Source organism: Meriones unguiculatus, chromosome 7 (genome assembly GCF_030254825.1).
Source record: "Meriones unguiculatus strain TT.TT164.6M chromosome 7, Bangor_MerUng_6.1, whole genome shotgun sequence".
Classification (NCBI taxonomy): domain Eukaryota; kingdom Metazoa; phylum Chordata; class Mammalia; order Rodentia; family Muridae; genus Meriones; species Meriones unguiculatus.
In genome coordinates this window covers 56,772,144-57,043,786 of record NC_083355.1, presented here as the reverse complement: position 1 = coordinate 57,043,786, position 271,643 = coordinate 56,772,144, and the positions used below count along the sequence as shown (strand labels likewise).

Below are 271,643 nucleotides of genomic sequence, written 5' to 3'. Positions count from 1 at the left end.
ATTTGCACTCTCTCCTTTGATTTGCTCTGAATCCAGGGCTGCTCCAAGGCCCTCTTTTATAATGAGGCATGAAAGACCAACTTGTAGCCATACTGGCTAGAGACAGGAGCGAGGGTCTGCTGTACCTAGGAAAATGGCCCTTGTCCTGAGCCCAAATTCTGTAGGACAGCGTATGGTATTCCTGTTACAAACACAATATTCACACACCAGACTAAATCACAAAGAGTGAAATACCGGTGACCGACCTACTCTCTGCCTCCCAAACAGAACAACTGTCAGTGTTCCCAAGTTAGCCCTTGTTTGCTGCTGGCGGTGCGCTGGCCCGTGTCCTTAGTCTGAAAAAGCCTGGGAGGTTTTGTTTCCCCTAGCTGCCTGGAAGAAACATCTTCAACTGTCTTTTGTAGTCAGCAATTGATCAGTGCAGGGGTGGGATTTAGCAACTGAGTGGAAAGGATCTATTAGGGAGTCCCACTGACTGATTCCTATGCTCCCCGTTTTCAGGGAGAAGAGCGCTTGAGGCCTTGGCTTTACTCAACACATACAAACACACAAACACATATATACAAGTAAATGAATTTTTTTTTTTGTTTTGTTTTTTGTTTTTTTTTGAGATAGTTTTTCTGTGTAGTCCTGCTGTCGTGGAACTGTCTCTATAGAGCAAGCTAACCTCAGACTCAGAGATGTGCCTGCCTCTGCCTCCGGAGAGCTAGAATTAAAGGTGTGCCCCCAAACACCCGACTTTGCTTTGAGTCTTCTCTTTTTCTTTCATCCTTGTTCTTTTTTGGGGTCGGGGTGGGGCCGGAGAATATGCTCCGTAGTTCAGAGGAGCAGCCCCCGGAAGACTACGCGAGGGGAAAAGCTGGCTCGGTTGTGACGAGCTCCGACCGCTCTGCCGATGCCTCTGCTCTGGAAGCCTCCATTCTCTCTCCCTAGCTGTAGAGCCGGGTAGCCGGTGACAGCAGTATCGTCTGGCACATGGAACTGTCCGTACATCTCAGGTCTCGTTCGCAGAGAAAACAGCTTCTTTCTTTTAATTACTGTGTGGTGGAGCCGGGTGTGGTGGCGCACGCCTGTAATCCCAGCACTCAGGGAGGCGGAGGCAGGCGGATCTCTGTGAGTTTGAGGCCAGCCTGGTCTACAAAGAGTCCAGGAGGACTTGAGCAGGAGGACAAGATTACTGCAAGTTTCAGGCTAGCCTGGGGTATACAGTGAGTTACAGGCTAGCCTGGGTTACATAGCTAGACCTTATCTCAAAAACAAGGAGCTGGAGAAATTTCTGGGCACTTAAGATGGTGAATTTAGCTGGGAGGTGGTGGCGCACACCTGTAATCCCAGCACTCGGGAAGAGTTCCAGGCCAGCCTGGTCTATACATTGAGCCCAGGACAGCCAGGCATACACAGCGAATCCCCATCTTGAAAAGAAAGAAAGATGGTGAATCTAGTTTGGTTTTCAGCAGGCAGGTCCTGCAGCAGCTCATAACTGCTTGTAACTCCATCTCCAGGGTACCTGACACCCCTAACCCCTAAGGGCACCCATATTCAAATGTGCATACACACATACACAGAATTAAAACTAATGCTTTAAAAAATATTTAACGAAGCGAGGCTCTGAAGTGCATTTTAATCCCAGCACTGAGGAAGCAGAGGCAGATCTCAAAGCCGGTCTAGTGTACAAAGTGAGTCCAGGACAGCCAACGCTACACAGAGAAACCCTGTTTCAAAAAACCAAACAAACTAAAACTTTGAAAGAAACGAAAATAAATGGGAAAATGAGCAGTGCTACATAGCTACAGAGGGAGGTATCTTGAGGGGGGAGGTAGCCCCGAAGGCAGAGCACCTGCCCAGCATGCATCTCCGTCCATCCCAGCATCTCACAGACCAGGTACTGCAATCTCGCACTCTGGGGTGGAGGTAAGCTGGTCAGACAGTCTGTCTGGGAATACATGAGACCCTGTCTCAAAACAAACACAAACAACGGAGAAACCAGGGGTCCCACAGGAAGCACCTCCCAAGGGCATCACTCCAAGCTGACCTAAGGACCTTTCTCCAGGCACACCTCCTACATTACCTCCATGAAACCAAACCAAAATGTGCATCTACCAAGATAATCCGTAGCACCACGATTTTCTTGATGCGTTCTGGATAATGTGGGAAACGTTAAGAGAAAGCAATCTGAAGATGGTCACATTGTTTTCCAGAAGCACGCGTGCATTTTGAGATGGGTGGTGGCGGTGCACGCCCCAGCCCAGGATAACATGGGCTGTTGGTTTTGTTTTGTTTGAGACAAAAATCTCACGCAGCACAGCCTGACCTTGAATTTGCCACGTAGATGAGGATGACCTTGAACTCATTCTCCTCCGGACTGTGCCTCCTGAGTGCCAGTGTGTACCACCATCCCTAGACTTTGTGCCTACCAGACAACCAACTCTCTCAACTGAGAGAGACATCTCTAAGCTAGAAACACAGTGGGGTTCGTTTTGCTTGAGACAAGTTCTCACTATGTAGTGCTGGCTGCTTTGGAACTCAGGGCTTAGACCAGGCTGGCCTCCAATTCACAGAGATTTCCTTGTCTCCTGAGGCTGAGAGGAATGCTCTCTGAATCCAGATGAGTTTCAAAAACACACGTTTTAAGTAGCGCAATCAGGACTTACAGGCAGGTGGGGGCCCACACACACAAGTTAAAAATAGGGGTAAACAGTCATAGGACTTTTTGTTGTTGTTTGTTTTGTTTGTCGAGACAGGTTTTCTCTGTGTAGTCTTGGCTGTCCTGCACTCACTCTGTAGACCAGGCTGGCCTCAAACTCAGACATCCACTTGCCTCTGCCACCCAGAGTGCTAGTATTAGAGGCATGCACCACCATTCCCAGCGTTATATGAACTTTTAATGAGATGTTAACTACTTCCTCTTGACCTGGACATCTTTACAGTTGAGTTCAATGAATTCTACTTCGCTTTGGGAAGGTCGAAAGGAGAGCACTTAATTGCTCTGCTGTAAGTGCTGATTACCAGGCTCCTTCCAGAGACTATGAGAATAGGGTCATTATTCTCCAAAGCATAGATTGACAAGGGCTTTTTCCTTGACCAAACTCTACTCTGAGCCTTCTTTTCAGCTAAGCCTTGACATTTGCACTTCTGCAGCTTTGCTTTATGACATTCAGTTTAAGCATAAATCCAGCACTTGGCCAGCCCTCCCCCATATGGTCCCTGCCTACCTGAACTGCCTTCAGCAAGAAAGCAGTTGAATGAGTTCAACTTGCCTCATTGATTTTCTATCAGCCGCTGCCGCCCTGGTCCTCTGTTGGGAAGTTCCCACCTGCCTTCATTGCTCTTGGGCTTGAGCTCAGTACTGTGGCGAGATCCCTGACCGGCTGAGCAGTAGTTCCTGAGGGAAACCACTTTGACGCCTTACCTGCTCTTGAAGAAACTGAGGGTGGCAGGGTGATTCCATTTTGTTTTTCAGACTCTGTCTTAAGTTGACTGACCTTGAGTGACTTGACCCCCACCATTGGGTTCTGAGAAGGGCCACATAGCCCTCCACCCTGCAGGTTGTCATAAATGCCACAAAATGTGTTAATGATGGGTCCTTGGTGTCAGGTGTCATAAATACCACAGAATGTGTTAATGGGTCCTACATTCCACCCAGGTTGGCCAGGTGGCTTGGAACAATTTGCCTAAAGGAACCCCTTCATCCAAAACTTTCCCTTCTCTGTGACTGCAAGGCTTGGAATTCCCTGCTCACTGTTCTTCCCTTTAAAAACTGTGCCTCCCTGAGACTCAGGGCCTCACTTTCTAACCCGCTGCGTCAGGGAAGATTGGCGGCCCGAGCTTAAGCTTGAATAAAGATACTCGTGTGATTTGCAATGGACTCGACTCCTGTGGTCTTTTGGGGTCTCTCAAGGAGACACGAGAAGCAATGGTTTCACTTCTTAGCTGTATCCCCCGCAGTGGACACAATGGCCAACAAAGGCAGCAAAGCCCAGTGGCTGGTCTTCTGTCGTCATTTGGAAAGTGGAGGTTGCCCCAAAGAGGCTCAGAGACTGTCATGAGTGCTTTCAACAGTAAACGGCAGTCCCTGGAGTCCTCCGTGCTGTGTGGGGACAGATGAGGGACTGTCCTCTGTCACTGTCAGCGCAGGCTAAGCCCACTCTCTTCCGAATTTCAGGTTTTTATTTTAAAACAAGAACATTTAGAGTAAGTTTCAGGGGTGTTTCCAATATTCAGTAGGCTGAGGCAGGAGAACCAGGATCTGAAGCCAGCCGCAGCAGGTTTGAGGAAATTTAATGAGGTGGGGAGAGGAGCAGGAATCTTTGAGACAGGGTTTCTCTGTGTAGCCCTGGCTGTCTTGGAGCTAACTCTGAAGACCAGGCTGGCCTTGAACTTGGCTTCTTTGGCTTAATTTAACAGGTTATTAGAACATTGTTGTAAGACACAATGTAAGAAGCTGTTATCTTTGTGGTCTAAAATGTTTAGTTATCAAGCTGGAATCCTTACCCAGACAAACTGTTTGTCATTAAAGTGATCTGAGCTATACCTTGATATTTAAAATAAACTGTCAACGGCCCAAGTTTCATCTAAATCAGTGGTTCTCAACCTTCTCAACACTGTGACCCTTTAATACAGTACCTCTGAGAGAACAGGCTGATACCCCGAAAGGTCACCAGGAACTAGGCCTAGACAAGGTCGCCCAAAAGTCACCATGACTAGTGACCCCATCCAAGGGCATCAGGAACTAGGCATAGGTCACCAATTCCAGAAACAAAGTCATAAGGTTCCCTACCCAAGGAACAGCCTGAGGATACCACAAGAATGGGAAGGTATCTTCTCTCAGGGTTGGGCATCTGTGCTGGGCAGCCCACCAACCTTGTAGTAGCATATTTCATGGCACAGAAAATACCTGACATTCCTGAGGTCTATAGATAGCTGGCTCAATGTTAGTTATGTTAGTCAGCCAATTACTCTGTAACAAGCTTGCCCTTGCTGAATGTCACCCAATGGTGTGACTGTTAAGCCGAAAATCCCTGAGCCTTCCTCAGACCCCAATAAAAACCCTATGGTGTAGCTGCTCCGGGCTCTCCTCTCTGATCCACTGCAGGAGAGAGTCTGAGCTCAAGCCCCAATACAGCCCTTTGCTCTTGCATATGTGGTCCTCCTCCTGGTGGTCTTCAGGAACCTTAAGATCTGGGCACAGCACGTCATGTTATGGTGACCCCAACCATAGAGTTGTTGCTCCTTCGTAACTGTAATTTTGTTACTGTTGTGAATCCTAATGTAAATGTCTAATAGTCAGCCCTAAAGGAGCCCAGACCCACAGGTTGAGAACCACTGTTTTAAATTGTAGTCAGTTATGCATATGCTTATCTTCTAGAAATAAATGCCTTAAGTTTGAGGGGGAATTCCCAACAAGGCCCCTCCCCCCCAAGTTGGGCATTGAGCAACAGACCTTGGTTTTGGTTTTATCAAGATAAGGTCTCACTGTTTGGCCCAGACTGGCCTTGGGACTTGCTTTGTAGACCAAGTTCAAGACCAAGTTCTGGCCTTGAACTTGAAATTTGTATCCCAATTTCGTATTAGGATACAAGGCGGCAGCACTGTGTCTAGCACTTCTGTAGGTCCCAAAAAGCCAGCTGAAAAATGAGCCCTTGAACGAGCCTTGTGGATGGAAAGGTGCCATGCTCTTCCAGAAGCTAAATACAGAGACAGTAAGAAGAAAATTACAGTAAGGCGTAGTGGCGCACGCCTGTGTTCCCGACAGAAGGCAGAGGCAGGCAGATCTCTGAGGGTTCGAGGCCAGCCCAGTCTACAAAGCAAGTCCAGGACAACCAAGGCTACACAGAGAAATCCTGTCTCAAAAAACCAAAAACCAAACCGACTAAACAAACAAACAAACAAAAAAAAAAAGAAACAAAAATCATAATTCTTTAAGTTCGCCTTCAATGGAGAGAAAATTTTTGAAATTTAGTCTCAACATGGTGGCCGACATGTGATGCCAGCACTTGGGTGGTGGAGGCAGGAGGAAGAGATGTTCAAGGCTATCTCCAACTATATAGAGTTTGAGGGCCAGCCTGGGCTAAGTGAGACCCTTTCTCAAAGAAGGAGGAGGGAAGGGAAGGGGAAAACCCTAGTGTTAAGGTGTCTTCAGTTAGTTTCAGGAGACTCTTGAGAAAGTGTGTGTGCTCATGTATCCCATGCCCCTCCCACTGGACTGCATGTATGTTCCCATGCATGAGTGGATGGCATGGAATAAAATTTCGGTCAGGTGAAAGACTGCCATTACTTTACCTTCTGCCTCCTTTCCCCAGGAACCCTTAATCTGCTAGCACAGCCTTTAATTTCAGTATCAGGGTTTGGCTTCTGAGAAGCAAGGTTTCCTAGGAAGCCAAACAAAAAAGCCTTACAAGGAAATGATTTGAATGGTATGTTCTATGAAAGTTAACTCAAGCTATTCCGTGATGAGTGTCTTTCTTTTGTGATTTTAAAGTGATAGTGTGATTATTGCAGGGAATTAGGAAAAATAAAAGCAAATAACTCATAATGTCACCACCTAAAGAAAACTGTTAACATCTTAAGTTAATGTTCTTTCATTCTTGTTCCTTTTAATTATTACATGTACTTATTGACTTTGTGTGTGCATCACACATATCATATATGTCATATATATGTATATGTAGTAGTTTTAGCCATTCTCTTGATTTTGGTTGTTGAGTTTTCAGTATTGCATAAAAAGTTGTTATGTGACTTTTTTTAATGTTCAAGTTTTTTAGACTAAAATTTGTATTTAGAAAGAAACTTACGAGTTTTCTTTTTTAACATTTCCTCTTAATGTAAATGCCAGTAGAAATAGGACTGAACAAGGTTTACCTTCACATGAGAACTTTGATACCAATTACTCAATGAAAAGAGCATTCTCTTGGGAGGCAGAGGCAGGTGTATGTCTGTGAATTGGAGGCCAGCCTGGTCTACAAAGTGAGTTCTAGGACAGCCAAGGCTACACAGAGAAACCCTGTTTCAAAAAAGGAAAAGAAAAAGGAAAGGAAAGGAGAAAGAACAATAATTCTCACAAATGATGTCTGAAAGTTTCCGCTTCTGGGCTGGATGTGGTGGTGACACCGTTAGCCGCAGAGGCAGAGGCAGAGGCAGAGGCAGAGGCAGAGGCAGAGGCAGAGGCAGAGGCAGAGGCAGAGGCAGAGGCAGAGGCAGAGGCAGAGGCAGAGGCAGAGGCAGAGGCAGAGGCAGAGGCAGAGGCAGAGGCAGAGGCAGAGGCAGAGGCAGAGGCAGAGGCAGGTGGAACGCTGTGAATCCAGGGCAGCAGAGTTCAATGGTAGGACTATTTTTTAAACTTCAGCATATACTTTGTTTGTTTGCTTATTTTATGGTGCTGGAGGTTGAACCCAGGCCTGTGCACACTAGGCAAGCACTCTACCACTGAGCTATCCGTCCACTCACTGTGGACCTTGAACAATCTGATTAGAACAATAGTATCTCGTCGTTTTGTTTTTTTTTGTATTTAAGGTTGATTTACTTTTATTTTATGTGCGTGGATGCTTTGCCTGCCTACATGTATGTCTGTGTGTGCCTGCTGCCCTCTGAGGTCAGAGAGGGTATTGTACCCTTCTGAAACTGGAGTTACAGATGGTTGTGAGCTGCCATGTGGGTGCTGAGAATTGAACCTCAGCCCTCTGCAAGAGCAGCCAGTGCCCGGAACGGCTGAGCCATCTCTCCAGCAACAATAGCTCATTGTTTCTGTTTTCATTTCCTTTACAACTAGTGGACTAAACATTTGCTATGTTTGTAAGTCATTCTCATGTACTATTTTGGAATTTTTTTCTTTTTTTTTGTTGGAGATAAGGTTTCTCTGTATAGCTTTGGCTGTTCTAGACTCTCTTTGTGAACCAGGCTGGCTCTGAACTCACAGCAATCCAACTGCCTCTGCCTCCAAGAGTGCTAGGATTACAGGTGTGCACCACTGTGCTCTGCTTGGTCTTAATTCTTTAACCTCTAAATTATTACTTCTCATGTCTCCTTCTCCCTCTACCTTTCTGTGTGTGTGTGTGTATCTGTGTACATGTGTGCAGATATATGTGTGTATATTTGTTATGAGTGTATGTGCATGTGGATATGTGTTATGTGGCTATATGCTCATATGTGTATGTGCATGTGTGTATGTATGTTTACATGCATGTGTGTGAATGTGGCTATGTAAGTGTGGTGTACTGTGTGTACATGTCTGTGTATGAGTGCGCATGACAGTTATTCTTGGTAATCAAGCTGACTACATCTGGAATGAACTAAAACCAAAGAATGGATGGCACCTGGGAGGGATTCTTGCTTAATTAAATCATTTCAAGAAGGAAGATCTACTTCTAATCTGGATTTTTTTCCTGTCTTTTTGAGACTGGTTTCTCTGTGTAGCCCTGGCTGCCCTGGAACTCACTGTGTAGACCAGTCTGGCCTTGAACTCACAGAGATCTGCCTCCTCCACAGGGATTAAAGGCGTGGGCACACATGCAGTTGGGTGTGTATTTGTGTATATGTGTATAGCTGTGTGGATGGATGGATGTGTATGTGATGGGGGGTGGATATGTGTGGGTGTATGTGTGTGTGCTGGTATATGTACCTGTGTGTGTGTGTGTGTGTGTGTTATATGTGTGAGTGTGCATGGATGTGTTTGCACGTGTGGAAACCAAAGGCCAAGTGTGAGGGTTAAAGTTAGGTTTTACGTTTAAATTGCTGTGCTTAAGAGAGTTGTAAAATAAAAATGCTTCTAACCTGTAACCCACTAGCCCAAGGACAGATAAACCTGTAAGCCTCACTTGCCCAGGGACAGATAGCTTCCTGGAATGCTGGGACTGTTGGTCACTGATGATAACAAGCCGTGGGTTCTCACTTTAGTGAACAAGGTTGGTTATCCAAACTGCTCAGGATGTGGGCGCGGAAGGTGTGTGGGCAGAAAGTACACCAGGGCGCATGCTTGCCCTCAGCAGATCAAGGGCAGTAAGTGTGACCTGTGGGGTTTGTCTGTACAGTGGCAAACAGAGTTTGCGACCATTCTCTAGGAACCCCGGTTCAGCACTGGGCCAGAGGTCGCTGTCCTGGCCGGTATTTAATAAAGCTTGCTTCAAATTCCATCCAAAAATTGTGGTAGTGGTCTCATTCTGGCCAGTGGGATTAACGCAATCTCCGGTGTTATCCCCCCTCCCCAGACAGGGTTTCTCTGCGTAGCCTTGCCTGTCCTGGACTCTCTCTGTAGACCAAGCTGGCCTTGAACCCACAGAGATCTGCCCACCTCTGCCTCCCTGAACACTGGAATCAAAGTTGTGTGCCACCGTGCTGTTAACGAAAAACCGGTGTTATTCTTTAAGAGCTGTTCATATTTTCCCATTTATTTTTCTCCTCCATCACCCCCCCTCCTCCCCTGCCCCTCTTCAATTTCTTTCTTTTAGGAAAGTGTCTCTCACTGGACTTGTATCTCACTGATTAAGCTAGATTGGCTGGCAGTAAGTCCCAGGGAATCTCCTGACTCTACCTCCTACCCCACCCCACCACTGTGCTGGGATTAGATTTGCACCACCATGCCCATGGGATCAAACTCAGGCCCTGGTGCTTGCAAGACACGCACTTTTCCAACCAAGCCATCTCCCACTCCTTTTTAATTACTGCTTATTAATTCTTTTGTATGTATTACTTGTACAAAGTAAAGGGTTGTTTGCCATACTGTTGAAGTTTTTTCCATAAATAGTTTTTAGATTAATCTGACATTTTCCATATTCTAGAAACAGAACTTAACCCAAACACTGATCACCAACAATTCATTAAAAAGAATTTGAATAAGCCAGGCCTGGTGACACACGCTTGTAGTCCCAAGAAAGAGGCAGGTGGATCTCTGTGAGCTTGAAGGCCAGCCTGTTCTTCAGAGTGAATTCCATGACAGCCAAGGCTACACAGAGAAACCTTGTCTCAAAAAAACAAAAAACAAAACAAAAAAAACTTGAAAATGCAGTGTTTATTGGAAACATTATTTTAATAGCAATATTAAATATTTTAATAGCAATATCATTTATTATTTTAATCTTTTCCTTTATTCATGGCCACTACAATAAAATGGTCTTAATATATTTGCAAAGCATTTGACATTCTGCCAATTAATTCATCTTCTCAAATTTTCTCTCGATTAAATATTATTCAAAAAACAAACATTTTTGAGGCAGGGTCTCCCCATATAGCCCTGCGGGCCTGGAACTATGTAGAACAGGCTGGCTTTGAACTTACAAAGACCCTCTTGCCTCTGTCTCTCAAATGCTGGGATTGAAAACGTGAACCACATGTGCCTGGCAATATTACCCAGTGTTTACCAGATGGTATATATATATATATATATATATATATATATATATATATATATTAGCTATTGAGTTGTATAATATTCTTACTCATCGCTGCTACATTTTTTAAACAGAAATAGAAATTCATGGTAAATTTCTGACAGCCTGAGTTGAAAGATGAGATGAAAGGAGCTTTAAAAAAAAGTCAGCTATCATATAGCTTCAGCAATAACTATTTGAGAGCAAGTGAGTGTCAGCTAAAGAATATTTCTTCCCCAAGGTAGGCAGCAGGTGAGTGTTTTCTGCAACCCCGGGTTCATTTTCAGACTGTTTCCTTATTGTTTTCTTATCTGTCTTCCAAGCTACCCTAACCAAGTGTAGTTTGAATAAGGGCCGTGTCTTCCAGACTGCTAATGATATTTTTCTGGCTTGACTTTCTATTTTTATTTTTATTTTGTTTATATAACCCTTATCCTCTAGTCTAGCTTTTCAACCACTTGTTTTTCCCACTTCCCTTTTTTATAAGTGTCTGTAGGCTTCCTGACTCCTCATGCAAAGATAATTACTATGTAGTCAGTATCATGTAGGCCAATGGTTACATGCAAAAGAATTTCAAATATCAAAACAGACAAGAGCTCTAGTCAATACTTAGATAGAGAGCCTGCCCGGGTCATGCAAGGCCCAGAGACCCCAACACCCAAACAAACAGGACAGAAACACTGGCTGGGATTCTGTTCTGACAGCACTGAGACTCAGCCTTAGCCTGTGCCTCCCGGCACAGCCACCTTGCATCTGGCCTTTGCTCTTGGCCAATAGTCAATGAGAACCTACCACTAATTTGAAACAATAATTAAGGTGGTTCTCCGAAATTCTTGAAGTGTAGGTTTTTCAAAGTCATAATAGAGTAAAGAACTTTTTTGTTTGTTTATGTTTGTTTATTTGTTTTGGTTTTTTTGAGACAGGGTTTTTCTGTGTAGCCTTGACGGTCATGGACTCGCTTTGTACACCAGACTGGCTTCAAACTCCCAGAGATCCGCCTCCCTCTGCCTCCCTGAGTGCTGGGATTAAAGCTTGTGCCACCATGCCGGCTGAGAACTGGGGTTTTCCATTTTCTTCCAGCAAAACATAGCCCAGTGTGATGGCTACAGAAGAGCCTAAGTGGATGCTGCCGAGCCCCAGGGCCGAGCAGGCGTCCTGCCGCGGGTGAGTGCGAACTGCTGACACAGTCAGAGCCGAGTCAAGGATCCCAGTGCCTCAGCCTCACCTTCCCCGCTGAGGCTCAGACACACGGCAAAGCCTTCCTCTTGACCACGTATAAGTGTGTGTGAAAGAGCAACCAGTGTGCTCAAAAACCGTCAGTCACAGCTTACTCCTCCTGGAACCTGCAATCTGTGACTGCTCCTACAGAGACCTCCTACGGAGGTTAGCCAAGGCTGCCTCCTCCTCAATTCAGATGTGTAAAATAAATTTGATAAATTTCTGGGTTGCAGTTGTGCCCTCCACAGAGTGGGCACCGCCTACCTGATCCCAGCTTGTCCGTGGGTCTGTCTTTTCTTCATTTCCTTGTTGCCCTATGTCGGTCCTTGAAGCGGCACAGAGGTTGGCAGCCACGGATGCAGGAACCTTACCAGTTCTCGTGGGCTGCCAACCCTACAGTGCCTCCGCAGTGTGGGGTGCTGGGAGGTTTTCTGCGTGCCAACAAAACTGCAGATTCCTGGGTTCCAAACCCAGAGAATCTGACCTAGTGGCTGCCAAGTGAGGTCCAGGAGTCTCTTAATTACTCTCTCAAGGGATGCTGCGTCAGCTGGTTGAAACCACTAGTCAGTGGGTTCTGCTGTGACCTGGAAGCCAGCCGTTCTTACTGGCTCCGTCGCTGCCCGGTCACTGTTTTCACTGTTGTGTGTTTTGGGTATTGGATAGTGAACAGAGAGCTTTGTGTGCCCTAAGAATACGCTCCAACACTGACTCGCACCTCAGCCCGATTATTGTTGTTGTTATTTGGTTTTCCCGAGACAGGGTTTCTCTGTGTAGCCTAATTGGCTAGATGTTGAAAAGGCTACAATTGTAGCCTCGGCTGTCCTAGACTCGCCTTGTAGACTAAGCTGGCCTTGAACTCACAGAAATCTGCCTGCCTCTGCCTCCCTGAGTGCTGAGATCAAAGGCATGTGCCACCACACCTGGCAATTATTATTATTGTTGTTTCTGTCTGTTTCTTTATTGTTGTTTGAGGTAAAATCTGTTTATACAATCCAGACTAACTTCAGCCTTTTATTTTTATTTATTTACATTTATATTTTATATATCATATTATATATTTTATATATTATATTTTATATATAAATTGAAGCAGGGTCTCCTTATGTACCCTTAGCTAACCTGGAACTGAGATCTGACTGCCTCTACCTTTCAAATGCTGTGATTAAAAGCATTCATCACCATACCAAGCAAAATACTCTTTTAACATTTTTTATTTCATTAACTGTTATTTTTATTATTATTAATGTGTGTGATGGGGGTACACACATGCTCAGCATGTGCTTGAGGTCAGAGGACAACTCTTGGAAGTCACTCCTTCCTTTCACTCTGAGTTCCAGGGACTGAATGAGGACGTCAAGGTTGCCGTGGAAGCATTTTTAGCCGCTAAGCCACCTTGCCAGCTGTCGGCTTCAAACTCCTCAAGTGTTGGGAGAGGATCAATAGCTGGCCTGACTAATTTTAATCTTGTTTAGCTTCTGTATTTTTAAAAGCCAAGATCAATCTAACCAACCTGACTGCTGGAGTGACATAAAGATGAGGAGAGTTATGCTGGCGTTTGCCCCAGATGTCCGAGGTCAGTGTGCTCAGCTCAGGGAAATCTCCATGTCTCTGTTTGGATTTGAGTTAGGGCTTCTTTATTTTGTTTTGTGTTTATAAAGGGCCTCGTAGCCCAGGCTGGCCTGAAACTCCGTTGCAGCGGAGGATGGCTTTGAACTACTGATGCTCCTGCCCCATCGCCCAAGTGCTGGATCACAGGCTCGACGGTTCTGTGTGGCGCTGGGAAACGTCTTGAATGTCAGGCAGGCATGCTGCCAACTGAGTTACACTTCCAGACCTAAAAGTAGTGAAACTACAAAGTACAAATCATAAACTAAAACCAAATACTGGAGCTGGTGGAGGAGAGGGAGGAGGAGGGAGCACAGGAAAACTAGAACTCCTCAGCACTGACTGCCAGTACCTTTGTGCTTGGCCTGCCGCTGCAGACTCTCCTCCAGACAGTGGCTCCCTGGGCTGTTGGTCCCGTCGATGTGGCTGTGTCAAGCCTGGTAGTACTTAGAGTAGAAACAGAAGCCAGTGCTGCCCCCAAACATCAGGAAACTAGCTTGGCAAACATGCACGTCACTCACCGTCACCATCAAATTGTTTCCTTTTCAACATTTGTTTTATTTTTAGTTATGAATAGGTGTATGTGTCTGAGTGTGGGCTTGCACAGGTGCTTTCAAAGTCTTGAAGAGGAAGCTGGGGTCCCTGGAACTAAGTGACAGGCAGCGAGCTGCTGTGTGTGGTGCGGGGCACAGAACTCAGGTCCTCTGCAGAGCACGACATTTCCTTCACCCACATCCTTCTCTCCGTCCCTGGGTCACTATCAACGCCAACCTAAAGGAAATCCAGAAAACGTGGCAGTGGAGAAACTGCTCAGGCTGTTGGCTGTTGGTGTGAGGGGGGCCAGCTGTGGGCCTCTAAGTCACAGGCAAGGTCTCATTTTGTGAGCCTGGTGTGGTCACACGAATGTGCATTTGTTGTTCCCTGAGCCACTCATATATGCCTTTTTGTTTGTGTGTTTTTGAGACAGAGCTCATGTATCTCTGGCTGGTCTCAAAATTGCTATGCAGACAAGACTAACCTGGAACTCCTTCCTGATCCTCCTGCCTCCACCTCCTCCCCTGAAGTATGGGATTATAGACATTCACCATCAATCTGGCTCTATATATTCGTTATATAAGTTTTTTTTTTTTCTTTTTGGTTTTCTGAGACAGGGTTTCTCTGTGTGGCTTTGGCTGTCCTGGAACTCACTCTGTAGACCGAGCTGGCCTTGAACGCAGAGATCTGCCTGCCTCTGCCTCCCAAGTGCTGGGATCAAAGGTGTGTGCCACCACCACCACCTGGCTTTATATAAGTTGTATATGCACTATAAACACTGAACTTATAACTTTTCTTATAGGAAACTACATTTCAATTATGTTCATTTTGGTGTTACATATAGAATGGAAGCAGTCAATTTGCAGGAATAATTAAAATGAAATATAATGAATAGAATATTATTTAATTGTTTAAAAAATGGTTAGGAAAAAAAGGCTTATAAAAATTCACGTGTCCAAAATCTTATAAACACATGATGACCTCAACTGTAATATAGCTGGTTCTTAGCAAAATGGATTATAAATGTTTCTCACTGTTCTTTATTTTCCTAATTTTCTGTTGTTGTTGTTGTTTTGTTTAGGCGTTTGTTTAGAGACAGCTTTACTGTGCGGCCCAGGCTGGCTTCAAACTCGCCAGCCTCCTGCCTCAGCCTCACAGTGTGCACAGCACGCCTGGCTTGACGATGTTATTTTTAATAATTAAACATTTTATCACCAAAAAGAAAATTGGCCTGTTGTTTCTTTCGCCGCCCGACGCCACCGAGATCGCACGCGTGAGGCCTGTCCGCCCCTACGGACTTGAGTTACTGCTGGCTGCCCTGGGGGCAGCTTCTCTCCTAGCGCCAAAGACCTCAAGCAGATCCTCGACAGCGTGGGCATCCAGGCAGACGGTGACCGGCTCCGCAAGGCCATCAGTGAGCTGAATGGAGAAAACATCGAGGATGTCGCTGCTCAGCGTGCTGGCAGGCTTGCCAGTGTGCCTGCTGGTGGGGCCGTGGCTGTTTCTGCTGCCCTGGCTCTGCAGCTCCTGCTGCTGGTTCGGTCCCCGCAGCAGCAGAAAGACGAGGAGTCCGAAGAGTCAGATGATGACAGGGGATTTGGCTTGTTTGATTAAAGTCCTGCTCCCTGCAAATAAAAACTTTGTACAGATCTTGAAAAAGAGAAAGGAAGAAAGGAAGAAAATGGACTGTTAATTGGGCATGGCTGAACTTGCTCGTAATGAAGAGTTCACGGTCTTTTTTCAGCTCTCAGGTACACAAGGAGGCCACCCCAGGCTGCATGAGAGCTCGGCTCAGAAAAAAAGAAAAGAAAAATGGCTTTTCTGGAAAGCATGCTTTGGTTCCCAGTAAGCCAACATGGCCCGAAACTGCACCGACTTCTAGCGCTTAGTGCAGGAGAAAGTTTTCGCGGAAAACAACCAAGGTCACAAAGCGACTTTCCTTCAGTTCTGCCCTGAGCCGCAGTGTTTGCCAAGAACGGTTTCCCCGCCCTCTGGTCTCCCTCATTGGCCCGCTCGCCTGTCCATCACCGCTGACGGCCACTGTCTTCAGCCCACATAGCTCGGGGGAGAACTGAGTGATCCTGAACCCGAGGTGCTGCCCGAGCAACCTTTCGCACAGTGCCCACTGCTCCCGGTTGCACAACTTGTTTGACTGCGAGGTCTGCTTTGACGCCAGTCACCTCCCGGCCGGCAGCCTGAGCCCGGGGACAGCACCCACTGCTTTAGAAAGGCTTTCCGTCCGCCTCCCGATCGCTGTGTAAGGTGGGGCGGGCAGGAGGGAAAGGAACTGCCGGGCTGATGGAATTCAAGAACTAGAACAAATTCACCAGTCCCTAAGATGTTTCTGTTTACCCATCACAAATAAATCTCTGGTTGGAGCATGCACTTTTTCTGTTTTTCCTCCCCAAGACAGGGCAAATGAGGAAACGCAGCTGTCCTAGTAGTAAAATCTTGTCATTTAATTGGTGTTGTAGGTTAGGTTGAATTGAAGACAGCACTATCAAAAGAAGATTCTGGGCTTTGTTTCCCCGACACGGAAAGCTGCTTCTTAAAAAGACAAGAAAGAAAGACCCCCCACAGTTTCGCACAGGTTGTGGGAGGAGAACTCTAATTGCAGAGGAGGGATTTCAGTGGTTTCTTTCAGGAATGAGTATGTAACCAGATCTTGAAGTCCACGGGAATGTTGAGCGCATAGTTTGGTCTGCTGGTTGAAGCCAGCTTTGCTGTGTCTCTCTGAGTACAAGCAGAACAATCGCACCAAGAAAAAGCCTTAAGCAATTTTGTTTCCTAAAAAGATGCCAGACCACTGAAGAAAGGACAGTTTGGTTTAGCTTAAGAATGCAAGGACCCTAGAAGCAGCCTGAGAGAGCAAACTATGCTTTCCTTTCCCCCCTTCACTTAAAAGACATCTTTTTGAGTAGCTAGCCAAGAGGAAGAGAAGGCCAAACATCACTGATAAAACAGGATCATGTGGACATTTGCTCGCCCGCCCCCACACGTGGAAGATTCTGCGGTGGCTGAGTCCTGTCAGTCCTGCCACATTTCCCCAAGACTGAATAGGACAATGAGTGCTTCAGAATGACAGTCACTTCATAGTTAAAAATGCTCGTGTCCCAACCAGGTCATCTATCAAACGTGCTCTTTCATTAATATTTAAGGAACACAGTGGCCTCTGCAGTCAACAACAAAAACCAAAACAATAGAAAAAAAAAATGCTGCAGTGGAGAAATGCTTCCAACGTGGACAGGAGTAAAAGGCCAAAGTTCTTCCTCTGAATAATGAACCACCAACTTCAGAGTGTAACCGGTATCTCCTCTCTATCCCTCTCCCCTACTCCCTTCTTTGCTTCTGCTTTCCTTCCTCTTCTCCTATGCTTTTTGGTTTAGTTTAGTTTTTGTTTGTTTGTTTGTTTGTTTGTTGAGACAGGATTTCTTTGTGTAGCCTTAGCTGTCCTTTACTCACTTTGTAGACCAGACTGGGCTTGAACTCACAGAGATCCACCTGCCGCTGTCTCCCTGAGAACTGGGACTACAGGCGTGAGCCTCCACACCGGCTTCTGCTTCTTAGTTTTTGTTTTGTTGTTCATTGTGCTGGGAGCTCACTGCAGCTCAGGCTGGCCTCGAACTTGCTTTGTAGTCGGTCCTTCTGTTGGAGCTGGCTGCTCTGCTGCGTGCTGGGATGCCAAGGCAGGCACGGCAACCCAGCACAGGATAGGTGTTCTTTTCAGCTCTGGGGATCCGAGCCAGGACTTGGAGCACCAGGTTAAGTGTAAGTGTTCCACCAGTAAGTGACACAGCTAGTTCTGGACTAGGTAGATCTAGGTCACTGGGCTGCAGACTCCAGATGACATTGGTTCTGTTCCTTAAAAGTCAATATCTGATCCATTAAAAAAAAAAAATCACTCAAGAAGCTAATGCAGAAGCTGGGCATGGTGGTGCAATCCTGTAGTCCTAGTACCCAGGGAGGCTGAGGCAGGTGGATCACTGCGAGTTCGAGGAGGCCAGCCTGGTCTATAAACTGAGTCGCTGGCCAAAGCTACATGGAGAAACCCTGTCTCAAAGAACAAAAAAAAAAAAAACAAAGAAAGAAAAGAAAAAGAAGCTGATGCAGGAGCATTGAGAGTTCAGGGTTTTCCTGGGCGACATCACCAGAGCTTGGCTCTCGAACACTAAACCTGATAGGAAGAGTCAACACTAGCCCCTAAACCCTAAACAGGTTTAGGATTACAGAGTACATCTATTTTGGAGAATCACCTATGTGTTATCCCTGTGCGAAAACTATGACTGTATTTAAAATTCACCTAGGTTTCGGTATTTATTATATTGTTGAGCAGTCAGTAGAGATTTATTTGAGTTGCCTTTTTTCATAGAAATGTGCCCAGAAAACAATTTGGGAGATGAAGGTTTTATTATTATAGCACATTGCAAACAGCAGTGGGTTATCCTGAAGTAGATATCGTATTTTTTATTTAATCATAATCATTTTTTATCATTGTTGTTAGGTTATGAGTTGACAACATTATAAAGCTTTTGACCTTCTTTCAGGACACAATCTTACTGAGGAGAATTACAGAAGCTCCCCCAGCCTGTGGGGAACCTGGGGAAGCGACACAGCTGCAGTCTGCACTCACTCACTGCCAGATGCTTTCTCTCCACAAGTGAGGAGTGAGCAAGGACACTGAAGCCTGCATAGCGACTCTGTGGCTTAATCCAGATTACAAAGTCAGTCTTTGGGCTAGAAGCTATCAGTGGACATTAAAGCTTCTGATAAAAGCTCTTCAGTCCTTCCACTAAGCCATTTTGCTTTAGATAATTACTGTATAAAAACTGCTGAAAATGGAAAAGCATCTGAAGCAAAGCAGATATAAGTTCAATATTTAAACTTTATTTTAAATAAATATTTGATGTACAGAATATGGATAAATGTAAATCCTTAAATGTAAAGGTGACTATTTTTTCTCTACTTTTTTTTTTTTTGAGACAGCCTTGGCTATCCTGTACTCAGTTTATAGACAAGGCTGGCCTCGAACTCAGAGATCTGTCTGTCTCTGCCTCCCAGAGTGCTGGGATCATAGGCAGGCACCACTGTGCTCGGCTGTAACAAACAAACAAAATCTCTGTAAGAGACAACTTCATAAAAACAAACATTATGCTAGAATTAAATTGGTTTTAATTTGGTAGGTTTTTTGTTTATTTGTTTGTTTTGTTTTTTGTTCTTTTGCATCATGGGACTTGCACCCAGGCCTCAGAGATGGTAGGCAAATGCCTCACTACTGAGCTGTACCTGTACTGAGCTGTACACGGACAGCTTGTTCTTGTTTACAGGAGTTCTTGTTTCTCTGAGGCAGTCTCACTTCTTATACCTGGCTGGCCTGGAACTCACTGTGTAGACCAGGCTATCCTCCAATTCGCAGATGTGCCTGCCTCTGCCTCCCAAGTGCCGGCTTGAAGGGAAGGCCACCACACCCAGCCCTCTGAGGTGTTCTTAAGTTAAGGTGTTAATTGTATACCTCATGAAAGAGACTTTTCTGTGCAACAGATGGAGACAATTACAGAAAAACCACAAACAAACGAAATGCAGAGTTGTGGACCGCAGCCCCAGCAGATCCATCTCGGAAGCATCCCCTGAACCTAAGGCCCAGGGAGCAAGGCAGAAAGACTGCAGGAGCCAGAGCATCAATCAGGGTTTTGCTGGGAGACTGTGTCTCCTAGTAATGTCGGAAGCTGCACCCGTAAAGTGTCACCAACATGACTGCCTGCTTCTGTTGCTGAGACAAAGCGCCATGACCAAAAAGCAAGTTGGGGAAGAAACGCTTTATTTGGTTCATGCTTCCACATTAATAGTTCATCACTGAAGGAAATCAGAGCAGGAACTCAGGCGGGGCTGGGACCTGGAGGCAGGAGCTGATGCAGAGGCCATGAATGAGTATTGCTTGCTGGCTTGCTTCCCAAAGCTTGCTCAGCCTGCTTTCTTAGAGCACCCAGGACCACAGCCCAAGGAATGTGCTGCCCACAATGGGCTGGGCCCTTCCCCATCAGTGATTCAGAAAATTCCTTCCATCCGGATCTTATGGAGACAGTTTCTCAACTGTGGCTATCTCCTTTCAGATAACTCTTAGGTCAGGTTGAAAGACTAGTCAGTGTACTGCCTAAACATGAGCTGAACAAAGATGACACCAATTGACATGCCAAAGCGGATGTGACTGGGGAGGTGTTAGAGGCTGGCAATGCTGGTGAAGAAAGACCTAAGAACAGGCCACTCAGGAGAAATAGTCCTTCTCAGGGAAAAGCATGTCAGTAGGTTACCCAATACCAGATAGTCAGCACTAAACACAAACATGCAAAGGACATTATTCAGACTGAACAGGTTTTATTTAGGAGACTATATCTATATACATATGCATGTGATAATCAGTGAAAACAGTCATTAATTTGAAAGAGAGCAAAAAGGGGGTGTATGGGAATGATTGAAAAGGGGAAAGTACAATGCCCAGCACCCCACCAGACACCAAACTACACACTGAGAGGCAGACTTCAGCTTCTAAACACAAACAGGTCGAAAGGAAGAAGTGTCATGTAAGCCTTACCCAGAACAGAGCTGAACTGGTTATGGAAATCTCAGGCAGACTAAATCTGAAGATAAGTGTTATGAGATACAAATGAGGACATAGTGTAACAATAAAAGGCTCAGCATGCCAGGCAAACCCAACAGTGGTGTGCGGATGTGCGCGCGCACACGCACAGGAGCATGAGAGAGAGTGTGTGTGTTGTGCATGCATGTGTGCCCATGTTTATACATGAACTAAAGGCCAGAAGAGGGTGGGGATGCAGCTTAGGGGAGAACGCTTGCCCAACACGCCGCACCTTGGGTTGGATTCTCCGTACTATGAGAAAAGTACTGAAGGGGCTGGGGAGACGCTTCAGCCGGTGAGGGGCTGCCATGGCTGACCGGAGCTCATCTCCAGAACCCACGGGGTGGAAGCAGAGAGTAGGCCACAGATTGTCTTCTGACCTCCACACACCAGACCACCGCCACACACAAAAATGCAATAAAGATAAATAGAATATACTAAGAATACTCTAAATCAACGGTGCCAGTGGAAAACTGCAATGTCTCGCTTCAGTCACTGCCACAGGTCTAGGCAGATGATCAAGGAAACAGAGGAATGGAGCGCTCATTTTTAATACTTTATTTGGGGTGTATAGGCCTCAACCTCCTAACCCTTTGTAGAGAGAGAAGGTTAGTGGGGAGAGGGCTCAGACCTTTACTTCTCCCGGCTGTGTAGTCAATGGGTTCTTTTAGGGCTCTATCCCAGTGTCCGCCAACCGCAGACACAGCCAGCAGTCTCCTCCAAGGCTCTGGGCCCCGAAGGGTTTCTCTCCGTCTGCTCCCAACTGCCACACTGTCAGTCTCTGGGCTCTCCAAACTGCCACACGCCATCACCACACACAGCATCTTTTCTCTGTAGGCTCTCACAGTGGGAGCCCTAGACCACACCACTCTCCTTGAGGACCGTGGCAGGCTGTTAGCAGCTGGCAGAAGCCACACCCACACATGAGACAGTTATCATCTGTGGACAAACTATAGCCCAACTAAAATTCCACACTCGGATTAAAACAAAAACATATTTACACAATATGACTGAGTTTTTGAAGAAACCAGAAGCTTCCATTGCAAGGATGTGAATCACACCTTCAGGCACACTCTCAGTAAGAACAGAATGCACACCCTTCCCAAATGCACAAGGAAGAGTCTACAGAATTGACTTATAAAGGAGGAGTAAGATTTATACACTGAAACCAAGGTCACCTAGATATTGAAGAAGAACTAAGCAGTACGGAGGTTGATGGCTGCTGTGTGGCATGGTGGCAGCCACCTTTCATCAGAGCTGACACATTTGCCCTAGCATGGTATTTGGTCCACCCCCTCACACACACACACCTCCCCCCCCTCAATTTCCCAGCAAAGCATTAAAAGACAAAACTGTCAGACTGGTGTGTGCTGCTTTACAAATGGACCCTACGTCTGGGAACATGTCTGATCGGCGATATTATTTTAAGATCAATGCAGGACAATCCAGCGGTGTAAAACCACTTGTGCATACACGCGAGCAGGCCTCTGTCGGCGTCAGATGCAGAGAGGTGCTGGCGCTGTGGTGCCCTGACAAACCTCTGCCAGTCCCGGATGAGTTCTTTACTCCAGCCTTAGCTCTGCCTTCCTGTTCTTCAGCCTGATGGCACCGCAGGGCTGGTTCTCAAACACTAACACTGTTGTCCTGGAGGATATTCTGGAACAAAAGGCAGTCTATGTCTGTGAATTAGAAGGCCATGCCATAAATCCGAATACTTCCCAACTGAAACCATAAATGCAATCCCTATGAAATCAGAGCTGTGAAGTCAGAAAAAGTGGATCAGCAGTTAAGAGCTGCTTGCTGCTCCTGCAGAGGACCCTGGCTGGGTTCCCAACACACACTCGGTGACTCACAACCATCCTTAAGTCCTGGTGTAGGTGACCTAAGCCTTCTTCTGACCTCTGAGTGTACCAGGCGCACACACTGTATACAGACAAACATGCAGATAAAACACTCATACACAAACAACATTTTTTAAGTTTTTAAAAACCATATCTATGTTTTTTGTTTTGTTTATGTTTGTTTCAATTGGTAAGTTGATCTTAAGATATATGGAAATCCCGGGAACCCAGGATAGCCAAAATAGTCTTGAAAGGGAAACCAATTTGAATTATCCATGCTTGATTTCAAAACCCATAACAGGACTATTGTAATCAGTTAGGGGAGCTGGCATAAGAGTGGCAGAGCATGGTGGCACATGCCGTTAGTCTTAGCACTCAGGAGGCAGAGGCAGCCAGACCTCGGAGTCTGAGGTCAGCCAGCCAGGTCTACACAGAGAAACCCTGTCTTAAAAAACAAAAAAGAATTCAAACTCATCCTCAACTACCAACTAGTTAAAGGGCAGCTTGGGTTACATAAAACTCCCAAGACAACCAAAACCACAAACAAGCACAGCTACGTTCCCAGCACCTGGAGGCTTAGGCGAGGAGACTGAAGTGTGTTTGAGGCCAGCCCCAGCCACATAATTCAAGGCCAGCCTAGGCTATTGGGGATCCTGTCTCAAAAGCAAGCAATAAAATGATAAACTCCCTGGTTTATTACATTTTAATAACATAGTTATATCTATATCTATATGCCATATAGATAATAGAAAACTACAAAATTTTCTTGAAGATGCATTTATTTATTGTGTATACAGTGGCTGTCTGCATGTATGCCTGCACACCAGCAGAGGGCACCAGATCCCATTATAGATGGTTGTGAGCCACCATGTGGTGGCTGGGAATTGAGCTCAGGACCTCTGGAAGAGCAGACAATTCTCTTAACCTCTGAGCCATCTCTCCAGCCCGCTAAATACAAATTTAATGAAATTGAATAATACATGGAAATCATATAGCCAGTAATGAATTTCAAAGAAAACTAGTGTAGACAGCAATTGGTTGCAGACTTTAAGGAATTATTTACTTGATGAATAATCATCCCGTTCTTCTCTAGAATAATTCAGGATATGTACATTTCCATATTAATCACACATCCACAGTCTGCAGCTGATACCAGCCATTGGCATTTGCCTAGTAAATCAAACATTGCTCCTTGGGCTGACTTTCTATTAAATATTAAATTCTGATTTTCCAACCTAGGTCTTTGTTTGTAGGAAGGAGGGAGTATGTCTATTATTATTATTATTATAATGATGTGTGCAGGTCACAGGACAATTTGCAGGAGCTGGTTCTCCATCATGTGAAGGCAAGGATCAAACTTAGGTCATCAATCTTGGTGGCAAGTGCCCCTACCTGCTGAGACATCTCTCTGGCTCTTGAACTTTAGTTTTTGAGACAGTCTCTCACTGTCCCTGGAACTCACCATTAAGGGTTATACTGGATGGTCAGGGATCCTGGGGATGCTTGTGTCTCCGCAGCACTAGCCCTGGGGTTACAGATAATGTACAGGTATCAGGATTTTTATGTGGAGCTTGACCTGATACTACCAGTGCAGGTTTTATACACAGGGATTCAGATGATCTGTGGCAAAACACCTCCAGAAAAATGATAATTTGAGTTCTGAAGGACCCAGACAGATTCTTTCCCCTAAGTGGCTTTCCTAGGAAAGGATGACCACTTCCTCCACTATTGCAGGCCACTGGTCTGAGGAGGAGTGTGATTATCATGATGATGTGCACACCTACCTTTCAGGCTGGTTAACAGAGGCAGGAAAATACTCTTCTGAGGAAGAGAGCTGGGATGATAAGCGATAAATGGATTTGAACAACATAGAAATATAAAGGAGAAAAACTGATAAAAAGTTTTAAAAGTTTAAGGAAGAGTTAAGGCTTCATATTGGTTAACAATAAGATTATGATATATACTCATATATACATATATGTGTATGTATGATTTTATGTGTTTATTTTTTGAGACAGGGTCTTACCTATCTCATGCTGGCCTCAAACTCAGGTTGTAAGTAAGCCTGTCTTTGAACTTCTGTTTTTCCTGCTCCTTCCTGTCTGCTGGGATTATAAGTCTTTTCTATGATGCCTTGTTTTACTCAGTGCTGGGGATCAAACTGAAGGCTTGTGTATGCTGGGCCAGCATTCTACCAACAGAACCACATCCCCACACTTCATTTGTAAATACTTTAGTATGCATCTCTAAGCAATTAGAATTTTTTTTAATTAGTTACACTTTATTCACTTTGTATCCCCCCATAAGCCCCTCCCTCCTCCCCTCCTAATCCCACCCTCCCACTCCCTTCTTCACTAATGCCCCTCCCCAAGTCCACTGATAGGGGAGGTCCTCCTCTCCTTCCTTCTGATCTTACTCTATCAGATCTCATCAGGAGTGGCTGCATTGTCATCTTCTGTGGCTTGGTGAGGTGATCAAAGAGCAGGCCAATCAGTTTATGTCAGAGGCAGTCCCTCTTCCCATTACTAGGTAACCCACTTGGACACTAAACTGCCATGGGCTACATCTGTGCAGGGGTTCTAGAATTTTTTTCTTTTTCAAGACAGGGTTTCTCTGTGTAACAAGCCCTGTCCTGGACTTGCTTTGTAGAACAGGCTGGCTTTAGACTTAGAGATCAACTTGCCTCTGTCTCCCAAGAGCTGGGATTAAAGACATGTGCCACCATGCGGGGCAATTAGAATTTTTTAGAAACCATTCCAACCATTATATTGTTATCAGAGACAAACACAATTAATAGTAATCACTTACTGTATCTAGAAAGAAAGTTTTCAAAATTCTGCACAAATTATGTAACTTCCCCATACACATTTTTGCAATTGATAATAATATTCTTCATAAAAGTTGAGTTACTGAAAGTTTTCTACATGAGCAGCTTTTGCAAATTATGCCCTACTTTTCATTTAACTAAGCTTATTGCATGATTTTCATGTATCTAAGCATGCTGAAGCAGGACAACAGACCTTTTATTTACTGGCAAGAAAAATTTTCCTCAAGAAAAAGGAACAGGATGTTAGCAAATTATGGAAGAGTTTATTACCTTGGAACAGGAACAACTGACTAGGAACACAGAGTACCCAGCACTTACTACTACGATTTGATTTTTGTCTCTACTGCCAAGGGATATGGCAGCCATAGTGAACCATGTAACAAACTGTCAACATTCTAGGACTAGTTTTAAGTGTATCAGGTAAAAAAATGTTTAGAAAAGCAAGTGATTCCTAGAAGATAGCTCTTACTAAGCATTAGCCATTATAAGCTAAACTTACTATCATCAAAAAACTTTTTATTCTGAAATAAGGCTTATGAGAATTGCCAAAAATGCTTTGTACATACTAAGCACAAGAGTTCCATGCTGAGCTATACTCTGGCCTTTCCACAAATTTTAACAATTATTAATAAAGTAGCTATAAATATCTGTGTGTACCTGGTGGCACACACTTATAATCCTTGTATTTAGGAGGTGGTGACAAGAAGGAAGACAAGGTCATTCCCAGCTACATAGTAAATCGGAGACCACTGTGGGCCAAGTGAGACCCTCTCTCAAAATATAAAACACTCCCCTCAAAATAAACAATGCTTTTCGTAGACTTAAGTTTTCAACTCCTTTGGCTAAATAATGAGGGTTGTTGTGTTATGCCCAGTACGTGAGACCCCTAAAGACCACCAGGAATCGACTCCGCTGCAAATACATGAGGGTTTATTTAATACAAGCTTGTGCCTGGGTTGTGGCAACCTCCTTGGTGAAGAGGAGAAGTGTGGCAGAGGCGGTCGAGGGGAACAAGGTTTTCAAATGGAAAACTGTAAGCAGGGAGTTACATGCCTTGGCGTTATATGACTGGGTAAGGGAAATTGACTTTTGAAATGATTGGTTTACTTTAGGCGCCAAGACCATAAACGGTTCTGGCCTGGCTATCTGGACTGGTTTCCTAGCAACTGTATCTCTAGTGGGCAGGAAAAGAATTTGGTAAACTGGTTTCTCTCAGCAGGTGGCTGGACATGCCTCCACCTGGCTGGCCTTTGTTCAGGCTTGTGCTTTAAACTTTAAGCCAATACCCACTAATTTTTAATTCTCTGGTCTCTCAGTTGCTGATAATTTGGTAAAAGTGTTTTGAAAAATGTTTGTTTTGTTTTGTTTTGTTTTTTTGACACAAAGTCTTACTTTGTAGCCCTGACTAGCCTGGAACTCACTACATAGACCACTCTGGTCTTGAACTCACAGAGATCCACTGCCTCTGCCTTCTGAATGCTAAGATTAAAGGTGTGCCCTGCCATGCCCAGCTATTTGTCATTATTAATGTACGCATGATGTGTAAGTATGCATGTGAGCATGCCTGGTACAGATGTGGAGGTTAAGAACAAACTTTTCTGGCAGCCTGTGTAGTGGATTATTAGAGAAGCTGACTTGCTTGCCCGGCTCTGGTAGGCAGCTGTGGATGTCCTGGAGGGGTGATGGATGAAATTTGCCTGCGGGCATCATTTTACTGTTTAAATTAAAAAAATGTTAATGTGCATTAATGTTTTACTTATGTATATGCCTGTCTGAGAGTGTAGGATACCCCAGAACTGGAGTTTTAGACAGATGTAAGCTGTCATGTGGGTGCTGGGAATTGAACTCAGGTCTTCTGGAAGAGCAGCCAGCCCTCTTAACTGCTGAGCCATCTCTCCAGCCCCTGAACATCACCATATTATTTCTGCTTTGTGGAATGCCCAATCCCATGTTACAATTTCCAGATCAAGAAACTCCCCTCTCTCTCCACCCCAGCAATGATGTAAAGGCAGAAGAATCTTCGTGCTTTTAAAAATGTATTATCTGTATGTTTTTTTAAGCTTGTTTTTGGAAAATAGAATTTATGAATATAATGTTGCCTGTTGTTTGTACACAGAACACATTGGTTTTGCTCATATTTATTTATTTTGGAGACAGGCTTACTGTATAGTTGACTGTCCTGGCATTCACTATGCAGACCAGGCTGTTCTTGAACTCAGAGATCTTCCTGCGTCTGCCTCCCCAGTTCTAGGATTAAAGATGAGTGCCACCACACCTGGCTCATAAGTAAAACATCTAAAGTTAAACTTTTAGGAGTTTGGTTCTCTTTCCCCCGCTTCTTTCTGCCCTGCATTATGGCGCAGGAGAGCTGGCCTGCAAGATTTCAGGTGACTGTTATCTGCCTCCTGCCTGTCCTTTAGAGGTGGAGGGATTGCAGACAGCAGTCTCTGGCATCAGCTTTGTGCATCACTGCTTTTACCCCAGGACCCACTTAAAAGAAACAGCCAACATGTCTTGCACAGTGACACTTACTTTGCTTTGGAGTCAACAGAGAGCTCCTATTGAATCATATCCTTCCAGCATTTGGTTTTGGTTTTTTACCCTTCCAGTAGATGTTCAGAAGTATTGTGTTTTCCCTTTCTCCTCCCTTCCCTTTTTGAGACAGTTTCATTTTATGTATTCTGGGCTAGAACGTATTTCCTTACGTAGCTGAACTTTTGATTCTTGTCCTGTGATGGGAATTATAGATGTGTGCTATCACACCCAGGTTTAGGGCCTGAGGATAGAACCCTGGCTTTGTGTTCATTAGGTAAGTGCTCTACCACTTGAGCTGCAGCCATAGCACTAGAGTATTACTTCTTTTTTCAAATTTTATTTATTTATTATGTATACAGTATCTGCATGTACGCCTTCACATCAGAAGAGGGCACCAGATCTCATTATAGATGGTTGTGAGCCACTGTGTGGTTGCTGGGAATTGAACTCAGGACCTCTAGAAGAGCAGACAGTGCTCTTAACCTCTGAGCCATCTCTCCAACCCTAGAGTATTACTTTTAATTCAGTTTCTTTTCTTCAAAGACTTATTTTTATTATTTTTTTGAAACAGGGTTTCTCTGTGTAACCTTGGCTGTCCTGGACTCGTTTTGGAGACCAGGCTAGCCTCGAACCTCAGAGATCCACCTGCCTCTGCCTCACTGAGAGCTGGGATTACAGGCCTACACCACCGTGCCAAGCTATTTTTATTACTTTTAAGTTACATGTACATGTGTGTCTGTGTGTGGGTAAGTGCATGTGAATGCAGGTGCTTGCAGAGGCCAGAGGCACCAGATTCTCCTGGGCCTGGAGTTACAGACAGCTGTGATCTGCCTGAAGGGAATGGGAAGCAAACTGAGGTCTTCTGCAAGAACAGATCACCAGTGAACATCAGGCTTCAGCTTCTCAAGCCTGATCATGTTTAGTATCTTTCCATATGTCCATTCACTGCTTGCATGTTTTCTGTGGTGAAACGTCTCTTCAGGTATTTTACCATTTTTAGTTAGGGTATTTTCTTATTTTTGGGTTTGAAAAGTTTCTGGTCTGTTTTGATAACAGTCTTCTCAGGGTCCTCCTGGGGAACTCTGGAGGTTTGTGAAGGGTGGGACATTTGCAGTCTGTGGTGGCGGAATCCAGGCGTCTGCATATGACTAAATACCTTGTGTTAACATCGGAACAACCTGCTATTACTCAGCACTAAGAAGAAAAGAGCCCCAAGCCGGGTGGAATGCTGAGTTCTTGTTGTAGTACTCAGGAAGCTGAGGCAGGAGCGTTCCGACTTTGAGGTCAGCTAGGGTTACACAAGCATATTCATTTTAAAACGAACAAACAAGCAAAACTAAACAAAGAAACAAACAAAGGCAAAAACAAAACTGAATTAAAAAATTGAGTACAAAAAACCCCAAACTAATAAATGAGCTACTAAGCTATGAAAAGAAACAGGATCCTTACACGAGTGTTAGTGAATTAGAGCCCTCCTGAAAGGGCTGAATGTGCAGTATGATTCCAACTATACGATATTTTGGAAGGAGCAAAACCATAAACAGAGACCAGCTGGGAACTCTCTGTGCTTAGCCGGCCAGAGACTCATTCTATAGACCAAGGTAGCCCTGTGCTTTCTGTTCAACTTGCTGTGGATCTAAAACTCTTAAAAAACAACAAAAAACTTCTCCGGGTAATTTTACTGTACAGCTATGGTTGAAAACTGCTAGCCTAGGTCTTTGCATGCACAGCCTCTCTTTAAAGTTAGGTATCTACTGCTATTTTTTTGCTCAAAAGAGGCATAAATGGATGAGAGTTCAGTAGGGACGCTTCTTCTTTCTCTGCCCACCCCCGTGCAGTTCCCCCTCCACCACCACCGAAGCCCGGGGTAGCCCAGAAAAGCATGACCTTGAACTCCAGATCCTCCACTTCCCTAGTGTCACAGTTACGGGCGGACGCGAGCGTTTTCATTTTCAACGTCTGTGAAATAAAACCGCCGGGGATAGCTATGGAAGCACTCGTGGGCGCAAGCCGCAGGAGAAGGAGCTGAAGGGCCTCGGGGCTCGCTGCTTCCCGGCCTCCGAGGGCCGCCCGGCGGCGGGAGTTCCCGCGGCCCCCGCTCGGCAGGCAGTCTGCAGCGAGGCGCTAACGCCGGGCCGCGGAGCGCGCAGCCCCAGGCTCGCCCCGCGCAGGGCGCTCCCCCTCGGGCGCACGGAGCGGGTGGGCCTCCGTGGCGCGGGGCTCGGCGGGGGCCCGCGCCGGGCGGGGCGCGCGCGGATTGACAGCGCGGCCGCGGAGGCCGAGGGGAGCCGCGGCCCGGCCGCCCGCCGAGGCAGCCCGGGCCCCCGCCGTCGCCCCGCTCGCCGGCCGGCCTCCGCAGCGCCCCAGGTGGCCGCGGGCAGGGCGGCCCGGAGCGTTCGCTCCGCCTCCGCCGCCTCCGCCTGCCTCCCCGCCGCCCGGCGCTCGGTCGACCCTTCTCCTGCCCCCGCCCGGCCGGCGATGGACGCGGCCTCTCCCCGCTGCCGCCGGCGGCTGCGCGCGGGCCTCGCTTTGAACCGCAGGGCCTGAGGAGCCGCGCGCCGGGGTCGGGACCCGCGCGGGCCGCCGCGCTCGGGGGGGACCCCTCGCTTCCTTGTCACCGGGTCCCCGCGGAGGAAGGGGAGGGACGGAGACGCGCGCGGCTTTTCCTGTGCCGCCTGCCTGGCTCGACCTGCGCGGCCTGCGGCTTCCTGGGAACTCGAGGGCCGCGGCCGGGCCTGCCTCTGCCCGCGGCCTGCTGGGCGCTGGAAACGGAGCTTCTCGGGACGACGAGGCGGGGTAAGGGCCCGCGGTGAGGGCGGGCGGGGGCGAAGGCGCCGTCGGCAGGCCGGGCCTGCGCGAGGATCCGGGTCGCGGAGCCCAGCGGCGGGCGCGGAGCTGGACCCCGGCGCGGTGAGGCAGGCCGCCCGCCGCCGCCTCGGAGCCTCGGCCCCTTTGTTCCCCTCCCGGGGCCCTCCCGGGCCGGGCTTGCGGGCGCCGGGGCTCCGGCTCGCTCCCTCGTCCTTGATGAGGCCGGGCTGCCCGGCGGGGACCGGGGACGTCCCGCCGGGCCTCCGAGTTCCGGGCCGACCGGCGGCTTCCTCTGGCAGGCTGGCTGCCTCTCCCGAACTTGGCCCTCCTCCCCGAGGCAGGTAGCTCGGCGAGCCCGGCCGGGGGTCGGCGTCGCGGCCCGGGCCTTGCTCGGGCCGAGGCTGGCGGGGCAGCCCCGCCGGGCGCCGCCGATGGCTGCCCGCCGCGACCCGCCTCTTGGTTCCCACAGCGGCAGGTGGATTGCGTGGGACCCAGAGCTGTGCCTTGCTCAGGCGCTGGTGTCTGGCACTCGCCTGCCTCGACTTCTCGATTTTATTTTTTAGAAGAAAAACTAACTGCCCCATCCTGGGGGAACCGAGAGGGGCCTGTTACTCTTATTTTTGGTTTGGTAATCTGTTAGTTGCATTTACTTTAGTACTAAAAAAAAGTTTTAAGGAAATTTGCCAGGATTGCCAGTTCTAGCCGGTATTTCCCCCCATAGATAGATTTCATATCTAATTACTGTTTGTATTTGGACACGTTTCGGAGTAAGTTTGAGAATTCAAATTTGTAAAGTTGTTGGGAAAGGAGAAATTCAATTTGATGGGGAATTCGATCGGAAAAGTGGTTTCCGTAAAAGACTGGATCTGACCCCTATCTGAAGCCGCATTTTTTTTCTTTTTCTTTCTTTTTTTTTTTTTTTTTTTGTGGGGGAGGAATTGCAGGGAGGAGTTCCCTGGTAAAAGAACTTTTTTGTAGGTGGTGTTTGCTTTTTGGCACAGACATTGGTGATAACAGTAGTGGGATCCAAAGCTTGTTTCACTGTGTTTGACAAAGACAGCTCTGGTTTCTAGTTAACTAGCAACCTAATCAGCATATATTCTCGTATTAAACTGTTTTGTATATAGTGTATCTGAACATTAGGCCCAGGGAGTAGAGGGAGGTCGGAAACTGCTGCATATTCAGCATACTTTTTGAAGTAATACTTTGAAGTTTGGAAAGTTTAGAAATCAGGTGTTTTTATTTATTGGTGTGTGTGTCTGTGTGTGTCGCAGTGCAGTGTGGAAATCAGAGCACAACTGTTGCCTGTACACACAAACACCAGTTTGAAGAACTCACAGAAACGTGGTTCCAGCAGATAAACAAAGGGTAAACAGAGGCTGACAGTTCTGAGCAAATATTTGAAAACCCCGTTGTTTTCCTTTTTCAATTTAGGCTGAGCAGCCCTGTGAAGACCATGGCAGATGTGGACCCTGACACGCTGCTGGAATGGCTGCAGATGGGGCAGGGAGATGAGAGGGACATGCAGCTGATAGCCCTGGAGCAGCTCTGCATGCTGCTTCTGATGTCCGACAACGTGGACCGGTGTTTCGAAACGTAAGACGCTCCCTCATCTTCCTCCAGGGTCCATGTGACGCCTGTTTCCACCATTTGCTGGCTTAAGTTTGGGTGAAAACTGCTAGTGAGTTTTAAAACATCCTTTCAGACACTTCTGTAGTTATCTGTTTACTTTGTTGAGAAATAAAAAGTGGGGGGTAATGGAGCCCTGGTAATGATGACCATGATTCTGTAAACACATACTTGCTGCATGAATATGAATTAGGAGTACCAATATTAACCCATAGCTTGCTTGAGTCAGTTAGGAAGCTTCCCATAAACTGAAAAGAATGTAAATGTTTATCGTCTTTAAAGCTGACTGTACCATATGACTGGCTGACCTGGAGAATATGATCAGACCTGCTCTTTTCTGTTGGTTTTCCTATGTCATTATGCTTTTGTTAAAATAACTTTCTAGGTTTTAAGTTTCATTATGAGAAATTACATTGGATGTTACATATATAGCATACTTTTTGAAGTAATACAGAAGCTTTGAAGTTACATTTTTATCTTCGTGTGTATGAGTGCCTGCGTGCCGTGGTGTGCATGTGGCTATCAGAGGGTCACCTTTGGGAGTTGACTTCTCATTTCAGCATGTGGGTTCTAGGATTGAACTCAAGTTTTTAGGCTGTGTGGTAAGTACCTTACCAGCGGAGCCATCTTACCATTCCAAATTTGGAGAGTTTTAAACAGTTTTATTCTGAGATGATAATAGAGAGCTTGCATAAAAATACTAAAAGAAAATTCCCTGCTAGATAGGCCACTATGGCCATATTTTTCCTCATGTGTGATTCTGGTTCAGTAAAAGAATAAACATTATGAATTCATTTACATTTACAGTTCTGAATTCCAATGTCATTAAAACCTTTTTATACGTGCTCTAATGCTATTTAAAGGTAATTAGAAGATATTTGATATGTTGGCTTAAAGTTGGTATAGTTAATGTCTTTGAGGTGGGAATATTACTTGCTAAATCCACCTTGTCTTTTCAGATTTTCTCTTTTGCTTTTTCAGTAATATTTGGGTTTTTGTTAAAACAGTATTATTTTAGCTGGATTTGGTGGCTCATGCCTTTAATTCCAGCACTTGGGAGGTAGAAGTTAAAGGAGCAGGAGTAAAGGGTCGGCCTTGGCTGCATAGTATGCTCCAGGCAGCCCGAACAATAGGGAGGTTTTGTTTTGTTTTGTTTTTTTTTTGGGGGGGGGGTTCTTTTTGAGACAGGGTTTCTCTGTGTAGCCTTGTCTATCCTGGACAGGATTTGTAAACCAGGCTGGTCTTTTTAAAAAAAAAATATTTTTTAAGATTTATTTATTACATATACAGTTTTCTGCCTGCATGTACACCAGATCTCATCTTAGGCGGTTGTAAGCCGCCATGTGTTGTTGGGAATTGAACTCAGGACCTGTGGAAGAGCATCTAGTGCTTTTAACCTCTGAGCCATCTCTCCAGCCTTAGGCTGGCCTTGAACTCAAAGCGATCCACATGCCTCTGCCTCCCTGAGTGCTGGGATTACAGGTGTGCACCACCACTCTCAGTTTATATGAGATCTTATTTCAAGAGAAAGAAAGATAGATGAAAGCAAGGGTGCCCAGGGAGATGGCTCAGTGGTAAGGGCTCTTATTGCTAAGGCAGAGGACATGGGTTCAATGCCCAGAACCTGTGTGTAGAAAGAACAAGGTCTGCTAAGTTGTCCTCTGACATCATTGCACACACAGAGTTGATAGAAGGTCTTATAAACAAACCTCCACACCACAGTGGTTTGTTTAACTCCCTGTATCAGGAGATTTTTTTTTTAAAAAGATCTATCTATCTATCTATGTATCTGTGTGTGTATCTATCTATCTATCTATCTACATTTATTTATTTATTTATTTATTTATTTTTCTGCCTGTATGCATGCCTAAATGCCAAAAGAGGACACCAGATCTCATCATAGATGGTTATGAGCCACAATGTGGTTGCTGGGAATTGAACTCAGGACCTTTGGAAAAACAGCCATTTGCACTTAACCTCTGAGCCATCTCTCCAGCCTCTATCAGTAGATTTTTAAGAGCATAGTTTCTCCATTGATAGCCTATTTCAGCAGGATTTATGGAAACACGAAGTGGAGTTTTAAATGTTCATGTTTCATTACAAAGTCCATTAGCTTGAGTTAATTTTTGTTCTAAAGTTTCATTTATATGTTTGTATATATGTGTCTGCATTCATGCAGTGTGCCTGAAGAGGCTAGAGGGTGTTCCCCCTGGAACTAGATTTACAGGTGCTTTTAGGCCACCTGCTATGGTGAGAACTGAGTCCTGGTTCTCTTCAAGAGCTTTAGTGATCTTCACTGCTGAGCCATCGTTCAGGTGCACTTAATGCATTTTAGAAAGTCATTCTTGGTCCTTGGGTGTAGCTTGATGGTAGTTTACTTAGTATGGGGTTAGGTCCCTAGCTGGGGGAAAAGTCATGCTTGCCAGTTAGCTGTTGTTTTATATTTTGTTAAGTGCTTTTTCTCTCACCACCATACACTTTTTTGTTTCTTAAAAAAAAAAAAAGATACTGAGGTTTTCTGTTCTTTAAAACATGGTTGCTCTGTGTAGCCTTGGCTGCCCTGGACTTGATTTGTAGACTAGGCTAGCCTGGAACATACATTGGTCACCTGCTTCTGCTCCCCCCAGAGCTCTGGGATTAAAGGTGCGAATCACTACTGCCAGGCTGCTATCTGACAAAATAGACTTCAAACCAAAACTAATCAGAAATAGGGAAGGACACTACATATTCAGCAAAGGAAAAATCACCAAGATGACCTTTCAATTCATAACATCTATGTTCCAAACATAAAGGAGCCCAAATAGAGGAATTTATAACAGCATTTAAAGAAACTGTTACTACATTAAAACAATTCAGAGGACAATTCTAAAAAAAAAAACCAGCTTATTTATTTATTGGTGTGTGTGTATGTGTGGTGAACATGCATGCTATGACGTGTGTGTGTGTGTGTGTGTGTGTGTGTGTGTGTGTGTAGGGTATGTACATGCCATGAAATGGGTGTGATGGGAAAATGTGTTTGTTTTATGTGCATGGATGTTTTCCTGAGTGTATGTCTGTGCCCCTTGTGCATGCTTGCATGCCCACAGGCCAGAAGAGGATGTTGGGTCCTCAGAACTGGAGTTACAGATGGCTTATGGGCCACTATGTGAGTGTGGCGAATTGAACTCAGTAAGTGTTCTTAGCTGCTGAGCCACCTCTCCTCTCCTGAAAGAGAATTTTGAAAAGGGAAATTTTAACAAAGCGAAGTTGATTCTTATGAAAAATTCTGCATCTAAATAAAACAAAACAGCTATGTTAAATTTTCTACTTTCCCTTCCATCTCTTTTTCATATTTTGTGTAATGAAATTTTAGGAAGAATGAGATTAACATTAATTCAGCTCTGATGTACTGTGTAAAGGAATAAGGATTTTTTTTATTTTAAAGATGTGTTTATTTTTATCTTACTTGTATGAGAGTTTTGTCTGCATGTGCAGCATGTGTGCAGGCACCCTTTGGAGGCCGGAAGGGGTGTCAGCTTCCCTGGAGCTGGAGCTAAGATGACTGAGAGCTCTCATGTGGTGTGGGAAACGGAGTCCCGGTCCTCTGCAAGAGTAGTGTGTGCTCTTAACCTTTGAGTTCTCTCTCCAGCCCCAGGGTATGTTCAGTGAGACCGGTTAGTCCTGTTTCAGGTAGCACAGCAGTTATGTACTCAAAATAGACATCTGTTTACATTTTGTGACTTTTCTTTTTCTTCTTCAGCCACCCCTCTTACTAACCGTTGCTTCCTCCCTCATTTTTACTTTATTAAAAAAAATGTGAAAATTTACTTATGATGATGTGTTCTGATGTGTGTGTGTGTGTGTGTGTGTACTTGCCTTTACCCTGTGGCGCATGTGGAGGTCAAAGGATAACTTGTAGGAGCTAGTTTTGTCCTCTCATTCTGTTCTGGGGGTTGAATTTAGGTAGTTAGATGACCGCTTGCTGGCCCTGTTTCCCCTTGACATCTTGGTTTGCTTTCATCACTCTATGACCATACACTTTTTCCACAAGAAGTTACCTTGATATGCTGGGTGCTGGTGCTCGCCTTTAATCCCAGTACTAGGGAGGCAAAGGCGGTCTGTAAGGCCAGCCTGGTCTACAGAGTGAGTTCCAGGATGGCCAGGGCCACACAGAGAAACCCTGTCTCAAAAAAACAAAATAAAAGTTACTTTGTTACTTTTGGTTATGGCATTATGGCCCTTGGTTCAAGTTCTTTTCATTAAAGATTTATTTTTATTGTATGTGTATGAGTGTTTTGCCTGTATGTATGCACTTGTGTCTTCAAGTGGGTGTTAGATCCCCTGCAACTGGAGTTACATGTGGCTATAAGGCACCTTGTGAGTGCTGGGAACCAAACCTGGGTCCTCTGCAAGAGCAGCAAGTGCTTTAACCGCTGAGCCATCTCTTTGGTCCCTAGGTTCAACTTCTTGTCTCCTTAGCTTCTGAGAACCTTATTTTGTTCTTCTGTAAAATGACTGTTATCTCATTTCAGTGGATTTCTTGTGGGGATTAGTGGAGAGCATATATGTGAGAAAAATGTTTCAAGTGAAGAAGAGCTATAATACCTAACTTTGAATTATATTTTGGTTATTTCCTGAAGTGATTAACTTGTGAGTCTGTCTTGTTTTTAGACACATTATTGTGTAGCCTGGATTGGCCTAAAATTTACCTAGCCAAGGAAGCCTTAGATTCTCCTGCCTCCACCTCTCAAGTGCTGGGATTACAAGTATGTGCCACCCAGCCTGGCTTTGTTTTCTTTTGTTTGTTTTTTGAAACAGGGTTGTCTCTAGTCCCGTCTGGTGTAGAACTCACCGCGTAACATGGGCTGGCTTCCAGCCGAGAGGGAGCGCTTGCATTTCATTTGTGCCCCACATCTGACTCTCCTTCTGCCTTAGCCTCCTCAGTGCTGGGATTTCATGCAGAAAGCCCCACATCCAGCTTTTACAACCTTTAAAGTCGAGCCAGGTGCTGCGTTGCATGTCTGTAATCCCAGCACACAGGGAGGCTCTGAGTTCGAGGAGGCCAGCCTGGTTGACAAAGGAAGTCCAGTACTGCCAAGGCTACATAAAGAAACCCTGTCTAAAAACAAACAAACAAACAAAAAAAAAAGGGAAAATCTTTTAAAGTCAACAACTAGGGCAGATGAAAAACAAGATGTGCATATTTTTAATATGCCAGAGAAAATCTTCTAGTTTGATTTCATAAGGTTAATCTAAATTATGTCTGATAAATCAGAACATGCCCATATATTTGATACATTTTGCCTGATTTGCTTGTAATGAAGCGTGCCTGCTTTGCTAGTGAAGGCAGGTGGTGTGTGGGAAGCCATGGCTTTTGAAATGGGTTAGAGCGAGTTGAGTCCACCGTCATTGCAGGGCTAGGAGTAGTCCTGTGGGAGGCTTTCAAGCCTGACTCCTAATCCTTGTTGGGTTTTATGAAAATCAAGTGAGAGTTATATGTTAGTGTAGTGTTTTTTTGCATCATAGTTAAATGCTTTTCCCGCTGAAAATGTTCCTGAGTCTCTCTGGTTTGGTTTTGAATAGCTTTCTTTTTGGAAAGATACTTTTTGTGGTGCTGCACAGGTTCTTAATGCCTGCACTTCCCAAGGCCGTGTTTCCAGGGGTAAAGTAAACTGAAGGTTCATTTGTAATTATCATTAGCCTCTCAAATATAATAGGAGTCATTACATAATGGGTAGTCTTTGAGAAAATGGTTTTATTGCATTTGCTGTTCATGTCTATAATTCCAGTGCTTGGGAGGCTGAGGCAGGAGGATTATCAAGAGTTTGAGGCCAGCCTGGGGTGTCGAGTGAAACCCTGTTTCAAAAGACAAACAAAAAAGGAAGTTACTTGATTGAGGGATAATTCACATTATACGATGACTGAGGGATTTTGGCAAGAAGCAGTGCTATCAGGCAGGGGAGTGTGCCCTAATGGAGCACTGGCTAGATTGGAGAGGCTTCCGTGTGTGATGAGCGGTTTTATTACAGGAGCATGGGGAGTGTACTGGAATGCTGTGCGTGCTATGATGGTCTTTTTTATTTTTAATTTTGTGCGTCTGTTCACCTACCCAGTCCTTGAATTTGTCTTTTAAAACTGTTGCTTAGATCAGGTATGGCAGAATATACCTATAACCCAGAGGCCAAGGTAAGACTTTGTCTCAGAACAAGTCACAGGCTGGGGTTTCAGCTTCATACTAAGACACCTGCACATGCCAAACTTAGTGTGCTCGGTCTCCAGCACTCTGAAAGGGCTCCTCTGGAAAGGGCTGATGGCTTTGTTTGATCACTAGAGCTCACTGGAAGAGGAGGCTGGACTCCTGCAGTTTGTCCTCTGACTTCCACATATATATGATAGCACACATAATCAGTGTGGATGTTGTGTATGCTATCACAAGTAAATAAATGCAATTACATACAAAACAGAGTGAAGCAACCCTAGCAGATGGCATGCAGAAGCAAGTAGAGTAGGTTCTCCTGCACAGGGGCAGACCTGTGAAAACCTAACTACTGCCTTACTGCCACTCCTCCCAAGTGCTTTTTTTTGGTAATTTTCATTTTAACTTTGTTTTTACAAGCTGTAGTTAACATAGAAGAGGCTTATGTTATTATTTTCAATTTTATTTATTTAATGAAGTAGAGTTGGGGATACTTTTTCTAATTTTTAAAACATGATTTATTTTATGTACACTTGTTTTGCCTGTATGTACATCTGTGTGTAGGGTGTCAGGTCTCCTGGAACTGAAGCTACAGACAGTTGTGAGCTGTCATGTGGATGCTGGGAATTGAACCCAGGTCCTCTGGAACAATATACAGTGCTCTTAACTGATAAGCCATCTCTCCAGCCCCATGTTTTTGTAATTTTTTTATTACATCTTATTTAGTGTGTGTGTGGGGGGGGGGGGCATGCATGCTGTTGGAGGCCAGAGGGCAGTGTGCAGGGTTTGTTCTCTCCTACCATGTAGGCCCACGAGTGCCTTCAAAGCCTTTTTTAAAAACAAGGTCTCACTATATAGTCCTGCCTGGCCTGGAACTTACTGTATAGACCAGGCTGGCCTCAAACTCAAGAAGTCTGCCTGCCTCTGCCTCCTGTGTACAGGGATTAAAGGCGTGTGCCACTGTGCCAGGCTAAAAGACTTTAAAGACTAATTTTAAGCATGAAGGTTAGCAGAAAGAAGGCATTTCTGAAGATCCACCCAGAGCTTGGGTATAGACTTCTCAAAGAGAGTTAGAGTTTGCTGGAAGACATTGTGGTGGGTGGCCCTCAGGAATCATCTCCCTTTTTTTTTTCTTTTTTTACAGGAAGGTTTCATCTGTTTTTAATTTTTATTTTTTAATAGTTTATTTAATTTTATTCTTTGTGCATTGGTATGAAGGTATCAGAATCCACATAATTGGAGACAGTTGTGAGCTGCCCTGTGGGTGCTAGGAATTGAGCTCAGGTCCTTTGGAAGAACAGACAGTGCTCTTAACCACTGAGCCATCTCTCCATCCCTCAGCTACCCTTTTGATTTAAACGTTATTACTTATTTATCATTATTATTGGGTGTAGATGCATATGGTAGGGGCAGTACATGAGCTTACCTAACTAGCATGAATATACCAGCCGGATGACAAGGTTGTGGTAGAGTTGGTGTTCTCCTAGTTTTATATGGGCTCTGGGAGTTAAACTCAGGTCATCAGGTTTGTGAGGCAGGCACCTTTGCAAATGAGCCATCTCGCCAGCCACACCCATTCTTTTTTGAGACATGTCCCAATGGAACATGAGGCCTGCCAGTTAGAGTACTCTGGCTGACCTCAAGCTGTCCACGTCTCCACCTCTCCAGTCCTGGGAATATAAACTCATGACAGCAGGCCCAGCTGTTTGTTCTGTTTTAGTTAAAAAAATCATATTTATGTGTGTGTTTGTCTGTGTGTCTTTGTATCTTTGTGTGTGTTAGTGTGTGTCTATGTCACAAATGCACCACATGTCAGAACAGCTTTCTAGAGTTGCACATGGACTCAGGAATCAAATTCAAATCCTCAGGCCATTTTAAAACTTATTTATGAGTAGGTATGTGTGTGTCTGAGTGTGGGTATGTGTGTATGAATGCAGGTGCTCTCAGAGGCCAGAAGTGTCAGATCTCCTAGAGCTGGAGTTATAGACATCGTTGTAAGCTGTTTGATATGACAGAGGAACCAAACTCTGCTCCTCTGCAAGAGGAGCACATTCTCTTAGCCATTGGGTCATCTTTCCAGCCCTTTAAAGACATTTCAACAGATTTTAAGTGTGGATGTTTTGGGAGAATAAGATGTACACCTGAGTGGAAGTGGCATACACCTTTAATCCCAGTGCTATGGAAGCAGAGATCTCTGAGTTTAAGGTCAGCCTGGTCTACAGAGTGAGCTCCAGGACAGCCAGGGCTACACAGTGAAATCCTATCTCGATAAAACATTTGAAAAAAAAAAAAGGTAGGACATATACAAGTGTGGGAAGCTCATGCTGGAGAGTTGCCAGAGGCTATTTTAAAATAAACTCTCTAAGTACATTTTTAAATTCCCCACATTCATTTTGAGTATAGTAAATAGTAGAGGATCTGAACAACACATAGACTAATTCTTCAGGTCTCATCATAATTTTTAAATGCTGACGTTGCTGTGAGCATCGTCTCATGTAGCTCACACTGGTCTCCAGTTGGCTGTGTAGCCAAGAATGACCTTAAACCTTCAGCTCTTCTGCTTTCCCCACCCAAGTACTGGGATTCCAAGTGTGCTACAGTGTCCATCTTACGCTGTGCTGGGTGTCCAGCTCAGGGCTCTGTGTATGCTAGACAAGCCCTCTACCACCTGAGCTACATCCCCAGCCCTCAACAAACTCTGCTCTTTTCATTTTTTTTTTCCTGTAACTTAGGGCCCACTTATAATTTCTAAACTTACTAACCTGACACTTTTCTTCAACATCGCCACTAGGAAAGATGTCTCAAATGTTGTCATGAGCAAATCCAACTCCAGATGCAGTCTTTCAAAACAGTCATCTTTGGCTGGGAGTGGTGGTGTACGCCTGTAATCTCAGCATTTGGGAGGCCAGAACAGGAGAACTGTCAAAAATTTGAGGCCAGCTTGGGCTGTGTAGTAAGTAAGACCCTGTCACAGAACAAAACAAACAAGCCTTTTTTCATTGTCTTTCTGTGACTGGTAGGTACCATTATCCACCTTCTTCCTTTCACACACTCTCTCAAACCCCAACATTGAGCAAATCCAGACTCTCTCAAAACTATCCTTTTGCTTTTTTTTTTTTTTTTTGGGGGGGGGGTGTCTGTGGAATTGGGGAGGATAAATAAGACAGGTTCTTATTGTGTAGCCCTGGCTGGCCCGGAACTTGCTGTGTAGCTAAGGATGATGAACTTCTGCTCTGCAGAGTGCTGGCATTGCAGGTGTGTACTGAGGCGCCTGGCCTATGGCGTGCTGGAGATTGGGCTCCGGGCTTTGTGCATTGTAGGTGAGCATCCTGCCAGCTGAGCTATGGCTCCAGCTTCCCAGCCCTTTTAAACACTCTGTATTTTGAGGCAGAGTCTTACACTTACTAGTTACGCTGGCCTTGAACTTGGTCCTTTTGCTTTAAACTCCCAAATAGCTGGGATTATAGCTTGAACCTCAGACCTGCTTGATGTGTTTTATACTTTGAGTGGGTGACTCATCTATATTAATTTTATAGAATCTTCTATTGGTCATGTGGAAAATACTTTCCACTGAGTTGAACAGATATTTTAAATGTTGGTATAGTTCATTCTACCAGTATAAAAAACTCACATTGTTACTGTGACTGTTACTGTATTAAAAACGTCTTTATTGGGATGTTGTCAGCTCTTTATGGCAAATATATTCTCCAAAATTGTAATTTTTGCTTGAAGGTTTGAATTTCTTTTAAAATTATAATTTAGTCTGTATACAATGTTCTGTCTGCATGTACGCCTGCAGAAGAGGGCACTAGATCTCATTATAGGTGGTTTTGAGCCACCAAGTGGTTGCTGGGAATTGAACTCAGGACCTCTGGGAGAGCAGCCAGTGCCTTTAACCTCTGAGCCATCTCTTCAGCCCATTGAATTATTATTATTTTTTTAATTTGTTTTTCGAGACAGGATTTCTCTATGTAGTCCTGGCTATCCTGGACTTAGTTTGTAGACCAGGCCGGCCTTGAACTCAGAGATCCGCCTGCCTCTGACTCTCTGGGAGCACAGGCGTGTGCCACTGGGCCCAGCTTGAAAGTTTTTATAATGGGTAACAAGCCCCATTAATTGTTTTACTTGGAGTAGAGGTATGCTTCATTAATTTTAGAGGAAATGTTTACCAGATATCATTTTTTAAAGATTTATTTACTTATTGTATATGAGTGCACTATTTGCGCATATACCTGCATGCCAGGAGAGGGCATCAGATCCCAGTATAAATGGTTGTGGGCCACCATGTGGTTGCTGGGAATTGAACTCAGGACCTCTGGAAGAGCAGACAGTGCTCTTAATCTCTAAGCCATCTCTCCAGCCCACCAGATATTTTTATTACATTTATTTACTTATTTATTTACTTGTTTGTTTATTTGGTGTGTGTGTGTTAGCTACAGTGAGTCTTGTACAACTCAACGTTTAGAGTCATTCTCTTATTATATGAGTTCCTTGGGAATTGAACTCAGGTTATCAGGCTTGTTGGCATGTTCCTTTACTTGCCGAACCATCTCACCAGCTGTTTGCCAGATACTGAGCCTGTATAATTAGTTTGTTGATGTTCTTTGAATAAAAATGTTACCGAAAGAAAATAGCCACTGGTTCAATTCGCAGACCATCGAACAGGCATTTTTCACTGACAAGCTATTATTTGGTTATGTAGAAGTGCTTTGTGCTTAGTTCTCATTTTCTTTGTAGATATTAAAAAGATTTGTATCTGAAAGGTTCAGGTTTAGCAAAATTAATCATTTTGTTGCTTCATCAACATTATTCTTTGGTGAAATTGGCTTTTATTTTCCTGTTAGTTCCTGGCAATGAAGAAATAGTTAGCATCAGCTGTAGTATTTAGCTAGTGTCCTCATCATGATAAAGCACTGACAGTATTTTTGATAGTTTTGGAGACAGGTTCTCACTGTGTAGCCCTGGCTATCCTGGAACTCACTCTGTAAATCAAGCTGAACTCACAGTATTGCACCTGCCTCTGCCTCCCCAGTGCTGGGGTTAAAGGTGGAGCCACCAGCTTCAGCAGCGTTATCCTTGCTGCTACATCATTAGTGCACTTGTCCACATAGGAAACAGTGGTTCCAGAGAGAGCTGTGTGATTGAATACCATTGAGGTCCAGTGGAAGGAAGACTGAAAGGTGTCCCTTGTATGTTAGCATCATTCTCAAGTAGACTGGCAGTGAGTACAGAGGTGAGCGGACTGAGGAGAGAGCGGAACATGAAGACGTGGAGACAGAATTTACAGAGAAATTTTTGAGTTAGTTGTAAAGGAAAAGGATCTGGGTCAGAGGATAAATAACCCATAGTGTGAACTGGCTTTTATGTGGGGCAGTACTGTCTTTTTCAGTTCTGCGGGTCAGACCTGAGGCTTTGTTGTCTTAGTTAAGAGCTGTACACTGAGCTCCAGCCCCAGCCTTGAGCCTTAAGCTTCTAATGTGCACCCTGAGAATCCCCTGCGGCTCTTGTTAAAACAGACATTCTGATTAAGTTGTCAACATTCCTTTAAATTAAAAAAAAAAAAAATTATGTGTGAGTGTTTTGCCTGCATGTATGTCTGTGTACAGTGTGTGTGCCTAGTGTTTTAGAGGCCAGAAGATAGCATTGGATGCCCTGGAACTGAATTTACAGAGTTTAGTTATGAGCCACTGTGTGGATGCTGGGAATCAAACCTGGGTCCTACATAAGTGACAAAGTGCTTTCAGCCACTGAAACATATGTCTAGGCGTGGTCTGTATTCCTAATATGCTTCTTGGTAATGCAAAAACAATTTGCCAGAAAATTCCGCATTCCTGTAATCCTAGCATTTGAGAGGCTGAGGCTCCCCAAGAGTTTGAGGCCAGCCAGGGCTATGCAGCAAGTCTGGCTCAAACACAACAAACAAACAAACAAACAAACTTCATTGGTTGGCAAACCTCAGATATACTGGTTGATCTAGAGAAAGGTAAACGGAAGCTGTGTGCAGTGTTTTGTTGTTTTTTTTTTTTGAGGCAGGGTTCCTCTGTGTAACCCTGGCTGTTCTGGAACTCACTCTGTAGACCAGGCTGGCTTTAAACTCACAGAAATCTGCTGGCCTCTGCCTCCCCAGTGTGAAATTAAAGGCGTACACCACTACCACTTGCCTGAAATTCTGAAGGTAATGACAGTGGTATTGTAATATGACTTTATGATCTACCATTGTACTGGGCCACGTTCATAACTACCCTAGCTGCATCAGGCATATTTGTAATTATAGGGAAAACACTTAAAGGTATAGGCATGGGCAAGGACTTTCTGAAAAAGGCCCAGATAGCTTAGGAAATCATTTCAAGAAATGGAATTGTGTAACATTAAAATTTTCTGTACAGCAAAGGAAATGGTCACCAGCCTAGAGAATGGGAGAAATTGTTTGCCAGTTATAAATCCCAGAGGTGATTAGTGTCTGGAACATAGGGAGGACTCACAGCCAGGCGTGGTGGCAGTCTGGAAGCTGAAAGAAAGGGACCGGAGCTCCTGATACCCTCTGCTATTGCCTACCGGCCATGACCAGTCTTTTTCTCCTGGGCCTCACCTCCCAAAGACTACTCTTCCCCAGCACTGCAGTCTGCCTGCCATGCTTTGAAGACGGGATCTCTGGTGGACATTCCAGATGTAGGCTAAGCAAGAGGCCAGAGTGTGAGAGAAAAGAGAAAGGGTAGGAAGGGATGGCGCAGTGGTTAGGAATGGGCACTGCTCTGCAAGGAACAGAGTTTGGTTCTAGCTCAGTTCCCAGCACCCATACTGGGTTACTCAATACAGTGTGTGTGACTCTAGGTCTATGCAATACACACACTAAATTATTTTTAAAGAAAGAGAAGAAAGATTATTTATGTTCTGACCTCCGTTTCAGTCTATCCGCAGTTTCAAGTCCTTGGTAGGACTTGGTAGACTTGTAGTCCACCCAAAGTCTGGTTATAATCATGGGGTGTGATAGACACTGATAAGCTTATGCTGTGTTGATTGCCACCAAAGTATAAATTTATTTTTTGTGACTAATTATAGGTACTTTTTTACTTTAAGATGGGGTTGTAGCCCAGTAAGTCCCTTGTTAATTGAAAATAACATCAGCTAAAAATGCATTTAATACACCTAAATTACTGAACATCATAGTTCATCAAAGAGATTGTTGGGAATATGAATTTTTGGTGTTATGCTAAGAAACACATAGGGTGAAAGTCATTCAGCAAGGAAATCTATTTGTCAAAAGGATGTGCTGAACCCAAGCCAGCTAGGAAGCATGCATGTCCAAAATGGCCTCTCTTTTTAATTCCTGACGTAGGTGATGATTCTCTCATCCCATTGGTGGCAGCTAACTTACAATCCTGCTGTAGTTAGCAAATTGGCACAAAGGAGAGGGGGGAATCCCTTGTTGGACTGCCTACCTTTGATAGCAAGGCTACATACACTGTGGTGCGGGTTGTTTACCCTCATGATACTGCCCTGACTGGGAGCTGCTGTGGCAGGCTGCCACTGCAGATCATGAGAGGCTATTTCTAGCCCAGGAAAAGGTCAGCATTCAAAAACTGCATTGGGCTTTCTTCTGAATGTGTGTTGCTTTCCTACCATTGTGGTCAAAATGTTTTGGTAATTTCCTATCTAGCCCAGGCTAGCTTTGAATTCACAGTGTAGGCTAAGATAGTCTCAAACTCCTGATCCTCCTGCCTCTGCTTCCTGAGTGCTGGGATTCCAGGTGTGTGCCTCCATGCCAGGTGTAAGTCTAAGCTGTGGGTATTTAGTTTCTGTTCAGTTCTGTATTAAAAACCTTCACACATGTGGCGGCCCCATGTCGATGTTGGCAGTCTTCCTCAGTGGCTCTTCTTCCTCATTCTTTAAGGCAGGGTCTCCCAGTCAAAGTCAGGGTTCACTTACAAGGCTAGTTTTAGAGCTAGTTTACTTCATGGAGCATAGGAATCAACTGATTGATTGGATGTGTAATTGTGGGGAATGGGAGAAAAAAAAAGGACGAATCTAAGGTTTAGGCTTTCTGGTTAGTTTACATTCGCTGTGATGGGAATTTGGGCGTATAGAGACGTAAAGCAGTGGTTATTTTAGACGTACTCACTTAAGAGACAGTGTTGATTCTAGCTGGAGACAGTGATAGGGAGTTGGTTTGAAGTCAAGTTGGGGAATTTGTTAGCGTTTTCAGAGAGACCCTTCGTAGGTAGATAATTCAGCCTGAGCTTTATGGTTGCTGAATAAGCTCTTAATTACTCTCTGTGAGCATGCCCTTCCTTGGTCAGCTTTGTGGTATGTGGATAGATCTATACCCTCATTAAATAAACTAAGGGAGTGAACAAAATCAATAGTAAGAAGAGGGAAGAGAAGGGATTCTAAGAGACTAGAATGAATAAGCTAGAAGGAAAAAAAGATGTGTATCATACTTACTGTAGGCAGTGGGGAAAATTTAGGTGCAGTGGACACTTAACGTTGATGCTGTAAACTTACAGTCAGGTCGGTTTTCCCGATTAAACAAGTGTGTGTGTGTGTGTGTGTGTGTGTGTGTGTGTGTGTGTGTATGTGTATGTGTATGTGTATGTGTGTGTTTGTTCTTTTGAGACTGGGTTTCTCTGTAGCCCTGGCTGTCCTGGACTCGCTGAGCTCTGGGGATCCCCCTGGCTCTGTCTCTTCAGTCCTGGGATTGTAGACACCTGCAGACACTGGGCCAGACTTTTCCTTGGGTGGTGGAGACCTGCAGTCATATCCTCATGTGGTCATGTCTCCATGCAGACGGTAAAGCACTCTACCTGCTGAGCCATCTCATCAGTCTCCAGAGTAAGAATTTTAAATGCGTATGAGTATACCGCTAACGCCTTAGTATGAAAATGACAGTATCTGCTGTGTGCCTTAGTTTAGGTCAGCCTGCCTACACAGAGAAACCCTGTCTCAGAGAGAGAAAAGGGAAGGAGGCCGAGAGACAGAGACGGAGACAGAAAGAAAAACATTTCCTTGTACAAAAGTCAAATATACATTAGGTGTCTTGTACTTTGACCGAGAACCTCATGAGGCAAAAGCCTGAATGAAGAATACCCTGGAACCTTGAGTTATGCCCATGGTTATTTCCAGGCCAGCCTGGGCTACATAGTTAAACCTTGTCTCAGAAAACCAAAAGGGAAAAGAAGGTATAGATTAGGAAAGATATAGGGAAAGAAAGATTTTCAATATAGTTGGCATATATTATGTAGAGCATCTTAGGTTTGTTTTTTTTTTTTTTTCCTCTCCCTTTGAAAAATAAAGTTAATTATACTTAAAAATTAGAGACTCCCTAAGGTTAAAACTTCATGGGCATTTTTCTTTACTCTTTTCCTTCAGTTACAGATATCAGCCAGGGTCATGTGCATGCTAGATAGGTAGTGCTCTACTGTTAGGTATATTCTTGGCCCTGTCTCTTTTAAACTGATTTGTCCCACAGAGGTTGATCAGGAGGGTCTTCATATTTTGGAGAACACACACACCATTTCCTCAGTTAGCAAAACCTCTTGTTTCCCTATTAAATACATGTCTTAGTTTCTGTTCTGTTACTGTGAAAAGATGCCATGACCAAGGTAACTTATAAATGAAAGCATTTAATTGGCTTGCTTACAGTTTTAGAGGGTTTATGCAGGGTCATTATGGTAGGAAACATGGCAGCAGGCAGGCAGGCAGGCCACTGGAGGAGTAGCTGGGAGCTTGTATTTTATCCACAAGGCAGCAGGCCAAGACGGGTGGGGGGAAGGAGAGAGAGAGAGAGAGAGAGAGAGAGAGAGAGAGAGAGAGACAGGAACAAAGACAGAGAGACTGACTCACTGACTCACTGACTCTGGGCCTGGCTTTTGAAACCCAAAAGACTACCCCCTCCCTGCTTCCCCCATCTTTCGACAAACCTCCAGTAAGGCCACAGCTCCTAGTCCTTCCTAAACAGTCCAGCCGGGAACCACACAGCCCAATATTTGAGCCTAGGGGCTGTTCTCATTCAAAACATCACAATAACTTTCTGCTAAAGGTTTCTGTTTCCTACTTTCTTTTGAAAGAAGTAGCCTTGTTGGCCTAGAACTTAGGTAGTCAAGATGACTTGAATTCCTCCAGTCCTGCCTCCACTCTCTGAGTGCAGGATTATAGTGTATGCCACGACACTGTTTATATGCAGTGTTGGGGACTGAACCCAGGGCTTTCATGTATGCTAGGCACGCGTTCTGCCAACCATGCTACATCCATACTTCTGAAACATTTTTCTTTCCCTAGAAGGTCTCACTATGTAGCACATGCTACTCTTAAGCACTCCATCCTCCTTCCTAAATCTCAAGTTCTGGGACACAGGCATGTGCCACTACATCTGGATATTTAATTAATTTATTGAGATAGGGTCACATATAGGTAAGGCTGTATGTAGCCAAGGATGATGACCTTGAACTTCTTGCCTTGATCAAGTGCTGGATTTTCCTGCCATGCCTACATAGAAAAACAGATTTCTTAAGACTGTTTTTGGGGTAGCATTAAGACTATCACAGCTTTGTCTGTATATTATATACTGCATATGCAGACAACAGCAGTGCTTTAGATTCTGATATTCTTGGCAGAAGTATGATCTTATCTGAGAACTAGGCCATGAGTTCCTGTAATCCACCCCAGAGTTTTAAATGCCTATATTGTCATAGGTTGTCAGTGTTACTACCTAGTAAAAATCACCTGTGTTTAAAGTTTATTGCTTAGTCATTGAATGAAAGAAGTCATCTAAAATCTTTTATAATGTCCCTGCTTTTGTACTGTTAAGTTAAATCATCCAGCATTGGAGAGACAAAGGTAGACAGATCTCTGTGAGTTTAAGGCCAGCCTGGTCTGATCTATATAAAGAGCTTGAGGGCATTCACAGGTATGTCGTGAGATTCTGTCACTTAAAAAGGAGGGGGGGGTGCAGGCAGAGAGAGCACCTACCAGATTGTTCAGCAAGTAAAGGTACTAAAGGATAGCAGTGTGAGTGTGAGCCTCAGGGCCCAGAGTGGAGGAAGAGAATCACCTCCCATCATTCTTTGACCATAGGTGGGTAGGTAAGTACATAGGTAGATCGATAGATAGATTGATAGATAATGATAAAAAATGAAGTTAAGAACAGTTACTATACAAGTAATTTTTAAAGTTGGTGAAGGTATGGAAGGCAGTTACTTATCTACATTAAAAATGGAAGGAAAGGGGTTAGAGATGTAGCTCAGTGGGTAGAGTGCTCACCTGGAATCTACCAAGTCCTAGGTTCAATCTCTGACTACCTAGCACTGAATGGAATATCTAGCACTCAGAAGGAGCTAAAGGATCAGAAATTCAGGGTCATTTTCAGCTACATAGTGACTTCAAGATCTCCCTGGGCTTGATGAGATGCCATTTCAAAAAAACAAAGATTTGACAGTATTATTTACCTTTGTCTTAATAATATATTAAATGTTGTGTAACTGAGGTATTTACTGAATGTAAGTTGCAGTCTCTCCTATTTTGTGTTTGGTAAGAATATGGAGCCCCTGTTCCTTTTTATATTTGATTTGTGTATGTGTATGAGTGTTACCTACCTGCACGTGTGCTTCACATGCATGCTTGACACTTGCGGGGTCAGAAGAGGCCATCAAGTCCTTGAGTCGCAGTTACCCAGTAGTTGTGAGCCACCATGTGGCCACTGAGATGGTTTAGTGGGAAAGGTGCTTGCTGTCAAGCCTGATGATTTGAGTTCAATTCCCTGGACCCACATGGTGGAAGCCGAGAACTGATTCCCACAAGTTGTCTTCTGTCGTGCATGCACCTGCACACGCACACACTCACACACACTGGCATGTGTGTACCTACTTGCATGCACACACATAAATACACCATGGCACGTGTCCACCTACACACACACACACACACACACACACACACACACACACACGAACTCGTATCAGTAAAAAAGTGTAATTGAACTACATGTCTGGTCTTGACATAATGAGACACATTAAATGTGTGCACTGATTTTATTAGATTTAAGGAACAGAGAATACTTAATTTTATTTGGAGGCGATCAGGGTTTCAAATTGGCGCTCTTGCTTTAAGCAGTTCCACTTTGGTATTTGCACAATAATGAAATGTGTGTGTAAGTATTATTTATTTTGGTTTTCAAGACAGGGTTTCACTGTGTAGCCTTGGCTGTCCTGAACTCGTTTTGAAGGCTCAAACTCCCAATGATCCACCTGTCTCTGCCTCCCTGAGTGCTGGGATTATAGGCATGTGCCACTACGCCCGGCTGTGTGTGAGTATTACAGTGGCAGCAAAAACAGTGTGAAAATAGTACCTAATATTTATATATAATATTAAAAATGTTAATCTTTTGTTTAGTAATCCTAATCATAATATGTTTTTCTCTGCAGATGTCCTCCTCGTACTTTCTTACCAGCTCTCTGCAAAATTTTTCTTGATGAGAGTGCTCCAGACAACGTCTTAGAGGTGACGGCCCGCGCCATAACATACTATCTGGACGTGTCTGCGGAGTGCACCCGAAGGATTGTGGGGGTTGATGGAGCCATAAAAGCACTTTGTAATCGCTTGGTCGTGGTCGAACTTAACAACAGGACCAGCAGAGACTTAGCTGAGCAGTGTGTAAAGGTAAGTAGTGTTTACACTATTGGAGAATAAAAAGTATGTTTTACCCGGAAAGTGAAATTTTATCATCATTCTTCTTTGAGAGAGGTTGAGAACAGTGGTTGACAACTGTTGTGGTCTCAAAGGTCCCTTAAAGGTTGGGAAATGAAATCTCTGGATGACAGCTTTCGGGAGTGATGCACTCTCATGTTGGGCTTCAGTGCTTCTCACTTCTGATAGTCACGAGCACTTGAGAGAAGTTAGTCATACGTTACCCAAAGAATGAGTGAAAATAGCTTTGGGTAGTGTTCACTGTGACAAATTATACTAGCACCCAGTACAGGCACTCTTCTAAGAATCCAAGTCATCGTGGCAGTTCTGTGAGTGCTACCATTAACATCTCAGCTTTTCTACAGATGCAGAAAACCAGCAAGTAGTGGTGGCAAAGCCAAGATTTGAAGTCTGGTTTTGAGACCTGTGGGCTTAGTAATTTTGTTAACTGTTAGGTGTAGCGGTCTTTTTAAAAACTCTTACTTTATTCGGGGTGTTTAGACCTCAACCTTCCTTTCAGCCTCCCAACCATTATGTGGGAGAGAGAAGGTTAGTGGGGACAGAGGGTCCAGACCCCTTTACTTCTCCAGGCTATTTAGGGTTAAGGGGTTCTTTTAGGGCTCTAGACCAGTCTCTGCAGCCAGCAGTCTCCTCCATGCTGCTGTGCTCTGAAGGTTTCTTCTCTCCATCTGTGTGCTCCAAACCACCACACCGTCTCTGGTTTCTCCAAACTGCTCCATGCCACACACCAACACTGAATGCCACACCTTCTCTTTTTTGGCTGTCTATATTCTCAGAGTCCTAGACCATAGCCCTCTCCATGCCTCACGTAGAGGACTGTTACCACGTATCCTGCATGAGACAATTTTAACGGCGTGGACAAACAAAAGCCCAACTGAATCCCACACTTGGAATTAAAACAAAACATATTTATATAGCATAACTGAGTTTACAAAGAAACCAAAACTTCTGTTACAGTTAGGTGCTACAGAGATGGCTCAGCAAGTAAGAGAGCTTGCTGCTCTTGCAGAGGGCGTGTGTTTGGTTCTCAGCACCCATGTTGGCTGCCTTATAGCCAGCCACCTGTAACTCCAGCTCTAAGAGGATCTAATTTCTCAGGTTTCCTTAGGTAACTGTATGCGAGCACACACACACACACACACACACACACACACACAAGCCATTTTATTCCTTGTAAGAATAACTGTGCAACTTTAAAAGCATTAGTAGTAAGTAAGTAGTTTATGAACATGTTCAGATTGTTTTATTTTGTATTTTGAGTCAAGGTTTTGCTGTGTAGCCTGGCCTGGCTTTGAATTCAACAACTGAGTCAGGTCCCAGGTCCCTGTTTTGGGTTTTTGATAAAGAGGTTTGCTATGTAGCCAGGTTGGCCTTGAACTCATAAGGTTCTCGTTCCTTTCACCTCCAGGTGTTGGGAGTATAGGTGTGTGCCCACAGTACTCATCTAAAAAGTTTTCCCCTTTTCGTTTAAGGCCCTGGCACTCTGAGCATTTCAGACAAGTGCGGTCTCATGCCGTTTAAACCTACAGTTGAAAGGATGGTACAGTTAACACCTTTACTCACTCAGACTTGCCAGTTAACAGTGTATCGCTTTTCCTCCACCTCCTTCTCCACCCCTCCCGGAACTCTCAGAGATTGCTTGCATCAAGACAGCTCATGTGTGAATATCTTAACACACATATCTTAAGAATGATAGTATTCTGCCGAACTACAATGTTACTGTTCTGAGTAAATTTGTAGTATACAATACGCAGTATACTCAGAGTCTATCAGTATACAGATAGACTCGGTGTTTGTTTTTTTTAAGATTTATTTGTTTGTTTGATGTATATGAGTATACTGTTTTCATGCACACCAGAAGAGGGCATTGGATCGTATTACAGATGGTTGTTAGCCATTATGTGGTGCTGGGAATTGAACTCAGGACCTCTGGAAGAGCAGCCAGTGCTCTTAACCGCTGAGCCATCTCTCCAGCCCCCTGACTCAGCGGTTTTTAAACATGTTTTTGTTGTTGTTGTTGTGTTGCCTGAAAAAAATAATCAGGATTAAATCTTACACTTGATACTATTCTTTTTATTCTTTTTCCCTAGACACTCCTTTTTACTGAATCCAGGCCGTTTATGTTTATGATGTTCTATATTTTGGGTTTGGTCGTGATTGATTTCTTTTTTTTTTTTTGTTTCTTTTTCTTCTTTTTTGTTTTTGAGACAGGGTTTCTCTGTGTAACCCTGGCCGTCCTGAACTCACTCTGTAGACTATGCTGGGCCTCGAACTCAGAGATTCACCTGCTTCTGCCTCCCAAGGGCCAGGATTAAAGGTATGTGCCACCACGCCTGGCTTGATTCCATTTTTTTAAGTATCTGGATTATAACAAGGTCTCTATATAGCTCTAGCTGGTCTCAAAATCACAGCAATCTACCTGCTTCTTTTGAAAATTTGATTTACAAGGAACTATGCTGCTGCTTTTGTTGCATAATTTGTATTTTATAGCATTGGAAGGTATATATTGTAAATTCCTACTATTGGTAGTTTGCAACTTCAAAAACAACATACAATCCAAAAAACAAACATACGTTACAACCAAAGAGCCAAAGATCCTTGTTTGACTGTTGATTCTGCTTCAGCTGTTTTCCTGGCATGGGCAGCTCCTAGAAAGAGTAGCAAAATGTCTATTTTCTAAGCCCACTGGAATCAGGTTTGTGTTTGTTTAACTTTCCTGAAAACAACCAGGAAAAGGTCACCAGTGACATCACTTGTTTTCAGCTCTAAACTTGGATCCTTAATGAGGCTTGATGTTATTGACCGCTTCATTCTTGTCTCTCTTTCCTCCATGTAGCTTAGGTTAGCATTGTACTCATTATGCAGCCAAGGATGGTATTAAGTTCCTGATTTTCCTGCCTGAGTCTCCCAAGTGCCACCTGGTTTATATCAGCTATTTCCTATTGATTACAGGTTGCATTTTTAATGCATTCCATATATTTGGCTACATAAAAATTGGATTGATACAAAATTTACTTTCACATGTCTTTATTGTTTGGAATGTAGCTGTTGGATTTGGAGGGTTTATTATGGTCTCTCTGATTCTGAGAAATTAAACCAGTGTTGCTTTCCTTTGTTGGTTTTGTGTCATTCTTGTAGGTGCTGGAACTGATATGCACTCGTGAGTCAGGAGCAGTCTTTGAGGCTGGCGGTTTGAATTGTGTTCTTACCTTCATTCGTGACAGTGGGCACCTGGTTCATAAAGATACCTTACACTCTGCCATGGCTGTGGTGTCAAGACTCTGTGGCAAAATGGAACCTCAGGATTCTTCTTTAGAAATTTGTGTAGAGTCTCTATCTAGTCTATTAAAACACGAAGATCATCAGGTAAGTAAATTGCTATTGCTATTCAGATTTCAAAAAGATTTTTATAATGTTCCCTTTTTAGAGCTGTGATAAATTATAGTTTGAACTTTTCATTTTGTTTACTTATTATTTCCACACTGTAAAGTTTTGGGAGGGCAAGAAAATATGTAATAAGGTGAGTATGGTGGTGTAGGCCTGTAATCGTAAGCTCGCAGAAAGCGGAGACATGCAGATTTCTGTGATTCCACAGCTAGCCCAGTCTACATACTGAGTTTCCAGGCAGATAGAGGTATAGAGTGAGATCCTGTCTCAGCAAAACAAAACAAAGCATTTGATTATGAAAGTGATGTATTTATTAAAATTTAAATGTTACTTTTATAGTTGCATTTGCATTCAGTGTCATTTTGTTAATTTAGTGCTCTATTTGCTGGGAACAATAGGTGAGAGTTTACTAAAGTAAAATAACGTACTATTTATATTTGAAAGCTTTATTTTGGAAAATAAAACTAGAATTTTATACTCCTTTTCCTATTTAGATATTATCTTACCTTGTATTCAGAGATTATATTGGCAAAGTTGTACATCATAACACTTAATGTTTCAGAGTTTTACTGTCTGTTTATCCTTTACATGCCCCACCTCCTATGAGCAGACACAGTGGATTACAGTAGAATTACTAGACTGTTTTGCAGGGAGGAAACAGGCCTTTGGCAGATAGGTAGCTTTCTCAGGTTATGGAGTCAACAGAACGTGGAGCTGTCCTTCAGATCTAGACATGGCGTGCACTTCATCTTTGCTCTAGCTGCCTTTCTTGCCATTTGTGTTGACATGACTTGATGCTAGCTCTCTGAGGCACGTGGACCACATTGTTCCTCCCCGTTAGGTTTCAGACGGAGCTCTGCGCTGCTTTGCATCACTAGCTGACCGGTTTACTCGTCGTGGGGTGGACCCAGCTCCACTGGCCAAGCACGGCCTAACTGAGGAGCTGTTGTCTCGCATGGCAGCTGCTGGTGGGGCTGTATCAGGACCACCCTCAGCATGTAAACCAGGGCGCACCACCGCAGGAGCCCCCTCCACAGCTGCAGACTCCAAATTGAGTAACCAGGTGTCGACCATTGTAAGTCTTCTCTCAACACTGTGCAGAGGCTCTCCGCTAGTAACACACGTAAGAGTGCTTTTTGAACTTTTGCTTTTTGACCTTTCAGAAACGTGTTTTTGTATAATGCAAATGTATTAGATGTTTTTCTCCCTTAATCTTTTTAGGATCTTCTGAGGTCAGAGCTTCCAGATTCAATTGAAAGTGCATTACAGGGTGATGAAAGATGTGTACTTGACACTATGCGTTTGGTTGACCTCCTCTTGGTGCTATTATTTGAAGGACGAAAGGCTTTGCCTAAGTCTAGTGCTGGTTCCACGGGCAGAATCCCAGGACTGCGGAGATTGGATAGTTCTGGGGAACGCTCCCATCGGCAGCTTATCGACTGTATTCGAAGTAAAGACACCGATGCCCTCATAGATGCGATTGACACAGGAGGTAGGAAGTTTCTCTTAAATAGAAAGATCGTAGTGGGGGGGGTGGCGCATGCCTTTAATCCGAGAGCAAGTGAACCTTTGCGTTCCAGGACAGCCTGGGCTACACAGAGAAACCCTGTCTCCAAACAAACAAACACACCATAATATAAGGAAGTGTATGCTGTTTCTAGTGCATAGTGTTTGGGCAGTGGGCTTACCAGTTGTGCTAAACGTGTTGTTAACCGCCTTCCTGCCTCCCTGTGTGTAGTTGTATAAGTACTGGCCTGGTGTATGGTTGCATGATCATGCTTGAATGCACGTTTGTTGAGTGGCTTGAACTTGTATAGAATTGGAAATATGCCCATTTTGTCACCTGGCTAGTTCTTTTTCATTCATGTGTATCAGTATTTGCTCAAGTGTATGTATGTGCACTGTGTGTGCAGGTGCCCCTAGAAACCAGAAGTTAGGTCGCCTAGAACTGGAGTTTTAGGTGGTTGTGAGCCACTATGTAGTTGGTTAGACTTGAACCTTGATCTTTAGCAAGCAGAGCAAGTGCTTTCAACTTCTGTGCTATTTTTCTAGCCCCTATTATGGAATTTTAATACACATTTTAAGTATTAGGGTTAAGAGAAGGACACCTACAAAGATAGTAAGACATGTGAAGGTGGATGTGAGCAATCAAAGGAGAGTCGTAATTTTTTCCACTCTTATTTCATGTTTATTTTTAATGTTTAAAACCACGTAATGTCTCTTTCCTACTTCATCCGGAAGATAGTCACTGGAGCTTCTACCCCTTCCCTTGATAAAACTTCCCACATGGGAAAAAACAAAAACATAAAATTTGCCAGGTAATAGTGGCACATGCCTTTAATCCCAGCACTTAGGAGGCAGAGGCAGCTGGATCTCTGTGAGTTCAAGGCTAGTTGGTCTACAAAGTGAATCCAGGACAGCCAGAGTTACACAGAGAAACCGTGTCTTGAAAAACAAGAACAAAACCTCTGTAGTTCCCCATCCATCTAATCCCCCCTCCTTCCCCATTTCTCGAAGTTCCTCTGTAACCCTGACTACTCTAGAGCAGTGTAGGCTAGACCGGCATAAACCTGTAGTGACTCTTGCCTCTCTGCCTCGTGGTATTTGGGTTATAGCTGTGAGCTACCATGTCTGGACTGATACAAACTTTTACAATACTTCTTAGCTGACCTGAGGTTTGCTTACTATTTATTACTTTATAATTGACCCCAGTATGTAAAATATGTTATTTTTGTACTTAATAAAATATTCATAGCTATCTTAAATTGTTTAAACTTTAGAAAAGTTGAGTGTTATTTTATTGGCCTTAAAAATGAGAGATTTTTGTGTGTGTGTTTGCCTTTCAGCCTTTGAAGTAAACTTTATGGATGATGTGGGTCAGACTCTATTAAACTGGGCCTCTGCATTTGGAACTCAGGAAATGGTAAGCTCATAAAAGGGGGTGTTCAAAGTGTTGAAGTAGTAATAGAGCAACTTTGTGATTCTTCATCACCTTACAGGTAGAATTTCTGTGTGAGAGAGGTGCTGATGTTAACAGAGGCCAGAGATCCTCATCATTACACTATGCTGCATGTTTTGGAAGACCTCAAGTAGCAAAGGTAAAATCCAGATTTTTAAATATTATCTTACACTAATTTACTGTGTGTTTGCCTTCTGCTTGCATGTTTTTGCCATGGTGCACATGGTGTTCAGAAGAAAACCTGTAGGAGTCACTTCCCTACTTCCATCATGTCAGTCTCAGGGATTGAACTCGGCTCATTAGGCTTGGTGGCAAGTGCCTTCACCTACTGAGCCATCTTACCAGCCCCATGCTGTTAACATTTTAGTTTTTAACAGCTACAAGGTTCAAAAATTAGAATGCTAAAAAGTTCATCCTGATACGTTCACACTTCATGTTGTCTACATGTATCCTCCCATTTACACTGTAATTTGAAATATTTCACTGTTTCTGAAGAAGAATATATAATTTCTTACACTTTTGAAAAATTCATGGTCTGGAGAGTTGACTCATTGGTTAGAGTACTAGCTGCTTTTCAAATGGAGCTGGGTTCAATTCCTAGTACCCATATGGCTGCTCACAACTGTCACTGTGGAACTAGGGATCTGACATGTCAGTGATGCTCTTGGGTATCATGTACATACGTGATAGATACATACACAGGTAAAACACCTATACATGTAAAATAAAAAACATTAGAACATTAGAGGTTAAATGAAAGTATATCAGATGTGAAATGGGACTCGAGTGTTTATTGTGAAATGATTTGGCATAATGAAAGGTTAGTCTACGCTGAAGTAAGTTTCGGCTCATGGACAAGAAAAGCTGTTACTGAGTTTGCTTGATGCTTTGTCTGTACATTGCTTGTGTTACTGTCAGGATTGGGTGAACTAGGGAACACAGGGAACATATGGGCCACGGTGGTAGCCAGCACACCTTAGGTGTGGGAGGGATAGGTGCTGTTGCTATCTTGCCATCTTACATCGTAAAAGGGATTCTGACAACGATCCTGGAGTGGCTTTCTTTCTCACTGGAGAAGGCCCTTGCTGAGAGTCTAGCAATTTGAACTGGCTGGGTTTTACAGAGAACCTGACCTCTTATGATAATTGTAATAGGCAGTAAGAAAAGCAGGTCTTACTTTAGAGAAAGTTCTCTGCCTGCACCTCCATTCTGGGATTAACCCAGCATACATCTAGCATTTGGTGCTAGCTGCGTTTCAGTAATTTTAAGTTTTATCAATTCTGTCACAGAAAAAAGTGTTTGAGCCATTATGATTAAATTGTGTCACTGTAAAGTTATAAAACATTTGATAGGAATAGAGGAAAGACACAGATCCTGATGCATTTTTGGTCTAAGAATTGATCAAGAGTATTGTATAGAATACAGTGAGGCTGATTGCCAGGTCATAAACTGAGAAGTACTTCTGTTAAAGTAATGGTAAATAACCAAGTGAAATTATGTATAAGTTTTTGAGATATGAATATCTGCTTTTAAGGTAATAGTTACAAGCTGAGGTTTGTATTGGTATTTGCTGGTTGATTCTGGGAAGCTGTGTTTGTATGCTTGAGTGTGTGTATGTGTACCACTTGTCTTCAGAAAAGCAGTTGTTGGACAGAAGAGGGAAAAGGATCCCTGCACCTAGAATTACAGGTGGCTGTGGGAACCTCACCCGGGCTCTTTGAGAGCAGTAAGTGCTCCTAACTGCTCAGCCATCTTTTTAAACTGTAGAGTTGAGTAGTATAAGTTATGTTTATTTAAATGTTTTTCTTTATAAGACTTTGTTACGGCATGGTGCGAATCCGGATCTGAGAGATGAAGATGGGAAAACACCATTGGATAAAGCTCGAGAAAGAGGCCACAGTGAAGTAGTAGCCATTCTCCAGTCTCCAGGTGAGCTGTGGGCTCTCTGGCCATCTGGGCTGACTTCACTTCCACAGACAAACCCACATAATAGAAATGAACCATTCTTTGCAAGCCAAGCAATTCTATATAGAATGTGTGTGTGTGAGAGAGAGTGTGTGTGAAAGTGTGTACGTGTGAGTGTGTGTGAGAGAGTGTGTGTGTGTCTGAAAATATGTATGTGCAAGAGTATATGTGTGAAAGAGTGTGCGAGAGAGAGTGTATGAGTATTATGTGTGAGAGGGGACAGGGGAATGGAAGAATCTTTTAGCATCTTACTGTTCCATGCCCTTAAATGATTTTATTGTTATTTTTTAAACTGTGTGAATTTGTGTTTGTGTGTGCATGGGAATGCAGCACCTGTGGAGATCAGAAATGAGATTTCCTGTAGTTGCAGTTAAAGGCAGTTTGAGCTGCCTGATGTGAGTCCTAGGAACTGAAATCACATTCTTGTGGAACACTTGGACACTCTTAAATACTTACTGAGTCACCTCTCTGGCCCTTTTCTATATTCTTGAGACTGCATGTATAAGTCTAGAATGAAAAAAAAAATCTAAATTTACAAGAGTTTGGGGTTGTCATATAAAGAATAATTACAAGCTGTGTAAATAGAGTGATTTGAGCATTTTTAAAGTTTTCAGAGTAGGTAGGGCTTTTTATTGTGCTGAAAATTGGACTCTGTTCTCTAGGTAATTTGAAATGAATATATAATATTTCTTCTTGAAGGAAATTGTATTTCAAAAAGCATTTTTAAAAATAATATTTTGTAGGTGATTGGATGTGTCCAGTTAATAAAGGGGATGACAAGAAAAAGAAAGATACAAACAAAGATGAAGAAGAATGTAATGAGCCTAAAGGAGATCCAGAAATGGCACCAATATACTTGAGGAGGTTATTGCCCGTGTTTGCACAGACATTTCAGCAAACTATGTTGCCTTCAATAAGGTAGCTATTCGTACTGCACTTAAATTAGATATTTCACTCTTCAGAAAGATCTGGGGTTTATGTTAATGTTTTAAAAAATACAGTAAGAATGTAAATTAGGCTAGAAGTGGGAACATCTTCTTCTGGTTTATTTTATTTTGGCATGGGGTCTCATTGTGTAGCCCTGACTGACCTGGATAGAACTTACTGTGGAGACCATTCTGGCTCTGAAGTCAGAGCCCTATCTGCCTCCTCTCAATTCCAGGGCTGGGATTAAAGGCTGTGCACCATTACAGCTGGAAATTAATAGTCTTCAAAGCCAGTGTCCACAAATGAAGACACATGTCCTGTTTGTCTTTTTGGGACAGGATTATCCCACTCACGTTTGTTGACAGTTCCATGTATTTACCAAATATTTTCACTTTTCTTGACAGCTGACTAATATTCCATTGTGTATATATACATTTTTTTGTATTCATTCGCTAGTTGATGGGCATCTATGTTGTTTCCATTTCCTGCTTACTGTAAATAGAACAGCAGGGAACATGGGTGAGGATGTTCTCTCTAGAGTAGGATATAGAGTCCTCTGGGTATGCGCCCAGGTATGGGGCAGCAGGATCATAGGATAGATCTGATTCGAGGTTTTGGAGGAATTTGCCACATTGATTTCAACAGTGGTTGCATTCCTACCAACACTGAATAATTGTTTCCCCTTTCACACATCCACACAGGCATTTGTTTTCCTATCTTTTGAGAACTCTCTAAACAATTTCATGCTCCAGTTTTCAATTGAGTTGTTTTCTTCATGTTTAGTTTTTTCCTTTGTATATCCTAGATACTGTGTCAGATGTATAGCTGGCAACAGATTCTTCCCATTCTGTAGACCGTCTCATCATTAAAATGATACTGTCCTTTGTTGCACAGAAGCTTTTTTTTTAGCTTCATGGTTTCCCAGGCTAGCCTCAGATGTATAATCCTTTTGCCTTTGGCGATATGCCGATATGCTGGGACCACAGGTCTGAGGGACCACACCCAGGTCTCTGGCTTTTTAAAATAAGTTTGCAAATGTGGAGGCTGTACTCACAGGTATTCCATCCATATGAAAGTGTTTTAAGTGCATAGGTGGATAAATCTCCCCATATAAAAGGGAAAAAAGAAATCTGTTCTACCCAAAATGATGCTATTTTTAATATAATAGCAGAATACTTTTATGAGAAATTAACTTATAAAGTCATGTTATATAGGAAGTTTGTAAGTATAAAATAATTATATGTGTTTATAAAAATTTACTGATAAAGATAAGTGAATTCAGATCTAAAACTACTGTACTTACTGATTTCTCAAAATTGTAATTATCTCTGATTAATCCCAGTAAAATTGTTTGCCTTCTGTCCATCATTTTTCTGGTAATTAAGTTTATAAGTTAGGTTTTATTATAGAAAATAGAATGTTGGAAATTTAGCTAGTCGGAGTTAGAAAGACCAGGGATGTCACTCAGTGCTAAAGCACTTTTCCTAGTGCTACTGAAAGGAAAAGGAAAAGAAGAGAGAAATTAAAAAAAAAAAAGAAATGCCTTTAATCCCAGCATTCAGAAGGCAGAGGCAGGTGGATGTCTGAGTTTGAGACCAGCCTGTCTACAGAGTGAGTTCCAGGACAGCCAGAGCTACACAGAGAAACCCTGTCTTGAAAAACAAAGGGATGGGGGTGCAGGCAGAGAGGGGGCCACTCGGATGTCAGGAGCATGTTTAGCCACTCTAGCCTCAAGGGTTACAGTCCCTGCAGCTTGGTGCCTAGAATATTGTGAGATTCTCAGTATGCAAGTGTTAGTGAGTTGTAATGAGTCGCAGAACATTTTTTTGTAATTTCACGTATTTTAAAAGGACAGGCCAGTTATAAAATGGAAGTTGATTGTGTGGCTTTAGGTGTCTGTTGTGGTCCCAGTGACAGGCGTGAAGGGCAAGGGCCAACAGGGCATTTGAACTGGGAGATTAATGTCTCGTATCTTTTGTATTTGAGAAATAGCTACACTGAGTATGGGTTTTCAAGTTGCCAAACAGGAAAAGTAATTCAATTAAAATTTTTTGTATAAACTATTAAGTAATTTAACTTGATAAGAGCTTTGTGTTTTGAGTTATAAAATTTTTTAGGGTAGTTACAACTTACACCAATTCTTTTTGTAATATTTGCATGCTGTTTTACTCCATTTTCTAAAATTAACATGCTGTTTTGGCAGCCAGGCTGGTTAAATGGACTATCATTTAACAAGATTTTAAGGATGTGGGTTTTTTTATTAACATAATATGTTATTAATAGAAAATAAGCCACCAGCGAGGAAACATCAACTGTTGTGATAGCAAAGTGTCTTAAGTTTTTGGTATTCTCTTAAGTATTTTGCTTTTTATTACCACTTATAAAATTGTTGTACACCAGTTTTAACTAATGCATAGCTGACTATCTAATTTGAGCTTTGTGGTTTGATAAAACTCTTCTTTTCTTGTTAAGGAAAGCCAGTCTTGCTCTAATCCGAAAGATGATTCACTTTTGCTCGGAAGCACTGTTAAAAGAAGTGTGTGATTCTGACGTGGGTCACAATGTGCCCACAACACTAGTGGAAATCACTGCAGCTGTCTTGGATCAAGAGGTTCGTTTCTCATCTGTTGGCTGTAATTCCTTTGGCGAGTCATCTGTGACAGAGGCAAACATTGCGTTGCTCAGTTGACAGTACTTGTCTTTACTCATTTTCTGTCGACTTTGTTGGTCTCATGTGCTTCCTTTTTTGTCTCCCCAGGATGATGATGATGGCCACTTGCTAGCTTTGCAGATCATAAGGGATTTAGTAGATAAAGGTGGTGATATTTTTTTGGATCAGCTAGCCAGACTTGGTGTAATTAGCAAAGTGTCAGCTTTGGCAGGTCCTTCCTCTGATGATGAAAATGAAGAAGAATCAAAACCAGAAAAAGTAAGTGGTCCTAATTGTAAAATTGGGAACAGGGGTTGTTTTAAGGAAATATATTTTTAACTTAGAATGGTTGTTGGAAAATAATTACAGTATAAAGTAGCACTATAAATTTTTGGTAAATTTTCCTTTAAAGTTTTTTGTTACAATTTTTAATGTATTGCAAGGTTCCCAAATATAGTTAAAGAATATCAGAATTCTTGTCATATCTACTAGTTAACATCCCATTTTGCTTTATCATTTTCATAGATACTGATGTGTTTGTATACATCTTTCTCTCTCTCTCTCTTTTTTTTTTTTTTTTGGAGGCAGGATCTCATATAGGCTCCAATTCTCTGTTTATTTGAGGGTGAAGCTAAACTTTACACAGCACAGGCCACCGCAGCCACCTTGTATATGTACATTTAAAACATCAAAGCCAGGTGTGGTGGTACAAGCCTGTAATCCTAGCACTCAGGGAGGCAGAGGCAGGTGGATCCGTATGAGTTTGAGGCTAGCCTGGTCTACAAAGCAAGTCCAGGGCAGTCAAAAGGCCACACAGAGAAACCCTGTCTCAGGGGGAAAAAAAAATTTAGAGATAAAACTACAACAGCATTCCCCCGTTACACCTAAATACTCTACAAAACACCCCAGCACATTCTTATACATTATCTCAGAGATATAGCTCATTGATTTAACCCTTGCTTAGAATGAGTGAGGTGTGCAGTTGAATCTGCAGCAGTGTCAAAAAAAAAATCATTATCTAAAACTAATATTTAATAGATACTGTTCCATGTTTGCTCTTGTCCTTAATAGCAGTGTCTCTGTTATCCTCCCACCCCGTTTCTGGCTTGGAATTCAGACATACATACTGATTACAAAAAGATATTTGTCGGGGCCTTGGTTAGGATTATTGGGACCACTTTCTTGAATGAAAGAACTGTAGCTGGGGCTAAGAGTATAGAATGTGGGCTTAGGGTGTATTAGACCCTGGCTGGTTTAGTCCATAGCACCCTCACCCCAAAGGAAGGAAAGAAAAAAAGGTATCCCAGGGATTGACTGTGGTACTTGCAAATTCTCTTTAGGCTATTGTCCATATCTTGCCATTTAAAAAATATGTATTAGTGCTGTGTCATACAGGAACCTCACTAAATGTTAGGAATAAAGTTCATGGGCAGTCAATAGAGATGGAGAAAGTGTTCTTTATTTGATTTTGAGTGGTTTTGAAATTGCTCATTCCATTTAATTCCCAAGTCCTTGAGAACCTTACAATTTTGTCACCTTTTCTTTTATTTTGAGAGAGAGAGAGAGAAGAGGAGGAGGAGAGGAGAGGGAGCCTTGGTGTTTCTGAGGAGTAAATTAGTTGAACTGATTGCTTCACTTTGCATTTGTGTCGTGTTTCTTGGTGATGCCATTCAGGCTGCGTGTTTTAGTAGTAATAGAAATGCTGCTGCATCCCTCAAGGGCACTCAGGCACATGCTAACTATTTGCATGTTGACTTGGCTCACTTGATTAAGGTTTTTTTCTTCTTTTTTCTATTAGCTATCTCTGGTGGGTTTTTTGTTTTGTATTGAGACAGAATCTCATTTTAGTCCAGACTGGCCTGGAATTTACTCTGTAGCCCAGGCTGGCCTTGAATTGATTGGCAATACTCCTACCACAATATCAAGATCAAGGTGTGACCCGCTGTGCCTGGCTGTAATGTTCTTTTCTCGCCTTCTGTAATTAATAAACAATGTGCAAGGTGGTTCCTGTGGAATGTTTATGCACACTTTTTCTCATTTAACTATATCCTAGCTTCAGAATTTTTGGTAATTCTTGCCTTTGAAGAGTTAGATCTGCCTTATCCAAGGATGATTGGGGTTTCAGCAGTTTTAGTTTGTTATGGCTTGTGTTTGTGATGTACTTCTGTGCCTTTTTCCATGGTTTTTTTTCTTTGTTCTTTGGCAGAATCTATTCCTTTCTTGTGGTTCTCTTCCTGCCTTGGGGGCTGTCTCCCACTAGCCCATAAAGTCAGGAGGGACATGAGAGTGCAAGGCCGGAAAGGCTGGAGAGCATATGTAGAGATCAGGCACTCTGGGGATCACTTCAGGGACCTAGTTTAATTCCTGAGGACAAAGGCTGCATGCCCCTTGGGGAGTGGGGGGGGGCTCCAAGGACAGGTGTACATAATTGCTTGGAACCAGGCACTTCAAGGATGCTTGATTTGCATTAAACAGCACACTCCTGTCATATGACAGGACCACAGTACCTAATTATCCTATAGGCACAGGGAAGCAAAAGCTAGCAGGGAGCTGTGTCAGAGGCCATGTATCAAATGTGGTTGGGGCATCTGTCTAGAGACACTATACAGATGAAGTCAGGCAGAGAGCCGGAGGCCCTGCTGGGGAGGGCCTGCACCTAACGCTGAGCTCAGAATGGCTCTCCGGACTGCGAGGACTGCAGCCTCCAACAGCAGAGTCCTCCCAACACTTCTTGATAGTCTTTAATATTTGTTCTCTTCTAATTTTGGCCAAAATTGGAAAAATTATGGCTGTTAATAGTTTAAATATTTACTTGTTTCCTCCCTTTTTGCCCAAGTCTCAAATTTTTATGTTAGAGTACTTACTGTTATAAACTGTTCTTTTTCTCATCTTTTGCCTTTTTCTTGGTTTTCTTTTTTTGGCTTTTCAAGACAGGGTTCTTTGTGTGGCTTTGGCTATCCTAGACTTGCTTTTTAGACCAGGCTGGCCTCAAACTCAAAAGTGATCAAGCCTCGTCTGCCTCCCTGAGTGCTGGATTAAAGGAGCGCACCACCACACGCGGCTCTTTTCTCCTCTTCATTTTGCTTCTTTCTTTTCTGCACTGGTCATAGCTATTGAGTTAGTCATTTTATATATTATATTTTTATCTTAAGAATTTTTAAAATTACATTTTTATTTCATGTTTGTTTGTATGTGGATATGTTTGTGTTACAGCATTTTAATGGAGTTCAGGAGTCAATTCTTTGTTCTACCTTGTGGGTCCCAGGGCTTGAGCTCAGGGTCTCAGGCTTGGTGGCAGCCATCTTTATCTGCTGAGCCATTGCCACTGGCCCTGTATTTTCCATCATGTTGGTCTTGCTTTTAAATTCTTCTTTTTAAAAAAAAAATAATTGTTAAAATTTTATTTTGTATGTATGTGTGGTTTTTTTTTTTTCAAGTATGTATATATTTCTGTGTGTGCCTGGTACCTTTAGAGACCAGAAGAGGGTGCCGGACTTCTTGGAACTGGTTTTGAATAGTGGCAAGTTGCCCTGTGGACACTGGGAACCTCAGTCCTCTGCAAGAGCAAGTATTTTTAACAATTGGGCCATCTCTAGCCATCTCTTTAGACTTTTGAAACAGTTATAATACTGTAATCTCCTTGTTCCATAGTTCTTTAAGCTTTTTTCTGTTCACTGGCTTTTGTCTTTACGAATCATATTTCATTCTACTTTGTTTAGGTGCTTTTGTTGTTGGTCATTTTAAGACGGGATCTCACTGTCGCCCTAGCAAACCTGGAACTCACTATATCTGCTTCTGAAGGGCTGAGGTTAACACTGGGCACCACTGTGCCCAGCTTTCGTTTAGTGATTTTTTAATTGGGTAATGCACACTGTAAATGCTCTCTTATTCAATCCTGGGTTTCATGATTTCCTTAAGGAATATATAAGTTGTCATTATTAAAACAAGTCAAGTTACTTTTAGGCCTGCTTTTAGTCTTTATTAGAGTGCCTCTAGAGTAGCTTACATTCTGGGGAAGTTTTCTTTTGTGACCCCTAAAGTTTGATTTCTTTGAGCTATTTACTGACTGTCCTGGATTTGTGAGAATTCCTATGGCTCTTTAGTATGTATCTTATAACTTGGCACTTTTTTTTTTTTTTTTTTGATCTCTAGGAACTTTTCAGCTCACAACTTTGCAGTCAGTTGTTTGCTAAGTCTTCTAAACTGTCACCGTATCCATAAGTGCTCCAGTACAGTAAATTTATTATTTCAGTTCTTAAAAAACAACAACAACAACAACAAAAAAAAAAATTTACTAAGCCAGTAGGTCATCCTTAGATAACTAGACTTTGAGGCCAATTTTGTGTATAAGAGACACTTAGTCAGAAATAGTGTATTGTATCTACCTGACTACAGACTGCGGCTTGGAATTGACTTTCATTTACTTTTTTAGTATATAACTGCCACAGTTACATATTATTGGATACAGCATGATAGAAATGATTATCATATATATCGTGGTGATCAAATCAGGTTGATTAGCATTTCTACTTCAAACATTGGGCATTTATGTGTATTGAGATCCTTCATACTCCTTGTAATTCTAATAAATTGCCTTAGACTATGGTCTTTTTGCTGTGCTGTAGAAAAGTAGAACTTTCTGTGTTTTGGTGCCTATTACCCAACTTACAGTGCTCCCAGGTTCTGTCCCCCTTTCTGTCCTTAGAGGCCCGTCTTTCTTCCAAGAGATGCACTGTGTTAACTTCCACAGCAGTTAGAGCATGTGGCATTCTTTTTTTCTGTATCAGACTTACTTTACATAGTACATTCTGTCATCCAGATTTATCCATGGTGTTCCAATAACAGAATTTTGTTGTTTTTATTTTAATAGTGGAGTAACACATCAGTGTGTATATGTATGTGTCATTTTCTTTATCTAGGGAATTAATCTTAAAAACAACAACTGTGTTGTTGTCTCACCACAGAGTTTGAATACCGTTAACCCCATTTAAGCTTCCACTTCTTCCGACTGACAGACCCGAGAGGGGCTCAGTCACCAGTGCCCCTTACCGCTGTACCTGGATATGGTAGAATTATTAATTAAGACATTATTGAAGATGTAGCTGAGAGGTTCTTAGTTTATTTCGATATATGTTGAACTACAAACAACTAAATATTACTTTAGATGTTTTAATTATAATTCTGGTTCATATTCACGTTTTTTTAAATACTTGTGAATATTTGAAATAAAATTATTCCATTGGATCATTCTACACATTTAGGAAGATGAACCACAGGAAGATGCTAAAGAATTGCAGCAAGGTAAACCGTATCATTGGAGAGACTGGTCAATTATTAGAGGAAGGGACTGCTTATATATTTGGAGTGATGCTGCAGCTTTGGAACTATCTAATGGCAGTAATGGATGGTTCAGATTTATCTTGGATGGGAAACTTGCCACCATGTATTCAAGTGGCAGTCCTGAAGGTGGATCGGATAGTTCAGGTAATACTTTGTTTCAATTAATTATTTTCTTAGCTTCTACAACTTGATTTTATGGCTCATAGTTAGCCACTGTTTTCAGGAAAAATGTTGAATAGAGAAAATTACTGTAATGGTAGCTGGGCGTGTTAATACACGTCTGTAATCCCAGCATTTGGGAATTGGAGGCCAAATGATCAGGCATTTAAGATCATCCTCAGGTCCATAGTGAGTTAGAGGACTGATTAGGCCATCTAAAAGCCCTACTTCAGGAAAATAAGGAAATAAAGATATGGTATTATGAAAATATTTTGCCAATGCCTTATTATTTTATGCTAAAGAACAACAGTATAGCTTCTTTTAATCTCGCCATTTTTTTTTTTTTTGGTGAAACTTTTTGTTGTGAAATAGTAATTCCATGGGTATATAGATATTTTGTTATATCTTTTCTTAGAAGCTTCATTTGTAGTTAAAAAAAAAAAAAAAAAGGAGGGGTTATCTGTAGAGTTGCCTTAATCCTGAATCTATGTAGGTCAAACAAGCCAGAGGCTGCTAAAGAATAAAATTCTAATACTTACTATAATATAGAAGTTACATTTCTGTAAGTCAGTATATTTGAAAGGGTAGATTTTTTTTTTTAAACAAGTATTTTGTCATTATAGAAAGCAGAAGTGAATTCTTAGAGAAGTTACAACGAGCCCGAGGTCAAGTAAAGCCATCCACTGCAAGTCAGCCTGTACTGTCAGCACCAGGACCCACCAAACTTACCGTAGGAAACTGGTCATTAACATGTTTGAAAGAAGGAGAAATTGCTATTCATAACTCAGATGGTCAGCAAGCTACAATACTAAAAGAGGATTTGCCTGGTTTTGTATTTGAATCTAATAGAGGAACCAAACATTCATTTACTGCAGAAACATCTCTGGGTAAGTGTGTGGCTGTGCTAGTTCTGCAGGTAAGAATAAGTGCATATATTGGAGTGTAATAAAGTTTATTCTGTGAAATGGTCTTTGACATTGTTTGGCATTGTTCCCTCCCTCTCAGGTTCAGAGTTTGTGACTGGTTGGACTGGCAAAAGAGGCAGAAAATTAAAATCCAAGTTGGAAAAAACAAAGCAAAAGGTATATCTGTCTGGTGTGCCTTCCTCGTTTTTTCTGCTGACTGGTAACTTTCAGTAACAGTTGATAAGCATTGGAACGATTAATCATAGCAGAAGCTTCCCAAAGAGACCCTTTTTAGTTACGCTTTTCCCGTTGGTAATTATTTTGCATGATATTTGTTTAGTTTGTTTATCTACACCACCATTAAAACTAATGAAAATTAGAATTAATGAGAAAAAGAGTGAAACGTTAGTTGTTTGTGTATTTTTAATTTTACGGGCTACTTAGATGGCTCAGTAGATAAGGGTGTTTGCTGCCATACCCAACAACTGTGGCTCAATCCAGAAAACTCAGACAGTAGAAGGAGATGCCAACTCCCATGAGTCCCATATGTCTGTATATGAGCTCCTTGGTACAGGCATCTACACCCATACTAAATAATAAGCTAAAAGGTGATCATTTTACTTCATAATTCTGATTTAATACTTTGTGGTAGTGCAGCTTAACTGCTTGGTTCTGGATTCAGATTACTTTAGTGCTTGAGTTAGCTGAACGTGGGATGCTAGAGATAAAGAGCCTAAGACTGTATAGTGTTTTTGCCTAACCCTTTTCCTAGCGCATCGACACAAATTAAACCCAAACCAAAGCACTGAAAGAAGCCCATTATTGGGTTAAAAAAAACAAGAGTATTAATTTAAAAATTGTTTATCATTTATACATTGTTCTTTGAAAGCATGCCTAGTTAAGTCCAGTGGCATGGGCCTATAACCTAGCCATTCAGGAGGCTGATGGAGAAAGATTAACAAACTTAAGCTTGCCTGGGCTACAGAATGAGTCAAGCCCAGCCTGTGCAACTTAGACTCCATCTCAGATGTAGAAGGAGGAATGGGGATGGTTTAATAGAAGAGTGCTTGCCTGGCACATGTGAGATCTTGTCAATCCCCAATGCCTCAAAAGACAATGAGGCCAGTGTGCTGCTCCTTTATTTTACCAGTTCTTGCATTTGGCATATTTAAGAGGGAAATTAAAATAATCTCAGTTAGATTGAACATTTTCTAGCAACAGATACGTGTACCTTACCTATAATGGTTATAGAAAATAGTTTGTGCTTCTTTAGAGATAGGCTTTCACTAAGTAAGTTGCTTAGAACTCACTATGCAACCAGACTGGACTCCGCTCTCAGATATGCCTGCCTCTGCCTTCCTGCATGCTGGGTTTTAAGGCATGCACCAGAATGCCTGGTCCAGAAAATGCTTGTAAAATACTTGAGACTAGGGAAGAGATACAATAATGAGTTTTAGTTGGGGCAAAAAAAGGAAAAAAAGAAAAAAAGAAATTTTTATAATAAAAATCCTAATGGCAAGGCATGGTGACTCATACCTATAGTTAAAGCAGGTTGATTTTGAGTTCTGGGCCAGCTTGGATTATATAGCAAGTTTGAGGCCAACCTAGGCTATTTACATTACGAGAGACACTTTAAAAAAAAAAAAAAAGAAAAAACGTTACAAACAAAACAAAAGACTCATATTCTTCAGTTTTTATTTTAAATGGTTTGGTTTATCCCAGAGGCATTTTCTGATTGTAGAGTTTAGAAGAGTTTATTTCAGTTTTTAAAGATGAATCAAGAGATTTCAAGATGGCTCAAAGGTCCTTGTTAGCCAGCCTGTAGTAAATTCCTGGACCCAAGTTGTACAAGGACCAAGTCCTCTCTAGTTGTTCTCTGACCTGATCCCTCTCACCCCCCCACCATAAACAACAATTAAACAATAGATAAATAAATAAATAGATAGATAAAGAGGTGTCCTCTATAGCTCTGTGATTATTTTCTATTTGTTTTTTAAAGAGTATAAGGTCAGCCATTACTTGGAATTCAGAATATATTTGAAATGCTTCACTGGGAGGGGGTCATACGCTTTTAATCTCAGTACTTGGGAGAGGTAGAAGCAGGCAGAGCTCTAAGTTTGAGGCCAGCCTCCGCTACCTAGAGAGTTCCAGGACAGCCAGGATGATATGTTAGACTCTGTCTGGGAAGGAAGAAGGGAAGGAGGGAGGGAGGGAGGGAGGGAGGGAGGGAGGGAGGGAGGAAGGAAGGAAGGAAGGAAGGAAGGAAGGAAGGAAGGAAGGAAGGAAAGTTGGTTGGGAGGGAATGATAGAGGGATATTTAATTCAACTGAAGAAAGCTATTAGAATACAGCATTCATCATTCACTGAGGTTTTGTGCTTTGGAGCATAGGATCTTATTTTTGTGTGTTTTTGTTAAAAGATATCTTATGTGTATTATTGATTTCAACATTTTGCCTTTCACATAGCATTGCTGTGCCTGAACAAATCTCTTAGCAAAAAGTTGGTTTGCTCTGTGCTTCATGGTCACATTCTGTTTACAGAGTAGACAGCACTTAAGTATTCTGTGTTAAACCATGAAATTAATGAAAACAACACAAATGTAAAAACATGACACTACATAGAGTGCAGTAGATCTGTGTTCAGAATAGGAGAGCTGAGATGTCACCTTATTTGAACTGAACTGGAAACATGCATATCTGGCAACACAATTTTTTTAAACTTCATGAAGAACCAGGAAAGTAATAGAAATACTAGAATTGATTTTGAGAGTGCAAGTAAATTTCACCGAATAGGCAAATGTATAAATATGATGTTCTTAAATGCTGATGAGTAATTCTTAAGTCTTTATAAAGCCAATATCTTATTTCAGGAATTTCTGGGAATACCTAGTGCCGGCTACTAGTTGTGGAAATAAATATTTTTAACCAGTTATGATTCACAGTTTAGAGTATTTTGGTTCCTGCATATTTATGAACTATCCTGAGGGTAGGAGCCAACTCCTCTCTAAGGATATGTGTTAGAGCACTTATCTTGGGAATAATACCTATCATTGTGAAAACCAAAAAAACCAATTCTTTTATATTTCATATGTACTGTGTGCAGATAATTTCCTACAATATTTGTGTTTTTAGTACTAAGGATGGAACCCATCATGGCCTTGTGCAGGCTTGGCAAATGCTGTATCACTGAGCTGTGTCCCCAGCCTTTTATATGATGACTTTAATATTTTGTGGTGTCACATTATTAGTTAAAGGTTTTTAGGTTTTCGAACTTCTAGTTTTAAGAACAGAATGCTTGGCTTGTATGGTATATCCATCAACCACATTAGATTCACAACTGACTGAAATTTGATAATGAAGGTCATAAGTCAGTGAGAACATTGAGTCAATGCTACATTTTATTCTCGTACCTCAGACAGGAGTAAAGCCTCACTCTGTCCCTTTCCATATCTTTTTCTCTTTCCTGATGATCAGACCTGTAGTTTTGTGCTAAGTTAGGCAAGCAGTCTACCCCTGAGCTGCATCCTAGCTCCTGGTTGGCTTATTTATTTCTTTCCTAAATATTTTTCTTTTTTTGCTTTTTTGAGATAAGACCTTCCCCTGTATCACAGGTTAAACATTGGGCAGTTCTTGTGCTTCAGCCTCCTGATCGCTGGGATTACAGGCATCGGCAACAATTTCTTGATTTGAAATTGACAAGTTAGTAACCGGTTGGCACATAATAGCAGTATGTTTCAAAATATTTATTTTAGACAAAAGTAATTTAGGCCTTGCTATGTTTTAATGTAAAAAGCCAAAATAGAATGGAAGGTATTAGTAAGGACTTTTAAGGAAGGATTCAAGCCTGGCATCTTGGGGCACACCTTTAATCCCAGCACTCCTCAGGCAGAGGCAGCCGGATCTTTGAGTTTGAGGTCAGCCTGGTCTATAGAGCTGGATCCAGGATAGCCAGGGCTACACAGAGAAACCCTGTCTTTAAAAAAAAAAAAAATTGGGGTGTGTGTGGGAGTGTGTGTGTGCACCATTTGTGTTTGGATGCTTATAGAAGCCAGAAGAGGGCACAATATCCCGTGGAGTTATCTGCTGTGAATGCTGGGTACCAAATGCAGACCCTCTACGAGAGCAGTATGTCCTTAGTCTCTAAGCCATCTTTTCAGCCCCTTAAGTCCTTGAAGGGTATTTTGTTTTCTTTTGCATTAGAGTTATGATTGAAATCAAATTAATGAAACTCTAAATTTGCATTAGTTAATGTACAAATAAATATTTGTTTCATTACAGTATTTTACATGTGTAAAAATGTTTAACATTGTAACATTTGTGATTATTGTCATGTACTAACATTTATCAGACCTTAGCTTAGGTTGTTCTCTCAGCACTTTGATTTTAACTTTAATGATCCTCAACTTATCATTCCTTCTCATGGTAAAACCTGTAAATTTGTGTCATGTGTATGATATATGAATAATATTTAAAAACCTGTTACATCCCAGAGTGTTAAAAGCATAAGCTTGGTTGTTACATGTTTGACTTTCCCATTTTTGGAGGGGTGATCTTTTTTGTTGGTTAACCATGAGTAAGTTATTTTTATTTTTAAAAGAAAGGACATTGTTGGACATTTTAGAGTTGTTTTAGTAAACATTTAAAATCTTTTAGGGTAGCTTTTTAGCAGCTAGAACATGTTAGTGAGAATAATATTGTGGAAATTGATATGGGACTAAATTTACTCTTTTGTCATTTGTTTATGGTGGTGGAGATTGATTTGACTGTTAGTCAGACTGCTGAGCTTCACCGCAGCCTCAGTCTTAATGTCCTAATGGTTTGGGAGTGAGTGCCTAGAAGAGTGAGGGGGAGAATGAGCCGAAGAGGAGTGACGTTAATTGTAGGGAAATTATATATATTGTCTTCGCTTATTTTGATAGGTACGAACTATGGCGCGAGATTTGTATGATGACCACTTTAAAGCTGTTGAAAGCATGCCTCGTGGAGTAGTTGTAACACTCAGAAATATAGCAACTCAGCTGGAGTCATCTTGGGAACTTCATACAAATAGACAAGTATGTCAAGCTCTTTGGTTTTAATAATTTAAAAAAATGTGTTTGTGTGTCCTGCCTACATGTGTATGTATGCACCACAGTGGCCAGAGCCATTAATCAGAACCCCGGGGTCTGTAGCCTGGGTCTGGCTACAAATGGTTGTGAGCCGTCTTAGGGGTACTGAGAGTAAACTTGGGTTTTCTGCAAGAGCAGTACTGGTGCTCTTAGTCACTGAGCCTCTCCAGCCCCTGCTTTTTTTTTTTTTTTTTAACTTTTATTTTTATTTCTCTCTCTCTCTTTCTCTATCTATCTATCTATCTATCTATCTATCTATCTATCTATCTATCTATCTACTTTGGTTTTTCAGAGAGGGTTTCTCTGTGTAGCTTAGGCTCTTCTGGACTCATCCTGTAAACCAGGCTGGCCTCTGCCTCCAAGTGCTGGGATTACAGGTGTGCACCATCATGCTCTGCTTGCTTTTTTTTTTTTTTATTTTTTATTTTTTTAAGGCTAGGTCTTGTATGTAGCCCTCGGCTACCCAGGCTAGCTCCAAACTTTGGGAGGTCCTCTGGCCACGGGCTGAAGTGTTGAGGTGACTGGCATGCATTACCGCGCCTGACTTTCTCTTTTTCCGTTTTGAGATCATCTACTTGCGTGGCTCCTGAACTCACAATATTCTAAACTCAGCCTCCCAAATGCTTGGGTTTATAGGTTTGTATAGTTGGTCTCAACCTCTTTATTTGGAGATGAACAATGAGTTTTAGTTGTCCTGTTCTTACTCTCAGTCCTCAGCCTGTAACTTTACGTTCTGGGTAGTGAGTAAGAGTCAGGATGTTGTAGCCCACAAACCAGCTTTGTTAGTACACCTAGTTGAGTGTGGTTTCATGAAGCAAGAGCAATTTTTTTGTTTACATTTTAAAAGACATTTTTACGTGCATACATGCAGCAAAGTTCAGAAGTGGCCCTAGGAGCCCAGCAACTGGAGTCACGGATGGTTGTGGTTCACCTCCTACATCCTGGGAGTGAACCCAGGGCTTCTGCCAGAGCAACAGTGCTCCTAACCCCAGACATCTCTTTAAACCCCAGCTTTGATGTTTTAAACAGAGAGAAACTTTCATAATACCTGGTAATGATGGGAAGATCAAATTTCACTGTCCATGAACTGCTTTTATCGCATATAGCCATGCTTATTCATTGTCACATCTTCTGTGACTGCTTTGCAGTATTTGCAATAAGCAGGGCTCAACAGAAATGCAGTAGTGTAGAAGGGCTGAGCAGAAATCTGTGAGTTAATGAAACCCAAAACATGAGGGCTGGAGAGAGCTCAGTGGTTAATAGTGTATGTTGCTTTTGTGGGAGACCTGGGCGGAGTGCCTAGCGCACAAGTTTGGCGGTTTACACCGGCCTGTAGCTTCAGCTCTGTGGGCCCCAGCACACATGTGCACTGCACCCTCACCTCCCATCTAATGAAAATATTTTTAAAAACTCCAAAATATTTATAGTGTTTTTTAAAGATATATATATATATACATATATATATAATATTATATATGTGTGTATATACATAAAATGCTCCCCCTATATATGAATGTTCTATCTGCATGTACACCTGCGAGCCAGAAGAGGGCATCAGATTTGATTACTGATGGTTGTGAACCACAATGTGGTTGCTGGGAATTGAACTCAGGGTTTCTGGAAGAACAGCCAGTGCTTTTAACTGCTGAGCCATCTCTCCAGCCCCTGTAAAAGGTTTTTTACAAACAAATATTTCTGGCCTATTACAGATAATTTGCGTTAGTAATATGAGCTTTTAATCTAGTGTACTACTAACCAGTTTTCACGGAGATTGGTGTTACATATTATTTTCTTTGGCTCTGTGTTGTTTTTACATTGTTTTCTTTTCTTCCAGTGTATCGAAGGTGAAAACACTTGGCGAGATTTAATGAAGACAGCTTTAGAAAACCTAATAGTACTTCTGAAGGATGACAACACAATTTCCCCATATGAAATGTGTAGTAGTGGTTTAGTCCAAGCACTTCTTACTGTTTTAAACAATGTAAGTTTATTTACTACTAAAAATCAAAAACATAGTAAAGTTTCAGAAGGAGTTTGTCATATGCTTTTGGTAGATTGATTTTAAGTATTGTTATTCAAGAAATACTTTAAAACTAAGTAAATGTTAAATGCTAATATTTCTAATTCCTTTGCCTTTACGTTAAGCTGATTGAATGAAATATTTGCGCCTGTTTGATTTTAAGTGCTTCAGTTTTATTTTAGCTAAGTTTTCTTTGCAAAAACACTTTAGTCGAAGAGCTAACATCATTTAGTGTTCTAGTTTCCTCAGAGGTTCTGTAAAATATAGTCTTAAATACCTAAATTATATTCATGAAGTTATGCTATGTGACGGTGTTAGAAAGTGTAATGTGACCAGTTATTAACAATCATATATTTCTCTTACACTTGATGTACTGTGAATCCTGCTTTATAAAAACGTCTTTCCCATTTCAGTGAAGACCTCGTATTTCAGCTCTGCTTGCCCTTTAAATTCCTTTTTTAACTTGAAACCTTAAAGTGTTATTTTTTATTTTATGTATGGGTGTTTGCCTGCATGTATGAGCACCACATGCATGCGTTGCCCACGCAGGCCAGAACAGGGCATTGGAGTGCCGGGAATTGAACTTGGGTCCTTTGGAAGAGCGGCAGTGCTCCAACTGCTGAGCTCTCTCTCCAGCCCCTTAACCAACATTTCTTTTATTTTGTTTGTTTGTTTTTGTGTTTTTTCGAGACACTCTTTTTGTAGCCTTGGCTGTGGAACTCTGTAGACCAGGCTGGCCTTGAACTTGGAGATCACCCTGGTCTGCCTCCGTGTACTGGGATTAATGCTGTGCCCCGCTGCCGTCAGGCTCTCACTTTAATTTCTAGATCTTGTATTTGGTGATAAAGTTCAAATTTTCTTAGTCTTTGCCTTCAGTGGGCCTCATTCATGCATTTTACCATTTCTATTTCTATTTACTGAAATTATAGTAATTGATAATATATCACTTATTAATATGTATGATGCATTTTTTTTTTGATGTCATGTTTTTTTTTCCTCCCTTAAACTCATTGAAATAGTACAGTGGAAATGGAAATTATTGATTCTCAGAAGTCTGAAATCACTGGGCCTACTTTAGGAAACACTGATATAATTGACATCAGTGAAGAGAAACACTTGCCTGTCAGTCAATGCCTACTGAGCTCAATAAAGTTTTCTTTATTGAAAGCCTGACCGAGTAATAAATTTATTGAAATTGTACTGATGATTTTAAAATATTCATGTCTTTACAAGCTTCTGATAAATTGCAATAAAATATATGTGTGCTTTTATTTTCTCTACTCTTTTTTCTTCAGAGCATAGATTTGGATATGAAGCAAGATTGTAGTCAGCTGGTAGAAAGAATAAACGTCTTCAAAACAGCCTTTCGCGAAAGTGAAGATGATGACAGGTAAACTCTGGAGACTGAGCACGTATGCCAGCATGTTTAGCATATGCAAGGCTTTGGGCTTGGTACCTAACACCAAAACAAAAATAAGCCGCAAATTTCTTTTACTTCAAAAACTTGTGTTTGTATACTTGTTACACTCCCTTTAAATAAGCCTGTGTTTATACACATGGAACGAATTATGTTTTCAGTGAAGGTAGCTTGAAAAATATAAATGAAAAATTTGAAATATTATTTTGCTGTAGTAGAAGAAAGTAAAACATATTTGCCGGGAGCTGGGCTTATCACTTAAAGTATATGCCTGCTTAAGATGCATAATTTTTGAGGGCAGCCTGGACTACATAGTAACCATCTGTTTCGTAATTATAAAAACCTGGATGTGATGTCGGACACATCTGAAGTCCTGTTAATCATGAGATGGCAGCAGGAAGATTGTGAGTTCAAGACCAACCTGAGTTAAATAAAGAATTCCCGCCATCCATTCTTTTTTATAGAAAAGAGAGAAAGAAAATTTGAGCATTGGCTAAATGTTTGCTATTAAGTGGTAATTGTTAATTCTTTAGCTGTGACAGGGGTACTTTAATCCTGTCCATAAGGAAGTACAGTTAAAATACCTCCTGAAGAAATGGCATTAAAAAAAAAAATACAATGAAATGAGGTCTGGGTATATAAATAAAAGTAGGTCATCCATTAGTAGTAACGATTTAAGCTGGGTTTTAGGTTGATGGTGGTACATTGCATCACTTTTCCTGTTTTGAATGTGGTCGAATCTCTTCTACAATAAGTGACGTTTCACTGAGTGTACATTATATCTATGTGGGTAACAATTAACTAAAATATTTGTATAAGAAGCCAGACTTAGTGGCAACATGTGTAATCCTTGCATTCAGGAGACAGAAGCAGGAGGGTTGGGCAGTCATGGTTTACCAAGGCTACGGAGCAAGTTCCAGAAAACCCTTGTCACCGTACTTGCTCAAATTAAAAAAAGAAGAGAAGAAAATATCACTGTACTAAATATAACAAATATTATATCTATATCTAAATATCAAAATATACATATGCTTTGTATATAATTACAAATTTTATTAGAAAATTGAAATATTTTAGTTTCTTTAAGTTTTACTTTTTTATTTTTAATTGTGTCTGTCTGTCTGTCTGTTTAAGCGTAGGAACCCTAAAAGGCCAGAAAAGGGCATCAGATCTGCTACAGCTAGTATTACTTTTGGTTGTGACCTGCCTGGTGTGGGTGCTAGGAACCAAACTCAGATCCTCTGTAAGTGTAGCAAGTACTCTTAGCTAATGAGTCAGTTCTCTAGCCCAAATATTTCTTTCTTTATTTTAGTTTTAAAATTATTTATTTGTATTTTCTATATATTGCTGTTTGCCTGTATGTATGTCTGTGTGAGGGTGTCAGATGTTGGAGTTACAGACAGTTGTGAGTTGCCATGTTGGTGTTAGGACTTGAACCCGGGTCCCCTGAAGGAACAGTTACTGCTTTTAACTGCTGAGCCGGTTCTCCAGCCCCCAAATATTTCATTCTTAAATGAAGGAAAGTTGAGTTGTGAGTGTCTCCGACCACTCAGAAGTTGCTAAGTTCAGCCCCTGGAACACACGTGGCTGAAGGAGAGAGCCAGCTCCTGCAGGGTGTTGATGGCCCCTTTGTGGGTCACACAGACAAAGGAACATAAGAGCAGGAGTTGTTAGTACACCCTGTCTCTGCACCCCTGAGGAAAGCAGTTATTTGAAGTTGATGATGGAGACTTCTGATGAGTATTTGCATGCGGTTACATACAAACTCTTCCTTTTGTCTTTGCAGTAGACCAGCAGTTGCATTAATTCGAAAGTTAATAGCTGTACTAGAATCAATTGAACGACTGCCTCTCCATTTGTATGATACACCAGGATCCACATATAACCTCCAGGTAACTGGGGCACAGCTGTTACACCAAGTGCATGTAGGAACAGTGGTACTCTGCTTTTATTTAGAAAACAATACTTTCTTTCATAATGTATTAAGAAAGATTTCAGCTTCATCTTTAAGATTCTAGTTAAATGCCATTTGGTTTTTTAAAGAAAGGTTTATTTATGTGTATGAATGTTTTACCTTCATTTAAGTGTACCACATGGGTGCAGCACCAGAGGAGGCCAGAAGACAGTGTTGAAATCCCTGAACTGGAGTTATAGATGGTTGTGAGCTGCTATGTGGTGCTGGGAACTGGACCTGGGTCCTCTGGAAAAGCAGCAAATGCTCTTAACTATTGAACCTTCTCTCTAGTCCATTTATTTGATTGTTTTTTTAATTGACCTTTTGCCAGGCTGGTGGCACATGCCTGTAATCCCAGCACACAGAGCCAGAGGGAGGATGATTGCTACAATTTCAAGGCCAGGCTGGTCTACAAAGAGCGTCCAGGATAGCTAAGGCTACACAGAGGAACCTTGTCTCAAAAAAACAAAACAAAACCAAAAATATTCTAAAATTATAGTTTGAATCTGGTTTTAGGTCAGTTGGACTGCTATAAAAAAAAAAAAAAGAAAAAGAAAAGGGGAGATACTTGACACTCAGCAGTGTTAAATACAAGTTAATATTTGTATATAACAACACCAGCGGATTTGCTGTCTGACAATGTGTGCGCATCCTAAAGAGAATGAATAGCTCCACAAAAACACTAGGTTGTGGTTTTGTTTGTGTTTTTTGTTTGTTTTGTTTCTTACTCTGGCTGTCCTGGAACTGAGAGGTCCACTTGCCTTTGCCTCTCCAGTACTGTGGATGACAGGCATGAGTCACCGTGTTCACCCTCCTTTCCAATTTCTAGTCTAATTTCTGAGGGCTGCACCCAGTTGACTAATCACCTTCCAGTGTTGTTTTTACACAGATATTCAGACTGTAGTTTGTATCAGGTCTCATCATTGCATATCTGTGTCGAGATAAAGAAAAAAAGAAAAGGTATTTTAAATGTGAAGGTTTTTGTTTTTTCATTTGAGACTGGGTCTCATGTTGTCTATGATGTCTTCAAACTTAACATGTAGTTGAGAATGACCTTGGCCTCCCCCAACCCCATGTGTTCAAATTTTTTCTTTGTTTTTGTTTTCTCTGTATAGCCTTGCTTACACAGATATCATAGCTAATATGCATGTATATATTATAGCTGTATATTTATAGGTTCATTTTATATAGTTATAAAACCTACTGAGAGTAGTCAGGTTTACCTGCGTGCACGTGGCTAGAAAGCTGTCCACTGTAACATGGGCAGACTACCAGCAGCCCTATCTCTGAGGAAAAACTGACATTTCCCACTAGCTATTGACAGTCCAAAGCTTCCCAGCTAGGAGTGGAGCCTGTGAGCCCGACCCTCTCCATGCTGGAGTATTGACTAGTTTGACCTTGTACAGGTGTTCTAAAGGCAACCACAGTAGTTGACAGTTTATGAGTACAAATGCCTGTCACGTCCAGAAGGGTCTTTTACTACTTCTTCCTGACCCCTGGCTGTTCCAGACTTCTGCCCTCTGTTCCTCAGTGTTTACTGAGCCTTGGCTGGAAATGACAATAGATGTCTCATTTGGGACTTTGATCATTTGTGTTTCTTTGTATTAGCCTCTGTCCACTGCAAAAATAAGTTTCTTTGATATTGGGTGAGAGCTGGGTGGAGCCCGGAGTGCTGGCCTTTGAACTCTTGATCCTCTTGTCTTTATCTTCAAATGCTTGGATTATAGATTTGTCACCATCTCGGTTTTCTCCGCTTTCTGTGTCATTGGTTAGAGACCTTAAAAGCCTTTGCTATTCTTATTAATCACATGGTTTTATGGCCTGGTTCTTCTTCTCCTTAAAAAAAGAGAATTATAGTTAGAGATATAATTTATCTCAGTCATTCATTCCATTCTTTTTGTTAATAGCTTAAGATCTGGATATGGCAAAACAAACAAACCAACATGTTTTAAATGCTGATATATAGCCATGATCTATATCACATACTCTTCATTACTTTAGTATTTTCTAGAAGGTCCTACTTTAATAATAAATTGTACTTTTTAAAAACTTAATCTATATGAAATAGTTACAGTATATTGAATAGTTTCTTTTAAATTTAATGTCTGATAATCAGCTAATGATTTACTTTGCCAAGGCAGTGCCTACTCAAAGCCAGTGAAGTTTATGTAAAAAATTCTTTTTTTATTTTCTTCTTTTTGTAAAAATTCACCTGTTAAGTAGCGAGATCCTATTTCAAATCACAAAACAACACATGCAAAAAAAGAAATTAAAACAACCAACCAAAAAAAAATAAAACTTACCGAAGTTCCTAAAGCCACTCAACTACAGCACCACAGAGCTTGTCCATTCAGGGAGGAGGGCTACTTTGTGTTTCGGTTACATCATTTATCGTTGTTTTTACACTTTATCCTTGCTGAGTGAACTGGAGGACAGTCTCAGACCAGAAATTCACTTTCTCAAATTACAGGATGTCTTTAACAGTTTTCATTTTATGTGTATAATATTATGTCTGCATCTATGTGTACCATGTGCATGCTTGAGGCCTGCAGAAGCCAGAGGAGGGTGTTGGATCCCCTGAAACTGGAACTAAAGATATGGTTGTAAGCTGCCTTGTGAGTTCTGGAAAACAGATCCTAGTTTTCTGGAAGAGCAGTAAGTGCTCTTAATGGCTGGGCCATCTCTCCAGCCTCCCAGTGTCTATTATTTTGTACTTATTCAGTATTTTTGTTTGTTGGTTTGTTTGATTTTGAGACGGGGTTTCACACACCCCTGACTGGCCATGAGCTCCTTGTGTTGGGGACCTTACATTCTTGATCTTCATTCAACCTCCTAAGTATGGGGATGACAGTTTTAAGCTACTGTGCTAGGTCTCTGTGGTGTTGGGATTGAACCCAGGACAGGTACTCTGCTGGCTGGACTACATCCCCAGCCCTGTGCACTTTTTCATTTCAGCAATTTGTATAAAACCCAAAGGAACAAGGTCAGAAATGTGTCAAATGCATAAGGAAATATTTAGCAGCGCTTCTGTAGGAAATAAGATTATGTAGAAATAAAGCTTGCTGAAATTGGTTACATAGTAAAATGTACAGGTGAAAAATTATCTTACGTTTTAAAGTTTATTAGAGACCAGCATCTTAGTTTCATTTCAGTTACTGTGATAAAATATCCTGATCAAAAGCAACTTGGTGAGAAAGGGGTTAATTGACTGCAATTCCAGATTACAGTCACGATTGTGACTGAGGTCACTGAAGCAGGAGCTTGAGACAACCCGCCATGTCACATCGCAGAGAGAAACAAATGCACACATACTGCCTGATTGCTCTTTCAGATAGCTTTCTTTACTCTTGAATGGTGCTGCCCACAACTGGGCTGCATTTCCTTACATCACTTAAGAAATCCCTTACAAGCATGACTGCAGGCCAGACTGACCTAGACTTCTAAATGATACTGCAGTTGGTTGCCAGTTACTGCTGGACTGTCCTGACCTGCCAGCAGCCAAAATAATGACACGGAGACTTTTTATTAAAATGAATGCTTAGCTTTGGTTTGTTCCCAACTAGCTCAGACAACTTAAAATAACCTGTTTGTGCTAATCTGTGTTCTGCCATTTGGCTCTTTCCCTATCCTCAGTACAGGCACCTATTTTTTTCCTTCTGCATCTGGTTGGTTCTTTCCCAGAGTTTTCTCTCTCTACACGGAAGTGCCTCCTGTCCTCTCCTGCTTTGCCATAGACCATTCATCTCTTTCTTAAACCAGTCAGAAGACGATGGAGAACATACTTACAAAACAGTGACACTTGACAAAAACCACAATACCAAAATCCAGGCTATAGTCAGATCTCTGCAGATAGAGAAATTAGCATTTTAATAATACAAAGACAACCTTTACACAGTGCACAAGAGATTCTCCCAACACAGCAGAGGCTCTCCTCTCAGATAATTTCATGTTCTGGCAAGCTAACATTTCAATTTAACTTTTTGGGCTTGAGAGATGGTGCAGCAGATAAAGGCATTTGCCACCAAGTCTGAGGACCTGAGTTTGATCCCTAGGACCCACATATAAAAGGAGAGAATTGGTTTCTAGGTTGTTTTCTCACTGCCGCATGGCCCACCTCCAGCTAAATAAAGAAAATGTAGTAAGTACATTTTAAAAGAAAACAAAAATCTGACTTTTACAGCCAGTGACTGCTTGGTGCCATGCTTGATTATCTGAGTTTGATTCCTAGAGCCCACGTGGTGAAGAGAGATGCTTGTTCCGACTACCATTTGTGCAAGTGTGCAGTTATACACACAAATAAGTAGATAGGTAGATAGATGTCCAAGTTTATGAAGATTTGTTAGCCTAAGGTCATATGTGCTGTGGCTTCCAAGGAATGAGTTGAATAACTACTTAAAGAAACTTATCTGTAATTTACAATTTATTAGCTATATATTTCTGTGAAAGTATTTCACTTGTTTGTTTATTTTTGGGGTAGATTCTGTTACATAGCTTTAGCTATCTTGAAACTCAGTATGTAGATCAGGCTGGCCTCAAACACTTCTGCTTCTGCTTCTCAAGTGCTGGGATTAATGGCACGTGCCACCATGCCTGGCTTTGTCTGGGAAAATACTTTATAATTTTACTTAAAGTATTATATTGGAAGTTTGGAAAGTCTAGCAAGTTAACTTATTTTCTTACAATCACTGCCAGTAAGGAAACCTATTTACAAGCTAGGAAAAAATATTTATTGATCTATTTCCTTGTGCTAATTTTTACTTTTTATATTTTTGAGGCCAAGTTTTACAGGTCACCCAGGCTGCCCTCAAACTCATGGCAATCCTCCTGCCTTAGTCTCCCAACTCACCTATTGCAGATATGCCACCACACCTGGTTTTAGCCTCCCATTATGGCTATACTTTATAAGAATCTCAGTTGTTTCTATATCATTCTTACAATTCCAAGAAAAGAGGTATTTTTTGAAGAATATTGGTCATTTTTGTGTAGATACTTACAAGAAGATTACGCTTTCGGTTGGAACGCGCACCTGGTGAAACTGCATTGATAGACCGGACTGGCAGAATGCTGAAGATGGAGCCCTTAGCTACAGTTGAATCTCTGGAACAGTATCTGTTGAAAATGGTGAGCTCTGTCTGGCAGGAGCTTCTTGAAGGAAAAGGTTGCTTTCACCCTGTGTAGTAAAGTCAGGGAAATAAACATCCAGAGTTAGTGGTAATAGAGTTGTGCCTAGTAATTCTAGTTTTAGAAACAGTCTTACCAATACCTTCAACATAGAGGTGTTTATTAAATTCATCTAATATTGACATAGCAGTCAAACATTTTAGTACATTCAGTAAAGGTCTATCTATCTACATGGAGGTATAGGCAATCTCCTTTTAATCAAGAAAAGGTTCATTAGTATGAATTTTTTTGAGGCAGTCTATTGTAGCCCTGGTTGTCTTTGATCTTGGTAAGCATGCTGGTGAGCTGATCCTCCTGCTTCACCTCCCTACCTCCTGGGGTTACAGACGTGGACCACCATTTCCATCTTAAAAGTTTGTATTGAAAAACTAATACAATTACAGACATGAGTCACTGCACCTAACTTTGTATTTTTAATAGGAAGTAATTATGACAATTACTTTTTAATTTGAATATTATATACCGTCAAAGGTATTTGAAGACCAGTGATAATAAAAAATGTTTTTGTATGCTATAATGTCATTTTATAATCAAGGCCCTTTTCTATTAAAAAAATATGTGAAAAATACTGTGCTCATTACTGTGCTTGCGCGGTGGTGTTTCCTAGCACGTGGGTGCCGTTTTCCAGCAGTGCAGGAAACAAGAAGCAATCTGTGTTACTGCTAGTGGAGCTTTTTGCTTATGGGATGTCTGATTTTTTGTATAGTGTTTATGTGTTCAACTCTTGGCTAGGCGATTATTTTTTAAATATTCATTATAACACAATGGACTTTGAAAAGGTTGAAAGGGTGGCTTAATGTTCTTTAAAATAGAGTTATCAAGGTGAAAGTCTTCTGTATTTACTTTGATTTAGGTAGCAAAGCAGTGGTATGATTTTGACCGATCCTCATTTGTTTTTGTTCGAAAATTAAGAGAAGGCCAAAATTTTATATTTCGGCACCAGCATGATTTTGATGAAAATGGAATCATTTACTGGATTGGGACAAATGCAAAGTAAGTTATTTCATTTAAGCTAAAGTGGCAGTTTGTAGCTGGGAAAAAAACATTTTAGGTAGTAAAGTTATTAGATACTCACTCAACATCTTTCTACTAAAGGAGCTTTATCTTACTTGTTAAATTTAAGATTAGATTATACTCCAGGTTGGCCTTCAAGCTTGCTGTGTAGTCTGGGGTGACCTTAAATTCTGACCCTCCTGTTCTACTTCCAGCTGCTTGATTATGGAGTGCACCACCATTCTCAGTTGGAAATTTGGAATTTAGAGCTAATATAAACAAATGTAAATTGCCTTATTGATGTCTCCTTTTTTTTTTTTTTAATTTAAAATTTTATTTTTGTGCAGAACTGCATATGAATGGGTAAACCCTGCAGCTTATGGACTTGTAGTGGTGACGTCATCAGAAGGAAGAAATCTGCCCTATGGCCGCTTGGAAGACATACTGAGTCGAGATAATTCAGCTTTAAATTGTCACAGCAATGATGATAAGAATGCCTGGTTTGCCATAGATCTGGGTGTCTGGGTAATACCGTCAGCATACACACTTCGTCATGCTCGTGGCTATGGAAGGTCTGCACTGAGAAACTGGGTTTTCCAGGTATCCAAAGATGGACAGAACTGGACTTCTTTGTATACCCATGTTGATGACTGCAGTCTCAATGAACCAGGGTTAGTTGAGGAGTCTTCACAAATTGGGGAACTCAGTATAAAGAGCCTTGTTTATTTTCATGATTGTGGACTGTAGTGCTCTATTTTTTGAAATACTGAAACAAGATATTCTTTCTTTATATGTAGTTTAGACATTGAAAGTTTGAAATAAGGCTGGAGAGATAGATGGCTAAGAAGTTAGGAACACTGGCTGTTCTTCCAAAACCCGGATTTCAACTCCCAGCAACCACATGGTGGCTCATAACTATCTATAATGAGATCTTATAGTGTATAAATAAATAAATATTGAAATATTGGCTCTTATGGAAACTATCAAAAAGATGACAGTGCGGGCCAGTCAGGTGGCTGTTGGGTCCAGGCATTTGTTGCTGATGGCTTGAGTTTGAGCCTCGAAGTCTGCGTGGTGGAGAGAGCGCCCGCTCCTACAGGTTGTTCTCTAACAGATGTGGGTACTAGCACATGTGCTCCCGCACAGATGCGTGAGTACGCGCGCGCACACTGAAGTGGGGCTGGACAAGTGGCTCACAAGTTAAGAGCACTGGTCTTGTGAGAACCTGGGTTTGGTTCCCAGCATCCACATGGCAGCTTGTAGGTGTTTAGCTTTAGTCTGGGGGATCTGACGCCCTCCTCTGGCCTCTGAGGGTGCTTCATGCTCATAGTGCATAGACACGCAGGCTTAAAAAAAGAAAAATTATTTTTTATAAAGTTCAGTTACATTTTGATTAAAAGGATGAGTATATTTGTGTATATTTTTTATAAAGTTATAAAAATTATTTTTTATAAAGTTCAGTTACATTTTGATTAAAAGGATGAGTATATTTCTAGTATAGAACTTACTAGAGTTCTATAGCACACAAATGGAAGTAAAGTTATAAAGGTGCTCCCTGTAGTCATGTAATCATCATGTTATGTGTGTGTGTGTGTATATATATATATTCAACATATTAGTAGTTATTGCTTATGGTGTTTTTCTTATTTTTTATTTTTTTGTAAGAAATGTTCTTATCTTATGGTTTCTTAATTTTTTTTCTTCTGTGAGTATGAGTTTGGATTAGTATGTGTGGTACAGAGCACAGGACTTTGTGCTGGGCTGAGCTGGGTTACACCCTCAGGCCAGATTATGTATTTTTTCACAATTAGACTCAGAAAAAACGATTTCTTCTCAATTCATTTCTGCATTTGATATAGTATGAAAGGAATGGTATTATCATTAGGATTAGTTGGCAAAGTTTTTGAGTTTTAAAGTTAAAATTTTTAATATATTTAAAATGGCAAGGATTTACAAAAAATTTCACTTTAAAAGTAATATTCATTTAAAATATCCTTTTGCATTAATCAAATCATTTGGCATTGTAAATTAGGTATTTTTAAATTTTCATATTTAATGTTTTTAACCATTTTTGTAATCAATTTTGTTTTGTTTTGTTTTTTGAGGCCGGGTCTCACTGTGGATGGCCTGGAATTCACTGTGTAGACCAGGCTGGCCTTGAACTTACAGCCATTCACTTGCATCTTTGTTTCCTGGGTACTGGGATTAAAGACATGCAATATCATGCCTGCCCTTTCAATCAAATTTTAAGTGATGTTTAAGGATATGTATAGGTTTGGTTTGATTTTTCAGGATTTCTCTATGTAGCCTTGACTATCCTAGTCTCGCTTTATAGATCAGGCTGGCCTCGATCTCACAGAGATCCTCTTTAGTGCTGGGATTACAGGCATGTGTCACCATGCCTGGCTCATTTTCTTTCTTTCTTTCTTTTTTTTTTTTTTTTCCTAAAGTTTGTTACTGTGTAAGAAAACCTTCTCACTTCCATTATCTTTTTTCATGTTATTTTTATTTTCTTTTTAAAATTATGTATTGTAAAATACTTTTTGTCTAATGCATTTACAGGTCAACTGCAACTTGGCCACTTGACCCAGCAAAGGATGAAAAGCAAGGATGGCGACATGTGAGGATTAAACAGATGGGGAAGAATGCGAGTGGACAGACACACTATCTCTCACTGTCTGGATTTGAACTTTACGGCACTGTAAATGGAGTATGTGAAGACCAGCTAGGTAGTGAAAAGACATGAGACATTTCTAGCTTTCTACAAGTGTTTCTTAAGAGTGACTTGGTTTCTGTTTCCTCACCTCTCCTCTCCTAGGGAAAGCAGCTAAAGAAGCAGAAGCTAATCTTAGAAGGCAGAGGCGCCTTGTGCGCTCGCAAGTCCTGAAGTACATGGTTCCGGGAGCACGCGTGATCAGAGGTCTCGACTGGAAGTGGAGAGATCAGGACGGCAGCCCGCAGGGGGAAGGCACCGTCACAGGAGAGCTGCACAATGGTGAGTAGGTGCTTCTCACTCCTGGTGTTGATGCCACATGCCTTTCTTTCGTCTCTGGATAAATTGTAAATTGTGTAAATACACCAGAGCTTTGTAGAGGAACTGATAACGACTTCACATTGAAATGAAAAGGCTGGGCATAGTGCATCTGTCTTTTCTCTTAGCACTTGGAGGTAGAGGAGGTAGATCTCTGAATATGAGACCAGCTGAATAGTTCCAGGCCAACCAGAGCTTCATGGTTGAGACCTTTCCTAAAAATTAACAACTCACTTACGTTGAATGAATGAATGATTTAAAATAAATTTCAATATTTTTGACTGGAATCTATTTGCTAATATTATACAGTGATTATTAAACTAATATAAATAATATCATCAAGATACTTGTTTTTCTTTGTTCCTTATTGGTCTCACGTTATCATTAAATCCCAATTTTAATTTTGTCTTTTTCTTGGTAGTTTTAGGATTTAGGCAGTGCCTTTAAAAACATGTAGAAGAAAAAGGATTAGTGTTCAAACTTACTTTTCAGTCGAGCAAGGAATAAGGAATAGTTCCCTGATTGCTTACTAGATCATTACAGCAGTGCAGTCTATCAGCCTCTGGGGGAGGTTAACCTGCCCTCTTTAGGTAGGACTCATTGGATAGCGCAGGTAAGTTCATTTTAACCTTTGTGCTGTACATTTTAGCAAAAGTCCTTACCCACAGAATGAACTACTGTTATCTCCCACAGCAGCTGTCCTGGCTTTTTTTCTCATAATTTTAAAGGCTTACTTAGTAGCAGATGATTTGCTTAAATCATGGTAGGTTTGTTCTTATCAGTTGTACAGAGCATTAAAAAATGTAAAATGTTTATATGCCTAATGTGTTTCCTAAAATTTAAAGAGCTATACTGAAAATAACGGGATTAGGACTTTAGTTTGGTTGGTGGCGTGCTGTGCATGAAGCCCTGGGTCTGCTCCCCAGCACTGTGGAAATCCTGGCCTGGCACTGTTTCTGGGCTAGAGACCTATTGCTAAAAATAAAAACTGCAGGCAGGTAGACCTTAGGAGAACAGTTAACATTTAATTTTATAATGCATTTACTTCTATGTGGTTAAAAGCATTTAATTTAAATAGCTTAGTAAATCACTTTTTAAATGTTATTATTTTAAACTTTCCTTGAAAATTGCCACATTACTTAAACACGTTTCTGTAGCATTTGCAAAAGTCCCAGTTGCAAACAACTGAAAACATAAACAGATTTATGTTTAAACAGTGAGATAAAATGTATATGACAGGCAAGGGTTGAGGTAACCAGAGCATCATTCAAATAAGATAGGAAAATATTATCATTTTTGGGTGTCTTATACTTGCTAATGAGCTCATATTCTCTCTTATAAATTGAAGCATGGTTCTTACAAAGAGGATGGTAGCTCGTGACGTGCGATACAGTTTGTTTTTTTTCTGGGTGGAGTCAACTGAAACTACCACATAAGAAAATTAGAATTTTAATTTTAGAACTTAGAACTCAAGAAAGACTCATGTTTTTGATCCTCCAAATGTTGCAATTCAGCTTTGGTTTCAAACGTCAGAGTTTTTAGGTTTCAAATACATTTCTCATAATAGGTAATCTTTGCTAACTCTTTTTTTAAAATCAATGATTAGAGCGTAGGAATTTTTATATCATATTTAGGTATAATGTATGTTTACATTTTAAACGTTTTTTCAAACAGTATAAACGATGTACACTTTTTAGTGTAACTGCACATTGTGTTTATTGGTCATATCCATTGCTCTTCTCAAGCGTGTGTGTTGGTAGAACTACCCATTTATTCACTTATTCTACAGAATTGTAAAGATACTTTGTTAAATATCATCTAGTCAGTGGTCAAGGGAAAATAGGATTTATCTGCCTTCTGGGGAAAACAAATTTATATTTAAAAGTATAATTAGGTCATTTGTTTACATGTGGCTATCAGTTAATGCAATACTAATACTGGGATATATTTTTGAACTTTTCCTTTTCTTATGCTTTTTTTCTGTAACAGAAGAGATAGTTAAATGTTGGTTCTTCAAAAGTTGCTTCAGCATACAAATACAAATTGAAATAATAGCTAAGCTTATCTAGATTTGAGGCGGTTGGTTTCCTTTCAGATAACTCATGAGCATATAATCTTCAGTGCTCAGTGATCCTCACCCTCATCATAATCATGAGTTTAGCGTATGTGGTTGGGTGGCGTCTGTGTCAGTGCTCAGGTATGCTAGGATTTACTTACTCTGGGTAGTTAGCTTCTTGCTGAAGTAAGACTGAAATTTCCATTAGCTTCCTTCCTAATCACTTATTTTATTATCCTTTTTAAAAAAGGATTATTATCCTTTAAAAAAAAAAACTATGTAAGTTAATATAGGTCAGTCAGCTATCTTTTGGTTTGTTACTAGCTTTACTATGTAAATTCTAAAAGACCTCAATCTGCCTTTAAGATGTTTTTATGCTTTTTCAAATCTAGTAAACTTAACCATAAGAAAATCAAGCAGCCACTAAACTTTAAGAACACAGCTGAAAGGCTAGAACCTAATATTTTTATAAAAGTGACATAGGAATGTTATTTTTTTTAGGGTTTATTCCAACCTTAAAAATTAATGGTTAGTGCTTCTTTCTTGAAAGAACATTTGATGACCACGTAGTCGTATCTAACAGTTCAAAAATGTTCACTTGTTGAAATTTCAGGGTTTTCTTTTTTCTTGTACATTAAAAAAATTGTTCCTGTAGTTGGGAAATATAGCTCAGGGGTACATGCCGGTATGTGTCAAGCCTTAGATTCCATCCTCAGCACCATTTTTTAAAAGTTTTTTTTTTTTTTAAGCAGAATAGACGTAATATTACTTTTACAATGTTTTTGAATATCACCAGTTGGCAGTGGTGGTACATACTTTTAATCCTAGGACTTGGGAGGCAGAGACAGGTGGATCTCTGAGTTCAAGGCCAGCCTGGTCTATAGAGCTAGTTCCAGGACAGCCAGAGCTACACACAGAGAAACCTAGTCTTGAAAAAAAAAAAAAATTTGACCAGTCTTGTGCTGTTGAGAAATGAATGTAAAGGAAGAGCTTTGGAGGCCTCCCAGAACCTTGTATACAGCGAATACTTTTCCTTAATACTGTTTTGTGAGGATGTTCAGATAAACTAATAACAATATCAAATAATATTTTTACTAATTTGAGGTCAAAACTTACCTTTTAGTTGGCAGACCTTAATTGGTTAGAAATTCAGAGAAGTACAGCACTGATGAAAAGCTGATCCCATATTGTGGAGCTACTGTCTGACACGCTCCTCTCTGCTTTCTGCTGGGTCTCACAAACTCCTGTCCCTTTCCAGGCTGGATTGATGTCACCTGGGATGCTGGTGGCTCAAACTCTTACCGTATGGGCGCAGAAGGAAAATTTGACCTCAAGCTTGCACCAGGGTACGACCCTGATACAGTGGCATCACCCAAACCTGTTTCATCCACTGTTTCAGGCACAACGCAGTCATGGAGCAGCTTGGTGAAAAACAACTGTCCAGACAAGACGTCTGCTGCTGCAGGCTCCTCAAGTAGAAAAGGAAGCAGCAGTTCTGTGTGTAGCGTGGCCAGTAGCAGCGACATCAGCTTGGGTTCGACCAAAACGGAGCGGAGATCAGAAATTGTAATGGAACACAGTATAGTTTCAGGAGCTGATGTCCATGAACCAATTGTTGTTCTTTCATCTGCTGAAAACGTCCCTCAAACAGAAGTAGGGTCATCTTCCAGTGCAAGCACCAGCACCCTAACAGCGGAAACGGGAAGTGAAAATGCTGAAAGGAAGTTAGGCCCTGATAGTTGTGTTCGAGCTCCTGGGGAGTCTAGTGCAATTTCCATGGGAATTGTTAGTGTTAGCTCTCCTGATGTTAGTTCAGTATCTGAATTAACTAATAAGGAGGCAGCTTCACAACGACCCCTTAGCTCTTCAGCAAGCAATAGACTGTCAGTGAGCTCTTTGTTGGCTGCTGGGGCCCCTATGAGCTCTAGTGCAAGTGTACCTAACCTGTCCTCAAGAGAAACATCTAGCTTGGAGAGCTTCGTAAGGAGAGTGGCAAACATAGCACGGACTAATGCCACCAACAACATGAACCTCAGCCGGAGCAGCAGCGACAACAACACTAACACTTTGGGGAGAAATGTGATGAGCACAGCAAGTAAGTGAGCTTTTCGTTCCGGGTCCCAGTGCTTCCACGCTGCAGGATCCCAGTAGGGCCTCTTGCTCAGTTGTCTGGCTCCAGCCTTTCTGATTTAACCGTGTCAGACAGACTACATCCGTCGCAGCACCTTGGAGCTGGGGGTTATGAAGTCCAGTTCTAAGGAACCACACTAGCTTGTATTTATAATAAATGGCTAAACAAAACTAGATGACAAAGTGGACAGCTACTAGATGCTGAATAGTAAAGCTGTGTATACCCTGACACGGCTTTCACTTCACTCCTATTTTCAGCTTAGCTTCTGGAAGCTATTTAGTTCTAATTTTAAGTTATTAATGGGTCAGAGTAATTCCCATAAAAATTACAGTAAAAATATTTCTATTGTTTCTTTCCCTTCTTGTAAAAGCTAGGCTTAAAACAGTTAGGTTTTTAAAAGCATAATTTTTATTTGGTTTTCAGTTGGTTTCCCAAAGTTGTTGCTTTTCAGTGTTTTCATTATTAATGTGTTCCATGGACTTTATAAATATGTCTCTTGATTTTTCTAAGGCTCTTGCAGTCCTGCGTATTCAACTGACTTGCTTGATTTTTATTTTCAGCTTCTCCTCTTATGGGTGCTCAGAGTTTCCCTAATCTGACCACCCCCGGTACTACATCGACAGTGACAATGTCAACGTCTAGCGTTACGAGCAGCAGCAATGTAGCCACGGCGACAACAGTTTTGTCAGTGGGTCAGTCATTGAGTAATACTCTAACCACCAGCCTCACCTCAACCTCTAGTGAGAGTGACACAGGTCAGGAAGCAGAATATTCCCTATATGGTAAGTTACAGTGTGGAGTTTATCATATACACATATATGCATTCGTATATACAGATATATTACAGTTGCATTGCACTTCATCTGTCGAGTTTTTGCTGGGGAATGGAGTTGGAGGTAAGGTGTTGCTTTGTAGCCTTGGCTGGTCTAGACCTTGTTATGTAGACCCAGCTAGCTGGCTTTGAACTCAGGAATCCACTTGTCTCTATCTCATGAATGCTAGGATTGAAGGCGTGTGCCACCCTGCCCATCCTCAGATATTCTTAACCTTTTGTAAAAATATATCTTCATAGAAAATGGAAAAAGTCTATGGTGTGGAGGAGTATTAAAAATTATCTGATTAGAGGGGCTAGAGAAATAGCCCAGGGGTTAAGAGCATTTGTTGGTCTTGCCGAGGACCCAGGTTCTATTCCCAACACCTATAGTGGCTCACAACCATCCATAGGTCCAATGCCAAAGGATCCAACATCTCTTCTGACTTCCGAGCCTACTGTGTGCATGTGGTACACAGACATACATGTAGGCAAAAAGATTGTACACGTAATGATTTTTTAAAAAAAATTGAAATATTTTTATCATAAAGTAGATAACTGATAGCATTCTTGTGGTATCTTCTTTTGCCGCTTGTCAATAATGAAGTCTTAAGAACCATTGTAACAAAGTATTTGATACGTCTCAGTAAAAGTAGAAGTGTGACGGAACAGTAGTTTTTGTAGTGATACTTATATACAGTTATAGAATCTTTTGGAAGTAATTGCATAACTGAATTTTGTTGGTTTGAGACGTGTTCAAATTCATTAAAGTTTGCTTAGAAAGATTTGAAGTTTTATCTTCATGGCTTCTGTACTGTAGGCAGAGACGAAAACTTTGATTCTCTTAGTGTTTTTAAGGGGACTGGAGAGATGCTCAGCAGCTGATAGCACTTGTTGCTATTGCGGAGGCCTTTGCAGTCCCCATACACAGCTCACCACCATCTGGAGCTCCAGGGAAATGGATGCCCTCTGCTGGTACTAGGCCTGCATGTGGCATCTAAGAAGCAAAACACTAATAGACATTTAAAAAAATCTTGAAAGAAAAATAGCCTTTTTAGCATATTAGGAAAAAATTTTAATAGAAAATGTAGAGTCAGAGAAACCCTGCCTTGAAAAACAAAACAAATAAATAAACAAAAGGAAAATGCAGAGTCCCTACCGTCCAAACCTATTCAGGTACATGTCTAATATATATGTTTTTTGTGTTTTGTTTTGTTTTTTTAAAGGGAATTATATCTTTTCGGCTAGTTTTTTACTCAGTACATTTGAAAATATATCCCATTGCTGGAAGTGTCTCTCCATTATTTGGATTACTGCCAAATATCCCACTGTGGGAGCATTATGATAACTTGTATACTTTGTAGGGTTGCTGTGGCTGTTTCCTTCCCATAAACGCATGAATGCAAAACTTAGGACTGTGTTGCTGTGAATTTCTTTCAGTTAAATTCTTTAAAATTAATTACCTCCAAGCTGGGCAGTGGTGGCACTCACCTTTAACTCTAGCATTGGGGAGCCAGAGGCAGGTAGATCTCAGAGTTTGTGGCCACCTTAGTCTACAGAGTGAATTCCAAGGCTGCCAGGGCTGCACAGAAACCTTTTCACAAAGAAACAAAAACAAAACAAAAAAGTAGTTACTTCTCAAAACAGTTGTCTTCCTGTCAAGATGAACTGAAATACTATTTGCTTGATTGTGCTACTTATTTTTCCCCTTTGGCATTACTAGAAATTGAGCCCAGCCCTCACAGGCTTGGTGAGAGCTCCATCCTTGAACTGTAGCTTCAGCCCTTTGTTTTATTAAAAAAAATACAATTTTTGATGATTTCAAAGATAAGAGCTTATATAAAAATATGTTTTAAGTACTTTTTAATGTGTATTTCTTTTAGTGGGTTTTCTTTTTTTGTTTCCTATAATATGGCCTCTTCTAAGCCAAAGATTTAATGCTTTATGATTTTATGAAAGTCATATTTCTCAATTTCTCTGTTTTGTCTCTTAAATGTGCAAAATTTGGTGATTATTACATCAAAGTCTTCATGGAGGCTGTCTGTCCCTTCCTAGTCGTTTGTTAATACACAGCTTTTAGCCTTGATGTATGTGCACACGTCATGTGCGTGCACATGAGGAGCATGGATACTCATGGAGTCCAGAGCAGGGGAGCGGACCCTGGAGTCACAGTTACAGGTGTATGATTTGCCCAGCACAGTTGCAGGGGACTGAACTCATGTTCTTTGCAAGAGAAAGAGCCCTTAATTGTTGAATCATTTCTCCAGATCTTCATACTTGAGTTTTTGATCATGTTAACCTTAAAAAGGCTGTGGTATGCCAGTGGGAAAGGGAGTAAAATGTTAGGGCTGTTGGCTGTCTTAAAGTGTTAGATGATGAAATTATTCTTCTCTACACCTAACACAAAAGCTAGTGTGAAGGACGAGAATAACATCAGTCTTTATAATGCCTTTATTAGGTGTAAAGTTAATGCAGTGTAAACTTTCTATTTTGGGAGACATAGTTTGGTTCTGTGGCATATTCAGAATTTGAAATTCGGAGCTTTTCTTGTTTCTTTCTGTACTTAGGTAGAATTTCACTGTGTAGTTCAAGCTGGCTTTGCATATTTGACCTTCCTGCCTGCAGAATCCCAAGAGCTAAGGTTATAGGTGTATACCACCAACGCCTCTCAGAGTTTTAATTGTTCTTGTATACTAATAACCAGAGGAATCTGAGGAAAATGACCTACGTGAATTATAACATATCAGAACATTTCATTATATGAAATTAAAAGTGTGTTCCTTAACATCTGAACCAAAGGTATAATGGGTTTATTTGTATACATTCGTATTATATTCATGAGAGCTACTCTAAATTGCAGGATAGCCCCTCACATATGGGAAGAGTATTAAACTTAAGATACTCTTGATTGGGGGCTAGAGACATGGCTCAGAGGTTAAGAGCACTGGCTGTTTTTCCAAAGGTCCTAAGTTCAATTCCCAGCAAGCAACCACATGGTGGCTTATAACCATCTATAATGAGATCTGGTGCCCTCTTCTGGCATGTAGGCATACATGCAGACAGAATATTGTATATTTAATAAATAAATCTTTAAAAAAAAGAGAGATTAGACATTTGATTATATTATCATTAAACTTAAGATACTATTAAATTATAAAACACACCATGTTTTTAAATGTCACTGAATGCTAAAATTATTGCCAGTCATGCTGGAATTTGTCAGTGATTATTGGACACAGTGATTTCATAATAATATTTATATTAAAAAGTGTTTACTTTAGAGATTGATTAGGTAGAATAGCATGATTCTTTTCCTAAGTTTTGATTAAAAGATTTGGTTCAAAGGTCTGTAGATGCAAGTTGCTAACTAATTATAATCTGATGTTCTTTAGGCATATGTATTATGTATTTTCACCGTTGTTTAGTTCTAGTATTAAGAGTATTCGATGGGGTTGGGGATTTAGCTCAGTGGTAGCACACTTGCCTAGCGCTTGCTAGGCCCTGGGTTCAGTCCTCAGCTCTGGAAAAACAAAAACAAAAACAAACTAAGAGTATTCGAGGGGCATAGGAGAAGAAGAGGGAGGAAGTGTAGGATTGGGGAGGGGTGACAGCTGGGATACAAAGCTTATAAACTAATTAATATAAAAAAGTTAGTATTCTCCTTTTACAGTTACTAAAAACTTCTTGTTTAGTCTCACTATTTTGCTGTTTGTTTTTAGTTCTCATCAAGAACAGCTTGTTAGTGTCTTTATGTTGGACAATATAAATTTGACACATACTTTCAAAAATTATTCTTTATTATCCTTTTTGTATATATATATATATAATGTACATGTCAGAGGACAACTTCCAGGAGACAATTTTCCCTTCTCCTGTGGGTTCTGGGAATTGAACTCAGGTTGTCAGGCCTGTATGGCAAGCACTTTTGACCTACTTCTTGCTGGTCAACCTTGCTCTGGTTGTTTTTAAAGAGAATCTTACTGTATAGTTCAAGCTGGCTTTGAACTCAAAATTCTGCTTCAACATACTGAGTGCTTGTATTACAGGTGTGTGCCATCACTCTGGCATGACCTAGTCTTCATTGGGGAAGATATCCTAAGAAAGAGGAAGATACAGGGATTCAAGATTACTGAACTTGCTTACGCATTAAATTATATGGACAATGTGAAAGAAACTGTACTTATTCCATACAAATACATGCTATTCTTGTGTTTGTGTGTTTGTTTGTTTGTTTTTGTTTTGAGACATGGTTTCTCTGTGTAGCCCTGGCTGTCCAGGCTGACTCCTAAGTGCTGGGACTAAAAGCATATGCCACCACGCCTGGCCCATATTATTCTTAAGTAGTCATTGTCATGAAATAACTTGCCATGTCTAAGCTTAATTCTTTTTTGATTGGTTTAAAATCTGTTTGTCTTCGTAAGGTCTTTTATAGAAGCTCATACTTGTAAGTTTGTTTATTAAATCCTCTGTCTTCTGTAGGCTTCTAAGACACTTGGACATTCTAGCTTTGTTTTCAATTATATATATGTGACGTAACAGTTTGTGGCTTATAGTATACCTCAGTATACATGGGGGTGAACTAGATGGCTCTGGTGGGTTCTTTTTACCGTACTATACTTCTCGTGATATTCAGTGAATGAAGGTGGGATTCCTTTGTTTTGTTGTAAACATCATCCTTTTTGTGTGTGGTTGCCCTTTCATAGATTGTTGACTGAAGTATACTTTGTGATCATCCATTTGTTTTTCTGCCATCCTTGGGATTAGTCTCAGTTGTTAACTATCTTATATGCATTGTTAAAATATATAGGTGGCATCGGTAACGACATCTATGCTTGAGCCTTTCGAATCTTACCTTTGGTTTGTACAGCCCAGATGCAAGGGCACCTTCCTGTTGTTTATTGACTGTACTGACAATAAGGTTGTCGGCTTTTCCTTCCTAGATTTTCTCGATAGCTGTCGTGCCAGTACTCTCTTAGCTGAGCTAGATGATGACGAGGATCTGCCTGAGCCTGATGAGGAAGATGATGAGAATGAAGATGACAATCAGGAGGATCAAGAATACGAGGAGGTTATGGTAGAGAGACTCTCCCACTCCCTTCACTAATACAGGAGGTTGAAAGCCAGCCATGGTGGTACTCCCTTGTAATCCCAGCACTTGGGAAGAGAGGCAGGAAGATTAGAAATTCAAGGTCATTCTCAGCACTTGGGGAGTTGCAGCTAGTCTGTGCTGAGTAAAAATTTGTCTCAAAAATAAAGTAGATGGGATAAAATATTATCAAGTGCCAAAAAATTTTACTTAGTGGAGTGAAGAACTTTAAAAAATGCTTTTTAGTTTGTATCATTTAGGTGTCATATGCATGGGGTCCTCAAGACTCCACAGTGGGTAAAGATGCTTGCCACTAAGCCTGATAGCTTGAGTTCAGTAATCCCTGGGGCTCACATAGTGACAGGAAAGACTGGATTGTCCCAAGTTGTCCTCTGATCTCCATTTGTACACCAGGGTACAAATGTACTCACACATACACACAAAATAAATAATATATGACAAATAGGTGACGAATGCCTGTGGTCCTGGCACTTAGGAGCCTGAATCAGGAAGATTACAAGTTTGAGGGCAGCCTGGATTCATAGTAAGTTCCAGGCCAGACTGGGCTGTAAAGTAAGTAAAGTTTGTACCAAAGGGCTAGAGGTGTAAGTCAGTGGCGAAGTGCTTAGCAGACAGGGCTCTGGGTTCAAGCTCTAGTATAGTGAAAAAACAACGAACAAAAAAACACCTAAGTGTGTTTCTTAAAAGAAGGCTAATATAATTAGCCCCAAACACCTTATTTTTGCTGAAGATGGCTAATGAAGAGAAAGATTTTTTTTTTAATGTTTTTTTCCTTCTAGACAGGGTTTCTCTATGTAGCCCTAGCTATCCTGGAACTCACTCTATAGACCAGACTGGCCTTGAGCTCTGAGATTCACCTGCCTCTGCCTTCCAAATGCTGAGATTAAAGGCATGCGCCACCACCAGCCAACTAAAAAAATGAATTTTAAGTAACAATTTTCTTGGACTGGACTGAATGGAGAGTATGGATCAAATAATTAAACATATGTCTCTTGGCTGTGTTTTAATTTCAGATTCTGAGACGTCCATCCCTGCAGCGTCGTGCTGGCTCCCGCTCTGACGTTACACACCATGCTGTCACTTCACAGCTCCCACAGGTCCCTTCTGGAGCAGGCAGCCGGCCTATTGGAGAGCAGGTACTTCCTGTTCACAGTCCCTACCACACAGTTTTTCCATTCCTAGGAAAGCATCAGCCAAAAGGAGGAGGAGGGAGCTATCAAACAGTTACAGAAACCAACGTCCCCTGGTGCTTAACTTGCATATTTCACAGAGAATCCATGATTGCTCTGCTGTAATGCAAGCGTGGGTTTCTTACTTGAAACTGCTTCATCTTGGCTTGTGGTTAAAGTATAAACATATATTAAAACAGCTGTGCTGAGTGTAATGGCACATGCTTTTAATCCCAGGACTTAGGAGGCAAAGGCAGGTGGATCTCTGTGAATTTGAGTCCATCCTGTTCTACACAGTGAGTCCAGGACAGCCAGGGCTCTGTTACACAGAGAAACCCTGTCTTGAAAAATAAAATAAAACAGATGAGGTTTGTAGTAGTCATAGTAATACTTGTAGAAGTAGTGGTAGTCTTTTATTATTATTATTATTATTATTACTACTACTACTAAGAACTCTCTATTCCCTACATAGAGTGTGCATGTGGGCATGTGTGTCATAGAAGATAACTTGAAGTAAGTTTTCTCTTTGCAGGGGGTGGGTTCCAATATGAATTGTGGTCATCAGATTTGGTGGCAGGCTCCCTTACCTCTTAAGTCATCTTGTTGGCCCTACAGTAGTAACCTGATTAGCACACACCGATCACTAAGTGGTAGGCACAGTCCTTATTACATCACATGACCTATGGGATTTCCTCTTTGCAATATCCATTTGTTGTCACTCACTGCAGTTTTCAGATGGAGCGTCTCTGGAAGTTATACATAAGAGTTTGGGGTTCAGGATGTTAATCTAAGCATTCTAACACCATAAATATATATATAGTGTCAGTTCATCTATTGTAAAAGTTGTTTCAGTCAAGTGTTCGAACTCTAAAAGGCATCTGTATGCATGTATGTTATTTTAGTAAGAGTTTCATCTGTACAAAGTTAAAGCACCTCCCAGTGACTCATTTTGTGTGAATAATCCAGTATGAAATGAAATTGACATTAAGAAAAAACTTACTTTAAAACAATAGGTTCAAAGGGCTGTACATATCTTTTGCCCAGTTTTTTTCCAGATCTTAGTACTATACTATCAAATTGTAATATCAAAGCTAGGAAATAGAGCTTGAGTATAGTTCTCTGTTATATCACCACAGGCATAAATTTGTGTAGCCACTAATACAATATTCATTTGATAAGTAAATATGTGTCTTTATATGTTTATATTAGCTTATTTTATGCTTTAGCAGTCAGCTCAAATAGAGGAAGTACAGTCCTGTAAGGAACTAAAGAACCAGTGGGTTGGCTCTGTGGATTGGTGCCACCAGGCCTGACAAAGCCAGATTTGATTTCGGGGACGCACATGTCGGAAGGAGAGAACCACCTTCCACAAGTTGTCTTGTGACCTTCATATAGACATGAAAATACACACATAAGGAACTAAATGTAATTTAAAATTCAAAGAATTACGTAACGTGTAGCTCCCTTGCTTGGTAGCTGGCTAGACTCTGGGGGAAGACTTTCCCCTGAGTGTTGACCGCATGTGGACTGCGTTGTACAGGAAGAAGAGGAGTATGAGAGCAAAGGGGGCCGCCGGCGGACCTGGGACGATGACTACGTGCTCAAGCGGCAGTTCTCCGCACTGGTCCCCGCCTTCGACCCTAGGCCTGGGCGCACCAACGTCCAGCAGACCACCGACCTGGAGATCCCGCCCCCAGGTGCCGTGAATTGTCGCCTTGTGATCTCTTCATTGCTAACAAGGGGGATGGTTATATACAGTTTGAAAAGTAAAGTGTTGCTTGCATTTGTAGGTTATGAATAAAAAAACTTGTTAAACCCCCAAATCTATACAAGTTAAAAAACTTGTAGAGATGTTGGGGCCAGTGATGTGGTTCAGCGAGTAAAGCACTTGCCACTAAGCCTGACAAACCAGGTTCAAACCCTAGAATCCACATGGTGGAAGAAGAGAGCTAACAGATTGTCCTATGCTTTCCACATGTGTTCTGTGGCACCCCTCCCCCAAGGAAATTAATTAAAAAATACAGTTTTGTTTTCTTTTTTTAAGAAAAAGGCTCTGGGGAGATGACTTAGTTGGTCAAGGGCTTGCTTTTCATAAGCAGGCCACTTTAAGTTTGGATCCTCAGCACCCATGCAAAAAGTTGGAGAGAAGGTGTTTCAGCTTTAAAGCAGCCACTGCTTTTGCAGAGGATCCAGGTTCAATTCCCAGCATGCACATCAGCCAGCTCACTGCTTAAACTCTCATTTCAGTGGGATCTGATATCTCTTCTGACATCTGCAGGCACACGAACACACATAACACATCCAAAAGGACACACAGGGGAAGGGGTGCTGGGCATGGCAGCTAATGTCTGTGATCCCAGCACTGGGCAGTAGACCCAGCTCTGGGGTCACGGCAGCCAGGCTAGTGAATGAGCAGTGCACGAGCAGTTTCTCGGACATACCCTATGCCAGCATAAGTATCTTGTAAACCTCTGGCCTCCACGGGCACTTGTATGCAGTGTACAAATACACACAAAACACAGAAGGTAGACGAAACAAAACCCCAGCAAAAATGGATATTTTAGAGGAGCTAATCACTATCCCTTCCCACTCTGCCCCCCAACAGAGTTGAGGTTTTAGTAAAGATATTTTAAGATGGATGTGTCGGCACATAACAGCAGTACAGCACAGGGGAGGCTGATGCGGGAGGATCAGATGTTCTATTTCAGCTTGAAAATTCAAATACTTTGAATTTTGGACCAACCTGGGCTAGATGAGAGTGTTAAAACAACAGCAACAACAATCGAAAACCTTCAAAATAAAAACATGAAAAACAATGAAAAAAAGCATATATGCTTTAAGATAGATTTTGAGCATGGGGTTAAGAAGAAAGAAGTGTTTAGAAAGAAAGATACGCTCCAAAGAATGGGTGTGGGCTTCTTACAGAAGAGTTGTTGAGGTGTATGTGTGTGTTTCTGGGGGCTGAACCTCAGGCCTGGGATCTTGTGTTCTGCCATGAAGCTCCATCCGCAACAAGGCCAGCAGTGTTTGTATTTGTGCAGTCTTGTAAGCAAGGCAGTATTTAAAGGTGGGGTTTTAAATATTAACGTTGGAAAGCCATCTTAAAGGAAAAGAAGAGGTGTCTGCTTTTAGGCAGTTTCTGGAGTCAGTTGGCCTGGGTGATGACTTCATCTGGTAATACTCTTTTATAGGGCATAGATGCTAAACACTCTCAATCAGGAAATTTGGGAGGCAGAGGCAGGTGGATCTCTCTTGAGTTCAAGCCCAGGGAGGCTACATAGTGCGACCGTCTCCATAGCAGAGCACAGCCAAAACCAGAACACCAAAACCAAAACACACATCTGGCTCTTTTATGGGCAGTGGGTAGGCCTAATGCACCCCTCTCACCCATGATAGCCACATCTTTTTTTGGTTTTCTTTTTTTGTTGTTGTTTTCTTTTTTTGTTTGTTTGTTTGTTTGTTTTTCGAGACAGGGTTTCAGTGTGTAACCTTGGCTGTCCTGGACTTGCTTTGTAGACCAGACTGGCCCCGAACTCACAGAGATCCGCCTGCCTCTGCCTCCCTGAGTGCTGGGATTACAGGTGTGTGCCACCATACCTGGCTGATATCTAGGTCTTAACTTCTGGGACCTATGAGTACATTGCTCTGACATGGCAAAGAGGCTTTGTAGATATAATTGAGTAAACACCTCTAGGTGGGTTCAATATAATTCTTGTACAAGGGAGGCAGAAGGACCGGAGCCAGAAGAGATGTGAAGCCGGGGACGCAGAGGTTCATGATGAAGGGCTGTGAGCTAAGGAATATGGGCAGCCTTGTAAGTGAGAAGAGAAAAAAAAAACAAAAAACAAGGAAGCCGGCTCTGCTGTAGAGCCTTCAGTAGGAATGAAACCAGCAGATTCAGTTCTCAAGAACTAAGAGATAATCAGTTTATGTGGAAAGAGCACCATTTATATAGTAATAGTGAATCTTCACATGTCTTACGTAGAGAGTGATATTCTTGTTTGGCAAAGTAGTTTTTAAAAAGATTAAATGAAATAAGACATTTATTTTAAGGTAGTCTATCATGCTACTTGATTGTGCTTCAGTAAATGCCAGGTACTCTTAATTCATGATCCTTGAAGATTTTCCACTAAGTATTACTTTGCTGCTATAAAGAGACTGTGTTTAGCCAGGCTAAAGTTCGAGGTCAGCCTAGTCTACAAAGTGAGTCCAGGACAGCCAGGACTATATAGAGAAACCCTGTCTGGAAAGAACCAAAAAGGAAAAAGAAAGAAAAGAAAAAGACTGTGTTCAATATAAAGGTACATGTACTTTATTTTTTTTTTTTTTTTGGCTTTTCCAGATACAGTTTCTCTGTGTAGCCTTGGTTCTCCTGGACTCAATTTGTAGACTAGGCTGGCCTCGAGCTCACAGAGGTCTGCTTGCCTCTGCCTTCCAGAGTGCTTCCATCGCACTGGGCTGAATAAGATGCTTTGAACTTCACAAAAGACCAGTTAGTTAAGGAGTATACACAGCTATATGCTTTCTGTGTCAGTTAGTTCTATCATTATTTTTTCTATCTTGGGTGGATCTCCATGATTTGGTCTACATGGTGTGTTCCAGGATAGCCAGAGTTACATAGTAAGACCCTTTTTTGGAAGAAAAAAAAAAACAAAAAACACAGCAGAAAGAAAGAAGAAAAAAGAGCACAATGGAATGTACTACAATGAATAAAAACTTTTAAGAGACATATGATATAAAGAAAAAAGAATTATGACTTAATAAAAAGATGAGGTTTTTCCAAAGTATATCATCAATCTAATGATTGACAGATTATTGGCTCAGAGAGTAACGATATTTCCTGAATGGAGTTTATAATTTATAAACTTAAATATTAACTGCTCATAGTTACCAGGCATTTTAAATAAAAATGAGATCTATTTTATACATATATCCTGTTCTATTCTCTAAGTAACCTAGGTATCATAATTCCCACTTAAAAGCAAAACCAAACAGGCTGGAGAGATGGCACAAATGTTAAAACTCACTGCTTTTGCAGAGGACCCAGATTTGGTTCCCAAGCACCTGTGTGGGTGCTCCAGCCTTCTCTAACTGCAGATCCAGGGATTTGATGCTCCCTTTTGGCCTCCATCAGCAGGCACTCTATTGAATATGTGGTGCACATACATATATTCATACAGGCAAAGTTCCTCATACATCTGAAATTTTCTTTTAATCCTTCATTTTTTAATTTTTAAGTAAAACAGTCAGAGATCATGTTATCCCAGTATTTGAGGGGCTTAGGCAGAACTGATTGCTCTGAGTTCAAAGACCAGCCTGACACAGGCTGCATAGTCCAGCATGTTTCAGGCCATCCTGAACTCCCAAAGAAGACCTTTTCTCACAAACCAGAAGTAATAAGTAAAATAAGTCTTGGAGCCAGGAGAACGTTACGTGGACATAGTTTATGAATGTGTAGCCTTGTCTCCTTTGCAGTAGTCTTTGTGAGGTGATTTCCATGTCTCTCATATCTGCAGGGACGCCTCACTCAGAGCTCTTAGAAGAAGTTGAGTGCACTCCATCACCTCGATTGGCTCTCACGCTAAAAGTAACTGGGCTCGGGACGACTCGAGAAGTTGAACTGCCGCTCACCAACTTCAGATCCACCATCTTTTATTATGTGCAGAGACTGCTTCAGCTGTCTTGTAATGGCAATGTGAAGTCAGATAAACTTAGGCGTATCTGGGAGCCAACTTACACGTAAGAGATTGTAATTTGGTATTTGAGCAGAGCAGACATTGTTATTACCTATGAGCTGAGAGTGAAGAGTCTGTAGTTTGGATTATAGGAACAGAAAAAATTTGTTTTTTGTTGCTTTGCAGGAACCAGTGAGATTGTTTCTGACTACAGATGCAGGGTTGCTAAACTTGAAAGCTAGAAGAATCTTTAGACATAGTCTAGAGTAATCTAGGCTCAGGCTTGAAAAGAATGTCAATTGGATTTTTTTAATTGTATGTGACAGAAGCACTGAACATACTTTATTTGTTCTTTTTTTGGAGTATGTGAGTTAAGCTGCCTCTGTTTATTCATTCTGCAAATTATTGTCATTAACATGACAGACTGAATGTGCTTGCAGTCAGATCTCTACCTGAGCGGTATCCCCAAAGAGTGAGCATTTTTGTTTCTCAGTCCCCAAATCTGTAAAATGCATTGTAATTGTGAGGAATTCCTGGATTAGCACATGTAATGTGTCTTCAGCTGTGTGTCTAGGGCATGGTAAGCACTTAGCATTACCCAGTAAGTAACTAGTACTTCATAACAAGAAGTCCTTATCATGTAGTTTCACTTTTGTTAATTTGGTGCATGATATTTTTTATAGTTCATAATCCTAGATGTTATCTGATAAAAAGTAATACAGATCTTTTTGAAATAGAAAGTATGATTTTATCACCTCCTCGGACACTGAAAATTGATTACACTCTTAGAAAATAAGCATTTCTCATCATTGTTATTCGTAGCCTTTCTCTCTAGTCACAGGAAAAATGTTTTACCCTATTTTATTTATGTAACAATAATGGAAGTCAAAATACTTGGTATATAGATTGTATCTTTTAAATCTCTAGATGTGAGGATGTCGAGATGGTACATTGGCTAAAAGTTGCTTGCTGTCAAGCCTGGCGGCCTGAGCTGTATCTCCAGAGCGTACTTGGTGGAAGGAGGGAGCTGACCCTCAATCATCTGATTTCCATATGCATTTGGGTGTGTTCACACATGAGCATGTGTGTGTCTGTGTGTGTGTGCACACATACACAGGCACATACAGCTTAATAGTAATTTATTAAAAATTAAAATCTCTGGAATTGATGTATATTTTCATTGTCCTTTGTTTTGTTTTTTTAAAAATGGAGTCTCATGTAGCCCAAATGGACCTCAAACTTGCTATGTAGCAAGAGATGACTTTGAACTTATGATCTTCCTGCCCCTGCTCTCCTATTCTTGAGTACCGGGCATGACGTGTGACCACACCTGATTGATACACGCTTTCTTTAGAATATTTTGTCTTAAAATTTCTATTCAGACAAGTGTCATAGGGCTATAATTCCAGCACTTGGGAGGCGGAAGCAGAATCACAGTCAAGAAACTCAGTTTTAAAGCCAGCCTGGGCTATACAGTAAGGATTGTCCCAAAGAGCAAGGGTCGAAGATATACCTCAGTGGTAGAGTACTTGCTGTGAGTGTATATCTAATCAGTGACCTCAGGAGCACATAGTTTTAAAGAATAGCTTTATTGGAAATAACTATAAATTGTTTGATTTATGAATTAATTGAATAATATCTTCATGTTTAGAATCATGTATAGAGAAATGAAGGATTCTGATAAAGAAAAGGAAACTGGGAAAATGGTAAGTTACTTTAGAAAGTGGTTTATACTTTGAGTTACTGAGAAAAGAGTCTTAGACACTGTGCTGTTGCTGTGTAGAGACACTGACCACAAAAGGAAACATTTGATTGGGGCTTGCTTACAATTTCCCAGGCTTAGTCCATTTCCATCATGGCAAGGAGCATGGCAACAAGCAGAAGTGGTGATGAGAGCGGGCAGCAGGGAGAGAGGAGAGATTGGGCCTGCCATGGGCTTCTGAAACCTCAAAACTCACTCCCAGTAACACACTTCATCCAATATGGCCAGTAAGGCCACACCTCCTAATCCTTCTAGTCCTATGAAGGAGTTCCACTCTCTGGCGACTAAGCACCCAAATACATGGACCTACACTTTCTGTTCCCCAGCCCCCATAGGTTTGTTTTATATAATGCAAAACTGCTTTCAGTCTAACTTCAAAAGTTCCCATAGTCTGTCAAAGTCTCAAGCCATTAAAAAGTCCAAAGTTCAAAGTCTCTGAGACTTGTGACAGTCTCTTAACTGTAACCTCTAGTGAAAATCAAAATGCAGATCACATCTAGCATAAAATGGCACAGAATATACATTATCATTCCAAAAGGAAGGAAAGTGATCATAGTGAGGAAATTCTGGACCAGAGTAAGGCTGAAAACCCGCAGGGCAGACTCCAAATTCTGTATTTCTGTGTCTGATGTGGAAGTGCTCTTCTGAGTGTAGTCAAGAAAGATGACTACACTCACGGTTTCTCTTGCGCTGCTTCCACGCACCAGTCTGCACCACTCCCTGGCAGGTATCCCACAACTCTGGCCTCTTCCACCGTTGAGGCCTGTAAGGCAGTCTGGGCTTCACTTTCACAGCTTCATGCAGTGGACTCTCTGGACCTCCATGTAGGTCCTGACACATGCCGGGCCTTAGCGAGGGAGATTTCACACCCCTTTCTTGAATGTTTGATTCTAAGTCCAGAACCACACATCCAAAGTTGCTAAGTTTTGCTTCTTGATAGGGCTGGAGCTTGGCCTCCCTAGTTCCATTACGTTTGCATCAGCTTTCTGTTATTTTTTCCGTTCACTGCCTAAGCTTTTCTTTAATTCCTTCTTACAAGTTAGAAACTTAGCAGGGTGGGGGTCTTGCCCTGTGGTCACCACTTTCTTTATTCCATTTATCATCAGGCTTTTCTTTAAATTTGCCATCTCCTTGAGCACTAGACTTAGCCTCATTACATTTTCTGGTGCTCCTGTTCTCAAACTGTACATTTTTTTAAATTTCTTTTTGTCTAGCTTATTTCTTTTCATTGTAGATATGCATAAGAGTAACTGTTAATAATGACAGGACAGAGTCAATGCTAGATTGTCTTGAAATCTCTTGCCAAGCCGTTAATCCCAAACTTCAGTTTGCCTCAGGCAAATTTTTAGGACAGGGGTAAAAGGCAGTCATATTCTTAGACAAAGTATCACAAGAATGGTCTGAAATATTCTTAAGAATGGCTTAAAATATTCTTTCCTTATGAAACCTCTTGAGTTGAGAGAGACTGGGGTGGTGAGGGTTGCCAGAGAGAGAGAGAGAGAGAGAGAGAGAGAACCTGGCATGGACTTTTGAAATCTCAAACACATGAGCCTGTGGGTCCCATCTTCTTCAGACCAACACAAAGAGAAACTGAGATTGATGACAGTTGAAGAGGAAGGAAAGTAACACTGAATTATTGAAGTTAGGTTAAGTGCATGATGTTAAGCTAGTCATGTAGTGCATGTGAAACACTTTAGATCTGGGAAAGGCCAACATTTGGTTTTCCTGCTGTAGGGTTGCTGGACAATAGAGCATGTGGAACAGTACCTTGGCACTGATGAGTTACCAAAGAATGACTTGATAACCTACCTGCAGAAGAACGCAGACGCTGCTTTCCTGCGCCACTGGAAATTAACTGGCACTAATAAAAGTATTAGGAAAAACAGAAATTGTTCTCAGCTTATAGCCGCATATAAGGTATATATGCATTAAAACATTGGTTTGAGTGGGAATGGCTTTGAGCTTTGTCTTAGCTTTCCACTGAGGGGCTAGGGCACAGCTCAGTGACAGTGCTGGGGCAGCGTGAACAAAGCTTTGGATTAGATCCCAGACCAAAAGAGAGACACAGCATCAAGAAATAGTCATTGTTTTGTTTGTTTGTCTGAATGAGCATGGTTTATGTGCTAAAGTTGCAAATGCTGCTTGTGGCCTTGGATCTGAGCAGACCAAAGCCTGTGGTGGTTTTGTTTTCCTTGGCAATGTGAATGGTTCAGAATAAATTTTTGTCTTGTATGATATTTATTTCAAAAAAAAAAAGGAAAAAATTCAACAGTAACAGTCATATTAAAACTAAGGAAAATGAGAATGTTTTTCTTAAAAAAGTGATTAATTGCTAATTTTGCTGATTGTTTGTTCAGGATTTTTGTGAGCATGGAACAAAGTCTGGATTAAACCAGGGGGCTATTTCTGCTCTGCAAAGTAGTGATATTCTTAATTTGACAAAAGAGCAGCCTCAGGCTAAAGCAGGCTCCGGGCAGAGCCCCTGTGGCGTAGAGGACGTCCTCCAGCTGCTGCGCATCCTGTACATAGTCGCCAGTGACCCTCATTCGAGAGTACCCCAGGAAGGTCTGTGAGAACCTTTATTCCTGTGGCCCATTGAGAGCACGTCACTTTCATTCGGATTAATTACGTTAATTAATTTTACAGATGCTGATGAGCAGCCTCAATTTACTTTTCCACCGGATGAATTTACTAGTAAAAAAATCACCACAAAAATTTTGCAGCAGATTGAGGTAATATAGTTGCATGGGTGATCTCTGGTGGGCTTTTGTTAGAATGCCTTTTTCTCTCTTTTCTGCCTCTGATTATTTCTCCATTCCTTCTTCAGTAATAGAGGTCACATAGTCTTTTGTGCTCATTATAAACTACATTTAATGCCTTTTAGCGCTGAGGTGTTTTCTGTGAATTTGCAGGAGCCATTGGCACTGGCGAGTGGGGCTCTGCCAGACTGGTGTGAACAGCTCACCAGCAAGTGTCCTTTTCTAATACCGTTCGAGACCAGACAGCTATATTTCACCTGTACAGCATTTGGTGCGTCCAGGTAGGAAGCGAATCTTTCCATGTTTTTAGAATAAAGAGGTTTTTCATTATAGAAGTTCAAAATATGCAAATATACAGCTAAAATTGATGGAGGGAATATATTGTAATTAGTTTTTGTAAAGCATCACAAAAGTTTACCATTTTCACTTGAACACATGCTTTGTTGGTGAGGCATGGATCACATCAGTTTCTGTTTCCTAACACTCCACAAACTTTGATGGCTTATGTATTATTAATTATTATATAGATTATAATTAATTATTCTATATTTTCTTTTTAGTTAGTGCTAGGGTCTAACCCAGGGTCCAGTAAATGCTGGACAGGTTCTTGGGCATTGAGCGGCAAGCCCTTGCTCTGCAGAAACCCCTAGTATTTGAATGTGTCTTCTACCTGACTGCTGTGCTCTTGCTACTACCACACTTGGAGCATTCTCACTTTGTTCTGTCCTCCTCCTCTAGACCACAGTTTCCCAAGGGCAGGCCTCAAGTATCTGAAACAGTGTACATACAGGTGATAGATGAATTGTGGAATGATTCTATATATCAACTCCTCTAGCAGTGCAGCTATAAAATCATCACTGATTGTAGCTCTGTTCTCACTAAGTTACATTCTCTATTTTTAATAACATTCAGAAAGCATTTGTAAGTGTTAAGCTCTGGGCCTGTTGTGATAAATGGCATTGGTTATGGTTTCTACAGAGTAAATAGATGAGGAGAGTGATTCTTACAGCCTCAGTTGTCTGTGACCTGCATGCTTGTGTGGGCGCTCTCTCCTGGACACATTCTCACCTACAGTTAATAACACGGAATTAAAAGAAAGTGTTACAGGCCAACGAAGAGGTCTCAGTGGGTCGAGTTGCTTGTTCCCAAGTCCAAGGACCAGAGTTCAATTCCAGAAATCCATGTGAGAGAGCCAGAGAATTGATTTCTGAGAGTCACCTTAATCTCTACATGTATATTTGAAAACACACACACACACACACACACAGGATTTTAAAAAATGTCATAAACTAACCATCTTAATGGTGCTTGTCAGTGCTTTTTATACTAATAAAGATAGGATAACCATATTTTGGTTTCTCTTGACAACATTTTTATGTATTATATAGTGCTTGTACCACAGACCATTAATTTTATTTAATTGATTAAAAAAAGGAAAATATAATCAGTTCTTTCTCCATTTGTTTAAAGTAGAGCATGTTAAAATGAATTTTGTATGTTCTTACTTAATACATTGCTGTTTAAACAATTAAATAGTTAGGCATATTGGCTTACAGCTATAATCCTAGCACCCAGGAGTCTAAGGCAAGAGGATTGCTAAGATGCCAGCCTGTGCTGGGTTCCAGGCCATCCTAGGATACATTGTCAGACACCGACTCAAAACAAACAAACCAACAAACAAAAAACCAAAAAAAATTACGTTACTGAACACTTTATTAAGATCAGTAGCGTGGCATTTTGCACCTGTAATCTGGGAAGTGGGTGATGGGTACAGGAAAAGGCTGTCTCAAATCAACATTGAAAGAATTGAAAAACATCCAGGTGCAGTAGCACACACGTGTAATCCCAGCATTTGGTGAGGCAGAGGCAGGCAGATTTCTGTGAGTTCAAGGCCAGCTTGCTCCACAAAGCAAGTCCAGGACAGCCAAGGCTACACAGAGAACTCCTATCTCAAAAAAAGGAATTTGAAAACAAGCTCGTCAATCTTTGTGTCCTGCTGCTGGTTTAGCAGTCCATGCAGCTGCTCTAAGGACCCCGGCGTTGTGTTTCAGAGCAATAGTGTGGCTACAGAACCGAAGAGAAGCCACAGTGGAGCGAGCAAGGACCACGAGCACTGTGCGTCGAGATGATCCTGGCGAGTTTCGAGTTGGTCGGCTCAAGCATGAAAGAGTAAAAGTTCCACGTGGTGACTCACTGATGGAGTGGGCTGAGAACGTCATGCAAATACATGCGGATCGGAAGTCAGTTCTTGAGGTAACGTCATACAAAGTAAGGTTTTCTTTTTATGGAAAAAGGTGCATTTTCCACTGTGTAACACTATGGCAGAATGTAAAGTCTGGGTTGTGACCTTCCTCTTTACTAAGTTGGACTGGACAGTACACACAAATGATTCTTTCTGACTAGCTAAGTTTTACACTTATGTTAAACCGTGCTGTTAGATAATCTGTGTTTTTGGAGCAGATTGTTTTGTAGTATTACTTGACCTGAGTTGTGATGGTATACGGAGCCATCACAGCAACTGGCATTACTTACTGCAGAGATGCTGTTGTGAGAATGTTATAAAGTTTGTCATCCCTGAGAAAAGACCATAGACTCAAGCCAATTATAATTACAAGATTTATTGATTGACTGCTAGCCAAATTTGAGATTGCCATGAAGGACAAGTATGGGGAAGGAGTTTTTAAATTTTTTTTTGTTTTTTTGTTTTCCGAGACAGGGTTTCTCTGTATAGCCTTGGCTCTCCTGGACTCACTTTGTCGATTAGGCTGGCCTCGAACTTACAGAGATCTGCCTGCCTCTGCCTCCCTGAGTGTTGGGATTAAAAGTATGTGCCACCACGTCCAGCTAAGAAAGGACTTGTAAAGGATAGAGCTGCAGGAAGGCCTTCAATACTCTATGCGAGCAAGGAGAGTCTGTTGTGTTCTTCTGCCAGTGAAGTGATTACAGCAAATCAGAACAATATTGGTATCTGTGTAAGCAAGTATAGAAGCAGAAAAGCAGTTAGTCATATCATAACAAGTAGATGGTCACAGCTGTACATTTCTGGGTGGGGTCATTGAGTTAAGATTCCCATGAACTTATCTTTCAGAGGCTGAAGTCAGAAACAAAAGGTTGGTGGGAACCAAGATGGATGCCTAGCATAAAACAGAGCTTCTTTAGCCAGAATAGTCATTGCTGTCTGATTCCATTTATACATAGTAACCTGTCACTGGTGTGAACAAGCTGCTTTCATCTTTCATATCACAGACTGATGACAACAGATGGGATAAGTCTTTAGATGTTCGAGGCTTTATTTCTTTTACTTTATGTACAAACTTTCTTTGCTTTTACCCTATTCTTCCATCACATTTATTTTATTTCATTTATTATTATTGTTATTTTTTATTTTTCAAGACAGGGTTTCCCTGTGTAGCCTTAGCTCTCCTGGAACTCACTCTGTAGACCAGGCTGGCCTGGAACTCAGAGATCCACTTACCTTACTTCTGCCTACCAACTACTGGGACTAAAGGTGTGCACCACCACCACTGCCTAGCTCATCACATTTTTTTTTTCTAACTAAACATTTTTTTTAAACTTTTTGTTGTTCATGATGTTTTATGTAAGTTTTTGTGGAAATTTTCCTATCATTTTTGGATCAGATAGGGTGTATTCAGAACCCTTCAAGGGGATTGCTTTAAAGTTACAATAACTGGAAGAATGTAGGCTTTTGATCACAAAAACTCAGGTGAAAAAAAACCTGTATATCATCCTTTCCTCAAGCAAATGATAGAACACTATCTGAGATTTTGTTTCTTGTGATAGAAAGATGAGATTTCATTATTCTGCTGAGTTATGAAATATATTCTCCAAAATTGTTGTGAGAAGTAATTAATGTTTGTACAGTACTCAGTGCAGTGCCTGATGGTCCAGAAATGTAAAATGACAAACCTCTTTAGAAAACCCAGAGTCATAGGTCCTCCTTGTTTATCACATACTACCTTGCTGTTCTGAGACAGGAGAGGCTACTGGTTCAGTGTGACAAACAAGATGTACTGGGTGAGGTGGCACAGAAATCCTTCAGTCCTGTAACCCCAGCACTCAGGAGGCAGGGGCAGGTGGTCTCTGAGTTGGAGGCCAGCCTGGTCTACAAATTGAGTCCAGGACAGGCAAGGCTACACAGAGAAACCCTGTCTTGAAATAAAACACCAACAAAACAAAACAAAACAAAATGTCACAATTAAGTAGCCCCTTCTTTGTTGTTGTTTTAGGTTGAATTTTTAGGAGAAGAAGGAACTGGCTTGGGACCCACTTTAGAATTTTATGCTCTTGTGGCAGCAGAATTCCAGAGGACTGACTTGGGGACATGGCTTTGTGATGATAACTTTCCAGATGATGAGTCTCGTCACGTAAGATTTTTTTCTTGGGCTTTGAGTTCTGACAGCTTTCTCAAAATGCTGAAATAGGCTATGCTTTTGGAACGTGAGCCAGGTTTTCTGCCTGTACTTGTTTTGTTTTATGTGTATGAGTGTATTGTCTGCAAGTGTGTATAAGTACCACGTGCATGCCTAATGCTGGGGGAGATCAGATATGGGCATTGGATTACTTAGATATGGATGGCTGTGATCAGCCACTATGTGGGTGCCGGTAACTGAATCCAGGCTTTCTGCAAGATCAGCCCGTACGTTTCACTGCTGCGCCAGCTCTCGCTGTCCTCTTGGCACTACTGTAAAGATTATTATTTTATTTGTTTTCATTTTTGTTAAGATCTCATTCCTACCCCTAGTACTGAGGATCAAACCTAGTACTTTATGAATATGAGTAAAGCAATTTACCAGAGCCACGATGCCAGCCTGTTTTAAATTAAAACAAAACAAAACTTTTTTTCATGTAATCAGTGTGTGTGCTTGTGTGTGTGTTCCTGTGTCTCTGTTGGAGATCAGAGGACAACTTACTCTTACCAGCTGAGCCACCTTGCCAGTCTGGGTTTTATTTGTGTATACATTCTTTTATTCGCTTTTAAATTCTGTGTTACATCTATGTGGACAAGTCGAGACTGCACCACTGTGTACACATGCCACGTTGAATGTGGAAACAACTTTTGGGAAGAGTCCCTTTCTCTCTCCACCATATTCTCACAGATAATCTTAGTGCCATTAGATTATCTCTAACGGATTAAATTTGGTTGCCAGCGTTAATTAATGTGTGATTAAACCTGAAAAGAGGGTCCATATCTGTGACTCTTCTTGATGGTAATGAAAGGTTTGGTTACTGTTGGTTCACTTGATGCATTTCCTTTCTACAGGTGGATCTTGGCAGTGGACTGAAGCCTCCGGGGTTCTATGTTCAGCGGTCATGTGGGCTGTTCACGGCGCCATTCCCACAGGACAGCGACGAGCTTGACAGGGTCACAAAACTCTTCCATTTCCTTGGAATTTTCTTGGCCAAATGTATTCAAGACAACAGACTGGTGGACTTACCTATTTCTAAGCCTTTTTTTAAACTTATGTGCATGGGTGACATTAAAAGCAATATGAGCAAACTGATCTATGAGTCACGAGGTGACAGAGACTTGCACTGTACTGAAAGTCAGTCTGAAGCTTCTACGGAAGAAGGTCATGACTCCCTCTCAGTTGGAAGCTTTGAAGAGGATTCAAAATCAGAATTTATCCTTGATCCCCCTAAGCCAAAACCTCCAGCCTGGTTTCATGGAATTTTAACTTGGGAAGATTTTGAACTAGTAAATCCACACAGGGCCAGGTTTTTAAAAGAAATTAAAGACCTTGCCATCAAGAGGCGCCAGATTTTAGGCAATAAAGGTCTTTCTGAAGATGAGAAGAACACAAAGTTACAGGAATTAGTGCTCAAGAATCCATCAGGTTCTGGACCTCCATTGAGCATTGAGGATTTAGGGTAAGATTTTGTGTACATTCTTCAATAAGGAAAGTTAAAGGTGTGGCTTTCTCTGTCCCTGTAAATTTGTAGATTCTGAGTAAATTCTGGAGTGGTGATAGACTAGAAAATGCTGATTGTCTGTTGGAACCTTTGATGATATTATTATTATTATTATAAGATAGTACTGTATCAGGTATATAGCTCAGCTGGTATGTTGCTTGCCTAGTCCAAGAAGCCCTGGGCTAGATCTCCAACCCTGCATAGGCAGAATGTGCCTCTGTCCCAGTGCTGGGAAAGTAGAGACAGGACAGTAAGAAATTCAAGGTTACTCTTGACTACAAAGAAAGTTTGAGACCAGTCTGGGAAACATAAGACTTTGCCTTTAAAAAGACAAAATAAGGGGCTGAAGAAATGGCTCAGAGGTTAAGAGCATTGGCCGCTCTTCCAGAGGTCCTGAGTTCAGTTCCCAGCAACCACATGGTGGCTCGCAACCATGAGAGCTGGTGCCCTCTTCTGGCTGTGCAGACAGAACATTATATACATAATAAATAAATCTTAAAAAAAGAACAAAACATTAGTCATTATACTTTTGGAGCATTATCTGATTTTTTTCAAATATGATAAATTTGTATGTTGTACAAAAAATTCAAAGTCAATATTTGGAGAACTTCTAGTTAATCAATGGGTTTGCTGGTGAGCATGGGAGCATTTATGGTTTGGGCAGCACTGTCATCAACACTGGACAGTTGCTAAAGAGTAATCAAATCTTTTTGAACTTGCAGTTTAAATTTCCAGTTTTGCCCTTCTTCAAGAATATATGGCTTTACAGCTGTGGATCTCAAGCCAAGTGGTGAAGATGAGGTAAAGATTCTGCTCTTAGAACAGTTGTTAAGCCTGCCACATCCTCTTAGCACAGCCACGTATGCTAGTTGAAATGAACACTAATATGGGCAAACTCTCCTCTGTAGATGATAACAATGGATAATGCAGAAGAATATGTGGACTTGATGTTTGACTTTTGTATGCATACGGGTATTCAGAAGCAGATGGAAGCCTTTCGAGGTAATCTTAAAAGACAACACGTTTCCTTTTACTTTGACGTTAAAGTCCCTGCTGAGTATCATCGCATTTGCACCTAGGTTCTGGTCCTCCAGGTAGTGAGGTCCTGCAGAGTGGTCGGGCCACGTTTCAACGTGAGCTGTAGTATACCTTCCCCTACTCCTCTGGAGGAATGAAGACTTCTCACCCTTATTTGTTCATTTGTAAGTGGACAAAAATACAGGATGAGTGTGACTTATACTGCAAATCACTTGAAAACATGAACACAACTTAGGCTCCTTTGTGACAGGGCTGGCAAGGTCAGACTGGATAGTTATAATAAATATGAATTTGGCTATTGACTGCAGTGACCAAATACTCTTTCTGCTCACACTTGTGATCGTGAGCATTGTTTCTCTTTGTGTGTGTTAGGGGGCAGGTGCACGGTTGGTCCTGTGACCCTTCTTCCTCTGCAGAGATTTGTATTTGTAGTTGGCATTTTGGAATTGTGACTTAGAAACTGAGTTACGTGCTGTTTTTTGTTTGTTTTGCTGTGTTGTGTATGTTATATAGATGGGTTTAATAAAGTTTTTCCAATGGAGAAATTGAGTTCCTTCAGTCATGAGGAGGTCCAGATGATTCTTTGTGGAAATCAGTCACCATCCTGGGCAGCAGAGGACATTATCAATTACACTGAACCTAAGCTTGGCTATACACGTGACAGGTATGTATTGAAAATTTCCAAAGTACAAAATATTTCAGGTGTAAAAATGAACAGATTGTCTAAAGGACGATAATTTAGATAACTGCATTCATAAGCTGGCGAGCAATGGAGATGTCGAGGCCACTGCAGTGAGGACGCTGAGTCACAAACAGTTTGCAAACTCATTTTCTCACTGAGTGTAACCATTATTTTTTTTTTTTTTAAATTGAGTAACTTGTAAACCCTTAGGTAAATTGCACATATGCTAAAGTTTTACTGAAATATAACGGAGGAGCATACAGATTGTATATCCAGCTACAGGAATTCTCACAAAGCAATTACACCTGTGGAATAGAGGTCAGAATAAGAAACAATTTTGGAAGTCCCCGATCTTGTTATATTCTTTTCTAGTAATTAAAACAGCCATTGATTAATTTTCTTGGTTTTGACTTTTAATAAATGAAATTGTACACTCTCCCGAATACTCTCTGTTCTGGTTTTTCAACATTATAATTATAAATCCATCCATGTTGTGGCATATACTTGTAGTTCATTTTGTTCGTAGGCGGTGTTTTATTTTACTTCAGTAAAAAGAGTCATAAGTTTTGATTATTTTACTGATGAAAATGGATCAAATATACTCTGATAAATTTAGCATTATCTGTTAATCATGACACCGTATTTGAAGCTCTGATTTGGAGCTTGTTGTGTGTTTAAACTCGTACTTCATTGTTGCATTTCTTACTCTATGTGTAAGACAGCCTTTGACGTTTTACAGTGTAGCTCTGCCAGCCCAGCTCTCACCTAACCCGGCGGTATCTAGACAGTTTAGCTCTTCTGGCGTGTGTGTTGTTTTAGGGTTATTGTTGACTTAAAAAGTAATAGTTGTGCTGGGTCTTGTTTTCATTTCCCAGTATGGTCAAATCAACATAGCTGTGCTTTCGTTTTTTTCAGTCCTGGCTTCCTTAGGTTTGTGAGAGTTTTATGTGGCATGTCTTCAGATGAAAGGAAAGCCTTCTTGCAGTTCACCACTGGCTGTTCAACTCTGCCCCCCGGTGGACTGGCTAACCTGCATCCCAGGCTCACAGTTGTCCGAAAGGTACAAACTAGCTAGGGGAGAATCCAAAGGGAACTTAACTACATTAGGATTAAGAGGCAAAAAAAGATAAACTCAAGCTGTTCTGTTTCCCTTTCTTGCTATAGGTTGATGCTACCGATGCGAGCTATCCATCAGTCAACACTTGTGTCCATTATCTTAAGTTGCCTGAATATTCTTCCGAGGAGATCATGAGAGAGCGCTTGCTGGCTGCTACAATGGAGAAAGGCTTTCATCTCAATTGAGTTTTGAAATGCAGAAGGAAGTCAAGTCCGAGTGAAGCCTCTTGCATCTGTTTGCAGAGAAGTGTATGATTTTCCACACTAATGACACTTGCCTTGTTTTCCATCATTCAGGCTTTGAGAACATGTGGAATAAGTTCCTTAGCTGCTAATGACAAAGAAAATCCTTTAACTACCCAGCCAGCAGGCATCCAGCACAGGACACTGTTGCTTTACAAGGGCTCATGTGACTGGAAAGGTGGTTCTGCCTAACTGTTCCACAGAGCAGCCTCTCGGATCTTCAGTGCTCACTGTACATTCTAACCGTGTTTGTATCGAGGTTGTCATCGTCTCCTACTCCATACACTACAGTTGCCATCACTCATCCCCGTTTTGCTGGCTTTTTAGCAACTTGGTCAGAAATCCTGCTTCCTTAAAACATAGAGTGTTAATGAGCATCTCAGGCTCTTTCTTTTCGTTTTTAATGATGCCTGCACTACCAGAGTGTTCTAGTGTTCTCTATTCGTTTGGCATATAATCATGCACAACCTTTTTATTTCTTTGAGGTGGGAGTATATTTTTTTTTCCTAAATACCATTCTATAAAGATGAGATTCTAAAGTGTGTTTGTGCAGCTCAAAAATAAAGATATTAAGGGAGGGGCAAACACTGGTCTAGATGCAAGGCACACTCACAGCAACTTTTATGTTTGGTTGTATTTTCTTTGTATATTATAAACATTTATTTAACTTGTTGCAGTTTGAAGTAAATTTCTGAAATGTATGCTCAACAATAATCATTAAAATGTTTGCAGCGTAGAAAACTGTTTCATGTCACTATTTTACTACAGTCAACAGACCTGAGAGCTTAACCAGATATTTTTTTAACTCTTTACAATAGCATAAATTAATATATATATGTATATAATAAAATAAAACAAAAACTATCACATCGAAGTTGGACAAGGCAAAGCAACAGGAGGAAAAGAGCCCAAGAGAAGGCACAAGAATGAAAGACTTTCTGTTCTCACACTCAGGAGTCCCACAAAAACAATAAGCTGAAAGCTAAGATCCCTATGCAGAGGACCTGTGCAGGCCCTGCTGCTTTAGCCCCTGTGGATTCATACGAGCTTTGCAGCCCCAGTCCACCCATAAAATCTCTTTCCCAGGAAGATCTGTGTTCTCCTTAGTCCCTTTCTCTCTGCCTAACCTCTTGGGGCCTACAGATTATAGCTTGGTTATCATTTCTTCAATAGCTAATATCCATATACAAGCAAATACATACCTCATTTTTCTGGGACTGGTTACTCTGGATGATTTTTTTTTTCTAGTTCCATCCATTTGCCTGAAAATCTCATGATGCCTTTTTCTTTTTCTTTTTCTTTTTCTTTTTTTTTTTTTTTTTTTTTTTTCCCTAAGACAAAGTCTTGGCTGTCCTGGAAGTCACTCTGAGGACAAGCCTAGCATTGAACTAATAGAGACCTGCCCGTATCTGCCTCCCAAGCACTGGGATAAAGGTGTGCACCACCACAGCCTGGATGTCGTTTTCTTCAACAGCTGAGTAATACTCCATTGCATAGATGCACCACACTTTCTTTATCCATTCTTCTGCTGAGGGACATCTAGGTTGTGTCCAGTTCCTGGCTGTTATGAATAGAGCAGCAGTGAACACGGTTGAGCAAGTGTCCTTGTGGTAGAGTGAAGTGTTCTGGGCATATGCCATTCTGATTTCAATAGTGGCTATACAAGTTTGCACTTCTTTAAGAGCTTCTCTGCCATTTGAGTTTCCTCTGTTGAGAATTCTCTGTTTAAATCTGTACCCCATTTTTTAATTTTCTTTTTTTTTTTTTTTTGGTTGGTGTTGTTTTTGCAGTAGTGTTAACACTTCTTTGAAAGTCTGGTAGAATTAAGTGCTATCTTCTGGCCCTGGTCTTTTTTTGTGTGTTTTGTTTTTTGAGACAAGGTTTCTCCCTGTAGCCCTGGCTGTCCTGTAATTCTGTAGACAAGGATGGCCTTGAATTCAGTGATCTGCTTGTCTGTGCCTCTCAAGTACTAGGATTAAAGGTGTTGACCACCATTGCCTGCCACTGTTAGTAGACTTAATGATTGATTCTATTTCAATAGGGGTTATAGGCTTAAATCAATTATCTGATCTTGAAAAAATTAAAGATTTTCCAATTTGGTAGAGTTCAGGTTTTTAGAATATTGACCTAATGATTCTCTGGATTTCCTTGGCGTCTGTTGTTATGTCACCTTTTCATTTCTGATTTTCTTAATTTGGATATTCTCTGTCTCTAGTTAATTTGAATAAGGGTTTATTGATATTACTAATCTCAAAATAATCAACTCTTTCATTGATTCTTTGTATTGTTCCTTTTTTTAGATTCATTTATTATTTATACAGTATTCTGTACTGCATGTGTGCCTCAGGGCAGCAGAGGGCATCAGATCTTACTATAGATGGTTGTGAGCCACCATGTGGTTGCTGGGAATTGAACTCAGGACCTTTGGAAGAGCAGCCAGTGCTCTTAACCATTGAGCCGTCTCTCCAACCCCTGTATTGTTCTTTTTATTTCTAGTTCATTGATTTCAGCAGTGAGTTTCATTCTTGCTATCTACTCCTTTTGGCTTCAATTTCTTTTTGTTCTAAAGCTTTCAGGTGTGTTGTATGTTGCAAGTACGAGATCTCTACGATCTCTTTATGTAGGCACTTAGTGCTACGAACTTGCCCTTTAGAACCACCTTCTTTGTGTCCCACAAGTTTGGGTATGGTGTATATTTACTTTCATTTTTTTTATTTCTATTTTGACCCATTTTTCATTTAGTAGAGAGTTGTTCAGTTTCCATGAGGTTGTAAGGTCCCAGGCTTTAATCTGTCAGATAGGATGCAGGGAGTTATTTCAGTTTTCTTGTGTCTGTTGACACTGGCATTGTGTCTGAGTATGCGGTCACTTTGGGAGAAAGTTCATAACGTCTGTCTGGGCCAGCATTTCTGTTTCGTATTCTTCAGGATGACTTGTTGCTGCGAGAGTGGTCCTGAAGTGTGTGGGGGTCAATGTGTGATGGAAGCCGGAGCAGTGTTTCTCCATGAACTTGGCTTCCTTTGTATTTGGAGCACAGATGTTAAGAATCGAAATGTCATCTTGGCGATTTTTCCTTTGCTGAATATGTAGTGTCCTTCCCTACTTCTGATTAGTTTTAGTTTGAAGTCTATTTTGTCAGATAACAGCCAGGCGGTAGTGACACATTCAGGGAGCCTGAGGCAGGGGGATCTCCATGAACTCAAGGCAAGCCTGGTCTACAAAGTGAGTACAGGACAGCCAAGACTACACAGAGAAAACCCTGTCTCAAAAAACTAAAAGAAAAAACAAAAAGCTTTATTATGGGATGTCTTACTTACTCTGTATGGTGGCTGAAAGTTTTGCTGGATATAGTAATCTGGGTTGGCATCTGTGGTCTCCTAGAGTCTATAATATTAGCACGTCTGTCCAGGTGCTTCTGGCTCTTAGTGTCTCCATTGAGAAGTCAGGTATAATTCTAATAAGTCTGCCTTTATATACTATTTTTCCCTTGAGGCTTTTAATATTCTTTCTTTGTTCTGTGTATGTTTGTTGTTTTGATTATTATGTGGTGGGGGACTTTATTTTCTGGTCCAATCTATTTGGTGTTCTGGAAGCTTCTTGTAACTTTTATAGACAACCCTTTTGGGTTAGGAAAATTTTCTTCTATGATTTTGTTGAAAATTTCTTCTGGACCTTTGAGCTGGGTTGCTTTTGTTCCCTCTATTCCTATTATTCTTAGACTTGCACTTTGATATTTGTTAGGATAAAGCAGCAAAGGGGAGGGCCTTTTTGGCTAGCCCTTGCCAAGGTGTGCCACTAAGCAATTGCAGCATACAACAGATCTAGTTGTTTATTGGGGGATGGGGGAAAGTGAAAGGCAGTCTCAGAGTGGAGACAGGAGAGATGGAGACAGAGAGAGGAAACGGAGGACAGAGGTCTGGGGTGGCTGGTGCCTTTTCTGTGCTGCATCTTGGTGTGCCCGGCAGCAGCAGGCACTGAAGTAAGCGGCTGCAGCTAGGTCCCTGGTGTCCCCGGGTTAAGTCCTGGATGTTTTGTGTCCTTTTTTTTGTTTGTTTGATTTTTCATTATTATTATTTTGGCTTTTCAAGACAGATTCTCTGTGAAGCTCTGGCTCTCTGGAACTCACTATGTAGTTCAGGCTGGCCTCAAGCTCAGAGATCCGCCTAACCTTGCCTCCTGAGTGCTGGAGTGCCACCACCACCCTGCCAAGAGGAGTTTTTTGTTTTGTTTTGTTTTAGATTTAACATTTTCTTTGACTGATGTATATTTTTTTCTACCCCATCTTCAAGACCTGATATTCTTTATTCCCTGTTTTGTATCCTGTTGGTGAAGCTTGCCTCTGTAGAGTCTGTATGAATTCCCAAATTTTCAATTCCAGAATTCCCTCATTTTGGGTTTTCTTCATGGATTCTAATTCCATCTTCAGGTCTTGAACAGTTTTGTTCATTTTCTTCTATTGTTGGTTGTGTTTTCCTAGAGTTCTGGAAGGGATTTGTTCGTTTTCTCTCTGAAAGACTGTTTAAGTCGTTCTTATATGTCAGCTATGTTTGACTCTTAGGCCCGCTGGGCTCAGGTGGAGACGTACTGTGTTGGCTGTTACTGTATTTTTACACTGGCGTCTAGCATCTGAGATTGAGAAGATTATAGATGTAGGTGCTGATAAACAGTTTTGTCTTGTTGGGTGGGTGTTTTGTTCCTTGGTTTCTGCTTCCTCCCTGGATTTTAGGGGAGAATAATGGCAGTGTGCTATGTGATAGAAAATTTTTTGTTGGCTTGTTCTCCTTGCCTGCTCAGCTGGCACGTTCCCAGGGAACACCTGCAGGTGTTGGGGACTGGGACAAAGCAGTGAGCAGAGGGAAGGAGGCTAGAGGGAGACCTGAGGATCCACAGGAGACAGGGCCACAGTGTTCTGCTGCAGAGCTGAGGAGGAGACTTGGGGGTTGGGTCTGGGGAACAGCAGGAGAGATGGAATCTGCCTACTTTTCATTTTCAGTTACTCAGTTTTATGAAATTACTACAAGAAAAAATTTGACTTTTCTACAGTATTTCTTGAAACCAGAGAACTATAAGAAATACATATTCATGTATGTGTGACCTACCTGCCGTGTTTGGTTATAAAGTAATCTTCAGCTAGAAATACCCAGGTCTCAAATTTTTAAGTGTTATTTTGAGACAGCTTTTACTCGAGAGCCCAGGATGGTTTTAAGCTCCTGCTGTGGCCCCAACCGCCCCCGACTTTTGATGTTCTTCTTGACTTTGCCTCCTGAATGCTGGAGCTCCGGGTGGGATCTAGTGATAGCTTTTGGACACCAGGTGTACTGTTTAGCACTGTATCTTCAGGGAGGAGGAGGAGGTCTGAGATCAGGAATGACTTCCTATCCTGTGTTAGTGTAGAAAGGCTACTCCTATTTTCTGGTTTTGAAGAAAGGAGTGTGTTTCTAATTTCCAGAGGCCTTTTGTTACCACGTGGCGCTAGCAGTGATAGGAATGATAACAGTAATAGTAACCATATTTATTTTTATTTTGTGTGTATGTTTGCGTGCACAAATGACTGTGCACCACACGTGCAGTACCTGTGGAGGCCAGAGGAGGGCATCAGGTGCCCTTGGGATCCGTGTTAATGCGTGGTTGTGAGGCCCCACCCCCCACCCCAGTGGGTGCTGGGAATTTACCTGTGTCCTCTAGAAGAGCACCCAGCTCCCCCACAGTGGCTTCGAAAAGGCATTTGGAGCATATTTGAGGTTGCTCGGTCCTGGGTAATTACCGTAAGAAACAGCTCAGACTGCTGTCAGTGCTTTTATGTGTGTACAGGAATCCTCCAAGGATTGGTGGCAGGGTGCTCTTTTCCATAAATGCCATAGTATTTGCATACATCCTGCCCACATCCTCCTGAGGCTGAAACCATTCTGTGTTTCTCCACTTGACCCTGGGTAAGTACCATGTAAGAGGACACCTGTAAGTGTTGAGCATAGGCGATTTTTCAAATATTGAGAGTCTGCTCTTGGGAGAATCCTTGGATATGGAACCAGTGTTGTGAAAGTGTGGCCAGAGCCAGCCTTCAATTATTTCACTGTATTTGCTTCACGGTTCACTGTGAGACTGAAAGTTAAGACATAACAGCCACATTTCAGTATGTTACCTATGTTTTGATCAGAAAAGTAAAGGGTTATTGTTTTTTGTTTTGACTTCAATGAAGTCATGGCTATACAACTAAAACTACATAATAGGATTGATACCCACTTTCTGTATACAGTATTGCCATGGTAAAATATTTTCTAAACAAAAGCCGTGTGAGTGGTGAGCTTTTGCAAAGGCCAGCTGGGTGGCGAGAGCAAATCTTGGTCTGCTGGCCGTTCTCATTGGCTGTGTGGCTATGAGGTAAGTGTGATCTTACAATCTTGTCTTGTTTTTAGACGCTGATTTGGGAGGCGAAGACGGTGCTGTACCATGGCACTCATGGAGGGACAGCTTGCCAGGGTTGGTCTCCAGCGGGTGTGGTGGCGCCGTTAATCCCAGCCCTTGGGAGGCAGAGGCAAGCAGCTCTCTTGAGTTCCATCCACGCACGCAGTGTATTTCTCGCAATTAACACTCCAGGCAGTCGAGATCTGAGACTTTCGGTTTGGTCTCTTTGCAAATGTTCTTATTTCCTGAAACTGAATATTTTTATATCAGAGACCTAGCTACAGCTTGACCTATATATTAGCATATACATATAAAATCCCTTATCCATTCATCCATAGGTGCTGCTAATACCTTTCATGGTCTAATAACCTTTTTACATTTGGTATTTGCATTTTCAAATGACAAGATCTCTATCAACACCTGCCTTTCATCAGGGTCTGCTACAGCTTTGTTCACTGGTGAAACTAAAGTTTGTAAAAAGTCAGTGAAATCTGGTGTCAGAAGAAGGAGAAAAAAAAGGAGCTGGTTTTCTCCTACCGTGTACACCCTGGGGATGACATTCAGGTCACCAAACTTGGTGACAAGTGCGCTTATGCACTGGCCCCAGGTTTCTAGATGGTTGAAAATACAAGTAAAGGTAGTATTTTATGACATGAAAATTATTTTTTTTTCTAAGTTCTCTAACCTAGGCTGGCTTCAAACTCCACCTAGCCAAGAATGATGTTGAGCTTCTGGCTCCCCTTCCTCTGGCTCCCCAGTGTTGGGATTACAGGCGTGCACCACCAAGCCTGCTCAATGCGGTGCTAAGCTCAAACCTGAGCCCCGTGTATGCTCAGCAAACATCCTACTGCCGCCCCCGGCGCTGAAATGTTTGGAGTTTTCTTAGAACGGTCTGTTCTTTCACTTCCGGTTGCTTTTGCAGCACACTGAGTAGGGAAGATAGCTGGGACTACATAGCTCACATAGAGTCAAATATTCAACCCCTGCCTGTTGGAGTCAGTTTGCCAGGTCCTAGTCTAGCAAGTTGCTACAGTGGGTTGCCCGGTGATTCCTAGATGATCAGTTTAAAAGGCACTGCAGGCAATTAGCTGAAGTGAGGAGGTCACACAGCACGTTACCAACAGCTGAACCACAGCTCGCTTTGAGTCAGGCGCTGTCAGCCATACCAGGGTCTCCGAGTACAGCCACGCTCTTCAGGGTATTTTCCTATGGTATCTACTTAATATTTTTTAAACTTTAATATTCTCTAAAGGTACTAAAATCTGTGCCAAGATATAATTTGTCTGCTATTTTAGTGTGACCCCAAATTTAATTTTGTCCACTCCCTAGCTGCTTCTGGCGCACCAGTTTCTGCAGTTCCCCAGATGCTGCTATTAACTGCTGCCAGCTAGGGCAGTGTTTCCTGCTGCTGCATCTCAGCACGACGTCGGAAGGTCTTCCATCCAGACGGGCTTTCTCCACTTCCTACCTCCATCGTGCGGTGCTCCCGCGGGCCAGAGCCTTCTCTGCGCCTTTCCAAATGAGTTCTGAACCATCCATGTTTGCGTTTGGAGTCCAGTATGGATAGTTTTCCGGTCTTTATGATTAAAACTTTATGTGTAGCATTTTAGAACAAGAACCACCTCGCTGCTGGAGAGGTAGCTCAGTGGTTAAGAGCACTTGCCTGCTCTGTTAGAGGTTCTGTGGTCAATTCCCAGCACCCACACATGGTGGCTCACAACCATCTGTATTGGGATCTGATGTCCCCTTCTGGTGTGTGTGAAGACATCAATTATATACAGAAAAATAAGTAAATAAATATTTAAAAGCCGCCTCCTCTCCCCATCCATACACGAGAGCAAACACAGTGCCGCCGGGGGGGGGGGGGGGGCGCTGATCCGAAGTGGAAGAGCTCCTGGAGTCCTGCCCAGGCTCTGCACAGTTGCCCTTCCTCCACTGCGTGTCACCCTCCGCACCAGCATGCACGTACGTGCTCTTGATATATGGCAGCTCTGTGTGTTCTGTTGTCCGGGTGGAGGGGCAGGGGTGCCTGCTTCTAAGACAAGGAAGACGGAGTTAGGCATGACCCGCTCGCTTCAGCAGCACACAAGGACTGGAATGATAGACTAGCATGGGCCTGTGCAAGGGTGATTCACAAGTTTGTGAAGTGTTCCGTATTTTTATCAAATACCTTGTGTGCTAATTTTAAAGCAAATTTTTTGAAGGATAAGAGGAAGGAAAGTGCTTATTTTATATTAGCCTGATGAGATTGTTTTTCATTTTATTTCTTGGAACTAAAGTAAACTTTATTAATGAGCTTAGTAGGAAGCCGGGCACTTTAGAACATGCCATAAGCAGATGTGATAACCTGGAACCCCGGATCCTGGGAGGTGGAAGCAAGAGGATTTGGAGCTCCAGGTCCTCCTCGGCTACATAATAATTCTGGGGGCCACTCCTGGCTACATTGAGACCTTGTCAAAACAAAATAATAGTAAACTGTGGCATCACAGTGGCTGTTAGGGCTCTGGTGATGTTAACCACCATGAGATCAATTACATGATGGCATCAGAATTGCTAAATACCCTTAAAATGGTTATCAAAGACTTCTCAGAAACTGGCAAATACTGAATTTCTTAGGTGTGTGTTGGAATGAACTTCTTCTGCTGATTATTTCTTTGCTTTTGTTTTGAGACAGAATTTTGTGACACAGCTCAGGTAGGCCCAGACCTCACACCCCTGTGTACATCTCAAGCTAGAGGCGATACATGCAGTCCTATTTAAAATACAATGTGGCTGGTGAGAGGCTTAGTTGGTAAAGCGCATGTACAACCACAGTGACCACATCTCCAGACTCAGGTCAAAGAGCAGCACACACCTGCGATTCCAGCCTGAGGAGCTGCAGACGGGGGCCCTGCGGCTTGCTGGCCCGCTGTCTGGCCCACTTAGCTCTAGGATCTGAAAGAACCTGTCTCAAAAAAAGGAAAAAACAAATATGGGGAGAACAAAGTAGGTATGTGCAAACACATTGTAAACAGATAGGAAGTTCTCAAAGAATAAAGTAGAACTATATTTAAAATACAGGAGAAGCGATTGAGGAAGACACTCTGACCTCGGTCTCTGCACACACACACACACACACACACACACACACACACACACGGGAAGGGGTGGGTGCCTTGGGCTATATAGAACAGCTGTGAGAGTGCTCAGGGCTTTAAGGAAAGAGGTAGCAAGCAAAGGACTCAATGTCACTCAAATGTCATATGGTCAAGTCAACTTGAAATTTATTGGCTGATGGAGAACTGCCACCCATTCTTTCCCCCTGTAACCCTGATGCTCCTGCAGAAGGAAAAGGAAGCATACAGTTAACTACATATGCATACAGTCTAGGTCCAGCTTGGTCTTCATGTGGGTTCCCTAGTAAGGGGAATAGGGGCTGTCTCTGACAAGGACTCTACTGCATGCTTCTCCATCCCTGGCAGGTCTGTCTTGCCAGGCCGCTGTGTGTAGAAGAAGTGGTCAGTCCTGAGAAGACTTCATGTGCTGGGGGGGGGAGGGCTCCCCTTTTCTGAGAGTGAGGTAAGGGAGGATTCAGGGGAGAGGTAAGGAGGGTGGGACAGGGAGGAGAGGAAGGAGGGGCTATGGCTGGGGTGTACAGTAAACTAGAGGAGAGAATTGTTTTCTCTAGGAACCATGGGAAACAGCTAGTGACAGTTTTCGGAAGGCTGCTGTGGTTTGTGATGTCTTCCTTGCTGCTTACACCTCTCAGACCATGCTAATCTTCATCAGCTTTCTGACATCTTGTCAAGGATCAGTAGAGGGGCAAGAACTCTTGTTCTGTTAGTTTCCACAATGCAGCCGTTTAACACCATCTCGTCCAAAATGATGTGGACTTTGTCCAAGTTAAACATTATCTAGATCACATTAAGGAAATTAGTTTGAGAATTTAACAAATATAAATAGTAACATGACTTAATCTGGTATTTCCTGCTCCAAATAAAAACAAACATGGCTTTTCTTTCTAACCCCAGTACACATACACACCTATACTCACCTTGGCTAAGCAAGTGGAAGAAACAGACATTGAAATGAGATAGCCACTTAAGTTTATGCATGTATGTATGTAAGTATGTGTGCATGTGCATGTATAGGTGTGTGTATGTACGTACGAATGTATTTGCACTCAGGATGGAACTCAGACCTCGCATGTTATACAGTACTCTAGCACTGAGCTACTTCCTGATCCAGAACAGTACATTTTGTTAGCCAAAGTGGGCTAGAGTCTTTAAGTGCCAAGAACACAGCAAATAACATTGCAGTAAGAAAACGAGCTCAGTAGTAACAGCGATGCTTGCTGAATGTGTTCAAGGCATTGTGATGAACGTGTTCGTATGTTATTTCAGACTTCTCTACAATCCTCATTTATTCAGGAGTAAACGGGTCCAAAGTCTGGCCAAAGCCACTGTGCTGGTAAAAGCCAGAGTTGGGCTGCACTGGGTGACTGCTCTGTTCTCCAAGCTTCTCTTGAGGAAAACAAAGCCCTAAGTAACGCCCCCTACTCCCCCAAGGCTTATCTGCTGACAACAAATGCCCTTCTCGGCCTGTACCCTCAGCTGTCTTCTCTGCCAGGCAGAAGGAAAAATAGTCCAGAGGAGAAAATAAAGGGGAGGCATGCCAACCAAGCTCCCCCAAGACGGAAGTTCTGAGTTCTCCAACCACTTTCGGGTTCTGAAACCTTACCTCGGTAAGGCGCTCACTGGAAAGCTAGTCTCTGTAGGGGAAGAAGAGGGCTCTGGGTAGTGAGGCCAGAAAGGGCCAGACTCCCTGAGAACCCTTCCATCTGACCGTCTAACTGTGGAGCAAGATGGTTGCAATGATTTAATGTTTCTTAATTTTACATTTGAAACTTGAGATTCTATTTTGAGAGAGCTGTTTGAGAAGAAACAGCTGTTTCAAATAGAAAAACTTCATTTGACATAAGTGATTAGAAACAATGGTGAGTTTTTAATTAGTGAATCTTTGCAAAACAGATCATTAACTGATTTTGTTCAATTCCTGATATTCAAAGTCTATTGAATTTGCTCAGTGAAGTCTGTCTACAGAGAATGGAATAACGTGTGAATGACTTTTCAGTTTCCATTAGACGGTTAACATCTCATTAAGTTCTGTGCAAATAGCCCTCTAGCAGAATAAACCTTTTTAGGAGCCAATGGGAGCTGTCCCTAAGTGACCCAGAAAAAAAAAAAAAAAAAAACACCTTTGCTCTGATATACCTATTAATAATATCTTCCAATTATATACATGATTGCTTTGTCCCAGGCCAAAGTAGGACTGTAATGAATGTTAGGCTCAACCCTGTTCATCAGAGCCAGCAGCCAGAGTTTACAGGCTGAGACAAAACAGGAAGGCAGCCAATAGGCCAACAGGCAGCCGGGCTGAGAGGCCCAGCTGCAGCTAAGGGGCGGTGCTTGCCCACCATGAAGACCCAAGGTTGACCCCCAGCACCCATAACCTTGGTGCAGGAATGCATGCCTGCAATCTCAGCTCTTGGGAGATGAGGACAGGGGATTAGAAGTCCAAAGTCCATTTCGGTTACACAGCAAACTAGAGGTCTGCGTGGGATACCTAACAGCCAGCACAAGGGACTGAGTGAGAACAGATCCTGGACACTCCATCCGGGCACTGAGGGCAGTGGGACTTCTCTGCTTGATCTCTGAGATAGGAGGAAACCTCATTTTATTTGTTTAAATTGGTTTTTTGATCAAACTTTCCCATCTTCAGCAATTAAACAACTGTTACTCAGATGTCTCCTTGAGCAACTGCCTAACTGTTTTGAAATTCAAATCAGAATGTATCGCTGAATCATGTCAACCACTGGCATGCCCACACTGAAAGGACAAGGTACTTTGGCAAGCCTGAGTTTCCCAACCTTCTGGAAACACAAGTTAGCCAGTGAGGTCATTCTGTACTGTGGGCACATGACTGCCTGGCTACCTGGCTCAAATCCCAGTCATCACCCAGTTCTGCAGTACATGAGCAAACCCAGACCAGATCCCAGTACAAAGCAAAGACCTGACATCTGATGCCCCCTAAAATCACATGCCATCTTTAAAATAAGGATCCAGCTGTTATTCACATCTTGATTGGTTTATGAGCAACTTGTATACACTAGTGGAGCCAAGGTCAGTGGCATTGGGCCATATGCCAGGGACCGAAAAAAGCGTCCTATATGCCAAGCCTCAAGACAGTAAACACAAGCAAATACTGCAGTCCTGACTTTGGGATAGGCGGGAAGCAAGAAAGAACTGGCCTGTGGTCAGCAATTCAAGCAACTAGGAGAAGACCTTCCTTTAACCCAGACTGAACAGCACCGACCTGAAGACCACACACATCTTCCCAAGGACCACCTTCCTAAACCTCAGGTTTCTCAGCGTGGCAACCCAAGGACCTTGTGGGATTTCTATGGCAGACAGTCTGTAATGGAACACATGTGTTCTACACAAGAATTTTGATCTCCAGCTCCCAAAACATGCTTCTTGTATGGTGTTTCATTTTATTTTCCTTGAGATAGAATCTTGGGTGCTCTGACTAGCCTTGCCCTTGCTATGGTAGTTGATGGTTTTGAACTGCTGGCCCTCCTATCTCTACCTTCCCAGCCATTTACAGGTGTGAGCCACCACTCAGCCCACATAGTCTTTTAACACCAATGTGGTGGGTTAACTCTCCTTTAGTAAGTGGGAGAATGGAGCAAACCAGAGTCAAAGGGAACTTCCAGAACAACCACACGGCCCGGAAATGGCTTTACTCCAGGGAGCTGGAGAGATGGATCAGCGGTTACCAACACACACATGGCAACTCCCAACCATCTGTAGCTAGTTCCAGGAGATCTGCCCTGTTCTGAACACCAGTGAGACACACAGAAATACATGCAGACAAAGCACCCATACACATAAAATGAATCTTAAAAAAAAAATTTTTTTTTTAAAGTTTGAATGTGGGCTCTGGGTCTGTCTATTTCTTTCTAGCTTGTTTTCCGAGGGTTGTCCCCAGAACCTTAGAAATGGGAGGCTGGCGCGCTCCCAGTGAACCGCACTCCAGGCCCAGCACTAGGACAAGGAGCCCGAACTCCTGTTGCTTCTCATAACTTCTGTTACTATTTTTGGAAAAAAAAAATCAAGACACAAGGGACAAAGTGAGTAGGGTGAGGTGGGAGCAGATGAAGCAGGGGGGTGGGAGAGATGGCCGCAGAAGAATAGTGTGCCTTGGGACCTCCAAGACCCACAATGAAAGCCAAGAGCTGGATGTGGCGGCTCACACTCTAGTCCCATCGCTTGGGAGGCTGCCGTAAGTTTGGAGCTAGCCTGGGCTAGATAACAATTTCCAGGCCAGCCTATGCTGCAGACTCCCCTCCTAACTAACTAACTAACTAACTAACTAACGCACTAACTAACTAAACACAAACATAAAGGAGATACAAAAGTGGAAGGCTGTGGCAATCAGAAGAGGCTGGAGGCAGATCTGTGTCATTCACAGCCCGTTCTCAGGGGAATGCTCTTTCGGGAGATTCTCGGTATTGGCTGGGAAGCTGGAGAACACGAAGGCTTCAGTTCACTGGGAAGCTGAGTCTTCACTGTGCTGCCTGCTCTCCTGGCCACTCTCACTGCAGTCCCTTGTTTGAACAAATGGCTTTGCAGTTCACATCCCATCAGGTGAGACCATCACCAGCAGGAGTTCTCTGATGGTCACTGATCTGGCTGGCCTGTGAGCTGTTATCTTGTAGGAATGTGCTGTGCTAGATGGTGGCAAACTCAGAGCCTGCACAACACTGATGTCATTCCTTATGACCCAAACTCAGTGGTAGCAACGCATGAAACAGGTGCCTCTGCAAACCCACAGTGGCCCTGGAAGGCGGGAGGCAGTGGCTTTGGGTCTTTAAGGGTTTATAAAATAAAATCATGTTCTAAAGAACCATCTGGGGCTGGAGAGATGGCTCAGAGGTTAAGAGCACTGTCTGCTCTTCAAGAGGTCTTGAGTTCAATTCCCAGCAACCACACGGTGGCTCACAACAATCTATAATAAGATCTCGTGCCTTCTTATGGCCCGCTGGCACACATGCAGGTAGAATACTGTATAAATAAATAAATTAAATCTTAAAAAAAAGAACCATCTGTCTGTCCATCTATCTATCCACTGAACTTTGGTCCACAGGACCAAGCTGGCTCTGGACTTTATCTTTCCAATTACCAGGATAAGTGTGTCTTCATGCTTAGATCTCTAAAGAGGAGTCCAAACCAAAACCTCTTGGGTTCTGGGACTCCCTCATATTTATATGAGGGTGCCTAACAGGATACATGAGTGAGGGATACCAGGCAGCTCCTGTATTTTCTTCCTGGGTATGGATATGGGCATCACAGCGGCCCTCCTAATATCTATTGCCTTCTCCTGCTCCCAGGACTGGCAGGAGGTGAATGAAGAGGATCCTCTGGTAGCCCAGCAGCAGACTCTAGGAGGCCTGGGCACCCAGGATACTAGAAGGCAGTTTAGACACAAATGCGGCCAGGGGATACAGGCGGCTAATCCAGCATACTGCAGGCCACAGCCAGCCATATAGAGAGAGAAGTTGACAAAAGCCCGGACTACAGGAGACCTTGTCTCAAAAACAAAGAAACCAACAAAGAGCAGGACTGTCAGACAGCTAAGTGGATAGAAGTACTTGCCACGAAGCCTGGCAATCGTAGTTCAACCCCTGCGACCCACGTGAAGTTGGAAGGAGTCCTCTGCCTTCTAACTTTCCAGCATGATCACACGCACAGATGGGAGGCCTGTGAGTGCCAGGTGAGCACTGTGTCAGAGGGCATACTGCTGAAAGACTCCGAATGGTGTCCTCAAAGGGAAGGCCCTGGAGGGTGACCTCAGTCACCCGGGCATAGGGAGTGCTGTGTCCCATTCTTGCCGCATCAAAGCAGTTGCTCGGTGCTGGGAATCAAGCCCAAGGCCTGTGCAGCCAGGCAAGCGCTCTCTACTAACCTAGAGAGAAAGTCTGCAACGCTTTCTGCTTAAGGACCAAATACAGTTTCCTATGCCTTCATGTGCATAATAGGTGCACAGCGCTGAGGGGCTGGCACTCTCACCTGGTGCTGTCCCGTGCCGGCGAGCCATCGCTTAGCAGCTGGTGGAGACAGCGCCTGTGAATTCTGAACTGTTCAGGGCTCGGGGCTGCACATGTCTGAGGAAGCTCATCAATTGGTTTCTAAACAACCTTCATGAAATTTGAAGTCTTCTGAAAGTCCAGCAAGCTATGTAATGGGGTAAACGTTCTCTATGGAAACAGGCCTTCCTCAACAGCAGCCCTGGGGAAAGTGGGAAGGTGGGGAAGATGCCAAGAGGTGCTCCTTCTCCAAGGGGTGACTGAGGTCACTGAGGTGCTCAGTCTCAAGGGGACACCACTGCAGCGAGGGCTTCCACATCCTGGAAAGAGGGATTCCTGAACTGATCACCTGTGCTCGGGTCATTCCTGTGTAAATCCCACCTGTCTTGTTTTCGAAGTCTGAGCAGTGAGCAGAGTAGTCAGCAGGTACTGAGGAGAGAGGTGGATGCCGCTGTGCTCAGCGCAGGGCCGACCGCCTCAGCCTTCCCAGGCTCAGGGAGGGCAGCCTTTGCAAGAGGCTTCCTGAGACTTCCTGGGACCCTGATGCCCCTCTTCGGGCATCTTTTTAAGCTGACTTAAAAAGAGGTCTCCAAATAATGTTCTGAACATGACCGGGCCTGAGCAGCAGCAGAGGGGAAGGGGCTCTGTGGGAAGAGGCCGACGACGCAGGCCACTGACTCCAGCAGCCGCGTCTGCTCTACACCGTGCATAGACACACACATGCGAACATGCTCATGTTAGCTGTGCTATACATAAATCACAACTCGGAATTAGTTTACATTTAAGCCTGATGTTTTCAAAAGATGTCTCTATCACTTTCAAGTGATAAGCATATTTTTAAGTAAAATGTTTATATGTTTAAGTAAAATGTGAGTTTATTTATTCATTTATTTTTTGAGAAAGCGTCTCACTGTGTAACAGTGGCTGGCCTAGAACTCACTGTGTAGACCAAGATGGTCTGAAACTTACAAAGATCTGCCCGTCTCTGTCTTCTGAGCTCTGGGATCAAAGGCGTGGCCACCATGTCCGGCATTAGATGCATTTATGTGTACTCTATGTGCTCAGGTGCCTGTGGGTTCCGGAAGAGGGCACTGGCGCCCCTGGGACTGCAGTGGCAGGTGATGGCGAGCTGTCTGAAGGGGGTGCCCAGAACCAAACTCAAGTTCTTGTAAGAACAATGAGCACTCCTAACCACTGCAATCTCTCTAGCCTCAAAGCAGGCAGAGTTCTGAAGAGAACTCATCTTAGATGTTAAACATGATAGTCTGGGAAGGCTATCTTAAGAAGGCCCAGTGCGTGCCTGCCCACGCCTGGCCCTGGGCGTGGCTATTCTGTTGGAAGTGCTGGGACTGAGCAAGCTGAAGATATGCGAGGCAGGTGTTCTGCATCGGGCTATATCTGCAGTTCTGATTAAAAACCAAGAAAGAAATGAGCCTTCTCTGCTATAAAAGGAAATGAACATAAGCTAGGTAACATCTTTAACCCTCCAGTCCTCTCCCAGAATGCCCCCTTCTGTTCATGAGGCCATTTTTGAGGATTTGTCCTGGAGGCCTGGAAAGTTCAGTCTCCGTGAAAATCAAGCACTTCATTTGTGGGATATACATTGTGAACAAATCTGATATGAGAAGTTAGGCCAATGTATAACAGTTATTTTTTAAATATCTAATTTATTTTAATTTCATGTGCATTGGCGCTTTGCCTGTATGTATGTCTGTTATGTCAGAAACCCTGGAACTGGGTTCTAGCAGGTGTGAGCTGCCATGTGGGTGCTGGGAATTGAACCTGTGCCCTCTGGAGCCATCTGTCCAGGCCCATATAATGTTATTTTTAAATATCACCGCCTCAGCGTTTTGTCTGGAGAAAAAGGAAAGGGAACCTTACGAAGCACTGCCTTTGAAGGGGAGGCAGGGGCTCCGGGAACCCCTGCTGCAGGCGGCCTTGGCAGAGCTGCAGGTGAAGAGTGCCCTGGATTCTGCCAAGTCATCTTGCTGCATGGTGGCGCTTACCTGGTCAGGCCCTGAGTGTGCTTTGCCACATACCATGAGAAAAGGTACCGAAAAGGATACATCTAGTTCACTCTGAAAAAGAAAACAAGAACACACAGTGAGAAGAGGCCCTCAGACAGCACCGTCATCTGCGCAGACAGCCCTGCTCTGCGGCCAGCCTGGGGGCAGCCGCTGGGGCTCCAAACCTGCGGGGCCACTGCGGGGCCCTGAGCTGGACACGGGGATTTTAAAGAAGGTGAAGGAAAAGACACCTGCACTTAGAGGAACTTTTGAGGTCAGAGAGTAGAGAGGCCCAGGGTTGGAGGCTCATGCCTGTAATCTTGGGAAATTGAAGCAGGAGGATTGCAACAAACTCAGGCCTTCCTGAGCTAACAGGGTAAGATTCTCAGAACACCAGACAAAAACAGAAACAAACAAAACATGTGGAGAATAATAAACCAACTCAACCTTTGTAGATGGTGTGCACGCATATCAGAAGCGTTAGCCATATGATTTGCATCCATTGATTTCCTTCAAGAATTTGTGTTAAGGAAGCTGGGAGTAGTGACAGGACAGACAGAGTGAAGCTTTTATAATAGCGAACTATTGATAATAATCCAAGCAACTACGAAGAAGGGACCAGTTAAGTCAATTATAGCCATCAACAGTGATGTGGACGTCTAATTACTAGCAAGCTGCTAAGTAAAATGCAGGTTACCAAAAGCGATGGCAACCTTGGAGACGTAGCTCGGGGTTCAGTGCACATTTGACGTTTTAATGCCCTAGGGTTGATCTCCACACCACAAAATTTCCTAATAGTAAAAAGTGGTAGGTGATCAGTCCTCTGTATTCTGAGTCCCACATTCACTAATTCAACCAAGCACTCTGTGAAATACTTGGAACAAACTGTGCTTGCACTGAACATATATTCTTTCCACTCTTCCGTGATCTCTTAGGCTTAACAACTATTCATACACACTTGCTCCGTGCTGGGTGCTCTCAGCCACTTAGATGGGTGTACGGGAGCATGTGTCAGCGGACACCAACCACTACACACAAGGGACTTAAGCTTGTGGGGATTTGGTACCCACAAGGCTGTGCGTGGTGGGGGCCTAGAGCCCATCTCCCAGCTTTGTCAGCTATCCTGAAGACAGAGGTATACAGCCACCTGCTCAACGTCACAGGAGGGCACGTTAGGTCTCAAAGGCATGCACCTCAGTGAAGAGGACCCTAAGTCCTGGCCCAGCTGGTGATCTCCCACCAATCTTGAAAGCGTTCCATCTGAAGAGCACTTTCAGGCTCACAGTAAAGTCGGGACGAAGGTACAGAAGCTCCTCCCGCTCACAGCCTGGCCGGCTCTCTGGGCACAGTGAGGAGCACTCTGCTGCTCTTCTTGTGACAGGCTGCTCTCACAGCAGCCGCACGAGGCTCACTCTGACAGTGTACAGTCTGAGTCTCAGCAAACGGATAATGCCACGGGGACAGCTTTTCCCTGCTTAGCTGTACTGATTTTTGTCAATAAAATTGCTCTGAGGAGGCAACAGGAAGTGGAAATGAGATCATATGTGGTAGGGAGGGACAGGAAACCCTGCTGCCTCTTCCCACAGCAGCTGAGCTCACTGGGAACCTCCAGAATCTGACTGGTTTGGCTTTTGTTTCTGAAAATATGACACTGACATGCTTTTCTCGGTGCAACAGCATGAAATCCATTTCCAAATTTAAGATGTTGAAACTCCGTAAGATTAAAAATAGCCCAGAAAGAATGCTCAAAATGTACACTGCTAAAAATGAATCTTAGCTGACAGGGCCCCTGATGAGGGTTGGGTCCTAGCTTCTTCTTACGCTCTTCCCTCATGCTATCTCTCTGCGCTGGTTAGATCCTGGCCAGGGCCATCCCTGGTGCAGTGCCAGCCTGACGCTGTCACCTGGCGTAGTTAGGTTGGTCTTGACTTCTGTGGTTCACGCAGTCACCAACTCTCTCCCTGAAATTACATCTATGACTCTGCATGTGCTCTTTATTTTTAGTGAGTGGATATAACAGTAAGTTAAAACCCTACAGCAACAGTGTCTGAGTCTCCACTTCTTTTCCCTGCTTTAAGACATTCTGGAAACCATAGTCTTCACAGGCCAGGAGCCATCTTCCAAGCTCCATCTCTTGAAGCAGGAGCTTGATGACAAGCCCCACGCATAAGGTCACAGGCGTCACAATCACTGGGAGGCCTGGAAAGACAGACTGGGGAACGCAGTCAAAAGTTCTGACCCTGGCCTGCGGGGGGCCCAGAGCTTGGATTTCCTGCAAATCCCCAGTTTATACTGCTGGTCGAAGTTCCCGACTCTGTGGCCCGCTGCACGGAGGCCATGAGAACTGGCTAGTTCCCCAGGAAGAGCTTCTAAAATTCACCCCAGGCCACACGAACTGAATTAGAGACTCAACTTCGTTGCTCATTTTGAACAAGTCATATGTTGTCTAGGCTGGCTTCTAATCCACCATGTAAGGAAGAAAGCCTTTGAACTCCCTGTCAATCCTCTTGCCTCTCACATGCTGGGGTTCAGCACCACCACACCCCAGAAGACAGCGCTTCTACACAAAAGTGTGGCCTTCTTGGTGTTAATGCTTTGTACGAAGCAGCACCCGCTCACTGCCTCGGAAGCAGCATTGTGGAGCAGCTCCTCACTGATCTCTGCATAAAGGCAAGATGAAGTAAGCAGATTCGGGCAACAGCAGGTTAGGGATATGCTCAGCTGGTAGAGCGTTCAGCATGCCAAAGCCCTACTTCAACCCTTGGTACTGGGCAAACTGGGCATGGTGGGACTCTTCTCTAGTCCCAGGAGATAGAGGCAGAGGCAGGAGGAGAACGGAAGTTGAAGGTCGCCTGGGACACAGGAGGCACTGTAGTTGGTGGCTGTAATAATACCAGCCATCTCCACAGATTCTGGTTTAAAAGACACAGCATTTGCTTCCAGCTCACTACAGAACTGCAGCAGCCAGGAGAGCACGGCACTAGCAGCACTGTGTTCAATGGGTAGAAATGAGAGCCCAGGAATAAACCTTTTGCAATTTATTTATTTGTTTGTTTGTTTGTTTGTTTGTTTAGTGTTTTGTTGCTGAGATGGGATCTCATATATGCCAGGCTGGCCTTGAACTTGCCATGCAGCTGACAGCCCTGAACACCGGATCTTTCTGCCTCTCCCACACAGGTGCACCACCATGCCTGGCTCAGGCTTACTAACACATCTCAGTGAGGAGCTAAGAGAGTCATGGATGGGAGAAGGACAGTTATTTCAGCAACTGCTAGACAGGTAGATATATGCAAGCAAAAAAGAGTGGTGGTGTGTGCTTGCAATCCCAGCCTTTGGGAAGCAGAGGCAGGGGGTTAGGAATTCCAGCCTCGAGCTATACATCCCTCCAAATAAAATAACAACAGAATGCATCAAGATGATTAATAACTCACAACATAAAAATTACTTAAAATGGATGAGAGACAAATTTAGAAACCAAAATTATAAAACACTAGAAAGAAAGCAAGTATGTAACTTTCTAAGCATGGCACTAAAACATAAGCAACAGGGAAAAGCATAGACTGACTGGTCATCAGTCATAAATCCTTAATGCAATTAAAAGCTGAGCAAAGGATTAAACATTTTTCCAAAGAAGGCTGACCTCTAATTCACTTCATACTTAGTAGGACGGCACGGTGGCACACACCTTTAACACCAGTGCTCAGGAAGCAGAGGCGGGCTGGTTTACAGAGTGAGTTCCAGGCTAGCCCAGGCTACATAGTGAGACTGTATCTCAAAAACTGAGGGAGGAAAGGAAAACAGATAGGATTTGGTGAGGATATGGAGAAATCCGAAATCAGAATAATCACCCTGCTAATAGGAAGGTAAATAATGCAGACACTGGAAACAGTTTGCCAGTTATAAGATGGTGCCTACTATCAAGAATTCTTCTCCCAGGCCTGAGCAAAAGAATTTCATGTAATTAATTAATTTATTTAGAGACAAGGTCTAGGTATGTGCCTCTGGCTGGCTGTTTTTGATTTTTTGTTTTGCTTTGTTTGTTTTTTGAGACAGGGTTTCCCTGTAGCCCCGGCTGTCTTAGAATGTTCTCTGCACACCAAGCTGGTCCCAAATTCAGAGATTCATCTGTCTCTGCCTCCTGGGTGCTAGGATTAAAGGGGTGCACTACCATGCCAAGATTTTTTTCTTTTAGAATTAAAAAAAAAGTGAATCTGTCCAAAATTGTGACAAAAATGTTTATAACAGCACCATTCATAATAGTCTCAAACTGAAAATAAGTTAAATGTCCATCAGTGACAAATTGATTAAAAACGTGGCATATTTACACAGCAGAATATTATTTATTAGTAAAGAAGAAAGGAGTAATGACATTGCTACAACATGGTGAAATCTTGAAAACATCAAGCTAAGTACGAGACAAGCTGCAGAAATCCACAACATGCAGTTCCCTTTCTGTAACCATCTACGACAGGCCAGCTCTGGAGACAAACCAGTGGTTATCTAAGGCCTGGACTAGCTTGAGGGTCATAGGGAAACGCTGAGGAATATGCTTATCTGTCCTGGGCTGCGATTTCCTTAAAACAACTGTGGTGAGAGTTCTAAGACGGTAAATACTAAAACACCATTCTATCCTCTCAGTGGGAAAATGCTGTGCTATACGAATTATATTTCCTTCTAAAAAGGGATGGCTGGGAAGCATATTCCTAAAGGGAAATTGACTTTTGCCCAGTAAAGCAAAGGTGCAGGTGGAAATGGGTCTCCTCTCCTTTTATTTAGTCACGTGTTACAGGTGTTTTGTCTACGTGCATGTCTGTGTGCCACATGTGTACTCCATGTGTGCCTGGAGCCCGTGAGGACAGAGGAGGATTGTGTAGCCTCCATTCAGGTGCTGGGAGTCAACCCCATGCTTTCTGCAAGAAGCAAGTGCTCTTAACCGTCTCTCCGGCATGCCCCTACCCCCACTTTTGCTTTGAGACAGTCTTCTCCTGATAGGCTGGGTCTGAATTTGCGATGTCTTCAAGGGCTACATAACCTTGGAATCCCGATCCTGTGTCCTCTCTCCTGAGTGGGGTTGTACAGGTGTGTACTGACATGGCTAGCGTGGAAATGACTGGTTTCTTTTTTTTTTTTTTCGAGACATGGCTTCTCTGTCTAGCCCTGGCTGACCTGGAGCTCATTTTGTAAAGCAGGCTGGCCATGAACTCAGAAATCCGCCTGCCTCTACCTCCCCAGTGCTGGGATTGAAAGTGTGCCGCCGCCGTCTGGCTGGAAAGGATTCTTAAAGTAAAAAGGTTCTGTACTCTTAGGAAGGAAAGCAAAAGGAGCGTGAAAACAGCAAGTTAGAGGAAAATGTCCTAATGGGCAGTAGAGTGCTTAGAAGGACATGGTTTTCTGAGGGTCGCTCTGTGCTGCTTAAGTTTTTGTCAGCTTCCCTCTCTGGCCACGGAGCCCGCCAGTGGCCTGCTTCTTCTTCGCCCTCCGATATGGCACCGGACCTCGCAGACCAACATCTTAGACATATTGAAAAAGATATTCTGATCCCAAAGATAATGAGAGAAAAGGCCAGAAAATGGTGTTCTGAACAAGTTGAAGATTTTACCAGATGTTGCAAGGACTCTGGATTCCTTATGGCAGTAAAATGCTGGAAAGAAAATTCTGCATTGAAAGACTGTCTAACTGCTTACTATAATGATCCAGCCTTCTATGAAGAATGCAAACTGGAATATCTCAAAGAAAGGGGAGAATTCAGAAGAACCGGAGCCCTACCGAGAAAAGGCTACTCCCACAAGCATGCAGGCAAACAGTGAGTCAGGAAGATGCATATTATGGAAACCATTTGCAATGTAAACCAGAAATGATGAACTCAAACAATATTTGTTCACCCTAATCATGAAAATACTGACTTTTTTAATGAAATAAAATATTTATTTCAGAAAAAAAAGTTTTGTCAACTTGACATAAACTAGAATTTTAGAAGAACTTCAATTGATAAAATGCTTCCATTTTCAACAAGCCTTTGGTGGATTTTCTTGGTTAATGATTGATGTGGGGGTGCCTGGTCCAAAGGTATGTGTGTGTGTGTGTGTGTGTGTGCGTGTGTGTGTGTGTGTGCATGTGAGTGCGTGGCACGCACCGAGTGCATGCACATGCCATCCTTCAGCAGGTGGTTCTGAGTTGTATAAGAAAGTAGGCTGAGCGAGTTACAGGGAGCAAGCCAGTCAGCAGCTCCCCGCCATGGCCTCTGCGTCAGATCCTGCCTCCAGGTTCCCGCCCTGGCTCTCCTTAGTCATGAGAGGTGTAAGCTCCCCAGATTGCTTGGTGTTTAGCAACAGAAGCAAACTAAAATAGGCTTTTTCATGAAGCCCTAATGCACACACAGGTCTATAAAACTTATGATGAGCAATAAGGGATGGTAATATAAGTCCATTAATTATATTAACACATAATACTGACATATACCCAAATGACTCAATTTCTGAACAACTGGGTTAAGACCAAAAAATGGTCTTAACCCACTTAACAACTGGGTTAAGCCATTAGACTTACCACTCTGCTGAAGTATTCATCCAAAACTTCCACAAAATTGTGTATGAACTCATAAATAGCCATCTCATTCTGAAATAAAAAAAAGGTATAATTAATTTTATCATGCCCAGTGCATCCCGAGATATTAGAGCAGCGCCCCGGTCACTGATGCGCAAAGGCTCTGTGACGGCTCGTGTGGAGACCTTACCTATGAGGCCGCCTAGCATGCACGAAGCCCCGAGCTTAGCCCCCAACATCACATAAGCTGAATATGGTGGTATATGCCAGTAATCCCAGAAGCCTGGTTTACACGACACAGTCTTAAAACAGGAGAGAAAGGAAAAGAAACAGAAGTACAGATGCTGATTAAAGAAGGAAATACAGAAAACCTCAACCGCTAGGGCTTTCAGTTCATGATGAATCTGGCCAAACTGAAACGTCAGAGCATGAGCTCCACTCCTGACCTTAACCGACGGCCACTGAGACCCAGACACTCTGAGAGCGGCGGCCTCATTCTTGGGGAGCAAGTAGGAAAGAAACCCCAACTTACGGAGAATAAAGTCTTGCATCTTCTCAGGCTTTTCTGGCGTCTTACCTCGGTCTCATTTACTCCAACCACAATGAAGAGAGCTGCATATTGCCGATAGATGAGCTTAAAATCCTTATATTCAATGAAGGAGCACTAGATGAAAGACAATTAGACATCAGTGTCTGGTTGACAGAGGTGTCTTCAAACAGCACCATAATCCCTAGGTTACGGTTTAAGAATCTGCCAATACACCCCTAGAAATTTAGATATTACATTAAGACATTAAAATATCAAACAGCCTTTGCAGGCTCTGACAACATCCAGTGGTTTACTAGAAGTACCTCTAGGAGGAAGAGGTGCAGTCTTGGAAAAAGTCTGAGTGAAAAAGTCTGAGTGTGCCTCTTTCATTCACTTTCTTGGCTCCCTGGGGAGCTCAGCAAGCAAAGCTAATGAGTAATTAGCAGCTGAAAGTGCTTTAATGTGAGCATGCATAAACACCACGACGTCTGTGAATTCTTGGGAGCAGTTACAACTGTTCAGTTCTGTCCTGTCTAATGGTCATGGAGAGGCCAGCACAAGCAATCTAGCATCCATCCATCATATACATAGATGTAACTTCTTTATCCTAGATGCATGAAAAGAATAAATGCAGATTATTTTATAAATTATGTAACAGTGGCCTTTGTGCCACAGATGCTGGACAAGATTTTCCATTGTAAAAACTGCTTCCTACGAATTAGCAACTAGCTTACAACTCCTGAGCTGTAGATAAAACAACTGCTTTCTCACTCTTCTGTCTCCTCCAGTGTCTGCACATAGGGCTGCCCGGAGTAGAAGGAAGGCTGCAGGCACAGTGTAAGTCTTCAGTGTCAGTGTGTGCTTGGCCAAATGGAGCCGAGCACGAACTTGATGGCTTTGCTCTTGGGCACACAATGTACCTGGGCATGAAGCTGTATGTTTTGAGTAAGGAAATCCCTCCATGGGGAGGGTTCTGGGTAGTCTATATACCATGGAGTAATTTCAGGGCTTAATAGAGAAGTAGGAGTGAGCTAAACATGGTGGCTCATGCCTTTAATCCAAGGCTAGAGAGGGTTATCTCAAATTGATGGATACCCAGGATCCAGAATGTGGACCTGCCCTAAATTTAAAAAACAAATATAAATAAATAGATACAATGACATAAATAAACCTAAAATAAAATTAGAGCGCCAAGTCAGGTGGCACAGGGCTGTGATGTAAGCGCTGGGGAGGCTGAGGCATGCACACCAACAAAGTCAGCTTGGGCTACAAATCGAGACTCTGACTCCAAGGCAATAAAAAAAACTAACAGGATACAGATAGCTGCATAAAACTGTGTGGTAGCTTTCGGCTCCCTGTAGGCCAGGGAGACTTCTGGCAGTTGGATATTTAAAGGAAATACACCTATTTGAAAGAACTAAAGATTGCCTATGTTTTTAAATAGTTAGTTCACTTTTTTATGTGTATGTGTGTGCATGAGTGTATGTACATGCCGCACATGTGTGCAAGGGCCCTCAGAGGTCAGAGGAGAGCCCTGGAGCCGGAGCCAGGCACGGTCACACACCTTTGTGTGGTTCTGCTGTATGTAAGCAGCCGCGCCTAACCACGGGCCAGTGCTCCCAACCCTGGGTTTCTGTCTGCTGGTTCTGTCTGACATGGCCTGAGCTCACACCTGCCATTATTTTAGGACCCTCCAGAGGAACGACGGTTCCTGACACAACAAAACAAACACCAAGAACATCTTTGGGCAGAATGGAACTATGACACCCTGGTGCCTGATGCCAAGAGTTGAGTGGTTTCTTTTTCACATAAAAATAATTTTAGAGAACTCCAAAACGATCTGCCAATATCTACTCCAAATGGTGACCTTCTGGTGGAAATGCTGTTAAAATGACGGCAGGCCTGTGGACTGGGCAGGAAGGCTCCTGCAGGCGCGTCTCCGAGAGTTTCCCACACGAGGCCGTAACACAGTGCTTTCTTTAATAGTTCCTGTTTCCATCTGAGGCCGTGGAGCGTCGTGTGCCCACAGCAAGCCAAAGAAGGAATTCAAAGAGGAACTGGGAGAGACTGCAATTGGAAAACTGATGGGAAGCCAAGGGGAGCCCACTGGGACATGCAACGTGGAAGTGCTGATGCAGCTCGGCGGCTTCTGACGGCTGCTGCTGCTGGAGTGCTCTGGGGGTGAGATGGAGAACCGGGTAAAAACGGGTGACCCTGACTTTCTAACACTTGTCCAATGTTCTGCAAGGCATCCGACGGCTCGAGTCAGATTAAATAATTCTCTAAGCTCTTTGCAGAAACGGACTCCATGTTTACAAAGGGCTGCAGTGCCGCAGAGCAGCAGCTCGTGTGCCTGTTAAGGGCCAGGAGGCCTGTGCTCAAGCCCAGCGCCACAGAGCCATTCTCTATTATGCTAATGAAAGTATTTGGCCTCCAGGTTCTGGCATCTTCCATTTCCCTCATCTACATAATTAAAAAAACCAAGTTCAAACTAGGTTTGTTTTTAAATTACTAGTTCTGGCATTATGTTGGTTGTATATTTACAAAAGATAGTAAGCAGAAAAGAATTATTATCCACATCAAAATCATATTATTATCCTCTGGCAAACATCTGGGTCTTGAGTTTTCGAGTTGCCATGCCAGTCAGTCATCTGACCTTCCTGTTTTGGCTTACAGCAAACCACCAGCCGCAGACACTGCTCAGAGTTCCAAGGGCTGAATTCATATGAACAAAAAAAGAAGACTGTCTTCAAGCAGGAGTAAATTTAGCAGCTTCACTTCTGTGAAGTGCTAAGACAAGAATCCTAAATAAGAACCCAGGACTTCCCTGGTTTGCCTCTTGTTCTTCTCTTACAGGCATGGTAAGAGCCAGCCTTCCTTCCCCCCCACAAGCCCTTGAAGAAATATAGCTCAGAGAAAATAATGGCACTTGAGACAGCAACAAGAAATCTGTGAAGCAGAGTTGCCCCCACAGACAGGGAGCACAGACACTTACTTGTTCACTGGATCGGGACAGACAGCTCTTGATGACATCTGTCTCCAGAAGGGCACGTTTATTAATCTCCACATGCTCGTAGTACTTAGACAGCCGGGTCTGCCCTTGTTTGTTCACCATAAGGAAAAACTTGATCATTTTCCCCCTGTGGCTGGTTTCTTTCCAAATATAATTTAAAAGTTATAGTACGAGATGGTGGCAGCTAGAACCTGGAGAATACACAACAGAGAGGCAAAATTACATTTCTCAACAACTCATGCCAAGCCTATTCTATAGATGTGCCAGAAGGAAATAAAAGATTTGACACAAGCAGTATTCACTGCTAAGAACTAACTGACATTTAAGCAAATAAGAACCACATACAATTTCCATCAGTTACCACAAAACAACTCCGAATGTACACAGGCCTCGTACTCACGCGCTGTCAGCTTGCTAAGTTTGAACACCCACTATTAAGTCCGAGTGTACACAGGCCTCGCACTCACGCGCTGTCAGTTTGCTGAGTTTGAACACCCACTATTAACTCCGAGTGTGCAGAGGCCTCGCACTCACGCGCTGTCAGTTTGCTAAGTGTGAACACCCACTATTAAGTTCATTAAGTTTGGTGCCCACCAAGTACGCACCAAGCACTAGTATAATAAGAAAATAAAGATGTGACCATTTTTGATTTTCTGGGTTTCATGTCATCAAACAAAGATGCTAGAGGAGAAGCAAATGACAGTCTTCAAAGTGATGGATTGTAACTTCGACAGGTGCACTCCCAAGGGTCCAACGAGGGGCCAGCACAGGAGGGCGAGGAGGGACACCGCGGAGAAAGGGCAGACTAGCAGGACCTTGAAGAGGGACCAAGGAGAGACTGTGTGGCTGGGAAACCAGGGTGATGAAGGCTTGGGGCAGTGCACTTGGTTGTGGGCTAGCAAGAACAGCTGTGGACGGGGCTGGAGGAATGGCTCAGCAGTTCCGGGCACGCCTGCTCCTCAGAGGCTCAGTGCTCAGTTCTCTTCACCCACAGTAGTTTACAATCATCCATAACTCAGCTCCAGGGGATCTGACACCCTCTTTTGGTCTCTAGAGGTTTCTACACTCATGTGCACAAACCCCACAAAGATACACACATATACACAATAAAAATAATAAATCAAATCACTTAAAAAAGAATGACTATAGGAAATACAGCTGCTCACATAGAATATAAGGAGCTTTAGCAGTTACGCTAAGGAGCTGGGTGTAGTGTGCAAGAGGCCAAGGCAGGACAACTGCCTCATGTTTGAGCCAGTCTGGGCTAAAGAGTGAGACACTCTGCATCAAGAAACAAAACAGAAGTCATGCTTAGGAGCCTGAGTTTTATCATTGGAAGATCTAAAGTATTTCTTTCAGCAGTAGAATAGGTAATGCCGACTGTTCCCAAACTCCTCTAATAGGCCAATAGCAAGCTCTGTGCGAGAAGTAACCACCTCACTCACGTCTTCAGGCAGCTGCTTCTGCCACCGTTGTGCTACAGCGAGGGAAGCAAAAGACACCAGTGTCTGTATTACACCGGGTCAGAGGCTGCAGCCACAGCAGAGTCTATGACACTGCTAACTCACTGTCACTCAGGGCTTGTGTCTGAGGTTCTATTTCTACACAGTCAGTCTCATGGTTGTTCTTTTTACATTCACAGAAACTCTAAAATAATGAATGCAAAGAACCACACTAGTTGACCCATACTGGTCATCCTCTCATGAACACAAGATCTTGTTAAGAGCTCTTTGGAAAATAACACATTCATTCACATTTTGTATTAACTGAAAAATCAAGGCAAAATACTAAGGTGAACAATTCTTTAATGAGCTTTTAAAATTTGGAATAATTTTAGAACATTAGAAAAGCTGCACCAGTGAGAAACACTCTTTTTTGTTGTTGTTAAATCTAGTTAGCGCATAAGGGCTCACATTTCCTGACCCTCCCTCAGCCTCTGCACTCATTGGCCAGGCACTTGAAACTGTGAAGTTGAGCTCCTCCTACCACGGAGATGACACTCAGCCACCACCTAAGTCAGGGACAAAAGGCAGGAGCCATGCTGGTCTCTGTAGTGAGAATTCTGGAATTTTTGTTTCTTTAAAAAAAAAAAAACACACACACACAGAAATAGGGGCTGGAGAGATGGATCAGAGGTTAAGAGCACTGTCTGCTCTTCCAGAGGTCCTGAGTTCAAATCCCAGCACCCACACGGTGGCTCAGAACCATCTATGATGAGATCTGGTGCCCTCTCCTGGTGTGCAGGTGTACATACAGATAGAGCACTCATAAAATAAATAAATGAATAATCTTAAAAAAAATTTAAAGCTCGCGTGCACGCACGCAAACACACACACACACACACACACACACACACACACACACACACACGTAATCCCAGCACTGGAGGAGGCAAAGGCAGGCACATCTCTGTGAGTCCGAGGCCAACCTGGTCTACAAAGCCCAGAAAAGCCAAGACAGAGAAACCTGTCTTGAATACATTTTTGGTTTAATCCCAGGTGTGGGATACGGGGCTGCTTTGCATCGTCTGACTATGATTTGCCTCATATTCTGGTGGGGGTGTGGGGGGTGGGGGAGAGGAGGTGGGAGCTATTTTGTCAGCTGCAGATAGTTTCTGTGGGTGTGTGATGTTTGGAATTCTGGGAATTTTTCAGAGGATATATAAATGTTAGGGCCCTGAGCACGGTCGGTTGCTGGTTGTTGTTGGTCACAGTTTGTTAAACAGTTTTGTTTGAAAAGAAAAAGGAAGAAGCTGGGCATGGTGGTGCATGACTGTAATCCAGCAAAGGCAGAGGCAGGCAAATTTCTGTGAGTTCAAGACTAACCTGGTCTACAAAGGGAGTCCAAAACAGCCAAGGCTACACAGAGAAATCCTATCTGGAAGAAGAAGGAGGAGAAGGAGGAAGAGGAAGAAGAGAAACAAGAAGAAGAGAAAGAGAAAAAAAGAAAGAGAGAGAGAGAGAGAGAAGGAAAGAAAGAAAGAAAGAAAGAAAGAAAGAAAGAAAGAAAGAAAGAAAGAAAGAAAGAAAGAAAGGAAAGAAAGAGAGGTTAAGTTTGCCCCAAGGAGCTTGATGGCCCTACTCAGCAGGAAGTAGTCTAAGAATAATGTTGCCCCTTTCTGACCCCTGACTTTTTTCAGGGATTTCTCTCCTTTCCTCTCTATCCTGTTTTCTCTCCTATCTAATGTTAGGGAGTTGAAAGGGTGGAAGAAAGAAGAACCCACAAAGTAGCAAACGTCAGCTATAGGCCTCGGTGTCTCGCAAACCTGGTTTGAATTCTAGTTCTTTTTTTTTTTTTTCCAAAAAGAAATTGCCGTGCTGGGCTACCTTCACTTTGTTTTTCTGTATTCTTTTGTTTAACAGTTGAGGTTATACTTTATTTCTAACAGAAAGATAGTCACTGTTAGATCCTCACACGATCAAGGCACATTTGTTAAGACTAAGAAACTAATTAGGCAGCTGGAGAGATGCTCAGCAGATAGAGTGCACACTGCTCTTACAGAGGACTCAGCTTCGGGGAGCTAATGCATCCTTCTAGCCTCCATCAGACCCCACATTTCCTACACACACAAAGACACACATACACCCATAAATAAAAATCCTTTTTTTTTTTGAGGTAAGGTCTCTATGGGTAGCTTTGGCTGTCTTGGAACTCACTCTGTAGACCAGGCTCGCCTCAAACTCAGAGATCCACCTGCCTCTGACTCCTGTGTTATGGAATAAAAAGCATGTGCCACCACTCTTGGCACAAAATCCAATAAATCTTAAAGAAAGCAGTACTAACTGATACACTGTGATTAACTGCAGGCTGGATTTGGAGTTCACCCATTTTCCCTTTAAGACTTCGTTTTGGTTCTTGTAGTCCTCCTGGAATACCAATCAGGTTTCCAGTCTTTGTTAATCATGATTTTGACAAGAAAGTCCCAATGATAGTTAATTTTGATGGCCAACTTGATGAGATTTAGAATTACCATGGAAACAAACCCTGACTACATCTAGACTGAGGTAACTGCTAGACCTGCCCTAGAGGTGGGTGGTAGCATTCCATGACCTTCCCTTCACTAAGTAAAAGGGAGATGCGAGCCTCAGCATGCACTGCTCTCTCCCTGACCGCAGCTTCCATGTGACCAGGACCACAAGCTACTCCCACATCTTCCTACTGTGATGGCCAGGACCCTCAAACTGTGAGCAAATGAAGTCTCCCTTTCTTAGGTTGCCTTTGTTGGTTATTTCATTATGGCAGTCAGAAAGGTAATGAATCCAGGCTCCTAATTTAGATTTGTCTGAAGCTTTTCTTGATTAGATGTTGGAAAACAGCAAACAAACGCTAGAGAATCCTGAAGGCTGGTGGCATACTCCTACAATCCTCGTGCTAGGGAGGCAGAGACAGGAGAATCAATGCCGGTTTGAGTACAGCCTCTGGTTCAATAGGCTGGAGAGAGGGCCCGGCAGCTAAGAACACTGGCTGTGTTCCCAGAGTACCCAGGTGGGTTGGTAGCACCACATGGCACCTCACAACTGCACCCAGACTGTAGGCTACTTTCTTGGGTTCTTTCTACTGTTACCTTCTCCACCTCAATCCCTTCCAAACACCCAACACTAGGAAAGAGAAAGAGAAAGAACAGGCAAAGGGGCTTCAGGCTTGTTGGGTACTTCCTGCTGATTAGGGCACTGAGGCACTGGGGCAAGTCTCATCTCCTCCTTCTCCTCCTTTTCCTCTTCTTCTTCCTCTTTTCTCCTCTTCCTCCTCTTCTGATTATTTATTTTTATTTCATATGCATTATCTGTGTGTGAGGCTGTCAGAGACCCTGTAACTGGAGTTGCAAATAGTTGTATGGTGCCATGTGGTTGCTGGGAATTGAACTGGGGTCCTCTGGAAGAGCAGCCAGTACTCTTAACCGCTGAGCCATCTCTCCAGTCCCTAGCCTAAGCTTAAGCGCTGCGTACCATATCGCCTGTTCCTAAAGATGTTTATCTCTTCAGTCATTTATTGCTACTTGGTACATACAAATCACACTATATTCTAGCCAGGTATGCAGCTGAAGAGGTGGATAGTGAGTTGAGGCCAGCCTGGCTCCACAGCAAAAGCCTATGTCAAAACACACACACACACACACACACACACATATACACACACACACACACAAACTATGGCATGTAGATTAACCTGATTTGTAAAAATTTGATTTTAATATAAACTTACTATTTGCACACAAATATTAGCTGTCGCTTCAGCAGCTGCAATTACAAAGCTCAGTTTCTCAATCTACTCCAAAGAGACTGACAAGGAAGGACAGAGCAGATAGGAGCGTCACCCAGGTGATCCCTGACATCACCTTAGCAACAGCGGGTTGCTAAAATGCCATCCTAAAGCCCTTTGTGGAGGAAAGGATGTGTTTTAGCTTCCATCACTGAGGGAGGGAAGTAAAAAAAAAAAAAAAAAAAAGGAAAGAAAAAGAAAAAAGAACAGAAGCAGGGCAGGAACCTGGAGGCAGGAGCTGAGGCAGGGACAATGGAAGGGTACAGCTATGGGCATAGTCAGTTTGCTTTCTTCTATCTTCCAGGATAGAAGTATAGGGTGGCAGCACCCACAGTGGGCTGGACCCTCACCCACCAACCATCAATCAAGAAAATGCACCACAGACTTGCTTACAGGCTGCTCTGTTGGGTGCACTTTCTCAACTGAGGTTCCCTTTTCTAAAGTGACTCTATGTGGGCTGAGCATGGTGGTGCACACCTTGAATCCCAGCACTCAGGAGGCAGAGGCAGGTGAGGTGGATCTCTGTGAGTTTGAGGCCAGCCTGGTCTACACAGTTAGTTCCAGGACAGCCATGGCTATTGAAGAGTTTAAGTTAGCCTGAGTATAACTTCATTTTGAAATAAAGATCTTGACTGGGAACTGAATTCAGGCACCAGGAAATATCACAAAATGTACATCTAGCAGAAAACAAAGTTAACTTTCCCAGCAACAGCCTCCAGGAAATAATACAGAATAAATGGTTCATAGAAAATAAAGACAACCTCCCTGGCAATAATCAATGGGAATCGATTGAGAATCTGGTGGGAAAATTCTCCCCAATGTTTCAGATATGGTTTAGGAAAATAGCCACTGTGATTATATGCCTTAGCTATTGTGATTGTGTGCCTCAGAAAAGGTCACCCCGCCCTGCTAAACTTCACCCAATTCTGTAACGCCAAGGCTTGTGCCCCCCTGCTTGCTTGCATGGAATCCCCCTGATCGCAGACTTTCCCTTTAAAAATCCTGTTCACTCAGAGCTCAGGGTCCCATTTCTCCACTGCTGCGTCAGTGAGACTTGGGTCCCAAGTTCGATGGCTCTCTTAATAAAGCTCTCTTGCTATTGCATCGCGTCGTCTCCTGGTGGTCTCTGAGGGTCCCGTGAACCTGGCATTATACTATGTAGCTATTTCCTGTTCTCAAGAAACAAACAAACAAGACTCTAGCTAGTGTCAAGCTGACATAGCTGGCCAGAACAGATGTTTGGTAAGGGTCAGGACATTTGGAGAAGGACCACAAACCACCCAGTCTGAGTGTTGAAGTGTAGCTGTTTGGTGAGACATCTGTGTCTATTCAAGAGTGAAATCAAGTGTCTGTAAGATGGCTCAGCATGTAAGGTGGCTAAAGGTGCCAGCCAACAAGCCAGACCACTGACTTAGATCCTTGGGATCACATGGTGGAAGGAGAGAATAATCTCCTGTAAACTGTTCTTTGATTTCCAAATGTACACTATGGCAGGATTACAGTCATGCCACAGTGTATACCCCCAACTCATGCCCAGTTCTCTCTCTCTCTCTCTCTCTCACACACACACACACACACACACACACTCACAACAAACTAAATAAATACTTTCTGTTGTCCTTTTTGAGACAAGGTTTCTGTGTAGCCTTGGCCATCTTGGACTCACTTTGTAGATCAGGCTGGCCTTGAACTCAAAGACATCTGCCTGTCTTTGCCTCCCTGAATGCTGGGATTAGAAGGCATGCACCACCATGCCCAGCTAATACGTTTTTTTTTTTTTTAAGAGTGGAATTAAGATTCTACAATAGAGGCTGGTGAGATGGCGCAGCAGTTCAAAGAATTTGCAGAGGACCTGGTTTGGTTCCCAACGCACATAGCAGCTCACAACCATCTGTAAGTCTAGTTTCGGGGGATGTGATGCCCTCTTCTGGCCTCTGCAGGCATCAGGGAGACATGTGGCACATTTACACACATGTGGCAAGCAAAACACACACACACATACACACACACATTTTAATTGCAAAAAAAAAAAATTCTGCACAATAAGCTAAACCCTTCTGAAAATGAAATAGTCAGATTGCATGGAGAATTCTACCTTTGGCTTATGAGTGGTTCTGAGACTAATCAGAACACCAGCCAAATTATAGAGGCTGAGACACACCATCATACACACACACAGAGTGAGTGTGTGCTGAGGCACACCAACACACACACTAGAGAGAGAGAGAGAGAGAGAGAGAGAGAGAGAGAGAGAGAGATGGGCAAAGTTGCTAAGCCAAGCTAGACACCAGGAAATCCTTTTTACTGGGAATTTTATGTACTTGAGATTAAGAGAATGTGTAACCGAGAGTCTGAACGTCTGGATGACAAAGCTGGAGAGCGTGGCTCTGCCGCAAGCTTGCAGTGTTCCTCCAGTTTTGCGTGAGCTTCTGAATCCCAGCTGGACAGCTGCTTCTGGCTTAGGAAGGTGAGACAGGTCTACAGTCCTTTACCCTGTGGTCACCTATTATCACCAGTTCTTTGTTGGAGCTACGAACACATTACGGGACGGGTTTGCTTTAAATTTTAGCTCCCCTGTTCCCCACAGTGCTGGGGGCTGAACCCAGGGACCTGTACATGGTAAGCAAGCAATAACACACAGGTGCTTACCTCAAAGTAAGTCCAAATACTGTGCAGTAAAAGGCTGGGCTGGGAGGAGCAAAGCCTGGGGCTGCAGCGTTCATTCACTGAGCAAACAGCAGGGCGCCATCTAGACCAGCTCACCCAGGGAGTGACAGCTGGGCCTTGTGGGAGGTCTGCAGTCATTCACTCCCCTTTTCAGGGAGATAAACTCACTGCTTGGGTGGAACCACCACACATTCTATGCTGTTTAGTCATTGGTTACTTTTATTCTCTTTACAAAATACTGCCAGCAGCCAGGGTGTGGCAGGGCATGCCTGTAATCCCATCGTTGGGAGGTGGGGGCAGAAGGGTCAGGAGGTCAAGATCACCCTCAATGACATAGTGAGTTCAAGGCCTGCCTGGGATAAAGGAGATGAGATCTTGGGTCAAAATAGTAACAATATCAAAAACTTATCTTTTTTTTTTTTCAGCAAAATTATTTGATTTTGTATTTTTGAGAAAGGGTTTCTTGGCGTAGCCTTGTCTGTCGTGGACTTTGTAGATCAGGCTGGCCTCAAACTCACAGAAATCTGCCTGCCTCTGTTATACCCAGTTCGAGAGCCCCCAAAAGATCTCCAGGAATCGACTCCGTTGCAAAACACCTGAGGGTCTTTTTATTGTTAATTACAAGCTGCAGCTTGGGCCTACACAGCCCCACCGCCAAAGCGGTGGGAGCTGAGCGCCCCACCCCCAGGTTAGTTGGGTGATATATAGATTCTGGTCCATCCCAGCATGCCTAAGGCAGGGGCAATTCCTGCCTGGCAAGCATCTATTGGTCAGGTGCTACATTTTGAATCGATTGGCTATAGGAAGGTTCCCAGACCATAATGACCAGGTGTCCCTCCCTAGGGGGAGGGTCCAGTTTCCTAGCAACTGTATCTCTAGTGGGTGGGGAAAGAACGCAGGGAGGTGGTCCTTCCCCTCAGGGCATTACTAGACTGTACCGTGCCTACTCTACGTCTTAATGATCGCTGCTACCTTATCTTTTGGTCTCTCACCTCTGCTTCCCAAGTGCTGAGATTAAAGGTGTGCACCCCATGACTGGCAAGTTATTTTTTATTCATGTAATAATGCATCTTTATTTTTTATTTTAAAATGAGCAATTAATTTTTTTGTGACCAAATGTGATGGTTCAAGCCTGCAGTCTCAGAACTTTGAAGGTACTAAGGAGGCAGAGGTAGCCAGGTCTCAGAGACTGAGTTCCAGGACGGCCAGGGATAAAAAGAAAAGAACATGGCATCTGTATGTGCATGCACATGCAAGTGCATGTGCACAAAACCTTAAAAACTTAAATGAATCATAAACATACACCTGTACTTCAAAGGCCAGGTAAAAGAAAAAACAAAAAAGCACTGTATCAAAAAGAGATAACCATGGTAAAAATTTTGCCTATAAGTGTCCTGGCTGTATTATGTGGTAAAATAAGCTGGAAAAAGATCCCACTGAGAGGTTACATCAAGAGACCAAATTCCTCTCCACCTTACAAGACCAGGATGGTCTCCTCCTGACTTCAGGAGTAAGGATGGCAGACAAGGACATTTGCATTGGTACTCCTCAGGATGCGGGATTTCCAAAGGACAGTCTAAAGCACTGAGGATCAGAAGGGACCTGGCTTTTCCTGCATGCTCACAGTCACAGGACTCTGTGGGACAAAGTGGAGCACTCAGCTGTTACTGCTGTAAAATGCCCAATGCCAGGACAACGTGGAGGCTCAGGAGATCATGTCTGAGACGTGATCCTGCTTGGTCACCAGGGAGGAAGGAGGTCAGACACTTAGGAAACTGAGGTGGGACAATAAAGAACTCACGAGTAGACAACTGATGGGCGAGGTCGGGGAACACGGATGAACTTCCTGTGTTTGTGAACACAGATCAGCAGCACAGAAGGCTGTGGAGGGTGTCCTGATACGGAAATGAAGGAGGAGATTCTACCAACGGAAGAACGGAACTCCACTTCGGGAAAACATGGCACAAAGGGTGTAAAAATGCCCTAACAGGGAAGATCTCGAGAGGAAGGGAAATTGAAAAAGAACGTGGGTAGGTTTGTGTGCATATTGGAGGCCAGAGGACGACACTGGGTAACCTCCTCAACTGCACGGAAGCCTGATCCCAGCACCCACATAAAAACCAGGTGTAGGAACATGCATCTGTAATCTAGTACCTGCGATGCAAAGACAGGTGGGGCTCAAAGTTTCTGAAAAAGTTTCCCTAAGTTAGCATAGTTAGCTTCGAAGTCCAAGACTTGGGAGAACAGGTTCCACACAGCTACCTGAACACAGGCATGTCCCAGGTCCTACAGAACGACAACCGACGCCAGGAGAGAAGGGTAAAGCAACTAACATGGGCACCAAGGGCACAGTTTCCTTATTTCTGGGAGTTAGAATTGGAAGAGACTTCACAGATGTCTCTCTCAAGTAGCAGATAGGTTTTCAGTTGAGTATCAACTGCTACTGACTGACCTCCTAGCTTAGGAAGGACTAGGAAGCTGTACTCAGGTTCAAAACACAGGACTCTGAGTGATTCCTGGAGGGGTAGCTGTGGGAGTGCAGCCGGAGCTGCAGTGGGCTTGCCTGCCTGTCATCCCTGATACGTACTACCTTCAGTCTGCACGTGGGGAAACGGTACTCAGAGATGCAGAGGAGCATCTTGAGTAAGGCGGGAATTTACCAAAATTTGCCTTATTCACTGTGCTAATGTCACTTAATGTTCATTTAGAATGAAGAAGTATCAACTTTTATGGTTGGAGAAATGGCTTGAACTCAGAGATCTGCCTGCTTCTGCCTCCTGAGTGCTGGGGTCAAAGGTGTGCACCGTTTCCAACCTCATTCTGATTTTTCAAATGGCATTTTGTTTTAGAAAAAAATGTGGTTGAAGCTAAGTGTGATAGGTCATTCCTAGAATCCCAGGACTTGGGAAGCTGAGACAGGAGGACTGCCATGAGTTCCAGACTAGCCAGCCTGAGCTACATGAGACCCTGTTTCAAAAAACCCCAAACCAAACCAAACCAAACCAAACCAAAACAAACCAAACCAAACCAAACCAACAACAAAACCCTGACCTTTTTTTCATAAGGAAAATAACAAAAGAGAAAAGCAGAAAAGAGAAAGTAAAAAGGTAGGGGGAGAAGGAGGAAGGAGTAAAGGGAGGTGTGAAGGCCAGGAAGGAGGAAGGAGTAAAGGGAGGGATGGGGCCAGGAAGAGAGAAAGAAGAAAAAGAAGAATCAGGAACAGCAGGGGCAACGCCAGCTGCCAGTGCTGCCAGCGTGGTGGTACAGTCTGTAACCCAACACTTGGGACAGAGGAGGCTGGAGAGATCATGAACTGAAGGCCAGCCTGTGAGGCTTTGTCTCAACAAAACAAATAACAAAGGGAAGGATGAGAGGGTGTATGTGTGTTGGGATTCGCCTAAAGGACCTCTCATTTAACCAGCGTTCTCAGGAACTCTGTGATTTTGTCCTCTTCTTTTATTCCAGTACCTGGGCTCCTTTTTCTTCTCATAGCTCTGGTTAGTTAGGGTAAAACTGACCTCTGGCTATAACCCGTGGAACATCTGGTACCAGTCCTTGCATTATCAAACAGAAAAACAGCTAACTTACAGAGTGGAGGAAAAGATTAAAAGAAATAAATGGTGCAATTCTTATAACATAGAAATACAACAACATTCTTGCTAACTTCTTTTGAGGTCTCACTACTTATCTATCCATGACCGAGAACTCAAGATCCCCTGCCTCAGACCTGTGCCTGTGACTGCACCATGGTCTCCAGGTGTGCTGGCTTTAAATTAATCCCTTCACGTGGATTAGTGAAGACTGAGAGGAGAGAAAGAAACAGGTACACACCTCTACTTTCAGAACTTAAAAGTCTTTAATTGCTATACTTTTCTACAGTGTGACTTGATAGAATGTAGAAAGAACAAAAATATGATAGTGATTTCCTGCCTTTGAACTCAGGCATTCCATTCTTAAGAATTTTTCTAAGGCATGATTACCAATGTGACTGAAATGTCTGTAACACTGTAACAGTGAAGGGAGGGAAAAGCCTTCCTTGTTAATTAAGTGAACACAACCTTTTACCATTTAAATCCAATACTCAATGTAGGTATGGCGGCTTCTTCTGTAATCCTAGCACTGGGGAAGCAAAGGTAGGAGGATTATTGTGAATCCCAGCCCAGCCTGGTTTACATAATTTGTTATAGGCAAGCTGGGGCTATAGAATGAGATCCTGTCTCAAAAGAAATAAACATATAAAATAAATAAATAAATGAACACAAAAAAAAATGGATACACACAAGCTATAAATAAGAGTGGGAAAATTGGGTTGGGGGTTTGGCTCAGTGGTAGAGTGCTTACCTAGCAAGGGCAATGCCATGGGTTTGGTCCTTAGCAAAAAATGTATAAAAATAATGAAAATATAAAATCAGAATACCATATTCTACATTCACATGGATTTCAGTTACATGAAAGGAATATAAATATAGATGAACAATAGAGCAGACATATGAATCTAGAAGACACTAGGTGAAGGAAGTCAGCAACAAAGGATGACATATAAAACTCCACTCACATGAAGCCTCCAGAGTAGGACAATCTGAAGACACAGAAGATTCAGGGTTTGCAGGGGTTACGGAGTGTCTTAGTGTTGTATTGCTGTGAAGAAACACCACGACCAGGGCAATGCTTATAAAAGCATTTAGTTGGGGACTTGCTTATAGTTTCAGAGGTTTAGCTCATTGTCGTCCTGGTAGGAAGCATGACAGCAGGCAGGCAGAGAAAGATACTTGGCCTGGGGTGGGACTTTGAAACTTCAAAGCCCACCTCAAAAACACATCTCCTGCAACAAGGCCATACCTCCTAAATCCTTCCCAAACAATTCCACTAGCTGAAACCCAAGCATTCAAATATATCAGCCTTTGGGAGTCATTCTCATTTAAACCACCAGAGGGAGTGAGAAGATGATTTCTCAAAGGCAGTGATCTGTGGTGATAGTCGCATAAGTAAGTGAGCCCAGGAAAAAGCCATCACTTTCACAGGATGTGAAACGAAGCTACTAGATAAAGCTCTTACAAGGTGACAGGCAAGCTGACCAGACAATCTGGAAAATCGCCCAACGGCCAAAGCTCTAACTACTTGATTTACATGGTGGTTCATATTGCCAACCCCGCAGGATCTAGAATTATCAAGACACAAGTCCAGGAGGAAATATCGTGATTAGGTTCCCTGAAGAGTACCATTCCCTGGGCTGAGGTCCTGGACAGACTACGAAGGAGAAAGAAATTCACTGCTCTCTGTGCCTCCTGATGGCAGATGCAATGTGACCAGAAGCCTTTCTTTTTCTTCTTTTTTAAGATTTATTTATTGCTTATACAATATTCAGCCTGCATGTGTGCCTGCAGGCCAGAAGAAGGCACCAGATCTCACTATAGATGGTTATGACCCATCCTGTGGTTGCTGGGAGTTGAACTCAAGACCTTTGGAAGAACAGCCAGTGTTCTTGCTTTATTTTTTAAAGATTTATTTATTAGGTATACAGTGCTCTGCCTGCATCAACACCTACACATCAGAAGAGGGCACCAGATCACATTATATATGGTTATGAGCCACCATGTGGTTGCTGAGAATTGAACTCAGGACCTTTGGAAGAATAGTCAGTGCTCTTAACCGCTGAGCCATCTCTCCAGCCCTCAAAGCATTACAATCCTCACTCTTTTTTTGCTTGTTTGCTTTTTGTTTTAAAGATATATATAATATGTATATATATATTTGGGGCTGGAGAGATGGCTCAGCAGTTAAGAGCACTGACTGCCCTTCCAAAGGTCCTGAGTTCAATTCCCAGCACCCACATGGTGGCTCACAACCATCTGTAATGACATCTGGTGCCCTCTTCTGGCCTGCCTGCATCCATGCAGGCAGGACACTGTATACATAATAAATAAACCTTAAAAGAAAGATTTATATATTTATGTGTATGAGTGCTCTGACTGCATATATACACCTGCACCCCAGAGGAGGGCGCCAGATCCCAGGGTAGATGGTTGTGAGCCACCATGTGGGTGCTGGGAATTGAAGTTAGGTTCGTCTGGAAGACCAGACAGTGCTCTTAAGCAATGAGCCATCTCTCCAGCCTGTGAGCAGCAGCCTTATGCTTCTGCACTGGTCCTTCCCTGCCACAGTGTGTCCTTAACTTGTAGGCCAAAAGAATTGCAGTAACAGGAAATGTAACTAAAATATACTGTAACACAAAATGTGAAGCACATACGTATATAAATACATTCTAGACTAAATACACAGCTTAACTAAAAACAAAACAAAACAGACCATGCTTATTTGGGCTTACCAGGCATCAGGCAGCGTTTTGAACACCTGCTCTACCTTATTCCAGCCCCTCTAACAGCCCTGTGAGCGACAGGCTCCTTGTCTCCCTTTTACATATATGGAAGCACGTTTGCCACAGTTATGCCCCGCATGCTAGTGCTGTGCCCCATTAATACAGTTCCACATGTGTGGTGACCCCCAACCACAGCATTATTCCATTGCTACTTCATGACTGTAATTTTGCTGCTGTTCTAAGCCATACTGTAAATATCTGATATGCAGCATCTCCGATACTGAAGCGCCAAAAGACTTGCATCTCACAGATTGGGAACTGCTGGTCTAAAGAGTAGTCGTTCAGCTAGAATGGTGGTACATACCCATATTCTCAGCACTCAGGAGATAGAGGCAAGAGGGACAGGAGTGCAAGGCCAGTCTCTGCTACATGGCAAGTTAGAGGCAAGGCTGAGTGAGCTACAGGAGACCCTGTTCCTCACCATCTCTTCTCTCTTGAAAGAAAAAAAAAAAAAGAACAAAACTCTTAGCCCTTTAGTGACAGCTACAAAAGGACCATAGGTGCACGTTTCCCACACCCTGTTTACCAGGATAAACCTATGGGGACTGTGAATATAGCTCAGCGGTAGCATGCTTGCCCAATATGTGTAAGACCCTGTGTTTTGTCCCCAGCACCATAAATATAATAAAAAGAGAAAATTCACTACGTGGATCAAGCTGGTTTCAAACTCACAAAGATCCACCTGCCTCTGCCTCCTCAGTGCTGGGACTAAAGGAGTATACCAGTAGGCCTGGCCATTTTTTAATTATTTTCATAATTATTTTTTTTGGGGGGGGGTTAGGACAGGGTTTTTCTGTGTAGTTCTGGCTGTCCTGGACTCACTTTAGATCAGGCTGGCCTTGAACTCACAGAGAATCACCTCCTTCTGCCTCCCAAGCGCTGGGATTAAAATCATGTACCACCACTGCCCGTCTTTACTTTTTTTTTTTTTTTAAGACAGGGTCTCTCTCTATCCTCTATACTTAAAAAAACAACAGCAAAACAATATGGAACCTAAAATGTCCAACAAGTGACTCGATTATATAACGAGAAAATCTGGGACACTAAAGCTGAAGCTGCTACTGTAGAGAGAAGAGGAAGCCCTGAGTGAACCTGTGCTGTGTCAAGGACCCCAGAGCCTCAGACCACGGAGGAGGGAAGCAGCCCCTCCCCTGAAGGGTGAGTCTCTCAGGAACACGGCAAGCCTTCCTCTTGTTCAAGTGTGGATGCCGGTAGTGTACAGAAAAGGTCCGACAGAGCTTTCTCCCCCCTAGTGTTTACAGTGTGAAGACTGTTCTTACAGACTACTCCTGAGATTAGCTAAATTTATGTCCTCCATCCAGCTGTCCACCATAAGCCCCACTCCTCCTTTATCTGCATGTAATTACCTGCCTCCTTGTCCAGCTGTGTGCAGTAACTCTGCTTCTCTGCTCAGCTCCATAGAATGAACACACTGCACTTCAGAGGTGCTGTGGTTTCTCCAGCTGAAGAGCCAGATCGCCTGACCCCATTTTCTTCTGTCTATGTGTCCAACTGTCTTCTCTTCTTCATTCCCTCAATGCCATAGTTAGGTCCATCTTTAGAATCTTTAGAGCCATGTGGGACATGGCATACGCACTAGTGTGTGCTTAATGTCATCTGTGGTTAGGAATTCCTTTTTTTTTTTTTTTTTTTTTGAGACAGTGTTTCTTTGTGTAGCCTTGGGTGTTCTGGAACTCTGCTCTGTAGATCAGGCTCTCCTCAAACTCAGAGATCCACTTGCCTCTGCCTCCCAAGTTTTGGGACTAAAGGTGTGCCACCACCACCTGCTTCCTTTCTACTTCTAAAAAATAAAAAATAAAACCTAGCAGGTTAAAACAGACCAAGAAAACTTCAGTGATATAGTATCATTGCTTTTTGTTTTCTTTTGTTTTGTTTTTGAGACAGGGTTTCCTGGAACTCGCTCTGTAGACCAGGCTGTCCTCAAACCCTGAGATCTGCCTGTCTCTGCCTCTGGAGTGCTGGGATTAAAATCATTTGCCACCACAGTCCAGCTCATTTATTGCTACTTTGAATTTCTTAATGAAGTGTAGCAATGCTACATATTTCCTGCTGAAATGTAAATAGGTAATTAAAACGGTCAGACTAAGAGCCTGCCAACTGTCACCAGAACATATAAATTGATTATACTTCAGTTTACAATCACCTGTACCTTACAAAATTTGAATTGTCGATATATCAAAATGAAGCCTGGTGGTGGTAGTGCACACCTTTAATCCCAGCACTTGGGAGGCAGAGGCAGGTGGTCTCTATGAGTTTGAGGCCAGCCTGGTCCATAGAGCAAGTTTCATGACAGCCAGAGCTATACAGAGAAACCCTGTCTCAAACAGCAACAATAACAACAAAAAAATCTCATCATAGATGGTTGTGAGCCACTATGTGGTAGCTGGGAATTGAACGCAGGACCTCTGGAAGAGCAGAGAGTGCTCTTAACTGCTGAACCAACTCATCATCCAGCCCATCAATTTATATTTATTATCGTTTTTTTGTTTTTGTTACAGGGTTTCTCTGTATAATAGCCATGAGTGTCCCGGATTCACTCTTTAGACCAGGCTGGCCTCAAACTCACGAAGATCCGCCTGCCTCTTCCTCCTGGATGCTTATTATCTTTCTTATCAATTATGTACTATATATGTGCCCCCATGGAGGCCAGAAGAGGGCATGAGATTCCTTCAAGATGGAGTTACAGGGGTTTCTGAGCTGCTCACCATTTGTGCCATTTGTGCAGGGATCTAAGCAAACACTGGTCCATATGAAAAAGCATTTGTAATGCAAAGCCATCTATCTCTTCAGCCCCCACAAGCTCAAGGAGCAAGGCGAGGTGAGGTCATGGAGAGTGGAGTGGACCCCGCAGAAAAACCAAGGAAAGCATACAGAATGTGCCAGGAAAACATCCATAAGAAGAAAAGCCAGATGAAGAGTCTCGGTGAGGAAATCTAGAATAGGGCAGTGTAGAGTCTCTCTCTCTCTCTCTCTCTCTCTCTCTCTCTCTCTCTCTGTGTGTGTGTGTGTGTGTGTGTGTGTGTGTGTCTGGGAGGTTCAGGATATGGTGCATGGATACAGCCAGGTCATGCTATGTGAGCAGAGCCTGGCAAATGTGCAGATTCTGGGGAAATGTGGAGATTCTCATGTATCAGTGAAATAGTATGAGATTTCAAATATTCCTTACGAAGAAAGAAAAATACAGTAGATGCAATGAAATAGCAAAATCTTGATAACTATTAACAATAAGAGCTCATTAGGTATAGGGTTGGGTGTGGTCAGTGATAGAACATGTGCTTATATGCAAGTGGGTCCAATTCCCAGTACCAATTCCCTTCCCCAAGTCATCCAAAACCAGTCTATAACAGACACAAGTTAAAATATCAGATCATGAATGCCAGACAGCTTGTGTACCATGTCCAGAAACATGGATTCGATCTTCAGTATTGAAAAACCCAAATAGTCTTACGGCTACCCTCAATTATAAGAAACAAAGTTCAATAAGAGTTATTTTAAACGTGTCTAAAGAATTTTCCAACCACAGCTGCTGGGGAGGCTGAAGCAAGAGAATCACAAATTCAGGCTCTGTTCTGAGAGAGAGCTTGAAGCCATCCTGGGCAGCTTTGTCAAACGCCATGTCAGAAGGAAAAGCAGGACAGCAAGATGTCCCAGTGGGTGAAGACTATTGGGCCTGATGACCTGTGTCTGACCCCAACACCGTGCAGATGGCAGAAGAAATGACTCCAGTAAGCTGTCCTCTGACCTCTGCATGTGTGCCCTGGTATATGTTAGTCTGCACGTGTGTACTTCCCCCACACACAAATAAATGAATGTAAAAATAAGGGCAGAGAAGATAGTGCCAGTGCTAGCTTAGCATGTACAAAGCCCTGGGTTCAATTTCTAGTACTAGAAAAGAGAAAAAGAGTTCCATCTTTTTTCTGTGGGTTAACTGTCATGTACTTTAGGTTGGGCTATTAATAGAAAGACACAATTCAATGTTATTAAAATATGCTATTATTATGTATACTTTTGTGGGAATTTGACAATTTAAAGTGTTTTCAAGCAGCTGAAGGTGTGGCTCCGGTGTGAAGGTGTGCACTGTATATGTGGGGCTCTGGATTTGGTCACCAATACCAGGAAAGAGAAGAGAAAAGAAAAAAGAAAGAACAAGGTAAGACCAAACCAAATCAGTAACAGTCTCCAAAGGAGACCGCGGTCCTACATGAGCACTCGGCATAGGCGGCCGGCACAGAGGCCCTCTGTCTGGCAGCAAGCATCCTTTTGAACATACCGATGCTCCTCTGGGAGACAAGCCACTTTCTTAAGCTTGTCAAATCATCACTTGGACACTCTGGCCAGTTCCCATTTGTTCATGGTTTTCAGTCGTTCTGCTCTCATGTTTAGAGATGGTTATAGATTCTGAGCCAATGTACAGGAGGTACTTGGCTCCAGGCAATCTTTTCTTTTTTCTTTCTCTCTTTTCAATCTTGACATCTCTGTAAGTTAGCTATTACACAATATTACCACAGCCTACTTTTTTTCTGACTCATATTACCCAGGAGACAATTGCAGAATGAATTTGGACTAGAATTTTATATAGTATCCTGGGTTTCTTAAAGACCATTTTCTGTAATCTGTAATCTTTTTTTTTCTTTTACACACAGTATTTTATTTGCCTGACTCAATAACCTTGCATATACATGTTTTATATATTATATATACTGTATATATATTACAAATATGTAAGAAGGTATTTGAGTATTATTTATTCCCAACTCATTTAAAAGCCTGGAATTCCCTGATATACTTTGGTTTGCAAAATATATAAATAAATAAAGATATATTTGTAATTTTTATAGACACAAGCAACTTCTGTAATGAGATCAATGTCTGATCTCATTTGTTGGGCTAGGCATCAGTGCAGGTGAGAGCTGCTCCCTCCTTTTCTGTTGTGACTGTGTTATGTGTGCTATGTTCCTTTGGTTTGAACTCATGTCAGTTCTTAGCACAGCTTTTGTAGGCTATAATATTTGTTTGCTCTCTTACTTTATAAATGTAAACACCTTGCTATTTCCCAGAGTAACTTAACCACCTGTCCATAATTGCAAACATGCTAATGACTCAGGAACCAGGGACCGTTCTGAGCCCAGTCTTACAACAGTAGGCAAATAGTGATGAAAGACTTTATTTCCTTTTTTCCAAATGCACACACACTCGCTATATGAAAGGGTGGGGACCACTTCCTATTATACAGTGGGACTAGCTAAAGTCACTAACTGTGTTGTGACTTGTTCTTGCAGCCTTAAAAATAAGTATGCTTGTCATATCCTTTCTGATGAAGAAAGACAGTGACTCAGATTATTTATGAATCTGCTGAGTTCTCAGTGGAAGATGACAGGTGCGTGGTCGGCAAGACAGAAAGTGCTTGGATACTCACAAGACACTAAGTTCTCAGAGGCAGAGGAAAGGCTCTTCAGATATCACATATGGAACAGCTGACGAGAAGTTAACTGAGTATTATCTACTCCCAACTTATTTAAAAGCCTGGCATAATACATGTAAATGAAATATGACAAGTCCAGCTGGGCAAACGCAGAATAAACACAAGTTCAAATATTGCTAGTAGGAAAGAAAACAAAAAGTTCCCTTGAAACTAAGCTGATTAAGAATATAGATATTCTTTATTTAAACAAACAAACAAAGAGGACTCACTGTGTACTTCAGGCTAGCCTGGAACTCATCATGCAGCTCAAGGTCTGCCTCAGCCTCCCCAGTGCAGGAAGTACAAGAGCCACCACACCTGGCTTAAACAGGCTTTCTTGAAGATCCTCAAGAGCTGAGCAGGCTGGTGTGCATTTGCAATCCTGGCATGTGGGTGGAAACAGGAGAGTCCTACGCTCGGGGCAGCACAGAGTGAGCCATCACTGTACCCCAACCTACCCCAAACGTTCTCAAACGAGGAGAGCATGGGCAGGAGCATGGATGAATAGGTGTGGTGACAGGAAGTTTCAAGGTGGGACAGAAGAGATGACTCAGCCAGAGCTGGGAGAGGGAATCCAGACAGGTAGGTTGCACTGTGCTAACGTAACTTGGGAGAACTCATTATCAATAAGCTCATTCCAGTGTTCTCAGGGGTAGTGGGCAGGAAGCATCATGTTAACAGTATAAAGCATTATCTTAACAGAGGAGCAAGTTTTGTATGTGTATTTTTTGTTTGTTTTGAGACAGAATTTCTCTGTGTCCTGGAACTTGCTTTCTAGACCAGGCCGGCCTTGAACTCACAGAGATCTACCTGACTTCACCTCCTGTGCTGAAATGAAAGGCTGTGCTACCACTCCTGGCTACTATTTGTATTTTTAATACTCAGGGCAGTTTGAGTCATTTACCTAGGCTGGGTTCAAAGTAATAATGTAATCTCTGTACTTGAAAAACTTGGTAGGATTTTGAGTTCCAGACTAGGGCCGTACAGCAAGACACTGAAAACAAACAAACAAACAAACAAACAAAAAGTCAGAGAGAGGGAAGGAGTAGTTGAGATGGTTCAGTAGACAAAGTACTTGTAGGATAGGCATGAGGACTTGAGTTCAGATCCCCAGCACCACATAAAGCTGGAAATATTTGTATTAGTTTGTCTACATGTTATTCATCAAGCATTTACTGACATCTACCTTGTCCTCTACCGGATAGGTACAAACAAGAGAAATGTGGGCTCTGCCCTTGAGCAGCCTACAATCTTGCAGATGAATAACTCCAAACACATGAACTGTGCTATTGACACTTAGAAAATCATGGTTAAAGTAAATGGTATGCATAATCAGTTGGATTTTGTAAATCTGGAAACACAAGGTTTTAAAGATCTTTTTGGGAGATGCCTATGCAAAGATACGAAGGAAGTCAGGGTGGTAAGTATTAAGTAATTTGCTTACAACAGGGCTGGAAACTGTAAGGGTAGAGAGATGGGGATGTACAACTGAAATGTGGTTCCATGAATCCCAGGCTGGCCTCAGACTCACAATGACCATCTTAAATTCCCGATCCTTCTGCCTTCACCTTCCACATGCTGAGATTAAAGGCCAGTTCAACCATGAAGCCTACTTGGGCTTTGCTCTAAATTTGGAGATGACTAAAATATTTAAGCAGAGGGTGACAATTAAATCTGCCTTAGAAGACTACTCAAACAGCAAGGCGAGTGACAGGGAAGCGCAGAAATGGGAAAAGACAGGGATGAATTTCTGAGAAAGGACTGGATGTCTGGATTAGATGGAGAGGACTAGAATGACTGCTAGCTTTAGGTTTGGTATACTGTCATCCAGTAAGACAGACAATAGAAGAGAAACAAAGTTTTCTTTTTTGCAAGGTGTGTGTATGTGTGCAGGAGCCCTGAGTGAGGAATATCAATGTACATCAAAGAGCATATAAATGTGCTCTTTTGATATAACAATAATGCAAGTGGGCTGCAGGCCCTTAAAACCACCTCAAAATGTGCACGTGAAAAGGTCCTGAAGACATGTCTAATATTTCTGAGCTTTTTTTTCTTATAAAGGAAAACATTTCATTGGGTCTGGCTTACAGTTTCAGAGGTTTATTCCATTATTGTCATGCCCAGAAGCATGGCAGCATGCAGGCAGACATGTTGCTGGAGGAGCTGAGAGTTCTATGTCCAGACTGGCAGGCAGCAAGAAGAGAGTTTTATGTTCCTCAACGGATAGGACTGAATGAACCAGCTGTATGCTGATTAATGTTGTTAGGAAGTGAAGACACAGTACTCTCAGATAACAATACTATTTCGTATTATTTTAGACCTCATTTTATATACAAACGTGGAATAAGTGTAACAGATCCAATCAGCTCATTAATACAGCAGACGTAACAAATAAAACGTATTTATGTCTCTGAAATTACATTCTTGAGTAATCATATAATGTGCTCCATAATGAAATTTATTTTTTCCAAGACAGGGTTTCCCTCTGTAGCCTTGGCTGTCCTGGACTCGCTTTGTAGAACAGGCTGGCCTCGAACTCACAGAGATCTGCCTGCCTCTGCTGGGATTACAGGCATGTGCCTCCTCATTCAGTTCATAGTGAAAATTTTTGTAGGTTTTTGCAGTAAAAATAAGTATTACTTTTGTCTTATGCAACCAAATGGTTATTAGCTTTTTAAATTATTATTATTTTGCTTTTTTTAGACAGGGTTTCTCTGTGTAGCCCTCTATAGCCTGGATTCCATTTGTAGACCAGGCTGGCCTCAAACTCTGACATCAGGCCATCTGCCTGAATTTGAGTGCTGAGATTATAGACATGGGCCACCACACCCAGCAGCCAAGTTATTAGCTCTATTAACTTCCTTTCTTTGCAAATTATCGTTTCCTATCTACCCACCATTCTCAAGATTCAAGATATCGCCACCTCTTCTCCCAGTAAAAAGAGAGAGATCTCGAGAGAGAGAGAGAGAGAGAGACGATCGCTCAAACTTCCCCAAACAAAATCTATCTTAGAATAATAAAGACTGAAGACAAGTTACAACAGGAGGCCAGGAGCACCGAAGCGGGACCAAAGAAGCAGGTCGCGACGAGGCCCAGGAACCAGTGAGAAAGTCCCGAAGAATCTGGGCCACTTGCCAAAAGTGCACGTCTCCGGACACGCGGAGACTGACTGGTGCTGCGAAACCAGGGGTCAAGTGACAGGCAGAGGAGGCTCGACCTTCGGGAATTCCGGAGAGACGTGGGGCCTCAGGAGCAGGACGAGGCCCGGCCTGCACCCGGCTCCACAGGCGAGCCCTGGACGGAGGCCCCCGCGCTCCCCAAAGCCAACCCGGCCGCCCGCGTCCCCGGGCGCCGCGGAGCCGGGCGGGGGCGGGGCCGGACCTTGCCCCGCCCCCAAGGAGCGCCCACCTCTGCCGCGCGTGCGTAGGGCGAGGCCGGACTCTATTTGGCCATCCGGCGTGCGGCCGCCGCGGCGTTCGCTACCCGGCGTGCAGCGCGCGAGCGGCGGCCCGACGTTCCTCCCCGCCCGTCCCTCCCCCTCCCGCCGCGGCCCCCCTTTCCCGAAGTGACTGAGTGAGCCGGGCAGATGGAGGAGGGACTGTAATGGCGGCGGCCCGCAGCTCCCTGCTCTGATCCGCGGCGGGCGCACGGCGGCGGCCCCCTCCCCGGCCCCCTCCCGGCCGGCCCCCGCCCTGCCGTCGGCGCGGGGCCCCCGGCCCGGCTCTCCCCGCGGCTGTCGGCGTCTGGCCCCGCGCCCCGGCCGGGGCCGCGCACACAATGGACGAGCTGGCCGGCGGCGGCGGCGGCCAGGGGATGGCGGCCCCTCCCCGGCCGCAGCAGGGGCCCGGGGGGAGCCTGAGTCTCCCGCCGGGGGCGAACGGAGCGCCGGGCGCCGGGGGTCCTCCGGCCGCCGAGGCGGCGGGGCCCGCGGCGGGCCCCGAGCTGTCCCGGCCGCAGCAGTACACCATCCCGGGGATCTTGCACTACATCCAGCACGAGTGGGCTCGGTTCGAGATGGAGCGGGCGCACTGGGAGGTGGAGCGGGCCGAGCTGCAGGTACCTCGCCCGGGCCGTCGCCGGGGTGGGCCGGGGGTGGGGCCCCGGGGGCGGAGGGGACCTACCTGGGCCGCCGGCTGCGGCTGGACGGTGCTCCCGCGCCCCCTCCCCCGCCGCGGCGCCGGCTCCCTCCTCACGGGCGGCGCGCTGCGGGCGTCCGCGGGGCAGCCATTTTGGCTTTTAGCATGGCGTCTGCGGGGCTCCTCCAGAGGCGCCTGCTGGGCCTCCCGGCCTGGGCCCGGCGCGTCGGGGCGCGCGTCTGGAGTGGGCCGGCCGGGCCCTGAGCGTGCTCTCCGTGGCCCCCGGGAGTGAGGAGGCGCGGGGAGGTCCTGGAGCCAGTGGCTCGCCTCCGGGCCGGCGCCCTCCGCCGTGGCGGCCTGCCCCCTCCCCCGCGCCTCGGAGCGCACTCGCCCCTTGACAGCCACGCCGCCCCGGGCTGCCGCCGCGCACAATAGCTCGCCGCCGGCCGAGTTTGCCCTCCCACCCTCAACTCTTCCACGCACCCGGGATGCCGCTGTGGTCCCCTGGATTTCCTTTAGGGCTTCATAATTCTTCACTCTTAGCTGAACTTTTCTCCTTTGGGTCGGCTTCCCTAACTAGACTTGCCTTCTCCAGTCTTGTTTTTACTGATGGAAAGCAAAACTGGACTATCTGTAATGTATCTATGAAATGTCTGCGGAAAGAATTGCTCTTTTTGTGTGGTGCACGCTAAAACGGTGCTAACTGTTGACTCGGTGTGACCCTTTGACAGACTTGAGTTATCCTAACTTTTGGGCGGTGGTAGTTTCGGCTTCATGCCTTGAATTTTTAAAATTGCTACATCTGTTCTTAAGGATTGTTTAAGCTGTAGGATAGTTGCATTTTGAAGTTCCTTTCCAGGGTATAATTTAAGCTTAGAAGGAAAAAGCGTGCGTCTAAACGTTCCATCAGTTTTTCAGACTTAAAATTTCGGGTGTAAGCTATATATATTGTTCATTATTATAACACACAACACATCTTTGAATTTAGGAAGAAGTAGTCTTAAAACGGGAGACTGACTAATGCAGAAATGGTGCCCTCAAATAAATGTGACTCTTGAGTTTGGTTTTGAACCTGTAAACTTGTTTTTTACATTGACTACTTTATTTCTGACCCGATTGTTTGAAAACAACATAAAGAATTTCATTCAAAAGTTAAAAGCAGACAGGCGCGGTGCCCCTTGCCTGTAATCCCATCATTCAGGGAGGCAGAGGCAGGTGGATCTCTGAGCCCTAAGTCCAGCCTGGTCTACGAAGTCCAGGACAGCCAAGGCTACACAGAGAAACCCTGTCTCAAAAACCAAACCAAAACAAAACAAAGTTAAAAACACACAGATCTTTAGTTCCAGTACTCAGGAAGGAGGGAGTTAGATATCCTTGAGTTCAGGTCAGCCTGGTTTACATAGAGTTCAGGACAACCAGGCTTACATAGAGTCTATCTCAACCAAACAAAAAAGTTAAAAAAAAAGTTTTGTTGCCAAAAGCATTGCAAAACAACTGATTTAACCAGTAAACTTTTTTGGTTGTGGGTTGTGGTTTTTTTTTTGGTTTTTTTTTTTGAGACAGGGTTTCTCTGTATCTCTGGCTGCCCTGGAAGGAACTCTGTATAGACCAATGCAGAGATCCACTTGCCTCCTGAGTGCTGGCATCAGAGTTGCGGTTGGTTTGTGAGGCAGGGTCTCTGTGGACTGGGCAGCCTAGAGCTATGTAGAACAGGCTGGTTTCCATCTCTTAGAGATCCACTTACCTCTTAAATTCTGGGATTAAAGGCTTACACCACCTCATCCGGCAAGCCAGTGAACTTTTACTTTACTTCACAAAGTGGGTGAAGTTAAACTTCAAAAACAACAACAAACCCTACATAATTTAGTTGATTTGGTAGCTTTAGAATTGTGCTTAAAAAATACCTTTGTGTTTAAGAGATTACAGCTTTCAAAAAGCTCAAGTTAAAATTGCCTGTTTTTTTTTTTTTTAATTTGTAGTGTCTACCTTAATATTCTTGGATTTAGAGTTCTGTGGGCACACAATGTACTTACTAGTATGCTGTGATGCCATGCTGACTTAATTTTCCATGTGGGTAATGTTCATTAAAAAAATTGCATTGGGACTTTAGCTTACTTGATAAACCACCACCAGTTCCTTATATAGTGTTTGAACCTTGTACTGTTGTTTTGATTTTCAAATCAGCAATTGAATTTGTCACTTGGACATGGTCAGTGTAAATAGCTAAGAAAGCAGCTTGTGTTCAAATTAGCAAGTTTTACATTGAAATCTGTGCTGTCAGCCTCTTTCTTCATTTCACTTTCCTCAGCAGCAACAGAAAAGGACTTTTAAGATTCTGCTGCTTGGTTTCTTCCAGATATTCTGTTATTTGGCCTCTTTGATAATCTTTGTTTACTTGCTTTGATAATCTTTGTTTCCCCCTCTTTAGCGTATCTTATTATGTTTAATTATGTGTGTGTGCATGTGCACATGAGTGCAGGTGCCTCCAGAGGTCAGAGCTGTTGGGCTCCCCTAGAGCTGGAGCTGCCGGTGTTGTGAGTCTGCCTGTTGTGGGTGCTGGGAATCAAACTCAGGTACTCTGGAAGGATTCCATTTCTCCAGCCTGCTTGTTTTAAAAAATGTTGTGTGATGGTCTCTGTTTCTCTTTTTTCCTAGCCATTTCCTTATGTTATACTGATACCTTTGCATGACTGAATTGTTTGTATGCACACACATATATATATATATGCATATATGTTTGGTTTTTTTTTCAAGACAGGGTTTCTCTGTGTAGCCTTGGCTGTACTGGACTTGCTTTGTAGACCAGGCTGGCCTCAAACTCGCAGAGGTCTGCCTGCCTCTGCCTCCTAGAGTGCTGAGATTAGAGGTGTGTGCCACTGCTCCCAGCTGCTATTAGTCTTTAATTAAGACTGCTTCTGAAGTACGAACTTAAACTTTTATATGTTTAATGTATGTGTAGTCATGTATGTGTTGTATTTAAGCTGTAAATTTAAAATTATTTGTTAACCTTTTAAAAAACAAGACAACTGAAACCATTTATGTGTAGTTCTGAGCGCACTAATCAATCCATCTCCCCACCCCCCACCATTTTGGACAGTATCTTGTAATGTTGTCCAGGCTAGACTTTAACTCCTGGGTTTAAGTGATTCCCAGGCTCAGCCTCCCAGATAGCAGGGACTGAAGTGTGAACACACATTTTTTGCTGTGCTGGAGATTGAATCCTGAGCCTGTGTGTGCTGTGTAGTGTGTCTGTAGTTTGTGATCTCCCACAGCACACAGTTTGTCCTGGGGACCCAACTCGGTTGTCAGGTTGGCAAGCTTCTTCAGCCCTTAGCCACCTTGCTAGCTCTAGAGTTGTTTTATTCTCTTGTATTTACCTGTTAAGCTTGGTCCATAGTCATGTTTCTTAGGAACATGGTAGAATGAACATTGTGCCCCTCTTTTCCCCCAGGAACTTCAGATGTCCACATGCTGTGGCTTTATACGCTGTTTGGGTTGGAGTGCATCTTAGTTCCCAGAACCAGGCAGGCAAATGCAGGTGGACCTGTCTTGAGTTCCAGGCCAACCAGAGCTATATACAGACTGTCTCAAATAACAGACTCTTCTTTGGCATCCCCTCTATCATTTCTTTCCTCTCATCTGCATCATCACTTCTGCTTGTTTTTGTGACAGTCTTGTTATGTATCCCTGGGTGGTGAGCTCAACTGTTTAGCCCAGGGTAACCTCAATTAATGGCGATCTTCATGAATAACCTTTTTCAGTAAAAGGAATAGTATAGGGCACCACCAAGCCCAATCCACTTTTTGTAATACTTTATTTTATTTGTTTCTCAATCTGAGGTTCTAAATTGTCTTGTTCATTATATTTTTTACTGTAAAGTTTTGTTACATTTTGACTATTTTGTGTGCTTGTGCATGGGCATAGCATGTGTTTGGAGGTTAGAGGGCCATGTGGATCCAGGGATTGAGCTGGGTCAGCAGGCCTAGCAGCAGGTAGATGTCCTTACCCTCTGAGCCATCTCCAGGGCCATAAGTCCAATTTATTTACTATGTGTTATTCCAGGGCCACAGGTTTGTGACGTTGTGAGGTTGGTGGAATTGGCTGCTTTTTAAATTTCTGACTTTGAAATAATGGGCTCACCAGAGTTTAAGTAATGTGCTCAAATATGTACCTGGAGACAGCAGAAAGCAGAACTGGGATTTAGACCTGGGGCCATTCATTAGCTTCCAGACTTATTTGTAAATTTTCTGACTAACTTTTCTATATCAACCAGTTACTGATTTAGCTGATTTTGTGTCCCTATTCTCTTGTAAACCACACTACACCTGTACCATAAATGAATGTTATTCTACTCTTTAGTCAATGAGTCTTTTCCAGAGTCTATTTAGTCTCTTGAATGTCACTGTTTTCTTTTTTTTTTTTCAAAGTTATTTATTCAGTAAATGTGTGCTACTTTAGGCAACTTGCTAGGTATACAATTGTGTATGAAATGAAGACTTTACCCTTAGGGAGCTTGTTTTGAAGAGACTAAAAAGCTTTAAGTGCAAATTAAAGGAGACTGAGAAAATAAATGAAATTGAAACTTGTATGAGTTTTCAGTTACTATTTAATATTTATTGAGTACTTCCAGTACAGTCTTGTGATTCCCCCACAAACTCTGTATATTAAATTCTTCAATATATCCATAACCCTATTTATTTATTTATTTGTTTGTTTATTTATTTAAAATTAGGTCTCATGTATCCTAGGTTGGCCTCTCTTCTTTAGGTAGCTAAGGATGACCTTGAATTTACCCTCCTCCTTCCACCTCCCCAGTGCTGGAATTAAAGGTGCAAACAGGATTGTACCATATCATGAGTCCAACCTAAGGCCCCAAGGCTTAGGCAAGAATTCTACCTGAGCTGTGTGCTCCACTGTTCATTTAATTCTTGCAGAAATCTTGCCTCTTTAAATCTTAAGTTTAAAAAATACTGAATTGTATTAAGAACATTGCATCTGGGAGAAGCAACATTAGTAGACATTCCTGAAGCTGGAAAGAGGCTATTGACAATAGGAAAACTAGACTAAGATGATTAAAAGGGCCATCTAAAACAGGCTCATCCTAAAATAAATTTTATCTCACTGATTTTTAATTTGAGTGGCTTATAGTCCTTTTGCATATACAGTGATATGGATCTCTTGGCTTAAAAAGCAAGAGGGTAAGGAGATTTTGCCTGGATAGGCTGTGGAGTCTGACCACTAACCTATGGAAATAATCTGATTTACTCTGTGTTTCATTATAATAGTACTGCACTCTTTGTTCATAGGGCTCTTCTTGCCTGAATTCTCTATTGTAATCTCATACATTTTCTTCTATCTGCTGCCTGTCTTTTAAGTTTATCCTTTATATTGAAAATACAATTAGATTGTTATATCTTTGCTTTTGTGTTTTATTGTGGAAGGTTTTAAATAAGTACTTAAAAATAGTTTTGTGATTTTTCACAAATGCTTGTTATTCATCTTGAATAACCCCTTAAGATCAGTCTCTTTCTGTCTGAGACATGGTCTCTTGTATTCCAGGCTGGCTTGTCTCACTGTATAGAGAAGGGTCGTCTTGAATTTCTGATAATATTGGGATAATAGGAGTGTAACACTATGCCTGGTTATTATGTGGTTCTGGGGATGGAACCTAGGGCTTTGTGCATGCCGGATAAGCACTCTGCCAACTGAGCTATGTAACCTTTTACCTGATGAGTCTTGTTTTAATTTTCTCTATCCATTTGCCCTCATCTCGTGTTATTTTGATGCAGGTCTTAGAACCATGTAATTTCACCCATGGCATTTTAGTATAAAGCCTGTGTTGACTCAAGCCTATAATCCTAACACTTGGGAGGCTGAGATAATTTGTTAATTTGAGACCAGCCTAGTAAGCCAGTGCGTTCTAGGCTAACCTGGGCAACAGAGGGAGGGCTTGTTACAAACAAAATAAGGCCAGCAGTATATATATTTAAAGATAGATAAGGGCTATTAAACACAGTTGCAATATGACTACTATATTGTTGAGATAGAATATCAATTCCTTGATTTTTTTTTAATCAAATCTATATTTGTTGTTTAGATTTCCAATTTAGTTATCTTGGTGTTCCTTTGAATCAGTATCCACATTGTGTCTGGGACATCTCTATCTCTTGGTCATCTTTGTTCAAGAAATTAGACAAGTGTCAGGGAGATGGCTCAGCTGGTAAAGCACTCTGTGCCAGGACTGATGATGGCCTGAGTTAACTCTCTGGGCTCACCCAAGAGGCGAGGACAGGCTGCTGTAACTTGTTCTCTGACCGTGTGTGGGAGAGTATGTATGTGTTTGAATACAGACTCACACACACAGTGGGGTAGGAAACATTGAAGCATATGAACCTGTGGGGCCCATTCAAACCTCCACAAGTGTGGTAGAACTTTTTGATGGGTTTAAGTGAAATTTATTGTATTTAATTCCTTAGATAAAAAAATTACATGTGAATGAATGAATGCTTTCTCTAGGTTAGAATCACTAATTTACACACCAATTCTGTCACAGGTAAGCTGTCATCTCTATTTTAGAGAGAAAGAAACAGAAGGTGAAACATTTGCTCAAGATTAATTAGTAGACAGTAATACCCGGAGCCGCTGAGTTGTTCTTGATTAGTAAATACCTCATATTCACTGGAACCACCCAAGCAGCAAAGAATTGTAAACAGGGATTGATGGTCAGGTCTAAGAGACAAAAGGGCAGGTGGGTAGTAACATCTTGGGCCATCTTAAAACAGATTTTGTAAAAATGTTTTCTTTGTTTGTTTTTGACTTTTCGGGACAAAGTTTCTTTGTTTATCCCTGGCTATCTTGAACTTACTGTGTCTACCAGGCTGGCCTGGAACTTTGGAGATCTGCCTGCCTCCTAAGTGATAGGCTTAAAAGTGTGCATCACTGCTGCCCAGCTGTGGTGAAGGAATTTGAACTCTGTAAATGATGCCACACATGGATGCTTTATTTGGGAAGTGGAAGCAGGAGGATCAGAAGCTCAAGATCATCCTCAGTTCTTTAGCACGTTGGAGGCTAGAGCAACATGAGACCTGCTTCCAGTAACAACAAAGTAAAAACAAACACAAACAGAAATTTTGAACTTTTGAATAGGTGATGTGTTGTTCAAAATTAAGTCTGTTAGAAGTGAGGGGCAGACTCAGAGCTTCAGCTGCTTCCTCTGCCGCTTGAACTCTTCTAGACTTTAGGCCAAGCCTGAGCTCCTGGCTTTGACACTGAAAGAATTTCAAGACTAGAAATATATAGTATAGTAAAGAGATGCAGATTTTATCAGGTAGTGTAATAGAGGCTTAAGTGTGACCATTAAGAGAAAGGTGCTCAGAAGAAAGACACACCCAAGACTTCCAAGCCTAGGTGCAGGCTCTGCTCAAGGGAGATTTAGCAATTAAGAGTCTTAGCATTAGACATACATACCATTTTGCTGGCTTTCAAGTTACATCTCAAAAAATTCTAGGAAACCTTTTCCCACCTTTTCCCCTTGTTTGGTAGATGAGATACACTGAGGTAGCTCTGGAGGTGCCAGCAGAAGCCACTGGCTACTCAAGGGCTTGAAGTGCTTGTCTCTGTAAATGACATACTTTGTTGAGATTCCTAAAACATTTCAGGTTTACGGCTGGAAAAGGAGAAAAGCTGTACCTGGTAATTGTGCTAGAATTTTCTTTTGTTATTAAGATGCTTCTGTTGGATTTTCAGGGTCAAGGGCTACTTTCCCTACTCATGTCTGTCCCCAAGATTTCCCCTGCCTTTCTACCCTCCTTCATCAGCCTGGTCTTTTTTTTTTTTTTAATCTTTTTGAAATTTATTTACTTCTATGTGCATTGGTGTTTTGCCCAAATGTATGTCTATGTAAGAGTGTCACATCTTGGAGTTATAAACAAGTTGTGAGCTGCTGTGACTGCCATGTGGGTGCTGGGATTTGAACCAAGTCTTCTGTAAGAGCAGTCAGTGCTCTTAACCACAGTCTTGGACTCTGAGCTCCACCTTGGTAGCTTCTTCTCTTGGTAGGATGCCTGTCTCTGTCTGTGTTTCTGTTTGTGGGTGCATAATAAGTAAATGTGAATATATTTTCTTTTGTTACAGTAGGTAGGAAGGCTATGTCATGTTTTTTTATTCTGTTTAATACCTGTTGTGAAGATTGTTCCTAACCTACTAATGGAGTATAGAATAGTCCTTCGCTTTTTTCTTACAGCTGTGGTGTGGTATTTCACTATTGATTTAACTAGGCCACTATTGCTAGACAGTTGTTTAATTTTCACAAAATGCATTTAGCTTTGTTTTTGAAAGTATGAGTAACTAGCCTTGGTGTTTCAGAATAAACTCCATTGTATTGCCCTTTTCTTATGATTATTAGCAGTTGTAAAAAACTTAAAATTTAGGCCTAGAGGTGTAGGTTAGGAGTAGATAGAGCACTTACCTCATACAGATGAGACTTTGAGTCAGTATGATAGACAGATAAAGACGAAGTGTATCTCATCATGGCTAGAAAATCCAACTAGCCTAGCTCTAAGTTTATTTAATCTTTTTAGATTTGAAAACTTTTTATATTGTATATTTTATTGTGGTTTGCATTTAAATTTGATCTAAAATAGGGGTCATAGATGCCTTCTCTTTGATATGGCATCCATGTTTTGGTTCCATTAAATTGTAAATGGTGGGACTGGAGAGATGGCTCACCTGTTGAGTGCTTACTGCTCGTGCGGGGCACCTGTGTTTGGTCCCCAGCGCCCATAATCTGGTGGTCATAACCACCTGTAACTCTACTTCTAGGGGATCCCAGGCCCTCTTCTGGCCATTAGTAAAATGGCCAAATAGTAAAACTTTTATAGTGGCCTAGATTTTGGTTTTATTTAATTCTTGCATTAGGGTTTCACTAGGCTGGCCTGGTATTTGTTGTGCACTCTGGGTTGGTGTTGAACTTCCATAAAATTTTGCCTTAGAGGGCTTGCAAAGTGCTGGGGTTACAGTTGAGTGCCACCATATCTGCGTTTCTTACAGGACTTTTTTCCCAGGACTATTAAAACTGAACTGGACATACATAAGCTTACATATTTAAAAAGGGGCCAAGAGTAGAGTCTTAGTCACTATTCAATTCTGTGAAGAGACACCATGACCGTGGCAACTCTTAAGAAAGAAACTGTTTAATTGGGGGCTTGTTTATGGTTTCAGTTACTCTGTTACCATCATGGTGGGGAACTTGGCTTCATACACAGAAAAGTAGCCTAGAGCTACATCCTGATCTGGGGAGGGGGGGAGCGCGGGGGAGGCAGGACCAGAGGAGACAGACACAGGCAGACACCACCAGGCCTGGTGTAGACTGTTGAGACTCCAAAGCCCGTTCCCAGTGGTCCATGTCCTTCAACACCACACTCCCTAACAAGGCCGCATCTAGTTCTTCCAAACAGTTTACTAGCTGGGGCTAGGCAAGCAAATACGAGTTCATGGGCCATTCTCATTCAAACAAGTGGGAACCGGGAACCAAGATTCTGGAACACCTGTATTTGTGTCTTGGTAGTTTGTACATATTGTTGCCTTTTGTTATTCCTTTCTGACAGGTCATAACATTTGTAGTTTTAAGTTTTCTCCAGTGGATTGGTTATAAACTCCTTGAAAGGATGGCTGTTTTATTTCTTTTATATCCTGTGAGAGGAAGGACCTGGCACATTATATGGGTGTTTGCTACATAATTGTTGAATGAGTAAAGGTTGCTAAGAGCATTAAGCTGTAATGTTAGTGGTGTTTACTAGGAAGGGCCACAGGATGGAGATAAGGTATCAGTAGTAGTTTGGGATGACACCAATCTTCCATGTAAAATTACGTATGTCTGAGAAATGGAGTGTCAGAGAAATCTCAACTACAATTGAATGAATCTCTTTAGGCTTAACACAAGAGCTTACTTTTCTCCCTTCAAAATGAGTAACTTTTTTGAAGTGCTTAATGAGGAGCAGGTGGGTACTTAACTGAAAATGTTCCATGTTATGTGCTATAAATCAAGTGTGTTAAAAAACAAACATGGAAAAAGAGCGGGGGCTGTATGTAGCTTAGGGGTAAAGCCCTAGCCTAGCATTTGTGAGAGCATAGATCCTCTTGTTAGTACTGCCACTCTATGCAAGAAAAAGTACATTCAGGAAAATAGCATTTGCAATTTTGTAGCTGGGTAGAGCTGAGTTAGTAAAGTACTTGTCTATGATTTCAAAGCCCTGGACTCAGTCTTCTCTGCCTCATAAATTGAGTGTGATGCCACCTAGGCCTGTAATTTTAGCACTAGAAAAATGGAGACAGGAGACTCAGCTACATAGTGAGTTTTACGATAGGCTGGAATACATGAGACCATATCTCAAAAAAGATTAAAGGAAAAGAAAACAATCCTTTTGGGTGATGAGGTTGTTGGTGACCCACATTCCTTTTCCTTACTCACTAAAAATGACTGAGTAAACAGCGAAATAGATGTTTGTTTTTATCACCATTAATCTCCAGTTTTTCTTTCCTTTCCTTACCTTTTTTCTTTTCTTTCTTTTTTTTTTTTTTTTTTAAGCTGGGGAGGGATTGTTTTAGACAGGGTTTCCTCTGTGTAGCTCTGGCAGTTCAGGAACTCACTCTTAGACTAGGCTGGCCTCAAACTCAGAGACCAAACCCTGCCTGTGCTGGGTTTACTGGAATTAAAGGCGTGTGCTGTCATCACCACCAGCATCAGATGATTTCTTTCTTTTTTCTATTTCTTCCTTTTGTGGGAGGAAGTTTTTTTTTTTTTTTTTTAAGAACTATTTATTATTTATACCAGATTTCCTTATCAGGTTGCTGGGAGTAGAATTCAGGACCTTCGGAAGAACAGTCAGTGCTCTTAACCTCTGAGCCATCTCTCCAGCCCCCAGGAGGAAGTTCTAAGAAGCTAGGGTCTTGTTATACATAGCTGACCTTGAATTCAGCCTGAACCTCCCAAGTATTGAGAAAAATGGAAGTGTGCCACTTCCCTGGTTCTTTCTGTCTTAAGTGACAGTTTCCTTATGTAACTTCGTATGGCCTTTTATAGTCTTTTTACTTTAACCTCCTTAGTTCCGGGGTTGCAGGCATAGATTACCTCATTAGTCTTGTTTATATAGTCATTGTTGAAAAAACATTTTGTCATGAAACAATAAGGAAAGCAAACTGTCCGTGTGTGTGTTGTAGTGCTGCAGGTTAAATTGAGGATTTTCAAGTATGCTAGACAAGTAAATGATCTGCATCTCTAGCCCACTTTCTTTTTAGTATTCTTTTTGGGATTTTGTTTGTTTTTATTTTTTTTCAAGACAGGCTTTCTCTGTAGCACTGCTGGATCTGTAGACTAGCCTGGCCTCGAACTCGGGGATCTGTCTGCTTCTGCCTTCTGGAGTGCCGGGATGGTCTCACCCTGTAGCCCTGGCTCACCTGTAACTACTATGTAGACCAGACTGGCTTCAAACTGCCTGCCTCTGCCTCAGAGCACTGGGATTAAAAGTATGCCACTATGTCTGACTTGTTAGTATTCTTTGTATTTGTTTAAGGAAAGCTTTATTAATTTTTTAATTTATTCATATTATTTATTTTATGTGTGTTTTGCTGCATCTATGCCTGTGTACCACATGTGTGTTTGGTACCTGAGGAGTCTAGAAGAGGTTTCTTGGATCTCCTGGAATTTGAGTTACAGTTGTGAGCTGTCATGGGTGCTAGAAAGTTCCTGTGCTCTTAACCATCAGGTCATCTCTGTAGCCCATCTTCTTTTGTCTCTCTGTTTTTGAGACACGGTTTCTCTGTGTAGCCCTGGCTGTCCTGGAACTCTCTCTGTAGATCAGGCTGGCCTTGAGATCAGATCCACCAGTGTTACAGCATGGTTTGGTGCTTTGTACTCAGATGTTAATTGATTGCCCCTCACCCCAGATTCATACTGTTCCATGAGCAAACCCGAGTGTAACCAAAGTGATGATTGTAACCTTGCCTCCAAATCATCCGTGATTGGCTAAATAAATGCCTCCAATGGAGCAGGGTAGAAGTGAGGTAGGCAGAGCCAAGGTTGTTGGGCTTGGAAGACAATATCACAGAGGGGGAGAGGAGATTGGAGAAGAGGAAGAAAGAAAGCAGTGTGCCATGGGTTAATGTGGAGAGAAGCACATGGCTAGGAGGAGCTTGCCCTGGGGATCTGTGTGAGTGGAGAGAAGCAGCCCAGATGGAAAGCATGTGCAAGTATTTATGGGATTATGGATGGGAAGTAGCCAACATAGAAGTGATTAGAGCATGATATGGTATGTGGGCCTGGGAGATAAAAGGTGGTTAAGGGGTTAGTTTCTGCCCAGCTCCAGAGTTTAAGGCCTATTAAAAATCTAACAGGTAGGCTAGAGAGATGGCTCAGTGGTTTAGAGCATTGAGTGTTCTTCCAGAGGACCCGGGACCAATTCTCAATACCCACATGGCAGCTCACAATTGTCTGTACCTCCAGTTCCAGGGAACCGGACATACTCACACAGACATATATGCAAACAAAACAACAACATTAAAAAAAAAATCTTAACAGGTACCTGTGTCTTTTATTGATATGATAGCAGTTAAATAAAAAACTGTCTTAATCTGGATTAATAGTAAACATTAATAACCAGTTTTCTACAACACACCTGCCTCTGACTCCTGATTGCTGGGATTAAAGGTGTGAGTTACCACTGCTCATCTCGTCTCTCTCTCATTAATTTTTATGTCATATGCATTGGTGTTTTGCCTGCATGTATATCTTTGTGAGGGTGTTGGAGCCTCTGGAGTTACAGACACTTGTAAGCTGCCATGTGGGTGCTGGAAATTGAACCAAGGTCCTAGAAGAACCGCCAGTGCTCTTAACCACTGAGCCATCTGTTCAGCCCCCTTCCCCGTCTTCCCTTTATTGAACTAGAGTCTTTTCTATGTAGCCCAGACTAGCCTGGAAATCTCTATGTAGTTCAAGCTGCGTTTGAATTTAGTATGTAGCCTAGATAGCTTTGAGCTCATGGTAGCCCTCTTGCGTTAGGTTTCCAGGTGCTGGGATTGCAGGTGTGAATAACCATGATGACATGCATATATAATTTTCTTTGTGGTTGTCCTAGAGATTACATCCATACTTTAATTTGTAGCAATCCAGCTTCAATTAATACCAGCTTAATTAAAATAGAATATAAAATGTTCCTATAAAGCTTTATTTCCTTCTTTGTGCTATTCTTGTACAATTTATGTGTTCTGTGTATGCCCGACCAATGCAGATTTTTAGTTACTGATAAATGAACTTGTTTCCTAAATCACAGCATTAGTTCAACTCTCTTTTCACTTTATTGAAATGGAGTTTTCACTAAATTGTCTAGACTGACCTTGAGTTTATTTAATAAATAACCTGTTTATTTAATAAATAACCTGTTTGGCCTCAGATTAACCATCATCTCTTCCCACCTCCCAAGTATTCAGATTATTGGTATACCAGTAAACTCATCTTCATTTCCTATTTACCAGTGTTGGATATAGGGAGTCTTTAATTTTCCCCCTTCCTTTTTTTTTTTTTTTTTTTTTTCAAGACAGGGTTACTCTGTGTAGCTGTGGCTGTCCTGGAATTCATTTTGTAGAAAAGTCTGTCCTTGAACTCACAGAATTTTGCCTGCCCCCCCGAGTCCCTAGGGTTGGGATTAAAGGTGTACACTACTACCACCTGGCCAGTTTTTCTTTTATTATTATGTGTGTGCACAGTATATGTGTGTATTGGGTGCAGCCCAGATCAGAGCCCAGCTTTATGGAATCTGTTTTCTTATTCCATGGTGATGTGAGTTCTGGGGATTGAAGTCTGGTCCCCTTTCTTCGTGCAGCCATCTCTCCAGTCCTAGGCAGTCTTTTTCATATTAAGCCAGGGCTTGAATCTTCTCTGGGTAAGTAGAAAGTCTTTTTCTTTCAGCTCTTTGAATTTATCATAGCACTTCCTTCATCCTTTCCAGTGGAAATTAAACTGTGATGAGTCACTTTTCTTTGGATGTTTTCATGATTTTCTCTTTTCTGTTGACTTTTGACAGTTGGACTATGGTGTGACATGATGTTAATCTCTGAATCTATTCTATTTGTAATTCATTGAGCAGTTGTTTTTCACCATATTTAGGAAAATTGCTGGCTTCTTCAAATAATTATTCTGCTATAGCAGGTGCTGTTCTTGGCCCCGCCAGCAGTATAAATAATGGCCCAGTCTTCTACATAGTTTAAAGCATAGGCCTTTTGCTAAGGCAGTCTCTCAGCTCTTTATAATAAACTAATAGCAGTAAGACAACACCAGAACATCTTTTAAATTACACCTAGACTTAGAGAGCTGTCTGACTTTCAAGCATCTGAGTAGTTGTGGAAGGATGAGCATTCACAAATATAAGGCTGGTGATGGGACATAGAAATGACCATACCAAGTTCCTGCTATGCTAGCACGTGTCTACCTATAGCAGTCAACAACTGAAAATACAAGACACACCTTCACACAGTGTGAAGGAAAGTCACTCCAACATTCGGCCATATCTTTTCTTTATTCTCATTATTTATATATTGCCTTATCTAATAGTGTGTCACAGATTTCTTTGGCTTAATGTTTTCTTCACTCAAGTACAACATTTCAAATTGTCTCCTCTCTTCCTTTTTTATTTTTTCAGGTTGCACTGGAGCTCACTGTGTAGCTGGTAGCCTTGGACTTCTGATGCTCTTGCTTCTACATCCACTGCTGACATTCTAGGCATGCACCGCCACACCCAGTTTATGCAGTAGGGGCCAAGCTAGGGCTCTGTGTACATGCCAGGTTAGCATTCTACTAATGGACCAGTCTCGGTGTCACAAGTCTACAATTCTTCTTTTAAAGTAAAAGTTTACGTGTGTGTGTGTGTGTGTGTGTGTGTCTGCGTGTGTACATTATGTGTGAATGCAATAACATGCATGTGGAAGGCAGAGGACAACTTGTGGAACTTGGTTCTCTGCTTTAACCATGTGTGTTCCAGAGATTGAAATCATCATCCTTTGTGATGACATCCCTCCAGATGCTCTAGAATTGCAGTTCTAGAATTTTTTTTTTTAATTGGTCAGTTAAAAAAATATTAAAGTCAACCTCATGTCCTGGTTGGTTTTTATGTTAACCTGGTCCAAGGTTGACGGAGAAGATAAGATTGATTGGCTTGTAGGCAAGCCTAGAGGGCACTTTCTTTGTTAATGGCTGCTGTGATAGGGCCAGCCCATTATGGGATCCCTGGGGAGGTGTTTAAGAAAGCCAGCCAAGCAAGCCAGTAAGCAGGCTTACTTTTCCATGGCCTCTGCTTCAGTTTCTGCCTCCAGCTTCCTGCCTTGAATTCCTGCCCTGACTTCCATCATGGATGATGGGCTATACACTATAACCTGAAATAAACCCTTTTCTCCCAAGTTTCTTTTGGTCATGATGCTTTATCATAACAATAGAAATGTCATTGAGATACCTGCTAAGATCAATGTTTGAACCTTCTTGGAGAGTGTGCTTAGTTATTTTGCTTTCTCCTTTGCTTAATGATACTTGGTTCATGTTATACTTTTAGCTTCATATTTAGTAATTTTTTGTTTGTTTCATTTGTGTTGCTGGAGATTGAACCTATAGCAAACACTCTCTACTATATGCTTAGTTCCACATTTGGGGGGGTTCGTTTAAATAATATTTTAATAACATCAACTCTGGAAGTCAAGTTTATTTCCTTTCTTGTGATTATTTACCTGTTTTCTAAACTACTTTTCTATTTTTGTTGTTGTATGTGGTTACTGGCTTCTTTGTATAATTGGTTTAGTGTGGTTAAGGTGGTAAAAGAATAAAGGAACTAGTAAGTTAGTAAAAGTTTCTAATCTTGCATCCCTGAAATTATGTGTTTTCTAGTTCTTTACCAAGTCCTTTTCCAAATTAATTAATCAACTAATTAATGTATGTACAATGTGTGTGGGGGGGGGTTTAAAGAAAAGGCAGAGAGACAAAAGACAGTCTATGGGAATCGGTTCTTTCTTTCCATCATAGGGTTCCAGGGACCAAACTCTGGCGGCAGGCTTGGTAGTACTCCCTACGCCATCTTTCTAGCCCTATAGTTAGCATATCTTAAAGACATCCAATTCAGCCTTCACATTTAACAACTGAAGAAGCTAAGAACAAAGCTAATAGGTATTTATAAAGCTAGTCAGTGACAAGGAGGAATTCAAATATATGTCTAGACGTCCAGACTAGTGTCCTTGGATTAGTATCAGTGTCTTCACTTGGTTTTCTAGAATTGCTAAGAAAAGATTATTAGATTTCTAAAACTGAGCAATTTTTAAAATTGGCTTTTGGAATCATCTTGTTCCTAGGAACAGAGTTAAACAGTATGTAGATACTTTAGTAACAACAAGTAGTTTCTAGAGGGATAGAATTTTGGACAGATGGATCTGATTTATTTTTAACTTTCTAGGAAGATGATTTCACAGTTAACTTTGGAAACTTCTAATGATTATGAGTTACCGGGTAATGGAAACTCTTCACCATTTGCTGGCAGAATCAATATAAGCAAGAAGATTGAGTGTGTTGTAGAATTATGTCAACATTTCAGTGGTGGATTGTCTGAACTGCAGGTCACCTGTGTCATTACAGTTGTTTGCATCAATTTACATTTGTACTTAATGTTCATGTGAAGTAATAGTACTTCGATTGTTGAAGACTCATATTAAGGATAATAGTAAAGGTTTTTTTTAGGTAAATGTTAAGTGAAGTTGAAATTATTTCTAACATGGAATAATTTATGATAAAAGACAGAAAAATTACATGTTTTGTCATGAGTTATATTCCAACATTAGAAGAATCATCTTATGGTTTGTTTTTGCTTTCTGAGACAGGATCTGTCCGTGAAGCCCAGTTTGGCCTTGCACTCCTGATTCTCTTACATCTCCAGGAATATGTATGCCCTTGTAACCTGTTAAAACTTACCACCATTCTAATATGCAGTTCAGTGGGATTAAGTATTTCATCCTGTTACACAACCAGTCTCCAGAATGTTTCTTTGTTTCCTCCAGCTCCTGCCATTTCTCATTTTACTTCTGATTCTGAATTCTTTTAGTGTGCACAGATTTGCACAATCTGACCACTCTAGATACATCTTACAAGTGGGATGACACAATATTTTTCTTCCGCTTTTCCCCCCACTTACACTGTCTTCAAGGTTTAACCTTACATTGCATGTCATATGCCAAATTTTCCTTTTATTTACTGATTTCTCTTGTTCGTTTGTGTGTGTGTCTGTGCGTTTGTGCCTGTCTGTGTGTTCCAGACAGATTCTCATGAAACTGACTATATAGCTGAACATGGCCTTAAACTTTTGATCCTTTTTCCTTTTAAGCACCAGCATCACAGACCTGTGCTGCCGTACTGGCCCATAATTTCATTTTAACATGGAATAATATTCTATTGTAATTATATGACTTTTTGCTTGTTTGTTAATTTGTTGCTAGAAATTTGGATTGTTTCTACTTCTTAGCTTTTTCTTTGTTTGTTTTTTCAAGACAGGGTTTCTCTGTGTAGCCTTGGCTGTTCTGGACTCGCTTTGTAGACCAGGCTAGCCCCAAACTCACAGTGATGCACCTGCCTCTGCCTCTCCCAGTGCTGGGATCAAGCATGCCCAGCTTGCTTCTCAGCTTTTCAGAACACTGCTGTGAACTTGTGCACATGTCTGAGAGTGGTTTTCAGTTGGGATTAAGCAAGAGGTCGGTTGTTGGATTACATTGTAGTTGTATTTTACAGAAGGAGCTAGAGAGATGACTATTTTAAGAAGGGATCCCCAGATCACTATGGCAGGAGAGAGTTGTTCTTTGATTGACGGACTTAACAGCACTTACACGGTGGCTCATAACTGTCCATAACTCTAGTTCCAGGTCCTCCTGGGCCACTAAGCATACCTGTACACAGACACATTGGAGCAAACCACTCATACAAGTAAAAATAAAATACACAATTCTATACAAATTTAAAAAGAAAAATAATGAGTGGTTTAGGAAGCTTAAGAGCACTTGCTGCTCTTACAGAGAACCCAAATTCCTTTCTCAGTACCCACAGTAGGTGTATCCACTTGTAACTCCAGCTCTAAGAGATATGACACACTCTTTGGGCTTCCACGGACACCCACACTCAGATGCGCATGCCTCCACACGTAGAATTTGGTTGTTTTTCAAATCTTAGCCAGAGGTGGTGTTGCATGCCCTTATTCCCAGCACTGAGAAGGCAGAGGTAGGTGGAGCTCTGACTTTGAGGCCAACCTGGTCTACAGAGCAAGTCCCAGAAGGTCTGGGACTATACAGAGAAACAGTGCCTCAAAACCAAAACCAAACAAACAAACAAACAAAACTTAAAAAAAAATGGTAAGATTTTGTTTAATTTACTGATTTTTAAGCCAGCTGAGTATAATAACATGTTTAACTCTGTATCATTAAGAGTTCCTTAGAAATGATAGTTCATTTAATAATATTAAGACCAGTGTTTATATTTTCAACTATTACTTAATGAGATTTCCCGTAGCTAAGACTTTAAAGATACAATGTACAGAAGGCCAATACCATTCTCTACCCTTACTGATTGCAACCTAGTCATAAACATAGTAAGTAGATTTGCACACGTTAACAAATATTATACTAAAGGAATTTCACACAGGACTAGCTAGTTTATACGTGTAGGTTTGAAAATCTATTCTCAGAGAAAAGCACTGCTAAGTTTTCATGTGAAGAGTATGTCAAGTGGTAGAATTTCGTGTAGAGTAGAAAAGGCTGTGCTGCATTTACTAGATTTAGTGAAATGCAAGAATGGCAAATGGCTAGAAGTTTATTTTATTCAGGAAGTGAAGAGAAAAAAAAGTATATAATCCAGTTTTCTTAGGAAGGAGAGGCAAAAGGCCTCCTTGGCCTCCAGGCCAACCTTGGCAATTTTGGGTATATATACCTCATTGGTAGAGTATTTTCCCACCATGTGTAAGGCCCAAGAGTTCAAACCCTTATCCTGACAAAAAAGAAGTGTTGGTAAAGGTGTGGAAATTGGGACATTTGTGCACCATTGGTAGAACTGTAAATTTGTGATGTGACAGTTCCTTAAAAGTAGACTTATGGTTTCTTTAATTTATTTTATGTATATTGGTGTTTGTTTTGCATGTGTGACTGTGCACCCTGTGTGCAGTGCCTAGAGGCCAGAAACAGGAATTGAATCCTCTGGGGTTATAGTTATAGAAGAAGGTTGGGAGCCACCGTGTGTGTGCTAGGAATGGAACTCTGATCCTCTGGAAGAGCAGCCCAGTAAAGTCAGTGAGCCATCTCTCCAGCTAAACCACCTCTTTATTTTAAAGCTGGATTTACATGCCTTTCCTTTTCTAGGTACAGTTACAAGTGGGATTGCCCATGCTCTGTCAATTGTAGGCAGATTGATTATACTGTCTCTTACTTTTTAAACACTATATCCTGTGATCTTATTTGTAAGTTGAAGGACCTCTTATCAACTCTGGATACCCTTTTATGAGTCCTAACACCTGCATGCACAATGTTTATCTAGAGCTCTTACACTCAGGTTTGCTGTATTTCTCATTATTTCTTGGTTCATTGGCCCAGAAAAAAAGTTTGTGCAGGAGTCCCTCATACCTATATTTTCCTCTTTTCTTCCATTTCTGTTCTTCCTTCTTTCTTCCTTCCCTTTCCAGTTCCGCATTATCCTCCCCTGTTCTTCTTTTTCCTCTTCTCTTTCCTCATGTGCCTCAAACTGGTGTCCAACTTGCTGTATAGTTGAAACTGGCCCTACTTTGCTCCTCCTGCCTCTGCCTTCAGGTTCTGAGATTATGGTGTGCATTACCATTCCTGGCTCCAAATCCACTCATCTATTATAATGGTACATATACTCCTATGTTTTCTGAATATTGGTATTATACCAATATACCAGAATAATTTGCCCAAGGTCAATTCTAAATGTTAGTACTGGAATATGAATTGGAATCTACCATCTGTTTGTAAATCATGGTGGCATCTGTCTGTCTGAACTTTGAGGCAGGGTTTTTCTGTGTAGCTCTGGCTGTCCTGAAACTCTCTAGGTAGACCAGGCTGGCCCTTGAACCCCCTGCCTCTTGAGGACCTCCCCTCCCCACCAAGCGCTGTGATTAAGGGGTTGCACCACCACTTTGAGCTAAATCTTGTTTTCTTGTCTCTTGTACTTCAATTCCGTTGCTTCCTCCTCCCTCTGATCCACACTCTGAAGAGCAGCCCAGTAGAGCCAGTGAGCCATCTCTCCAGCTAAACTACCTCTTTATTTTAAAGCTGGATTTTCTGAAATCCCTGGACTGCCATGAGGAAGGTTGCTTTTAATGCCAGGTCTAGATCTTTCTCTTGGTATGCATGCTGTTGTATTAAAGATGAGGATATTCTTTCAAATTGAGGGTGATCAGAGTCTGGCTTGTGGGTATTGTGTATTGCAGAGTGCCAGGCTGGGTCTGGAGGAGAGACTTTATGATGCTGTTCTGTAACTTGAACTGGAACAGACTGCTTTCTGTGATTTAGACTCCCAAGCTTATGACTCTGAGTTAGACTCCACTTTTTGTTTTTCCAGACAGGGTTTCTCTGTGTATCGCTGGCCTGCCTTGAACTCACAGATCAGTTGTCAAGAGAACAGTGTACTCCATAAATGTTTAGGATTTCTAAGCAGTTTTAATTAGTTACTGGTTAGTGATTTGAATAGCCAGGGCTGTTCTGGACTCACTTTGTAAACTAGGCTGGCCTCCCACTTAAAGAGATCCACCTGCCTCTGCCTCCTTGAGTGCTGAGATTAAAAACATGTGCTGGCTTTGAGGTTTTATAAATATTGCTGGTGCTGTCCCTACTTTCAGATCAAAATGTAAGCTCATAATTATTCCTGCACCATCCGTAAGCCCAAATTAAACGCATTGTTTTATAAGTTGCCTTGGTCACTATGTCTTATAGTAACTAAGACAGTGACTTTATTAAGTTTAAATTCTTGTAATTTTTTGTGAGAAGGAATAAAATTTTATTTATTTATTTATTTATTGCCATTCTTGTGGGAAGAGGTTATGGAATTTTAGAGGCTTAAAGCCTAGGGTATCTGTAGTTGTGATGGTTGTGTATCAAGTGAGAGACATTGTTTTTCAGGGTTTGTTTTGTAGCTCTGGTTAGCCTTTATGTAGACAAGAACTAAAATTTCTGATACTCCTGTCTCACCCTTCCTATCGTTGTGATTACAGAGGTACATCATCATGGCCCATTTCTTTATTTACTTACGGTTCAGTATAGAGGTTGTGCTCAGGTATTTTAATCCCCTTGGGAATTTCTAAATTAGGTTACATGGGTAAATATTGATTGGATTTTATATACTGTAGCACAAAATTTAAGTAGAAATAGCTGGCTTCTAAAATCTATAGTTCTTTCACATATAGTTCAGATTCACATATTTTAAATATATTCTTAATTTTGGTTGTTAGTGTTCTGAATTAGTATACAATGGAGTAGTAAAGTGTCTGAAATTACAAACATACTTACTTGGGCCAAATGAAATCTCTTTTAATTATATAAACAACTTTGCCTTATTTTAAAGTAAAATATCAAAGATAAAATAAATAATTCTAGGCTAAGATTAAGAAATTGAGCTGGAGGTCTGGAGAGACAGCTCAGTGGTTAAGAGCACTGGCTCCTTTTCCAGAGGACTCAGGTTCAATTACTAGGGGATCTCACACCCTCTTCTGATTACCTTTGGCTTGGCATCCATACACATAAAAAATGCATAAAACTAAAAAACAACTTATAAAAATGAATTGTATATGTAATAGTATTCCCTATTTTACAGTTGAGCAAACTAGTGCTCAACAGGAAGAAGGTAAGATTATCTGAGGATATACCTCCATTGATATAGAGTGCTGGCTTGCTCAGCATACATGAGTGGAAGCCCTGTGCTACTACACAGATACAATAAGAAGTTCAAGGTCATCCTTAGCTATGCATTGGGTTTGAGGTCAGCTTGGGCTCTTGATCCTGTCTTAAAAACAACAAAAATGGGAACTGAAGGGGTGGCTAAATTGTTAAGAGCACTTAACTGCTTTTCAGAGGACCCCAAATCAGTTTTTATTATTCATTTTGAGCAATTCAAAATCACCTGTAGCTGGTGTTGCAGGAGATCCAGTGCCGCCTTCTGACATCTGCACCACACATGTGTCTGCACACAGCTACATATACACATAGCATCGTATCTTTGAAACCTATTTTCATGTATGCCAAGTATTTGTTTTGTATAATACTGTATCAGTGAACAAAAGATAGAAAATTCATACTTTATTTGAACTTACATTCTAGTTGCATTCATCTAATTTAAGGAATAGTGAAATGAGGATTTGATTCCAATATTTTGGTCTGAAATTGGGCTGGCAAGTATTTATTCTGTTTGCTAATTCAGGTCGTTTTGCACACTGACTTGGAGCGTGTTAATATTAAGAGTTGAAATTCCGGGGCTTGCTGCCATGGCTGATGACATGGGTTGTATACCTGCAACCCACATGGTGGAAGGGGAGAACCAAGTCCCACAAGTGTCCTTCTGACCTTCATGTGTATGCAGTGGCGTACATGGTCCCTGTCCCCTTGTGCACACAAAACAAATCTTAAAACAATTCTAATTCAGGAATGAAGTTAATGTTGGCTCTTAGATGCAAGTGTAATTCATCCTGTCATGAAATTGCCAACTCTTAATCTTTCCAGCTGATTTTCTTTCCTTGCTATTCATAGATACTTTATAGTTCCATAAGCAAAAGAGTGTTCTCTAAACTCAGGGTGTCTAGATTCAGATCTTAGTGTTCCCACTGTTTCTTTTGTGAAAAGCAAGAGAATTTCTTAACAGTGTAACTTCCCTGAACTCTTCTGTAAAGAAAGTTGGGAAAAATAATACCAACTAATAGGTTTATTTATAAGACATAAATGAGACTTATTCATACATGTTTAACAAATATAGGTGGTTATTACTTTATTATCTATTCTAAAATTTAAAAAAATTAAAATTTACAAGATTTTTGTTAAGCCTGAAGGGGCAAGCCTTACTTGAAGTGACAAAGCTGTTGATAATCATTTACTTGTAATAAATATACACTTTTTAAAGAAGCATGCATGCGTCTATATTAATGCCACAGTTTGCATTAAAACAAGATGTTACATAATACTGTATGTGAAATATGCCCTATAATTTTTAGAACACATCAAGTTTTAAGGTCTTAGTGGAAGGATGTAACCATTAATAGTGAAAGTCATATTACGTTAGCTGAATGCCGTTTTCTCACACTCAGAGTATCAAGATTTTTAACAATTTAGGTATCTGGTTTGGTCAGTTGCTACTTTAAATGTTGATTTTTCTTTTTGTTTGTTTGTTAGTTTGTTTTTGAGATAAGGTTTCTCTGTGTAGCTGTGGCTGTCCTGGAACTCACTTTGTACACCAGACTGGCCTCTGCCTCCCAAGTGCTGGGATTACAGCTGTGTATCAGCAAGTGTTTTTTGAAGTTTGAGAAGAATAATGAATCCAATCTATTATTTTGATTTTAGAATTAGTATTTGTAATCTTGTTTCTATTATAAAATTTGAAGTTAATCTCTCCTTTTTGTGTATTATTGTTTATTGGTGACAGACCTTTTTTATACCCTGGGTTGGCCTTGAACTCAGCATGCTTCCATCTTGGTTTCTTTCTCTTTTTCTTTCTTTTTTCTTTTTTTAATATTCTTTTTCTTTTTAAATTTATCAGTGTCAAAGTGTCCAAGCTCTTGGAATTGGGGTTACAGACAGTTGTGAGCTGCCATGTGGATGGTGGGAGTTGAAACCAGCTCCTTTGGAAGAGCATACAGTGCTCTTAATCACTGAGCCATCTTTCCAGCCCCCATCTTAGTTTCTTGAGAGAAGAGATTATACCATTCCCAGACAGAATGAATTTATTTTTACTCTCTTATCTTGTTCCAGACCAGCCAAGGCTATAATTGTGAGACCCTACTTCCGAAAGAGAAAGGAAATCCATTATTCAGTTATAGTCAAGTTAGGATTTTAGAGGCTGATGGTACTTTGATTTATTTTATTTTTAATACTGTGCTGACAGATGTATGTGTACAGAGTGCAGGTTTCCAGAGGCCAGAAGAATTTGGCTCTCCTAGGGCCTGTTGTCCAACATGGGTGCTGGAAACTGAAGTTGCATTCTCTGGAAGAGACTCTGCTCTGAATCACTGGCCACAAAGGATACTGATGTTTTTGATCGTTCATTAAACCTTGTTTTAAAGAGAAGGGTTTAAAAAAATAAGAGTGAAGCCGGGCAGTGGTAGCCTTTAGTCCCAGCCAGCACTCAGAAGGCAGAGGCAGGCAGAGCCCTTGAGTTTGAGCCCAGCCTGGTCTACAAAGTGAGTGAGTTCTCAGACAGCCAGGGGGACACAAAGAAACCCTGTCTCAAGAAACAACAAGGGGTTGGAGAGATGGCTTAGTGGTTAAGAGCGCTGCCTGCCTTTCTGAAGGACTCGGGTTCAATTCTGAGCACCCACATGGCAGCTCACAACTGTCTATAACGCCTATTCCAAGGGATCTGACACCTTCACACTAGTGCACATAAAATAAAAATTAAATACATTTAAAAAAGAGAAACAACACCAAAAAGATTCAAATTTTACTTGCTTTTTTATGTTTTTCTTAGTGTTTCTCTTTTCCATCAATAAAATTGGAAAATATTTTAATGAAAACTTTGTGAGCTATTGAATATAAGTTTATGTATTTTTTGAAAAGGTAAAAATAGAGTATCTACCCTTTGAGTTGAACATTAACTTTTATTACAGGGTAATTACTTTATACAAAGGTTTATATGTTCTGCTTTAGTATACTGATTTTTGGAATAAATCATTTATGGTAGTTTAAAAAAAAACCCTATTGCTACGGTGAATCTGCTAATTAAAGTATTTCTATATTTGAGCTTGGCATGGTGGTGATCCTTCTGTAATCCCAGCACTGGAGGAGGCAGAGGCAGGCAGATCTCTGTGAGTTCGAGGCCAGCCTGGTCTACAAAGTGAGTCCAGGACAGCCAAGGCTACACAGAGAAACTCTGTTTTATAAAACAAAACAACAAAAGTAGTTCTGTATTTGTATGTGTGTCTAGCCAGCCTCAACCTGGTAGTCTGTGCCTTTGCCTCGTCAGCATGTATTACTGACATAAACCACCACAACCAGCCTAAGTTTTGAATCTTTTGTATTGTTATTTATTGTGTGTGTATGCACTCAAGTGTGTGCACACTAAGAGGGTAGAGACGAGGGGGTGAGGTGCCCTCCTTTTTCTCCAACTATTACTTTGAGGCAGGATCTCTTCTGAAACCTTGGGTTTTCTGTGGTAGGCTGGAAACAATCCTCCTGTCTCTGCCTCCTTAGAGCTGGGATTACAGGCATGCACAGTCTGCCTGGCTTGTAACATGGGTGTTGGCTCCAACTCTACAGTTTTCACAATTTCATTACAAGTTCTCTTTAACCATTAAACCATCTTTTTCAGCCCTTGTAGGATATCCATAATATATATGTGTATATACGTGTGTGAGAGAGAGAGGTTCACTTTATATGTCAGAATGTTACCTGAATATCATGGAATTGTTTTAGCAAAGCATCTGTTTAATTGTGAATCATTTAGAAGGATCCTGCTTGACTCATTATTGAAAGTTTTATGCTAGTGACCTCTAGTGGTTGTTGTCCTACATCAGCAAATACTAAATAATTCTTTGAAAATCAGATGTTTAATGTTGAATAAATTTAGGAGATATGTGAATTACGGTTACAGATGTTGAGTTATCAACCAAAATTGGATAGATGAAAACAAGTTTGTATGTTTTTGTTTTGGTAATGAGTTGAAGTTAACTACTTCCCTTTCTGCTTTGCTTGAGACAGGATCTCTCTATGTAGCCCTGTCTGTCCTGGAACTGTGTGAACCAGGCTGGCCTCAAACTCAGTGCTGGGATTAAAGGCATGCACTTATATTCCTGGTTTACCTTTATACTCTTCACATCAGAGTAGTTAAAAACATCAACTGACCTCAGCAGGTTTTAAAAATATAAAAGAATGAATGAAGGAAAGAAAGAAAGAAATTTCCTGGTGTTCAGAAAATGTTTTTCTGTTGGGAATATAACTCAGTAGAGTACTTCCCTAGCAAATGTGAAGCCTTGGATTCAACTTCAGCACTCAAGGTAGAAAGAAATGGGACGACTTACCTTCTTTGTAACAACCACACATTCCATTGTAGGATGCCCTTCCCCCATTTTAGCTTGTTGAGGCAGGTCTTGATACTTAGCTTCAGGAAGCCTGAAATTCATCATGTAGCACAGGCCAGCTTTTAAGAGTTATGAACTGGGTTGGGGAGATGGCTCAGAGGTTCTTCCAACCTTCCTGAGTTCAATTCCCAGCAGCCATATGGTAGCTCATAACCCTGTGTAAGATCTGGTGCCCTCTGCTGGTGTGTATGCATACATGCAGGCAGAACACTGTATAAATAATAAAGAGTTAAGAACTCTAAGGTTGGGCATGGTGATGGACACTTTTAATTTGAGCACTCTTGAGTTTGAGGCCAGCCAGGTCTAGATAGAGAGTTCTAGACTAGGCAGGGTTATATAGTGAGACAGTGCCTCCAAAGAAATAAACAAAGAAAAATTACCAATTGTGTGTACATAAGGTACATAAAACATAATTGTAGATCACTTTGGGTGGTAATGGCATTTTTAACTATTAACATTTTGTTGCATGGACACAGGATGTATTTATATCCTCTGTAATTTCTTTCACCAGTGAAAGTGCAAAGTTTTTGCTTTGTTTTAATTCCTAAATATTTTTTTCTTAAAAGAAATACTTAGTGTGTGTATGGGTGCCTAAGCCACATGCATGCTCATGCATATAGAGGCCTGGGGATGAAATTAGGAGTTTTTCTTAGTGACTCTCCACATGACTCATTGAGGTAGGGTCTTTATTGAACCCACAGTTAGCTTGTTCAGGGGATCGGCTGTCTCTGCTGCCTTCTATGCTGGAATTAGAGGCAGGAGATCAATGCCAGTCCAGTTTTTGCATCTTTATATTTATTAAAAGGTTATATTATTTTTATTTATGTGCATGTGTGTTTGCTTACATGTGTGATGCCCCATGTGAGCCCTGGTGCCTGTGGAAGCCAAAGGCAGCAGATCCTCTGGAGCTAGAATTACAGATGGTTGTGAGCTGCCATACAGGTGCCAAGAATTGAACCCAGGTCCTCTGTAAGAACAAAAAATGCTCTTTAACTGCTGAGCCACCTCTCAGCCCCTGTTGAGCAATTTTTTTGTTTGATGTTTGTTTTTTGAGACAGGGTTTCTCTGTATAGCCTTGGCTGTTCTGGCCTTGCTTGGTTGGACCAGGCTGGCCTCAAACTCCACCTGGCTCTGCCTCCCGAGTGCTAGAACTCCTAGTGTTTTGCAGTATCATCTTTGGGTTAGTTTGTGGGCTTTCTGTTGAGTTTCATTGAAATATTTTTCTGTCCCTGTATTGATTGATACTACCAGATTAAAAATCATCAGCAGATGGCATAAAGCAATTAAGAAAAACATTATAGGCCTAGGGAGGTAGTGCTGTTTGTAAGATGCTTGTCTTGCAAGCATGAGGGTCTTCATTTCGTCCTCATCATCCACTTTAGAAAAGAAAGTGCTCCGGGTGGGCCTGGAACAATGGCCGAGCGGATCTGAGCAGGGGCTGTTCTTCGGAGGACTGGGGTTCAGCCTCTCAGTACCTACATGACAGCTCCCAACCATCTGGAGCTGCGGTTTGCTGGGATTCCGATGCTCACTCCATAGGGTGCACATAGTGCATCGACACACATGCAGGCAAAACGGGTCTCACTTTATGGCTCTGGTTGTCCTGGAACTTGCTGTGTAGATCAGGCTGGCCTTGAACTCGTAGAGAACTGTCTGCCTCTGCCTCCCCCACATCTTTGAAATAATTTTTTTAAAGAAGAAAAAACTTTATATAATGATGTCACAAAACAAATGACAGCTGAACTTAAACTATTTATCATACTCTAAAATTAGTTTCAAGAGTTGAAACACATTTGGACTGGGATGGTAGGATGGAAATGTGTAATAAAAGCATGTTTTTGACAGGGCATGTCAGTGCACAGCTGTAATCCCTGCACTTTGGAGGCAGAGGCAGGCAAATGAGTTCAGTGTCAGATTGGTCTTCAAAATAAAACCCTGTCTCAAAAACAAATTATAATTTTAATTGTTTCAAGAAAGGTGCTTTGAGATGTTACTGTAATTTGAAGTTTCTCATTGTTCTGAAATATCTTTGTGAATATGATTTTGTGTTTTTTTTTTGTAGATATTATTGGCTAATTTATGTTTATGTGAATCATATACTTTGATGTGTAGTCATTTAATTTTCTTCTTTTTTTCATTTACTTGTGGCTGCTTTATTTGTTGTCCTTAGCTCTACCCCATGATCTACTTGTTTTTAGTATCATTTTTTCACTTTTAAACAGCTTACTGGTTACTATCACCAGAGTATGGATAAACCTCAGCCTTAGTTCAGTCTTACTTTCTGATCTCTGATTGGTTTTTTATTTAATAAACTAATTAATGGGGAAAAATAACAGAATTAAGTGGATGGTAGAGCTTCCTGTCCACCTTGTACAGAAAACCTCTCTGTGTGGCCATTCTTTATTCCTACCACCCTCAGGTTTTTAAAAAATTATCCTAATTTTACCCATAAAATTTTTTCTAGGCTTATAGAAAGATTAAGCATTAATATTATTTGAGGCCCTAAAGGATTATAAGGAAATGGCCTATGTATGGTTGTCTTTATTTTCAAAGGGATTAGGTTATCTAATGAAAAGTCTAGTTGACTATTTCTATGAATTTTAAGTCCCGAGGTCATGGATAACAATGTTACACTTTGCATTTATTATATTTTTCTATTTTAGTTTGTTTGTGGTTGGTTAAGGAAAAACTAAATAAATGTATCAATGTTTCTAGGCACGGATCGCATTTTTACAAGGAGAAAGGAAAGGTCAAGAAAATTTAAAGAAGGATTTAGTGAGAAGAATAAAGATGTTAGAGTATGCATTAAAACAAGAAAGGTATGTATATTTCATCTGTTAATGTGACTAGAACAAAACAGTGTTGTCTTCATTTACATCATTGTATACTTTATTGAAAACCTTTCCACATTTTACTTTGTGTATAGAAAAAAAGAAAATGAGAGTAGATGTAATATTTTGCTATAATATTTTAGATGTTTTCTCTTTAAAGATTAGGAGAAATTTATCTTTTCTCGTACATATTTGTTACTTGGGTAATTTTTCTTCTGTATCTTTTTTTCAGTACATTTTCAGTATTCTTAGCACAAAAATTTTAAAAAGGACACATTGCATTGTTATTAGAGTAATGCATAGCAGTACTCAGTTGAAAAAAATAATTATTCTTTTACCAATTGTTAAATTTTCAGGGCAAAGTATCACAAATTAAAATATGGCACAGAACTGAACCAAGGTGATTTGAAAATGCCAACCTTTGAATCAGGTAAACTTTATTCTTTAAAAAAAAAAGAAAGAAAGAAACCAACTAATTTTATGTACTCTTTATCCAGATTTAGATTTTATAGCATTAGATGAATGATTATTATAAAGTGTCTAAAATTTTTTTATAGATTTATTTATTTAATGTGCATTGGTGGTTTACCTGCATGTGTGTCTGTGTGAGGGTGTTGGATCCCCTGGAACTGGAGCTGTAGACAGTTGTGAGCTCCCATGTAGGTGCTGGGAATTGAACCAGGGTCCTCTGTAAAGGCAGCCAGTGCTCTTAACCACTGAGCCATCTTTGTAGCTACGAGTGTCTAAAACTTGATGAAAGCATTTCTAATTACGTATTTTTATTATTTTTAAATTGTGTACATGAGTATGTACGCAAATGAGTGCTGGTGTCCACAGAGTCCAGAAGAGGATTTCAGATTTCCTGGAGGTGCTTTTACAGGCAGTTGTGAGTTACCCAGTGTGAGCTCTGGGAACTGACTGTTGATCCTCTGCAGGAGCAGTATAGAAGCTTAATCTACACCATCTCTCTAGCCCTCGGTAAAAATACTAAACAGAAATTTGTTTCATCTCCCTCTCAATCTTGGTGTTACTTATCCCATTTTCTCTAATTGTGGGCACATTTTTGCTAGTAATTAAAACCAAAGCATGCTTAAGTAAAGTTTTTTCTACCTGTAAGCAATTTTTGTCCCTCATGTGAGCATAGTAATATATCTGTATCTATACATATTTATTCATATCTATTTGGCTGGGTGTGGTGGCTCATGCCGTGAATCCTAGCACGCAGTAGGCAGAGTCAGAGACAGATCTTTTGAGTTCAGTGCCAGTCTGATCTTCATAGTAAGCTCCAAGATAGCTAGGGTTACATAATAAGGTCCTGACCCTCCCAGTGTTTTTTACATTTATGTATTTAGTGTGTGTGTGGCGGGGGCGGTGGTTGTCAGAGGACCACTTGGGAATTACTTCTGAACTTCTGTCAAATGGGTCTTGGGTGAATTTGGCTCAGGTTTTTGATGTGACAGCAAGCAACCAGGTAAACCTTAATTTTTAATACGTTGTCCATTTAATCAGGAGAAGTTCTAAGTAGCTCATTGTAGTTCTAAGATACTGGAAGTTTGGCTAGATTTGGACTTTACAGTTAGCCAGATAAAATTTAGAGTAGGAAAGTCATCTCCAATTAGCTTTTTTTTTTTTTTTTTTATTAAGTAGTGAATATGAGAGCAGTTGTTGATAAATACATGTCCTGGAGTAGATAGGATATAGGGAAGAGCTAAGATTAGTTTTAGGAGTCCATATAACTGTATAAATCTAAAAGATACGAAGTAATTTAACATAGGCAAACTGAAGACCATCCTAGCAATGTTTTATTTCTTGAGTGTCTGGATCTTGTTACTCCATTCTCTCCCCTGCCCCCTTATTTTAAGGCTTTGTGTATTCCAGGCCTTCCTTCAACTCTAGATGTTAGTGGGTGATCTTGAACATCTCACTTGACCATCCTGTCTTCACCTTCAAAGTGCTGCAACTACAGACGTGGCTAAGAATGCCCCATCTTACATACACATCTTTGACACTACAGTCACATTTGAAGCCTGTGGTGTTCTTTGTGTCTTGTTCCTAAGGCAACTATTTTTTTTTCTTTATTTTAATATGAAAATTAAAATAAGATATTTTCCTTCTAGGTTGTTATTGCTCTTAGAGTCAAAGTGTACAGCTAGAAAATAAAACTTACATAGGTGTTGATATTAATAGTTTGATTTTTAAAAATACCAATTAGATTTGGTTCAACAATAAGTATTATGAACTTGACAGAAGCAGACCATAAATCTTATCCACCTGAATTGATGTACTATTCTTGGTCTTCCCTCCTTTGACTTTTAGCAGAAGAACCTTTTGTTTTACCTGCTAATTGTCATAAACCACCATTAAGATAGCATTTGTGTTCCTGAGAGGTTCTAAAGACTCATTACGATTCTAGAAAATACCATCGCACTCTCTACAGAGAAGTAAGACTACGGACTGGAGGATTCTTTTTTTTTTTTTTTAAGATTTATTTATTTTATGTATATATGAGTGCTCTTTCTGCATGTACACCTGTACACCAGAAGAGGGCATCAGACCCCAGGGTAGATGGCTGTGAGCCACCATGTGGTTGCTGGGAATTGAACTCAGGACCTCTGGAAGAGCGGCCAGTGCTCTTAACCGCTGAGCCATCTCTCCAGCCAAGACTATGGACTGGAAATGATAGTATTTCCCTATGGTCTCATCATCTCAGATAGGTAGAGGTCAGAGTATCAGGAGCTCAAGCTCATTCTTAGCTACTATGTCCTTATCTCAAGAAACCCTTTTCCTGCGGCTCCTGGCCAGGTAGGTCTTTGTGAGTTCTTAAGGCTAGCTTGGTCTACAGAGTGAGTTCCAGGACGGCCAGAGTTAGTTACACACAGAGAACAAAACAAAACAAAATTCTTTCCTATAAAAGAATAAGTTTTAGAAAAATAGAAGGTAGAAATATTTTTTTATTTTTATACTTGCTACCCTTAATTGCAATTAGACTACCATAGTAACTAAGGCTTGAAACATACAGGAAAAACAGCAGATTCAAAGATTTCTTTTCAGTCATTTTCTTTTATTATTATTTATTTATTTATTTATTTATTTATTTATTTTTTATTTTATGTGCATTAGTGAGAAGGTGTCAGATCCCTTGGAATTTATGTTACAGACAGTTGTGAGCTGCTATGTGGGTGCTGGGAATTGAACCTTGTCCTTTGGAAGAACAGACAGTGCTCTTAACCACTGAGCCATCTCTCCAGCCCCAGTCATTTTCTTTTTCAGCATAGCTTTTTCAGAAAAAGAGCAGAGTTAATTTATTGCTTGTTTTTACTTAGTATTTCTGGATTAGAGCCTGTGCAATTCTTAGCTTGTTTTATTGTAACAGTTTATATAAAGCAAGATCATTAGCATGTTATTTTCTCCTACCTACAGTTAAAATTCTGCCCAGACAAGTATCTTTTTGTTTGTAATATACATAAGTAATTTTACTTATGAAACATCATAAAAACTAAATAAAAGGTTTTTACTGACGTAGAAAACTATTCAGAATATTGGATAGCAAACAACGTAAATATATATCATACTAAGGGAAAAATTATCTGCATCAAAGTATATTTGTTGATAAAGGAGATAGTATTGGGTTTTTGTTTTGTTTTGGTTTGGTTTTTGACAGGGTTTCTCTATGTAGCTTTGGCTGCTGGCTGTTCTGGACTCTCTTTGTAGACCAGGCTGCCCTTGAACTCACAGAGATCCCCCTACCTGCTTTTGCCTGTGTGAGTACTGGGATTACAGGGGTGAGCCACCAATCCTGCTCACTATTGGCTTTATAAACTCCTTCAAATCAGCATATAAAAAAGAAAATGTAAAATACTGATTTGACAGAAGTTGAAAATATATAAATGTTTATACCTCATTATTTCACATATTTCTTAAACTAATCTGAAAGTGATTATATTCAAATATGTAAATGTTAGATAAATAGATTAATTCAGTAGAAAAGTGGACGTGGGACACTCCTTTAACCCCAGTACTCAGGAGACAGAGACAGGCAGATCTCAGAGTTCAGGATCAGCATAGTCTACATAATTGAAGTTTCAGGACAGCAAGGGCCATGAGAGAGAGAGAGAGAGAGAGATACACTGAGAGACACAGAGAGAGATCCTGTTTCAGAAAACAAAAAAGAGTAAAAAAGAACAGTGGATGTATCACATGATAGAGAGGCCATCTTAATGGCTAGAAGATAAGAAATGATACATTATTTAAAAAGTGCAGGCAAAGACTTGAATGAAACATAGTTTAGCCTTAATGAGAGTGACAGAAAAGGAGTGTCAAGTATTGCTGAGGCTTCGGATTTAGCAGAGTTTACTTGTATATGTTGATGGTGGAGTAAAGCTGAGTGCCTGAGGTGCCCTTGTATCAGTAAAGGGAATGAACACAGCACATACCCAGCAGCTTGGTAATGATTGTGAAGATATAGAAGCAACTAGAATGTTTGTCAGCATTAAAATGGATAAATATGCAGTAGTTGACAAAATGCTGTTAAGCAATAAAAGTAAGTGAACTGCATTAGACTTGACAATGTAGGTGTCAAATTTATAAAATTGAAAATTGATAGAAATCATCCTGCCACATTCACAAATTAAGTTTTAGAGGTTGAAATAGTGTTAATACTGTTAAAGAATAGCTGGTAAGTGGTTGGAGGGACAAAGTTTCTAGGGATGCTGGAGTTTGTTGAGCTAGGTATTAATTGTTCAAAAATCCATTAAATTGTGTGTTTATATACTTTAAAGTTTTAACTGTCATAGTGAAATAATGACAGCTCATTTCAGCATGAGGTTCTGGTTAAATAGGTGTTTGCATTGTGTAAAATAGTACATACTTTTCTTTTTGTAGTGGCGGTAGGGGATCAAACTTAAGCTTCTGCATTCTACGTTAAGTGCTCTATCACTATAATATACCCCCAACTCTATGTAATTATTTTAAAGTGATATTAATATGTTTTTCTGGAGTATAATAAAGTAAAACATACATTGGCTTGTATTAGTTTTACATATATATTTCCAAGTAGAAAATATGAAATGAGAAACTCATTTAACTTTTGTTAACTTTTGGTGATTGGATTGAGCAGTCATGCTTTTAAAAAGGTTTTTGTCTCCAGTTATTAATTTTAAATGCTACACATATAAAAGTAAGTCAAGAGACTATCAGAGTTAAGTAATTACCTCTAGAAATTAGAGAATTACTCGTGTTTGATGGAAGAATAAGAAGGAAATGATGAGATTGTTACCATCAGAGAAGTAACGGCTACAAAGGATTATAATTATCAGTAGGTACTAAGTGACTTTGAGGAGTCTGGGAACCTAATAGTTGAGAAATAATCTCAATATGGGTTGGGGGGAGGATTTTTCAAGTGCTTCTTTTCATAGTACATTTACTTTGATAATGAGAATCTGTGTGGTGATAATAGTGCCCACAGTAATTCTAAGTTTTACTATAGGGATAATTTTTGATAATTTTGCTCACTAAACATGTTTAATTCAGTGGTGGGGAAATGGATGTAGAGTTTTGTACATGTTAAGCATGCTGCTATATTTAAACCTGTGGTTTTTCCTTTTTCTCTTTTGTAAATGTAAACACTTTATTATCTGAGATTAAAATATGGCTTCTTTACTTTCATATATACTATTTTCTGATCTAACTGTTGTGGCACATGCCTTTAATCCCAGCATTTAAGAGGCTGAAATAGGAGGATCAATTTGATGCCAGCCACACACACACACACACACACACACATACCATAAGGCTCTATCTTTGTAAGCAAACAAAAAGCCCCACACCATTTCTGTTTTGTGTGTATAAAAGATATTTATTACTAATCTATAAATTATAAGGGGTCAATGGAATGAGGATGCAAGTGCTCACCTTTGGATGTCTACCAAAAGACTGTCTCTGGGGCTTGGATTCTAAGTTCCTTATCTAGGCCATTTAAACAGATAACCTTTGACTACAAATAGAATGAGCTACCCATAGATTTGTCATTCACCTTAAATGGGCATTTATACTACTCCTGGACCTGTTTAGGACTCAGCTTGGAGATGTTGAGAATCTGCTGGGCTTCCTGAAAACTGAGGCCCAAAAGAAAGCTGCAGACTGATGAGTTGGCATTTCCCAGGAATAGGTGTTACTTTAGCTGTAGACTACTGCAGTAGGACCTAAGAAAAGGCTTTACCCACCACCTGTGTGCATATCTTAGTGATCTGGGTTAGATGCTGTTCAGCAGCCTGGTTTCCTAGCCACATTGGACCCTTGGCCTAATTTTTTGTTCTAAAAAAATAGTTTGTGATGGAGATTTTAATGTTTATTGATACAAATTCAAAATGAAGTATGTGTGTGGATGTATGTGAATCATCAGTATCTGATTGTTGAGTTTGAATACCATATGTAATTTTTCTTTAATCTTAAAGATATTTGACACAGCAGAATTCTACTTTGAAGTCCAGCCCTTCTTAATTTTTCAGTTTTGCTAAAGCATATTTGAGGTCTTTTGACTTTAAAGCAGGTAAAGTCCCTGAGTTATTGAACAAACAGTAAAGGAGAAATGACCTTTAGTAAATCTTTAACTTTTTTCCTGTTTTACATAAAATATTTTTGTGTGTAAATTTATTTCTGATAAAAACCTGAATAATGCAATAATAAGTTGAAATAATGTATGCAAAACTTCCTCTCCTTAATTTCCAGAGGAAACCAAAGATGCAGAGGCTCCTCCAGCACCTCAGAATAGCCAGCTAACATGGAAGCAAGGCAGACAGCTCTTAAGACAGTGAGTAATGATTTCAACTTATAAAAAAGTTATGAACATTCTTATATTGATGTAATTATAAGTAAAAACTTGCTTTGTTTTATGTTTTTCATTGTTCTTCTTTAAAAAAAAGTCCATTTGTAAGTGTGTGGGGATGGGCACAGGCGTGTGCCACAGCTGTCTGTGGAGATCAGAGGACAGCTTTTAGCAGCTGCTTCTCCATTCACCTTTTAGTCACAGAAATGGGACTCAATCCTCAGGCTTGGCCGTGTAAAACTTCACCCACCCATCTATTATTAAAGCCATTTTCCTCTTCAGGATGACATTGACTTACTTCCCCTTCCTCTCTCTCCCCTTCTGTCCCCCTCCTCTTTCTTATGTGGTAGAAAACCTAAAAAACTAGAGAAGGCCTAAAATAGAGTAGTATGAAGTTGTGCTGCAAAGACAGCTCAGCATTTAAAAGTACCGGCTTCTCTCACAGAGGATTCCAGGTTTGATTCTTAGCACCTGTGTGGTGACCCACAAACATCTTTAACTCCCAGTTCTAGAGGATTTGGTGCCCTTATTTGGCCTCCACTGGTGATATTCATGTAGGAACTGTGTGCCTCATAAGCTTTCTTACACTTAGGAAAAATACCCATAACACATTAAAAAACCACTAGCCACACTAGCATCATTCATCTAAGGCACCCACATTCTCACTACAAAGTCTACAAGTGTGGGTTGTCTTTTAAGTCAGTGTGTGAGAGGTAGAGGGAAGTGTTAACTGATCATTTCAAACGGCTTGCCAATGTTTTTCTTTTCTAGTTGAAATTCTTTTTTAATATTTATTTTGTGTATATTTTTCCATCTCTGTTTCTGTGTGTGTGTGTGTGCGTGCATGTATGCAAGTATGCGCTTTGTGAGTGCCAGAAGAGGGCACTGGATTCCACCATGTGGGTTCTAGGAACTCAACCCAGGTCCACTGCAAGAGCAGCAAGTGCTTTTAACCACTCCTCTTCCAGACCTTGGTGACATTTTTGAGGAACCTTTTTGATGCTTGTTTATTGATGTACTAGAGATAATGCTATGGCAAATCTTGTTTATTGTCTCTCTTTTTCTTATAATTGGAAATTTTGCTACTTGTATCCTGCTGATAATTCTAGGTAACACACGATTACTCAACTTTTTCAACTCAGGACTTTTTCAGTGTTGCTTCACTAGTCCTGAAGTATAGCTGGATCCTTTGTTGTATCATCACTCATAACTACTGTATTCTGCCTGAGCAAAACTGTAACCATGTATTCTGCTTTGTTTTGTTTTTTAGGGGGAGGGTTAGTCCCCCCTCCCCCCCGCTTCATTTTCCGAGACAGGGTTTTTCTTCCTTGGCTGTCCTGCAACTTACTCTGTAGACCAGGCTGGCCTCAAACTCAAAAGATCTGCCCACCTCTGCCTCCCCAGTGCTAAGATTAAAGGTGTATGCCATCATTGCTCACATATATTCTTTCCTTTACAGTTGCTATCTGATCATACTTTGATGTTTGAGGCCCTTAGCCATTCATTTTCCTCTTTATCTCCTCTACTTGTGGATGCTTTGTTCTTAGCTCTACCTTGAACCTTATGATCCATTATTCTTTTTTTAGTATCATTTGATCACTTTGCTGCCCACTGGTCACTCACCAGCGTACAGGTTAAACCACGGTCTTAGTTTAGTCTTACTTTCTGATCTCCCATTTCTAATTAACTCATGGAGGAAAATAAGAGACTCAGGTGGAAGGTATTAACTGCTTCCTGCCCACCCCATACAAAGAACCTCTCTCTATGACCATTCCCTGTTCCTACCTCCCTCAGTGGGTGTTCAAAACTCACCTCAGCATAGTCACTCCTCCTCCCAGTAGTGTTCCTCCGCTTCCACTTTACTAACAGTAGGAAGAATACTTCACTAATATGAGATTAGAGTCCTTCACATCTTATGTTTCTTTCTGTAATATGTTTAAGCTTCTTACTGGCTACCTAGTTCCCAGGTTGTTGTAAATGACAAAACCTGAACTAAGAACAAATCTCTGATGGAAAGATCACTGGAATAACAAGCAGGTTGAAGGGGGCATCATACTGTGTGTCAAGTCGGGGAGCTTTGGAGGGCCTTACAGAGACCAAAGGCCCACGGTATGTCTCTGGTTGTCTACTTTTCTGTTTTGGTTTTTTTTTTCTTCTCTTCTGAAGAAAAATGACTTGTTTTCCCCATGTGACAGATTCTTCTATCTCCATTTCTGAGAAGAGTTAGAAATGGCCTAACTTGGTCAAGCAATGGCTTAGTCACTTTTATCCAGATTGTGTTAACCTCAGCAGTTAATTTAGACCAAAGTTTAGAGACTGGGTTAGGGAAAGGTTGTTTCTATCACATGTTGTTTAGAATGAAGAGTGGGGATGGCCGTAGGGAAATCATTATTTCTCTCAAAAGCTAATCTCATCGCTTGGATTCATATTTTCTCTACTTTTTTCCTTCCTTTATTTTTAGAGCCAAACTGTTTTGAAACAAGATTGTTACATGGTGTCCTAATGTTTGCCTTATAATCCTGGTCCTACATTTTGGGGGGATAGTTTTATCTCTTTAGTCTTTATTCTTGTTCTTTTGTTTGCCTCCTATGTATTGGAATTATAGGAGTGACTTGCCATACCTTCCCAAGCCTTTAATCACAATTATTTGTGTATTAGAAAGGTTAGATTGCTTATTTTATTCATGTTTATTTTCTTCTTTATTTTTTGTTTGCTTGCTTTATTGCTGTTCTAATTATTATTTTTTAAAAATAATTTTTAATTTTTTATTTTATGTGCATTTGTGTGAAGGTGTCAGATCCCTTGAAATTGGCACTAGACAGTTGTGACCCGCCATGTGGGTGCTGGGAATTGAACCCAGGTTGTTTGGAAGACCAGATAACACTCTTAACCACTGAACCATCTCTCCAGCCCCTAATTATTATTTCTTGTTTTTAGCTTTGACCTAAAATTATTTTGGTTGTTTACGAGGAGTGTTTAAGTCACTTTTGGAAAAAATGTCCATGTGTCTGTTTGCTTGCCTGCATGTGCACCATGTGTGTGCAGTGCCTGTCAAGGCCAGAGAAGAGTATCAGATCCTCTGAAACTCGAGACCCAGTGTGGGTTGTGAGGCACCTGAATGGGTGCATGAGACTAGTCCTAAGAGGAACAAGAGCTCTTAATGAGCCATCCCTAACAGCCCCAAGACTCTCATCCTCTTCTGTAACTCTTCGCTGGCTTCATGTGAGGTTAAAGTAACAACCTATTATCGACACATCATCATCTGTTCTTTCTGATCTCATGCTGGATCCTAGGTGAAGTACTTGGTTTAGATGAGTGAACTTTGAAAACCACAGAATCTAGATCCTAGAAGGAATTAGTTCATCTACCAATTCCTGGCCAATTCTATGCCAGTTCTTGATAAGATTGAGATCTTACTCTTTTCCATACCTTGGACATTTAAAAGCATGTATGTATACGTATGTGTGTGTATAAATTCACATGTCTGTTCTTTAAAAGATACAGTGTATATATGGAGGCATGTCTTGTGTCTATATCTCAAAAGCTTTTTAAAGCTCTGAGGCTTTTTAGGTATTGAGATAATTGGCTTTTAATCAATGGTAGTTATACTATATGCTTCTTTTCTGTTTTTCTTTTTCTTTTTTTCTGATTTTGCTTTTTCAAGATAGGGTTTCTCTGTGTAGCGCTGTCTATACAGGAGTTCCTGGAATTCCTCTGTAGCTCAGGCTGGCCTGTGTATAATGAATGCTGGGATTAAAGGTGTGTGCCACCACTCCCTGCCTTAATTCATTTTTTCTTTAAGGAATATTTTATGTATATGAAAGTTTTTTTTTTTTTTCTGGATACATGCATGTGCACCACATATGTGCTGGGTACCCACATAGGTCAGAAGAGAGTATTGGATGCCCTGGAACTGGAGGTAACGGATGATTATGAGCCACCATGTAAGTATTATCTTCAGCACGCATATTTCAGTTTTGACTTGAAGTTGACATCGTTCTATTAGACTTTGAGTTAGTCTGTAGTGAAGTCATTGAAACAAAGAAAAAGTAGTCTGTATGATGGTGGAGGTTTTATTTTAATTTTAATACAATTGGAAGGTGGCAGGTATATTGAATTTTGATGTTTAATTTTTTCTTGATAGGTATCTTCAGGAAGTAGGATACACAGATACAATATTAGATGTACGATCTCAACGGGTAAGGTCATTACTTGGACTGTCTAATTCAGAACCAAATGGATCCGTAGAAGCAAAGAATTTAGAACAGATCCTGAATGGTGGTGAATCTCCTAAACAAAAAGGACAGGAAATCAAAAGGTATGATCTGTATTTGTAGATTTACATTGCTTAACTTAGGGACACCAAAGTCAGTGGTACAACAGAGACTTTTCATTCTGAGTCTCATTTTTAGCTAGATTTTCTATGATTGTTCTTATTGTTAGACATTAAAACATGACTGTATAAAAGTCCCTTTTTGTATATACAGAGCCCAAATTAGTTTTAGTAAAATGATAAATAGATTATTGCTATTACCTATTTATTACATGAGTAGTTTTAAAATGTTTGAAAATATTTAAACAGATTAAAGCCTTTTTTCCTATATAAGAAATTTATAAAAGGGATCGGTGCCTCTTGGGCCCTGGAACTCTAATGAGGTGTAGCAAAAGAGACGAGGAATTACAGATGTGAGACTCATATACATAGAGATACTGGGGTGGCTGCCGGTCTCTCTGATGAAGAAACACAGCACACAAGAAGCTTAACGTGCTTATTATATACGGCCGAACAAGAAAGTGGGAGTTCATGGTATGCAGCTGAACCAGGAGGTTAGCTGGTCCTGGTAGGAGCAGTGTAGGGGAGCGGTCTTTGGGAAGTAAATATGTGGGGTTGGAGCGTAGAAAGCTACTGTGGTCATTTCTACACACACTGTTAACATTCACAAATGGATCAGAGGAAGGCTTTGCCATTCCAGGGAGCCTCATCCTTGAAAGGGTTTGCCACTCCCATGGTGCAAAGGCTTTAGTCTTTGATGTTGCTTGTGTCCTTATTGTTTTGGTTTTATGAGGCAAGGTTGTCTAGGTAGCCCTAGCTGGCCTATAACTCACAGCTGTTCCTGCCTCAGCACCCAACCACTGGGATCAAAGGCACCCACTGCCACACCAGGCCTGGCCAGCTGATGTAAGCAATACACATCTACTCAGAACTTCCTCTACTCCCCACAGATTGGTATATCTTGTATCATATATGTTTTACAATTTTAAATATGTGCAGCTTTAATAAGTTTAGCTTTTGTGTTTTACTGTTTAGTCTTCAAATATTTAGGCTAAAGTGTAAGTGGTTGTAAAAGCTAAGTTGCTTTTTCTGGTATTTTTGAGAAATGATAGCCTATTTGATCATCTAATCTTACTAGAGTGTCTTCTTAAAGACTTATTTTAATTATGCTGCTGTGTGTGTGTGTGGTGGATGGTTATGTACACGTAAGTGTGTCAGGGGCCCAAAGAGGCCATCATATACCCTAGAGCTAGCGTTCAGACTGGTGTTGGAACCCAAACTCAGGTGTCCTGAACAATCGCTTACCTGTGCTCTCACGTGCTGAACACTTGCAATCCCCAGATTCTATTTTCTTATAGCATTTACCTAAGATGTTTTAAGCAGAAAGCCATGGGTGAGCTCATTAAATGCATACTTTAATTGTAGTTCGCAAATAATCTTTAAAAATATTCTGGAGTAAAAATTTTAGGCAATATATTATAATTAGGTTGACTTGAACCAGAGCCTTCTGGTAGGAGGATCAGGAGTAAAAAGTTATTTTTACGTACATAATGAGGTGAGACTAATCTGAACTGTGTAAGATCCTGTCTTACAACAACAAAAAGTTAGGTTGTGTTTGAATTACAGTAGTTACCTTCAAGTAGTTTTAAGCTAGGAATTAGAAGGGTCAGAAAGTGGCTAAGCTATTGAACACTAGTCTAGCACGTGTGACATCCTGGGTTCAATTTCTAGTCCACTAAATCTGGAAAAGTATAAAATCAGTAGCAGGAAGAAATTTTAGAGATAATATTGAAGTAGTTGAACCATTTCTTTCTCTTTCTCCAGGGCGTCTGGTGATGTTCTTGAGACATTCAATTTCTTAGAAAATGCTGATGACAGTGATGAAGAAGAAAATGACATCATTGAGGGCATCCCAGAAGGAAAAGACAAACTTCGGATCAATAAGCACAAAGTAGATTCACATTATTCCTGTATACAGTAATTTGAGCAGTAGTTCTTTTAGTTTTCCCTCAAAAAGTCTATAATAATTGATATCTCCTACTCAGTTATACATATGACAGGGTTAGGATTTCATGTATTGTTCACTTAATACTTGAGAAAAGGGTTGTTTTTAAAGAATTTGTCCAGGATTTTGAAAAAAAAATTTTTTTTTTTTTTTAAGAAGTGGTATTCTTGGGGCTGGAGAGATGGCTCAGAGGTTAAGAGCACTGCCTGAGTTCAATTCCAGCAGTTGCATGGTGTTCCCTAACCATCTGCAATGAGATCTGGTGCCTTTTCTGGCCTGGCACACGTGCTGGCAGAACACTGTATACATAATAATTAAATAAAAATTTTAAATTGCACTCTTTCCAATCCTGTCACAATTTGGGGTCACACAGATAGGTGGTGGTAGTAGTGCAGAGGCAGGCAGATCTCTTAAAAGTTTGAAGCCAGCCTGGGCTACAGAGAGAGAGTTTCAGGACAGCCAGTGCTATACAGAGAGACTCTTGTCTCACAAAACAAACAAACAAAAAAGCCCAAACCAGTCATGAACAGCATCACATGGGAAATAAATGAACAGACACTGCAGTGGAGATACTTCACATTGGTTGAGAGACTGTATTGATGTCATTATATGCTAACATTTTGATTATGTGGTAAGGATTAATAAAGGTTGCTCATACACTAAGAAATGAACTTACTATATTTTAGTAGTGGATGGGGAGTTGGCTTCTACAGTAGAGTATGCCCCATCTGTAAGGATCAGAGTAGTAGTGTTTAGTATTTCAAGTGTGTGTTTAAAAAAAAAAGGCAAAGTATTTGACCAGTGAGCACAAACCCCTGGGTGTAGCCTCAGCACCACCTAAACTGGATGCGGTGGTGCAGAGTTCAAGGTACAGGTGAAATCCAAAGATGTCCTCACTTGTATGTTGAGTTTGAAGTCATTAGGCTTCTTGGTACTCTGTCTGTGCAAGAAAGGAAGAAATTGTTAGTAAATTCAGTTGTGTTGCATTGAGATTTTGCACTAATATAGAAAAGAAAAAAATTTTTTAAAAGCTGTCAGTCTACAAAAGCAGTTTTAACCTTTCTCTGGCTTTCATATGCATGATGTACTCTGGTGGATAAATAGAAGTTTACTGTGTGTTGTATGATGTATGTGAAGGAGTATGTGTATGTAGAAGTCAGAGGAAAATTTTGTGGAGTTAGTTTTGTCCTTCCACCTTTAGTGGCTTATGAGGCCAAAAACTTGGGTCATTAGACAGATGCTTTTCCCACTGAGCCATATCACAAACTTGAGGTTTTGATTTTTCTTACTTGTTTTTTCTGGGAGGTGGCTTGCTTTTATTATTTGTTGCACAACCAATATAATCTTATTGGCTGTTATGCTCTGCTGCCATGACTAATATAGCTAGTACACACTTGTCAGTGTGTTCAGCCAATCAAGATCACTTACTAGTATGCAGGTGAGTAGATGATTCTTCAATGGGGATAATGTGTAAACCTACCATAATTAACAAAAACTCTTGAGAAGTAAAACTTTGGCCTTTTCTACCACCCTCATCACTTAGGTCACATCTTACAAGTGGTCTTCATGCAACAGTGTTGAACTGTTTATTTAGGGCATAGTTTGAGATTTGTGACACGTAGAAAAAGGACAGTTTTGGATCTGAATGATTTCAAAATAGATCTGTGAGTATTGTGGCGATATTAAAGGACCTCTTTAAAATGTAGAATGCAAAGCACTAATTACTGGCTTATCTTCTCTTTACAGATAGGTAATGAAGGTTTAGCTGCTGACTTAACTGACGATCCTGATACTGAGGAAGCACTGAAAGAATTCGACTTTTTAGTGACTGCAGAAGATGGTGAAGGGGCTGGCGAAGCACGGAGTTCAGGGGATGGTACAGAATGGGGTAAGGGGATAAAGAAAACTGGGGTGGGAGGAAATGTAGCTTTTCCAGGTGGTTTTATTACTGAACACTGTGCTGAGGTCTGTGTGCCTGAGTGTATGGTAGCAGGTAATTTGAGAGCACGGAGAAGTGGTATTGATAATCCGAACTGTTTAGTCCTATCATATTAGATTCCATGACTTTTGACTTTTGAAGTTGATCTTCACTTCAAGTGTCTTATTGATTTACAGACTGATTTTTCACCTCTAACAGATCTTTTTAAAACAGGAATTATTTGTTTTTAATCATACCCATCATTTAATTTAGGTAATTAAGGCTTTAAGAGACTTTACCTCCTTGTATGTTGTATAGTGTTAACCTGTCTTAGTGCTGGGTAGGAATAAAACAATTCTGACTTATAGCCATAACAGTGAGCAAACTTTAGTGAGGATGTTACACGTACGGATATAATATTCTGTGTACAAAAGTTAGGGCATCAACTTTAAAGGCATATATAAAGCTAATAGTAGGCTATCCATAATCAAAAGAAGCGAAAATTCTACCAGTAGTTAAAAACCCTATTCATATACGTGTGAAAAAGATTTCAAGTTAATAGAGTAGTTTAAAATGTGTTTTCCCCATTATTATGTTCATTTAATCATTGTTTAGTGTTATCTGGTAGGTGGTAGGACTTCAAGTTGTGTTTATAGAGCTTTTCTGAAGGTTAGCTTTATACATCTAGAAAGATCTGTGTATCACTGTGGTGACTTAAAAAACGCACACTTGGACTGGGTGGTGCTGCTGCACTCCTTTAGTCCCAGCACTCAGGAGGTAGAGGCAGGCAGGCCTCTAGAGTGCATGGCTGCCTGGGAGTTGCGGTACAGCCAGAGCCGCAGAGAGAAACCCCGTCTCAACAAACCAGAAAAATAAAACCACTCTTGGGTTTTGTTTTTGTTTTTTAATGTTGGGGCTCAGTGGTGAAGATCACCTACCTTTCAGTGGAACAGAGTTTGGGTTCTAGCACCTATGTTGGGGTGACAACAACCTGTAATTTCCATCTCCAAGGACCTTACCGTCCTCTTCCGTCCTCTGCAGGGACCTTTTTGTGCACACACATAAATAAAAAATTAATCTTTTTTTTAGAGAGTTTCCTTTATATATTGAAATGGATCATTACTAATAGCAGAAGAGACAGACCTAATAAAAAAACAATTAAAAGATTTTAATTTATTTAATAGTACTTTCATTTATAGCTCAAAGCATAATTCTAAGATTTTACATACTTCTAAGTGACAATAGACTATTAATTGAAAATATAAACTCCACAGTTACTGTCTAGACTTTGAACATATTTGTACTTCTTGAAATGCTGTACTTTAGGATATTACTTGTTAATAGGAAAAACAGTAAAACAAGTTTATATGTAGCCCATTAAATCTTGGACTATGTTATCCCTATAACTTTAGAAGTACTAGTTATTTTATCTGAAAATTTTAGTTATGAAAAAGTACAAATCACCTGTAGCTGAGTGGTGGCGGTGCAGGTCTTTAATCCCAGCACTCAGGGAGGCAGAGGCAGCTGGATCTTTGTGAGTTTGAGGCCAGCTTGGTCTACAGAGTGAGTCCAGGATAGCCAAGTCTACATCGAGAAACCCTGTCACGAAAAAAAAAAATCACCTACAATATTATAGAGACTTATAATATACACACTTATTTAACTAGTTAAGAGTTTCGTTCGTTGAGCATCTGTTTAATGAAACCTTGGCACACAACCATTTCTGTTAATTGCTTTTTGTTTTCTAAAGTTGCTACAATTTTAACTTTTGACCCAAACCTACATTTCAGAAACTTAGTTTATGTGGAATTAGATTATTTCTTTAATAATGCCATGTTCAGATAATTAGTCCTTTGTTTAGAGACGTTTAGCTGTAGAGTAGCATTTTAAAGAGGACTTGATTTGCAAGTGACTTACTTTATCGATACTTGACTTATGTTTTATTTTTAAATGAGATAACCAAGAAAGCCCCTTAGTACCAAGTGAGCCTGAAACTTTAGAGCATGTTAAATTCTTGGTGATCCAAGCAGTTTCTGTATAAAAGCAAAAAGATTTATGCAGTATTTCTAAAAGTCATCTACTCAATAGCTATTATGTTCATTTTTCTGAAACTAAGAGAATTCATGTAAAAAAAAAAACAAACCTCTGCCTTTATATTTAATTCATTTACTGAAATTTTCAATGGTTTTTAAGTGGGAAGGTTTGTAGATTCAAATAAATTAGTCATAAACATACTCCAGAATCTTGTTATCTTACAAAACCACTGCTTTTAAAGGAAGCTTTTAAGTCTTGTTCCTCCGTTATTTAATTAGATAAGATAGTTTAATTTTAGTAGTCCATGTTCTTCACATAATTACCGGTATAAGCAAGCATGCCAGTATTTGCCTTTTTCTTATGGAGATATGTGGCATTTTAAAAATACTCACAGCTGAGCGTGATGGTGCATGCCTTTAATCCCAGCACTTAGGGAGGCCAGCCTGGTTTACAAAGCGAGTCCAGGACAGCCAAGGCTACACAGTGAAACCCTGTCTGAAAAAAAAGACAGGAAAAGAAGAATATTCACTTATTTTCTTCAACATAATATCTCTGGTTATAGTAAGGATTACAAAATAAAACTAACACGCGAATATTGGTATTACAGAAAAATTGTTACTATTTTCATGATGTGAAACTAGTTACAAATTTATACCATGGTTAATAGGCATTCTTAATAGAATTTCTTGGTTTTTCTGCTTTCAGTTTGTTAGGAGTCTACTTTTTGTGCATGTTTGTGTTTTCTTTTAGGGAAAAAAAAAAGTTCCCCTAATTGATTCAACTTCATTTCTTGGTATTCCCCATCCCCTAGATATTTTTAAACAGGATTAATATGTAGAAGATTATCCTGCCTCTTGCCTTTTGCTATTACCTCTTTCTTATAAGCAATATCAAATCATCTGTTACTCACCAGGCAAGTTCCAGGATGTTTTTGTGCACATATGCATCCACCACCCTGTTCTTTGCACCGTCTTACTTTACTTTTGTGTTTTTAGTTTTGAGGTTATCTTGCAAGAAATAACTTTTTATCCTTTGCTTTTCACCCCACTCTTCGCTACTATACTTAAAGCCATCCACAGCTTCATTCTTGCTACACACAACTTTGAGAAAACTGGTCATTATAATTAGTTTTCTTTTTTTATAATTAGTGGTTGTATGCCACTTAAGTCTTAAGGTTTATTTATTTTCACTCTTTGGGTTGCTAAAAATGTATTTCTTTTATGATGTGTCAGTTTGTCTTAGTATAAGTAGTTGACAACAGGAATCATTTAGTTTCATTAATATTAAGCTGTATATGAGCTGGTCTTGAGGTGTGAGCCATAATCCCAGCAAGGCTGAGACAGGAGGATCATGAGTCCAGGCTAGCTGGTGCTTTTGTCTGAGACTCCATTCTCAAAAGAGATGAATTTAAATCACTCTGTTCACATTATTCAGTAAATGGACAAAACTCCTGATACAGCATGGTTTTCAGGAAACCTCATGACTAGAGTACATTAAAAGTGAGTCTTCTCTTATACAAATATTAAAACTGTGGTTCAATTGCATATCTGACAATTCATGAAAATATTAACCTTAAGTTAATAAGTAACAGAATTAACAGCTAGAGAAAAGGCATAACTTCTATAGAAAAAGAATCAAGGTACAAGAACTCTTTAAATTTCTTCTCTCTGATGATCAAATATGAGACCTTGTTACGCTTGCTTTACACATCAGTGCAGAGTGTAGGGAGGCCTTCCTCATATTCCATGATTGAGAAGCTCATGAGACTTAACAGCAGAATGTGCTCCACTACCAAACTTAAAACTAAAATCTTATTACTTAGTGTAATTTAGTTAAAAACCAAGAGGTTGGGTATAATTTTTGTTTATTAACAGGCTTCTAAAATAGTTAATCTGTAACTATTAAATTTACTAATAATAAGATTGCCTTAAAACTCAGTGAAAGAAAACTCTCAATGAGTAAAATAATTCTGAGAAAATTATCTTCATGCTGTTTTGTTTTAAGACTTTTCTAGTTTACCATGAGTAGATTTTTTTTTTTCAGGCATGAGTAGTTTACTTAAATACTTCTGAAAACACACACACACACACACACACACACACACACACGATGGTACCAAGTATAAAGCAATGTGTGTTTTAACTTTTCTGTGCTTGTCACTGTTTTACCCTGAAAAAAAAATCAGCTCAAATCAAGACTTCAGTGGAATTTGAATTTTATTATTTGTTTATTTTTATTTTGTTAATCTTTAGTTGTAGTCCAATGGAAAAAGGTAATGAAATGTTGAACGGTTGGGAGGGAATGAAGACAGAGGTGGTGTTCTTTGAATGCTTGTGTGAATTATTTAAGACGATGTATTTGGAAACTATATGTATTACATTGGACTAGAATGCCTTTCTGTCATAGTACAGTTACCCTGTGCATGCAGAACTATTGTGGCAGGGGTGCATGCCTGATTTTATCAATGAAATGGCACTGTCATTTATAGCTTGCACTTTATTATTAATTTGCATGCAATTCATTGGTTTGCTTATATAATGCTGGCTGAATACTTTTTATTAACATTTTATAAAGATGCAGTGATCTGTTTTTTAATATTAGATTTTTTTTAATGTTAAGTCTATTGATGAAAGAATACTCAAATTTGTGATAAATAAAAATGAAGTATTGTTTACCTGTTGATAATAAATGCTTAGGAACTTAAGGACATTTGGTTTGAGTTGTGAGTAGCAAACTGAGACTGCACCTTTAAAGTGTTTGAGTATATGCTGTTATAGTATCTTTATGATGATGTAAAGCTTTTAACAGTTTACAGCCAACAGCTTGCATTGCCAACTGCTGATGTTTTTCTTTTAATAATATGCTGCATGTAGATAAAGATGACCTCTCCCCAACTGCTGAGGTTTGGGATGTAGACCAGGGGCTAATAAGTAAACTGAAGGAACAGTACAAGAAGGAACGAAAGGGGAAGAAAGGGGTGAAGAGTAAGTGCAGATTATAACTATTACCATTTTTGTATGCTGATATTGAGAAAAAGGTTATTTTGATGCAATTTTACTTTTTGTGTCATAAAGGGAGCAACTAACTTTAAACTTTGTCTGTTGTGTAATTGAAATTTAGGGTGTATTATTGGTCAAATAGAAAATTACCTTAATTATATAAGGTTTAATACATATTTAAATATGAAAAGATTTTTAAATATTTAAAGATTTATCAAATTAAAAGTAATACTGGCTTTGGAATTCAAATTAATAAAAGTTGTGTACAGTGGGCAGGAAAGCCCTCCCCTAGGGGAGGCCTTTTGCTTTCTGGTCATAATCCAACAATTAGTAGCCACAGTTTTTTTTGTTTTGTTTTTTTTTTGTTTTTTTTGTTTTTTGTTTTTTTCCTTCTGGGTACTGTTTATTTAACTACAGCACTTGGCAGAAGCCATGGTCCTAGAAGTGGTGATAATAAGGGTGTTTTGGTCCGTAGTTAGCTGTCTTTGGGGGCCTCCATGTGTGCCCTTCACTGTAAGAGTAGAAGTGTGACTATAGAACCTTCCGGACAAGTAACTTTCCATTTTGTGAGTCACACACAGAGCACCCAGAGAAAATTCTCATACCTGTGATTATAAACAGAGCGATTTGAAATTTGTTTGGGGAATTAGAATTGGCTTTTGACTCCCAGTTGAACTTTTTTGTCTTGCTTTTGGTTTTGTTTTTGAAGTGTAATTGCTGCTCTTGCAGAGGACCTGGGGATGGGTTCCCAGAGGCACATGGCAGCTACAAACCACCTCTAGTTCCAACCCCAGAAGATCTGGTGTCCCGTTGTGGCCTCAGTGGGTACTGCAACCACATGATGCACAAACATACATGCAGGCAAAACATGCATACACATAAAAATAAAACAATCTTGCCAGGCAGAGTAACACATACTTTTAACCCTAGCATTGGTGAGGCAAAATAGAGGCAGACAGAACTATGTGTGTTCAAAGCCAGCCACCTGGGGAGCTCCAGGCCATCCACAGTTATTAGTGAGACCCTGCCCATAATAAATAAATAAATGAATGAATGAATGAATGAATGAATGAATAAACAAACAAACAATCTCAAGAGTAAAGTAGGGCATGGCAGCACACATTCAGAGAGGGAGAGTCAGGCAGATCTCAGTGAGTTAAGGCCAGCCTGGTCTTCAAAGTGAGTCCAGTACAGCCAAGGCCATACAGAGAAACCCTGTTATTAAAAAAACCAATCCCCCCCCCAAAAAAAAGGGGTGAAATAACAAAAGTGTATCAAGGAGAAAAATAGTACATTACAAAGATAGAGGCATTCCTTCACGTTCCCTTTTCTGGTGACAGATAAATTAGCTTATAAAATTACAGACATACCAGAAATAATGTTTTCTTCAATAATACAGTTTTTGAATAATTTAATTTATTGTGGAGTTAACTGGAGTTTTAAGAATTTCACCTGTTCCTCCTTTCTCCTTACTTCCCTCTCTCTACTGGTGTTAGGGACTGAACCTACAGCTTTATGCTTCCTAAGCATGTGTTTTACCACTGAGCTAAATCCTTATAACTTTGTGCTAGTTTGTGTTATTGCATGTGAATAAAAGGACAAACTATTGTTAGGAAGTTTCAGACTGTATTATGAACTATTTATATTTAAAAACATAAAGTTACTAGGCTGGGACTCTGTTCCGTTTTAACATCATTTAACTATAATGTATGCCTGTTGAGTGTGAAAGTACTATTGCATGTTTGACTTCAGTTTAGATAAAATCACATTTGGTTTTAGGATTTAAGTTTTATTCTTTTTAAGAAATAAAATGACTGAGTGATACTGGCTCATGACTTTAATCCCAGGGGAGGTAGAAGCTGGTAGATTTCTGAGTTCCATGCCAGGTTGGTCTACAGAGCTAGTCTACAGGGCAGCTAGAGCTGTACAAAAGAAACCCTGTTTCAAAAACAGTAACAACAATAACAACAAAAGAAAGAATAAAAGAAAGAAAATAGCTTATTGTAAAAATTCCTAATGTTGCTTCTTTATAGACTATTAATACACCTAAAACTTTTTGAGACTTAGAAATACATGTGGCCCTTCAAGGTCATTGTTTTTGTTTTGAGACAGTGTTTCTCTATATAGCCTTACCTGTTCTGAACTCACTTGATAGAGCTGTCTGGCCTCAAACTCACAGATCACATGCCTGTCTCTGCCTCCTGAGTACTGGGATTAAATGCATGTGCCTCCACTGCCCAACATCAAGGTCTTTTTTTTTTAAGGGGTACATTTTAGATTTTCTCTCTCTCTCTCCCTCCATCCATCCCTTCCCTCATTATGCATCTCTGACTGCCCTGAAACTCACTAGTAGACCAGGCTGGCCTCAAACTCAGAGATCTTAGCACTTAGAAGCCTGAGACTAGAACATTTTAAGTTCAAGGCCAGCTTGGGCTATAGAGGGAGTTGAAGTCCAGCCTAGTACATAGTAAGACTTTTTGTTTGTTTGTTTGTTTGTTTGTTTGTTTAAATTTTATGAATATAAAGACAAAAGTAAAATTTAACTATTACTACTGGTCAAAAATTAACTGCATTTAATATTTGTATATAATAATATTTTCCTAAAACTTTGAAATGCTTTTATGTATAAGTCTTTTGTATTTTTCAATAAGAACATCTGTTATGTGTGTTTTATTAGTTTTTTGTTGTTTACATATCTCTGTCTATCTTGATAATAAGTTGGAATCTTACAAAAGGTATTTTAACATAAGCTTAATTTAAGCATGAGGATTAAGAGAAAGGGGAGGTGCCCAGAAATCAAGTAGGGCATAGACATGAGTGTGGTTGTAGGCTTCTCTTAAGAGAATTGACTTGTTTTGAGGCAGGATGTCAGTCTAGCCTAGGCTGCCATTAAATACAGACATATTCAGGTACTTGCTGGTCAGTTTTTCATCGTGGTGACAAATGTAAAACAGTTCTGGAAGAGAGCTAGGAATGATGTGTATCTGTGAGTGGAGGGAGAAAAAGAATTTTTGTTTTAAAAACCACAGTTTCAGCACACACATTCAATCTCAGTAGGCAGAGGCAGGCAGATCTTGTGAGTTTCATGCCAGCCTGCTCTCCAGAGCAAGTTCCAGGACAGCCAGGGCCATACAGAGAAACCCTGTCTTGGAAAACAACAGTAACAAAAATCTCAGTTTCATACAATTTTTCTTCCTTTTGACTTCCTTTTTTTTTTTTTTTTTTTTTTTGCTATACTCATTAGCTCTGTAAAACTATGTAAACTGATAAACTTATTAGATAGCATATCATTTATACCATTTAAAGCATTTTATGCTTGTTCCTTTCACATAAAAAATCTGATGGAACCTTTTATTTAGAATATAAGAGAAACTATCTTTTAAATATTTCCTTTGTTGTTTGTCTTTGTACATGAAAGCAATGAAACTGTATTACTATTGTCCTTATTCTTAGTTGTTACTATTCTACTGCATAAAATTTGTGTTGAATTGAGAACGTAAAACTGGACTAGGAATGCAGTTTAGAGGGTTGAGTGCTAGCCCTAGCATCCATGAAGTCTTGAATTCTGCCCCCAGTACAACATAAACAGGGTGTGGTATGCATGTTTGTAATCCCAAGAAGAGGCAAGATGGGGAGAAGTACAGTGTCGTCAGCTATAGAAGGTTTGAGTCCCGCTTGGGCGATGTGAGATCCAGCCTCAAATTTGTTCCCTTTGTTCAAAAGATTTATAGCCTTTCAGGACTTCATAGATTCACATTTTGAGATTACACATATATCTGTAACAGAACAACTTGTTTTAATATTTCTAATTAATCTCTTGTATACTAATGTTAGTAAGTTTGGGGTTGCAAGAAAGAGACTACTACCATTTGAAGTGGTGTATCTGGACAAGCAGGCTTTACCCAAGAGGGTGGTTCTCCAGAGAGCAAAACACACTGCCTGAGACAGGAAGTATACTTGGTTTACGTAAGGACACATAGTGACTGTCTTTTTCCTATCAGCTGGGAACCCACTGAAGTCTTACTAGATGAGCTAGTCTTAAAGAATTGATGTGGGGAAATAAAGAAATAAAGTGGGGAAGTTGGTTAGTAGTAGGGAAGTTGGTAGTAGAGCCTTTGTGTAAATAAAGATTATACTGAGAGGGAAGATTAGAATATTTGCAAAACAGTTTTGCAAGGTGGAAGCAATAAAACAATTTTAATTTTTTGTCAGAAATTCAAGATCTTTTTGACATAGTGTATTTTTTATTTGTTATTATTTATTACAATTTATATACTTTGTATCCCGGCTGTGGTCAAGTTTTGTTATATGTAATAAAAAATTACTTAATGTTCCCTAGAGTAACCTTCTTCCTTTTTCAGTATATAGAATCATCTTACCATTTCCTTTGCTGATGTTACAAGATCACTGTATGTTTTTCAGATTTGAATATTTATTAGTAACATTGGAAAAGTCAAAACTTGCATACAAAGGGGACATTATTTCACAAAGGATGATTTGTTTTCTGTTTCTGGCTTCAATTTAATGCTTTTAAAACAGACTTGAGTCAGGCATGATGACAAATGCCTATAATTCCAGCACTTGGCTGATAGAGGCAGGATGATCAGAAATCAGAGGCCTGCCTGGGCTACTTAAGATCCTAGGTTGAAAATACAAACAAACCGATTATTTCTTATCTCAGATTCGTCTCCTCCAACATCTCTTCTTTTCATCTTCTCCACTGTCTAGCTAGCTTTACCTTGGTTCATTCTCCATCTATGTGACAGTTTAAATGGGACAGTTAATCCTTTGCTTTGGGTTACTACTCTCTGCCACCTTTTCTCAGTCATTTTCATCTCATGTTAGAAAGATACTCTCAGCCAGTGCACTTTCTAAAGCCACAGACTTACTTTGTAGTTCTGATTATATTTCTTCAACATTAAAGTATCATATTTGTTTAAAACAACAATTGTCATGTTATGAGAAAAAAAAAAGCTTCAAGGACTCATTTCCTGAACTTACCTTTAGTAGGTCAGGTCAGATTATGAAGTTGAGCCCCACCAGTGAGTGGCATGAGAACCTACATCAGGGATAAACCCAGCTCTAAAATGTTGGCGCTTCAGGTTCTGCATGCTTCTTTGTTCTTAAAAAAATTTCTCTGGCTTAGAGACTTTTGCTTTTTTGCATGCATTCCTTTTGTTTGACTCTGAGACACTGAGATTATTTCTCTCAGTGTGAAAGGTTTGTATTATAATGCCTTCTAACCATTAGTGGTTTGGTTTTTGGATTTTTTTGTTTGTTTGGTTGGTTTTAATTTTTGGAGACAGGGTTTCTCTGTGTAGTTTGGCTGTCCTGGACTCGCTCTGTAGACCAGGGTGTCCTTGAACTCAGAGATCCACCTGCCTCTGCTTCCCAGAGTGTTGGGAATACAGGTGTGCACCACTGTGCCAGGCACTGTTAGTTTTCTAAAGAAAATATTGACTAGCAAAGGCCACATTTGAGAAAAAAAAATGTTTGTTTTAGATCTGGAAAAAGTATTATAAGTGGGTGTGTAAAAGAAGTTTATGTGAGTAAATGGCTGAAAATAACAGTGGTCAGTCTATAGATAATGTTTTCCACCGTGCTACAGTGTATTTAGAGGAATGTATATTGTGGCCTCTCAAGTGCCAGATTTACAGGTGTGTGTCCTAAACCTGACATAGCTGATGTTTATATGAGTAATCAGTGAGCCTTTGTGCCTTTGAATATTGTTATTAGCATTAGGCATAATAGTCTCATACTAACACTGTAAAATCTGTAAGTCACAGGTAAGATTTAGATATATTGTGTTAAAGTAGTGTTTGTCAATTAAAAGTTCAGACATTTCCTCCTTTTAAAGCAGAGGTTTTGTGTTGTTTTGTTTTTGTTTGTTTGTTTTTGTTTTTAGCCTAGGCTGGCCTTGAACTCTTGGTTCTCCTATTTCTGTTTCCAGAGTACTAGGATTATAAATGTAAGCCACCAGACACAGAAACATTTCTGTTTTAAATTCCTGCAATAATTAAAAACTGAGGTTTTGAGGGTTCTGTTTTGTTTTGTTGATGTTTGTTTTTGAGATGGAGTCTCACTGTGTAATGTAGGCTGTCCAGAAGCAGTTGTATAGTCCAGCCTTATCTCTGTGCTTTTGCCTCAGCCTCTCAAGTGCCAGACTCACGGGTGTGTGTCCTAAACCTGACTTAGCTGATGTTTTAATGAGTAATTAGTGAGCCTTTGTGCCTTTAAATATTGATGTTAGCAACAGGCATAATAGTCTCAATTTTCTCATTATTTGTAATCATTTAAAATTGTTAAATTATTTAGAATCTTTGGGTTTAGGATGAATATGAAAACGTGTTAAACTTGCACTTGAAGAGGTGGACATGTCAGTGGCGGAGTCCTGGCCTAGCATGTGCAAGCCCTGCGGTTCAGTCCCCAGTACCTAAGTAATTAATTTGTAGTTGAAAGATGCTCTACTTTGCAGAGCAAAGACTATGATCTCTGGTTATGAAATCTGCTTTCATCTTTTGACAGCTTTTGAGAAACTAGTATTAGAGCAGAGAAGTTTCATCTTCTCCTAAACTTGGCACTGTGCTACCCAAAGGCTAATGTTTAGCTGTAAGTATGTAAAGATATTAATTATGTAATTTTGGATCCTAAATTTAAGCAATGACTTTAATAATATTTATCTCTGCTCCTTCTGTATGTCCAAGGTTACTTACTTAGGAAATAATTTTTACACATTTTCTGAAACTATAAAATAAAGCTTTAGAATTTTTACTCTTTGCTATCATAACAAAATTATTGTACTTAATAAAGCTAATTTTAAGGCACACAGATGAATAATAAGAATATATAGGAGAAATTTAATAAAATATTTTCTTAGGAAATAGATTTGGTTAGAGAAATGCATAGACTTTAGATAGGCTAAGCACACTGAACATATGTGTACGTGAGGGAGAGAAAGAGAGGAAGAGAATTGGGCAGATACAACTGAATTCAGCACAGTGCATAGCAGAGTAGCTTGCACTGTATGGAATGTTAAGGGAATTTCTATTATGGGTCAAGGTAAAGGATGGCTTAGAAAAACTTAAGTCATGAAGCATGGTTAAGTAGACAGTCTTGAACTAAGTGACACGACACTGCTGAGCAAGTAAGCAGGAGAATAAATGTGATAATTTAGGGGCTTAATTTAATTGGTAGTATTCAAATTTGATAGTAAGTAGGGCTTGAAGATGGTAAAAATAAAAAAGAAAACAAAACTTGAGTCTAGTACAGTAAACCATAAGAAGGAGAGTCTTGATTAATAAAGTTGAAAAAAAGATTAATCTGAAGAACAACTTATAGGAAGATTCCTTTGTAAAAAATAACCTATTTTCCTCTTTATGGTAGAATTAATGGAGTTTTAACTGCAGAAGCTAAATTATTAGTGGTAGTAATCACACAAGTCAGAAAGTTACATGAGAAAGATTGTTTCTTTTCTTTCATATTGAATTTTACTGGTTGGATATCTAGTCATCATTGTTTTTGTTTTGTTTATTTATTTAGAAAATTTATGATTGCTTCACTTGTAAGGAAAAAGTACTCAGGTGACATGTCGTTTCTCTATTATTTTGGAAAATTCAGAGGATATCACATATTACACACATTCAAAATTTGAGTTTTATGACCATTTTTAGTTAGGGATTACTATAAAATAATGTGTAGAATTTCACTTATTTTCATTATATCCTGGCATTCAGTCATTATATCCTGGCATTCAGTTGCCTCTCATTCTACTAGGGATACATAGATAAATGACACTCTGTGTATACTGATACTCAATATCCACCAGTGACTCTAACAATACAGCAGCCTAATTTAGTTAGTTCATTAGTGTCAATGCTAGTGAATGTGAGGTCACGTTGGACCTTGGATCTATTTTAATTCCTTTTATCTTGTGCTGACTTTTTTCTAGGCCTTTTTTTTTTTTTTTTTTAAGACAGGGTTTCTCTGTGTAGTCTTGGCTCTCCTGGACTCTCTTTATAGACCAGGCTGGCCTCAAACTCACAGAGATCCACTTGCCTCTGCCTCCGAGAGCGCTAGGATTACAGGTGTGTGCCACTGAACCCGGCTTCTTCTTCTTTTTTTTTTTTTTATGCAAACTAAGTCTTGCATACTACGTAACTCATCATTAAAGAGCATACCACAACTGCTAAAGCTTTTTCAGTTTTGTATTTTCTAGGCAGTAGTTGAAGTTAATCTTTAAACTTATGGCCTATGACAGTATTGAGTTTTTATGTCATTACAAGAAATTCAAAGCTCACAGGTAAATTGTTTCCAAATTTGGAGAAGTGAAAATTTGAGGTAAACAATTAAGAAACAAATTTAACAAATAGGGCTAAATTGTGAATGACAAATTTGTACTAATATGGTGGGAAAATATAAAAACAGCAGGGAAAGTTAATTGTTTGTTGCACCCTCATAAAAGTTATTTTGTATGTATTTCTTTGACTTTTTAAAACAATGATTTAAGTTGAAAGGCCTATGTTTTGTTTTATATGGACTAGTAAACATTAGCCTTAAATACCAACAATTTCCATTGATTTAATAGCATTTTCTGTGGCTGAGCTTATAGAATCCAAGTTGAGTTATAGAAGTTTTTCTTTTATCTCCCCACTCCACTATATATATTTCAAATACAGTGTTTGTTTATTCACTAATCTAGCCAATAGCTACAATGAGCCACAAAATAGTGACTAGTTAACATATTAAAAAGTCTTGAGCCTATTTTGAAAAGTGGTGTGTAAGATGATATTTCGATGTTTTGATGGCCTGCTTTATCGGTGTACTGCTTTACTGAGGCTGCCAGCAAGTCGGGCGGTAGCTGTCAAGTCAACCTCTACTGCTGACCTTAATTTACAGGGGTCAACAGGACAAACCTCTGCGACATGATCGCTGATCTGGGAGACGATGAGCTGCCCCACATCCCTTCAGGAATCATTAATCAGTCTAGGTCAGCTTCCGCTAGAATGACTGATCATGAAGGTGCAAGAGCAGAGGAAGGTACAGCATTTAGCTATCGTGTTTGTCTGTATTGCTGAGTTCCTTAACTCCGGATCACCTCTTAATAGTGCAAATATGCTATTGTATAAAATGCTGAAGATCATCCTACATGATCTTTAGAGGTGTTGGGCAAGCTCTTGGTATAATTGCTCAGCGATGAAACATGTCTTCTAGTTCCTTATATTTGTTTTTGTTTTTATGTTAGGTGTAGTTTTTTCCAGTCATAGGTCTGTTCAGAGTGCCTTTCTTAAATCTAACTTTAGCATACAAATCTAAATTAGGAAAAGAACAATTTAATAAATAAACTTTAAGACAGGTGGATTGAAAACTAATTCTTTGTAGTGTGGTTCAAATGTAGGAGCTGCTAATAACTACCACTTAAGAATTGCTAGGCAGTGTGAGGTGGATCTTAATGTAGTATTCCTAAAAGGAGATGGAACTGTTAATCGTTTTAGGATAAGGAAAAGCACTTTTTAACTTTGTAACAAGTATTCATAACCTAGTAATAAGTTTTTTAAAATTTATCTAAGCCAGAAGTATATGGGAAATGAAAATCTACTTAAAGCATTTTTTGAAACTGACTTCATCTAAAGATACATAGATATAGTTGACTAATTTGTACTTCTGGGTGAGGTTATGCTTCTAACTAATCTCAATTTTTAACCCAAATTACTTTAATTTGATATGTATGATAACACATTAATAATTTTATGCAGGATTATTTTCTAATTTATGCTTATGCTTTTTGCTTTGCAAGGGGATTTGTTTGCCCTTCTCAAATACTTGTGTCCATTTTGTTCTAATTTTACTGGACATATTTTCCTTACAGCAAAGTTTAACAACTTTGCATTTTTCCTCATTTTATGACATTTTTTCTTTAAGTCACAGAAAATTTTAAGGAAAGATTTTTTAAAAAAATCATGTAATAATACAAAAGAATGGAAGTTAAAATCTTAATATCCTCCCCCCCCATACTCATTTCCACTGGGCTGTTTTCTTTTACTATTTTCTAAAATACAGATACTAGCTTTTTTTATTGTTTTGTATTTGGGGTTTTCCTTTTCTAAGTAATCTGTTTACTAAATTTTTACTAAAATTTTTGTTACATTTTAGACTATAGATTTTGCAGTTCAAGGCAAAGTCAAATTAGTGATATGAACTCCTTTTAATGTTTTAAGGTAACTTTGGGGAAAGCTAGTAGGCTTACACGCTATAAAAGTCAGTGTAGAGAACAGTGCTCTGTCAGGTGTGTGAGTGCAGGTTAGAAGAAAGGAAGTTGCTAATCTCTGTCATAGTGGTGGGAGGAAGGGAAATGGGTAGATTGACCTTATATCTTAAAACCTGTCATTTAAAGAGATTGAAAAACTGTAATCTAGTTTATAGTCCATTTTAGTGACTTTGGCAAAAAAAAAAATTACATGTTACGTTCCAATTTATAAAGAACCACATACCTGTTCTCTGATATCACAACTTTTTAAAGTATTGTTATGAAAGATAAGATTATATTCCATATTGCCACTGGCATAACTGCAATCAGTCATTAGTCTGCATAGTTTTGATAAAATTAGAGAAAGGGACTGGGGAATGTGTCTTGGTGGCAGAGTGCTGCCAAACCATGTGCCAGGTCCTGGGTACAATACTGCATCTCACACATACACACACACACACACACACACACACACACACACAGGGGTCAGGGGAAGGAGAGAGTGTCACTCTGGAAAAAAAGGAAGAGTTTGATACGAGTTACGTTTCCTTGACCATGCGTCTATTAAAGGGAGAAAATTACGGGACTCTTAAAACAGACCTTTGTGGAAGATTCTCTCTCAAAACCCCTAGTATTCTCATGTAAGACAATTCTGCTTAATAAAAAATTCTGACATTAAAATAAAATTCAAGCGTTTGATCTCAGCACCGAGGAGGCAGAGGCAAGAGGATCTCTTAGAGTGAGGCTATCCTGCTCTACATAGCAAGCTCCAGAATAGCCAGGGCTGTATAGAAAGACCCTGCCTATAAACAAACAAACGAATGAATGAATAAACAGAATAAAATATTGACTTAATTTTATTTTAAGTTGTCGATTATAATGTTTATGCTATGTACTGCTACAGGTAATTATATATTAACTTAAAATGATTTATAAAACAAGACATTAATCCTTTCAGCAGATATAAGAACAAAAAAATCAAGAATTTGCTGTGATTATGTTGCAGTGGTGGGTAATAGGGAAAACAGAAGTATATAATGTAAATATTTTTGCATATATACATATATAAATAAGTATCAAAAGAGTAGTGTAGCTTGTTAGATATAAACAAATATATAGAGCTGTAGAGAAAAGGTACAGAAATGTAGCTACATAATTCATTTTAGAAACGAGTGTAATATTTTTAATAAGTAAGCCAGTAGAAGTTGTTGAGCCACTTCTTTTCTTCAGCCCAGCAGTTGGCCAGTGGTTCGTCAGAGATAATGCCACACGAAGAATTTGTAAAGAAGTGAGTTGATTTGTGATGGCAAAGTTACTTTATTGGACTTTTTAAGTTTGTGTGAATGAATATTTGTATAGCTGCTAGTGAAAGGAATTGTAGCATTTTGTCTTACACTGTCTTAGAAATAAATTATGAGCTTTTCTATACTGGTAAAAATTATAAAGTTTTCATGTGATTCTTAAACTATTGATCTTAAAGTTCTTTGCCACGTGTGTTATCAGTAACTATTGATTAGAGAAGTCAGTACTAAGTATTGTTCAGATTCAAATATAACCATTGATACTAATCATAGTAACTGTCATAAAAATAGTTTAATATGTGAGGTACTTACCATCTGACACACATTACATATATTTTGTGAAATGTTTTCAAATTAGATTAGTTGCTGAATTACACCTTCATTTAAGGGACCACTTAAGTCAAATTACACAAAATAAAATAAATTTGAGATTAACAATTTTACTTTGATAACAGCGTATATGAATTATGTGAATTATTTTCAGTATTGTTAGTGAATTAGTATATTTCATTACACCTGTTTCTTGTAGTGTATTAAATATATGCCATCTTGTAGGAGTTTTTCATACTATATTAGCCTGAGTTTTTTAATAATTTTTAAAAATTGGTTCATGAGATTTAAATGTCTAGCTTGAGTCATTTTGTAATTTGTCTTTCCTTTTTGCCATCTTAACGTTACTACTTTGATTTCAAAGCACATGCTTAAAATTATATTGAGAATTGTTGCTTGCACTTTTAAGTGTCTTATAGTTATTCACATGGTGGCAGGTTGATTTGAACTGTGGTGTCAATATAGAAGGCTGTAATAATGCAGAAGACACAGATGAGATGACTAAGTAAAGTGAAGCTTTCCTTTTAATTTTTATTGGTTCTGAAGTAGCCGTTCTGATTCAAAACTTAAAAAGTTTTGCAGTTAATGTAAATTAGTAGTTTCTTTAGCAACATCATAATAAACAAAAGAGGACATTATAATGAAGCCATAGTGATTCAGAAAGTGTACCCTTTAGTACTCTGTTACTAGTAGAACCATCTTTTCCTAGACCATCGCTGGCAGCTGGCACTAGTGATACGCTGTATCTCAGAGTGTCTGGAAACTATCATATCTGAATGCCCCTTCACTTCGTCAGAAAGTAAAAGGACTTAGCAGTAACTATTAACTTTAAAAAAAGTATTGCATGAGAGTCTATGAGGTTGGTAGACATTTGTTCCCCATGTGGCTGAAATCTGATTATTTAATCAAAAGATGTCCAATTATAATTTACTGAAGTTGTAAGGGAGCTAAATAGGCAAGATTTTTGTATTTGGCCTCTACTCTGGGATAATGTATACAGTGTATATTCAATTTGTGGAAGATATAAGTACTACATTGTAGTTTCAATACATCTGTTTATTTCTCCTCAGTAATAGGGTTTTTGTGTGGAAGTGGGAAGTAGAATTCATAATATTGCTGAATTTTGTTACTGTTTCGTGCTTAAATTCCCCACAATATTGTTTTGTACTGTATGATTTTTCAGCATTTAAGAAGCGGTTTTGTTCTTTATAGCTGAACCAATAACGTTTCCATCTGGAGGAGGCAAGTCATTTATTATGGGTTCTGATGATGTTTTGTTAAGTGTACTGGGCCTTGGAGACCTTGCAGACTTGACGGTAACAAATGATGCAGACTATAGTTATGATGTAAGTGCAGTTTTATTTTTAATTTTTTAATGATTTAATAGAAGGCTCCTTAATTCTTTGGAATCATTTATAAAAGAGAATTAATGTCAAGGTGCATGGAAAAGATAAGTGTGTCGATGTGTTGATTTGCAATAAAATGTAGTTTTGCTTTAAATTTTTTCTTTGTGGTTAAATCTTAGGAATTTTGGTGGATTAGGTGGAAGTTTGGGGTTATTACTTTAAAGTATTGGTTGGTAAATACATCTTGGGTAGTTAACTCTTATTTACTCAGTTTTAGCCATATTTTGGTATTAACAAAACAGATGCTATAGAAATCAGGGGTTTACCATCAGGGTAAGTCTTAAAAGCCATGTTTGGTTTTTGAGCTTTTATCTTGTCAGTCACAACAAAGCTGGCTTGTATCATTTCCTGAATGTTTAACTTTACTTGAGGGCTAGAAAAAGGAGATGGAAGAACTGTGTTAGGGGTGGTTAAATATTTTCCAATCATGAACACTCAGTTAAAGCTAACTATTTGTTTAGATTTTTTACATTCATTTTAGTTTTTTAGCAAGTTTCTTTTTTAAACATTTTTAAAATTTTTTATACTTAAATTAGGATGCTTTATCTGCTTTGGTGGCCTGGATTATTCTTAACTAATAATTTTAAAGCATATTTTCAGATAAATTGTAGTAAACTTTTAGCTGCTTTAGAACTGGTTTTACAGCTTATCTTTACTGATATAGAAATAAAGGAAAAAAGAATAACCTTTATTAATATCAAGAATTCAGAAAAAGTGTTTGCCTAGCATGCCCAAAGTCCTGGGTTTGATCCCCAGCACCACATAAACTGGGCAGGGTAGCATTCGGGGGCCAGATCAAGGAGGATTTGAAGTTCATGATATCTACATAGTAAGTTCAAGGCCAGCATGGGTGACAGGAGACTGTCTTAAGGGGGGGGGGAAGATGTAGGAAAACATTCTTCAAAGGGTTTTATCTTTAGTTCATTGTTTTAAAAGTCCCTCACTTTCTGCCTTGAAGTTTTGTACATGTTGATCAGTTTTGTAATGGAAACTATTATGTTCACTATACCCCTGAGTATTCAGTAATTTTTATCTTCCTGTTTTGCTTTCATGTAAATTATCATGGCAGTGGCAATTTTCTGTTCTCATCTGACATTTGATAGGAGCTTTGGATAATTAGGTGAAAACAAATCAAGGAACTTTTTATTTGGCCTGGGTATTTGAACATCTAACAGAATTATTTTTCTGAATTCTTAAATAGAGAGACAGACTTGCTCTGAAGTTTTTAAGGTACGCTAAAAGAGTCCCTGGATAATTTAGTAAAAGAGTTTTAAATATGTTTTAAACACACCAAAAAGAAAACAGAAAAAATCCACATGCCTTTGAGTTTATTACTTTTATCTGTAAATAGTGCACTTTTTTGTTTTAGTTGCCTGCCAATAAAGATGCCTTTCGAAAGACTTGGAACCCCAAGTATACACTACGTAGTCATTTTGATGGAGTGAGAGCATTAGCTTTTCATCCTGTAGAACCTGTGCTGGTTACTGCCTCTGAGGACCATACCCTGAAACTTTGGAACTTGCAAAAGACAGTTCCTGCCAAAAAGCAAGTATTTTAATATTGACTTATTTTCTTCTAGTATTGTTCATATGAATAACCTTTTAGTAATCTGTAACATCAATCAGTGATTTATGAGATTTAATGTGTGTTCTTTCTCCATCCCTTTTCTCTTTTAGGAGTGCCTCTTTAGATGTAGAGCCTATCTACACATTTAGGGCCCACATGTAAGTTTTCTCCAATTAGTACTTCATGAGCAGCAACTACTGCTTATAGTTTTCAATCTCCATACCTAGTTTTCTCAACATTTGGCTGTTAGAGAAGATACATTAGTTCAATACCTCTTGGATAAATTATATTTGAATATGATCTAATAGTACCTTTTAGTTGTGCATTTTTACCTAAAATTGCTTTTTAGATACCACATAAATGAATGGATTGAGGACAGTGGGGGCTTGAGTTTCCTCTTAGAATTTAACTAATTTTCCTCTCTCTTTCTATAATAGTGGACCTGTTCTATCATTAGCTATTAGTTCTAATGGAGAACAGTGTTTTAGTGGTGGTATTGATGCAACCATTCAGTGGTGGAACATGCCTAGTCCTAACGTCGATCCCTATGACACATACGGTAAGAAAAGGGGCACCATGGACCTTTTGAGTTAAAAGAGCTGATAAAATTCTGTAGTTCAAATGTTACTACAAAGTAGTTCAAACATATATTGATTTGTTAATTTAGTTGCTCTACTTCCTAAAAAATTTATTTAAAAAGAGAAATATCATGCCATGAGTATTTCAGTGCATGAATTGGTACTTTATTGTGTTTGAAACATATTTCTTAAATGTTAATCTTAATTAACAGAAAGGGAAAAATAATTGAAGCAAAACATTTTAAAACTCAAGCAACAGTATGTGATGCTTAAATATTAAGTGAAAGACAACAGAAACAGTAGGGATAGTCAGGGCATAGTTCATTACAACTTCATGGAGGACAAAACATTCTTTAATTTCAAAGTGAAAGGCAAAACAATACTTTGATTATTATAAATGGCACTTTGAGATATTCTTGATTAAAACTCAGATTTACATGTTCAAATACATTAAGGGGGTATTGCTCATGATTATGAAAATACCAGCATGAGCTCTCATTCTTTTTGGCTAACATATAGTTGGTGTCCACATTGCCATAATGCAAGGTGTAATGGTGACTACTTTGTTCAGAGAAATAAGATGGATGTGAAATAAGCAAGGGATTAGGGGAAGGTTTATAGTTAAAAGCTTTTGCTAAGTGATAATAAAATACTCTGTAAAAGAATAATCAGTTTTAACCTTTTTTTACATGAGAAGTCAGGAATGGTCTGTCTTTAATAACGATTTCCAAACTATATGCTAAATGGCAAAAGAGTCAAGTTATAAAAAGCACAAAGAGACAGAAAGGGATTGATAGTAGTTGCAGTGACAGTGAAAAAAAATGGGAGTTACCTAGGAAACGAGAGGTGACATTGCCAGGATTAGAATGATGATGGTAGAACGGTTAAGAAATAGGGTTAGGTGTTGCAGAGATGGCTAGGGAACCAAAAGCACTTGTTTATGCAGAAGATCCAGATCCATTGTCGGCACCCACTTAATGGATCACAGCTGTCCATAACCTGTGTTCATTAGTCACCATCTAGGTGACTGATGGCCACTTAGAACCTCCATGATCGCCAGACCCACAGGAAGTTCAGATACATATATGCAGGCAAAACCACTTGTACAGATAAAAACAATTGTGTTTGTTTTTGTTTTTGTTTTTGGAGACAGTTTCTATGTAGCTCTTGCTGTCTTGGAACTCACTCTATAGACCAAGCAAATCTTGAACTCACAGAGGCACTTGCTTCTGCCTCTTAAGTGCTAGGATCAAAGACATGCACCACCATTGCCCAACTAAAATTGTTTTGTTTTGTTTTGTTTTTAAGGTATTTAATTTGATAGTTTTACTGTGTGCTTACAGTTGTGCAGTCATCATCACTCTCTGATTGTGGAGCATTTCTATCATCACTAGAATTCTGCTATTACAGCTGACTGTAGGACAGTGGAACGCACTGTGCTCGCAATAGACTGAATGAGAATGATATTATGAATGAGAATGTTAATCTGTGGACGAAATGAAGGATGAGAAGGAATCAAGACATGATAATGTGAGACTGCAGTCTTCACTAGACCTAGCATTGGCTAAAGGCAGTAGGAAGTTGAATAAAATGGATTATGGATACATACCCAAGGAAGAAAGTAATTTTGAAAAGGAAGCAGGCTGCATGTAGGCCACTGGGATCTTGAACAGGTACCTGGAGGTTAGGTGGCAGAGGATACATTTTAAGTCAGATTTTATGAAGAAAAAAAGTTAATCAGAAAGAATAAATGCTTTGTATTATCAAAAAGAAGTACTTACTGTATTTGGTAGAATTGTGATCACTGCTGATTTTAGCATGAGAGTTGTTTTGGTGCTGGTCACAGAAACTTCATTGGAGTGATTTGAAGACTACTTAGGAGATGAAAGATAATTTCCTTTTCAACAGTTTTACAGAAGGTTGTCGTAAGGATAATGTTTTTATTATTTAGATTGAAAGAGTCTTGTGTATACATCACTTTTTTAAAATTTAAGTTATTGTGTTAATGATTTCAAGGCAAAGAGTTTGCCCAGTAGATAGTGTAAAAGAATGAAAGTGAGTTTGACTGAATGGTAGGTTTTACCCTTAGTGAGAAGAAGGATAACTTTTTACTTGTATCTGGAAACAAATAGAAGCTTAATTTTTTTTTTTAATTGTGTGTATGTGTGCTCCATGTGTGTTCATGTATAGTGCAAGGTGGAGTCATTCACAGTAAAGGAGAGGTGGTTACTGAGGATGAAGGTGGTAAATAGGAAGACGTGACTGGAAATAGAGGGTGATGTAACAGGATATGCGTTTAGCCCTCAGATCTCCCATCAGTTGAGAGTGGTCAGATAAGGTCTGATAACATTGAACAGTAGAATGTTACTTGGCAATAAAAAGAAAGTACTGATAGGTGCTGCTAAGTGAGTTTGACTTGGAAATTAGAAACTGGCATGAAAGATCCCATTCTGTAGGATTCTGTTCCTATAACATGTTCAGAAAATAGGCTTATTTGCACAAGCCCACTGTATTTGTGGTCGCCGAGAACTTCAAAAAAGTAGAGTTGGCAGGAGAGTGGCTGACAGGTAATATCCTGAATGTGGCCAGGTGGTGGTGGTCCACATGCACACCTTTAACCCCAGCACTCAGGAGGGCTACACAGAGAAATCCTGTCTCGAAAACCAAAATAAATAAATAAGCAAACAGATAAATAAGTTAAATAAAAATTAAAGTCAGCACAGTGAGAGTTACAGTTAGGTGAACACACTCGCCATTGTTGTGCCCTGTAAGTGGGTACTTTAGTTATGCAAATTATGTCTCCATATGTCTGATTGTTTTTTTTTACACAATTTATAGAAACACTAATAATTGGAATAAATGATAACAATCACACATAATTCCATATTTAGAAGTATTCACTGTCTGTGTTTTGGCTTGTCTTCTTGTGGTTTTTGTTTTGTTTTGAGACAGGGTCTTCCTATATAGCCCTAATTAGCCTTGGACTTTCTATGTAGACCATGCTGGTCTAGAACACACAGATCTGCTTCCCAGGTGCTGGGATAAAAAGCATAGGCCACTATGCCTGGCTTTACATGTATTTTTATATTTGATTATATGTATCTATCATTTGTCAGACTTCTTCCAAATAATGTTTTGTTTTGTTTTGTTTTTCTTTACAGAGTCAAATGTTCTAGCTGGCACTTTAGTTGCTCATACAGATGCAGTCTGGGGTCTGGCCTATAGTGGCATAAAAAACCAATTACTGTCTTGTTCAGCAGATGGCACTATTAGGTTATGGAATCCACAAGAAAAATTGCCATGTATTTGCACTTACAATGGAGACAAGGGTAAGTCAAATTTATCTCTGTCAAGAACAGTGCTTTTTTTTTTTAAGTTTATCACTTATTTATGCATCTTATGTATGTACACATGATTGCAGGTACCCATACACGCTAGACAGGACTGTAGGATCCCCTGGAATTAAATGCAGGCAGCTGTGAGCTACCTGACAGGTGCTGGGAACAGACCTCTAAGTAGTAAGCATTCGTAACTGCTCTGCGCAAAGAGCCTTTCATGTGTGCGTATTTTGCAGGTCTTGGCATACAGGTGAAAGAAAATTAGAGGACAGTTGGCAGGAATCTGTTGTCTCCACCATGTGGATTATAGGGATGGAACTCAGATTGTCAGGCTCTGTGGCAAGGGCCTCCCTTATCTGCTGAGGCATCTTGCTGTCTCAAGGAGAAAGAATATTTAAAACATTGAAAAATAAAAAAGGACAAAACAATTCTTTTCTTTATTGATTCAAAGAGAAACATTTAAAGAATTTTATAAACCTGCTGTGATCTTTTTAACTTAGTCCTATTTTACTGGAAGTGCTTTGAGCCATTTTACAAATCAGGTGCTGTCTTTAAAGTAAACATTTGCTTATTTGTTTGTTTGTTTTTTGAGACAGGATATTTCTGTGTAGCCCTGGCTGTCCTGGAACTCACTCTATAAATCAGGCTGTTGTTGAATTCACAGAGATCTGCCTGCCTCTGCCTTCCTGAGTATTGCGGGTTTATTTTAATCTGCCAGCACACTGGGGTTAAAATAAACATTTGTATCTACAAGTAAGGTAGACAAATGATACTGCTTACTGGGACAGTAGGAGACAGGACAGCTACCTTTATGGACTGATGGGATTATACTTTCAAATACACCTGCTTAAAAACCAATGTGTCAGCCAGGTAGTGGTGGTACATATGTTTAATCCCAGCACTTGGGAGGTACAGGTAGGTGGTTCTCAGAGTTCAAGGCCGGCCTGGTTTTACCTACTTGTGCATTGATCTTGCTATGTTAATTTAATATGTTACAGAAGAGAATTGCTGTATGTTCTACTTTGGGATACTGTTACACCAGTGCATTCTATAGTCTAAGCTCATTCTCTCTCTCTCTTGAGTAACTGTGAAGGGTTTCTTACTACCCTAACACATTGTTTTTCTTTTTTGTTCCTTTTTCATTATTAATATGATTTCAAAATTTTGTGTGTATGTGTGTGCACAGATAAATACATCTGAATCTATTTTGGGCTCCTTACAGAACATGGAATACCTACATCAGTTGACTTCATAGGCTGTGACCCAGCTCATATGGTTACCTCTTTCAACACTGGCAGTGCAGTAATTTATGATTTAGAGACATCACAGTCATTAGTGATGCTTTCCTCACAGGTAGATTCTGGTAAGTTTTCATAAATTTCTTTTTAAAAGTTTTTTATAACATGAAGAAGGATGATTTATATTTTAACCAGTTTTCATACTGACTAAATTTAGGATAGAAAGTAATTTATGTTATACTGAGTGTACGTCGTTTCTGCTATTTCCTCAAATAGAGTGGTATATGGGAACAAGCTAGTAACTTTTAAGTAAAAACAAAGGAAATATTTCGATCTTCTGGAAATCTGTGTGAGCCAAATGTGGTGGTTGCATGCCCTTTAATCTAGCGCGTAGGAGGCAGAAGCAGGTAGATCTCCATGAGTTTGAGGTCAGGGTGGTCTATATAACAAGTTTCAGGATAGCTGTAGAGAGACCCTCTGTAGACCAGGCTGGTCTCAAACTCCTCTGCCTCCTGAGTGCTGGGATTAAAGGGCATGCAACCACCACATTGTTAACTAAAATACACAGATAAAAAGGAAAAGACAAGACAAACAGATTTTTTTTTGTCAGTTCTCAAAATATTTTTGATATTAAAATATCTCAGAAAAAATGTATTTGATTTTTGGCTCACTGAAGGTGTTTCCATTAATACTTGTTCAGATGATCTGAGTTTGGACAGTGGAAGCTTACTCAGGTTGGCTCCTGAGTCTTTGACATGATTCTGATAGCTTTGCTGCTTCATCAGTGTGATAAAACATGTCGGCTCATCCTGTTCACTTTGTACCTGTGGTCTGAGCTCACCCACTTCCCCAGGAAACTGTGGCTGCTGTTAGTAGGAATGGTACTCAGAAGAGCCTGTTGCTTCTTGGTGCTGGCCTCGCAGCCCTACCCTTCTGGTCTTCCTGGCTTCTGGAATGTGCACTGTTTGCTCTTTTTTCATGAACAAACTTAGGAAGCATGTTTTAATTTTTTGCTTGCTTTTTAAATGAAAAGGGCTTTCAGCTCAAACTCAGATTTATTTTGTTTCTCACAGAATCCTCATTTTGTCGTTCTAACTTGATACATCCTGTAGAACCCACACATCTCAGTGTTGCCAGCTCCAGCACCAGCTCAGTAGGGGTCTGTACCTAGGATATTATGTTCCTGTAGGCTTGTGTTCATAGTCACTGTACTTTAGTAGTACTTGAAATATTTCTCTTCTTTTGAGATTATACCACCAGGTCACTCGTTTAATTTTACATACTTGTTTAAATACTGTTTCATAGTTGTGTGGATGTTTACATGGTCTCTACTCAGATCTCAGGCAGAGAGGATTGTTTTGTGTCCTTTGACACAGCTCTTAAAAGTGTAGTGTGGACTGGATTCGAACTCTTGCCTCAGCCTCCCAGATGCTACAATTATAAACTCAATCCAGGTTATAGTCACTGTCTTTCTTGGTGTCCCTTGAACCCAGGTCTCTTTTCTCTCCCATGTGGATAGAATAAATGTGTTTTTGGTATTCAAGGGTTCTTAAATGTGTTCAGAGTAGTATAAAAAAACTGTCATCCAGTTTCTACTTGAAGATTTGAACTATAGTTCAGCTTTGTGCTGAAGGTCCAACCCAGGTCCTGACATAAAGTAGGCCACCGAACTATTATTGATATAGCCTCAACCCAGGTGGTTTGTATTTAAAGTACTGTCTCCTTTTATTTTTCAGGTGTACAGTCTAGTAATCACATTAACAGAGTAGTAAGTCACCCTACACTTCCTGTTACAGTAACTGCTCATGAAGACAGACACATCAAGTTTTTTGACAATAAGACAGGTAAGGTTTGATTTGAAATGAACGCGAAAGTACTGTTCTTTTATAAGCATGTTGCCTTGTGGTTTATGAAATCATCAAGTTCAACTTTTATTGAAGTACTGGGGACTCATGAGATGTTACTTACCTCCCCAGAGGTCTACATTCCTCTCAAAGCTACTGTCATGCAGTTTTGCTTCACTTAATTCAGCACTGTTAATTGTGTGAGTTTAATTTTTGACTCTGTATAATGCTTTGCCTAACTAATAACATTTCTTTGTCTTATTTTCATCAGATACAAATTCTTCTATTTGAATATTTTTCATGTTCTGTTTTAATATAGGAAAGTATCGCTTATTTGGCGTTTGAAGTATGTTTTTAAAACTTTCTTAGTGGATCAAATGATGATGTGGTGGGCATTGTTATCATGTTATTATACAGCTTACAGTTGAAATATAGATGCATATAATTTTTTATTTCTAAAAGTGTATTGTGTGTATGATATATGTAATTAGAAGCACGGGCGTCACAGCAGGAATGTGGAGGTCATAGGAGAACTTTGTGGATGGGTTCTTGCCTTCGTTTAAGTCGGTTGTATGCATCAAATTCAGGCTATTAGGCTTGTATGGCAAATGCCTTACCTGCTGAACCATTCATTGGCCAAGTGTATGTATTTTTAAGGACTGCTGTTTTTAGCTGTTACCACGTAGACTGTTACATAAAATTCTGTCTTTCGGGTACTGAAAAGATGGTTTGTGGCTAAAGCTGGAATTGCTCTTAGGGAGAATCCAAGTCTAATTCCTCATGCCTAATAGGTCTGCCACAACTGCATGTAACTCCAGTTTTAGGGGATCCCTGCAAGGATCCACATTCATGTGTACATACCTACAAATTCTCTCTCTCTCTCTCTCTCTCTCTCTCTCTCTCTCTCTCTCTCTCACATATTCTCTGTCTCTTACATAATGAGAAAGGTCTTAAAAAGTACTGCCTTTCGGGAAGTCTGACAACATGGGCTACTTTGAGAACCTTTCTTAGCAGAAACTTATTTGGTATGGGTGTGGGTGGGTGTTAGTCGCTGTTACTGTGAAGAGGCACCAAGGCAACTCTGAAAGAGAGACTGGGCCTGGTGTGGGATTTTAAAACCTCAAAACCCACCCCCAGTGACACACTTCCGCCAGTAGAGTCACACCTATGCCAACAGGGCCACACGTAATCCTTCTAACCCTTCTAATCCTTTCCAATAGTTCCATCCCCTGGTAACTAAGCATTCAAATATATGAGCCTACGTGGGCCATTCTCATTAAAGCTACCACAGGGATAAAGCAAAAAGTGTGTCTCTAGAACTGTTTTCCTGGGAGAGATCAAGAAATCAGTTAATGAGATTTTACACGCTAAAACATAAAGTAAGGATTTGCAGATGTAACTTAGTGAATGTATATGCTTGCTTATCATGCACAAAGCCTTGGAGTCAGTCCTCAGCGTGACCCAGACTGAGCATGACAGTTCATCCTGTCAGCCTAGCAGTCACGAGGCAGAGGCAGGAGGATCAAAGTTGAAGATGAGAGGCTGGAGAGATGGTTCAGTGGTTAAGTGCACCTAGTGCTCTTGCTGAGGACTGAGTTCTATTCCTACCATCTACATGGTGGCTCACAGCTGTCTGTAACTCCAGCTCCAGGGACTTGGGCATCCTCTTGTGACTTCTGCAGCCCCCTGTCTGCACATGGTGCATGGACACTAGGCATATACACACACATTACAGATAGTCAGGTATGAAGCCATTCTTGAGTACATAGCCAATTCAGTGCCAGTCCAAGATATGGGAGATCCAGTCTCAAAACCAACCAGACAACAACAATATTGTTTCTAGATCCTATCAGCTTACTATTTGTTTACAAGTCTAAAACCTTGTTTGTACAACAGGCTCCACACAGCAAAAATTGTTAAAATAGGTCTTCCTGGACCACATCCAGTTACATTGCTACATTACTGTTCAATTATTGTTACATACTATGTTTCCAGAGATAATTGCTTATTCATTTAAGTATTGTCACCCAGCTTATTCCCATAACTGGTGTTTCTGGTTAGCTAGCTAGAATGTAATTTTATAAAATGTGTAGTAAATCTGTGGAAATAAAAAAATAATCTGAGGGGCTAGAGAGATGGCTCAGCGGTTAAGAGCACTGGCTGCCCTTCCAGAGGTCCTGAGTTCAATTCCCAGCAACCACATGGTGGCTCACAACCATCTATACCTTCTACTGCCTTCTTAGAGCACTAATATGCATAAAATAAATAAATAAAATCTTAAAAAAAAAGGAGCAAAAAAAAAAAAACCCATCTGAAACATGATAGAAAATGGTGCCACAAATGGGTTTAGTAGATGAGTAAGCCAAGTATTGTGGTACAGGCTTCTAATCCCTGTAGGTAAGAGGCAGAGTCAGGAAGATAAGGGTTCCAGATATTTCTGGAATATAAACTGACACCTTGTCTCACCGCTCCCAACTCCCATCTGTGTAAATAATTTTAATGGTAAAAATGTGTTCCGAATTTTATATTGTACTTAATATCCTCATGGAAACATCTTGTTCCTGCTTTACTGGGAGTTTATAGTTGTCTGAGAGCAGTAGGAGATACATAATACATGTGTACATATGTTTCTGTGCAAAGCTAAGTCCTACATACAGTGTTGTGTTATGCTTTGCTTTAAGAAATAGCAAGTTCTGGATGTTTTGATTGTTTTATTTGTTAGGTTTTATTTTATTTGTAATTGTGTGTGTAGCATGTATGTGGTATGTATGTATGTATGTATGAACGAGTGAGTGAATGTATGAATGATGTGTGTGAGTATGTTAGTATGGATGTCCATGGAAGCCAGAAGAGAGTGTGTTGGGTACCTGGGAATTGAAGTCTCCAGATAGTTACTAGTAGAGTTTGGGGGCTGGGCACTTAACTCTGGCCCACTGGAAGAACAGGAAGTGCTTGTAAGTGCTGAACCATTGCTCTAACCCCAGTTCTGTTTTCAAGGGAAGAAGATGGAAGAGATGTTTTGAGGTAGAGTTGTACTGTAGGAATTTGTGCTAAGGCAGAAATTTGTTCTAGGCAAAAACAAATACAAGATTTGAGAGAGAAAAAAAGTAGGACTTTTTAGAGCCAGGATTAGAATTTTTTTTCCCCGAGACAGGGTTTCTCTGTATACACTTGCCTGTCCTAGACTGACTTTGTAGACCAGGCTGGCCTCGAACTCAGCAGGGATCTACCTGCCTCTGGCCTCCCTGTGTGCTGGGATTAAAGGTGTGTGCCATCACGCCCAGCTCAGGTTAAGAATATTAAACTTGCCTGGTGGGTTGGCGGTGGCACACACACCTTTAGTTGAAGCACTCAGAAGCAGAGGCACTGGGATATCTGTGAGTTCAAGGACAGCCATGGCTACACAGAGAAACATTTGAAACAACAACAACAACAAACCCAAAAATAATAATAACTTTGGGACTGGAGAGATGGTTCAGTAGTAGTTAACGGTACTTGTTCTTCCGTGGAACCCAGGGCTGAGTCCCATCACCCACATGGCAGCCTATAACTCTGTGACTCCAGTTGTAGGGCATGCAGCACCACCTTCTTCTGTCCTTGGTGTCAGGCATGCTCATAGTATGCAAACAAAACAGCCATTCACATAAATTTAAACGGTTGAACTTTTGTTTATTGCATTAATACACTGAAAAAATTGCTTGTGTATGGCTTTAAAAAATTGGTATAGAAAGATTAAGTTGTTCCTTGTTCTATATGGCTTTTGAATTAAATTTAAAATTTAAATTTTTTTAATTTTCAAAGAACAAGAGGGAGGTATGTGTGCTTGTACATGTGTACGTGTGTGTGTGTGTATGTATTTATATGTAATTGTACATATAAAGAGAGGATCCGTCAGATCCTATGCAGCTGGAGCTACAGGCAGTTCTGAGCACCTAATCCTGTGCTCCCATTCCCCGAGTTCATGTTCTTAACTGTAGAGCCACCTCTCCAGCTCCTCTGTTTCTACTTTTCTTTTACAGACATCTTTTGGATCTGTGGGGTTTGTTGTTGTTAATTTTTGGTAGGCAGGTAGGCCTAGGAGGGTTCTGGTGTTTACTTGGGTATATAGAGTTGAGTCCAGGGCCATAGTGGGTAACTCTTTAATGAGTTACCCTGGCTCAAACTAAAAAAAGAAAAAGTGCTGGAAGGATAGTTTAATAGTAAGACGACATGAACTCAGTGGACTGCTCTCTGATCACTAGCCCCTGGCCATGTGGCCTTGCAGGCCACAGAGGAAGAGGATGCAGACAGTCCTGATGAGACTTGATAAGCTATGAGCAGATGGCAGAGGAGAACTCCCTTTTCAGTGGGGTAGGAGAAGAGGATAAAGAGAGGGAGGGGTCTTCAATCAGGATATATAATGAATAAATTGTGAAAAAATGAAAAAGAAAAAAACTTTTTAAAAATAGTTAAGATAATTAGTTTGGCATTTGCAGGCCATAGGCCCAATCCTCAGTACTGTAGAAACAATACAATTTTGGTAAATACAAAAATTTGGGTTCCATGTACTGTGCCTGTGTGATTCTAGGAAAAGATATTGTGTGAGTGAGAGTTGAGAGGAAGGAAGGCAGGCAGGCAGGCAGGCAGGCAGGCAGGCAGGCAGGCAGGCAGGAAGGAAGGAAGGAAGGAAGGAAGGAAGGAAGGAAGGAAGGAAGGAAGGAAGGAAGGAAGGAAGGGACTGAGTTGATTATAAACTTGTTTGTGCAGCGACATTTAGCTATTTTTTGCATAACCTTTTCTTTTTTTTTTTTTTTGGTAATGCTGGGCTGTGTTGATGCACATTTTTAATTCCAGCACTCAGAAGGCAGGGACATGTGGATCTCTGAGTTCAAAGCCAGCCTGGTCTACAGAGTGAGTTCCAGGATAGCCACGGTTAGTTATGCACAGAAACTCTGTCTTGAAAAATAAAACAAAAAATAAAAATTGTTATTTTATATGTATGAGTGTTTGCTTGCATGCATGTTTATACCATGTGTGCTTGGTGCCTAGGGAAGTCAGAAAAGGCCACTAGATCCCTGCAACTCTTTTATGATGGTTCTGAACCACCAAATCTGGGTCTTCTGTAAGAGCTCTTAACCACTGAGCCACCTTTAATCCAAGTCTCTGCCATTTTCTTGATACCACTGGTCTCTAATGAACAGGGCAAAACAAAGGGTCCTCAGACTAATGTTTTATTGTTTACTCTTTGTGAAACATTGCTCTATTTGGTTTGCATATGTTAATTTATTTACACATTTAAAATTTATGTGTATGTACTTTGCCTTCCGGGGATCAGAAGAGGGTGTCACATCATCTGGAAGTGTCATGTTGGTGCTGAAACCAAACCTGGGTTGTCCTTTGCAAGAGCAAAAGGTGCTCTTTGATCCCTGAGCCAGCACTTCATATGCATTTGTAATAATTCTCTAGGTGCACTATCATTTTCTCAGTTACAGAAGACATAGTTTGTCAGCCTTTATTTTGAGGGGAGGGGACAGATGCTGGGAAATGAACCCAGGGCTTTGTACATTGTAGGGCAAATGTTCTTCCACCTCCCTACAACCTTAGCCAAGAATCTATTCATTTTAATAGAAGAAGCTATTACTGAAAGGGTGGAACCACAAAAGAGTTAGTTAAATGCGAGAAACTGCAAGTATATATTAGTGAAAGGAGGGTCCTAGTTACTGGAAGAGTTGTGACATGTATGTTCACCATTAGAAGACCAGATCTAACTTGGTCCAGCATTGTATGTCTATTCATAGTCTGTCTGGTGGATTACTCACATTTTGAAGTGGCTTTGTGCATAGTATGGAGAAGAGGTGACTCAATTAAGATATTAGGCAGTGGTCAAGGAGGTGGCTCGGTGTGTGATGGCTCCTGTTGTGCAAACATGAGGATTTGAGTTCAAATTCCCAGCACCCATATAAGAAGCTTAGGGTGACTACATGTGCAAGCACTGGGGGACAGAGACAGACAGATGCTTAGAGCTGTTGACTAGCCAATTTAGCCCAAAGAACAGGCTTTTGGCTCAGTGAGAGACCCTGTCAAGGCAGTAAGTCAAGAGAAGACATGTGACATTTTGCTTTTGCTTCTTTGTGTGTATGATCACTCCTATGTACCCACACTATCAATCTGCATGCAACACACACACACACAAGGGGGGGGGACCAAGCAGTCTAGAGTTTAAACTTGGAAGATTATATTCCCTTGCAATAAATACATAGATCCATCTTAAGTCTTTAGTTAGGGACATAATAAATTTGGGGAGTGTGGAATCATTCTCAGGAGAGTACAAAGAACTACATCAGTGAATGGAGCCACCATCATAAATGTAACATTTTAAGTGAAGCTTGATGATAGGTACTTGGAAGGGAATATTCATACTCTGGGTTCTTTTATACTTCTATTGGAAAGAGTGGATTCAAGAACTGATAAGTGATTTTTTTTTTTTTTTTGATTAAGAAGGAATGCTGTGTTATCAGCAGGTGTGTTCACTTAAACAAGTCCGAATTCCAGGGTATGTACAGGAGAGGGCAGGAGTCCTCAAGGGCTATCCCCTCCTAACTGGGGAGCTATTGACAATTGATGGCTTCTGGAAGAGGGAGAGTCCATTTTATTTAAGGATGTGGCCTCTGGTAGACTAACCATCTTCCATTTCCGGTGGGTGACCATGCATAAAAAAGGCAGCACAAAATGGACTTGGTAGATGGTGGTGGTGATGATGATGATGATGATGATGATGATGATGATGATGATGATTATGATTCATTTGGGCTGGAGAGATGGCTCAGTGGTTAAGAGAACTTAACTGTTCTTGCAGAGGACCCCAGGTTTAGTTTCCTAGCACCCACATAGTGATTTTTTTTTTAATATGTTTTTTTTTTTTTAAGAATTCTACATAGTGATTTTTAACTTCAGTTCCAGGGGATTGAGCCCCTTCTGCTAGCCTCAGTGGACACCAGGCACCTACACAGACACTTTCATATGTGCAAGCAAAACACTTGTACACATAAAAATAAAAAAGTATATAATATGTACATGTGTTATATATATTTTGAAGAGGAGCCAGTTGTGGTAGCACTCAGCAATAGCCACAGAGGCAGGAAGATTACTAGTTCAAGTTTGAGGCCAGCCTGGACTACACATTTTATACTCCTGAACCTAAGGATTAAAGATCACTGCAGAAGAGGGGTAGGGAATCTGCTTTAAGACCATTAATATCAGAAGATTTGCCTATAAAGTCTCACCAAGCTACCTAGACATGAGCTGAGCAAGGACAGTGACAATATAGGAGCCAAAGTAGATTGGGAAGACCCCAAAGACTCAACCCCAAACAGAGAAATACTGAAAGTGGGAGAGTCTTCCTCAGGGAAGGGCACACCAAGCGGTTATCCAGTACCAAATGGTCAGTCCTGAAAATAGACACACAAGTAACATATTACAGACGGAGCAAGTTATCTTTTGGTGTATGCATGTATTATAGTCATGTAAAAGCTAATGAGTTTGGAAGAGCAAGGGGGATATATCGGGAAGTAATCTTAGTCACTCTCATTGCTGTGAAGAGACACCATGACTACAGCAACTCTAATGAAAGAAAGCATGTAATTGGGGCTTGCTTACAGGTTCAGGGGCTTTGTCTATTTTCATTGTGGTCATGCAGGCAGACATGGTGCTGGAGAAGTAGTTGAGAGTTCCCCATCCGAATCCACAGGCAGCAGGAAGGAAAACAGGGACGCTGGGCTTGGGCTTTGAAACTCCAAAGCCTATCGCCAGTGACACAGTTCCTCTAAAAAGGTCACACCTACTAACTTCTCAAGTAATGCCACTCCCTAATAATCAAGCATTCAAACATACGAGTTTATTATAAGGGGCCGTTTTTACTCATATCACCACAAAGGGCTTGAAGGAGGAAAGGGAAGGGATAAATGATGTAATTATATTACGATCTCAAAAATAAGAGAAAAGAGGACTTGAAATTGGGGAGGGGATGAAAGGAATGGGAAATGAATTTGATTAAGCTGTGCACATTGTAGAAAACTCCAAGAATTAGTTAAAATTTTATACTTAAAAATACTGAGTGAATTTTCTGCTTCTCGGCTGTCAGCAACTCCTAAAATTAATCTGTTAATATTTTAGTGATAATGAGAAATAAACAGCTGTGACTTGAAGTCAACAGAGGCATCTTTGCTTTGTCCTCAAGTGGTAACTCTTTAGTATTGCCAAAAAATGGTCAGACTTTTTAAGGTTTGGGAGTAGTTTTGTATACTGTGTTCTGGTTTTGTAGCCAGGTCAGCAGTTACAGCCCAGGGGAAAGTTGGGAGAGTAGAACTTTTTTATTTCCCAATGTAAATGTCAGATGAGACTGGCACTCTGGCAGGTGATCACAGCTGTCACATTTATTAGGCTTCCTGCCTTTCATTAGGAACATCTAGTGAAATAACACTCATGCTGATTAAGTGGAAACTCATTTTTCTAAAGGATCAGTGTTTGCTGTTTTGTGAGTGGCTTTTTCTTTTTCTTTTTGACACAGAATTTTTCCACATAGTGCAGGCTATCTCACTATGTAGACCAGGCCAGTCTTGAACTCACAGAGACCCACCTGCATCTGCCTCCCAAGGGCTGGGATTAAAGGCGTGCATTGCCGTGCCTGGCCTAATTTTTCTTTTAAACATATTTGTGTATGTGGCTACATGCATGTAGAAGTCAGAGGACAATTTGCAAAGGTTTGTTTTCCTTCCTGGGCTCAAACTCAGGTGGTTATGCTTGGTGACAAGTGCCTGTCTGCGAAGCCATCTTGATGACCCCAGAATGAATCAATTGTTGATGTTGACGTTGCTTTTCCTTCATCAAATCACATGTTACCATACTCTTTGCCCCAAAGATTCTGTACTGTATAGTTTGTATTTACAGCTTGTTTTAAATTTCACCTTGGTGAGTCGACCCAAAGGTTAATAGCCCTTGTTCCTCTTACAGAGGTCCCAAGTTTTATTCCCAAAACCCACGAGGCTTACAACCATTTGTAATTCTAATTTCAGTGGTTCCAATGCCCTCTTTTGACATTTGCAGCTTCAGATACATGCAGGCAAAACATTCATACACATGAAATTAGTCTTACAATACATTTAAGCTGGGCACGGTTGTGCGAGCCTGTAATCCCAGCACTCTGGGAAGCAGAGGAAGGAGTTCAGGCAGCAGCCTAGTCTACAAAGCAAGTACAGGACAGCCAAGGCTACACAGAAACACTGTCTCCAAAAGCAAAAAATAAATAAATAAATAAATAAATAAATAAATAAATAAATATAAACTTGTAGACACACACAAAAACAAACAATCTTTATTGTGTGGTAGACTGTTACAGTAAGACAATTCATTATATCACCCCAGAAAAGAAACCCAGGAAGGACTAGAATAGTGATTATGCTTAAGTTCTTACTAGAGTTAATAACAGGAGCAGGAATAGGTTTAAAAAAAAAAAAAGAGTTGCAATAGAGAAAAGCCCACTCCAGTGTGGGTGGGATGGCACTCTGCACAACTTTTAGGCAGGTCTGCAGTTGGGAGAAATCTCTGAAAAGTGGATCCATCCCCAGCAGTTGTTTACTGCTTCCAGAAAACTTAAAGGCTGGAGAAAGGGCTCAGTGACTAAGAGCACTTATGTTCCTTAGTACCCACATCAGGCAGCTCTGAACTACCTGAAACTCCAGCTGCAGGGAGCTGACACCTCTCTGACTTCTGGGGCACATACATAGACACCCATATAATACATTCACATAAGTTACAAATTGAAAGAAAGAAACCTTAAGGTAGGGCAGGACATCTAAAGTTTGCAAGTTTCTGCTTTCCTCAGACATGTGATCTTCTGTTTATTTACTGACTCCACCTATAGGGAATGTTTCATTTAGGAGCAGAGTCTTTTAAAAGTAACAATAATATAATATTAAAATTTTTCTTCAGACTGTTAGTATAGTAGATGCATCTTGAAAAATATGCTAAGTGAAAAGATAAAAAAGCTACATATTCAGAATCTATTTCGTATAAAGCATCCAGAATAGGCCAATCTCTAGAAAGAATAGACCATTGTTCCTAAGGAATGGTCAGAGGTTGCATACTTGGAACAAGATTTTCTTTCTCAAAGATGAAAATGTGGTCTAGGTATTGGTGGTAGTTGCTTACTGTGAATTGTGTGCTTCCAAATGTTTAAAATACTAACATTTTATGTTAGGAGTATTTTTCCAAGACTAAGAAATACTGCTGTGGTGATTGTTTTCTGTTGCTGGTGTATTTTTAGCTTCTGCCTATCAGCATTAATCATCTGTTGTGTTTTATAGGTAAAATGATCCATTCTATGGTAGCTCATTTGGATGCTGTTACAAGTTTAGCAGTAGATCCCAATGGAATCTATTTGATGTCTGGAAGTAAGTTTGAACTTCTGTACAACCCACAAACTTTAGAAAAGAATTGTTACTAACAAGTTTTATTTGTCTTTTACAGGTCATGACTGTTCCATTAGATTATGGAATTTGGACAGTAAGACATGTGTACAAGAAATAACAGCTCATAGGAAGAAATTGGATGAGTCCATTTATGCTGTTGCTTTCCATCCCTCAAAGGCATATATCGCCAGTGCAGGAGCTGATGCTCTTGCCAAGGTGTTTGTGTGAACCAACATAGACTCGAGTCATGAAAAAAGACTTACTTGGTCAGAAAGGGGGTCTGCTGCATCACTGCCATCAAGAAGGTTACTGATATGACACTACATGTGATCTGCCTGGTGAAAGCAGGCACAAGTTGGGAATCACATCTTAATGTCAGGCTTCTTAGTTTAACTGTAATTAACTGTATTTTGTGGGACGGAAAGAAAAAGGACTCCAGTATCTGTTCCCTATTACTGGATGTGAACTGAGCGGTTTTTTGTTTTCATTTTTTCAAAGGTGTTTAAGCCAATGTGGAGTCTGATCTTACAAAAAAAAAAAAAAAGGACTTTTTGTTGGACTCTGTGCTGCCCTAGGGTTAGGAATGTGGTGCTCTTGTGGGGAAGCAAGCTCCAGGAGTAATTTTTCATCTCTTAGTGATCTTATGTTCATCAGTTGGATGCCACAGATTCCCTTTTAAACTTATTTTTTTGCTTTAAAAAAAGAAAAAAGAAAGAAAAGAAAATTTAACTTAAAATATTTTAGCATTAGTTGCACAAAATGTTTGGATAAAATTCTAGTTTTTATAAGTCTTTTTATATATCTAGCCTGTCACAACAGTGCTCAAGGTCATCTTGATGTATTTCTGCCTTGTACAGCCCTGAAACAGATTTCACTAACCTGCCACCCATAACCACTTCCTTTTCTTCTTTTGCCTAATACAGCTCAGCTAAGTCCTTCATAAAGATGATAAATCACCTTCATTTACATGTCTTCATTCACCAAGGACTGTTAAGTATATTAAAACAAAGCTGTGGAGTTTAGTACTCCAAATGAACTCTTTACAAACTAACCTTGACATCCTATCACTATGTGATATTTTGTACATCTTACTGTATTTACAAGTTTATTTATCAAGGATTATCCATCTTGCTAATGGCCTATTATTTATTTCACTTTTTGTTGTTCTTTATATCCTTTTATTAATGTGCTAAAGGAACCTGTATATCTATTTTGGAACTCTTTGAACAGTCTAAAATAGACTAAAAATGGAATATTTTATAGTTAAGTTACAAACCAAGGTGTTTCTCCCTCAACATACTATCTTGATTTGCCATGATTCCAAAGCAAAATGATCTAGTTAAAAAAAAAAATATTGGAGAATATTTAATTACCATTACAAGTAAGATATTTAAAGTTGAATCAGGATATAGAAGTCTGCTGGGTTTGGACTAGTTTCCCCTGTTTTATTTTTTAGATGTGCTTACTTTTATGGTGTAACTGAAGATTTTCTTTGTGTAATGCATGATTAAGACAATAAAGTATTTTTTTCTAGTCTTCCAAAAGCCTTTTCTGATCAGTTTGCGAGTTTTGATGAGTTTTGTAAGGTTTTTGTTTTACAGACTATGAATCAGCAAATTTTTAAGATTGTACCACAGAACAAACATACAGCTGTTGAAAAATAATGTACATAAAATGCATATAATAAATACTAAATTGTGTACCTGTATGCTGCTGTTGGCCACGTCATTTCGTGTTGAATAATAAAGTGCAATACTCTCCATGATTAAACTAGAAAATGGAGGTGGTGTCTGAGACCTTTGTTTTTCACGCTGCTCTTTAATATTTTGTAGACCTTCATTGTCATGTTCTTCTTTTTATATTTTGTAGGTGGTGTCTGAGACCTTTGTTTTCATGCTCTTCTTTTTATATTAAATGATACTCCGGTAAGATTACAACAGAAACATTTGCTTTTTAAAATTCAAATAAATTTTAAATTTATTCACATTACATTCCAATTGTAGCCCTGGTCCTAACCTCCCTCTCTCCCCCCTCCCCCCTCCCTCTCAGTAAGGGGGAGCCTTCCTCCCCTACCAGCTGACCCCTGCCTATCAGGTCTCAATCAGGACTGGCTGCATCCTCTTCCTCTGTGGCCTGGCAAGGTTGCTCTGCCAGGGGCAGGTGGTCAAAGAGCATGCAACCAAGTTTATGTCAGAGACAGTTGGGGATCCACGTGGAGACTGGGCTGCCTATTGGTTACATCTGAACAGGGGGACCTAGGTCATCTTCATGTTTGGTCTTTGGTTGGTGCATCAGTCTCTGCAGGACCCCCTGGGCCCATAGTTGTTGGCTCTATTGGTCTTGTGGCGCACGCATGCCCCAGAAACACTATTAAGGATACTTTTCAAAGTATCTCACACCACCAGTGTAGCTTTTAAGCTGTTAAAATTAGAAATCCAGTGTCATCCTCATCCCCAGATTTCAAAGATGCTGTTTAAATAACTGCTTAGATATCCTATTAAATAGTGCTGTCTTGTTTAGCTATACCTGTTTCCACAGGAATGTTGAGGAAAGAATAAACTGCATCATTCACTAGTAGAGGGTTGTCCTTTTCTAGGCAAGTGCTGAGCGTGGCTGCACAGATAGATACCAGAATCTGATCAAATGCCTTAAGGAATTCCTGGGAACGTAAAATAAACGTACAGAACTCCACAATCCCCCACTGCCTCCACAAAAGAAATTTGTCCTTATAAAGTTAAAAGTTAGCTGGAAATTGCAAATGGAATTCAATTAGGCATTATAGAACTTCTATGCAAATTTCTATTTGTATTTAAATTTTTTATTTTTAAAAATTTAAGTTCCACATTTGGAAATTTCAGATGACTTAGTTGTTGGTGATAAAAAAAATAAGACTTCAAAAATTTAAAAAGTAATTGTTGCTTCTGGGGTCTGGGCTGTAGTTCAGTGAGTTTGAATCTAGCACCCATGTGAAAGGCGGGGTGTGACTGCATGCATATAACCCCAGTGCTGAGGAGGCAAAGACAGAAGGATCCTGGGAGTTCACTGGCCAGCCAGCCTAGGCCTGAATGGTGAGCTTCTGGTTCTGTGAGACGACCCCCCCCTACTACCCCCGACCCTCTGGGTCAAGGCATTAGGATGGTAAGCACAGGAAGAGGACAGCCTACTCAGACCTCTGCATGCACATGCGGGCATACACACCCCTCAGAGGCATGTACTGCTTAGACCAAGTGGATGTTGAATGCCGTGTTAGAAATAATCTCCCAGTTCCTCTCTTTAAATAACAGATTTCTCCAAAGCTCCTTTGTGGCGACCTTCTGAAGCTGTTACATAACTTCAATATGCTGATACTGCAGTGCAAAGACATTTGTGTCTTTCACAGTGTACTAAAACGTAGGGGTTTAAAAATAGTATGTTTACTATTTTAATGATAGTAAGCAGGACGAGACTAAAAGGTTGAAGAAATGTCTGATTTTCATTTTATATGTATTTCCATTTGTAGTTTATGGAAAATAATTTTGACTGTTAAGTTTTAATGGTATTTTAATATTACTATGTTTTTTTTCTCCTTGATGTTTAGTCATTGTGTCTCTCATAATTGTATTTACTTTCCTTATTTCAGGCTTTACCAACTGAAAACCATCATAACTCATCAAAAGTTATAAAATGATGCGCCAGGCACAGGCATAGTGGCTCTTACATCTGTAATGCCAACAGGGTCCTCAGTTCAGGGCTGGCCTGGGATAAGAGACTTTGTCTCAAAAAAGTACAGCAAAGCTTTACAGAATGAGCTAACACCTGAAATTCAGATATGCCTGCTGAAACTGAATTGTAACATGTCTTTTGACTGTGTAGTGTGGCGTGTCAGCTCAGTACTATTCTGTCTCAGAAGTAGATTTTTTAAAAACTGTGTTTCCTTAGTTATTAATCCTTTGATTGTTCACTTACAGAAATGCTTGGCATCTTGAAATTTAAACTTTTCTCTTTTTAAACTTCTATTTTTAAAATCTTTTGACAATTTGTGTTAGCATCTCTGGTTACCTCAGATGTCTCAAAAGTTTTGTCCTTTGAAGAATTAAAAGACTTGTAAAAGAGCTAATGAGTGGAAGCTGGGGTTTCCTCTACTCCTAGGAGAGCTTGTGAGTTTAACTAGGTTAAATAAACCTAGTTACTTACGGTGAATTCTCCTTGTTCACAAATGCCTTCTCTGAGAGGGGAGGGAAGGAGGAATGTTCTTAAGTTTTTATGTAGCTTTTGATATACTCAAGTTCTTTCTCTTCTCACACAATCCTTAACTTGGCACAGACTGTGAAACTTGGGTATACTCCAGTAAATCATGAGTCAACAACCAGTATTTTTTCCAAATCAGTTGGTAGTAAACAGATCTACAGGTAGGTGGGGAGAGGGACAGAATCTGGTTTAGAGAAGGTACTCAAGATAGGCTGGTAGGTTTCCTGTGGCAAGAGCCCCTACGGGCTCTAATCCAAACTGAGTGGATTTGATACTCTGCTTGACATCAACTTCACAAAGGCGGTTAATAGTTCCTTTCTCTTGAAGCATGTGCTCAAGAGCATGACCTTGGTTATGCGTGGCTAACCTGGCAGTGACTGCGATGCCTACAGTAGGCAGCCAGTGTGTAAGTGAATGAGAGACACTGTTGCACCACTTTTAATTCAGATTGGTCATTCCATCTAAATTAGCAAGAGTAGATTTCTTGTCATAAAAGTACTAGGGTTAATAACGAGGCACTCAGTAAGTCACTAGCAGTTTTATTGTTGATACATCCAAGCTCTTGTGCCATGTATCTTTTCCTGTTACAATACTTGAAATATCTTCTTTCAAAAACTTTACCTGCTTAAACATTTTCTCTTGGAGTACATGCCTGTCTATACACATAAAATTAAGGATATAAATAGAAAAATACTAGGCAGTCCTATCTTTACTCAACGTGGTATTTTCAACCATTAAGTTATGAAAACACTACAAAAGAAGCTTGATAATGATCCCATATAATGTGTAATTATGACTAGTGCACGAAATAACAGCTGTCTGTTGTCTGGTTTTAAGAAAACATGGGTCAAAATATTTGAACTTCATGTCTTCCTTGCATGGTCTGCCGAGTGATTCAAGAAGGGAGAGTGCTTTGTGTTCTTGGAGCCGTGGAGCTTACGTAGCCACTTGGAGGATGATTTTGAATCCCTCAGTTTTAATCCGTGACATCTCTTCCTGAGTTTCTAAGGACCCTGATTTTCAAGTCTCAACCAATTTTAAGTTGGGAGTCTCAAATCATTTGCTTTAAACAGCTGCTGACATATTTTCTGATCCCGGTAAGCTATAGTACTTAGGTACTAAGAATACAATTTGCATATTAGAGCCCCTTGTCCTTATTCTTTGAGTTGACAAGAGTATCGGTTATTGTTGGGATTCTAAGAAATCTCTACAGATGCCTCTGATCACATCAGAGACAATTGGTTCCAGTCCTGTGAACTCTCTGGTAAAGAAAGCGTGTGATTCTTTGGGTTTAGAGGCCATATCTTTCAGGTCATCCAGAGGAGCCCAAGCCACACCAACAGAGAAGATGGTGATACCTACAATAGAAATATTTTTAAATGAGTTAAAAATAGCTCTAGCCAACATACAAAGTCACATTTCATACATTAATGCATAGCCACAGAGAAAACTGCCTAATAAATTTTAAGTGAAATCTGCTAAGTTTTTAAGGTAGACTATAGTTGTTTTGATTATGCCAGAAATAATTGGTCAAAACCAAGAGCTTTGTCATCAGCAACTTACTATATATTAATAACTTATGAAAATACTGAGACGGCCAACCGATTCAAGACAATGCATCGAACAGAAGGAAACTCTCAAGGTGATCTATCTTGTAAAGATCCTGCAGCAGGCATACGTGTTTGGCAGTGAGGACTTCCTGCTATTGTAACTCTTAACATCATTTTGGAGTCATATCACATTAAAGCAAGACTGGTATATAAGGATCCATAAGTGGAGAGGGTTGCATTGTCTGAGGGATGGGACCTAGTGATAATTTTGTTTCCTCTACTTCAGTCTTTGAAGTTACATTGACAAGTCCAATAATCAAAAATTCTAACGCTTGGAGCTGGAAAGATGTCTCGGCCAGTAAGAATATTGTTGCTCTTGAACTAGACCTGTGTTCAATTTCCAGCACCTACATAGTTCGTAAACATCCATAACTCCAGGGGATCCAAGGCTCTCTAATGTCCTTCATGGGCACAGGTACACACATGGCGCATATACATAAACACAGGAAAAACACTCAAATCTTCTGAAAAAAGTGTACTAATTTGTTAATTTTAAATTGCTAGTCTTTAACATGCAAAAACTCGGGTTATTAAAAGCAACTCCCAAAGGGTTTTCAGTAAAGCTGGGAGGAATTTCAGTTCTTCCAAGAACTGAAGAACTCAGACTCTAAGGCTCGTAGAATATGTAAGTCCACATGGCAAGGATACTTTCTACAAAAATGCCATCTCCTAGAATTCACGGGGCCCCTTCCTTAATGCTAATACAAAGGAGAACCGTCTCACCTGCGTCATGGGCGGCTGCGGCAGGGCCTCGGACGTCGTCATAGGACTGCCCGTCTGTGACAATAACCAGGAAGTTTTTGTTGGGGCTCCCCCTTACGGGACCAAAGACATTTCTAACAGTAAAGGAAATGGCGTCACCAGTAGCTGTCCCACCACTCATGTAGCGTATGTTCGCTAGAACAGCCAGAACGTTCTCTTTGGTGTCATAGTCTGTGAAACTCATTTCTGTGCGCTGATCATAAGTGAACTGTACAGCAGCTATCTTGGCTCCAATGTCTGAGATTTCAAATGTCTTCGCTATATTGGAAACGAATTCCAGCATGAGGCGGAAATTGCTGTCTCCGACACTGCTGGAGCCGTCGATCAGGAAGGCGATGTTCACAGAGTTGTAACAGGTCTTGCTGCACATCATCTGTTCGTGAGTACAGAGCTTCTGCACCAGAGGCTTTACGTATTTTGTAGTTCCAAACCAGTTGGGCATGTGATAAGAGAAGAAGCCATTGTTCCGACACACAGCCTGATGGGGAAAGACAAAAGACATCCCAAAGATCAAAAGTCATTTAATATTTTGCAAACTGTGGCAATGGAGAATGAACCTAGCATCTTTCACTGGTATCTCCGCCCTTTTGTTACTTTTCATTTTGAGCTAGGGGGTTTTACTCAGTTGCACAGTCTGGCCCTGAACTTGTAATCCTGTTGCCTCAGCCTTATTGAGTAGCTGGGATTACAGGTTTGCTCTTCCAGGCCCATATCAAACATTTTATATTCATTAATCTAGTTAATGGACTTGTCAGGACTAGGCTTTAAGAAGCCCCAAACTCAATCCATGCTCCCCACTAACAGGAACTTATCCTCGCACCCTACCTTGTCAACAAATGCCACATCCTGAACCATCCCCAGCTCTTCAGGGATGGGCTTGGCCACGGAAACTATAAAAACATTGACACCAAATTCTCTGGCCACAATGCCTGCTTCCTCAATGTCATCAGAAGGCCAGCCATCAATAAACACCACCACCACTTTTGGTATCCCTTTTCTTACACCGGCGTCGGCCGTAAAGAATTTCTGAGCAGTGTGCTTCAAGGCTTTTCCTAAAAACAAGCAAATGAACAGCATTTGTCATGGCTCGGTTGACATTTTTATTCTGGGTAACAACTTGATGCCGTAAAGTTTAAGAATTTTAATTTGTGGAATTCAGTTAGTAAAACAATTATTAATGATCCTTCAGGCCTATTTTTGGTCTTCACAACCTACCCTGCTTCCCACTCTACCTTCCAGAAGTCTCTCATTTCCTTCCATCGGTTAACAAACAGCACATCCCTTCCTGTCATGTGTTAGCCCCTGCTAACCCGGGAGGCCAGCTAGGGAACAGGGAGTCTGCCAAAGTCTGCTGGTCTTCGATTATAAACAGGTACTAAAGCAGTAACCTATGTAATGTAAGGATTATAACCTCAGTGCTGTAGAGTTTTTATGTTTTAGAATTATGAGCACCATGTGGTGGTGGTGGTGGTGGTGCACGCCTTTAATCCTAGCACATGGGAAGCAGAGGCACGTGGATCTCTTGAGTTTGAGGGCAGCCTGGTTTAAAGAGTTCCAGGACAACCAAGAAATCCTGTCCAAAAAAAACAAAACCAAAAATCAGCTAACCCATTGGTGAATTTTCCGTCCATCTGTTGGCCGGGTGATGAGATCCAGATCCAGCCGAGGTGAAGTGCTAGGAGGGACTGGCTCCTCATTTAGGAGCTGTTCTCAGCTCTAATTTCTAATCATCTGTGTTCATTGTACTTACCTGTGTTGGAATTACCCCCTCGGAAACCTACTTCTTTTATGGCAAACAAGACATCTTTGGCTGAAGTAAAGTTTTTCAAGTAAAATTCTATTTTTGGATGTTCACTATAAAAAGGAAAAGAGAAAGTTTTTCAGGAAAGGCAAAATAGGCAGTTAGATGACCTTAAAAAAATTACAGGCAAAGAACCCAGGTTCACTTCCCAGTAGGATCTAATGCCCCTGATCTCTGTAGCCATCAGGCACATACATGAGTCAGACATATATGCAAGGAGAAAACATAACACACACACACAAAAACCCTCACATAAATGTAAAAAAAAAAAGAAAATTGAAGGCAGACCCAGGTCTTTTTTAAATCACATAGTATACAGTCAACTCTCACATTGCTTGCACTCACTGGGAATGGTCTAGAACTGTAACAAGTACAGCCACTACACTCAGAGTTTACTATAGTTTGGATGATAGCTGAGCACACACAATTTCATCTTTTTACAAGGTAGAACTATCCCAATGAGTTAAAGGAACAGGCTTAGGACACTTAAGTAATGTGGCTAACAAAACATGGCTACCTTTTAAATTCAGACTTAACTGGCTCCAAATCATTCCAAAATTTAGACTGGAACTGGAGATACAGACTGAATGTATGCAGGATGTTGAAGCAGCTGTGGCTCTGAGTTTTGGCTTTAGTGGAGTCTGCACAATTGGGCACCAAGTAGGCAGGAAACAATTGGATGTGAGAGTACATCAGCCCTCTATTAGCCTAGGCCTCTCTGGTCAAAAGGCATTTGAAATGACTATGTGTATGTTTATGGTGTGTTGCCTGCATGCTCTGTCAATGTACCATGTGCATGCCCGATGCCTACAGAGGCCAGAAGAAGGCTCTGGATCTCCTGGACCTGGAGTTTCACACATGTGAGCAGCCATGTAGGTGAACCTGGGTCCTTTGCAAGAGCAACCAGTGTTCTTAGTCACTGAGCCACATTTCCAGACCCTAAGACTTTTAAAGATGGGAAAGGGTGTAAGAATGCATTGTAAAAAGACTACAATGTTAAATTTTTCTTATAAAATAACAGTGACATTTACCAATCCTGTGAGAGTTAAAAAAATTCAGATCACTTTTAACTGTGTTTTGTTCATTAGAGACCATGTTGGGGACCGGGGAGATGGTTCAGCCCAGGACCTGGGTTCAAGCCCCAGGGCCCATGTAAAGGGAGCTGAGTGTGGTGGCCCACGTGTGATCCTCGTGTTGGGAGGTGCATCCCTGGGACCCACTGGCCAGGCAGCTCACAGTCCAGCCCCATGAGATACCCATCTTAAACAACAGCAAGAAGTGACGGCACCGAAGAAAACCCGAGGCTGTCCTCTACCGTATGCACGCACGCGCGCGCGCGCGCGCGCACACACACACAGGAAGTGAATAAAACAATAACACCTTTTTAAAGTCAGTATTTCATTAAGTATGAATTCTTAAGCTTGTAGCATAGGGAGCCATTTTAATGTCAGGTTTCGCTTTTGTTTTTTGTTTTTTTTAAGACGATCTCTGCTTCGGCTTTCTGAGCTGAGGGGCTGAAGGTGTGTACTACAGTACCTAACTCTTCAAGGTTTCTGTGTGACAAGAAAAGTACAGACTATCTGCACACCTGCTGGTTTATGTCGGCATTTCTAGTGTAATGCCCGGTCACAGAATTTCATTTCATGGCATGATTACTTTTTCAGTTTGTAGCTACTTTCAACTACTCAAATTCTGACTTAGGAGATTCATCTTATTTTTTTGCATTGTTAATGACTCAAGGGTCATTGTGCTCTATTTAAATAGTAGCTCTTTATTTTAGTGTTTCCTAAAGCAGAAACCTCTGAGTCCATAGGTTAATGCAGTTTTCACTTTGAAAAAGCACAGGGTTAAATAATCCAAAACAAGAAAATGTAAGAAAGAAAGGCATGTAGAATTGCCTCAGGGTATATTAAAATTACAGTAAAGCTATAATAATCGAAATACTTAGAAAATATAATTACTTAAGCCAGGCATGATGGCACATGCCTTTAATCCCAGCATTTGGGAGGCAGAGGCAGGCAGATCTCTGAATTCAAGGCCACTCTGATCTGCAAAACAGAAATACCAAAATCACCAAAAAGAAGACAGAGAAAAAGAATGAGCGAACAATCAGTACCTGAGTGAAAGAAACTTGTTAGATGTTCATGAAACTGATATTGCATTTAAATCAACACAATAAAGGGCTCAGTGTCTTTATTACTTTTTTATGTGTACTTGTGTTTTGCCTGAATGTATATCTGTATGAGAATGCCAGATCTCTGAAATTAGGATTACAGACAGTTGTGAGCTACCATGTGGTTGCTAGGAATTGAACCCCAGTCCTCTGTAAGAACAACCAATATCCTTAACTGCTAAGCCATCTCTCTAGCCCCTAGGGCTCAGTATCTTAAAGGAAAGGGAAATGCCTATATTATACAGAAAAGTTAAATAACTTCTAAGTAGAACCAACCATAAAAAGTAACAAATGATCTCAGGAGGCAGAGGCAGGTGGGTCTCTAAGTTCAAGGCCAGCCTTGTCTACAGAACAAGTTCCAGGACAGCCAGGACTACACAGAGAAACCCTGTGTCAAAAAAACTAACAAACAAGAACAAAACAAAGTAACAAATGGAACATTAATTAATACTAGTATTTGTGCTGGGCTACCCATACCTACTGTTCATAGTATTAGCTGGCTCAATTTTCTATAATGCAATTTAGTTATTTTTATCAGAGACTCTTGAAGTATCTGAACATCACATCCAAGAATTCAGCTGAATGAAATCATCAAAGGGATTCAAAGCTGACAGAAGGCTTCTCATCAGAGGGTGCTGTGTGATAGAGGAATGCAGTGCAAGAATGTCTACACAAATATGCAACGGAAAACTGTAAGGTAAACAGGTTACAGTGCACATTTGTTACTAGAAAATGCTTAAAACACGAGGGCTGAACACACAGGGTCCAACATTTTTACTGCCTGAACTGGAGGAAAGGGGAGCATATGTGCGGAAAGACGTCTTCTCAAACACACAAAGAAACAACTGTGTAAAAGACTTGATCTGAGAAATGTACAACTCTACCTCACCTCTCAAGCCTCCTGTAAGGAGTGCCTTACAGTGCCGAAACTCACCAGTATTATTTTTACAGGAATGAGGCTCATGTGTCAACAGTCAGTGAACGAAGAGTGTGAGGAGCTTTCTGAGAGCTTGTGAGAAAATTCCAAGGAAGCAAAACAAGAGTCTTAAAATCTCTGTTCCTCCTTAAATGAACTGTTCTTGGACCATGCTTTCATGCCCCTCCCAGGTGTAATAATACAAGTGGGTTTTACTTTAGATTATCCATCATCTTACCCCTTATTATTCATAAGGATGTTTGCGAGCAAGTGTTGTCCTTACGACTGTATACCGTCTAAATTCATGTGACTTTGCCCTTGAGACTATATTCAGCTTGAACTCAAAGTGAATTCTGTCCACATGACTTTGTTTAATCTTCATATTCTAAGTTGTCTGATATCCTAAACACAGTTGCCTACTAAAGAGAATCTCTGGTGTACTGCATGGAATTAGCACCTGTCAATAAAACGCTGATGGCCTATTAACTGAGGCAGGAAATAGGAGGTGGGAATTCTGGAAAGGGAAAGAGGAACTCTGGGACAGAGTCAGAGTTGGGAAGATTTGCCTCAGACTTTGAGGAAGATGGATGCAGGAGAGGTGACCAGCCATGTGGCACACAGAGAATAGGATCCACGGGCAAAAATAAGTTATGAGCTAGTTGGCAAACACGCCAAAGCTTATGGTCTAGGCCATATTTGTTCATAAAATAATAAAGTCTCAGAATCATTATTTCGGGAACTGGACCATGGGGGGGGGGAACCCCATGGTGATAGCCTACTGCATGAGACTTTAGTCCATCTCATTTTTTAGCTCCATTCTCCCAGGTCCACACTGCCAGCTAGAGTGGTGACAGGCATGCTTGGATCTCCAATGAAGGAACACAGAAAAGGCTAAAATAATAATAATAATAATGGCAGAGTACGGGGAGTTCACCGCTGCTTCCTCCAGAAAAGAAAACCCAAGAAGTAGAGAGGGTGTTTGTGTAAGGTTCACAGGCCTGGCTGGTTACCTCTCCTCAGAAAGCCCTCTTTCTTGCTCTCCTACAAACAGTGTACAGTTCACTAACAAGTCCTTTTTTTTGCCAGTGACACACTCAGACCTGCACAGACTACCCAAGCAGTCTTTGTTGTTGTTTGCAGTGTTAGGAATTGAGAACCTTGCATGTGCGGCCAAGTGTTTTCAGAGATTGATTGATTGATTGATTGATTGATTGATTGATTTTAAAGACTGGGTTTCACAATGCAGCCCTGGCTGGCCTCTTTGTTATGTAGACCAGGCTGACCTTGAACTCACAAAGATGAGTACCAAAGCTGACATAAGCTATCCCGTGCCTCTGCCTCCTAAGCGCTGCGATTAAAGGCGTGTGCTACCATGCCCAGCCTTGCATAGACATTCTTAAATCCTGAATTTATACTTTGGATTCGAGCTTGTCCAAACTTCAATTATTTTTAACTGAAATGAATATAACAGCCTCATAAGTTGTCATCATTCAAGACCTAATCTCTCCATTTTATTAAAGTTGGTACCTGGCTTGAACGAGGCCCACGTGTGGTCCTTCTGTTCCAATTCCCAGCATTAATGCCACTTTCCCGACAAAATTCTTCTGTAAATTAAATCGGCGCTGCCCGATATTAAAGCTTCCATCGATGAGAAATGCAATGTCTGCCTTGCAGTCTGCAGAGAGCCAAAGAAGGGCTTTAGTCAAGAGCGCCGGAGGAAACGCCATGTCCCTGAACACTCAGCTTACCTTTGTTGCCAGACTTCTTCTCTGGTGTTTTCTTTAGTCGTTTACCTGAAACAAAGGAAGCGCTGGGCAACACCAAGATGTTTACACAGCAGGACCTTCCACCTGGATGAGCCCGTGGCAAGGAATGCCATTCTTAGAAAGGCTTTTAAGTGCATTTCATGGTCTCCTGGATTGGAAGCGCAATGCTCCAAGAAACACAACAGCACTGTGGCAGGCCTGTGTATTTGTATGTGTTTACCCAAAGCTCTGCTACCTTAAGCCTACAGCTGAGGCAAGACTGGGAATGTAGAACACATGTTCTTAATTTCTCTGACTTTAAGATGGCCACTACCAGGTCAGAGAGATGGAGCAACAGGTAAGAGCCCTTACTGCTCTTGCAGAAGACCTAGATTTGGTTCCCAACACCCACATTACACAGCTCAAGAATAGCCACCACCCTCTTTTGGTTCTGCCTCTGCCTGCACACACACACACACAATGTATATAAATATATGCAAGCACACACATACACAGAAAATAAATCTGTAATAAAATAAAATGGCCACTATTTTAGAAAAAAGATCTCTGGATATTCTTTTTTGTAGCAGACATGCACTGATTTCTGTTAGTCACTTCTCAGTGCAGAAACTAAGGGGATTTCATGAAGCAAACAGCTGGAAAAAAGCCCTTGACTAGTTTCTGCATATGGTCCATCACATCAGGGAGAGAGAGAAAGGACTGAGAATGGATGAGCTAGATTTATAATAAAGAGAAGAAATGTGAGATATAAAGTAGAAAGCTCCCATTGAAAATACATCAGTAAACATGAGGTAGCTGCTTTGCTTATCTTCGATATTAGTGTTCTGAAGGAAAGGGTCTACCAGCAACATTTTTAACTCCAAATCATGTGCCAGGTCACAAAGGATCAGTCAGATGTTTCGTACCTGCAGGTGGGTGGGCTGTCGACACGGCCCGCCCTGTGGCTTCCTGGGTACTGCTTTTGCCTTCTGTTGAAATGAGAAGTTTATTGTTTTTCGCTTTCCTTCTCTGCTATCAGACCATTGTGAATCTAAAATTGTGCACAATGATTAAGGGGGTAATGGTGACTCAGGTATAAACACACTGACCGTTAGGTTTGGAGAGTCAAAATGCATTCTTGAGGTATTTGAAAGACCACCAAAAACTGAATTCTCTAGCTTGACAGTTTGTTACTTGCTAAGTAGCTAGGCATTCAGACTGCGAGCAATTAAGATTCTGGTTTCTACTGTGTGAAGTGAGAGTGTTATTCCCCCAGTCACCCAAGTTTGGTGACTCTGTCCCATAACTGACTTCTTAACTACAAGGTTTTCTGTCAGAATAAAAAAGATTGTGCTAAGAAAAGCAGAGGATCCTCTTGAGGGGGGTGGGTTTGTTTACACATGGCTCAGAACAGTGAAATTGTACCCACTGGTCACCGTGAAGGAGGAGGACCATCTGGAAAGCATCTGAGACTGGATGCCATTGGCTTCCACTGAGGAATAGTTGTCCCGACCAGGAAGGCTGTACACACGCACAGGTCCCCCCGAGGTGCCAATCACTCCCCTGCAATGCGAGAGTTACAGTAAAAACACCGTCCAATAGGATGCTCGCTGCTGCCCTTTTAAGGCTTGCTTACACAAAAACAAATAGATCTGGAGAAATAACTTTGTGTTGGCAAACTTTTAAAAGTGGTAAGAATACACTGGTATCTGTTCCCTACATCTCAGATTTAGAATTAATAAAGAGGTGCCAATTAAAGTAATGAACTGCATGTGCCCTTGGACTGTATTAGAATAAATCTTACTTGAGCTTTTACTGTAGGGTAATGCAAGGTATTCTACTATAGGGTGGCATGGTATTAGCTTACCATGGTGACATTCTGCAAGATATTTAAGAACCCTGAGTTCCATCTCCTTAGGTGAAAAACAGAGCAAAGCTGTGTCTACTTTAAAACTTGTGATTGAAGTTAAAATAATGCCTCGTGTAGTATAAAAGCCCATAATACATGACACAATGACACAGGCTTTAGAATCATAGCAATGTCATCACCAAGCAGTAATGCAGGGCTGGAGACATGGCCCAGTGTTTCAGAGGGCTTGTTGCTCTTCCAGAGCCCCAAGCTCAGCGTGAGCACTGTGAGGTGCTTCACAACCACATGGAGCTCCAAGAGACTCACACCCCATCTGTTCTCCATGGGCGCCCAAATACCCATAGCATTCACACGTGCACACACACACACACACCCCACACACGAATACACACGCACACTCATACATATTTTTTTTAAAGTAATGCAATCTGCTCACTGTCAGAAAGTTTTCCTTGTACATTTGGTGATGCAAGAATATCCAAGAGAACCTTAAAAATATATCCACCTTCTAGGGCCAAAATTGGCACTAAAAAGAAGCAAGCAGGTAGAAAAGGGCTCCATACACCTTAAACGGGAAGTGGTTATTCCTGAGCCTCTTCCCGCCCACACGCCCCTCCCACACGTTCCGGCTTACCTGTGGACGGCAGCCCCACATATGCTGGACACTGAAGCATACACTATGTTCCCAAACACAGAAAATTCCTCAAGAGAGCAGCCTCCCGGGCAGAGAACATCTGCTTTCTCTTTCCGGATATCCAGGCCTCTGGTGAAGCAGGTGATGGCAATGGGAGCTGAAGAGCAAGAGCGCCCCCCGGCTTCTTTAAGAACGGTTGCAGGGGGGTGGGGGGTGGGGTTATGTTCACTCCTAATTTCTTTATTTCTACCAAAATATTGACTTAAATGTTGACACCGTTTTAGATGCTAGCAAGCCCAAAGAGATTTCCACGTTAACCTGGGGCCCAATTCCTACAGATGCCTAATGTGACAATGTTCACAGTTCTTAGTCAATTTGGAAAATGTAACTGAAAATACATCAGAAAATAACAGTGTTAGTCTTTGACCTAGCCTTTATTCCAGGAATACAGAAATCTCAACTGTGATGAAACTGCTCACAGTTGTTTATGATGACGGTAAATCTGGACTGAGCCTTTGCGGAGTGTCTTCATGGACACAGGCCAAAGTCTTGAAGCCGAGCGTTTTGGCCTTCTTACTCGACTTAGCTGGAACCTTAAAATCTCACATTCACGTAAGATAGCTGGATCCACTGTGTTATTTAGTTGCACATTTTACAAAGGAGGGAACGAAAGCCATAGATTAATTAGCCTAAGGAGCACTCTACAACTGAGGTCTGGAGAAGGTTAGTCCTCTACTTAAATCTGATTATATCCTCTTTCACCTCTGTCCAAACGGATATGGAAAGGAGCAGTGTTTTTTGTTTGTTTGTTTGTTTTAAAGAAAGCACTCATAATATGCTTAAGTCTTACAATCAGTCGGACCAACTGAAAAATGGAGTTTTGGACCCAGTGTGGCACACACAGCAATCCAGGAAGCAGAGGCAGGAAGATTGCCTTCAGTTTGAGGCTACAGTCGGTTACAGTGATTTCCAGGCCAGCCTGAGCAACAATGACACCGCCTCAAAAATGCAAACAAGAAAGTTACTATGGAAGGTGTTAACGTGTCAAATTACAACAAACCCCAATGGTAGCCTGTCAAGTTATCGTTGATTAAATCGAGATTAAGGTTATTAAGCACGATTTTCCAAACGTGGGGAAATGTAGTTATCCAAGACTTTCCGATTCGTAAAAAAAAAAAATCTCCCTCACCCAGCAAGCTCAGCCAAGGACGCTTGTTTTTGCTGCTACCTGAACCATGGAAGAAAGCGGAAGACGCCCGGTGCAGCAATTGCAATTCCTCAGCTCGGTTAAAATCCTAACTCCCGACAGGACTCCAGCACCTTTCTCGACTGCCCCAAATTTTCCCGTTTTCAGCGACGGGGGCGGGGTGGGGACGGCGGCAACGATGACGCCGGAATTCTGGACCGAAACTGCCCAGAGCTGCTAACGCTGACTTATTGGGCAAAGGAAGAAGGAAGCAGCCAGGTGCGGTCCTTAACCGTTCCCACTTTCGAGAAAGGCCAACAGAGTCTGGAAACCAAACTGTCTCTGCCGTCGCAGAAAAGACACTACGCTCGGACTTCCAAACTCTCCCGAGGCTGGAGGGAGCGTTAGGGGCCGCCGCCGGTGCTTTTCATGCGTGTGCAAGCCCGCGGCAAGGTGGTCGGGCTAGGTGGGACCTGGCCGTGAGGCGCCCCTCAGTGGGCTGGGGCCCAGGGTCTCCCCAGCCGGACGCCGCGCACTGACCGGGGACTGGTGGCTCGGGAGGGCGGCGCACCGGCTCCGGGCGTGGGGAAGCAGGCAAGCCCGCGGGGTGCGCCGGGGATGCGCGTGTCCCCGCTCCCCGCCCCGCATCCCTCCGCGGGTCCCCCGGCCGCACGGACCGGCCCATCTCCCCCGTCCTCCGCCCGCAGCCAACTCACCGGCTCCCTCGGCGCGCGCGAGCCGCGGCGGCAGCAGCAGCAGCAGCAGCAGCCACGCTCCTGCGGGGAGAGGACAGCGGGGTGGGTGGTGCGGCCTCCGCCCGCGCGGCCGGGGCGGCGAGGGCGCGTACCCACCGAGGCGCAGAGCGGGGCTCCGGGACGCGAGCATGGCTGGGGGCTGCGTGGCGCTGCGTGGACCTGCGGAGAGCGAGGCGTGAGGGGCGGCCGGGGCTCGCTCGGGAGCGGCCCCGCGCGCCACCCCAGGCCACGCACCTGCGAGGCACCACGTGGGATCCGCCCGGCTGCACCCGAGTGCGGGAAGCGCGGCTCCGAGGCCGCTATAAAGGCGGCGGCGCGCGTGAGCGCCGTGCGGGGCCGCGGGCGGGGCCGGGAGCGCCCCCCGGCGGGGCGGCGGCGGGGCGGCTCCGCCCTCGGCCCCCGGACGCGCCCCGGGGGAGGCCGGCGCGGCGGCGCCTCTCCGCGGCGTGGGGGTCCCCCGGGGCGGCGCGAAGGTCGCGGGCGGCGGCCGGGGCTGGGTGGGAGAAGCGTCGGGGCGCGCCCACGGACGCGCGGGCCGCAGGGGGCCGCCCGGGGGTACTGAGGCCCCTCCGCGCAGCGCCAGCGCGTGCCGGGAGCAGAACTTCCCGCAGAGCGCCCTGTCCCGAGGGGGCAGCGCCGGCTTTTGGTGCGCGCTGTGGTGAACACTCGTCCCAGGCCCCGGGCTGCTTAGGGGCTGGGTGCAGCGCAGAGCGCGCCCAACGAACCCCAGACAGTAGCCACACGCTCTCTTTGCTTCCTCCCTTTCCAGATCAGGAGGATTCACCCTTGTTTGCCCTCCCAGCCTCAGATGTGGTGGTTACACAGACTTTAGATTTGGTACCACGTGCCCCTCCCCGTTCTGGTCTAGTAACTTTTCGTGATGGGCATGGAGAAAGAACCGAACACACGGGGACTGTTACTGCTGACAGCCACCCGCGAGGTCGCGAGGACCTCCAGACCTGGACAGCTTCTGCTCTGGTACTTCTGGTCTTTTCGGAGACACGGCTTTTGCTGCAGCCCACATAACCTCAATCCTCCTGCCTCAGCCTTCCACAGTGCCACGAATGCGCCACCACACCGAGCTACAACACCTGTTTTTACGGCATAGAAGTCATCCATTTAAAAAACAGGACTCAGTAACTTCTATTAAGTTGATGATCCTCAATATCCCCGGAACCGTGCCTCCCGGTGCCTGGAGGGCGGGCCCCTTCTCCACCACCCCCCTCTGTGGACGTTTATGTAACTGGGGGTCCTGCACCGGCGGGCGTGGTTCAACATCATGGTTGGCCGATGCTGGAGTGTGCGGAGCGCTCTCCCACCAGCTGACAGCCTTTGCCTGGGTAGAACGCCTTGTTGGTGTTTTCACCAGGCTGCCCGGGACTGTTGGTCTCATTTCTCTTATCACCTGTAGGTCTTCTGACGAGAAAAGGACGGATTGCTTGATTGGTGGGTTGGAAGGTTCTGGATGTTTCATGGCAGCTTGAAAGATTGGATCCGTTCCATGACAGTGCTTTTCTCAGAACGCTATTTAACCACCCGTGGTGTGTCCTTGGGAGAAAAATTAAAGATGACGACAATTAAACTGTCTTTTCATGATAGTGCTTTGTGGGGCCTCCACTCGTCGTGCTGGGA

General features: G+C 41.3%; 4 protein-coding genes, 1 long non-coding RNA gene and 1 pseudogene across 21 annotated transcripts; 4 read left to right on the top strand and 2 right to left on the bottom strand.

Annotated features, from left to right (window-relative positions):
• Positions 1-13,109: 13,109 nt before the first annotated feature.
• On the top strand, positions 13,110-15,329 carry LOC110558975 (large ribosomal subunit protein P2-like; annotated as a pseudogene).
• A 952-nt stretch (positions 15,330-16,281) lies between these two features.
• LOC132655222 (uncharacterized) lies at positions 16,282-18,624 on the top strand. The gene is made up of 2 exons (XR_009592953.1): positions 16,282-17,021; positions 18,260-18,624. It is a non-coding gene; the product is annotated as an uncharacterized LOC132655222 (long non-coding RNA).
• An 11,589-nt stretch (positions 18,625-30,213) lies between these two features.
• Positions 30,214-120,076, top strand: Hectd1 (HECT domain E3 ubiquitin protein ligase 1). 7 transcript variants are annotated; one of them, XM_060387469.1, is made up of 43 exons: positions 30,214-30,345; positions 31,792-31,953; positions 50,578-50,812; positions 53,999-54,226; positions 55,089-55,370; positions 55,469-55,739; positions 57,094-57,170; positions 57,247-57,345; positions 59,021-59,135; positions 59,915-60,089; positions 62,571-62,709; positions 62,857-63,027; positions 68,010-68,232; positions 68,871-69,134; positions 69,253-69,329; positions 74,071-74,205; positions 76,094-76,240; positions 77,575-77,669; positions 79,483-79,588; positions 84,637-84,771; positions 85,685-85,824; positions 86,172-86,495; positions 88,387-88,553; positions 88,643-88,819; positions 92,311-93,006; positions 93,603-93,824; positions 98,794-98,921; positions 99,974-100,096; positions 101,670-101,826; positions 105,646-105,868; positions 107,456-107,510; positions 109,301-109,483; positions 109,924-110,131; positions 110,213-110,298; positions 110,479-110,606; positions 112,377-112,578; positions 114,573-114,710; positions 115,607-116,214; positions 116,979-117,057; positions 117,165-117,258; positions 117,808-117,958; positions 118,892-119,036; positions 119,141-120,076. In XM_060387469.1, exons 2-43 carry the CDS (start codon positions 31,814-31,816, stop codon positions 119,276-119,278), a joined length of 7,686 nt encoding a protein of 2,561 aa, XP_060243452.1. In that variant the 5' UTR covers positions 30,214-30,345; positions 31,792-31,813; the 3' UTR covers positions 119,279-120,076. The 7 variants fall into 7 exon arrangements, with proteins under 7 accessions (XP_060243452.1, XP_021509854.2, XP_021509853.2 ...); XM_021654179.2 differs by having other exon boundaries at positions 98,794-98,927; XM_021654178.2 differs by having other exon boundaries at positions 92,170-93,006.
• Positions 120,077-127,638: 7,562 nt separating this feature from the next.
• Ap4s1 (adaptor related protein complex 4 subunit sigma 1) lies at positions 127,639-171,437 on the bottom strand. Of its 7 annotated transcripts, none has more exons than XM_060387464.1 (7): positions 171,299-171,437; positions 146,938-147,146; positions 143,946-144,077; positions 143,417-143,485; positions 136,871-136,942; positions 128,592-128,681; positions 127,639-127,772 (listed from the first exon to the last, which is right to left on the bottom strand). In XM_060387464.1, exons 2-7 carry the CDS (start codon positions 147,073-147,075, stop codon positions 127,680-127,682), a joined length of 594 nt encoding a protein of 197 aa, XP_060243447.1. In that variant the 5' UTR covers positions 147,076-147,146; positions 171,299-171,437; the 3' UTR covers positions 127,639-127,679. The 7 variants fall into 7 exon arrangements, with proteins under 7 accessions (XP_060243447.1, XP_060243445.1, XP_060243449.1 ...); XM_060387462.1 differs by lacking the exon at positions 171,299-171,437 and adding an exon at positions 170,861-171,195; XM_060387466.1 differs by lacking the exon at positions 171,299-171,437 and adding an exon at positions 170,861-171,191 and having other exon boundaries at positions 143,991-144,077.
• Positions 170,300-254,040, top strand: Strn3 (striatin 3). Of its 4 annotated transcripts, XM_021654182.2 has the most exons (18): positions 170,300-170,795; positions 199,876-199,979; positions 200,348-200,421; positions 206,718-206,799; positions 210,959-211,132; positions 212,912-213,038; positions 214,839-214,980; positions 219,918-220,028; positions 228,939-229,079; positions 233,130-233,263; positions 234,693-234,868; positions 235,000-235,047; positions 235,327-235,448; positions 238,629-238,796; positions 240,028-240,168; positions 241,780-241,887; positions 252,228-252,314; positions 252,391-254,040. In XM_021654182.2, the coding sequence occupies exons 1-18, from the start codon at positions 170,517-170,519 to the stop codon at positions 252,558-252,560; spliced, it is 2,388 nt and encodes a 795-aa protein (XP_021509857.1). In that variant the 5' UTR covers positions 170,300-170,516; the 3' UTR covers positions 252,561-254,040. The 4 variants fall into 4 exon arrangements, with proteins under 4 accessions (XP_021509857.1, XP_021509858.1, XP_060243444.1 ...); XM_021654183.2 differs by lacking the exon at positions 219,918-220,028; XM_060387461.1 differs by lacking the exon at positions 228,939-229,079.
• Positions 254,041-257,081: 3,041 nt separating this feature from the next.
• Coch (cochlin) lies at positions 257,082-270,349 on the bottom strand. 2 transcript variants are annotated; one of them, XM_021654181.2, is made up of 12 exons: positions 270,246-270,349; positions 270,108-270,170; positions 269,973-270,032; positions 268,071-268,227; positions 266,996-267,129; positions 266,493-266,555; positions 265,570-265,614; positions 265,349-265,496; positions 260,682-260,785; positions 259,757-259,983; positions 258,893-259,409; positions 257,082-257,917 (listed from the first exon to the last, which is right to left on the bottom strand). In XM_021654181.2, exons 2-12 carry the CDS (start codon positions 270,139-270,141, stop codon positions 257,742-257,744), a joined length of 1,665 nt encoding a protein of 554 aa, XP_021509856.1. In that variant the 5' UTR covers positions 270,142-270,170; positions 270,246-270,349; the 3' UTR covers positions 257,082-257,741. The 2 variants fall into 2 exon arrangements, with proteins under 2 accessions (XP_021509856.1, XP_060243443.1); XM_060387460.1 differs by lacking the exon at positions 266,493-266,555.
• Positions 270,350-271,643: the final 1,294 nt, after the last annotated feature.

What these genes read in the sequence shown, in the direction of transcription:
- Hectd1 (XM_021654177.2), top strand. Translation starts at nt 31,814, where the DNA reads ATGGCAGATGTGGACCCTGACACGCTGCTGGAATGGCTGCAGATGGGG. An exon ending in TAAAACACGAAGATCATCAG is followed by an intron (nt 54,227 to 55,088) that starts GTAAGTAAATTG and finishes CCTCCCCGTTAG; the next exon opens with GTTTCAGACGGAGCTCTGCG. An exon ending in GAAGACCTCAAGTAGCAAAG is followed by an intron (nt 57,346 to 59,020) that starts GTAAAATCCAGA and finishes TTTCTTTATAAG; the next exon opens with ACTTTGTTACGGCATGGTGC.
- Ap4s1 (XM_060387464.1), bottom strand. Translation starts at nt 147,075, where the DNA reads ATGATCAAGTTTTTCCTTATGGTGAACAAACAAGGGCAGACCCGGCTG. An exon ending in GATGCAAGACTTTATTCTCC is followed by an intron (nt 143,486 to 143,945) that starts GTAAGTTGGGGT and finishes TTTTTATTTCAG; the next exon opens with AATGAGATGGCTATTTATGA. An exon ending in ATGAATACTTCAGCAGAGTG is followed by an intron (nt 136,943 to 143,416) that starts GTAAGTCTAATG and finishes TTTCTTTTTCAG; the next exon opens with AGTGAACTAGATGTATCCTT.
- Strn3 (XM_021654182.2), top strand. Translation starts at nt 170,517, where the DNA reads ATGGACGAGCTGGCCGGCGGCGGCGGCGGCCAGGGGATGGCGGCCCCT. An exon ending in AAAGGACAGGAAATCAAAAG is followed by an intron (nt 211,133 to 212,911) that starts GTATGATCTGTA and finishes CTCTTTCTCCAG; the next exon opens with GGCGTCTGGTGATGTTCTTG. An exon ending in TACACATTTAGGGCCCACAT is followed by an intron (nt 235,048 to 235,326) that starts GTAAGTTTTCTC and finishes TTTCTATAATAG; the next exon opens with TGGACCTGTTCTATCATTAG.
- Coch (XM_021654181.2), bottom strand. Translation starts at nt 270,141, where the DNA reads ATGCTCGCGTCCCGGAGCCCCGCTCTGCGCCTCG. An exon ending in CTCCTCCTTCACGGTGACCA is followed by an intron (nt 266,556 to 266,995) that starts GTGGGTACAATT and finishes TCATTTCAACAG; the next exon opens with AAGGCAAAAGCAGTACCCAG. An exon ending in GTGGGCCTCGTTCAAGCCAG is followed by an intron (nt 260,786 to 265,348) that starts GTACCAACTTTA and finishes TCCTTTTTATAG; the next exon opens with TGAACATCCAAAAATAGAAT.